The sequence below is a fragment of the Canis lupus genome, chromosome 36, assembly GCF_048164855.1.
Source record: "Canis lupus baileyi chromosome 36, mCanLup2.hap1, whole genome shotgun sequence".
Taxonomy (NCBI): domain Eukaryota; kingdom Metazoa; phylum Chordata; class Mammalia; order Carnivora; family Canidae; genus Canis; species Canis lupus.
In genome coordinates, this window is record NC_132873.1 from 1,524,544 (window position 1) to 1,812,901 (window position 288,358).

The 288,358-nt window shown below is 37.7% G+C and overlaps 4 long non-coding RNA genes and 1 pseudogene across 7 annotated transcripts; 2 read left to right on the forward strand and 3 right to left on the reverse strand.

The window, feature by feature from the left end:
- The first annotated feature begins 26,866 nt into the window (after nt 1-26,866).
- On the forward strand, nt 26,867-50,222 carry LOC140625500 (uncharacterized). The gene is made up of 3 exons (XR_012024837.1): nt 26,867-26,964; nt 30,227-30,309; nt 50,000-50,222. It is a non-coding gene; the product is annotated as an uncharacterized lncRNA (long non-coding RNA).
- LOC140625497 (uncharacterized) lies at nt 29,972-140,822 on the reverse strand. Of its 4 annotated transcripts, none has more exons than XR_012024835.1 (7): nt 140,683-140,822; nt 73,086-73,151; nt 36,565-36,646; nt 34,205-34,336; nt 31,637-31,725; nt 31,067-31,233; nt 29,972-30,421 (listed from the first exon to the last, which is right to left on the reverse strand). It is a non-coding gene; the product is annotated as an uncharacterized lncRNA (long non-coding RNA). The 4 variants fall into 4 exon arrangements; XR_012024833.1 differs by having other exon boundaries at nt 34,205-34,390; XR_012024834.1 differs by lacking the exons at nt 73,086-73,151; nt 140,683-140,822 and adding an exon at nt 37,519-37,575.
- On the reverse strand, nt 52,657-64,643 carry LOC140625499 (uncharacterized). The gene is made up of 3 exons (XR_012024836.1): nt 64,520-64,643; nt 56,094-56,286; nt 52,657-53,528 (listed from the first exon to the last, which is right to left on the reverse strand). It is a non-coding gene; the product is annotated as an uncharacterized lncRNA (long non-coding RNA).
- On the forward strand, nt 54,220-54,615 carry LOC140625718 (large ribosomal subunit protein eL43-like; annotated as a pseudogene).
- On the reverse strand, nt 90,177-118,961 carry LOC140625397 (uncharacterized). Its single transcript, XR_012024728.1, has 3 exons — nt 118,282-118,961; nt 117,170-117,295; nt 90,177-96,384 (listed from the first exon to the last, which is right to left on the reverse strand). It is a non-coding gene; the product is annotated as an uncharacterized lncRNA (long non-coding RNA).
- Nucleotides 140,823-288,358: the final 147,536 nt, after the last annotated feature.

The window sequence follows — 288,358 nt, forward strand, 5'->3', positions numbered from 1 at the left end:
ATAGTGAAATAGCTTTCTCAAAGTCATGAAAATTATTAGTTCCAAATGTATGGCTTGAAATAAGGTCTTTAGATTCCAGGTTTAATCTTCATTCTGTTATACAAGGGTGTACTTTTCAGATTAAAAAGTCATTAAAATGTGTCATTAAAAATGTGTTTGATAATGTTAAACATATGCTTGCCATATAACCTGGAAATTCCATCCCTAGTATTTACCCCAGAAAAATTAAACTATATATTTGCATAAAAACCTTTGCATAAATATGCATAGAGACTTTATTCACAATTGCCAAAAACTGGAATTAATCCAAATGGCATTCAGGTACTTAAAGAAAAACAAACTGTGGTACATACTCATTATGGAATGCTATTCAGCAATAAAAAGAGCCATTGATACACACTACCACATGGAGAAATCTCAAATGAATTATGCTAAGTGAAAGAAGACAGATTAAAAAAGTTACATGCTCTGTAATCCCATTTATTGGATATTCTGGAAAATCCCAAACTAGTGACATATAACAGATCAGTGATTGCCAGAGACTACAAAATGGCAGGCAAAAACTGGGAGGGTGGGTGGAAATGTTCTATAGTTTTATTATGACAATGGTTGTGTGACTGTATATGCTTGTTCAAATCTTAGAAATGTTCACTAAAACGAAAGAATTTTATTATCCAATAAAATATAAAATACGCCTTAATAAACCTGCTGTATGTAAAGTGTGTTAGCATTCTATCCCAGGCTGGTGGGAAAAAGAGTAAGATTTGATCAGAGATAGTCAAGACTTAAACAACTGGTCTGGGGTGATTGGCTAACAGTCTAAAATGCGTTGAGTAAAGTGATATGATCAGATTTCCAAGAATGCGTATGGGGAGGCTGTAGGCCTAGCTCTGAGACTTTCAAGACAGTGATGACACCCAGAGGGAACCTTCTCAATGGGGGAATAGGAATGGCTTTACTGCGTGGTCAAAACAGGACACAGCCAGCCTCCTGAACCACAAGAATAGGGTCTGACCCGAGGGAGGCATCACCATATGTCAAGATCCAGCTCAATTCAAGAAACCAAGGCAGGACTCCACTCACTACCTGCTGGACTCTCTGGACTTCCTTCTGTTCTTGCTATATGTCAAGCTGGTTTCTACCTTGTTGCCTATGCTCTGGCATTCCTCTCTGCTTGGAGACACATGAATAGAACCTCACTGATCAAGTTACTTAAATTAGCCCCCACTACTCTGCTTTCATTACTTAGTTTGATTCTTCATAGCACTTATTAGTATCCGAGATTGTTTACTTCTTTGTTTATGTCTAATGTATGTGTATATGAATGGATGGATGGCTAGGTGAATGGATGGATTTACTATCTTTATATACTGGAGTGCAAGCTTCGTGAAAACTGGGGTCCTAGCCATCTCATTCACCACTCTATCCTCAGCCTGTAGCTGAATGCCTGACGTTGGTTGGTGCTTAATGAATAATTGTTGAAAGCATAAATGGACTGTCTCAGAAACTGGATGGGACTGAGTTCGCTTATTGTAGGTTACTATGCCTGAAGCTTGCAAGGCTGAGTAGGAAGACTGACAAGCTCCAATAATTGTAATTCCAGCTGGTGTGTAATTACAGATTGAGGTGAGCATCCTTAGGCTGGCATCTTCAGTCTGGCTTTCTGTGCTGAAGATCAGGCATAATGACAGAAGGCTGGCATAGCACTTGATCCCAGTGTGCTCCTGTGTATTTAACCAGCACTCATTTCCCCAGTGTTTCACATGTGGAAATTGTTCCTTTCAGGACCAAGGGTGTTTTGCGGAGGTGCTTCTGCCCTTTCAAATGTTTGCTCATTTTCCTGCTGGTGCTCATCTCGGTTGCTAAGACAGTTTCCATGGCAAAGGCCCACCAGCTAAATGAGGATTACATACAGTAAATATTTTAAACAGATGAACTTGACATAGGAGCAGCTGCTTTTCACCAAGCAGAAGGCAGGAGTGTACTGGGATCAGATTGGCAACTTAAGCCACATTTTAAACCTTTGTGTGGCAAAGGTTTAAAGGTGCAGTGACTGGCTTTGAGGTTTTTGCCATTGGCACTTGCGGTGGAAAAATATTTGAAGTCTGTCCATAGTGATGTGCATTTAAGAATATTCCAATTTACTGAAAAGAATATAGGAGCTATTGTATAAAATGGAAGGTTGGCAGACATTTTCCAATAAAAGGATGATGTAAAATCAGCTGGAGTCCTGCTATGGGTTGCATGAAAAGTGAGATTCCTGTTAGATTTTAGATGCAAAGAAAAAAAGGCTGTTATGAGGAAGAAATGTGGAAAGGCTCGGCTTGGCTTGATGGTGGATCATGCCAACCAAAGGTTAGGTTTTTGCCACCAAGCGCAGGGACCTTAAAGAGTTTTCAATCAGCTGCACTGGCAGTTATGGTCATCATACATTCTCCAGAGGCACAGATGCATCTGCCTATTTTTCTCGGTAAAATAGAGATTGCAATCTTCACCTGCCAATTCCACATATTTTTTTCACTGATGCTAGTAGCCATTCATACTTTGGCCAGACAACCTTTTTCTTGTACAGAAAGACAAGCTTGTCTCAATTAACATTTGGGAACTTGCAACTCGATATTCAAGGACTCAACTGTGGCTCATACATCCTAAACCAGCTCTCACATTCTCTCCAATGTTTTGCTTTTTTTTTTTTACAGTAGAAGGCTTGCTTTCTTTGTGTCTTACACTTCCTTTTGGAATCTTCCAGTAATTTCTGGGATGTGCAGTCATCCCTGTTTGCCTTTATTCCAAAGAGTTATACTTCAGTCTCAGTTGTACGAGGACATAAAGAGCAACTACTTACGTTAGAATCCTCCAGCTCATGGCAAAGGTCACATGTTTCCACCTCTTCTTTATTAATTTCCAATCAACAAATATTTTTTGATCGCTGACTGTGTGCAAAAAAACCATGGTAGATGGACATCAGAAGGACATCACTGATGGCTTATGGTTCACTCACACTCCAGAGAGTCTTGAAACATGCTTCCAGCACTAGTTATACTTTTTAATCCTTCCAGCATCTCTGCAACTACAGTGTTCACCGTAGCCTTCTCTAGTATAATGCTACACCACAAAATGCTCAGTGTGCACGAATAAGCATCAACTTGTATTTTGAGTAGGGTATATGGGGAAGTTTAGAATCATGGTTTCTCTCTGTCATGCTTCTGATTTTTTTTTTTTTCCTGATTCTGGGTTTAAATAAATTCTAGGACATCCATACTATGAAATGCAATATAGCTATTTGGAATGAAAATGCAAATGTATATTTAGTTGTGTTTAATATGTACATTTCTTATTGCTGAGGGAAGGAAAGTTACAAAATCTATTTTAGGATCATTCCATTTATAAAAAGAATATGAATATATAAATATATATATGTCCAGTTAGATGCATATATGTATACATTTACATTTACTAAGAAAAGTCTAGAATATTATAGATAAGATGTTCATAGTGGTCATCACTGATAGAGAGCAGCACAGAAGATTCAAACTTTTCTTGACATTTTCCCCAAAGAAATTTCTATAGTGAACTTCTATTTTTGTGTAAAGGAGGCGTAAGCAAGAAATCAGGTTAAAATATGGGGACATCACTGGGATCTGGGGATTCCATGTCACATAGTTGAGTGCTCCCTAACACCTCCTCCCTAGAGGAGATACAGATATTAGCATTTCAAGACTTAGTTCTCTTTAATGAAACAACAATATACCCAGTCTTTTTCCAGTAATTACCTTTCCTCTCTAAAACCAACTTTTAAAATTCGAAGAATACCCACAGTTCTTTCATACTGAATCTTATGCAGGGAAAAAAAAATATAGCGGAGTGTGAAGTGGATGAGGCAAGGGAATCCGGGGTCTTTGAAAGCTGGGAAGGACTCACCGGCTACAACAATGGTGTTCGCACTAGCAAGGTTTGTTTTCCCCCAAGACGACATTCCTGAGTTTGCATACATTTGCTCTTTTCAATGAACCATGTACTCTAAATGTCACCTTGCTCTCATTCAGCGCCGCCTGTGTTCTGACAGTCCAGGGGCCTCCGGGAAGGCCGCAGACCCAGGGCCTGCTGAAAGCTCCCTCATTATCTCTCACTGTAAATGTCTTTCATGAGTAATCTCTCGTGCCCTGGATGCAGAGCTCCTTTGTATGCGTGCTGTGAAATAAAATCTCAGATAATGTGTGAGCTAATTTCTAATACTCTCTCTGCCGTTATCCCTACAATGTGACCTCAGAGCTAACTGTTTATTTAATTAGCAAAGCTCAGTTTAACTGGCACTAATTGGAGAAGAATTGAAAAGTAAAGGATGTTAGCATGTTTAAGCAAAGAAAAAGGTGTGGCGTGGTGTGGCGTGTGTGTGTGTGTGTGTGTGTGTGTGTGTTGATATATCAGGAAAGAACATTTTTGAAAAATTAGTACTGGAAAGTATATATTATTGTCTCCTAAGAGATTGATTTTATTGTTCTTTACTTTAAAGATGAAAAAAAAAGTGCTTCTTTTCTATAATTCTTACCCAAAAGATGCTCCTAAGACCCATACATAATTTTTTTAAAGTACAGACATGCAGGTTATAAGCATCTTTTTTAGGGTAACTACTATTTAAATTGAGTTTGACATACTCCTCTCCTTACATATGCAAAAATCTTGAGCTCATACCAGATCTTTTTCCTATAAATGCTATCCTTTTCTGTAGTCACATCTGATGGACCCTGATCAAAACACATTTTTAAAAAAACATTTATTTATTCATGTTAGACACAGAGAAGCAGAGACACAGATCGAGAAGCAGGCTCCATGCAAGGAGCCCGACGTGGAACTCGATTCCAGGACCCCGGGGTCACAACCTGAGCCAAAGGCAGACGCCCAACCAGTAAGCCACCCGTGTGCTCCTGATTAAAACACCTTGAAGAAAGCTCTGGGTTTCTGGGTTCCTCTGCTCTTCTTGCCATGATCTCTCAATCTGTCTCTGGCTTTCAGCCAGGAGAGGCCACAGTTTAGACTGGGGCTGTTTTACTGGGTCACAGTCATTTGGAGAAGAGTGTAGACCACCACAGCAAAAGGATCGAAACCCAGGGTCAACAAGGCTGTGGCCCCTTTGGCTTCCCCCTCCTTCTTCCATGGATACTCTCTGTCCCTCTCATCAGGATAATGAACAGGAGTTGAATAAACAATGTGACACATCCTTGCAGAAGAAATACTACTCAGCAGTTAAAAGGAATAAAATACTGGTACCTGCTACAACAGGGATGAACTGATTTTATGCTAAGGGGAAAAAGCCAGACACAAAACACTCCATCTCATTTGATTCCATTTATAAGAACTGTCTAGAAATAACAATCTGTGGAGACAAAAAGAGATTAGTGCTCACCCAGGGCTGAGGTGGGAAGGGAGCCACAAATGGGCACAAGGGGTCTTTCGAAGTTTTTGGAAATGTTCTAGGATTGGATTATAAGGATGGTTGCACAAGTCCGTAGGTTTACTAAAATCACTGAATTGTACACTGAAGATGAATGAGTTTTAGGGTATATATTATACCCCTAATAAGGCTGTTTCAAGAAATTATAAATAAATTACAAGTGGTAAAAAAAAAAAGATCTGGAACCAATCCTGTTTGAGAAAAGTTCCACGGGAGGGATGCTTGGGACCATCTGTGCTCTGGCTAGGGGGCAAATCCCAGACTCACTGCTTCTTGCCACAAGGTGTTTACTTTTCATATTGGCTTTAGGAGAAAATTAGTAAATGATGTTCCAGGATGCAGATGCTCAAGATACAGGTAGGTGTTTGTGTTTCTCGTACTTAAGGAAGTCTGTTGTGTGGGAGGGTCAGGGACATGAACATTCTGTGAAGAGCAGCTGGCACTCAGGAGTTCTGAGTTCTGAAAGCCTTCTCCCAGGAGGTGATATCCGAGTGGAGAGTGAACGACTGAGAGGGGGAGAAGATGGAAAAGGCAGAGAGAAGGAGAGGAGAGATAGCTCTGCATGCTGACCCCGCCCCCACTCCTGCCTTTGCATTCACTCCTCTGGCTCATGCCCTGGCCCCTAACTTACCCCCACAGTCTCCTGTCAAGTGTGGGTCATAATTTAAGGTTGATGATGAGGGAAAGTCAAGCCACTGGCACAACATTTGATTCGGGGGTAAGACCGGGCTCAAGCAGTGCTGATCACAGTTCTTACTGAAATTTAATATAATTGGTTCTCTTTTTAGAAGTCATGATCATGCAGTTTTGTGAGTAGCAGCACACACATTTCTCTTTGCATTAAGAAAGCATGACTGTAGAATGATGCTTTCTTGCAGGGAGAAGCAGAACAGTGGTGTGTAATAGTGCAACAGAGAGGGGGTTTAGTTGGTGCCATCATTCAAACTCTGGCCCAGCCATGCCTTAAGCAATAAACACCACTCCTCTCCTTATTTCCTTTGGGTTGAGTTTCTCCATAACCTGGAAGTCTTAATATAAAGTGCTTATAATTGTGAAGAATGCTTGGTACATGAGCTTGTAGGCATGCATGGCTGTAGGCTTCTTAGGGAATGGTGAAGTGCAGGTGGGCAAGAAGCAGCATGGCAATTGATTCAACTGGGGTTATGATTATACGGGGCTCTGACATGCTCCATCCCTCTTATTCCATTTAGCCTCGCTGGAGATTTCCACTGTAAACTACCTTGCAGACTTGAATCATTGAGGAAGTGAAGGACCTCATTGCTACGGGAAGCAGTGGAGAAGGAAGGATATATGGTCCTCTCCCACCTAAGATGTGGCTCTTGGTGGTAACCGTGGTACCCTCCATAGTGGAAACGGCACTCCGTTCTCTTAGGGATGCTTAAATGTCTATGTTCCCTTTCCTTCATGAGCAGGATCTAACAGAAAGTGTCACCAGTTGGTTTGTCTTCCCCACAAGCAAGTTGAAAGAAGTGAATTTTCTTCCTGGTCTTGGAGAAGAAGTTCATGGTGGAACTCAAAGAAATCAACGTAAACAAGAAGGCATTGCTTATTTCTGACAAGATCATATGGAACCTAGGAAGCCCTAGAACAAAGTGGATGCCTTTGATAAAGTAGTTTTTCAGGTCAGCTGTGCGGGTGGGATATTTAATTCCTCTTACAGTCCGAGGGCACAGATATTTGCTTTCTGGGTTTGTGCTGAGTGAGTTCCTGGGAGCGCTATGGATTTAGGGTGGAGATATGGAACTCTCAACCTGGGTTTTGCTGTAGGACATTCACCTTTCTTAGTTAAACTGGTAATGGCAGCTTTACTATTAATTAGTGAAGTACTGACTAAGAAATAGATGATCACATTCTGTCACGGCAGATTTCTACAACTGCAAATACTGTTGGCATTGACCAACATTTGCACTGTGGACTGCCTTCATCAGGATCACCAATATCCTTATTAAACTACAGATTCCTGGGCTTTATCTAAGAGCTACTGGAGATGTTCAATATGATTTATAAGAAATAACACAACTAGCTTTGTGTTAACGGGGTAGCTTTTGGAAAGTACCTAGGATGAGAGTTGATGGCCAGGAAAACCAACTCTGGGTGGAGGATTGAGATTTTCAGTTCCACAGCCCTGACTGAGAAGGGGAGAGGGGCTGGAGGTTGAATCAGTCACCAATGGCCAATGATTTAATGAATCATACCTATGTAATGAAGGCTCCAATAAAACCCAAAAGTACCGGGTTTGGAGAGCTTCCAGGTTAGCAAACGTAGGAGTGCGAGGAGAGTGGCATCCTGGAGAGGATACAGGAGCTCTGCACCCCTTCCCCATACCTTGCCCTATGTATCTCTTCCACTGGACTGTTTCTGAGTTACATCCTTTTATAATAAACTTGTGATGTAGTAAGTAAAATATTTTTTTGAGTTCTGTGACCTGCTTTAGCAAATTAATCAAGCCCAAAGAGAGGATCCTTGGAACCTCCAATTTATAAACCAATCAGTCACAAGCATGGGTGATAATCTGAAACTGGGGAGGGGTGCAATCTTATAAGACTGAGCCCTTAATCCATGGAATCTGATGCTATCTCTGTGTGGATAATGTCAGAATTATGTTGAACTATAGGACACCCAGCTTGTGTTAGAGCATTGCTTGCTGGAGTAGGACTTTCCCCACAAATACATATCATAATTGGTGGCCAGAATCTTTAGGTTGTATCTCAAAAATAGGGATCGTAAACAAACTCTCCAGGCACTTCTTATGCACATTAATATTTGAGAACAACTAGCTGAGAGTCTGATACGGGCTCATGATTCAGGATAGAGAACTCAAGAGATGTTCTCTGAATAAAAATTTCCTCTGTTCACTCACAAAGGGGATTCTTTAGAACTGGTTACACCACACCCCTTTTAGTCTGAAAAGCACAAGTACAGGAAATTGAAAAGTGCTCACCATATGCCTGTAGAAAGACAGGCAATACTTATATTTTTCAAGTAGGATGAAGCGACTTGTTCAGCAAACTCAGTCTTTGCTGGGAGCCAGCTGGTGTGGCTTTTACAAGCGCACCTGGCGTGCTGGCAGTTGGAGAACCACGCAAGTAGCCAGGATGCATCGACTTTAATACTTCAGTGTTAAACTAGATATTTGTGGACATTTCTGAAATGAAATTTGTTACTCTAAGCATAAATGCTTCACTTTATCCTTTCTCCTTTCCATATTAAGGCATGCAAATATATAAAATCCAGGAACCAGAGAAACAAAAAGTACTGAATTATGTAACTCTCACCCTCTAATGATTAAGCAGATTCACAGTATTTTTTGCCCATCGAACAAATGACACCCTCTCCCTCAAGGTAGTATGTAAACAACAGTTATTTTTGGCTTCTTAAACAGACACATACAAGGCAAGGAAACAACTCTCCTCTCCAAGAAGCAACAGCAAAAGTCTGATAATGAAAAAGGCAACCGAATGGCTGTCGGCACTGCCTTTTCCCCTGAGTTTGCCTGATATATATATTTGTGAAAGACTAATGGAGAGGCAGCTGCTGCAGCAAATAGAATTCAAACCCCCATTAATATTGGTGACTCATCAGCTGGATCCTTTCCCCACGTCTGAAAATGTCAGGAAATTAAAAAGGCATCGTGGCATCTCTGAGAGACAAGTCCCAAGTCAGAGCTGTAACCAACTTCTAAATATTCTTGGCCTCATTTGGAAATTGGATGTCACCTGGGACATGGCCTGGTTTGTAGTCCCATCCATGGGGGCAGGACCGACTATCAATCTGAGTAAAGCACTCAGCTCACCCTTCAGCAGAGCTGGCATTTTGAAGATGGAGGTGTTGTTGCTTATAATTAGATGGAATGGTTAGGGAACTACACGTGTCCTGGGCTTGGCTTCCTTAAGAGCAGAAGGAAAGAGGGGAGCAGGCAATGACTAAAGCTACATGAAACCCTTGTTCAATTAAATACATTTGTCTTATGCTCTGTATAAGACATAGGTAGAGATGGATACTTAGAAACATCCAAATAATTCTACTTTGATTTTTAGTCTTTCCCTAAAGATTCAATGAATTGAGTAGTTATTCAAACTAATAAGAATTAGTTTCCCAGTCACTTGAAACAAACCCAATAATCTTATTTTAATTCCACTAGATTTTTTTTTCATCCTCCACTATGGGGAGCAGTGACTTGGTATGTGTATGATGAACAAAAATGTATCTTTGTAAAATGACATTTCAAATCCTTATTGCAAAACTGGAATGATAATATCTAGAATGGTAATGTGGCTTATATGGTTGTCAGGTTCTTTGCTAAAGTGACACTTGGCTCTAATTCACTTAAATAAACTTCTTTTTTTATTAACTTATTTTATTTAAATTCAACTAATTAGCATGTAATGTACATTAGTTTCAGATGTAGAGTTCAGTAATTCATCAGTTGAATATAACACCCAGTGCTTATTTTTTGATTGGCGTCCCAACCGGTAGCATGGACAGCATGAATCATGACATGAATTCAGAAGGTAAAAGATACGGATATGAACATCTTTGCCAGAACTGTGGGAACATTTGGGCCATACTTTGATGAAGCGATAGCTTGTGTGCATGTGGAGATACTGAGGAAATCTCTCCTGGGCAGAGTACAGGAGGAGAGGCTTAGATTTTAGAAACAGTTGGCTGTTTGTTTGGCATCTAGTGAGGAAAAGTAATGTTTTTCCTTTAAAAAAAAATTAAATTCAATTTGCCAACATATAGTATAACACTCATTGCTCATCCCATCAGCGCCCTCCTTAGTGCCCATCGCGCAGTGACTCTGTCCCTCCACCCACCCACCCCCTTCTGCAACCCTGTGTTCATTTTCCAGAGTTAGGAGTCTCTCATGGTTTGTCTTCCTCTCTAATTTTTCACCACTCCGTTTCCCTCCTTTCCCTTATAATCCCTTTCACTATTTCTTATATTCTGCATAAAAGTGAGACCATATGATGATTGTCCTCCAAATGACTTAGGGAAAAGTAATTAAAATGGTGAATAGTGGAAAGTCTTGAAAGCTGAAAGGAACAGTTTGTATATCATTTTTCAGTCAATGAAAGTTACTTATCAGAGGTAAAAGAGTTCTTTTATTTGTTCTTTATTTAACTGATGTTTATCAAGTTCCTACTATGTGCGTTAATGATAGGTACTGTTGATTATGCAGTGAGAAAAACAAAGAACTTGTTATCTCAGATTTGGGGAGAGAGTACAAGAGACAGGTGAACAAACAAATTACAGACAACACAGCAGGATAAAGAAGTGTGCTATTTTAGATAGGACTGTAGTCAGGGGAGGCCTCTTGGAGTTGATGTCATTTGATCAAAGACCTGAAATAGTGGTGAGTGAATCATATGTGTCCTAGGGAAGTTAATTCCAGCCAATGTCATTCCAGTGATTCCAGCAAAGGCTAGGCCCTGAGGCAGGAGCTTGATAAAGAGCAAGGAAACCAGTATGCCTAGAATAGAATGAAAGGGAATATATAGAAGGAAGAATAAATGAGGTCTGTAAGGATCAGGATTTAGATCACCTATAGCCATTTGATGGAGTTTGGCTTTTCTCTAAAAGAATGGGAGCAGTTGAAGGATTCTGAGTACAAAAGCCATTATGTCTGAGCTTTGTTTCTAAAACATGCCTCTAGCTTATCTCTTGAGAATAGATTTTAAAAAAACAAAGAGATAGGATTAGAAAGACAAAGAATAGTCTCCTGACTATTGTCATAATGAGAGAGAGAGAGAGAGAGAGAGAGAGAGAGAAATAATGTGGGTTGAACCTGGGTAGCAGTGGTGAAGGTGGTCAGCAGAGATCAAACACCAGATACACTTTGAAGGTAGAGGCAACAAGGTTTGCTGATGGATTGGATTGAGCGAAGTGACAAGAAAGAGAAGTGTCATTAATTACTCCAAAGCTTGCCTTGAGTAATCATTAAATGGGTGCAGTTGAGATAAAGGAGTTGAGGAAAAGTATGTAGAGATAGATTTGGAGGTGGTCAAGAATTTGCCTTGGGCGTGTCAGGTGTCGGGAACAAGAAAACAGACTCCACCTCCCAAGTGGAGTCATGGATCAGAAGTCCAGGGTAGAAGCGAAGGCTGTGTGTATACCTTCAGGAATGATCCGTGCACAACATGGCATTTCAAATCTAAGTGTGGCAAGCTATGGATTTGAGAGGTGTAGAGGTTTCCAAAAGTGAACTGGCAATATTGCAAAGTGTGAGGGCTGAGGAAATGAGGATTATTTACTCATGATCCTCGGAAGGAGAAATGTTTAGGTAGGAGAGGAACTAAGACTAGGTGTATTCCTTGAAGAAAGCATTGTTTTCACCATCACTTCTTAAAGAAGTGGACCTGAGGTGACATAGCTTGTGAGTGGCACTGCCCATGCTCTTTTTTTTTTTTTTTTTTGAGATTTAAAAAAATTTATTCATGAGAGAGAAAGAGAGAGAGAGAAGCAGAGACACAGGCAGAGGCAGAAGCAGGCCCCATGCAGGGAGCCCAACGTGGGACTCGATCCAGGGTCTCCAGGATCAGGCCCTGGGCTAAAGGCGGCACTAAACCGCTGAGCCACCCAGGCTGCCCCCATGCTCTTAACCATATACTCTTCTGCCTATAATGGAGTTAAGGGTTATCTGCAGAATGGAGACACATAAAAACATTTTTGTTTTGTAACCAGATTTTTAAGCTCCATAGTTAAACACTATGTTTTACTCATGAGTCTGCTCCACTACTGCTGAAAAGGAAGAAGCTCAGTAATCCTGATGCTGTATGAAGGAGGCAAGAACTCCCCCTCAGATTCCAGAGTTAAGATTTTAATAGGAAAGCACAGTGCAGTATTATTATAGTGTTAGAAAGAAAACCCCAGGTCCCAAATGCCCAGACCAAGTCACCAAACCAGAGCTTACTACCTAACCTAATGGCAGTTTCAACCTCCCCCAGAAATGTAGTCTTACCTGCCAATCAAGAATTTTCTGATAAATACCAGTGAAGTCACTGGTCACAATGGCCCTCTGCATCCCCCAAAGGAAGATGAGGTAATCTACCCAGTAAGGCCCTCTGCCCTTCCACCTAAGAGAAGGTGACCGTGCCTGGCACATCCTTTCTTTTCTTTGCTTATCACTTTCTTGCCCCACTCACCTTCCCGTAAAAACCTTCTGTTTTAGACAACTCCTCAGAGGAACCCTCTAGATGGGTCACTGCCCAATTCATGAATCATTTAAAAGGCCAAGTAGATCTTCAAATTTACTTGGTTGAATTTTGTTTCTTTAGCAATAGATATATAACTAAATAGTCTTCTATCAACTATTGGTTAAATTAAAGTGCTATAGCAGGAGACAAAAATTCATTTATTCTAGTTGGGACAATAGAGATATTGAGCTGCTGATTGTATTGGGGAGTGAATAAATGCAGTCTCCTGTTTTTATCATATAGAAAACTAGTCTCCAAGTCGTGTTTTTCCAGCTACATGGGCTAAGCTGTGTCCTATTCTGGTTCTGCATTCTGGTCAAGATTCCCCAAGTGCTGTGTCTACTAAGCCCTGTATTACTTTAAAACATAAACGCTGAAGATATCAGATCTGCAGATAAACAATTTAAATTCCGCACATCAGGCTGAAAAATTCCTGAAACTTGATGATGATCTTCTTAAATTTTCTTCAGGCTTTCGTTTTCCAGGAGCAGGAAAAATACCAACTCCTTCCTCCTTGACATTCTCACAGCACTTTGTCTTTCATGGGACACTGATTACCTGAAAGCATTATTTGCACTTAACACACCTTAAGTACTTGCCTTATGACGGTGTGGTTGAGTCTACAATCTCCTCGTGTCTTCCAAACCCAGGATATTGGTGTGCGCAGGCTGCTGTAACAGAGTACTCCACACTGGGCAGGTTCATAACAGAAATTCACTTTTTCACAATTCGGGAGATCAGAAGTCTGAGATCAGGGTGTTGGCAGGGTTGGTTTCTTTTGAAGCCTTTCTCCTTGGTTTGTAGATGACCATCTTCTCCCTGTGTCTTCACATGGTTTTTCCCTCTGTCGGTCTGTGTCTTAACTTCCTCTTTCTATAGACACGACTCATATTAGTGACCCCACCCTAATGATCTCATTTTAACTTAATTGGCAATTTAAATACCCCCATCTCCACATATAGTCACATTCTGAGATACTGGGGGTTAGAACTACAACATATAAATTTTGGAGAGACACAGTTCAAACCAGAAAATACAGGAATCACGAGTCTCTGGTTTCCTGCTTGATCCTTCTTCTGAATACAACAGTGGGGACTACTCCACCTCCATCTCCAAGAAGTGGCATCTGTGTTCTGGCTGACCGGGAAGGTGGGACTCATGATATTAGAAATAACAGAAATAAGAACATCTTTACAATTAAGACTTTACAATTACCTGCCAAGATGTGCTTCACTCTGACTACAAGTATTTATGGAGCTTTGTGGCACTAACCTTTAAAGCAGATGGTGTTTGTTTTTTTATTGTTGTTTTAATGTTAAATCTATGTCTTTATTTTTTATTTTTATTTTTTAATTTTAATTCCGTTATAGATGACATGCAGTATTAGATTTCAGGGTACAATGCAGTGATTCAGCCATTCTATACATTGCTCAGTGCTCATCATGATACGTGTCCTCTTAATTCCCTTCAGCTATTTCATCCATTCTCCTACCCACTTCCTCTCTGGTAACCTCAGTTTGCTTGCTATTGTTAAGTGTTTGGTTTTTGGTTTCTCTTTTTCTCTTTGGTCATTTTTGTTGTTGTTGTTCCTTAAATTCTACATATGAGTGAAATCATATGGTATTTGTCTTTCTCTGACTTATTTCACTTAGCATTATACTCCTTAGATCCATCCTTGTTGTTGCAAACGGCAAAATTTATTCTTTTTTATGGCTCAGTATTATTCTACTCCCTCTCTCTTTATATATATATAAATAACTTCTTTATCCATTCATCTAATGAGAGACGCTTGGACTGATTCCATAATTTGACTATTGTAAATAATGCTGCAATAAACAGAGAGGTGCAAGCCTCCCTCTGACTTTATGTTTTCACATTTTGGGGTAAATACTCAGTAGTGGAATTCCTGGATCATCTGGTAATTCTATTTTTAATTTTTGAGGAAACTCCGTACTGCTTTCCACAGTGACAGCACCCGTTTGCGTTCCCACCAAGAGTGCACGACACTTTCCCCCACATCCTCACCAATACCTGTTGTTTCTTGTGTTTTTGATTTTAGCCATTCTGACAGGTGTGAGGGTGATATCTCATTGTCTCATTGTGGTTTGACTTGTATTTCCCTGATGACGGGTGATGCGGAGCATCTGTTCAGGTGCCTGTTGGCCATCTGGATGTCTTCTTTGGAGAAATGTCTGTTCATGTCTTCTGCCCATTTAATAAGGTCTTTACACCTCTTGGATACTAACCCTTTATCAGATATGCCATTTGGAAATATGTTCTCCCATTCAGTAGGTTTTCTCTTAGTTGTGTTGATTATTTCCTTTGCCATGCAGAAGCTTTGTATTTTGATGTAGTCCCAGTGGCTTATTTTTGCTTCTGTTTCCCTTGCCTCAGGGGAGATATCCAGAAAAATGTTTATGGCCAATGTCAGAAATCACTGCCTGGGCTCTCTTTTAAGATTTTTATGGCTTCAGGGCTCTCATTTAGGTCCTTATTCCATTTTGAGTTTGTTTTTGTGTACGGGGTAACAAAGTGGTTCAGTTCCATTCTTTGGCATGTTGCTGTCCTGTTTTCCCAACACCATTTGTTGAAGAGACCTTCTTTTTCCCATTGGATATTCTTTCCTGCTTTGTCAAAGGTTAATTGACCATTTAATTGTGGGTTTATTTCTGGATTTTCTCTTCTGTTCCATTGATCTCTGTGTCCATTTTGTGTCAGTACCCTACTGTTTTGATGACCACAGCTTTGTAGCATATCTTGAAATCTGAGATTGTGATGCCTCCAGTTTTGTTCTTCCTTTTCAGGATTGCTTTGGCTATTCGGGATTGTTTGTGGTTCTGTACAAATTTTAGAATTGTTTGTTCTAGTTCTGTGAAAAATGCTGTTGGTATTTTGATAGGGATTGCGCTGAATATGGAAATTGCATTGGGTAGTATGGACATTTTAAGATTTCTTCTTCCAGTCCATGAGCATAGAGTATCTTTCCATTCATTTGTATTGTTTTCTACTTCTTTCCTCAGCGCTTCATAGTTTTCAGAGTACGCTGAAGTTTCACTTCCTTGGTTAAGTTCATTTCTAGTTATTTTGTTATTTTTGGTGCAACTGTAAATGGGACTGTTTTCTTAATTTCTCTTTCTGCTACCTCATTATTAGTGTATGGAGATGCGACACATTTTTGCATATTGATTTTGTATCCTGTGACCTTACTGAATTCAGGTATCAGTTTTAATAGGTTTTGGTAGAGTCTTTAGGGTTTTCTGCAGATAGTATCATGTCATCTGAAAATGTAACAGTTTTACTTCTTCCATACCAATCTGGCTGCCTTTTATTTCTTGTTCTTGTTTGATTGCTGTGGCTAGGACTTCCAGTACTATGTTGGATAAAAGTGGTGAGAGTGGACATCCTTGTTTTTTTCCTGGTCTTAGAGAAAAAGCAGATGGTGTGTTTTTGATGAGAGAAATCATGATCTGTCTTAGGACACCATTTTACCCTGAATGGGGTTCTGCTACTTTGAAAGCACAGCATTTTCTTTGCTTTTTTGGAAGTGCATAACCATATCATTCACCGGATGCTAAAAGGTAAATGAATAAGAATGTATGGTTCTTTTCATATCTGGTGAAAGCCAGATCATTCGGCATGGTTTTACTTTCTGAAAACCATGATAAAGAAGGTAGCATATATTGCCTTAAAAACTGTTTCCCTGGGGCATCCTGTGTGGCTCAGTGGTTTAGCGCTGAGTCCAGGGTGTGATCCTGGAGACCTGGGATCGAGTCCCACATCAGGCTCCCTGCATGGAGCTTGCTTCTCCCTCTGCCTGTGTCTCTGCCTCTCTCTCTCTCTCTTTCTGTCTCTCATGAATAAATAAATAAAATCTTAAAAAAAAAAACAACTGTTTCCCTGAAAAATCAATTTTAATCCTCCCACCTGAAATTCTCCAAACCATTTTGGAGATTCTTAGATAATTTTAAGCCAGAGGAAACTGCTAAGAAAAGGACTTCCATATTTTGAATGAAGATGTTATTTGAATGGAATTCGGGGACACCAAATGAATGTAGTGTATTTGTGTTTCAATTTAGGCTCTATTCTTCGATCCAGGAGATTAGAGCTTACATCACAGGTAGGCTCAGAGCTTAGCAAATTAGCTCAAAAACTTTTGAGTCCTAATTCCTGAAATCAGAAATTACCATAATCATTTCTGCCGTTCCTACCTCTTGGACGGTGTGAATCACAAAATAACAGAATTTGTTATTATTTATGAGTTGGCTGGTCAGCAGATCTCATATAAGCTTGCTCACATATCTGTGGTCAGCTGCTGTTACAAGTGTAGGAGAGCCTCAGAAGGAGAATTCGGCTCTGTTCTTTTTTTTTTTTTTTTTAAGATTTTACTTATTTATTCATAAGAGACACAGAGAGAGGCAGAGACATAGGCAGAGGGAGAAGCAGACTCCATGCAGAGAGCCCTATGTGGGACTCGATCCCAGGATCCTGGGGTCATGACCTAAACCGAAAGTAGACACTCAGCCGCTGAGCCACCCAGGTATCCCTAATTCAGCTCTGTTCTACGTGTTATTTCATTCTCTTTTCTCAGACAATTGTAGAGAAGCAAGAGGGAGAGGAGAGAATGTAAGGTCTTTGGAAGCCTTGGCTCAAAACTGACACCTCCTCACTTCTTCCACATTCATTTGATCAAATAAAGTTAAAAGCCAGCCCAGATTCTCCAGCTCTGTTACATTGATGATCTGAACCATAATCATCACTCTAACTCTATCCCTTTCCAGCTATGATCACTTCTGCATCTGTTTGTATCCTTTGTCACTTCCACCTGCCAAAATTCAAACCCAAATGTGACTCCTTGGGACGCTTGGTGGCTCAGCGGCTAAGCGTCTGCCTTCAGGTCAGCAAGTGATCCTGGAGTCCCAGGATCAAGTCCCACATCGGGCTCCTTGCTGGGAGCCTGCTTCTCCTTCTGCCTGTGTCTCTGCGCCTCTCTGTGTGTCTCTCATGGAAAAATAAATAAAATATTAAAAAACAAACAAACAGCAACAACAACCAAAATGGCTCCTCCCCTCTACTACATTACTTTCTTTTCCTCACCCTTCCCCTGTCTCCACAGTCACCTGCTCTTTCCTGTACCCCTTCCATTCATTCTTCAGTAGAGGAATAGGAGTGAGCTCTTGATGGAGGAACTTCAGAGTCATCTAGCAATGAGCATGGAAACAGGGAGGACTGTGAATTGGAGCCATTTTTTTTTTCCAAACAATCTACTACAGAGAATAATTGAACAGTAAAGTCTATTTTGCCTAATGATTTATGACCAATATTTTTCTTACGATCTCTATGTATTTAGAAAAGACACTTCCCATGATTTGATTCTAATTTTTTGCTCTTTCTACATTTGGAAATCAAGCAGAAAAGACTTTTACTCTATAAAGCTAGTATTTGGTGCTTTCTGGCACTTCTAATTGAAATGATGCTGCATTTTAAAAAATTGTGAAGTGTGAGATGACATGGGAAAATTTTCAAGTTCCATTGGGACTTATATTGGACTTACTTCACAGTTGCAATATAAACACAGTGAAAAGCGTACAATTTATTCTTTTCTTTCTTGGAAAGACCATTATCATTTCCATTTCATTGTTTTCAAAGTAATTGAAAATGGTCAGTTTCATATTCCTTTATAGTAAACATACTGAGTGGAAAATTTCAAACTTAGCCATTTCTCCTGTTTGATAAAATGATTTGTACTGTAAGTCATTGATAGTAAATGAACTGTTGGACTATTAAGTCAGAGGATCACAGAATATATGTATCTGTCACATAAGATTTAAATCCCAACTTTTTCTTTAAAAAAGAGTCTCTAGTTATTTATAATGAAAAAAGTATATATTAAGTCCTTTAAATAACTATAAAAATATAAAGAGGAAACAAAAATGAAAATAGAAAAAATCTGAACCAATGAAATTACTGTTAAGTTAGCATTAAATTAGGTTTTATGTTTCATAATTAGAAAGAAATAATTGAAAGTTCAATTTATTTTCTAGAGCGGTGATCTTATCTAAAGGTTAATAACACAATAGTATCACAAGTAATTTGCTGTTAATAACTGTTAAAGTTGTTGAATTATTTCTTTTTAAAAATATAGATAAAAAGGATTTACTTTTACCTACTTCCTTTTCTGAGTGGAAGAGGAAGGTATGTGTGTACAACCAGGTTGTTGTTTGTAGAAGTTTGGCTATATGTAAAATATAAAAGTCACCTAATGAAATATCAAAATGGTAGAAAGACTGAAAGCCTGCAACTCCAAATGGTGGGGATTCTTTTCCCATGACTAATTAATGCATATTAGATCTTTGCATTAACTTGAGATTTGGGGAGAGCAGGAACTTTCAGAATGTCACAGTTGTGCAGGGATTACCTATAAAGGGATGACATAATGGCCAGTAACAGCAGATAGATGGCTACTAATGATAGCAACACCATCTGGAACAAAATATTTTTAAAAAGAAACTTTATTTTCTAGAGTAGTTTTAGGCTCACAGCAAAATTAAGAAGAAGGTGTAGAGGTTTCTCATATCTCCTGTGCCTCTTCCCCCACATGTATAGCCTAGTTCATTTTCAGGGTACCCGGGCTGAGCAGCACATGGTTAAACTGATAAAACGACATTGACACAAATTACCCATTGTTTACATTAGGGTTCACATTCTGTGTTGTATATACTATGGGTTTGGACAAATTTATAATGGCATGAACTACCATTATAGTGTCATACAGAGTAGTTCCACTGTACTAAAAATCCTCTGTGAGCCATCTATTCATCTCTCTCTACCTCCCAACCTCTGGCAACCCCTGATATTTTTTTTTTCTGTTTCCGTAGTTTTGGCTTTTTCAGATTGTGATATAATTGGGATTATACAGGGTGTGGCCTTTTCAGATTGGCTTCTTTCACTTAGTAATATGCACATAAGTTTCCTCCATTTTTTTAATGATTTGATAGCTCATTTCTTTTTAGCACTGAATAATATTCCATTATCTAGATGTACCACAGTTTATTTATCCGCCACCTACTGAACACTATCATAGTTGCTTCCAAGTTTTCCAATTATGAATAAGAATTCTATAAATATCTATGTGCATATTTTCGTATGGACATAAGTTTTCTTTACCCAACTCCTTTGGGTAAAGAACAAAGAGCACAATTTTTGGATTGTATGGTAAGAGTATGTTTAGTTTTGTGATAAACCACCCAACTATTGTCCCAAGTGACTACACCATTTTGCATTCTCGCCAGCAGTGAATGAGAGTTCTTGTTGCTCCAAATCCTTGCCGGCATTTGGGTTATTTGGGATTTTGGCCATTCCAGTAGGTGTGTATTGATATCTCACATTTTCCTGAGGAAATATGATATGGAGCATCTGTTTATAGGCTTGTTTGCTATCCGTGTGTCTTCTTTGGTGACGTGTCTTTTAAAGTCATTGGCCCATTTTTGAATTGCATTGTTTGTTTTCTTATCATTGAGTTTTAAGAGTTCTTTGTAGATTTTGGATGAGCTCTTATCAAATGTGTCTTTTGCAAATATTTTCTCCTAGCCAATGGCTTGATTTTTCATTCTCGTGACAGTGTCTTTTACAGAGCAGAAATTTTTAATTTTAATGAAGTCCAGTTTCTTAATTCTTACTTCCATGGCTTATGCCTTTGGCATTGTATCCCCAAAAGCTATTGCTAAACCCAAGGTCATCTAGATGTTCTTCCATCTTACCTTCTTGGAGTTCTATACTTTTTGCATTTTACATTTAGGTCTTTTGCCCATTTTGAGTTAATTTTTATGAAGGATGTAAGATTTGTGCCTAAATTTATTTTATTTTATTGCATATAACTGCCCAGTGTTCTAGCACCATTTATGGAAAAAGCTCTTTGTTTCATGGTATTATCTTCACTCTCTGGTCAAAGATCAATTGTCTATCATTATTGGGCTTATTTCTGGGCTCTCTATTCTATCTTATTAATATCTCTTTTTGATGGATTGACTATTTTTTTGCTAATACCACAATGTCTTGGTTACCATAGCTTTAGAGTAAATCTTGAAGCCATGTAGTGTCAGTCCTCAGACTTTGTTCTCCTCCAGTACTGTGTTGATTATTCTGGGTCTCTGCCTCGCCATATAAACTTTAGAATCAGTTTTATATCTACAAAATAGCTTTCTGAGATTTTGATTAGGACTGCATTGAGTTTATAGATCAAGTTGGGAAACACTAATATTGTGACAATATAGATTTTTCCTACCCATGAACATGGAATATCTATTTATTTACTTCTTTGATTTTTGTCATTATGATTTTACAGTTTTCCTCATATAGATCTCATACATATTTTGTTAGATATGTATCCAAGTACTTCATTTTGGGGGTAATAATGTAAATGGTATTGTGTTTTTAATTTTAAATTCCATTTATTCATATAGGAAAGTGGCTTTTGTATATTAACATTATATTCTCCAACTTTGCTGTACTTGCTTATTAATTCCAGGAAGTTTTTTAAAAATATTTTATTTATTTATTTATTTATTTATTTGAGAGAGAGAGAGAGAGCATGCGAGTGAGAGAGCACAAGTGTGAGTGAAGGAGAGAATCTCAAGCAGACTTGAGATTCAGAGAGTCAGACAGAGGCTGACTCAGGGCTCCACCTGAGAACCCTGAGGTCATTACCTCAGCTGAAACCAAGAGTCAGACACTTAACTGACCAAACCACCTAGGAGCCCGCAGGATGTTTTATTGATGATTCAGGTTTTCTACATAGATGATCATGTCATCTGTGAACAGAGTCCATTTTATTTCTTCCTTCCCAATCTATTACTTGTTATTTCCTTTTCTTGTCTTATTACATTAGCTAGGACTTTCATTACAATGTTGAAAAGCAGTGATTTCTAATGTTAGTGGGAAAGGCTGAGTTTCTCATCAGTAAGTATGATGTTCACCATAGTTTTAAAGATATTCATATGAGAAATTCCTCTCATGAATAGTATTCAAATTTGTTAAATATTTTCTCTGCATCTATTGATATAATCATGTGATTTTTCTTCTCATCACATTGCAACAGGTTAGTTAATATGATGAATTACATTAATTTACTTTTGAATTTTCAACCTGAAATAAATCTTACTTGGTCATGGTTTGTAATTCTTTTACCACATTGCTGGATTTGATTTGCTAAACTTTTGTTGAGGATTTTTGCATCTATGTTAATGAGAAATATTGGCCTGTACATTTTAAATAGTATTTTTATCTGGTTTTGGTATTAGGGTCAGCTAGTAGGGTCAGAAAGTTAGAGGTTTTTCTTTCCTCAAGTCAGTTAGGTTCTGATAAAACCCCAGTTGTTTAGGCTCTGGTTTAATAGTTTCTCCTGAAGGCAGACCTTGTTAGACGAACAGAGTGCTCTAGTATATGTCAAAATTATTCCTTTTCCCCTCTCCTTGCTGGAAGCATAAATGGATTTTTCTCCAGTCTTCACTGTGAGAACATGGTGGAACTCCAGAAAGCAAATTTCACAAAAAGAAGATCCTCCCAATGGCTGGACCCCCCTGGAGTTTTTATCTATTGGACTTATCCACACTGAGCCCCCACAATTCATCATTCACAGTTTAGGTTTTTCTACCCCAGCGCTGATTCCTTTTTTTTTTTTTTTTTCCAGCGCTGGTTCCTGTGGAGGTTTCAGCTAATTGGTTTCTGCTCCAGTAAGTTGGGATCCTTTGTATTTGACTGTGAGTCACTGCAGTTTTGGAGGCAATGTTTTGCCCTGTGAACCAATTCTCTTACAGGTCTAAGAAGAGTTGTTGATTCTTCAGTTTGTTCGGCTTTTTACTTGATGTCAAAGAGAGTGGCTACTTCCAAGCTTTTAATATGTCAGATTAGAAACCAGCATATATAAGACACCTTTCAAAAGAATTTCCTGCTCATTATTTGATCTGAACCTCACAAATCCATAAGCATTTTAGGGAGGTATTTTTTTTGCTAATGAAGAATAAGGACCCAAAGAGATAGAATATCTTGCAGAAGTTAATGCTGTCTTAGGAACCCAAAATTTGGGTTTTTCAGAGCAGTCCAGAAATTTCCTGAGCCATAATAGTCAGACTGGTTTTCTTTCCTAGGACAACATTAACTTCTGCCAGTAGAGATGTCCTGAGGATATGCTAGAACTGGACTGAGAGAGATGAGATCTTTCCCCAGAATCCTCACGTCTTGCCAAAGTAACTGACTCTAAGAGCTGACTAATAATTAAAAGGGACACTTGTGTCACGATGTATCTAGACCTCATTACTGAGATGTCATTAGCCGAAAGAAACTGGAGTACAAAGAATTATGGTTTCTCTATCTTGTTTTTCTAATAATTCACTGGTCAGAAAATTATTGAATTCAATGTATTTTTAAAGTTTAAAATGCAAAACTTCATTTAAAGAGATAGAAAGCAGATGATCATGTACAAGAGAATGAGCTCAGAGTTTCACACACATATATTCCTTTCTGTACAGATTAGAAATTTGATTATGTCTGTGATTTATTTTTAAAATGACACATCCTTAACAGCACAGTGTTAACACCAAGCTTTTGGAGTCAATAAAGCTACTTTCTGTCCTGGAAACAATGCCACCTTCTACTTACTGAGGAAATTAAATGACAAACTAAAATGCAATGTTCTTAACTGACATCAAGATTTTCCTAACTGAAAATAATAAATAAATAAATAAATAAATAAATAAATAAATAAATAAAATGATTTTCCTAACTGGGGAAAAGCAATGAAATTAGTAAGTGTCTGTACAGGTAATCAGTGATGCCACAATGCATTAATTCTAAGATTATATCAATGATCAGATCTGTTTTTGGATAGAGGTATAGTGTACTGGTTTAAAGGATAGCCTCTGGGGCCAGCCACATTTGATTTTAAATTCTTAAGTACTTTGTGAGATCAGAAAACTATTTAACCTTTTCTTTTTCAAATATTTATATTAATGTGTATCTTAAAGGAATGTTGTGGGGATTGAGATTTTATAGAGATTATAGAAGTAAATGTGTCACCACAATACTAGGCATGTAGTAAACTCTTAACAACTTATAGTTAGAAAAATGTAATCAAATGCTGTGAAGAATATAGATATCTTATTGGCCTATTCTGGTTATCACTTGCATAAATTTGAATACGTTAATTGAAGTACAAGATATTCAGGGCTATCATCAAAAAAACAAGACATAAATGTTGGCAAGGATTAGAGAAAAATAAACCCTTATGAACTGCTGCTAGGATTGTAAATTGGTACAACCACTATGGAAAACAGTATGGAGGGTCACTTTAAAAATTAAAAATAGAAGAACCATATGATCCAGCAATTCCACTTCTCCGTGTGAAACTGAAGGAAATTAATACACTATGTTGAGGAGTAATCTGCACTTCCATGTTCATTGCAGCATTATTTACAATAGCTATGACATGGAAACAACGTAAGAATCTATCAACAGATGAATGAATACAGTTGCGATACACACACACACACACACACACACAGAAATATTATTTAGCCATAAAAAAGAAGGAAATCCTGCCATTTGTGACAATAGGAAAAGATCTTCAGGGCATTATGTTAAGTGAAATAAGTCAGACAGAGAAAGACAAATACTGTATGATCTCATATATGGGATCTAAAAAAAATTCCTCACCTAAAGCTAATATTACACTGTATGTTAACTAACTGAAATTTAAATAAAAACTTAGAAAAAAAGTTCCCCCAAAACAAAAATCTTAAAAAAAAACAAGAGAATGAGAGAGTTCAAACTCAGAACAAGAGATCAGATTTGTGGCTGGTTATGAAACGTGGGTTAGGGAAAATTGGAGAAAGGTGGTCAAAAGATAGAAAGTTTCAGTTATAAGATAAATAATAGGTATGTGATGTACAACATGATAACTATAGTTAGCATTGCTATATGGGGGACGTGTGGGTGGCTCAGTGGTTTAGCACCTGCCTTCAGCGCAGGGCATGATCCTGGAGTCCCATGATTGAGTCCCACATCAGGCTCCCTAGGTGGAGCCTGCTTCTCCCTCTGCCCATGTCTCTGCCTCTCTCTCTCTCTGTGTCTCTCATGAATAAATAAATAAAATCTTTTTTTAAAAAAACATTGCTATATGGTATATCTGAAAGTTGTAAAGATAATAGATCCTATGAGTTTTCAATACAAGGAAAAAACATTTTCATTTTTTTTGTATCTGTATGAGATGATGCATGTTAACTAAGCTTTCTGTGATAATCATTTCATAGTATATGTAAGTGGAATCATTATATATTATACCTTAAACTTATATAAAGCTATATGTCAAATATGTCTCAATAAACTGGAAAAAACAAAATAAAATAAAAATAAGAGTAGCTCCAAACAAACAAAAAGGAAATACAAGATATTCAGAAATATTTTGGTATTTAAATTTAGAAATTATATGACACTCTTAACATCAGTATATGTTTCACTTTTTGGTACCTTCCATGGTGCCTTCTTGATAGGAAATATAAATTAAAAGTTCAGGCATGGCAATTACTTTTCTCTCAATCTCTTTCTCTCTCTCTCAATCTCTACCTGATGACGAATGGCATCCAATCCACTAGGTCTGCTTGAACAAAATGCACTATGTCCATGATTTCAGTAGGTTAAAATCTAAATCTAAGAGGTGATTAAGCAGCTGGGCTTAGAATTTCAAGCATGAACAGGAATTTCTAAAACTTGGCAATTATGCATGCCTCAGTATTATGAGTTTTTTGTTTTGTTTTGTTTTGTTTTGTTTTTGAGCCTGTTTCTTTTATAGGAATGAAAGGCTGGTATTTCAGTCTACTAGTCCATACCAAGATTTTGTCCTTCAGTCCTTCCACTGTGGGAGATTGTTCTCCCCTCTGTCCTATGGTGTTTTAAGTGATGACCAGGCAGTTAAGGACAATGCAGGCATCTGATGTCTGCCCGATTTCATGCTCTGTAAGCGGTAAGTGTTCAGAAATGAGAGAGCTAGTAAAATTTTTTGGGAAAAGCAAGCTTAGATATGGATGTCAGGAGTCGAGGTTTATGTACCGACTTTGCCACTCATGATTTCTAGCTTTGTAATTTCCCATCTTTGAATAATAACAACTGGAGTTTTCTTCCTAAAGAACATTTCTTATCACACATTAGCAGCCATGCACGTGTTTACTAGCCATGCATCAGTAAAATTAGGACTCCTGATAGGAAAGCTGGAGTTGAAGAACCCCTGTATCTTGGGTGGGGTAAGATGTCTTCAGATCTCTCTCCATCTTATGACAGACAAAAAAGTCAGGGGGTAGAAATCTCATATCCCAAGACTTCAGGGTTAAGCAGATTTCACTGAGAGATAGGGCCAGTTATGATCCTCTGAGCTGTCCAAGAAAGTCAGGTGGATGGACCAATGGGTGCACCTTCTCCACAGGGCTTCCTCCTTGCACAGCTCTGTCATTCCAAGAGTGTGCTAGCATTTTAAGTCTGGTTGTTGCTTGCTGTTGGATACCATCTAATCGCACTCTTGGATAGTGTTGGCTGTCAAACTAACTTTCTGAAAAATCCCAGAGCAGGTGACAGCTGCACACTAAAGGATTTTTAGGATAGACAAGGTAAGCAATTTGTACTTCATTAACTGTCTATACAGACAAGAGGTAACCATGTAGTACACTGAATCAGCTATTGGCTGGTGGCCTGCAATTGATTGTCATTTTATTTTTTAAAATTCTCCACTCATAACATATGTAAACTCTTGGAAAGTATTAACTAAATCTCACATAGATGAACTGTGTATGTTTCAACTATGTAGATTCACCACAATCTATTCCCCAATGTCTTCATACTTCCTAAAACAACGCAATTCTTCCCATAAGTGTTGAGATGGATTATCAGATCCAATGCTCATGAATCTACTTTGCCAAGATATTACCCTCTTAATCATTTTTTAACACATAAAGAAATCCCCGTGTTGAACATTAGTAGTAAAAAATACCAGTCTTATAAGCCAAATGCAATATATCATAACTTTTCTGTATGCATTTGCTAGGATTCAAGGGATTCAATTTTAGCTGTTATATTTCAAGATACTGGCTATAGCTAATAGAATTATGCATTAGGTTCTAGAATTGTTCCTTTATGTGAATAGAATCAGTGAACCATTCTAAAATTCAAAAGTTACACAGATTTTTAGAAACTAGCCGCATTGAAAAAAAAAAAAAAAGAAACTAGCCGCATTGACAATATACTCTTGGGATTGAGGTGGGCTGAGATTTAGAGCAAATTTGTAATTACCTATAAGTTATCAAACATTGTGGTTATTTAATACTTTTATAAATTTTCACTTATTTTGTTTTTAATTATGTTGCTTACCATTAATTAGCTGGTATTTGCTAGTGTCTGTTTAAGTCTCACATTTCCAATGAACCCTACAGATAGGATACTTCAGAATAATGAGTCATCATGTGTTATACAGCACTGATGAAATTTTTAGGATAGTCTTTCTGGATTGAACTGAATGAATGAATAGACATCTTCAGCCAAAATGAAGGTGGGATTCCTTCATTCTTAGGTACTCATCCTTTAGCAGATAAGCTGTCACATCTTTCATGAGACACTCTTGTTTCACGGTTTATATTCTTTCTGTCACTTTATCTGCCTGTGCTAGACCAAAAGAAAGATCAATTCAGCCAGATATTTGCAGATGGATTTGAAGGACCACTTCCCATTTCTGATGATAAGACCTCCTGTGTAATCTGGAAAGAATATCTTTTCATCTCCATCATCTGGACATCTTTATTCTAAGACAATGAACTAAGTATATCTGACCATTATGGGCCAAGGGAAATCAGACACCAGTGTACAATCTAGGTAGGCTCAGAATATTCTGAGAAGGGAAAGAACCAAATTTTTAACCCAGAGAGAAATCTTAATCATAATCTAAATCATAATCTTAATCATCTTAATCTTAGAGAGAAATCTTAATCATAATCTACTTAACTTCCTTACACTGAGTCCCAGAGAATCTGATGATTTGCCTAAGGCTTAAGGTGAATTAGTGTGCCAGTCATGATTGGAATCTACATTCTCATTTCCTTAGCTATGAAATACGGATAACAATAACCTATCTCACTGATGGGTGATGATAAGTGTGTATTATCTGCAGAGCTTTCACCTGTGAGATAGATTTTTTAAAAATATTCCAACATAACTTTTGGGTTCTCCTGGTAAGAGATTATACTTAAGTGCATAACATGTACATTCCTATCTATGATTATCTGAGCCTCAAACCTCTCATTTGTAAAAGATGGCTAATTTAAATAATCTTATGTGATTCAAGAGTATGAAGTAGCATAGTATACGTGAAAACCACTGTAGACTATGCAGTAAACCACTGTAGACTATGCAGTAAATTTTCGGATTCTAGTTGGTATTATTATCTCTGCAAGTTCTTGTTTTAGTGTAACCTCAGATGTCTTCAAGAGAGCATCACCTATATGAGTTTAAATTTGGTATACAATCAAGGAATTTAGTTAGCAGAAATAATTAACCTAAAAATATACCTTTTTTGAATAGGGAAACACAGGTTGCTGGGGAGAGAGTACAGTTGGAACAAAACAATATCAGGGTTAAGCCATTTTGTAGCTAATGCCTTCCCTGGGCAATCCTATTGATGTATTTGGACATATCCTCTTTTCATTGGCCACCATGACATAAAATCTGATTGCCATAGATCCCCTGGAAATTACTCTCAGAAACAGAGCCAGATACCTGAGTAAAGTAAGGTAGGCAAAACTAAAGTTAAAATATAAAGTGATTGTTCAAAAATTCATTTTAAAATGATTTCATATATAAATAGAGTTGGATAATTGATTGCTAATGTACATATCTCGAGATTCAAAATATTTTTATATTTGTAAGATAACAAAACTCAGATAATGCCTACTTAAGCTAGTGATTGGAAAATGTGCTTTGAGAAAGCTGAACATGGTTTGGTTTGCTTGTTTCTTGCAAAGAGGCAGAAGGGAAGGAGCCTGACAGTAGTAAAGCTTTGGGTACTTATCCAGGTCTAAGGCAATAGCCTTTTAAGTATTTACTTCAATATGGAATTAATTGGCTCTGATGGATATTTTTAATCCTTGTTTCCAAAGACAATATGAACGGTTCTAGTCACGCTTACTGTATAAGGATTCTGATTGTTAGTTATAGCCACAGAGGCACCATACATAAATGCTTTCTGAAATGAAGACAGATATAAACAAACCAAAAGAACAAGGAGTATATAATTTTCTTGATCATTGCACTCACTCTACATATAGTTTCCATTACTTCCTTCAAAATTATATTCACTGAAATTACAAATGCCTTCTGTTATGAATACATTTATTGAATTCCTATTAGTTCACGATAGCAAGCTAAATGAAAAAGTAGCATTGTGGAGGCTATTGATAATTAATCAAATTTGGCCCCAATAGTAACTCCTTACAAAGTTAAATAGTAATTTAACCAATGGAAATAATGAGCCATCTTCCTCTTATTAGTAGTTGTCAAGGAAAGAAAAGAGAGCTGACAAAAACAGTGATTATATTGGCCTTAGTTGGTTGGTGCTCTAATCCTCTACCTAAATGGAATCTATTAACCAACCTGTACTTTCTTCAAAAATCACAGCATGAAATAAAGACAAGAGATGAGTCACAGTCCTGTGTGGTGCTGAGCAAACTGGCTTAAGTCATGATTCATGAGACTTCAGCTTTGGAAATTGCAAAGCCTTTTCTTCTTATTCAAAAGTTAAAGGGAAAAAAATGAATTCTTAATTGTGATTCTAAGGAACAATAAAAAAGTGATTTTATGTTATGTTGATCCTTTATATTCTGAATTATATTAAATAAATGATTAAACTTTATATCCTATTTACTTTGAACTGAAAGGAGATAATTTTCTAATAGTTCTAGCCCTGAGCTAGAAATTAAAAGTTCAGAAAGACTTACTTATTCAATTTTTAAAATAACTGCCTTTCTTGAAAAGCCTAGGGATACAAGAGCTAAGGCATCATTAAGTATAAAAAATATTTAGGCCAAGAGATGACAGTAGTAATACAAAGGAGAAACCAGGACAGTTGAAAAACAGCACTCAGATAATGATGCCTCATTAGTACATTGAAGCAGTCAGATTTTTAAATAATGGTCTAAAACAGAAACTAGGTCACTTGGTTCACACTGGGGCAAGGGTTGTAAAGACAAAGCTCTTCCACAGACATTTTCAGGGCAAAAACCTTGGCTTTATTTCTTTGTATTGTAAACAAACAAACAAAAATGGGTGGCACAGTGCCTCAATAAGAGAAATTTTGATTTCTGAGGCTGCCAGGATTAAAATTAAAGTAGGCTTTAAATAAAATCAACAACTGCATTGCTTGTATGGAGAGAGTATTTGACTTTCTTTGACTGACTGCCCAACATCAAAATCTGATAGTATCCCGATTTCTCCTTGGAGAGTTACTTCTCCCTTACTCTGTGTCTTTTGGTAGGAGAATGATTCCTTCTTCATGCCTTCAACTATGGAGCTGGGAGGACTGTGGCAGTCTTCTCCTCCTCCTTGTGTTTCAATGAGGTAGGTATGACTTAATCTTGACTGACAGGGTGTTTTCTTCCAGGACTTCAAATCTTGATAGTGTGAACCAAGGGCAGGAAAAATGGTTGGATAGAATTATTTATGGTGGCAACTATGGAGAAATCGTCAGATAGATTTTTCTGTGAGATATTATATGTTTCCAGTTTCTAGCCCTTTTGTGCTCCATTTACAATCTGGTCCTTTGATTTTTATCAATTTTGTGGGACTCTGAATTTCCCAATCACCTTCCTTTGCTTAAGAGTCCATTTCTGTTTTTTGCACTGTGAAACCACAACTGTTCCACATGGTGGAAGTTAAATATAGCCAAATTGTAAGGTTAAGCCAATGTTTCCTTGCAGAGTAGGGGTTATTGCATTTTGGAAATTCATGGATATATTTTAAGAATGAAAGCACTTTGAAAGGGGAAGCATAGTATTAGTATTCTTTTGCCTTTGATGCCTGATAATGCTTCCTATCAGGGGATGAATTGCTCCTGAAAAATTTAAGATGTCCTGACATACTATAGCCTAGTCTGTACAGGATTGAGAATAGAAACCTACTTTTGTACTCCAAAAAGTTAGAGGAGAGCATTGTGGTCTTGATTTTATTGTGAGATAGCTCTTACCCATCCTTTCCACATCTCTCTGTTTAAACATCTACATAAAAGTAGCCAAAGATGGGCAGAATGAATCAATAGTATACATCTAAAATTGGCAAAAATCTAGGAATCATGCAGGTCAGCCAATTTTGACATTACCTTCCTTCTGTAACACCTGATCAGTTGCACTGTTGGTTGAACACCATTGGTTATTGAATGCTCACTATCTCACAAGGACAGCTATACTTATTAGAATCTTTCTTTTTACTTTCAGTCCAAATATATTTTCCTTTACATTGTATGTATTTGTTGATTATAAAATTGATCTATAAAGAGACAAAAAATAGTTTATTTCAAATATTTGCTCATGATCCCTTAAATCTTTTTTCTTTCTATATGTGTACCACTAATTAAAGATTAAAAATGGTCAATATATGCTATAAAAAACTCCTAAGAAAGCCACTAAAACATGATTAAAATAAATAAGCAAGTTCAACAAGGTGGTAAGATATAAGATCAATATGCAAAAAAATCTGTTGTATTTCTATTTAGTACCAGTGAACATTCTAAAAATTAAAAAAAGAAAACATTACTATTTATAATCTTTCTTTTTTTTACCATTTATAATATCTTAAAAAAATTTTAAATACTGAAGATAAGTGTAGAAAAGAAGGGAAAATTTTGTACACTGAAAATTACAAGAGATAGTTGAAATAAATGAAAGAATACCTAAATATGACTATGTAGTCTTTTGACATCTCAGTTTCATGGATCAGAAGGCTTAATGCTGTTGAGATGACACTATACCCCAAACTGACCTACAGATTCAACACAATCACAATCAAATTGTTAGCTGGCTTTTTACAGAAATTGACAAGCTGATCCCAAAATTTATTTAGAAATGCAAGGGAATATAGTCAAAACAATAATGAAAAAGAAGAACAAAATTGGAAGACTCATACTTTCTGATTTAAAAATGTACACTATTGGGATCCCTGGGTGGCGCAGTGGTTTGGCGCCTGCCTTTGGCCCAGGGCGCGATCCTGGAGACCCGGGATCAGATCCCACGTCGGGCTCCCGGTGCATGGAGCCTGCATCTCCCTCTGCCTCTCTCTCTCTCTCTCTCTGTGACTATCATAAATAAAAAATAAATAAATAAATAAATAAATAAATAAATAAATAAATAAAAATGTACACTATATGCTGCAGTAATCAAGATAGTGTGGTATTGGCATAAGGATAGACCTATAAATCAATAGAATAAAATTGGGAGCCCATAAATAACCCTTTCCATTTATGGTCAATTGATTTTCAACAAGAGTGCCAAGACAATTGAATGGGGGAAAAGAATACTCTTTTTAACAAACAGTGTTGTTATAAATGGTTATCCACAGGCAAAAGAATGAAGTTACATTCCCACCTTATACTGCACACACAAAAAAATTCACTCAAAATGGACCATAGACCTACACATAAAATTTTAAAGTATAAAAGTTTTAGAAGAAAATATATAATCAAATCTTTGTCATCTTATATTAGGCAATGGTTTCTTAAATGTGAGACCAAAAGTATGTGTAAAACAAGCAAAAATAGGTTTACTGGACATCATCAAAATTATAACCTTTTGTGCTACAAGTGATATCATCAAGAGAAGGAAAAGACACCTATTCAATGGAAGAAAATATTTACAAATCATATAGCTAATAATAAACTTATAACCAGAGTACTTAAAGAACTCTTACAATTTAGTCCTAAAAGCACAAATAATCTGATTTCAAAAATGGGAAAAGGATATGAATGCCCATTTCTCCAAAGAAGTTATATAAATGGCCAAAAAGCACATGAAACATGTTTATAAGCCATTAGGGAAATGTAAATCAAAACCAGAGTGAGATACCACTTCACACCCACTAAAATGGCTATTGCCAAAAATATGGATAACAACAAACATTAGAGAGAATGAAGAGTAATTAGAACCCTCATATATTGCTTATGGGAGTGTATATTGGTGCACCTGCTTTGAAGAACAGTTTAGCAAATCCTTCAAATCTTAACCATGAAATTAAAATATGATTTATAATTCTGTTCCTAGATGGATATCCAAGAAATACAAACATATGTCTACACAAAAACTTGTCCATGAATGATGATAGTGGCATTATTTGTAATAGCTAAAAAGTAAAACAACTCAATGTCCAAAAACTGACAAATAGATAAATAAAATGTAATATAGCCATATGATGACGTATTGCATGGCCATAAGAAGGAATGGAGATATTTGTACATCAACATTCAAAGTAGTGATATTCATTATAGACAAAAGGGTGGAAACAACACAAATGTTCAAGAGAAGAATGGATAAAAAAATATGGTATATATATATATATCCAATGGAATATTTTCAGTCTTAAAAAGGAATAAAATCCTGACACATACTGCAACACGGATGGATCTTGAAAACATTATGCTAAGTGAAATAAGCCAGACACAAATGACCACATAGTGTATGATTCCATTTATGTGAATTGTTCAGAATAGCTAACTCTATGGAGACAGAAGTAGATTAATGTTTTTCTGGAGAAATTGAGAGGGAAATGGGGAGTGGCTAATGATGGGTATGGATTTTCTTTTTTTTTTTTTTAATTTTTATTTATTTATTTATGATAGTCACAGAGAGAGAGAGAGGCAGAGACACAGGCAGAGGGAGAAGCAGGCTCCATGCACCGGGAGCCCGATGTGGGATTCGATCCTGGGTCTCCAGGATCGCGCCTTGGGCCAAAGGCAGGCGCTAAACCGCTGCGCCACCCAGGGATCCCCTGGATTTTCTTTTTGTAGCGATGCAAATATTCCCAGGTTTGACACTGGAGATGTACAACTCTGAATATATCAAAAATCATTGAGTTTATACTTTGAACGTGTGAATTTTATAGAATGTGAATTATATCTCCATAAAGCTATTTAAAAATTTATTAAAAACAAACAATGTGGCAAGACCAAGAACAGATCTTTGGGTAGGCTAAATATAGAAAAGGAGTATCTCCATTACCCTGCATGATTCCTTTGCAGCATATACCATATTTTATAACTATTGTGCTTCTTTTCATGTAATTGCCTGTCTTTTTAACTAGCCTCCGAATTTCTTGAGAGTAACGGTTACTCCTATCCTGTTTAGCATTATATTCTTAGCACAAAATACAGTGCCTGGCACTCACAGATATCTAATAAAGATTTGTTATTGCTGGTAAGCCAACTGAAACTTACTTCTAAGCTGAGAGTAATCCATTGAATAAGTCATACCGTAACGTTTTCCAAATGGTTAAGAATCCAATTTACCAATCCAAATTTTTCTGTGTTGCTCATGAAAATATCTTGAGAGGCCACATCAACAGCCATGCAGAAATCTAATTATTTCCTATCTTCAGTATTGCACTGCAACATTAATAAAGTGGAATGAGCTGAGTTGGCATCACATTCTCAATGAGCCTGAAACAACATAAGAGTTTCACATAATGGGAAGGAATTTATTAAGAGTTCAATAGACTAAGAGTGCGTCAGAAAAAAAATGTTCACATAATTCCTATGTCAATAATTCCCATAGCATCCTATGCCAATAATTCCCATAGCACTGGCATCTTAATAATGATAGTATTATCATTTTTAAAAAGATTATTTATTTATTTATTTATTGGAGAGAGCATGTGTGAGCAGGGGCAGGGCAGAGGGAGAGAGAGAATTTAAAGCTACTGAGTGTAGAGCCTGATGTGGAGCTTCATCTGAGGACCCTGAGACATGACCTGAGCTGAAACCAAGAGTCAGACACTTAACTAACTGAGCCACCCAGGTGCTGCAATGATAATATTCTCTTAAATGTATATAGTATTCTTCTGTTTACAAGGACCTTTCACATGTATGTTCATTTGGTCAATAGTCAAGTGAATATAAGTCCAACTAGAAATCTAGACAACAGCCTTTGGCTCTCCTGCTAATAAAGATTCTAAAGATTCTTATCATTGTGTATAAAAAAAGGGACAATGCTATCTAATGTCAGTAAAAGAACCTGTAATAACTGCCTATTTTTAAAACTTCTCAGGGATACTATAGACTCTGGAGGGAAATTCCATGCTTTGTTCATCCAGAAACATCCTCTTTGTTGTCTTATACTTAAATGGCTTCTGTGTATGGAATCCTTTGTGTATAGATCATTTAAGCTTGATAATCCTCTCTCAAAGTATTTTTTAGGACCCATGTCCTACTCACCATCCTCTGCTGCAAGGATATCTCCAGGTGGTTCCCCCGTTACGTCCTGTATCCCATGTTTGTTTGACTCACCATTATGGTGGCTCCAGCCTCATGGAAGCAGAACTTCTGATCTTGTGTGGCCCTTCTCTGAAGCCATTTAGCCATCCATGGAATGGTGTCAAATGATTTATCTTTAGCCAAGTCAGTCATTTAAATTTTCTCCTTATACTAAATATTAATATTGAGAGAGAATTGGAGCATATTTTTGTCTCTTAATGAGAAGAAATTTTTGTTTTCTGCTTTAGAGACTTCTTGATAACTCCATTTTCAGGCATGTCATTGCTTTTACAATTGGTACAAATATTGCAATATTGCTACTTGGAATAAATAAGTTCATGAAATAAAGAAGTTCGTTAATTGACCTCAACTCTTAAGGGTGACAGACAAAATGTTGCTTATTCTCAGCATCACTTGATTGACTTGGTAAATGTTTCTTATGCCTTAACAGGTATAGATGTATTTGTAAGATTCCACAGAAACCTCCACATTGTCTTAAACCAATAGGGTTTAGTAAATTATTCACTTCTATATAAATAAACGTTCAAGATCTATAGTTGAAACAGACTTCATACTGGTTCCCTCATAATTATTTCAGAAACAAATACTGAATTAAACAAGTGCTTTGAATTTCTTGGGAAGTAAAGGTAGGGGTCAGAATCAAATCTCTTCTCCAGTGTGATGTTTAGATGGTCATGACATGACTCGTGTTTGGGTCAAAAGAGATAAGAAGAGTTAGAAAGATTTCTTCTCGATCTTTATACTGCTTAAAAGCACTATAAAAGCCTTTATACTGCCTAAGCACTATAAAAAATACAGCTTTAATTTAACCTAGATCTTCTCCACACAACAGTCAAGTTTCCCCTCATTCCTCTTGCTGAATGACTATGGTATGAACAGGAATTAAAGAAAGTTCTTGCTGAACAGAATTATTGGTTGGATAACATTTGTTGCTAAAAAATTCAACAAAGCAATGTTCTTTGCATCATTTTTACAGATTTAAAAATTGCTTCATTTACAGAGTGTTTCTTTCTTTACATGGTATCTGAATATACTAGCCTTCTAATATTCTATTTCTGTGTCATGGTATTAATATCTCTTTATTTCTAGAGAGAATGTTACCAAGGATAAAATTATTTTAAATTGTTCTGTGACCTCCAAGTATTAAAAGGGATCTGGCGATTTTAGTGTTTGCTTTTGGTATATTGCTATTTTTTCCCACTGAATTGGTTATTATATAGTACTTGGGACATTTTTCACTATTTTCTTTCATAATAAATAAAATAATAGCATAATCTGTAGGAATGAACCCTAGATTTGCATCAGAAAGGCAGACCTTGAATTGTACCTCTGGCACTTACTAATTATGTGGAATTGAAAGATCCACTTCAATTCTCTGTGTTCTGGTTTCTTTATCCAGAGAATGGAAATAGTCCACAGGCCCTGTATAAAAGAGAGGGATGTTATTGGAACTCAAATGCAGTAATGAAAATTGAAAGTCTGGAAACTAGAAAATACAAACAAATGTTATAAGACTTCATTATTGTGAACAGGTTACCTTTCAAAGATTCATTTTTCAGTTAGTTATTTGGAACTCAGAAGATATTATTTGCTATGCAGGGAGATTTTCAAATTTCCTCAGGTGGGGAGCATCTAGAAGGCATGGTAATTTTGCAAAACATCATGACATACTGACATTTATCTCCATCATAGGATTTAGTGACATTCAACTAGTGAGAAATATAGTTAAGTATATGTATGTAATTTCAAATCACAAGCAAGAGCACATGTATCCATGAAAATAATTTTTCCATTTAAATATCATGTGTCCTTTGTCCAATCATCACTGATGTCTTGTCATTTGCTACAATTAATTATAGATAAGAATGGTTGGCAAAGATTTAAGACAAATTTTAAAATTTTTTAAATTTAAAATGAAGAAGTATTAATGGAAAAATTTTAAATAGAGAATATATTCCAAGAATATGGATTCTACTCTGCCTCCCCTCCCTCTCCACCCCCCGCCCCATCTCTTCACACCACTATACCTGAGAGAGAACTAAATCGTGAACCATCAGTATGTGGGAGAACAGAATGAAAATTATCATAAAGGGTGATTCTGAACGCAGGTCAGCTAGTCTATTTAATCCATAACACAGTTGTTCTAACAGTAGTAACAGTACAGGTCATTTATAAACCTAGTGTTTTTAGATTTGAAAATGCTGTTTTTTGAAATGATGAAGAAGGTAAATTCTAATCATCTTTATGGGGGCTTTTAGGATTAAAGAAAAGCAGCTTATAAAGTTTTTCCTTACATAATAATGACAAACACTGAGACTGAAGGCCCCAGGAAAGCTTCTATTGTTGCTCCTGTTAAAAAAGAAGTATTTTTATTATTTCAGTGAAGACTTGGTGAATGTGAAAACTACAGTTTCTCTTCCCTTTTTGCCTACTACCTCATCTAACTGTTAAAAAATGTGTAGTATTGCCTGAAACCTGTTGACCATTTGGGTAAATAATTCACTGAAATAGAAGAATCAGACTCAAAAACATGGCCAAGAGTTAGAACAATTTAATAATCTAGCTTCTATGCTCTATTGACACCTACCAATTAATTACTAAATCATGAAAGTAAGAAGTCAAAACGGTTTCCCTGGAACTGTTTCAGTTTCCACGGCTTAGGCATGAGTTTTTCATCAAGCTCCACTTTTTCCTTATGATGCACACATCCATCGTGGCACAGACCATTTAATGTAAAGTTTATAAAACTTGGTGTCAGTAGACTGAATTCTGATCCCAGGACTGCCCACCAGATAAGTAAGTCCACTTCTGTGAACATTGATTTCCTTGTTTTTAGAATAAAAGGATGAGATTTAGGGACTCTATCATACTGAGCCAGACCTATGTTCCATCTTAGATAAGTACTGGGGCCCTGAGCATGAGACAGTTTAGCTCTCCTTCTATCTATTGTTCTTAAAGGCTAGGCACATTGAAACATCCCGTCTTCCCTAAATAATCTGCAATCCATGTGTCATTCATGAATTTCTCTAATCATAGAGGATACTAGGCATCTGTGTCTCTAGTGTGAAATCATCTATTACACTGGTAATGTTGAATGTGCCAAAAAAAAAAAAAAAAAACCTGCTCTCATCAGATGGTGCTGAAAAGAGGGAGAACAAAGGTGGTAACGTAATCATGGGCAAATGTAGTCATGGGAACCCGTGCAGGTGAAGTATAGGGGGTGTTGTGTATTGTCCTCTCCCCCATAAACTTATTTAGGAGCTGTCAGGAGAGAGACTGGCTCCTGTAATTTTCTGCAGATGGAAACAGAAGGAAATGAAGAAAGATAGATTTTACAATGTGAATGATATGGTGAGAAGCTAAGTGTTAAAGCAAAGTGTTAAAGTGGTGAATTATTGCTTGGAATTCCTTATGCACTCTCTGTATTAGAATTATATATCCGTGCCCTTTGCCATGCAATGACCCGCTACTATGGTTGGAATCTATTTTCCCACCCAGTGATGTTGGGTTGGATTTTGTGGCTGACTTTAGCTAACAGGGTGTGAGTGGAAGTGACAGTGCCAGCTCCAGGTTGAGTCTGTGATTTGTCACAAGAATATACCCCTCATTGTCACTGGTCCAAGGAGAATGGAGAGTGGTGTGTAGATGTGAACCCCACCTCTAGTTTTTGATCAAACCCAAATGGCTTAAAAGGCCAATGCAAAGCTGTATCAACCATCTCACGGATTACTGAGCAAGGAAAATAAATTCTTAAGGTCTGTAAGCACTGTATTTTAGGGTGGCTCACTATTTAGCCTTATTGTGGCCAGAGCTGACCAAAGCACTTAGAAAATGTTTAATTGTGTTAGAAGATGAAATTTGTAATCAATAAATTAATAAGTCTACTCACCCTCCCTTTCTTTCTCCCTGTCTCCCTGAGCTCTTTCCTTTTCTGTTCATTCCTCCTTTCTCTCTCCTTTCTTTTCTTCTGCAAATATTTATTAAAAGTCAACTAAAGGTTCAAAATTGTGCTTGAATGAGGAAGAAGGCTGATACAACCTCTGCCCTTGTGAAACCTGACAGATATGATATGCGTTATGAAGGAAAGCGATGTGATAGGTAGGTATGGAACTCAGAAGCCTGCATGAAGATTCTGAAACAGGGGGAACTGCTCAGCAGTTTAGCACCTGCCTTCAGTCCAGGGCGTGATCCTGGAGACCCAGGATCAAGTCCCACGTCAGGCTCCCTGCATGGAGCCTGCTTCTCCCTCTGCCTGGGTCTCTGCCTCTCTCTGTGTCTCTCATGAATAAATAAATAAAATCTTAAAAAAAAAAAATCGGGGCGCCTGGGTGGCTCAGGTGTTTAGGCATCTGCCTTCAGCTTAGGTCATGATCCCAGGATCCAGCTAGGACTTGACATGCTGCACCCTGCTCAGTGGGGGGAGGTGGGGGTCTGCTCCTTCCTCTCCTCTGCCCCTCCCCCAGTGTGTGCTCTCTCCTCTCTCACTCTCTCACTCTCTCACTCTCTCTCTTTTAAATGAATAAATAAAAAAATTTTTTTAAGATTTTATTTAACTATTCATGAGAGACACAGAGAGAGAGAGGAAGAGAAGCAGGCTCCCTGAGGTGAGGCCAATATGGGACTCAATTCCAAGACCCGGGATCACACACTGAGCCAAAGGCAGACACTCAACCACCAAGCCACCCAGGTGTCCCGTGAATAAACAAAATCTTAAAAAAAAAAAAAAAAAAGAACTTTATCATAATTCGCAACAATAAAAGTAGTGCATGGCAAAAGGCAGAGATTTAGAAGGAATGTGTAGTGACACATAGAAGTAGGCAGCTTTGTGGGTGGAGGTAGGCATTTTGGACTGTTTCCATAGAAGATTTGGAATCCACTGGAGAATTTGAAGCCCAATGTGCTTCAGTTTAGGAGTTTTAGAAAGATCCTCTGGCCTCAGAGCACAGAACCGATTTGAAGAAGGAGAGAATGGGCTCAGAGGGTTGTAGGCTTTTAGTGAAGTGAGTGAAGTGTCCTTGGCTTAATACAACTTAAATAGTTATAATTACATAAACAGTGAGATTGATTGATTTAATCCAAAAGGGTAGTATAACTCTCGGGAGGATCGAAGATGGTAGGAGGATTTGTAGAAGAATTAAAATCTCATTAAAAGTTTAATTTCAATACAATTAACATACATTGTTATATTAGTTTCAGGTGTAAAACATAATGATTCAATAATTCTTTACCTAATCATCATCATAAGTGTACTCTTTAATTCCCATCACCTATTTCACCTGTAACCCCACCCATTTCTCCTCTAGTAACCATCAGTTTTCTTGCTATTGTTAAGAGTTTGGCTATGGTTTCCTTTTTTCTTTGCTCATTTGTTTTGTTTATTAAATTCCACATATGAGTGAAATCACACGGCATCTGTCTTTCTCTGACTGACTTATTTCACTGAGCATAATAGCCTCATATTATGAGAGGTTAGACGAGATAGATGAGATTCATCTATGTTGTTGCAAATGGCAAAATTTCACCCTTCTTTATGGCTAAGTAATATATATCACTTCTTTATCCATTCATCTAATGAGAGACGCTTGGACTGATTCCATAATTTGACTATTGTAAATAATGCCGCAATAAACAGAGAGGTGCAAGCCTCCCTCTGAATTTATGTTTTCACATTTTGGGGTAAATACCCAGTAGTGGAATTCCTGGATCATCTGGTAATTCTATTTTTAATTTTTGAGGAAACTCCGTACTGCTTTCCACAGTGACAGTACCCGTTTGCGTTCCCACCAAGAGTGCACGACACTTTACCCCACATCCTCACCAATACTTGTTGTTTCTTGTGTTTTTGATTTTAGCCATTCTGACAGGTGTGAGGGTGATATCTCATTGTCTCATTGTGGTTTGACTTGTATTTCCCTGATGACGGGTGATGCAAAGCATCTGTTCAGGTGCCTGTTGGCCATCTGGATGTCTTCTTTGGAGAAATGTCTGTTCATGTCTTCTGCCCATTTAATAAGGTCTTTACACCTCTTGGATACTAACCTTTTATCAGATATGCCATTTGGAAATATGTTCTCCCATTCAGCAGGTTTTCTTTTAGTTGTGTTGATTATTTCCTTTGCCATGCAGAAGCTTTGTATTTTGATGTAGTCCCAGTGGCTTATTTTTGCTTCTGTTTCCCTTGCCTCAGGGGAGATATCCAGAAAAATGTTTATGGCCAATGTCAGAAATCACTGCCTGGGCTCTCTTTTAAGATTTTTATGGCTTCAGGGCTCTCATTTAGGTCCTTATTCCATTTTGAGTTTGTTTTTGTGTACGGGGTAACAAAGTGGTTCAGTTCCATTCTTTGGCATGTTGCTGTCCTGTTTTCCCAACACCATTTGTTGAAGAGACCTTCTTTTTCCCATTGGATATTTCCTGCTTTGTCAAAGGTTAATTGACCATTTAATTGTGGGTTTATTTCTGGATTTTCTCTTCTGTTCCATTGATCTCTGTGTCCATTTTGTGTCAGTACCCTACTGTTTTGATGACCACAGCTTTGTAGCATATCTTGAAATCTGAGATTGTGATGCCTCCAGTTTTGTTCTTCCTTTTCAGGATTGCTTTGGCTATTCGGGATTGTTTGTGGTTCTGTACAAATTTTAGAATTGTTTGTTCTAGTTCTGTGAAAAATGCTGTTGGTATTTTGATGGGATTGCGCTGAATATGGAAATTGCATTGGGTAGTATGGACATTTTAAGATTTCTTCTTCCAGTCCATGAGCATAGAGTATCTTTCCATTCATTTGTATTGTTTTCTACTTCTTTCCTCAGCGCTTCATAGTTTTCAGAGTACGCTGAAGTTTCACTTCCTTGGTTAAGTTCATTTCTAGTTATTTTGTTATTTTTGGTGCAACTGTAAATGGGACTGTTTTCTTAATTTCTCTTTCTGCTACCTCATTATTAGTGTATGGAGATGTGACACATTTTTGCATATTGAGTTTGTATCCTGTGACCTTACTGAATTCAGGTATCAGTTTTAATAGGTTTTGGTAGAGTCTTTAGGGTTTTCTGCAGATAGTATCATGTCATCTGAAAATGTAACAGTTTTACTTCTTCCATACCAATCTGGCTGCCTTTTATTTCTTGTTCTTGTTTGATTGCTGTGGCTAGGACTTCCAGTACTACGTTGGATAAAAGTGGTGAGAGTGGACATCCTTGTTTTATTCCTGGTCTTAAAGAAAAGCTTTCATTTTTTCACCAGTGAGTATGATGTTAGCTATAGGTTTTACTTTTTTTAAAAGATTGAAAAAAATTTATTTGAGATAGGGGAGAGAGAGTGAGTACATACAGAGGAGGAGCAGAGGGAGAGGAAAAGTAAGTTGTGCACTGAGCAGAGAACCTGATGTGGGGCTTAATCCCAGGACCCTGGGATCATGACTTGAGCCAAGGGCAGACACTTAATGACTAAGCCACCTAGGTGACCCAGGTTTTTGATATAAGGCCTTTATTATCTTGGAAACTGTTCCCTTTATACCTATTTTGTTGAGTGTTTTTTTTTTTTTCTTAAGATTTTATTTATTTATTTATTCATGAGAGACACAGAGAGAGAATGGCAGAGACACAGGCAGAGGGAGAAGCAGCTCCATGCAGGGAGCCGGATGTGGGACTCGATCCCGGGACTCCAGGATCACGCCCTGAGCCAAAGGCAGGCGCTAAATCACTGAGCCACCCTGGGATCCCCTTGTTGAGTGTTTTTATCATGAATAAAGGTTGTACTTTTTCAAATGCTCTTCCTGCATCTATTGAAATGATCATATGGTGTTTATGGTTTTTATCCTTCTTGGTTTTTTGTTTGTTTATTTGCTTGTTTATGAAGGATACTTTTTTTTTAGTCATAAACCTGGCAATATTTGACTTCTGAAATTATGTGCATGTATTACTTTTGTTTTAAAACATACATTAAAAAAGACAAAAGCAATTATCTGATAGGCACAACATCCTTTTAATGAAATATTCTGGTTAAGCACAAATTTGTAACTGAAATACTCTGACAACAGTGTGTTTTAACTATTAATTACTTCGGTAAAGGAATCAGTTTCTATTGCAGAAGGTAACCAGGGTCACCAATGTAATAGGAATCTCCCTTAAAAGCTAGAAACCAGTTGCTGTTAGCCAAATATTGGAGCTCACACATCTCCTTTGGCCAGATCCAATTTCCTCTTCCTTTACCCACATACTTGGGAGTGTAGTCCAACTGTTCCCTCACTGCCACAATCACGTCTCTACATGGGTCCCACCACTGCCCCACTGTTGCTATGACACATGGAAAGCTTCCCCAGCTTCCTGTCTCCCTGCTGTCTCTGAATTTAAAAAGCAAACTCTTTTTGGGAAAAGCTATTGGTGTTTTGGGCTCTTTATATCTTCCTTCTACAGGGAGTCAGGGAAATGACTGAGGTATAAGCTTCTCACAAGGGTACTTCTCACCCAACTTGTCTTGCTGTTCATTAAACAGTAACAGAACTAGGCTTGTTCTTCTACCATTTCCTAGGTTCAATTCTGGGAAAGTCCTAATCTGTGTGCCCTGCAAACCCTTGAGCAAACCTACATCATTCTCTGTTTCATTGTGAAACAAATGAACTCTTATCATTCAACACACCCTCTTATTCATGTGGTTCCAAGTGCACTAGTCTTCTGACTGTCACTAGAACTCATCAAATACTCTCACATCTTAGGGTCCTTTCTACCTGGATTGCTCCTCTCATGAGTAGCCATATGATGCAATGCCTCACTTACTTCAGATCTTTCCTGAAGAAAGACCACCATCACCTTGTCAACGAAGTCTTTTTTGACCAGTCTATTAAAAACTACAGCCTTCTCTGAACGCTTCCTCTACTGCACCCTGCCTAACATGTCTCCATACCACTTACTGACATTTAAAATACTTTACATATTTGTTTATTGCCTGTGTTTCCCTTCCAGAAGGAAAAATCATAATAACAGGAAATTCTGCCTGTTTTGTATCCCAGGTATCTAGAGCAGCTTCTAGCATGTGTCCTTAGTAAATATTTTTGAATAATAAAGTATTAGTTAATAATACATATTAGGGGCACCTGGGTGGCTCAGTGGTTGAACATCTGCCTTTGGCCCAGGGCGTGATCCTGGAGTCCCGGGATCGAGTCCCGCGTCAGGCTCCCTGCATGGAGCCTGCTTCTCCCTCTGCCTGTGTCTCTGCCTCTCTCTCTGTTGTCTCTCATGAATAAATAAATATAATTTTTAAAAACATATCTTAAACCCTGTCCAGTGAATAGTACAGCTTTTTAAGTACTTTCCAGTAACCAAATACTTTAGGTAAATTCAAAATATTAGTATTTTTAATCCTAGGTCCAAATATTGGATACCGTAAGAGGAAAAATGCTTATACTTATTTTCTAATATAGTAGTGGGTGCTCAATAAATATTTATTGGATGACACTATAAAAGGCAAATAACATATTTCAATATAAAAATATAATCTTAAGTTGTCCCCAAAAGATTCATATACTTCATTATAACCAATGATTTTTAGAAGAGGAACAGGAAGATGTGTGAGGATTGATAGGAAGGAGTAACTTAGTCAGTTTTGTGTTTTACAAAGAACCATTCTTTGTGGAAGTGGGAAAGATGGATAGGGAAGGCTGTCTACACTAACCAAACCAATTAGGTGATTGTCATGGTCCAGGTGGGAGATGATGGGGATCTGAACTGAGACATTGATAGTGAGGTAGAGAAGAGGGTGTAGAGACCTAAATATTCATCATGTCAAATCCTTGTTTGACATTCCTGGTGGGATTGTAAAATGATACAGCAACTTTGGAAAACTTTGACAGTTCCTTAAAATTGTTAAGCATAGAGTTAGTATATGATCCAGAAATTCCACTCCGAGGCATCTACCCAACAGAATTGAAAGCACATGTTCATACAAAAACTGGTACATGAATGTTATTCATAGTAGCTCCAAAGCAGAAAAAACTCAAATGTCCATCAACAGATGAACAAATAAACAGACTGTGGAATATTCAAACAATGGAATATTATTTGGCATAAAAAGGAATGAAGTACTGATACATACTACAATGTGGATGAACTTTGAATACATTACGTTAACTAGAAGAAGCCAACCACCAAAGACCACTCATTGTGTGATTCCATTTATATTGAATATACAGAACAGGCAAATCCAAAGAGAGAGAAAATGGATTAAAGGCACTCGGGAGAGGATGCAGGGAGAGTAACTGCTAATGGGTATGGAGTTTCCTTTTGGGGTAATAAAAATGTTCTGGAATTAGAGTGTGGAAATGGTTGTGCAATTCTATGAATATATTTTTTAAATTACTGACTTGTACACTTTAAAGGGATAGTTTTTATGCTATGTAAATTATATCTCAATAAAGCTGTTATTTAAAAAATATTCAGCAAGTAAAATGGATAGTCTTTGGTGACATATCGAATGTGGAGGATGAAGGTAAAGGTTAGAGCAGAAGGACTTGGAGCCTCTCAGTTTGTATAAGCGATGAGAAGCAATGAGGATATTTTTCCCAAAGTAACTTAAGAATAAAAAAGAGGGCTGGTGGGGGGAGATGCCAAGAAACAGATATGGAGCTGGACAAAGAATGCCCAGCAAAAATAAATCTATGAATGGAATGAGCAGTGAATTCTTTGTTTTATTAAAATAATTTAAAAAATCATCTTAGAAGACATGATGGAAAGTGTACACTGCTCTTTAAAAATATAATCAAATGAAGTCAAATTTGATTAACACGGCAAGTATAAATCGACTGTCCAAGAAATATAAAGACAGAAGTGTCAAACAAAAATGTCATTTGGAAGGAATAGGTTTGAAATGACACAACTTCGGTATGAAGAATTATTTTGTTCCATGAAACTCAGTTTATATTGTACCACATTCCACTGAATAAATAGTATGGCCAAAATTGAAAAAGAAGTTAAAATAGAATCTGATCTTTAAGGATTCTATGGGTTAGAGGACTAGAAGAAATATTCTCAGACACAAACATGCAGATCTTATATATTTGGTGCCAATGCTATCCACTTTAAAAGCTGACCAGAGCATGAATTTTTCAAGTAAACCTAACTTCAAGCTGCATAGTTGCCATTATTGGCTGTTCCTGAGTCAGCTCACTGCTGTTTGCATCTGTGCAGGGATGGGGCAAATGGATTGGAGCTTGGCCTGTCCCCAGTCCCAGACTCTGAGGCTGAGCTGTACTTTCCAGGACTCTTCCATGTTCACATAGTGTCTTTTAGCTACTAGTACCACTCCTCGATTCCTTGTAGTATACGGACAGTTCAGGTTAGATGACGCTGGAGCTGATATTCCTATTTTTATGGAAAATACTGTGCCCCTTGCAATCAAATGCGTTCCTCCATGCACTACAATCCAATCCAAAAGCATTATGGAAGAACCACATGACCTCAAACCATCACTCTGCACTGAAGATCTATCTTAAAGGAGAACACAGGCAGAAGCCCCTTTAACCTCAGCCGTAGCAACTTCTTACTAGACATGTCACTACAGGCAAGGGAAACAAGCAAAAATTGGAGGACCTCATCAAGATAAAAACCTACATAGCAAAGGAAATAACCAACAAAATTAAAAGGCAGCCTACTGAGTGAGAGAAGATGTTTACAAATGACTTATCTGATAAAAGGTTAGTATCCAAAATCTACAAAGAACTTATCAAATTCAATACCCAAAAAATAAGTAACCCAGTTAAGAAATGGGCAGAAGACATGAGAAGACATTTTTCCAAAAAAGACATCCAGATGGCTAACAGATACATGAAAAGATGCTCAATATCACTCGTCGGCAGAGAAATACAAACCCAAACCACAATGAGATACATCTTACATCTGTCAAGATGGCTATAATTAACAAAAGAAACAACAGGTGTCAGCGAAGATGTGGAGAAAGGGGAACCCGCCTGCACTGCTGGTGGGAATCCTTCTGGAGAACAGTAGGGAGGTTCCTCAGAATGTTAAGAATAGAACTATGTTCCAACATAGTTCATATGTTGCACTACTAGGTATTTCCCCAAAGAATAAAATACAGATTCAAGGGGGAACATGCATCCCAATGTTTACAGCAGCATTATCAACAGTAGCCAAACTATGGAGAGAACTCAGATGTCCATCCACTGATGAATGGATAAAGAAGATGTGGTATGTGCACACACACACACACACACAAACACACACACACAGAGGAATACTACTCAGCCATCGAAAAGAATGAAATCTTGCTGTTTGCAACGACATGGAACTAGAGTGTTTCATGTTAAGTGAAATAAGTTAGTTGGAGAAAGACAAATACCATGTGATCTCACTCGTGTAGAATTTAAAAAAGAAAACAGATGAACGTAGGGAAAGGAGAAAAGAAAAAAAAAGGGAGAGGGAAACAAGCCATAAAAGACTCTTAACGATAGAGCATAAACTGAGGGGTGATGGAGGGATGTGGATGGGGGATGGGGGATGGGAATTAAGGAGGGCACTTGTTATGATGAGCACGGGGTACTGCATGTAAGTGATCAATCACTGAATTCTATTCCAGAAACCAATATAGCCCTGTATGCTAACTACCTAAAATTTAAATAAAAAAACAATATTAACAGTTATCATTGCTTACATATCTACCACATGCCAAATAGTATATAAACTGAAGCTCAGTCACTCAACTTGTGCAAGCCACATGGCTGGTGAGAAGTAGAATCAGAATTGAACGCAGGGGTACCCATGCCAAAATCATACTCATAAGTGCATCATGATATTGCTCCACTGGAAATCCCCTTCAGTAATAACAAACATCTTGGTTTCCCCAGTACATTTTTGCTGGACCAACATCCCAAAACAGGGCTGTCGTTCTACTCAAAAACCTGTGTTCTACACTTCCCAGAAATACAGCATTTGTCCCACCACCCATTAATACTGTTGCCTTTAAGCACCGTAGCATCTGAACCAGTTAAGCAGAATCCCATCCTCAGATAGATTGCATTCACCTTTTGAGAAATAGTCTCTTTTCTTTCCAAATTGTCCTTTGGCAACCCAGCCTTGCATTTCTAACACCCTTGATGTCTGGTAAACTGTTGGTAGAGCCAAGTTGACATTTCATTTAGGGCTGATTTTATTCAGAAGCGTTTGAACTCGACTTTGAGACTTTGGAGACATGAAACACAAAAAAGATAACTTGAAGCAATACCTGATTAACGCTGAATAATTCAGAATTAATCAAAGTGTATTTTAAGCAGGATGCCTAAGCTAACACATTCTGAATATGAGCCATATGATTACTCAGAGAAAATGAGAAGAGGAGTTTTTAAGTTCAAACAGATTTAGAATCAGCATTTTAATTGCAGCAGCACTTCACAGTCTTCTCGTTTCCTTTGTCTGCCACAGATGTATTTCCTCCCAAATCCTTATATTTTAATTTTTTTCTGTGGTAGTACTTATTTTAAGCTGTACTATCATGCAGTTGCTTCTCATTTCTCTACACCAACAGAGAGGTATGAAGCAGCACCGCCCTACTGAGTTAAGGGTGGGACCAGAGGCACAGCGAGTAGCCACTTCTAAGAACAGGAGGTTGTGCAGAGCAAATGCAGCTCCAGAAATGAGAGTTGGAGACTGGGAAAGCAACAAGTGATATAACCTCATAAAAGCTGGGGCTCAGTGTCTGAAAGATATTACATACAAAGAAGTGACATCCAGCAAGCAATAGTCATAAAATAATTATTTATTTATCAATTTTAATAAAATAATGACCAAGGGAACTAATTCATAATCCATAATCATACTACATAATTTTCCTTTTCTCACATTACTCCTCATTCTGGAATCTTCTTACTGCCTCCTCCTATTCATTCTCAATTCCTTCCCAATCCCCAAAGTGCTTGTCAAGTCATCCTTGTTCTTTATTTTTGTCCCTTGTCCTAGCAGTTCTCCAATCTTCTCCTTCTCCCCCCTCTTTTATTTTCCCTGGTTGGCACCGCATGTCTACTGCAGGGAAGAGCTATACTTTTGTGGGGTATGGGGGAGAAGTCCTTACATCATGGGAGGTGCCCGGGTTTGAGATGCCTGGTATCATAATCAGTCAACTTTTCCCTTCATTGGGCAAGGCTTTGTCCTTGCAGAATCAACAACTCAAGGGCTTCCAATAAAACTTTGAGTGTCCACTGTCCTGTAAACAAATGAGAAGTTCAAGGCCCCTTCACTCACGTGATTGCTTGAATCTGTTGCCCATTCATCTAGTCTGAAGCCAAGTGGGACCTCAAGTGGAAGAGAGATGTAGCTGACCATGTTTAGGGACACCAAAGCCTTCCTGCATTTTCAAGTGACCCAAGTTTGCCAAATCACATCTGCAAAAACTCAGTTATGAGGTGAGGTGAATTGAGATTTAAACCAGAAGTTCCAGTTATGAGCCCATAATCCTCTGATCTTTCAAAATATTAAGAAATCCACTTAAAATATTTTATATATGTTAAAATAACATCATAAAATCTGGATGAGCAGGACTGGGAACTTACTATGCAGTTATGATCATGCCTCAAGGCAAGTACAGAAAAACCAGTTGTTAAGGAATAGATTAAGTACCCATCTGCTGTGCAATCTTGGGCAGGCAACTTCTCTGAGTTTCAGTTTTTTAACTTTAAGGGATTAGATAGTCTGTTCTCTGCAAATCTTTTCAGCTATTACATTTTATGATTTTAATATACCTGGGTTGTTTTCACCTCTTGTTTTCATCTCATTTCAGGCAAACTTCTAAAGATTTTCTACTTGCTCCTCTGTACATTTTGATCATAAGAGACAAAGAGAATCTAATCTACATGTATTATGGCAGAGAGAAGACCCAGAGGCTACAGTAAGATTAATATTATTATCTCTAGTTACTTTAACAAATGTTGTTGATTTCCCCTACTCTTTTCCTGGACTACCTCAAGCTTTTTATACTTTCAATACAATTTCATTTTAAAGAACCTGACATTTTCTAAACCTTTGAAGGTCATATTTTCTGTCTGTGTGTGTGACTTGAAGAATTATTTGTGTTTTCATTAGGAGTTCATGCTATTTCGCTGGAAGCATTAATAACCACCTTAACTTTGTATGTGTATGAAGCCTCTTTCCAAGGGTCTTGACCCTGTAGTCTGCAGACTGATAGATGGACTGGCTAGGAGGCGAAATTCTAAGAATAAATCTTAGTTAGATTTACAATACAATTATGTAAAACTCAAAAGAGAGAGTTCCAAAGGTACCCACCACAGAGGTCTCCTTACCCTATCTAATTATACCATATTAATGGATTAATACACTGAGTACTGAAGCTGCTCTCCTGTCACCTCTTTCCTCCTTCCTTTTTTAAAAAAATATTTCATTTATTCATGAAAGACACACACACAGAGAGGCAGAGATGCAGGCAGAGGGAGAAGCAGGCTCCATGCAGGGAGCCAGACGCGGGACTCGATCTCGGGTCTCCAAGATCAGGCCCTGGGCTGAAGGCGGCGCTAAACCACTGAGCCACCTGGGCTGCCCCTTGAGGATGTTTTAAAAGCAGCAAGTTATAACAGACATCCTGCCCAAGTGCCACCCAAGGATAGTCCCCCATAGTTTATTTTCACTTAAAACTTCTTACTTTGCAAACTTATACTTTGCATTTTTTGACAACCTGAACTCTCTGAATGAGTTTGTTAAAACAAGCTAAATGGGTAAAGTAAGTTCCTGTAAGACAGGCAAGTTGCGTTTAAAATGGAACTCACCCAAATTAATCTTAATTGTTAGAACTTGGAACTGATACCTAGATAATTTTTTCTTCCCTGAAACATGTGCAGGGTAGATGGTGACAAGTGGGAAATGGAAGATATTGGCTTCTCTGCCATCTTGTTTTTCACTTCCTTAACATATGGTCTCTAGTAGGGAAGATAGACTATATTTATTCTTAACCTCCTACTATCTCTTTCACACCTTTTGAAACTAAAGGATCCTCTTGAATTAGTGCATTATTTTAAATTAAATGTCTTAATTTTTTATTGAAAAAGTAATGCATGCTTACCCAAGAAAAATAACATTTATTCCTTCTTCTTTTTTCTTTTTCTTTTTAAAGATTTCATTCATTTATTCATGGGAGACATACAGAGAGAGAGAGGTGGAAACACAGGCAGAGGGGGAAGCAGGCTCCATGCAGCGAGCCCGACGTGGGCCTTGATCCCGGGTCTCTAGGATCAGACCCTGGGCTGAAGGCGGCGCTAAACCGCTGAGCCCCCCGGGCTGCCTTTATTCCTTTTTCACATGTTCATCAAGTACTTATTTTAGGACAGATACTATTCTAAACTCATTTATTTGATTCCATTTATTTCTACAGCTACATTGAATTACTATTATCTTATTATCTGTAATTATCATAAAAGTATTATTATTTCCATGTTTGCAGATGAGGATATGGAGTTACAGAGAAGCTAGGTGACTTATCAAAGGTTACAGAGGCCCCAGAACACAAGTGTCAACTCCAGAGTTCTGTTGTGTACCCTGAAGGGATATCTAGCATCCTACCAAGCAAATGTCACACTGTCAGCAGTGCATATTCGCTCATTTTTCATATGGCTTGAGTTTTTCTAATTCCAAACCATCATAGATGAAGTTTGATCCTAACTCCAATCCACCACGTTATAGACAATGGATGAGGACCTTGTGATTCAGCAGGATCATAAGATCTGCTTGAAGATTGTAGGGACTTGTGTGGACAAGAATGCTGTCTGGCTCCCTGGTGAGATTACTTGAGGCTTGTGAGATAAGCACTGGAGCCCCCTACTTTATTTGGCTTTTTTCTAGGAGGTGTGACTGTCATACTTCCAGTGTGTCCAAAGGCCCAGTCTGGGTGCTGTAGGGGAGGCAAGGAAGGTTCCTCATCCCTGGAAGACATATGGCTCTTCTTGTGGTATTGCAGTTTCTCCTAGAGTTTTAACTCTATGTTCTAATCATAAAAAGTCTTTGATTCTCAAAACAAACACATACCCACCCACCGTTTTAGACAAACACAATAAAATTATTGCAGTATTTGGTACATGACCTTATTTTTTACACATCCCCTTTAATAATACAGTTTTGGTGACCTAGATAGTTTCTGGAGCTATTCTCTATCTACCTTAAAGCTTGACTATACCTTTAATTGATTGTGGAATAATAACTCTTTGCTGTGTAAATGTTGGAGGACTGATGGAATGATTTTTCCCAGAGTGCTTCTGAAGAACAGAAAAAATACTGTGTTCTATTTCAACACATCTTCTTTGTACTATTTTTATCGCTGAGATTGAGCAGCAGGCAGATAATGAACTCACTCTTAAAATGATGAAATTCAATCATATATTTTAGATAACGAATTGGTCAGTCTGTAATGTTCAATGGATAACTTAAATGCAGTTTTCTGCAGAAGGAAACCTCTGCTTTTATGAAAGGAGAAAAAATTACTAGTAAAATAGACCTTTTATGCAAGAGCTAAGAAGGCAAAGATATTCATCATTGTTGTGGCATCGTAATATTTCTTGTGAGAAAAAGTAAATTCAGCTAATTGATTGCACTGACAGCACATGCAACATCTACATTTAAATTATTAAACATCACTAATGTTCTAGAATCTTCCCTCACCATCACAAAAGTCAGGACCAGGCTGCTTTGCAAGGTCTCAGTGATGATTCATCTTAGACCTAATGACAGAGACACAGAAGCAAAAATTTGGTCTCACCGTACTGCTCTAGGTCCTGCTGCTGGAGTGATCCGTCTGGGTTAAAAGTGATACCCGCCATAACAATTCACAGACACTAAAGGCAAATGCCATCCACATTTCCTAGTTGGCAAGAATTTGTGGGAATTTGAAACATTTCAGGTTTAAAACAAGACTCGATGTAATGTCAATATTTAGAATGGGCCACATTACATGGCTGTTGTATAATGCCATACCAGAACAGCCCAACTTGTAGGACTGGCCCTGGATGGCACTGGTCAAGTTCTGTTTTGACACATTTAAATTCATTTTATTGACCCTTTGGTTAGGATGAGTCAATGCAATTGATTTCACTTTTCATTTGACCCCTTGGCTTCCAGGGCCAGAGGTTCTCACACATGGGATCTCCAAATACTTCCCTTGACTTTGATAAGCATCAGGTACTTCAGTGACAGCAGTGGTTAACAGCAAGGGCTCTGGAGTTAGAGGTCCTCAGTTGAATCTCAGCTTTGCCGCTCACTAGCTGTAAGGGCGTGGGGATGAAAAGTAAGCTCAGTGTCTGTTTCCTCACCTGTAAAATGAGAATAATAATAAAACCTACCTCAGAAACCTACATACCTTATTCAGTGCATGTGAAATTCTTGGAATAGTACTGAGCACGTAGAAATTGACCATTTTTTAAACTATCATAATGATTATTATGCACAGAATGACAGTGGTAATGCCTGCATTGCAATGTCTTTTTGAGCATTAAATGAGATAAAATATGTGAATGTTTAACACTGATGCTGAACATGAGCTATGTATCCAATGGGAGTGATTAATAATAGTTGCCATTGGCTGGGAGTTTACAGCACAGCTGGCCTGTGGAAGTACTTTACACATATTCTACCAACAACTCTTTGAGATACTTATGAGTAATATTCCTATTTTATTGAGGAAATAATTGAGGCATAGTGAAGTTAAGTAATTTGATTAAGGTCAGGGAAAAACTGGACATATTCATTAATTTTTTTTTTTTTTTTTTTTTTTATTCATTTATGATAGTCACAGAGAGAGAGCGAGAGAGAGAGGCAGAGAGAGAAGCAGGCTCCATGCACCGGGAGCCTGATGTGGGATTCGATCCCGGATCTCCAGGATCGCGCCCTGGGCCAAAGGCAGGCGCCAAACCGCTGCGCCACCCAGGGATCCCCCTGGACATATTCATTAAGATAATGTGAGCTACTTCTTCCTCTCTGGGCTCAGACCTGGTTGGCGGCAAGATGGCCAAATGCACCAAGAAGGTCAGAATCGTGGGTAAATATGGGACCCGTTATGAGGCCTCCCTCAGGAAGATGGTGAAGAAGATTGAGATTAGCTAGCATGCCAAGTACACCTGCTCCTTCTGTGGCAAGACCAAGATGAAAAGGCAAGCAGTGGGCATCTGGCACTGTGGCTCCTTGCATGAAGACTGTGGCTGGTGGCGCCTGGACCTACAACACCACTTCTGCTGTCACAGCAAAGTCAGCCATCAGAAGATTGAAGGAATTGAAAGACCAGTAGAAGCTCTGTCATTTGAAACATTGCTAGGCTATAATAAATGGGTTAATATATATATATATATATATATATATATATATATATATATATGAATGATAATGTGAGCTACTATGAAGAATAAACTCATAGCTCTTAGTGACTGAAAATAGAGTATTTCCCACATAAAATCCAAATGAATGATTGGTGGGAAGTCCTTCTCCACATAGTGCTCCCAAGATCCAGGTCCTTCTATGTTGTGGTTCTAGAATCTTTCACAAGTGGCCTCCAAGGTCACTATGATTTCCATCTTGGGAAGGCAGAAGGGGAAAGAATGTGAAGAATTCCACAGGTTTTATGGGCAAGACCAGTGTGCATAGTATTTATGTTAATATTCATTATCAAACCTGAGTTATGGCCATACCAGAATGCAAGGGGGGCCAGGATGTAGAATCAAGTTGTGTGTCCTATTTTTAGCCCAGTTTCCATGGAACTGAATCTTTTGACCAACACTACTATCATTTAATTTGAATTAAAAATGCAGTTGATCTGGGCACCTGGATGACTCAGTCTGTTAAGCTTGATTTCTGCTCAGGTCATGATCTCAGGGTCCCGAGGTTGAGACCTGAAGTGGGCTCCAAGCCCAGCGTGCTTAAGATTCTCTCTCTCCCTCTGCTCTTCCTCTCTCCCTCTCTAAAAATAATAACATTACAGTTAATCCCTGGACAATGTGAGGGGTAGGGGCTCCGACTCTCTACACAGTCAAAAATCCACCTATAACTTTTGACTACGAACAGCCTACTGCTAACCGGAAACCTTACCGATAACATAAACAGTTGTTTAACACATATTTTGCGTGTGTATGTATCATATACTATACACAATACTTAAAATAACATAAGCTAGAGGAAAGAAAATGTTAATGAGAAAATCACAAGAAAGAGACAATTCATTTAGAATACTGTAATGGATTTGTCTAAAAAAAAAATCCACACATAAGTAGACCCATGCAATTCAAATTCATGTGGCTCAAGAGTCAGCTATACTTTCCTGTAGCTGGCATCTTTAATGATCTGTTTCATAAATACTTTATTTATTTGGCTCCTAAAACTACTTAGTATTAGATCAATGTCTTCCATTCACCAAAATTCGCTTTTTGGATCTGCCATCTACCGGGCATTACTATATTTCTCGATTTATATCTACCAAATATTAAGTCAACTAAGTAGACTGCATCCAAAATTTCATTTAAAAAAAAAAAACATTTAACTGAAAAATAGCAAACAGCCAATAGCGACTGAATTTTTTTATTACATATTTTAGAAGCTTGTAAATCCAGCCTATGACATTTAGATTTGCCCAGAATTAGATTGTCCTTCAACTGAAATCACTTCTTTAAAATTGTTTTGGCCCCAGGCTGCCTTAGCTTGTTTGAACATGCAAAAATGTCTCAAATATCATGGGCAAACCATGTCAGAAATCAAATTAAGAACATAATACCCAGCTGCATCTGGTGCCAAATCTTCCCAAATGAGTTTTACTTAACAAGGCTCTGCAAGATTATCTGGAGCCTTGTGGGTGAACTTTCAGTCATCTGATTCCTCTAGCTCTTCTATATTACCTTGTAGGAAGAATCAGGACTATCAGGTTGATATTTTGTTCTTGGTAGAAGGTCCTTTGGTTACCATTCCACATTAAAAGAAGGGCTTGAGAATATTGAAAATTTCAAGTGGGTGACATTTTGGAAAAGATCACTCCATATGTCGCAATACAGTGTCACGTTCTCCCCAGGAAGAACAGGCTCAAAACTCCATCTAAATAATGAATAAAAGTGAAAACTAAGAAGAACAGTTCTTCAAGGTTAATCATACTGTGTTTGATGGATGATTTTTTAGAAAAAGAAATACTGCTCAGGCAGCATTTAGTCCCATCGAGGAAAGAGAAGGTATCACATGAGGTCACAGAGACTCATCTGTGTAGACCAGCTGTTCACCCTCAGAGTTTGGGCCCAGCTGCTACAGTATATTCACCTTCCTCTAGATGGGAGGAGAAGAAGCCATATCAGCTATGCTGGGGCTGTTTCCTCCCTGTAGTAGGAGATGAGACCAACAGACACCTGTCCATACATAGATCATTGCCTTTAGGAACACTGAGAGAGAAAAGAATCACTGTGAGAATCAAAGGTAATTTTCAGATGTGCTATTTTTTTTATCTTCAATTGTTGTTACTTGTTAGAAATAGTCAAAAGTGAGATTGGTTGAGATCTGGAAAGAGAGCTATATCACACTGCCATCTATCCTAGAGCTTTTGACATGCTGTCCTGGATTGGGCTCTCTGCCCGCCCTCATCAGTGTCATTGCACACTCTTTAACAAGGACACGGTTACTGTCTCAGGAAAATAGGAAAGAGTCACCATTATATAGTGGCGACTCTTATTCACATTGCTAATTCAGAATTTTTCATTGTTTACCATTTGAATAATAAAAAATTTGTAATAGCTAACGTTAGCAGGCAATATACTGTGTATTCTCAGCCACAGCTCATCCTTAGCAAAAACAGGGAGAGTGAAAGGATGAGTGTTAATCACCTCTTATTCATCTTCCCAATTCTCGGCCTGGTGTGTCAGACAGACAACAGGTCTATTTCCAGTGCTGGCTACCGTAGCTTGTGACCTAAATGCCGTAAAAGCTTAGTGAAGGGTGATACTGATTGAGGCACAAATACTTGTGGAAAATATCAGACAGGAGGGCTTGAGGCTGAGGTGTTCGAGGGTTAGAGTTGAGCAGGAGGATACCTCAAATTCACTTTTCAAAATCATCTCCAATTCATTTGTTCTTCATGGCCAAGGCCGTAATCTTAAATGGGTATTCAATAGCTGAATCTCAGGTAAAAGCTTTATAATGATATCTGAAACTAATATTTAGTGATTAAGGACATAAGACCATATCACAATCTCATTTTTATATTCCATCAAGTGTCGTTCTTGTCATTATGAAAAAGAAGCAATTCCTGTCACTAAGCAAATAATGTCTGGTAAAGACAACTGAGCCAAGCTCTGATTTCTTTTACCCCCTGTTTTTATAGAATCAAGGAAATTCAAATAAGAGTTCTAAATGGCCTGATACTTTAATATCTTTTTATTAAGATTTAATGATCATTTTTTGATTGTACAACAAAGATAGAGATCATTGGTTTCCCTATTAGAAATGATCATTTGTAATAGATTCTATGGTCATCGGCCCTGATCCTTTCTTCAGGGCTATGTAGTCATGTCTCAGTTATTGGGAATATGGCTCCTCATAGCTGAAAGTTTTGCCCCTTGCTAGAAATTTTTCCCAGGTGTCCATTGCCTTCTCAAAGTAACATTCCCTTCTGGGGGTAGCCCCAGTCAATGTCTGGTTGATGCAGTTATACAAAATTCTGGCTCCATTGCCTAAATTTAGAATAACTCTGAGGGTCTTTCCAGTTTCAGGACACCTCCTGAGGTCTTTAGAAGCACCCATGCCACCACAGTCAGCTAATCTTGCTTCCGTCACTTCCATGCAGATATACCTGAGAGCACTCCCCAATAAACTTTGTGCAGGCAAAATCTGTCTCTAGAAATTCGATCTAAGAAAACATTCTTTAACATTTTGATATATTTTCCCAGGGTATGTTTTACAGAATTGGGATCACACTAAATATACAGTTTTGTATTGTTTCTTTTTAATTTAATGATATATTTTGAGCATTTTTATTTTATTGATTCTTTCTTAAGTATGTTACTTAGTAATTTCATCACATTTCAATAAATGATATGCCATAATTTATTTAACCACTCTATTCAAAATTGTCTCCAATTTTTCCATATTATAAATAATACTATGATGACATCAAATAGTTTTATACATAAAGTCTTTGACCATTTCAGATTATTTTATGAAAATACATTCTTAGCAGAAGAATTACTGAGTCCAAGAATATGAACTCTGTTAAGAATTTTCAAATACGTTGCTAAATTGCTTTCCTGAAGTATTTTTGACATTGTATTTTTTCGTGGATTTACATTTCCACTATCACTTAGGATTGTATTGGTCTCACCATGTTCTTGCCAGAGTTGAATACTTATTATTATACTTAATTCAATTTCTGGCAGAGTTCTTTAGCACCAACTTGCTATTCTTGGATTGAAGTCTAAAACTGACCTTTTCATCCAACTGTATATGGATGGTCTCCTCTCAGATTCCTATACACTTGGTCCTCGCTACTTCAGTACCCTGTTGGGGGCCCTGTCATAAAGTCTGCATATTGATGTCATGCTGAGCATTTCCCTTTAACCTTAGATGAGTTATTTGTGGTGACTTTGATTATTAATTTCCTGTTCTTATTAATCTATCTTCCCTAACATGTAGTATGGATCCCCATACGTGACACATGTGCAATAAAAATGCTTTTTAAAATAATTTATTGTCAGTGGCCATTCATCAGTTTGTCAATTCTATAATTTGCCCACTTTGTGTTTCAAAGAACCAGTGTAAGATGCCAAAGTAGCCAATTTGCTAACTATAGGTCTTCCTGCCTTACGGATGCAACAGAGGCGACTATAAACTATTGTGATGGGCAAGTCCTTTGTTGCTAATGTATCTTGTTTTCTATTTTTTGCCTTGAGACCAGTTGATTGCTGGTGCTTGAAGAGTTCAAAACAGAAGCCCCGAATAATATGATTTTCTCATTTATTTACTTATCTTAGTATATTAATTTCTATAAATTTATGATCCTAAAGCCATGCTCTTGGACTTATATATTAGTAATAATGAATGCATTTTTAATTTAGTTGGGTAAATATCTAGTGATACTTGTTTGGCAACTAAGTAAAATCTATTTTGAGTGACTCAAGTATGCTGGTTTATACCTGAATAAGATTAATGAGCTAACTAAATTATGGTGGCTGTGTTCTCCAGACCACATGGAATTGTATTTTAAGTAGCTCAGACTAGATTCTCCTCATATGTGTTTCTCATTCATGGGGAAAATCCAAAAATCTGCTCTGTTTACAAGAACATCAATTGTAATTTCCCAACCTGATTCAGATCTCCAGTTTCTAGACACTTATTGAGCTTTTTGTAGAAAATTCATATTGGCTAAAATCAATGAAGCAATTCTAAAACCCCTTCACAATACCTTTTGGTACAAAATAATTAACTCGGGGGCCCTAATGTTTCAGTGAGTAAGCAGACCAATTTTCTCATGCAACAGTCAAATCTCTGAAAGTGCTGGGTAGTAGAAATTCATTTTTGAAAGCCAATGTTGGATCTAGGGTATTTTTTTTTTTATTTATTTATGATAGTCACACAGAGAGAGAGAGAGAGGCAGAGACACAGGGAGAGGGAGAAGCAGGCTCCATGCACCGGGAGCCCGATGTGGGATTCGATTCCGGGTTCCCAGGATCGCGCCCTGGGCCAAAGGCAGGCGCCAAACTGCTGCGCCACCCAGGGATCCCCTAGGGTATTTTTATTTACAAATTTAGCAGTGGTTTATATGACAGTAAAATGAATTTATAGAGCAAGAATTTCCACTCCCTTCAATCCGTGAGGAATAGAAACTCCTGTGGGTCATTTTGTGATAAATTTAAGATAGGTAGAAGTTTAAGAGCAAAGAGAAAGTGAGGAAACTCAAGGAGAGGAATTATAATCATTTTCTCAAAGTGACTCCTGTGAGTCTGCAAGCACCAAGATTAAATGCCTTTACTGTAAACCCCTCAAGGCTCTCTTTCTTGATTTCCATGCAAATAGAAACAGAAGCAAGAGAGAAATGAGTTGCCTTCAATAATCAAAACAAATCAAAGTGCTGGTGAAAGTGAGGGTAGAAAATATAGACAGCATCTCCATCCCAGAAGTGTATATGGTTAGAATCATAAAATCAAGAAACAATTACACTTTATTAATGTAGGCCCATCTAGAAAATCTTTCAAGGGCAGATGACTGCAATTTAATAAGATAAGGCTTCATACTTCAAACTCTTGCAAGGAGAGGTGTGAGGCAAATCCAAGATTGTATTACAAATGTTTATATATTTCCCCATATTGGTAAAATTTTAGAAAGATGCTTAAAACAAGAATGTGATATGATTATAGAATGTAAGTTCACTGTTAGAATCAGGTAAAAACTGTGTAGACACCAGTATAAACCAATATAGTATTCTGTGGGGGATACACCTAAATATGAAATAGTAGTTAAAAGATTGAGTTATTTCTTAAAGCTTTGGCAATTAAGAAATAACTGCTTGTTCACTTGAAGAATTTATGATATTACTCAATGCATGATAAATATTATGATTCATTTAAACAGTACCCTAAAACATGACCAAATTTATTCATGGCATACTGTGTCAGAACACACAAATAAAATTTTGTTTGGTGGAAATGAGTGGTTAATCATGGTGAACTCACTAGAACCTGCTAACCTTGGTTCCAATTGACTATCACCCATCTGAACCTAACGCATTCTGAATTTGCAAACTTTTACAAGTCATTCTTTAATATCATTACTGTCTTTTTAAAGTCCATATAAACCTATTGGCTTTTAAGTGTTTCTTATAGGGTAAAATAAAAAAGAAATAGGGATATTTTAGGAAAAAAATATTCCTTTTCTCTTAACTTATCAAATTACTGTAAGTTGTCAAGTTGACAATATTTATCCCACTATTCCCCAAGGAAGAGTTGAAAGCAGTTATATTGACAAAGAAAAATCTAAGCATACCAAACTATCTTTAGAGAGAAAGAATTTGGAAGATTATAAAAATAATTTAGATTCTTAGATGTTATCTGAGATGCAGCATTCTCCTAGGATTGACCTTTCAAGAAACCCAGTAAGTGTGTTTCTCCAAAGAATCAGGTTATATGTTCCAGGAAATCAGAATGAAGATTAGAGGGGAGATTTAAATGTGGGGAATTTGGGATGCCTGGGTGGCTCAGAGGTTGAGCACCTGCCCCTGGCTCAGGGCGTGATCCGTGGTCTTGGGATCAAGTCCCACATCGGGCTCCCTGTCTGGAACCTGCTTCTCCCTCTGCCTATGTCTCTGCCTTTCTCTCTCTGTGTCTTTCATGAATAAATAAATAAAATCTTTTTTAAAAATTAAAAAAAATAAATGGAATTTGTTTGGAGCCCTCAACTGTCAATTGAAAACACTCTACTGTATCTCTAGATAGACCTAGAAAGTTGGGTCTTGGTAAACTTGCTTTGTCAACCCCATCTTACTTAGTTCTCCACTCAGAATAGAACATGTCAGCCATCAGGAATTAAATTATTTGGGAAGATTAATTATAAGGCATTAATAACTTGGAATTTAACAGAATAGGAGTGGTGGTAGGCAAAATAATGACCTCCAAAAGATGTTCATATCCTAATCCCTGGAGCCTGTGAATGTATTAGATCATATAGCAAAGGGAAAATAAGGTTGCAGATGAAATTATGATTGCTACTCAGCTGACCCAAAATAGTGAGATTATCCTGGATGATCCAGTTGGGCCCAAAGAAGGCACAAAGTTTCTTAAAGGCAGAAGGATGCAGAAGAGTCAGGGTGAGAAAAGGATGACATAAGCAAGGTAAGAGTGATGCCATGTGAGAGGTACTCAACCTCCATTGCTGGAGGTGAAGATAGAAGGAAGGAGCCATGAGCCAAGGAATGAAAGCAGCCTTGAGAAGCTAGAGCAGATAAGAAACAGATTCTCCAATAGAGTCAACAAAAGAACACATCCTTTCCAATGCATTGTTTTTAGACCAACGAGACTGCCAGTCTTCTGACATATAAAACTGTGAGACATTAAATCTGTATTGTGAAGTCACTAAGTTTGTGGTGCTTTGTTACAGAAGGAATAGGAAATTAATATGAAGAGTTTTTGGTATTGAATGCAGGATGCCGCTGTAACAAACACCTAAACATGTGGAAGAAGCTTTGGCATTGGGCAGGGGGAAGAGATCAAAAGAAAAGAAGGATAGAAAAATGCCAAGGATGCTGTAGACTGTAAACTGAAACACGAACGCTCATGGTTCTGCTAGTGAATGTGTAGAAGAAAATAAGAAATATATTCCCAGCAATGAAAGGAAAGAGAACCCTTGTTCTATGGTGGCAGGACACCTACAGTCCTGTCCTGCAGTCCTGTGGAAAGCAGAACTTATAAATGATGAAATTCAGGAGACTTCCAATCATTGCATTGAAGGTATGGCCTCTGTCTCCTCATTGTTTGCAGTAAAATTTGAAAGGAAAGACAAAAATGAAGGAAGAACTGTTAAAAAAATAAGTAAAAATTGATGTGTGGAAAATTCTGAGCCAATTCTTCCTGCAAAAAGTCAGCGTCCAGCCACACAAAAGGCTATTTGAAGAAATTGAAATTAGATCCCCTCAGCCATCTCAGCAGAAGCTAAAGACAGGAAGGATCACCCAGGAAAGATCTGTTGAGAAATCTCTTGTCTGATAGCATGAATCCCTGTGACATACATGGAAAATCCACAAGTTTCCTCCCAAGTTTTTATCAGCAGAAACATTACCACCTTGAATTGAGAGGCAGAGAGAATTCAGTTGTGTCTGCAGGAACAGGCCAGACAAACATTGGAGTTGACGTTTGTTTTAAGTAGAATTCACCTGGAAATGTCATAGCTTAGTTCTTTCTGCAGGAGAAGGAGCTAGTAGATAATAGGAGTTCAATTGCCTTCAAGAAACAATAACAAAAACAAAAAAAAACAAGACATTGGTAGGGAAAGGGAAGTGAGTTTATAAAAGTTTGTCTGATTATAGATTAGTGCTATTTCAGATAATAATGATCATGTGAGAATTCTGTGAAATATCTATGAAAGTTTTTGCTTTAACCAATATTAATAATTTCTTATGTTAGAACAGACTATCCAGGATGGGACTCTTCTATAATAGGTCCAATATGCAAGAATCTAAGATGAAAGAATATTTGTATACATATCAAAGATGTGTATACAAAGACTTTATATTGCTAGATTTTTCAAGTGATGGACAATCATTGTTTAAAGGCCATTTAAGTAGAAGGCAATTCTTTGAAATAGTTCCACTTGTTTAAACTTCTCTCCTTCCAGTAATTGGATTCCTAACTAAAAACTAACCAGACTAACATTTGTGGTGGATCTATTATATCCCAGGTCCCATGCTTTACACAACTTGAATAAATTATCTCATACATTTTCACAAGACATAGAAAGATATGTACGTTATCATCCCTATTTTTCAGATGAGGAAATTGAAGCACGAGGGAGTAAGGTAACTTGCCCATGTGGTGAATGGCAAAGCAGAGATTTCAATTCAGTTCTTTGAAATTCCAGAAACACAGTCTTTAGCTACACAATTATCCTTCTTTGTAAGCATTTGAACATTAACTGCTCATATTCACAGTTTCCGATAGACCTGGAGCATAGCATGTTTCCTCTAAAGCACAAGTTTCTCAATATGGTAGATATATATAGTATCTTCTCTCTAATATTCCTGCCTGAGTTTAGGAAAACAAACAGAATTAAATAGAGACTGCTCTAAATTAAGGTCCATTATCTATGTGCCTCCAGAAGGGAATAGTAGGAACAGTAAGTATTGATGTCCATATATATTTTGACCTAACCTAAATACTAGGCCAAGGACTTTCTGTACTTTATCTTGTTTAACCTTCATTCACAAGGGAACCTATTTTATAAGAGGGAGAAATTGCTGCATGAAAGCTTATCAATCAGCCTGGTCATACAGCTGGTTAAAACTGTGAGTCAAGGTTCCAGATCCATACTGAGACCACTAGATTTCCTGCCTTAGGTATAGCTACATGTATATATTTTTGCAAAGGAAAAAAAAAAAAACATGGTGAGTTAAATAATCTGCTCCTTTTGGTAATATTTAGATGCTGGGTAGGATTCAAGAAAGGAAAAATGTAATTTCTCAGCACATGGAGGGCATGAATGTTTTGTGCCTGAAATATCGTTTGGTAGCTCAAGGCAAAATCCAGATGGTTCCTGACTGGGCTATCACCTCATAATGTTTCAATGTTAAATAAGTTTTCCTCGCCTCATTTGCCTGAACCACCTCAAATCCTGGGACAATTTCCTCTCATCTATTTTCAACAGGTTGGTGTTGCGTCTCCCCAATCTGCTATATTGAAGTACAGCTGGTGTCTCAGATCTATGTGGGCCCCTGAGTCATAAAGAGTGGGTACTTAGCAACCAGATCAGATAAGCACAGGATGTTCCATCTTTAATTGTATGATTTATAGTTCAATATGGCCTTCCATATCACTTATTAACATTTTAGACTATAAACTGATCTCAAAATAGTTTAGATTAGGAAAGACAGGGAAATCATTTCTAATCATAGGTCTGAAATTTACCCTAACATTTTAATGGTTTTTGTTGTTGTTGTTGTTGTTTGTTTTTTTATCCTTCCTGGTACTAGAAGTGACTTTGGCTGCATAATAACACATTTCAAAGGTTGACTGAATATTTATTTCCCTGTTCTTATTTTTCTCTTCATGTTGAGGGAAACAAAAAATGAGTTGTTGCTAGGAAAATACTAATAGTCACCAACTGGTTTCCTGACATTTGAGTGAGCTTAGAAGCCCATCAATAGTACATTATGAATCAAAGCTGGTTCAGATAATTTCATAGCCACATCAATCATTGACTATTCTTGACAAACTACAAAGCAGAAAAGACTTATAATATATTCTATAGTGTATGTCCCACTTTCCCACCTTGAGAAACAGACTTTCTATTAGCTTAAATGCTACTAATGTGCACTCATTAGAAGAGAAACCTTGAGAAAATGTCAATATACATCAAAACTGACTCGTTGAAAAGAAGGTTATGTTTTATAACCAATAGGTAGACTGGGCAATTTCCTATGTAGTATAATGTGAATGACACCATCAAAGATTCTTGTCCTAAATTCTTTTCCATAATTTTGACCACAAAGTGTATAATTTCCACACTTCTTATTGAATTAAGATATAGAAGGTATTTGTTAAAATGTGGCTATCTGATAGGAGTAATACCTGAAGTCATATTATGACAAATACCCACGGAGAGCAAGTTTTAAAGAGAAGGAGATTCAAGACTGGTAAGAGAATCAGGAGAGATATCTTATGGGGAAGTGGGAAGGGAGGAGGAACCAGAGGTTGGCCTGAGATCAGTGGGCAAGCGTGGGAAAGGTCAGGGGTGGTGTCAGAGTAGGAAATGGAGAGAGAAGGGACAATGGAGGAAGAGACAGGTAGAGGGTAGAAGTTTTAGAAGAAACATTGGACAAACAAGTAAATTCAAAATTTACCAAGAATTGAGCTTGATTATGTACAAATAGAGTTGTCAAGTTGACAATATTTATCAAGAAGTTTATACTTATTTATGCCTCTGGTTTAGTAATTCTGTTTTGAAGATTTGAATCTGATAAAATAATCCCAAATACGGAAAATTCATATCATTATTTATAGTACAAAAAACGTGGCAGCCACCAAAATGTCCAACCATAGATTAATTGTTGAGTAAGCCATGTCTATCTACTCAATTAGATCTTGCAAATACTTTGAAAGTTATGTTTAAAAGAATATATTTAAAAATGTTTATGATCTAAAGTTGAGTTAAATAAGAAAAATACAAAATTGAATGCATAATTATTGAAATGCATTAATATATTGATTGGGGCATATCAGACTGTTCTAAGTGAATGTATTTTTGTGAAGGGGATTATAGGTGATTAATCTCCCATCCCCATTCCATCAATTATTTCTTTTAGAAATCTATATCTTCCAAATACACTTTAATGAGTATTATTTTGCAATGGAAATTATTTAAGTATCAATATCAGTATGATCATCCCAAGGCAAGACTCTAAAGCTATCGAGGCATATATTCCTTTCTTCTGAAAGTCTTAGCTTTAATCAATGACAGCAGCCCAGAAAAAAGATAGATCCCTTGCATCAAAGATATAGGATTAATGCTAATTCCCTAGCAGAATCTCTAAAGAAGATTAAAAATTTACCACCAATGTATGGAAAAAGAACATATTAAGATTGTTGTATCAGATCAACTAGTTGTGTTCTGTCTGTTGGATGAAAAATGTAAATGTAGATTGCAATATCTTCAGAATGGTTATTCAAAGTTTGCCTAAAAGTTAGCCAGAAAGATTAGGCTCTTTTCTAAGGGTAATGTGGGGACACTTGAATCATCTGTTATCTTGAATGGTCCAATACTGGCTGATCTTGATAGTAAGCAGATGAGCAGTTATTGCCTCCATAATTGGATTTTGTTAGGATAGGAGACAGAAATAGAGATGGATCTATTTTCTTTCCTTAGAGATTTGACATTTTAAAAGATATCCCTGCCAGTGGAGAATTTGGTGAAGGCTGCTCTTTTATAGTGGAAATCTTAAAGAAAAACATGTTGCATGATGATTCATGGGAAGGGTGCCAGCCTATTTAAATGAGGACAAGGTATTATTTTAATGCTGAAAGGAGCCTGGGAGTGTATCTGATATTTCAGAGGAGATGTGTCTACATTTGTAAATTAATTATTCTTTTGAATACTCAATGATGGGTTGGGCTGTCATGAAAACAGAGGCAGTATATAGAGGGTGGTAGACTTTGGAATTAAGCAGAGCTGGGTTTCGGTCCCTTACCCAATGCCTTGAAAAATGTATTCCATATCATTGAGCCTCACTTTATTTATCTATAAAAAGCACATAATAGAAATATTAACTAGCCACTATGCCAAACACCTTATGTTCATTAACTCATTTAATTCTTACACTGACTCCATGAAGAAAGTACCATTAGGAATACATAAGACTATGTATAGGACACAGCTGGCAGATTTTATAGAACATATGGAGGGGGACAATAAATTTCATCCTTTTCCCTTAACAATAAGATTCATGATCCTGGCCCACAATCTACTGACATAAATATGGAGTGGTTTGTTAGAGCGGATAGCTTTTGTTGTTTCTATCCGATTGGATAAATTTGAATAATTTTGATTGTACTAAAAGCAGATCATGAGACAAAGACTTGGGTACAAGAAGTTTATTTGGGGAGTGGAGAATTAATAAAGGGAAAGTGGAATTAATAAGTGATTCATTGTTTCGGGCATTTGGGATTCAATCCTACTAGGGCCCTTTTACGAAAATGTTTAAAAATAACTTGAAATCTATTTTCAGGGGGAAAAGTAGTTAGAGAATTTATGTCACTGCTTGGCAGTCACCCCTGGGCCAATACCCACACCCCCTTCTGGTCTTCTGCATGCTTACTTTGAGCAAGGTCCCACACCCAGAAGGGGGTCAGGCCAGTGACCTAAGGGGGGAACAACGGGAATATTCACATCTTCTGCTATAGTTACATAAGGACCTAACGTAAGAGCAAAACATCAGTTTACTCTGGAAGGAAAGGGTTATCAGATTTCAGTAATTTCTACATTTCTTTCATTTGAGTAGCTCAGATTTCTAAAAGTGTATGCCTTGCACAGACTCAGCAGAAATCACACCACGTCTTTGGATTTACATGAGACTTAGACACGCAGAGGGACCATTTAACAAATTATTCTAGCTGTTCAGAACAAACAATTAAACAAATAGAACCTGCTGCTGCTTGCACCCAGCTGTGAGCTCCAGCCAAAGACTTGGCTCTGACGTATTAGGCAAGAGAGTCATCAAGAAGAGAACATCAGCAAAGAAATGGTAGAAATGAAAGAGAAAGAAACCTACAGCTTAAGACCCCAAAGGTAAACAGAATTCAGGGACCTAGAAGAACCCCAAAAAACAGGCTCTCTTGTACCAGCATAACCATCAAGAGACAAATTCACTTTCCAAGAAATGCAATGGCCTTAAGGCAGTACATATTTGGAACTAGGCAGGTGCCCATGCTGAAAACAATGGTTCCCGAAATCTAATGTTATGTATGTCTCAGGGCTGATATGGAAAATAATTTACCAGTACTTTTCCCACAGGAGATTCAAAAATAGTATCTGTGACATTAGTCTTCTAGCCAACAGGACATAAAGCATAAATGCAGTGTGGGGATTAAGAAGTAGTTAATAGGACAATTAAGATGATGAGGAGGAGAAATGTAGGTCCTGGGGAATAAACTTACAGTGCAATTCATTCACTGACTCTACAGAAAATAAGAGTATCAGCCCTGCTTTTAATTAAGCCCATGTTCTAGAAGGGAAAGAGTGCTAGTAGAAGATTTGAATCCTTTCTGGTAAATGGCACAATACGTTGAAAAAAGAGGGTTCTTTGGTATGCTAGAGGAACAATTAATTAGTATCACAGATGGTCTGAGAAAGCACCCTCTTGTTGCTAATGCCTTATCAGAGATGAGAAGGAGATTCAGTGTCAATATTTAATCTGGGGATATGGGATGGGTGGAAGCTTGGAAACAGAAAGGGTTATCAAATACATGGTGCTATAGAAAATATTCCAGTCCTACAGGGAAGGCAAGAACAAGGCAAAATAGAGCCCTCTTGGAAGCAGAACAGCACAGTGGCAAATAAAGCTAAATAAGCTGATATGTGCTATCATTTCCTATAGACATAAAATTAGTCTCTTGTTTAATAGAATTTCTTTTTTTTTTTTTAAGACTGTATTTATTTATTTGAGAGACAGACCATGAGCAGAGGGGAGAGTCAGAGGGAGAGGGAGAGGGAGCAGCAGGGAGCTCGGGGTCATGACCTGAGCTGAAGGCAGACAGACTGAGCCACCCAGACACCCTTAAAATTTCTTTATTCATGCATATAATAGTATGATGCAAAAATTTTTTTGAACATTTTTCAGGGAATAGAGTTGTTGGCTTTACTCATTTTTATTATTTTTTATATTTAATGAATTCATGCAGGCTTCAAGTTTTGGGAATACTCTATGGGAACCTCTCTGTGACCTAGGGATGCAGACTCAAGATGGAAAGGGGCATTTGTGAGGAACATCCTTCTCTATTTCATTGAGCCTGGCATGTAAGTGTGTGCATTCAGCATCTGGGGAGACTTCTTATCAATCTCTCTTTCATTGAAAAACTTCTCTCGTCTCCAAAGGACACTCAATTTCCAGGACGACAAACTTATGTTTGTCTAGCCCAATCAGGGAGATATAAGGAAAGCTGCACATACGAGGAGGGATACATTGGTGCACATTTTAATCAAATGCATCATCTAATGGGGATTAGGGTGTATTCCAGCCAGCTGGTTGGAATATCAGGACTCCGTTTCTTTGACAAGGACCAGATTGTATAAAAGAACCAGGAAACAGCCTGGTGCATTCTGTTGCTATCAGCCCATTATATGGAGTGAACACATTTATATCTAAAGTTCTCTGGGTTTCTGGGTGGAGGTGTGAAAGTTTCAGCCCCCACTTTTTCCTTGACATTGGAAAGCAGAGAGGCCCAAGGAATTGGTTGTTCATTAGGAAGAGCTGAGATTGGACTTGAATAGGGAAAGGGCTGACAATATTAACTTAAGAATAGCATAAAACTAATTTGATAAGCTCCATCATATAGTAATTTCTCCTCAGGTCAACTCAGACCTGTATTTTGGCTGTACATTATTATTAGATATTGTGGTCTGGAATGCCCTAACTGTGGATTTGGAGGAAAAAAATGCTTGTAAAAATGTAATTGTTTAAAGTTTGTTTAAACATGAAAAATCAATATTGAGTAAAGCCAACTCCTTCCTTCTCTGGAAAACATTCCAAAAAGTTGAAATGCATTATTAGTGGCTCGAATAAAGGAATTTTATTATTAAAATGATAGAAGATGTATAAAGAGGCACTAAGTTAGCTTGGCAGAAAACACGAACCCAGCTGAACTCATTTGGAGACCCCAAGTAGATGGAGAAGGAGGCCAAAATTCTTAAAATGTGCTTCTCAAATTTCAGGGTGTATATGAACTGCCTGGATGTCTTGGCAAATGCAGGTGATGATTCTGTAGGTCACAGGTAGGGCTCAAGATCCTGTATTTCTAATGTAGTGGATTTCTAACACTTCCAACTAGCTGATGCTGTTGGTAGAGTCGCCACACTTTGAGTAACAAGGATCTAAGGTGAGAGCTGGTTTCTGCCTCTCCACCAGGAGTTTCACTTGCTGTGTCATTCTGAGAATGTGACTTTGTGCAGATTTGTCTGTTAAAGATAAAGAATTTTGACATCATTGCGCTAATAGGAATTTCTGCAAAAAAAAAAAAAAAATCAATGGCAGAAAGTGCAAGGGACTTGGCATCTCTAAGTTCTGGGATTGATTCCAAGCTCTACACTATTGTGTGACCCTGAATGAGTCATTTAACCTTGCTGAGACTCATTTTCCTCAGTTGTAAGATCTATTCCTACAACCTCTGCCTTCCTATATCTGGGGATAGATTAAAAGATCAAATGAGAGTAGCTAATATTGTCTCCTTAGTATTTGTCAGTAACTGTGATAAAAGCTTTAAATATATTAATTTACTAATTCACACAACCCAAAGTATATACTCTTATTGGAGACTTCCTGAGGATGTGTGGGGCCCCTGTAAAAATCCACAGTTTGATTTTTAAAATATATTACAAAGGTCATAAAGAATGTATTTGAAGATTCAGAAAAAGGAGTAAAGAATAGGAACTTGGGGGAAAAAGAGAGAAAAGGAACTTAGGTACTGTTGATTGCCTAATCAGAGCACATGGAGGTTCTTTGCGCTGTCTAGGAACCCTCTCTTCCCTCTCAGCTACAAGAACCCTCACTTTAGGTCCTTTATTGTTAGATGCACCACTCTGCACTTTAATATCTCTCATCACAGGAAAAGATAGCAATGGTATCTGCATTAATTTTTCATGCTGCATAAAAAATTATGTCAAAATTTACCACTTAAAACAACACCCATTTATGAGGTCACAGTTCTTGAGATCAGAGGTTTAGAAAAGGCATGGCTGAGTTCTGTGCTCAGGTCCCACATGCTGAAATCAGAGTGGTAGTTGCGCTGTATTCCTTTCTGGAGGATCTAGGGACAATCTGCTTCTAAGCTCCTATTACGAGGGTCACACAAAAAAGAGTAATCCTTATAGCCGCTGGACTGAAGTTCTCACCTCCATGCTGTTGGTTGTCAGTCAGGGGCTGCCTTTGGCAACTAGGGGCCACCCATTCCTCCCCAAGTGGCCCCTTTCATAAGTCCTCTCACATTTTGATTGATTGATTGATTGATTGATTGAGTGCTAAGAAAAACCAAGTCACTTTTAAGAATTCACCTATTTAGGTCTGGCTCACAGAGGATAATCTCCCTTCTTAAAAATCAACTCCACCACATAGAACCTCTTTAACATAGAAACAAATTAATCATATTTACAGTCCTAGTAATTATGCAGAGTATGTACATCAAGGGGCAAAAATTGGGGCAGGGGCAGTTAAAATTTTGTCTTTATCCTCATGGTTCTTTTTTTCTTTGAAGATATTATTTATGTATTCATGAGAGATACACAGAGAGAGGCAGAGACACAGGCAGAGGGAAAAGCAGTCTCCCTGCGGGGAACTGGATCCCGGGACCCCGGGGTCACGAACTGAGCCAAAGGCAGACACTCAACCACTGAGCCACCCAGGCACCCCTATCATCATGGTTCTTTGGGACTATTTGTATTAAAACAATATAGATCATCTTGCCTTTGTACTTCCAAAATGCCATTTACTTTTAATGTTGGTTGTATCATTATTTATTATATTGCATCATCCATGTGCTACCCAAGAAGAGTTATTTCCAATGGCACTTTAAAAAATTCTTTGCTTGATAACCACAAATACAAGTCTTGCTCATAATATGTCTGAAAAATATGTGAATGACAATTTATCTTCTGATATGTTCAATTTATCATTCCAAATTATGTAGAATAAATGTAGAAGATGAATCTTTTAATATGTCTCCTATTGAACCCTTTATCTTGCAATCAATATACTCCTAGAATGTGAACTCTTAGTGCTGACTCCATCTCTGCTATGTATATACTACAGAGAAAATACTATAGACTGTAACTTAAGACTGACAAGGAGAACATGACACTACCACATTGGTTGAAGGCAAGAAAAACATTAATTAGTAGGATCCATTGACATTACAGAGGACTTGTATTAAAAGTCTCCAAATGAGATAGTTATGGCCACCCCCAAAACTCAGTTTGGTATATGATGTGAAGACTGTATAGAGAATAAAATGATTGCCCTTGTCAGTGGGGATACTAAGAGTTAAAAAATGCCTGCCGCCACCAATGCTACCCTTGGTTGCTATAGACCAAAGATGGTATGATTGAAACACAAATAGGCAAGGGCTGATGAGTGAGTCCCCATACAGAGATTAAAACTAAAGCTTGAGGGGCACCTGGATGGCTCAGTTGGTTGAATGTCCAACTCTTGATTTTGGCTCAGGTCATGATATTTGGGATGTGGGATTGAGCCCCACCTCAGGCTCTGTACTCAGCCAGGAGTCTACTTGAGATTCCTTCTGTCCCCCACTTCATGCACATGATTGCTCAACCTCTCTCTCTCTCTCTCTTTCTCAAATAAATAAGTAAATCTTTTAAAAATCCAAACCAAACCAAATCACAACAAAAAAACAAAGCTTGACAGTGAACCATCCATAGTCTAGTGTCCTTACCTTATTTTTTGTTGGATATGAATAAGAATCACCCCAAATGACCAAGCCAGCCTCATTCTGGTTGTCCTAACAAAAGAAAATACAGCTTTAGTCAGTGAGAATAATCTACATGCCAGGCCTGCCTTCTGGAACTGGAGGCCTAGATGCCCCCACTGGTGAACTCCTAGAGTTTCTCAAGGTATCTGGTCAACCTCATATGCATGGCAGTTCCCTAGTGGGGACAAATGGAGCCTGCTGGGTATATGGATCCTGGTCTAGATTTGGGATTCTCTGCCTGATAGCACTGTCAGCCCTGACCAGTTCTAAGCAATGGAAGTTTACTCTGAAAATTTTAAATAACTCACTGGAAAGTGTTCCTTTCTGTTCCCACACTACATAGTGCAAAGCCCCCAGTATCTATATCTAACTGTTGTCTATATCTAACAGTAGTACTGCTTATTATCATTCTTGTTTTACAGAGGAGAAAATCAATACCTGGAGAAATTAAGTAATTTTCCCAAAGTTAAATTGCTATTAAGTATCAAAGAATCTGATGTCACAGCATGTACTCATAGCCAATTTGCTATGTGACCTCTTAAATACTATATGCATGTGCAGTCATTTTGTGTGAAAGATATATTTCTCTATTCATAAAGTGTTCTGAAAAACGCATTCCAGCTATAAATATAAAATGCTGTGAATGCTAATTATTAAATAATAAAAAATTACAATCATCATAGATCATTTAAGCAATTAAAATATAAGAACTGCAGGAATTATATAAGGAGAAATAGGAAATGGGAAGAGAGTCTTTGCATCAAAAACATGAGGCAAGGCAGGATACTCTGTCTTACTTATGACTGAGTTCCTAATCAAGAGGATTTCAAATAAGACTGAAGTCTGCTTAGTAGATGGTTAATGAAGTGCTTGTTATAAAGCAACTAGGCATTGGTAGTATTCTTCCTGTTCAGAGAGAGAGAGGGAGAGATAGAGAGAATAGGTTAAGAATCCCATCCAGAGAAAACATTGAAGCTGGAGAAGACAGCCTGAACTCATTATCAGACCAACTGTACTCATTGATCAAAGGGCAGTTTCCAGAAAGCTGGTGCATGTATGAAGTTTGAGTAGTAGCAACAGAGTTCTCCTAACATTAGATGCCTCATTTTTATACTTAAAAGAGCTATTGGAGGAGGAGTTACAGTTCTAATAATGGTGGAAAGCTTAAATCAAACTAAATGTCACATGGATAAAAATTATCAGCAAAAAAATATAAAAGAAAATTTTGTAAATGTGCTGGAGAGTAAAAATTATAGGCAAAATTGAAGAGAATATAAGCATTAAAATAAGGTAAATGCATGGGTAAGTGTTATATTTATAACACTTTCCTATGAAGGCTCTGTCCAGTATACATAATATGGGGTAACTAGAATCCATGAAAAAGTATAGTCTTATTGACTTAAGTATCAGGGAACAAAGTCTAAACTATTGAAAGACTATAAATTGGTGAGTCCACAGATATTCATACAAGCTTTCTTCAAATATTTGTCTGCCCCAATAACTATCAATGTGGAGAATTCAAGGAGTACAGCAAAAAGCAAAAATTAGATGACTTAAAAAGCTAAGTAGAAATTTCAGCTCTTGTCCACCACCCAGATTATCTAGATTATGGTCTGAATGCTCACAGAGAGAAAATCTTAGGAGTAAATATTAGTTCCCAGAACTGAGTTTAAGAGGAAAATTAAAACAGACCTGCACTGGCGAAGTGTAAAATCAAGTCCACAAGTCTAAGGCAGTCCTGGTAAATATAATCAAAACTATACTTAGGCAAATCAAAAGCAAATAGCTGAAAACAAGAGATAAAAATAAATCTTGAAAATATTCATAGAATGAAAAGCACATCACAAACTGGAGAACAATGATAAGAATATGGCTGATATCTCATCATAACAGTAATAGCCAGAAGAACAACAGGTGTAATAAGAAAATGGCATCAACCCAGAGTTGAATATCCAGCAAAGATATCCTTCAGAAATGAATGTCAATAAAGACATTTTAAGATAAACAGAAGCTGAAAGAATTACCAACACATGGATTTATACCACAAGATGATGAAAAAATGATGAAATGATGAAAAAGAAAGTTCTTTAGGCTGAATGTAACACTAAATGGAATCTCAGATTTGCAGAAAGAAATGAGAAGCACAATAAATCAGTTATATGTGGGAAAATCAAAGAATATTTTTTTCTTTTTAAAATTTTCAAGAAGAATTGAAAGTTTATTGCAAGAATTATAACATCATATTTGAGATTTTTTTAAAATGTTGTTATAAAATATATGACAATTATGGCTTAAATTGTAGGAGAGTAAGTGGAATTAATTATACTGCTACATGGCTTTTATATTTTATGGGAGGTACCACAATACTAATTCTAAGTAGAGTGTGATAAATTGTGGACACATGTTTTAATCCCTGGGGCAAATGCTAAATAAACAGAAGTTATTGTGAAAGCCCCAATAAGAAAAATTTAAATGAAAAACTAAAAAATACACAATTAATTAAGGAGAAGGTAGTAAAAGAGTAATAGAAGTAAAAAATCAGGTAATACTAATAGAAAACAAAAAGCGACATGTTAGATTTTAATCCAACGTTATCAATACTCTCATTTATAGATGTAGTCTAATTGTTCCACTTAAAATGCAGAGTGTCAGACTAAATAAAAAAAAACAAGATCCAATATATACTAGCTCCAGAAAATACACTTTAAACATAACACAGGTTAAAACTGAACAGATGAAAATTAATATTTCATGCAAAGAATAGTCATAGAAAAGCTGGAATGGCTATCAAAGTGGACTGGAAAGTAAGAAATTTTGTTAGAAACAGAGAAACATTTCCATCATAAATGGCTCATTTATAAGAACACACAACACAACAATCCTAAATGTGTGTATTCCATGGAGTTTCAAAGAGAAAATGACCAAACTAGGGGGAGAAATAAATCCATGATTGCTGGAGATTTTCAATATTCCCCTTTCTTGTAAATGACGAAGTAGGAAAAAATAAGAGTAAGAATAAAGAACTTTTGTTTTTGACTTTAATGGAGTAAGCGGGACAGAACAGAACTTGCCATCCACCTTAACAACCAGAAAACTGTACACAAAATATCAAACAACCATTTTTAGAAATGGAACAATAGGTAGCACAGGACGGGGATCCCTGAGAGAAGGACAGTCAATGTGGCCAGACTTAGAATCACCTGGCTTTGTGCCTGGAGAGCTTCATGAATTGGCCTGTGAGGTGGGTTAATTGGAACGTTATAATGGTCTCACAGAAGAAATGGGTAGTTCAGGAGTTTAAAGAGGGTAGGAATTTGTGGGACAGAGTCCCAAAGAGAATAAAGCCAGAGAGATATGGCTCTAGAAATCTGTATAGGGCTTCCCTCAAATCTGCTGCTAAATACTAAGCCACTTGGGTAAAGGATGAAATATCCTGAGGACAAGCAAAGAACAAGTGGGGAGCTCTGAGCTGAACAATTCCTAGAACTCTCTCTCACTTAGGAGGCATTGAGCTGTGACTAGCAAGAGCAAGGTGTCCCACTGATCACTTGGGGCACTTGGCGGAGACACTACCAAAGCATCATGCATCAGTACCAGAACCACACTTGCCCTCAAATAAAGGCTTATCAAGAACCCACCTTAACAAAGCTAAAATCAAGGCTTGAAATAATCAAGCTAATAGACAAAAATGTAATTGCTGGAAAGTATAAAGTTCAATAGTCTTTAAAATTTAGTAACCATAGGGGCACCTGGGTGGCTCAGCAATTGAGCATCTGCCTTTGGCTCAGGTCATGATCCTTGGGTCCTGGGATCAAGTCCCACATCGGGTTCCCTGCAGGGAGCCTGCTTCTCCCTCTGCCTGTGTCTCTGCCTCTCTCTGAGTGTCTCTCATGAATAAATAAATAAAATCTTCCAAATATATATATATATATATATATATATATATATATATATAGTAACCATAATCCAGACATTCAACAATGTAAAATCACAAAGTCTAGAACTTTGTAAAAAAAGAAAAAAATCTAAAAATAGCAAAAAGCAAGTCATTATGACCTATAGCCAGGAGAAAAATCTGTCAAAAGCTACAAACCCAGAAATCAGGTATTTAATAGGATTATGACAAAGATTTTTAAATGGCTGTTTAAATATGTTTCGAGTCACAGAGAAACATGATGATAATAAGAAGAGAAATGGAGGGTGAGAAAAATAAATAAAAATTCTAAAGACGAAGAATATATTATCTGAACTATAAAATTCACCATATTAAAAGCTCTGACTAAACTCAACAGACTAAACTCTGATAACATTCCTCAGCAAATTAGCAAAAGCTACCTTCCCCAACCTGTCATATGACACTATGAAAAACTTAAGAGCTAACATCAGACTTAATGGTGAAGGACCAAATACTTTCCCCATTAAGGCTGAAACAGGGCAAGGATGTTAATTGTCACCACTTTTATTCAACATTACATTGGACATCATAGCATATGAAGTAAATAAATTTGTGACTTACTCTTGCATTACAGCTCCAACTAGTTCATAGTAAATACCCAAAAGCCATATTATGTTCTGTTTAGACACAGAAGATTGTGAATTCCAATCCTCTCGTATAGATGAGGACTCTAGAATGGGCTTTACAGCCCCAAGGAAACATAGATCATACATGCTAGGAAGATAATATTTTAAACCATATTTCAATGTTTTTTCTTTTTGTATTGGTGTCAGTGGGACATTCTCCTGCTCCATCCCCATTCTTTCAGAGGCATTCATTTGTCTTGGGAGGATTAGGATCATTAAAGCAGAGATACAAAGAGAAAGAGGAGGCATTCAGCTCTTGCATACAAAGTAGAATTTTTGAGTCTGCAACAATCAAATTGTCTTATAACCCAGGCTTCATAGAAAGAGGAAGTATTTTTAAATTCCTTTGGATTTCATTAACATATTAGGAGCTAGGCTTGACAGATTGGATCACGAGGTTTCTTCCATAGGGTTGAGAAAAGATTGATTCTGCCATTAAGACTGCACTGTGAGACCTGATGTTCCGGTAAGATGAATGGTGATCGGTGATATACTTAAGTACAGTCCATGACAGAAGAGGAGATGAGATGAAAACCTTCCTTTATGTGGTGGTGAAGTATGGAAGGAAAGGAAAACAGTGAGAGATGAATTTGCTATTGCTACATAACAAGCCACCTCAAAATTTACTGTCTTTAAACAACAATTATTTATTTAGTTCATGATTCCGTAGGTCATCAAATTTGATTGAGTCCAGCTAGGTAGTTCTAATCTTGGGTGGGCTTACTCTTAGGTCTGTGATTGGCTACTAAGTTGATTGGCTGGTCTAAGATGGCCTGAGATGGGCCAGCTTGTCTTTATTTTCCAATGTCCCCCCTCCTCCAGCTAGCTATCCTGGGATTGATCATATGGTGGTGGCAGTGTACCAAGAAAAAGGACAGAGGGGGATCCCTGGGTGGCTTAGTGGTTCAGCGCCTGCCTTTGGCCCAGGGTGTGATCCTGGAGTCCCTGGATCAAGTCTCACATCGGGCTCCCGGCATGGAGCCTGCTTCTCCCTCTATGTCTCTGCCTGTGTCTCTGCCTCCTCTCTCTCTCTCTATGTCTATCATGAATGAATAAATAAATAAAATCTTAAAAAAAAAAAAAGAAAGAAAAAGGACAGAGACACATAAGGTCTTTTGCAGCCTACAGTTAGAAATGGCATGGCATCATTCTGCTGCATTTCGTTGGTCAAAGCAAATCACAAAGCCAGCCTAGTTTCATGGGGTAGAGAAAGAGACACACCTCTTCATGGGAAAGACTTTAAGTCATATTATCAAATAGCATGAATGGAAATAAGAGTGCCTCATTTTTATACAGTTTCCCACGAGGTTCATGTTCCCCTGTACCACCCTGTGCCTCTTCCTCTTGTTGAACCGTGTGCATGAACAAATGAAAGGAAAATAAAAATCATAGAACCTAGTGCTGATTCATGTTTACATCTCTAAAAGGAGACCTCAGTGCCAACTTAGGGACCATACAGGGCAATAAGCAGGCTCCATGCGGGAAGCCCGATGCGGGACTCGATCCCAGGACCCCAGGATCACGTGCTGGGCCCAAGGCAGATGCTCAACCGCTGAGCCACCCAGGTGCCCCCCTTACAGGGCAATAAGATTAGCAGCATTAGCTGCTGAATCATATGGAGGTTCTGGGTCTAACCACTGAAATGGTCTCTCAGTTCCTTGGTGACAGTAGTGGAAGGTATCTAAGAGTGTCAGCCTGCCCTTTGAGGGCTACAAAAGACAGCTGATGGTGCTAGACCATTCCAGACAGTTCATTGTACTGGAGTCAAAGTGAGTTTGTGCCAAAGACTGCAGGATGATTACCAAGACCAGGAATCAAGTGAGCATCACAAGCAGATCTCACCAGCAAGGTTCCAAGTGACCAGAGTACCTGAGAGACTCAGCAGAGAGACCAGAGTACCTGACCATATTGAGGGAGGGTAAACCATGAGCCCTTAGGCTGCAGAATTTGGCAGCCAATTCCAGAAGGATGAGCAGTGTGACCAGTAGACTTGGGAAGTCTCCATTGTTACTGAGGGGCAGTGGTCCATGTCCCATCAAAATTCACATGTTGACATCCTAACCCCTGAGGTAAAGGTATTAGAAGGTAGGGCCTTTGGGAGGTGCTGAGGTCATGAGGATGGAGCCCTTATGAATGAGACTAGTACCTTTATAAAAGTGGCCTAAGAAGCTTCCCTTGCCACTCCTGTCAGCTGAGATTATAGAGGGCTCTATCACAGAAGGACGCAGTTGACTCCTCTTCATACATCTGTAGGGGAGTGGGAAGGAAGATCTACCTTACCTAAAAGTGACTATTTAAACCAGAAAAGATGGAGATTTTGTTAAGTTTAAATTACTTTCTTGCCCCATTCGGAGGAAGCTACAGAGGAAGACTAAATCAGAAAAAAAATTTTAATTATGTTTTCTTTACATAACTAGTTTATCTAACAACCCAAACTGAGTGAGGTACAACTGTGACAAGATTTGATTTGTCTTCACTCACTGACATCAAACACATATAAGTGACTCAACCTTTTAGGTAGAACCCATAGATTTTTGTCACTTGCAATTAATAACAAATCTAATTAAAATGACTTCAAGACCTGGAGGTGGCAAAGATTTCCTAAATGGGACACAAAAACATATCAACCATGAAAATATTAAAAATTGGAGTCTATTAAGATTAAGAACATCAAGTTCGTGAAAAGACATTATTTTAGAAGGTGAAAAAGTAACTGACGGGGGGGAAGATATTTACTATATATAGTGGGATTGATATGGATTCATATCTGAATATATAAAGAACTCATCTAAATAGATAAGAGCAAGAAAACTGTATTAAAAATGCACAAATATTAAACAGACCCTTCACAAAAGAGGATATGTAATTGGCCAATAAACATACACAAAGTTGCTTAACTTCCTTATTTATCAGGAAAACGCAATTTTTAAAAGAAGTTTTACTGACCCAGTAGAATAGCTAGCATAAAATAGAGACTACCAAGTAGAAAATGAAGATGTGGGGCAGCAGGAATGATCACATACTGCTCTTTAGAAGACTGATGACTTATCCCCAAGCCAAAAATATGACCCAAATATCCTAGTCCTGAGTACAAATCCACCACAAAAGTAAACATATTTTCACCCAAACATATGTACTAGAATATATTATTGAAGCACTATTTAAGATATCTCCGAACTGGAAATTATTCATGTGCCCATAAACAATAGAAGAGATAAACTGTGGCATATTCACACAGCAGAATGCTTCCTAGTAATGACAGTTAATGACCTACCAATATTTGGGAAAATGTGAATGATTCTCACACACATGATACTGAATGAAAAAAAGCCAGACCCTAAATAAGCTGTGGGATTCTATTTGTAGAAGGCACAAAACCAGTAAAGCCCATCTATGTTGTTTGAAGTCAGATATTGGTTACTTTTGGGGGAGCAAGGTTACTTTTGGGGGAGCAAGGCGAGACTGGAAGGGAGCAAGAAAATGTCTTGGAGCTGAGAATATTCTGCTTCTGATCTGGAAATTGGTAACACCGGTACGTTCCGTTTGTGAAAACTCAACAATCTACACACGGAAGTGAACTTTTCAGTATGTTTATTACATGTCAGTAAAAACTTTCAAAACATCTGGTCTAGACTAGTTGAAAACTGCAATCTCACACTTCCGCATCCTTTCTCCATCCCAGCTTCTATCAACCTGAGCTTAGAAGTCCTGAGTAGAAATGGAGACGGTCTAGTTTCTCCAGGTTCTGACGCCTTCCTGTAACTTCTGGAATTAAGGTGAGGGAAGACGAGATGAAAGAGGAACTCTTCTCCCCCTTAGCCGACCGTGTGACTTCCCTATTGTTGACCGCCATAGCTTTTTTGGCCAATATGATATTTCCTGATGCCCTTGGCGCAGCAGGCGAAATACTGGCTCTTATGGACACGTGTATCAGGGTGGAAGTGCAGAGCCTGTGGGGTTTCCCAGAGCTCAAATTCCCTGGCACAGGAGATTGAGCTGTGATGGGCCCCTTCCTCTTCTCTGAGGGTTTCTTGACTTGCAGACAGATTTTTAAAACCTGGTTGCCTTTTCTGTTTAATGCACAGGAAGTAAGCATCCTGTCCATTCCAAATTGTAGAGTGCAGGCTCTTCGCTTTCTTCAGCTTGCCACTCATCTCCAATTATCTGCTCCCCTAGTGGCTCACATTGGATCAGAGCAGTCTCAGCTTATGTCCCATTTGGAACTGTTTCATAGGCACTCCAGATTTTGATGAAAATGAATAACTTCCGGTTTGGAGATATCTAAAATACTGGTTCAGTAATATATTCTAGTTCATATGTCTGGGTGAAAATATGCTCACTTTTGAGGGTTTTCTTGAACCCTCTAGGGTAGACAGAATGGTTCCTCTCAACCCCCAAATTCATCTATGCTCTAATTCGCAGCCCCTGAGAATACTACAAGGGGGATTAAAATTGCAGGTGGATTTATGGTTGTTAATTAGATGACCTTTCAGGGAAGGAGATTGTTCTCAATTTATCAAGGTGGGTCCAATGTAATCACAAGGATCCTTAAATGGGGAAGAGGGAGGCAGGCAGTCACTGTTAAGACTAAGGTCACGTTAGAAAAACTCGATTGGCCATTGCTGGCTGTGAAGCGAGGGGCCCACACACTGGAGAGTGCAGGCAGCCTCCGGAAGCTAGGAAAGGCAAGAAAGCAGATTTTCCCATGCAGCCTCCAGAAAGGAATGCAGGGCTGCCAACAACCTGATTTCAGCCCCGTGAGATCCACAGCAGACTTCTGACTTCCAGACCTGTGAGATAATACATTTGTGTTGTTTTAAGCCACTAGGTTTGTGGTTTTTTGTTACAGCAGCAACAGGAAAATAATGCACTCGCTCTCTTAGCTCGGAGGGAGGGCGAGGCTCATCCCCTCCACTGTTACAGACCTCTGCCTAAGCAGACTCAAGGCCTAGGATTCCATAATGCTTTTTTCTTCCTCCATCCCACCCCTAAACGTCCTCTCCTTTTATCTCTTGAAGGGAATAGAGAGAAAGAAGGTATAGGACAGTGGTTGGGGGGCCGCAGAGTCTGTTTGGCTACATTTTGGTTTGGGGAGGATGTCTGGTGCTCATTATTTACAGGTCTTTTTAGGATGCCTTACTTCCAGCTTCTCGAGCCTCCTGTTATCCCTCCGTTTCTAATTACAAAGCAACAGGGTAAGTCTGCATACAACATGCTGTCAGATTTGCATCACTGAGTGGTGGGATGCACATGACAATTTCTGACTATATACCATGTGTATAATCTACACTGTGAAGGCACAGATTCAAATAGCTCTGCCCTGACATTAAAAATTTATTTTTATATTTTAGCGAGTGTATATAGTTTAAAAAGTCTAATACTATTATGAAGCTGATCATTTGACGACAGAGCTATACCTTGCCCATTTCCCAGAAAGACTCATTCAATATCCAGGCTGGTTGGTGTGTCCCTGATAGCTGGGAGGGGGCTGGGTGTCTGGCTCTCAGGAATTCAGGTTTTTATTCATTACTCTGTTTTCAAGCCAGTGAACTGTTGCTCCCTCAGCTTGTGCTTCCAGGAGAGTTACCCAACTCAGTGTTGGGGGTGTGAATTGGGGGGTGTGGATGCTCAATCCACCAGCACCACACGTCCTGTTTTCAGCCCCACTCTATATCCTGGACTTCATTTGGAAGATTCTAGCTCCTTCAATCACTGTGCCTTTGAGGATTCTAGCATGAATCAGCCTGCCTATTGTTGTCATTCCCTCCTCCCCCAACAGACAGTTTGATTTTAGCATTTCTGCTCTGCTAAGTCAGTTATGACTCATCTATCTATTTTCCAACCTTCAAAATTCTGTTGACAATCTGGCCTGTTGTCATCCTTCTCCTGCTCTCTTGTCTAGTATGAAAGCTCAAACCTGTCTATCTTACATCCTTTTATTGTTATTGAAGGAGGTTCTGGGGTGGAGCAGAGATAAGCATATGGGATCTACTTTATGCATCTGTTAATTTCCTTCCATTGTTTCTTTAAATCCTTAAGTTGTTTGTGTGAATATTACCTTTAGGAAACAGTACAAAATACCAATTCTGCTTCCTTGGATAAAAAACAAACCATTTCTCCCATTTGAACTCCTCCAAAAATGCCCATAATCTAATGTAATTCGATAGATCTGTAAAGCTTGTGTGCTTCCAGTAGCAATTTAGATAAAGTGGTAAGTGTGGCCTCCATTGGGGTCAGTTTATAGCACCTGGTTGCCATGGTCACAGGTTCTATAAAATGGAGCAAATAATGAAATACTATATCCTTCTCCTCAGCACAAGACATTTATAGTATTCAAATATTTACAGATATAATAGACTTACCAAGTTTTCAAAAATATCAAAATGGGTCTGTTTTCTAAAGGGCAAATTTTTGCTATTGGCAGCGAAGACATAAATAAATGAAATTCTTGCCTTTGAGAAGCTGACACTAAAAGAAAACTAAAATATACTCTTCCAGGACTTAATTTTAGTTTACTTTCAGAGATCATTTACTTTTCCACAAAGAAAGATGGACATGGTTTTATTAGTTATGGATTAAATCATTCGGTGAATAAAGTCCTAAGAGACTTTCTCTGCTTGTTTATACTTCCTATTAATGATTATGAGCATCAAAGGTAGATTTATTTATGTCATTAGAGATGGTGACTTCAATGTGGGATTTGCAAGACTTAAAATTTATTTTTATCATCATAACAACACTTATCAGAGATCTCCCTTTTAACAGACTTCTGCTTTTTTTTTTTTTTTTTTTTTTTGTCCTAAGTAATCTCTACACCTAATGTGGGGTTCAAACTCACAACCCAGAGATCAAAAGTCACATGCTCTCTACTGGCCGAGCCAGCCAGGGACCCCATCCATTTAACAGAATTTTAAGTATACAATACATATTCGTAACTGTGGGAACAATGTTGTAGGGCAGACCTCTAGACTTTATTCATTTTGTATTACCGAAACCTTATACCTATTGATTAGCTAATCCCTGTTTCTTTTGAATGATTTACGAGTCACCAACCAGCCAATCATTTTTCTGCAAAGATGCTTCCTCTAGACTTTGACTCACAGAGCCTAAAAAATTCTGATGTGATGCTTCATTAGGAAAATAAAGTAAAAATTTAAATCAGAGCATGTACAGAGAGATTAACTTTAGGGTTCTAGAAAGTACACGAGGAAAATGTAATTCTCCCATTAGTTTTTGCTTGTTCCAATGGGGGGAGGTCATGAGGAAGCAGCAAATTGGAGAACGACTGTTTTTGATTAAAGTTTCTGTGTTGCTTTCAAAGACAAATACAATAGCATAAATCTTAAAAAAAAAAAAATTCCGACTTTTATCCCAGGCAAAATTACATAATATATTTTTATATCAAAATCTGAAGGAAAAGCCAGGTTCCTTAGGAGCCTGTTGGTCTCTAGATAAAGGGGATAGATGGGCTCCCTCTGGTGGTGAATTTGACAATAATAATAATTGAACAAATGTTACTGTTGAACCCAAAGACCAGATGGGATTTAAAGGATCTTTTTAATTGTCGGCCAGACGTCCTCTCCAAACTACCATTTCCAGGGTCTTTCCCATGTTCTCAACCAAGGAAATATAGCAACATAGAATATTTATCCACTTATTTTACGTGAGTTATCTGGCACTTGAAATAAAAAGCTGACTTAGAAATCCAGTGCTACTGTTTCATCCTGTAGAGCCCCTCTGGATTTTGTAGAATTATTCACCCTCTCCCTTGCTGTGTGTTACATATGGAAACCTTTGGGGTTCATGAGTGCCCAGGCTGTGGTGCTGAGGAACTGGTCTTTTCTCCACCATCACCATAGTTAGTTGGTACATATACCCGTACCTGGCATCTTTGTGGTTGTTGGAGATAGGATTTACTGCCATCAGCTTCTCTTCTATTATTTGTAGCCAATAGGGTCTTGTCCTGTTCCCTTGCCTTGTATAAAGGCACAAAATTGTATGCCTTGCATCCATTACTGTTATTGAAGCGGTTTCTTTTTTTTTTTTTAAGCTTTTATTTATTTATTCACGGGAGACACAGAGAGAGGCAGAGAAGCAGTTCCCTGTGGAAAGCCCGATGCAGGACTTGATCCCAGGACCCGGGGTCACGACCTGAGCCAAAGGCAGATGCTCAACCCCTGAGCCACTCAGGCGTCCCTAGAAGTGAGTTCTGTGATGGAGCAGAGATAGACATATGTGATCCGTGATCCGTCTGCCTTCTGTATCTTCCTTCCCCATTTATATTGAAAATGTATCTTTATACAATATTACAAAGAGGCTAGGTTTGATATGTACCTTATGTTTGGCTTTGAAAAGCATAAATCAAAACATCTAATACAGGTGATCTTACAAAGTAATTGTCTATGGTAAGTGCTCCTTCCCCACCCTATACCTGCTTTTCCCTTTTAGTCCTAAATTTGGAGCCTTGAGTGCATGTTCAGTCATTCAATTTCCATATACATAAAATAAACTAGCATGGGGGCTCTAAATTCATAATTACTCAAGAGTCAATCATTTTATAGCCAAGATCCTTGGTTAAGTTATTTACCCCAAAGATGTAGTTATTAAAATGACACATTTTTTGAAGGATATCATTGAAAGGGGGAAAAAAAAACTAAAAATTTAAAATACCACATTTCCCTGAGAACAAAATATCATTGAGAAGTATATATTACCTTGCAGGGTGATTGAATGTACGTGGTAAGCACTTGACAAATGGTCTTGGTTCTTTTAAAATTCAAACAACAAACCATTCTGGACCACTTTGATGTTTCTCTTTCTCAAGATAATATTCCTTACGTTACAATTTGATCCTGTCTGTATAAGTCAAACAAAAAAAGAATCTGTCTCTGATATTGTTGTAATGTGACGACTTCAAGAAGATGCTATAAAACTGAAACAGATGCATGTGAGATCGTATTTTGTCAGAACTACAGGAAGAAAAGAATGTTACTATTTTTTAAGATGTCATTTATTTTTTTGAGAGAGAGACAGAGAAAGAGAGCATGAGCAGGGAGAGAGGGAGAGGGAGAGACAGACTCCTGCTGAGCAGGGAACCCCCTGTGGGGCTTGATCCTAAGACCCTGGGATCATGACCTGAGCCGAAGGCAGATGCTTAATGGACTGAACCACCCCGGTGCCCCTAAAATTATTTTTTTAAGATTTTATTTATTCATGAGAGACATGGACAGAGAGGCAGAGACACAAGCAGAGGGAGAAGCAGGCTCCCCGTGGGGAGCCCAATGCGGGACTCAATCCCAGGACCCTGGGATCATGACCTGAGCCAAAGGGCAGACACTCAACCATCGACTCACCCAGGCGCCCCATGATCACATATCTATTATCTAATTGCTTATTTGGTTCTTGTCAGTTCTCACTAGATTGAAAAAAACCTTGAGGTTACAATCTTTATATTTTTTACCATTGGTGATATCACTCTGTCTGGCATGCAGTAAGCACTCAAACTATTGAATGAATGAAAACATGAAGACAGAGAGCTGACAATAGGATTCAGACAAGGGGTCATTTAATTAGGTTGGGGGGGGGGAAGAAAAACCCAGACATAGTAACTATTCTGTTATCCTGGGAGAAGTAGATGATTAAATATTTATTGAGTACCTGTACCTTCTAAGCCTCACAAAACTGATTGTACCAATATAATCACACCTCAGGTTTATAGTATCTGCCAGTAAAGAAGATAATAAAATACAAAAATCTTGGCATCTAATGATAAACTGGCAGTGATTATCTGTTTTATGAAAGCTCCTTTTTTTTTTTTTTATAAGACTATTCACAGTAGGACTCTTCTAAATAGCAAACTCTCCGGGAGAACTTAAAATATGATTCAATTTACACACAAGCTCTTAGGAATATATCTATAAAGTCAACCGTGGTTGTTGCAATGCCTTGGTTCTATAGAGGTTCTTAACGGGAGTAAGGAAATCCAGTCATAGAATTTTATGAGCCATTTTGGGTCTTTGATGTATTTCACCTCATTTCCAAACTCCCTCTAGTGTCAGAAAAGAATAAAGTCCGCTGACATTGGTAGTGAATGCTACAAGCATTGATTGGGAAGAAGCAAATGAAGCATTTTGAATGATTTTGAAAAGGACAGGAGAAATCTTTTCATTGTAAACTATGTGTTAAAAATATTTTGAAGTGTTTTTTTTCTTTTTTTAACTTTATTGAGGTATAATTGACAAAATTGTAAGGTATTTAAAGCATACATTTGATATTTCTGTACATGGAGAAAGCATTTCCCCCATCAAGTTAACACATTCATCACCTTACAATTACCTTTTTTAAGAAAATGAGAACATTGAAGTTCTACTGTAAGTTTTATTTCCAATATGAAAAGTTATTGGAAAGAAAATATATACAATGGCTCATTAGCTCACTAATTGTATACAAATTATGAACATTGTGAGACATTCACAGATAACAGGAAGGCACAAAATAAAGACAGAAAACCTCCTTTCTTGCTGCCTTACTCTTGCTCCTCTAAAGGAGTTCCTACTAAAGTCTCCAGGTCAGCTTCAGAAAAAGCAGACAAACAAAATCTTATGCATTTTCCAGTATATATTTACATGGAATTTTGCCTCTTAAGAATTTATATAAAAAGAATCAAACAATACAAAGTGTTTTGCATTTTGCTCTTTCCAGTTGCTCTTAGGAATATTTCTAAAACACCGCCTAATTTTTTGACAGGGACTTAATATTCCTAATTCTTTATTCTAATTTTTGGCAATTACATAGTATTCTTCCATTTGGTTACACTCTAATTTATTTTTAAATTTTCTAAAAAATTTTTATTCCAGTGTAGTTAACATACAGTGTTATGTTCATTTCAGGTGTGCAATATTCCACACTTCCATTTATTAGTCTGTGCTCATCAAGTGTATTCTTAATTCCCATCACCTATTTCAACCATCCCCCAACCCACCTCCCCTCTGGTACCCATCTGTTTGTTCTCTGTAGTTAAGAGTCTGGTTTTTGGTTTCTCTCTCTCTCTTTTTTTTCCTTCGCTCACTTGTTTTGTTTCTTAAATCCCACATATGAGTGAAATCATATGTATTTATCTTTCTCTGACTGGCTTATTTCACTTAGTACTATATCCTCTGGATCCATTTGTATTGTTGTAAATGGCAAGATTTTGTTCTTCTTTATGACTGAATAATAATCCAGTGTGTGTGTGTGTGTGTGTGTGTGTGTGTGTGCGTGCACACGCATATCACATCTTATTTATCCATTCATCTATCGATGGACACTGAGGTTGTTTCCTTAGTTTGGCTATTGTTCGTAATGCTGCAATAAACATAGGGAATGCATGTAACCCTTTGAATTCGTGTTTTTGTATTCTTTGGGTAAATATCCAGCAGTGGCTTACTGGGCCATGGGATAGCTCTTTCTTTAACTTTTCGAGGAACCTCCAATACAGCCTTCCACAGTGGCTGCACCCAGTTTGCATTCCCACCAATAGTGCACAAAGGTTCCTTTTTCTCCACATTCTTGCTAACACTTGTCTCTTGTGTTTTGATTTTAGCCATTCTGACAGGTGTGAGGCGATATCTCATTGTGGTTGTGATTTGCATTTTCCTGATGATAAGGGATGTTGAGCATCTCTCCATGTGACTGTTGGCCCTCTATATATGTCTTCTCTAGAAGTTACATTCTATTTTCAAGGTCCCATATTGATGGTCTTTCTACTACTGGATATAATGGTGCATTGGATATTGTTGTGCATATATTTCCTGAAAACATTTTTGGGGTATATGCAAGGATGAATAGAACTTTTCTGGGTCTAAGAGTATAAGAATTCATAGTTATTAAAAATATTACCAAATTCCACCCCCCCAAAGTAGCTCAACTAATTCATTCTTCTAGGTATTAGCTTTTTATTACCAATTTTGGTATGTTAAAAATGAAACTAATGGTAATGGAGAAATAAGGAAATCCTTAATTTGAAATCAAAAGTAAGGATTTTTTTGTTTATAACAGATTTCACCTGAAGTTTTAATAAGAGAAGTCTGACTTTAAACCATTTATTTAGAATTTACTTACAACATCCTATGTGATACTGAGGTGGTCTCTTGGTGTGATAAGGTATATGATTGTCTTTATTATTTAAAGGTACAGACATTTTTGATGTGAAAAGATATTTTTAACTGTTTAGCAAATAAAAACATTTGTTATTAATTTAACTGGTGATACGTTTAAATAGTAATAAGAAACAATTTCCAAATATTTCTCATTTGCATTTTGCCTTAGATATCAACATATTTCTATTCAAACTAAAAATGTTTTGTTCACTGGGAATTTTTAACCACATAATGTCAAATGTACCACAGAAAATCTTGTTTTAGTAGAACAACCTAATTTACTTAGTTGTCATCAAATGACATTTTATAGAGCATGCCAATTTAAGTCCAAACCATATTACTATTGTATTTATTTTATTTTTGTTAAAATAGGATACTGATGTAAACTACGTAATCGCTACATGAACAAAATCAACTATCAAGAGTCACAAGTAAAATGAGGTCAAGTTTTGTTTCAAATAGCTACAGACAGTTTTTGTTCAGAAATATCAATATTACCCACCTAAGATAATTATCCACCACACACATTAGAAGTCAGTCTCTGAAAGCAGAATAATGGCTATTGTTAGAATTTTATATGTACAATACACACATGCTTATGCTCACACATACCAGTTAACCAAAATTATCAGGCAATAAGCATTAACCTTATTTACCAGTTTTCTGAAAAACTCACTTCTATTGGCTGCATCTCTAAAATTGAAATATTAGAAAATATGTCTTATAAGATATTCATATATGGATCTATATAGACCCAAATTGGCTTTCCAATTTTATTTGTCTGCTCAGGCTGCCCTAAAAAACACCGTAGGCTGGGTGGCTTGAACAACAGATATTTATTTTCTCACAGTCTGGAGGCTGGAAGCCCCGGTCGAGGTGTCCTCAAGTTTGGTTTATCTTGCAGCGTCTCTCCTTGGCTTGCAGATGGCTGACTCTTGCTTTTCCCCAAAAGACATGTGTCCTCAGTGAGATTACTTCCCTGGTGTCTCTCTGTAGGTCTTGGTCTCCTCTTCTTATGAAAACACCAGTCAGATTGCATTAGGACCCAACCCTCTGGCCTCATTTAACCTTAATTTCTTCTTTAAAGTACCTATCTCAGGGGTAACTGGATGACTCAGCAGTTGAGAGTCTGCCTTTGGCTCAGGGCATGACCCCAGGGTCCAGAGATCGAGTCCCATCAGGCTCCTTGCATGGAGCCTACTTCTCCCTCTGCCTGTGTCTCTGCCTCTCTCTCTGTGTCTCTCATGAATAAATAAAATAAAAAATTTTTAAGATAAATAAAGTACCTATCTCCAAGTATGGTCACATTCTAAGGAACTATGGGTCAAAGCTTCGACCAGATAATATGTGGACACAATTTAGTCCATAATATGAATCGATAGATCACACTAAGCCATAGTGTTACCAATTATCTGAAGAAAGGAATTTGCCTACACTTATTAGGCTTAGCTAATGTCAGCAACTAAGAATGAGCTAGTGTGTGCACAGGATAGGACAGGATAGGATAGGAATCATCCATTCTTGTTTTTTAGCATGTTATATTATCACAGAGTATTTAGAGTATCAGTATCATAGAGTAATAGAGTATACAGTGGAGTATATTTTCAGAAGTGGCAGAAAGCCCAGGCTCTGGAGTCAGAATTTAAGAGTGTCTCAGTTTCACTACTTATTAACTGTGAGCTTAGGCAAAAAAAAAAAAAAAAAAAAAAACAAGCAAAACTCTTTCTGCCTCAAGTTCCTTACCTTACAATGAAATAAAAATAGGGCCCCCTCATAGGGATCGTGCAGTATTAAATGAGTTCATCCATGTACAGTGCTTAAAACAGTGCCTGGTATTTGGTACAGGCTTCAAGTCTGCTAATTTTGTCATTGTTGTTGTCAAGAATAAGTTAACCGTAGTGTGGATACCGGAGAATTTCTAGGGATCAGGGAGTGAATTAAGTGGCAAATGGTAAGCAGGGAAGCTAAAAACCAAGGCATATATAAGACAGTGTTTCCTTTGTCAGGTACATGGTGATATTTTGAGGTTAAAATAGTGAAGTCTCTAAACCAGAGCAGTCTGACATGCAGTAGGACGTTTTGACTAGGTCATTCTGACACGGCGTTTTGACAACAATGACATTTTGATGTGATCATTTGATCTTAATTACATAAAGCAGCTGCTTCAAAATGTAGAAGCCCTGTGTTGTTACCAAATAAAGTGTGCAGACCACACGCCTCACTCCCCCTACCACCGAGCAGGGTTACCCCCGACAGCCCCCCTCCCTTCCCAGGATGTGCGTTTCAGTGCTGTGGGCATCCTTATTCTTCATAATTTAACTGATAATAAGTACTTTTGCCATTGCAATATAACCAGAAAGATAAGTTCAAGATTCTTGGCATGTTTTTCATGTTTTCTCACACTCTACTTGGGAGCGGGAGCATACGCCTGGTTTCCCCTGGTTCCCTGAGCCCTCTATGACACGGCATTCCAAGGAAGCTGCAGTGGGGTGGGCTGTAGCTCAGTTCGAATGCAACAAAGCTCTGTACCAAAGATTAATTCTGGACCAAGCCATAAATCCAAACCAAGGACAATAGCACAACCTTTTATAGCAAATTGACAATTACAATTTGACACAAGCAAAATCATTAAATCAGCATTCTATCTCCAAAGAAAACCTAATAAGATACAACTTAAGAAATGGTGCTCATTAGAAATTGGACAAAAAATTGATGGAGAATTGATTTAATGGGTGATCTGTGGGAAGCCTGTCATATCATGGCTGTGCATTTTTACAGAAAACCATAGAGAATGCAGGGTGAATAGCATCCACTTGGGATGGCATATTTTGGAGGTGTGCACTGCAGTAGTCCTAGAGCAAAATTTCTACACAACCACTTTAACCCTCGATACCTGAGCCTGTCTGCAGACCCTCTCCTTCCAATGCAGGTCCTCACTCCCTTCTGAGTAATAGCTTTGAGATGGACAAAGCTGGGCCTCTGTCTAACTAGGAAAGCTAGTCAAAGGTATTGGTAACCCTTCGTGTGCTGAGAGTTTGCTTTTATATATTCAACCAAACAGGAATCTTTTTTAATGAAGAGAGAAACGTTAGGTCAATCTTACTTTAAAAAAAAAAATCCCTTGATTCCAGGACCAATTTTATGGCAAAGTTCAGCCATAATGTTTTTAAAAACTGAAACAGACCTCAGGATATTTGTTTCGGCTTCTGGAGAGCAAGCAAAGTCTCCTCTTTCCCCCCAAAAAGGGAAAGGGGAGCAAAGCAAGCAAGACACAGAACAGGTTGTCCCCTTATGTTGAAATGGTGCAGCCTTGCTCAAGACCCACAGTGAGGACAGGAAAAATCATGCAGCTCACAGTCTGCCAGCTACAGGGGGCTTGTGTTTGCCTAAAAAAAGAGAGCTTTGGGGCACCTGGGTGGCTCAGTGGCTGAGTGTCTGCCTTCTGCCCAGGGTGTGACCCCAGGGTCCTGGGATGGAGTCCCACATTGGGCTCCCTGCAGGGAGCCTGCTTCTCCCTCTGCCTCTGTCTCTGCCTCTCTCTGTGCCTCTCATGAATACATAAATAAATAAATAAATCTTTAAAAAAAAAAAGAAAAGGAAAGAGAGCTTCATCCTGTAACTACAAAATCAGGTCACATTCCTGTTTGATTCTTTTTTTTTTTTTTTCCTGTTTGATTCTTAAATTAGTGACTCTAAGCCCTTCCTGACCTCGCTTAACTGGACAGAAAGCTTTCCCTCTCAAATGTGTGTCGCAGCTGCTTCTGTGAGTTGGCCAAAGGTCTGGTCCAGGACCCAGGGACTATTGACTCCTCTTTCTCTGCTCCTACCTGCGGTCCTGCCACCTACTCCACAACCACTCCTGTGCCCTATGACCATTGTCCTGGCCTTACCTGGCAGGGACCATTGGCTCTGAGGGGAACTGCACTGATTGCTCTGCTGCTACTTCCAAATCACAGGACTGGCCCTTGTCCCTCTTCACATCACAGCTAAAGGCAGGTGTAACTTCTAACTAGACCTCTTGGAGGCTGGGAAAGAAAGGAAGATGGTAGGGTAGACAGAGAAAGAAAGGGATGGGCAGAGAGAGAGAGATGTATGCCAGCAATCCCCAGACCTCTCCTCAAAAACGCACACAAACCACATGAAAAAGTTTATCCATACAGGCCAAAATATCCTTAACAACAAAGAATCCAGTATTACATGGGCCCCATTATCTAAGCGTGTTACAGTACATTTAGAAATCATAAATAAAAAGAAATTGAAAAAAATCTCAGTGCATTTATCTTTAAAAATCTTCACACTGCTAAATAATCCATAAGAAATGACTGAAAATTATAAAGTGAATGGCATCAAAATCAGTACATATCAAAAGATAGGAGAGGGAGCCAAAATAGGTCTTACAATTAGCGTAAGAAATCCTGGACCAACAGAATGGATCATGTAGCAAACAAAACAAAGTTTCTGCCACATGGTAGAGAGACGCCACATCGCTAATTTTTATGGATAAGTTTTAACACACCTTCTGGAATTAATAATTCCTACTTTATCTAAATAGCTTCTGAGATCTGCAAAGGTCATATTTAATCTCCTTCTGTCATTTCTTCCTCGAGCCTTTTGAACTCTTGTTTTAAAGGACACATAATTTATTTATCTCATTTCATGCAGAGCTATTTATTGAAAAGTTCGGATCATTTCAAATAACGTTAATGTGCATCTTTGTTTTTACTCAATTTTTTTAAAATTTAAATTCAATTAGCCAACATATAGTGTATCATTAGTTTCAGAGGCAGAGGTCAGTGATTCATCAGGTACATAGAACACCCGGCGCTCATCACATCGCTACCCTCCGTAATGCCCATCACCCGGTTACCTCATCACGTCCCACCACCCCCCTCTAGCGACCCTCAGTCTGTTTCCTAGAGTTAAGAGTCTCTCATGGTTTGTCTCTGTTTATTGTTTTTCTCCTTTTTTTTCTTGAAATGTTTTTCCTTAAGTCTGAAGCATTTTTTGGTTTCATTTTGTTTTGTTCTAGATTGTTGCTTCTCACATTTGGACGAGGGTGCTTTTCCTGGATCAACTATTTCCAGGAAAGTAGATTTGGGTGGAACCAGAGCATCCGAGTAGCTTGGACTTTGGTCCACTGGTCTTTCATCTCCAGACATTTTCCTATCAACATTCTCCACCAGGGAGTTTGATTCTGCTCAGGGCACGTGGTCTTCCCAGCTTGGATTCAAGGCGGTGTGGCCAGCCTTGACCAGAGGCATGGCAACTACCCTTTCTCCACTCTCGGGCTACACTGTCAGCTTTCTTCTTGCAACAATGCCAAGTCTTCATCTTTCTTCTTGCAACCTCATCTCTCCTTCCCTCAGACACTTTCCTCAGGCAAATTCTCACAGCTTCCCTATTGCCTCTGAGGTCAGAGGCAAATCTGCAGTGGCAGGTAGTGGGCCTTCTCATCCAAACCATGTAGCTGTCTGGCTTCTTTTGTTTGGGGTTAGGAGTTCTTCCTATTTTTAATAACGAGATTTCTTTGTCTTCTGTTCTCCTGGTTGCTTTTGATTGGCTTCGGCAGGGAGAAGCAAGAAGACATCTTTCTACCACTATCTAAAACTGGGAGACCCCATCATTACTTTAGTCACCTGGGATTGGAAACCATACAGATTTTCTAGCCCACAGATCGACAACCAAGTGATATGTCTTATGGAATTGGTGACATTAATTTTACTTTTTATTTAATTTAAGAAACTAATTTAACAAATAAATAGAATAGAATATGAATTAGTGCTGGGTGTATATTACTACCAATTTTTTTTTTACTACCAATATTTTTAAAAGGTGATCTTCAAGCCAGATCAAAATGTTCTCATAGCTGGGTCAAACAGCCTCATCACGATGTCCTTGACATTAAAGCAGCCACATCAAAACATAGAAGCATCAAAATGTCATGTGCCTGCTGATAAAACGCTCCATATTACCATGGAGGAAATAAACTTTACTCTTTAGTGGGCATGAGCATTTGATGCCAAAGAAATAGACTTGTAATCTCAGGCAGGTGTTGAAAAGGTTACACATATAAACTTGTCCAAACTCCTACTGGATTTGCACAAAGGCTTGAAAAGAACACCAACCAGGACTCTCCTTATGCTTCACCAGGCCACTGGTGGGGACTGTTAGGTTTATCAGAAATAGTTACAGAAGATATTTAGAATCATACCTCACTTTCCTGCTACACATCTGCCTAATTGCATGTTGGAGTCACTTTGCAGAGTTAAAGGCATGATTAAGGTTGACTTGTAAGTGATGATCAGCTGCAAACTTGGAAATCAGGATTCCCATTAAGACAGTGGGCTAGCTTTACATATAAGTGATGTGGGTAGTTTACTTTCAACGAGGAAAGTGCCCTGAATCATAAGATCTCCCTTACTGGATTCTCTCCTTTGCCTAGAATTCCAATGCTGGTCATTCCTTAAATTACAGGCATCTAAAGAAGTTTTTGTTTGTTTGTTTGTTTGTTTTGCTTTGTTTTCAGTTGAATAAAGGCAGGACACCTAGTAAAAAAGAGGAAAGCATGCCATTGGAGTGAGACAGATACTTAACCTCTTGACCTTCAATTTTTCCTTTGCAATAATGCATGGCAATGATGGCAGTAATAATAGCTAACTTGTAGATTTGCCAAGGGGAATAAGTTAAATGACACAATAAAAACATCTAGGAAAATGTAGGTGGTCAGAAAATGGTAGTTTTATAGCTCAAAATATCTGGGACAGCATACTAAATTATCAATTATCTAAAAAAAAAAAAAAGGTACCATTCTAGTTTACCAGCTCCTTAGAGAAGCATGTCAGAGAAGCTGGGATAAAACATAAGTTTAGAAGAAGGACGAGGGAAAAACTAGTATGGGACACTTCTAACTATCGGAACTTCTGATTGTCCACTTACACCCAAGGCTATTAGAAGACTTGATACCCAGGGCAAGAGGGAAAACAGCAATTATTAAGCATTGACCCAGGAATGAATCAGAACGCTTTGGGGGAATGTATGTGAAGCAAAAACACTCTGAGTCTAAAGGGAAGGGAATAAGCAGAGGGATTTAACAGGACCAGTTAGGAGAATTCAAGACTTTTACCATGGACAGCACAGAATCCAATGGACTAGGTTTGGATGACTCTGCAAGGGATAAGCTCTTGACTGTAAGTTGCACCTCTAGGGTTTGGTGTCCCGGTCTAGAAACCATGGCACTTCCAGATCTTTCTCCCTCTTCCAAGTTCTAACAGGAGAACAGTTAGGATATATAGGGAAACTTATCTAAAATAGTACCAGCTCATATGAACAGCTTGTGAGTCAATAGGATGTACTCAGGAGTATTTACTTCATTTCACATAAACTACTGCTCCAAAGGCACCGAACAGAATGAACTAGTAACCTGGAAGCCACATTCTACCTTCCCTTTGAATATACAAATCAGCACATACCCTGACATTGCTTGAAAATAAATGCATATTTAGAACACATACCAATATATACCTAATATACTTTTACATAATAATCCTGTCCGTGAAATACAGGTTTTAGAAATGTAGTACTCTATATTCGTAATTATTTGACAATGCACACTTCCCCTTGTGATTCAGGATTCTTGCCACATCCTCATCTTGAAAAATAACTTCAGCGAAATCGCTTTTATTCTATGGTGCTCCATTTCTTTAAAGTGAGGTCATTAACACCATAATTTTCCATCAAACTTGTGTACCCTGCAAAGCTGAACTTCACAGATAGTTGTGCATGTTCATTCTGGTTAGCCATGAAAATATATAAACACGATTACATACGTATATAGTTAAGAGCATAAGCCTTCATGTTGCTATAGTAATACCAAGGGCACTTCTGTACTAAGGCCCGCAAACACAATTATGTTAGCAAAACACTTCAACACGGTTACATTTTACTTTGAATGCATCAAGTTGACGTCTGAAGGTCCTGTGAGCGAAAGCACTAAATAAAGTTCTCATTTTTATTAAAAGAGCAAAATCTCTTCCAACTGTTCCCCAGAAAAGATGGGAAATGATTCAAAATATCAAATCTTCATCATATGTGTCAAAGATAAAATAGACTGTATACTTCTTTTTACTCTTGTTTAGAAGAATGAAAAAAGGGGAGAGGGAACCACATGAGTAAAATTATAAAGTTTGAAAGAAAGCTTTAGGGAAATCAACTTTCATCATAATTATTTTCTCTGAAACAAGTTTCTTGTGCCAGATAGATGTTCTTTCCTTTAGAAAGCTTACATAAAAAAAAAAAAAAGAAAGCTTACATATATATTGTGAGGAACTTGAGGTTCTAAGCCTATTTAACGTACCTAGGACAATGATTATTACTTCTTAGGGTTTTTTTTTCCCTCCCTTAGGTATTTAGCAAATATGATTCCCTTTACTTAGACCATTTGACCTTCTTATTTATACCTTATATTTTTCAGAACAAAATTCTTTAATTCCAATAGAAAAGAAAGTTAAGGAATTCAATGTTCTGATATATACTTGGTTGCCTCCTGATTAACATTTGTCCATGAAGATCTTTCTAAAAGATCTATGTTAAAAATCTTAGTAAAACAATAGTGTGAATTTAGTTGAGTTTTAAAACAGAATTGAATTTTGATAACTGAGTATTTCCCAGGGCACAGGCCATCATTCCAATCCTTATAGCAGTACCTGCTAAAAAGAAATATGAGAGATAGGAATAAATGTGCACAACTGTTAGAAAATAACCTAAAAGTGATAGGACTTAAAAAAATAATATCTTGTGGTTTTCTTTATTATTCTAAAATTTATGATGAATTAAAAATATTTTTTTTAAATTGAAGGCTCTGGTCAATTGGTTTTTAGTTAATTGATGTTTTACAATATGTTAATGGTAAAATATCTCTTTCATTGGTAGGCATGGCAACAAGAGTGGAGAATGCTAATTAAATCTAAAATAAAATTGTTGGGCAGCCTGGGTGGCTCAGCAGTTTAGCGCTGCCTTCAGTCCAGGGCGTGATCCTGGGGCCCTGGGATCGAGTCCCACATCGGGCTCCATGCATGGAGCCTGCTTCTCCCTCTGCCTGTGTCTCTGCCTTTCTCTCTCTCTGTATCTCTCATGAATAAATAAATAAAAATTTTTAAATAAGTAAAATAAAATTGTTTTTCAGTCATCAGAAATATTTATTAAGTATTGACCATGGTTTCTTTTTTTTTTTTTTTTCCTGGAAAATAAACCAACTCTGGCATCAAAACAATAGTATGTTCAATTTATGTATTATGTTATTGATTGACTTTTTTTACTATGATGGAACTTACACGTAAATAGAAAATGAGAACTAGGGTTGATCAAATAGACCAAATAATATTTATAAATATCTCTTAAGATTTGAAGTCAATGGCAACATCTCCAATTTAAGCACACATACAAGGAGCTAAAGTATAGGTGGTTCAATTAACTAATTTTTTAAGAGAATCACTTAAGAAAAAAGATTAGAAACATTTGCTTTTTTTCCTATCAGAAGACTTTGTATAAATTGGAAACATTTTTATCTATGAATAAAGGAATATGTTGCTAAAGAATGCAGAAACACTATAGTGTGTTATAGTAAACAAGCTTTTAAGCCTCTTCATATAAGATATTAAGGAAAAGAAAAACTTACAAAATATAAATGGAAGTTTTATTAGAATTGGGAGTATCTTATTAAAAACCATTTTGTGCCTCTAGTTAGAGGAGGCAGTGAAGGCTTCATCAATCAAGGTCTGTGTAATCTACCAGACTCAGTATGGTCGGGGTGGACCTAAAAGTGGATACAGCAGCATCTCACCATATGTCACTTCTTTAATAACATCAACTACCTAAACATACACATGAACTAGAAAATGCATCTTGAAAATTCTGAGGGCAAGAAATTAAAATAAATCACAAAATCTTCTCAATAAAATTCCCTTATTTTGCTATAAGGAAAGGCCCTCAGAGCCTATTTATTTATTTTCGATTTGAATAAAATTCTAACAGTCTTCAAATTTTATGCACAATAAGAACTCAGTGGTTAGATTTAATTACTTAATTTAGAGTGGGATCAATAAAAAAATGGTGGTGGTGATGGTGATGGTAATGATTCTTTTCCTTTTTTAATTTGTTCAAAGTTGGTAAACTGAGTTTACAGAGCTGTCAATTTGCCCAAGCTCAATCAATCAAATACATATTAAGCATCTATCTACTTCATGCAAGATATCCTTCTGAGTGCTTGGGTTACATCAAAGTAGAGAAAAATCTTGATTTTCGTGAAGCTTGCAAACGAGAGAAAACAAGATAAATAAGGATATAATGACTAAATAAAATATTTGATATGTTAGAAAGTAGTAAGTTATATAGAAAAAGGAAAAGTAAAGTAAAATGGAGAAGAGGTTGTGTGGGTCAAGGTGGGTTGTGATTTTAAGTGGAATATTTAGGATGGGCCACAGAGGTAAAAGCAACATTTGGGTAGACTTGGAATTCATGAAGAAGTTGGTCACATGAAGTTACGGAGGAAGAGTTACAGGCTGAGGGAACAGCTGGGCAAATGCCACAAGACTGGAATGAGTTTTGAATATCCTGAAAAGCAAGGGTACCTTGGCTGACATAGATTGTAGACAAGGTGAAGGAATGACAGGCATCAGGTCAGGTGAAGCTTTGTTGGCCATTGTTAGGACTCTGGCTTTTACTCAGTGAAATCAGGGGCTTTGGAGGATTCAGAGCCAAGAAGTAGTTTTATCCTCCTACTGCTTCACACACCGTGTATAATCTGCCAGAAATTCCTGTTCACTCTGACTTCAAAACAGCCAAGCATTGACTCAATGACCTTCATGGCCCATACCACTCTTATCTCTCAACTGGACTGCTATGAGGGCCTCCTAACTAGGCTCCCTCATTTTACTCTTGCTTCCCAGTCTATTCTCAACCAACAGCCTTGAATAATCTAAAATTGTAAGTCGAATCATCCCCTTCTTTGGCCAGTCAACAGGACAAGCAGCATTGTCTTCCACCGAAATGGGTTTATGGGAAAAGGTGAGTTCAATTTTGAGCATGTTGAATTGAAATGTGTCCAGGACACATGAGTGGAAATAAAAGCCAGAAATCGTATATGTGAATCTAGAATGGGGCATTGAGGTCATGGCTAGACATTGAAATTTGGGGGTCAGAAATTTGGGTAGCATATTGATGTTTTGTCAAAACAACAAGAATACATTGAGTAGAAGAAAATATTTACAAATCATGTATGTGACAAAGCACTTGTATTTATAACCTATTTTAAAACTTTTCTAAATAGAAAAATAAAACAAAAAATTAATTAGATAATGGGCAAAAGATACACTTCACAAAGATACACAGATGGCAAAATAAGTACATGAAAATGTATTCAACATCATTAGCTACTAGGGAAATGCAGATTAAAACTCCAATGAGGTATCAATACACTCTTGATAGAATGGCCAAAATAAAAAATTTTGAATAAAAAGTAAAGTATCAACTACTGTCAAGAAATTGTATCACTCATATGTGGCTGGTGAGAGTATAAACTGGCACAGCTACCCTGGAAAATAGTTTGGCAATTTCTTAAAAAAAAAACTGAACATGCGCTTAGTATATAACCCTGGCAATCACATTCCTGGGTGTTTATTTTAAAGAAATAAAGAGTTAGATTTACACACAAAAATGTACATGAATGTTTATAATAGCATTGTTTATAATAATTCAAAACTGGAAATTATGCAAATAGTCTTCAACAGGTGAATATATAAACAAATTATGGTACATCCATGCCATGAAATGCTACTCAGTGATTAAAAAACTGAAATAGTGGTTTTGGATGGATCTCAAGGATATTATACTGAGTGCAAAAAGCACATCTTAAAAGGTTATATATTGTATGATTCCATTTATACAGCATTCTCAAAGTCACATAATTATAGTGAGGGAAAAGAAAGCAGTGGTTGCCAAGCATTAAGTTTCAGAAAACACTGTGACTATTAAGGGTTACTATAAAGGACAGGTGTGTGTGTGGTGATGGAAAAGGTCTCTATCCTGACCATGTTGAAGGTGATTTTAATCTATGCACAATACAATTTCGTGGAACTATATACCAACATTTTTAAGAAAGGATGCATGCAAAAAGTGGTGAATTGAGGTCCATCCCTTAGTTAATAATATGGTACTAACATCAATTTCCTTGTTTTAATAATGTACTGTGGCCCTGTAAGTCATTATCATTAGAAAAAGCTGGATGAAAGGTACATGGGAACTCTTGTACTTTTGTGAATCTTAAAACATTTTAAAATAGAAGTTACCTTTTTAAAAGTTCATAAAGATCAGGGGCATATTGGAACTCATGCACTTTCTGGTCGATTTTTCTGTGAACCTACAGCTACATTAAAAATTAAAATAAAATAAAGGTAAAAATAAAGCTCTAGCAACAGTTTAAAAAATGGTTCAATGAAAGAAAGACTTCCTCCCTACAATGGTGAATGTTGATGGCAACATGTTTCTCATTATATTGCTCCAAAAAAGCCTCATATTATACATGAATATATGTCACAGAAATAAAAAAATTGTCTTTTAATACATCATCCATGACACATGAGCATAAACTTCTTCCCAACGTGGCAAGTGTCTCATGTCAGATTACATTTTCCAGAATATCTGCAGATGGACTCAGACTATCAACCTCTGCAGGGGGTAAGATTCAGTAATGCAGTGTGTGGATTCTAAAACTCAAGATTTGGAAAATATTTCTTTCCAATCCACTCAAATGAAGTCCAAGAAGTAGTGTAGCTATTTACATAGAGATCTTGTTGTTTGTGTGGCTGTGAAATCCAAATTTATATCATAGTTAACCAAGGATTCTTCATGATTTATAATGACTCCCAAGAAATGGCCATAATCACAAAATTGAAGGCATATCTTGAATGAGTAAAGGTATCTTTTACAATATTCCTCAGGGGAACTTTTGCCAAAGTTGTTTAGATCTCCATGCATCTTTCTGAATTACATGGATCACAGAGCTCCTGGTGTGAGAAACTGTTTTGTGAGAGTACTCAGCTTGGCATCTTTTCAGAAAGTTTCCACCAGTTAACATGAGAGGTAATAAAAAAAAGCCGCTTGTCAAAGATGTGACTGTCTCAAGACATATTCACACCATTACAGGAGGTTGCCTATCCATTTGCCAAAGGGCCTGTCAAAGCACTTCAGATCTAAGAGAAGGAAGTAAAATTCCACCTGGATCCAACCAATAAATCAATTTATTTGAAAGCTAGTACCATAACTTTGCCTGTAGGAGAAAATATGGAAGAGAAATTTAAGCACATTTATCATGTAAGGTGCCCTTGGGTTCTTACACAGACCTAAGTTGCTATACAAATCATGCTGGTGCTGCAGCTTAATTTTAAAGAGAAACTTTGTGGGAACTACTAAAATCAGCACTCGTATTACGTGTCCACAGTCAATACTGTGCTGGGGGAAAAGGCCTTAAAGCTTGGCCCTGTCCAAGCTCGACTGCACCTGGGGTTTGAGGTTACTGCTCTACACACCTGTGCAAAAGCCAACCATCAGAGCAATGAAAGGAAAGCATTCTTGGTTCTCAAATCTCTAGCATGTTACCTAAACCCTGAGTTCATGGACCCAGGTGTGGTAGCAGTTTTCAGAGTTCAGAAAGGCCTTCAAAAATAGTTCACACAATTTTTAAATATCAGGTTTCTGTAAGAAAAAAAAAAAAAACATGAATGTGAAATCAAAGCTTCTGGTGCCAACTTTTTCAGCTCTTTCATATATGCTAGAGCAAAATTCTTAAAAAAAAAAAAAAGCAGACCTTTTAAGGGATACTTAGTGTATCCTCTGTTTTTGTTCCCCCCAAAATAGTATTTAGTCACATCCTCATCTGCAGGAAAATGATGCTTCATAACTGGAGCCACCAACAGGGAGAGATTTCCTCCCAATATCTAAGTAATGGACTCTCTTTCTTTCTTTCTTTCTTTCTTCTTTCTTTCTTTCTTTCTTTCTTTCTTTCTTTCTTTCTTTCTTTCTTTCTTTCTTTCTTTCTTTCTTTCTTTCTTTCTTTCTTTCTTTCTTTCTTCTTTCTTTCTTTCTTTCTTTCTTTCTTTCTTTCTTTCTTTCTTTTTCTTTCTTCTTTCTTTCTTTCTTTTTGTATATTTTTTTATTGGAGTTCAATTTGCCAACATACAGCATAACACCCAGTGCTCATCCCGTCAAGTGCCCCCCCTCAGTGCCCATCACCCATTCACCCCCATCCCCCACCCTCCTCCCCTTCCATCACCCCTAGTTCGTTTGCCAGAGTCAGGATTCTTTATGTTCTGTCTCCCTTTCTGATATTTCCCACACATTTCTTCTCCCTTCCCTTATATTCCCTTTCACTATTATCTATATTCCCCAAATGAATGAGAACATATAATGTTTGTCCTTCTCCGACTGACTTACTTCACTCAGCATAAAACCCTCCAGTTCCATCCACGTTGAAGCAAATGGTGGGTATTCGTCATTTCTAATGGCTGAGTAATATTCCATTGTATACATAAACCACATCTTCTTTATCCATTCATCTTTTTGATGGACCCCGAGTCTCCTTCTACTGTTTGGCTATTGTGAACATTGCTGCTATAAACATTGGGGTACAGGTGTCCTGCCGTTTCACTGAATGGACTCCTTTCTTAGACTGCAAAGGAGTTGTTGATTTCCAAATATTTACCATTATGTTACAATAGACACGAGCTACTCCTTCTGGTTTTTAATACCTCCTCACCTTAGCATATTAGCCACAAAACCAGTTAAACTGAAGCATTTTCTACTTGAACTGTGTAAACGCATCCCCTTTCATTGCCAAAGAAACCTCAATGTCAACATAGGAGCAATCATAATAATGCACTATGAACTCTCTATCCACATTTTCATCATCTGTGTCTACCATTTTAGGATATCTTTCTTTATAAAAAGCATTCACCCTTAATTATATCATCACCAATGCAACTTGGGAGTAGTGCTCATTCATAACTAAGCCTTCGTGTGTAGTCTGGAAAAGCTATTGATTCTGTAGACATTAGATTTGGTTGAGTTATCTTCATTGAAAATAATGACCTGCCTTCTTAGTTGATAAAGTTGAATGAGTATTTGCTAGGTTCATGGGTTGAATTGGATATATAGGTGTCTGGTGTCTGGTGTCTGATAAGGGCATAGCTTAACAGAGCAAGTGAGGAATATAAATTCTGTAAGCAGAAAAGTTGACGTTTATGAGGTAATCATTTCATTGAGATTTCTTGTTTTTCACATTGCCATCATACCAGATGCAGCATACTTGGAAGTCTTCATGATACAAATAGATTTTCAGTATAGATATGATCTCAAGATGTTCAAGAGCTTCCTGGTATCCGAAATCAATGTAGATATTGAAAGGGCTTCATACCGAGCCATGCCTCATAGTCCAACAAGTACTTCCTTTGCTCCAAAAAAGGACCGAGCTTTGTTAAGATTGGCACTGCAAGAATTCATCATTTTCTTCTTAGTATTAGACAGGAAAGTCATCTATTGTGATAGAAATTATATTAGCAGTTCTTGGAGCATTGGATAGGGGTGAAAATGTAGAAATTAATTATAAAGTCATGAGGGGACTTTATGGGTTGAATAAATGGTCTATATGTTGATCAGGTTGGGGGCTATATGTATATATGTATCTCAGATCTCATCATACCTTGTACTTAAAATATGTATGATTTATTATATGTAAACTGTACATATTATGTACAATATGTACACTTATTATATGTAAAATGTCAAACTACAATGTAGTTTAACAAATGAAAAATAAAAATTAATACAGAGCACAGAAACTGACACTTAATATTAATAAATATTTATTAATTTAATGAATATCTTAGGTCTTTGTGTGGGTCTTGAGAGACAAAAAGATGGAAAGACAATTCTTCCTTGTTCTGTTTCTCCAATTTTAAAAGGTTTGAGCACAAAACGTTGTCATGGATTCTATGAAATGCTATTCTCACAACGTAGAGAGTTATATGGACCCAGAGAAAGAAAGGAGCCAAGAAAGTTACCAGAACAACCTAACCCAAATTTCACCGAGAGATGTTACCAAATGCATTAGCAACAATGATTGATTCACTTCTGGATCCCTGGCATAGGTCAGAGAGTCCGGCATGTAGTAAGGCTCATAGATTATAGTGAATGAATGAATGTCTGCATGAGCAATTATCCATACACCTAATATTAACTCTTGATTTAGTAAAACAAAGTCACACTAGGCAGGCCAAATTCTTGCTGAGGCATGTGTCCAAGACTTTAAACAATTTAGCTATATTCCTGACTATTCTTGTCTATGGCAACATATAAGCAAGGGCAACAGGGCCTACCTGTTTCTTTGGTAAATTGTCATGGCCTATGTAATATGGCCCCCATGGAATATTAATATATCACCTCTCTCCTTGTGCCCAATTTGCTTTGAATAATAACTATAAGTTAGAACAGACCTCAGAGACTAATTCTATTCCTTCATTTTCAGATTAAAATCGGCCTCAAGAAGTAACTTACTTGGGATTACAAAATATATTGATAGAAAATTCAATTCTGTGAAAACTTCTAGTTTGGTATTTTTGTTGACCTAAGACACTCTCCAATTAAGAATTTTAAAATTATCTTACCAGGGAAGGAGAGGAAAAAAAAGAGAGCAAACCCTTCCTTGGCTTGCCAAGACCCTATCACAAAGATAGAATCAAAGGCCCCAGGAAGAGAAACGCAGTGGCCACACCAAAGTCTAGTTTTCACATGTTTTTCTTGCTTCCAGCTGCTTTCCTTTCAGACTAGTCCAAATCCCCTTCGGTCCTGTGTGACCGTGCTAATTAATTGTTAACTTGAGCCTTCCATTAACAATCTGCAGGACTGGAAGCCAAAAGAGGAGTGATAAAATATTTAAAAGCCCTTAAGCCTGGGGCACAAGCTGATCAGGGAAGGAGGCAGAAAGACTATTTCCCCTGGTGCCCAGTGGCTAAATTAAGGAAACTGAGTTTGCTGCACTCCTTTTGAAATACTTTCAGAGTTGCATCCAATTTTAAAGGCTGAACATCAAAGAATCATGGCCCATTGGTTGGCGCCATTCTGGATCATCCTGCTCCTTATCATATACACTCACAATGCCTTGAGAATAACATGGATTATTTCCAAATGAGGCCCAGATTCATTAGCTTAAGTGAAAATCTTGGGTGAGATATATTTAATGTCATCTTTCGCACATAGCAAAAGTACAACTGAAGCCAGAAAAGACCTACTAGTTAGGCTCAAATGTGTCCAGTCTCACCAGTGGTATTTATTACTAAATGACATCGATTGAGTTTGATTAATTAACTAGGAATGCCATATGTCCTTTTGCTGGCTGGCAAGCTATAGATCAGAGGAAACTTGGGCAGAGGAAGAGAAACAGAAAATGATTCAGCAAAGACAGTTTGATGCCCTTTGTTCTCATCAACTAACATGTTTTGAAAATTGTGTTGGGTGCTAAGAGAGATATTTCAATAATATTAAAATGTTGACTGGGGTGAATCATTGTTCTCTGCATGTCATTAAAAGCCAGTGGGTGGAAATATACAATGTGCCTCTTGCCAGACTTAAGAGAACTTAGTATGTCTCACTTGTTCTGAAAACAAAACGGGGAAAAATTATTAGATTCTGAAGCAAGTATGTGCCACGTTCTCAAAAAGAATTTCTGGGAGCACTTTAATTTCACTCTAGACAATACCTCTTTAATCATGTTCTGAGGGAATTTATAAATTCCCAGTAGATGAAAGCTAGTTTATTTTTCAAATGGAGATGTAGTCACTTTGATTTGGGGTACTGGGATAGAAGGGTGCAATTTTCTTATGAAACAAATTACTCCAGGTAACTCTAAGCCATGAGAACTTCTAAGACACATCTCTGAGGGATCTTTAAAGCATTGTAGATGTCAGTTTCAAGGCAATAGGTGGTTGGCTCCTTAATGAATCCACCATGTGATTCATGCTTTGTCATAGAATGTATGGCAGAAAGTGTCTTAAGTGCTTTACAAATAGTAAGTCATTTAATTTTCCTAATAGTCCTACAAGTTAAGAACTGCTATGATTTCAATTTCACAGACTATAGTGAGCCTTGTTGTGGATAATGGACTTACTCAGGTTACATAGCTAATAAGGATTGAATTGGGATTCAGATCAGCATGACCAGCTCGAGTACATTTTTTTTTTTAAAGATTTGAGAGACAGAGAAAGAGAGAGAGAGAGAATAAGCACAAATGGGGGAGGCAAAAGGAGAAGCAGACTACTCCCTGAGCAGGGAGCCTGATGCATGGCTCCATCCCAGGACTCTGGGATCATGGTCCAAGCCAAAGGTGAACACTTAATTGACTGAGCCATCCAGGCATCCCTCGAGTCCATGTTCTTAAATATAACAACTTCTCCAGGCCACCTTGGCAGATTAGGAAATTAGGCTGGAAGGAAAGATGCTCTTTGCATTGACAAGTTTTGAATCCTAAATACCAATGATGCTAAGTTATTTTCAGAATTACTCATACAGACCTCGATTATTAAATGTTCGAGCTCACGTTTATCCATCAGTAAAACATGATAATACCTATGCTATACTATTTTTGAAAAGATTAAATAATTTAGTGTGTATGTAAAGGGCCTAGAACTTAGTTTACCAAATCTTTATGTTTATTGTAACCCTACTAGATATAAAGCCAAGTCAGAGCCACTGGGAACTTGGTTCCAATGGTCATTAGACCAGCATCAGCAGCATTACCAGAGAGAGGTACTTGTTAGATATGCACAATCTCAGATACACCCCCATGCCTACAAAACCAAAATTTTAACACCATCCCCGGTGGTTTGTGTTCACATTAACTTTTGAGCACTAATACGTAGTGCACACACAATTCACCGCTTGCCAGATTGTCTCCCCTTTTCTATACGTGTACAATGACCTTTCAAACAGGATTCTCTCGGAAGGTCCTAATTTCAAAAACTTCTTTCTTTTGTTAGACTATGGGTGTTGTCAGACCATGTGTTCTGGTCTCGTGTTTGGAAAAAATGATCTGGGTATATGTTTTGTGTCTCAACATTTTCCAAATTTTCTATGCTACAAAAATGCCTTTAATCTTAACTAACAATTCCATCATCTGCTCCATCTGTCTTGGTTCTCCCTGTCCACATTCCTGAGGGGTTGCTCGGGAGCAGGCTGTAGGATGCACCACCAGATCTCACAGCGAAGTTGCACAATATAATGTTCTTTAGAGTATTCATTTCTGCCTCCCCGGGCCCTTCCAAGGGGCAGGCAAGCATCCAATCAAATATACACAGTTTTGAAAGTGAAAATTTAGCCCAAAGTTGAAATACCTGTTCCTATCATTTAAAAATACAGTTGGCTAAGAAGATTAAGAGGCAAAAACAGGAGCTACAGAAATCAGTATGTAATATGGGATGGAATCTAGAGATTATTAGTGAGGCTGCCATAAGGCACAGTTTCTTAGGAAAAGGAAACAAATGCTGTTTTCTGGTAGGCAATGGTATAAATCAGAACAAAATGAAAAATCACAAGATATTTCTTGGAGGTGAAATTGCCCCATGAATGAAATTGTACTTGGGGGATTTTAGTAAAAAAGAATATCTGAAAGTTACTCTTGTCAATATATCACAATGAATGACAGGTCCACAGACGAATGCCCCAAATCGTATAGTCTATCCATGCTTCATTCTCCTACTTGTACCTTTAAAAACCACTAAACATGGTAGTTTGATGTGCAAAGCGCACAGGCCTGGGAGTCAGGGACCTTAATTCATTCACAGTGCTGCCTTCGCCTGGCATTCAACTTCTTTAGATCTTGGGGTTGTCATCTCTTAAATGGGACAGTTTTTGACACATTGATCTACAAGCTTCCTCCAATTTTGAGGTCCTCAGATTTAAAGATTTCACAGTCACCCCTCCTCGAGAAGTGCCCCTGGCCTTGGAGCCAGGAGTTCTTCTTGTTAATAAACTACACCTATTGTCCACATCTACTCATTTTCTGCTCTGAGTACTTGCCAACAGAATCTCACCAGCACTGTCCTTTGACTGCAGTGTAAAAAGACTAGCTCCTGTAGCAGGAAAGAAGTGAGAAAACCAGTCAAGTCATTGTGGAGAAGAGAGAATTGGCATTAGGAGAAGAAAATGAGGAGAGAGGAAGAAAAGTAGAAAAAGTAGTCAGGGTATTCCCAAGAAGTTTGCCACTAATCAGGGAAGCAGGGTTACCTTCAGAAAGAAAGGAATGGAGGGAGGAAAGAGGGAGGAAAGAAGACAGGAAGGGAAAGAGGAAGGAGGAAAGGAGGGAAGAAAGGAAAGAAGTCACCAAATTGGCAAAGAGGAGGGGAGTAAAGTCAGTCAGTCAGGAGCATGGCCAGGGAGGTGCCAACTAAAGGGAGTAGCCATTTACTTTTTCTATCTTCTTTCCACTTCCACAGCAGACATATACCTCAAAACCCAAAGATAAAGATTTGTTAGAAGACAGTGACCCAAACAATGATGTTGCTTAATGCAGACCAAATTGGCTTCTTCTTTCTGATGTTCTGTTCAGTGAAATAGCCCAATTTTGCTTTTGAAGACAATGCTAACTTCCTTTCTCCCTCCTGAGAGAATTTGCTGTTTTCATTTGGTGTCTTGAATAGTCCTTGGCTGCTACAAAAGGCAGAGTTCACATTTATTCAAGAAAGGTGCTTATTTCATGTGGCTTGACACAAGAGCAGTGTTTTAGCTGGAAGCCTAGAGCCTCAATCGATTTCAAGGAAACCTGGTGCTATTGACAGAGTACTTCTTGCTGTGCTTTCGAGAAGCAAGAAATTTAGCCAAAAACAAGATGTGCTGGTATCTATCAAAGGGGCAGACAGCAAAGGAACTGAAAGATGATGGAAGAACCAAGATCTGAGATCCAGCCCATGCTTTGACGTAAAGTTATTGTTTGATCTTGAGAAAGTCAAACTCACTGTGCATTCGTTTTCACACAAAGAGATGGAAAAATATCAGTACTTTCTTTCCTCAAGGATGTTGCAAGTTTCCATTAATCTCCTTAGAAACACACATTGTTTTAGTACCTATGACTTTCTCCTTCCTGACATTTCCCATCAAATAAGAAGAAATACTTTCCTCACTTTTCAGAGGCTTGAAAATTGCTTTACCTTGATATGTCATTTCCAATTCAATTTGAAGAAAATCAAATACATTTCAATACAGTAAGGAGAAATTGGAGGAAAAAAGACCTTGAAACTCTACTTGGTCTTCAGCACTAATCAGAATTGATACAAAGGTTATGCTATACAATCTCAAAGGAAGAAAATTGGCTCTTTTATATTTCATTGCCACTAGAAATATTCAACTAACATAAAAATAACAATTTTTTACCTATATTGGTACTTCTAAAATATTTTAAGTCAGTCGATTATTTTAAAATCCTTGTTTACATGATAACTTTACTGAGTAAATCCTGCCCCACCTAACTTTTTTTCAGACTAAAAGCAGCACAAGAATATCAGGCAGTAGTTTGGAAAATTACAATAAATTTTGAAAGTAGAGTCTGAATTCCAAAGGTTTTCTCACCAAATCTTATAATTAGGGCTGGCCGCCCCCCACCCCCTCCCCTATAATTAGGGTAGGAAGAGATTTTAGAGAATATTTTACTCAAATTAAATCCATAAAGCCAAGTTAATTGCCTTCAGTTACATGAACAATTAGTGGAAAGTTCAGAATCTTTTAAAAAGATTTTATTTATTTATTCATGAAAGACAGAGAGAGAGAGGCAGAGACACAGGCAGAGGGAGAAGCAGGCTCCTCGCAGGGAGCCTGATGTGGGACTCGATCCCTGGACCCCAGGATCACGCCCTGAGGGGGAGGTAGATGCTCAACCACTGAGCCACCCAGGCGTCCCTGAAAGTTCAGAATTTGAACCCCCTTTTCATTAGACTCTCTTGTCTTTCTCATTACAAGATGTTCATTATTGCTAGTGAGCAAAATTGGTATTTCCAAGATGGTTTGGACAATACAATGACTGTAGTCAACTATCAGCATCAACCAGGAGTCAGTTGTAGGTTCCTTTGCATTGGTCATGGATAAAACTGAAGAAAAATGGTTTAACAGTAGAAAGAAGATTTTAGTAGTGGAGATATTGTTGCCTCTTTTCCTCATTACTCACTGCTCCTTCCTTCCCCACACTAACAATGTAGCACCTTAACGAAGGGGTTTCTGAATGCTATTCCCCTAGAGAAGGCAATGCTCTCTCCAGCTGCCTACTTCCAACTTCTCCCATATCATCTAGGACTTCCAACAACCCACACTTTTGTTGGAGTCTCACCTTTCCAGATCATCTATCTCTGGTTCAATTTAGTATAACTGTAGGCAGACTCTAGTCTACAAGTCCATTTCTGGTGGCTAGGAATCACACATCTAGTCCACTTTCAGTAGATGTACAACTCACTCATTCCCAATGTAACCTTCTCTTTGCTCAGCCATCACCAACCAGCCTCCTGCCTTCTCCCATCTGAAGCAGAAGCACCGTGACTCAGTGTGAAGCTTATTGACCAGTACTCTGGATGCTTTCTCTCTCATTTGACTTGAGGTAAAAAGGATGCACACCCTCATCTCCCTGGGGTGGGGTTGCCCTGCATACTGAAAGCCCTCTCTGTAAGTTCTCATTGCAGACCAGTACCACCTCTCTTCCCTAATGCCTCTGAACTTCAACTTTCTAGTTTATCGAACTTTCAGGAATGTTGTAAGAATTATGTGAAATTAATAGTGTGATAATGCTTTGAAAACCATAACCTGCTGGACATGTTTGATTACTACTACAACATTAATTATTTTCCATTGTAGACTCATCTAAAAATTCAGGTAATTTTGAATCAAATACCCAATTTTTTGCCTCTAAATTTCTATCACTTTACTGACTTTCTTCCTTCATTCTTGTTTTTTTCCCCTTAGAATCCAATCCCATTTTAAATGCACTAGTGAAGTATAGAGATATAGATGTACATAAATAGCCTATCATTTGCAAATCCCTGCATAAATTTATGATTTCAGGGTTTTCTAACCAAGCCAACAAAATTAGCATACTTATTTGGCACAGGCAAGCTCAGCCTGGGACTAATCATTTTTTCTTCTTTATATAACATTGATGTGCTTTCAGAATAGAAAAAAAATGTTATTATGATTTCAATTGTTACAGATGGTGTTTTCTTCACTCTTTCAAAATAATTTTGGTTTTGGAATTAAAAAAAAAAACAATATAGCATTACCCAATGTGGCATGAGAAAAAAGAAATCTAGTACTTTCTTGTATGAGATAATAGGAGGTTCAGGCAAATTGAGGAGGAAAACCAATAGTTATATAATGCATTGGTATTTTGCTTTTAAGGAAAACATGTGTTGAGACATGACTCATCTATTATATATGACCATTACTACCACTAGAGGGGACATGATGATTAACATTATTTGAACTTCTTTACATGGCCTGGGGACCATGTTTGCTCATATCATGCAAGAATGGTGTAGCTTTGAGTACTAGAAAATTTGAAACAGTGGCTTTATGAGGTAGGGGACTATTGATTTCACATAATAAGAAGTATTGAGAAGGTGACTCTAGTTTGGCTCTAGCTGCTAAAGAATATATAGGAACAAGGCTCCTTCTAGTTTCCTTCTGTGCCATTGTGTGGTTTTATACTGATAACTCCAAAATGGCTGCTCTACCTACAGGCATCATATCTTCTTCCCAAATGGGAAGAAAGAGATACAACCAAAACTTTGTTATTTTAGTTGAGAAGGGAACCCTCTTCCTGGGAGACTTCCATGTTCAAAGACAAAAGAAGGTTAGAAAAAAAGATTCATAGGAGAGGACCTATGATCCTTCTTTGGAATTGATCTTTCTTTCCAGCAAGCAGGATACACTTCAAGGGCTCTGGAAGATATTTCAGCACTCTGGGCATCAAAGAACCCAAGCTGGGAGGGATGGCCGAGAGTGTGTGTTTGCAGGGAACAGCAGAGGAACAGAGCATCTGATGGGCTGGCCGCTCCCCACCCCCTCCCTGCCCCTGTGACCACAGGCCAGTCCTTTTCCCCCTCTGGGCCCCAGTCTTTTTATCTTTAAAATAAAGAGATTGGATTAGATTTAAAAAAAGAGAGAGAAAGAAAGAAAGAAAGAAAAAGAAAGAAAGAAAGAAAGAAAGAAAGAAAGAAAGAAAGAAAGAAAGAAAAAGAAGAAAGGAAAGAAGAAAGAAAGAAAGAAAAAAAGAAAGAAAGAAAGAAAGGAAGGAAGGAAGGAAGGAAGAAAGGAAAAGAAAGAAAGAAAGAAAGAAAAGAAAAGAAAAGAAAAGAAAAGAAAAAAAAGAAAAGAAAAGAAAAGAAAAAAAAAGAAAAGAAAAGAAAAAAAGATTCAGAATAACATTGGATTAGCCATGCAGCAGTTTCTGCCACAGTTCTTTTGCTACTTAATTTAACCTTTAGTATTGTCCCAGTACATATTTGGAAACTGAGGCTTACAGATTTTAGGTTAAGTTGCTTGAAATAAACCACCCCAAGTCTCATATGTTTCTAATCACTCTTATTGCACTTTCTTACAACTTAAAAAAAAATTTCTAGATCAAGTAAGTTATAAAACAGAAACAAATTATTTTACACCCTAGTGTGTGGAAACCACTTATGGGTGTAATCACAAGAGTATATGATTTTTTTACCCCATAGCCTAAGGGTGCACACACATAAAGTACAATACATAATGATCTTGAAAAGCTATCAGTGAGGTTAACAAGGTAACTTTGATGGCTTCTGTTTTATCATTTTTATTCCATAGTAAAGTCTTAGGGAAAAGACACATTGCTAATAACCCAGCATAATAAGACCTTAAAAATAGCAATTGTGTTTAGAACCAAAGAGCAACTCCTTGAAGAGTGTAAGTTGCTAAAATAATAATAATAATAATAGGAAGGAGAGAAGAAGAAGAAGAAAGAAGAAGAAGAAGAAGAAGAAGAAGAAGAAGAAGAAGAAGAAGAAGAAGAAGAAGAAGAAGGAGGAGGGCAGGAGATTTAAAAGATAAAGCAGACTTATACATGGGAGAACAAGTACATGTTTACTCAAATATGTACAAATACATATTTATGTATTTTGTGCCCTTTCAGGATCTGCTTTTTTTCTCAGGCTTATGGAAATAGAGCTTGCATTTAACTTCTTTATGTAAAACCTGAAAAGTGCAAATCACATTGTCAAGCTAATGTCTGACTTGGATATATATTTTGAAAATGAAAATTATCTCTATATCTTCTACCTGACTGTATTTGTGGTTTAAATCAGAAGGAATATTTTGCCCATTTATCCCAGCTGCTGCATGCTGCCATCCCTGCCAAGGGAAAAAAAACGTATATGTTATCAGGAATAATCCAATTTGCTTTGCTCCAATTTTTTTCTTTAAGTGAAAGCATTACCAAGTAGGGAACAGGATGGAAAGGGAGGAATTTGCCAGTTGCTATCCAAAATCAGTTTGATTCCACAGGGCTAGAATATTTCCTTCTATAAATGTGTGGCTATCTTGAGCATAATCTATATAAGAGGCTGGCCAAAACTTTACCCCGTGAATGCAAAGTTTTCGTAGGTGAAATTAGAAACTTTTAATAAAGGGCTGAAAATACCAATAGGTAAAATTTTTTCACAACAAATATAATTTCAGAAAGTCATTCTGCCAATAACCCTTTTTTCAGGTCTTATTCCAAAGTGAAGACATTTCTTGCTATATTCTAGTTCCTTCAGCTTCTAGTTCATCCCCTTTTCATAATAATTAATTAAGTCTGAGGTTATGTGACTTATTCAAAGTTATTTGATTCATTAAGCAGAAGTACTAAAAATTGAATAAGGTCTAGATGACTCCAAACCACTTTGTATAAGTCAGCCTAACAAAGTTCACAAATTTCCATGGGAAAGACTGAGAAGTAGATGTTATAAGGGTGAGAGTGAACAAGGCTATGGTATTGGAAAAATGAGAGCTGGCTTAAGGATGATGGTCAAAGATATCCAGGGTCAGGACTCTGGACAGTTCTGGACTGCTCCGGAAATTCCCTTCTGACTCCAATCTCTCTCCAAGCTTAATCTGTTGTGTCATCTTTTATGGCAACACCTCTCACTGTTGCTTAAATTCTTCAAATAGTATTTGCATATAAGTGATTGTATTTCAATATAAAATATAATTGCAACATGGGATGGCAACATGGTATATTGGATATGGAGTCACATTTGAATTTGGGCCTGAATCTCTAATTTATAGTGAGATATAAGACAAATCACATAACCTAGTTTTGTCTCCTCTCCCCTCATGAATAAAAAATATGTATGAATTAATAAAAGATAGTGTCTAACTTTATGCCCAGCACATATAGCCACTTAGAACAGTATTACTTTCTCCTGCTCTCTTCCATGTCTTTTTCAAGGAAAATTCTATGCCATAGTCAGGGCTCATTTGGTTATAAGTGATGGAAAAAACAAAAAGCTCAACCTAGATGAAGCCAAACAAAAAACTTCATTGGTTCATGTAAGCTGAAAAATCAGAAGGGAATATCTTCCTTCAGGCATAGTTCAGTCCAGGGATTCATGGCTCTAATGTTCTTCATCTCTCAAATAGGGTCATTCCACATGAGGAATCTTTTATGATTGTTCTAGTAGAAAGGCAGGATTATAATTAGGATTTTTTCACTATCTGCATTTCCAAGCCTTGGAGAAGTTGCTGATTAATAGTCTTTCCTTTTCTCATCAGCCATGAATAGTGAATTATTTCTACCAAGAAATCAGTTTCTTACAGAAGTGCTGATCCCTGTGTAAGTCACATAAAATGGGTGCCACAAAGAGAAAAAAAGAGAAGGGAAACTGAGTTGCTAGAGGAAAGGGAAAGAGATGGTGGGCAGATAAGAACAAGTAACCACTTCAAATTCTCCCTATATATCTCTGACCCTTAGTTTCAGGGAAAAGGTAAATCAATTATCTATTGAATAATTTGGATTAAAAAAAATTACCTGTGATATAGTCAATAAATATTTGAAGGAGCAAATTATTTAATTAAAAAGCCCTTCAGAGCCCAAAAGCACACCATAATTTCAATGAAGTCCGTTCTAGGAGAAGGAGGATGTGAACTGGATAGGAAGGCCATGGCCAGTGCTCTTACCCCTGAAGTCCCATCTCTCCTTTGTTGCAAGGACCATGTCCTGTGAAGAGTCAGGCCCTGATGAATGCTTACCGGTCAGACCACAACAAGTAGTCAACAACACGCTTCTCTGATGCAAGCTCTTCTCATGATGGGCTGCATACTGTGATGTCACTTTGGCCATGGTCCATAGCAGAAGAAATTGCAGGCTAAGAAAGTCTGAGATGAGCAATAATACATAAGATGCTGAGCTAGTATCTGGCATGTAGTTAAGAGCTCAGTAAACTGTAGCTCCTTCTTCTACAAAGCTATGGAATTATCATAATTTACTCTTGGGCAGCAGTTGGTCTGTATGACATCATAGCCAGGGCAGGTTGTGAAGTATGCCTTTGCTATCACCATCTGTGAGTGCAAAGTATCTTTCTGGCAGAGATGGTCTTGGGAACAATGTTTTTACCACTAATTCTGGTTTGGGGGATTCACTGCCTCCACACACTCATCCGATAAGTCATTAGAGCAAGAATACATTTTTAATCTTTTGTTCTTTTGATCATGTTTTGCAAACTTTAAAAAAAAAATGTAAGCCAGTCACAGAAGAACTGGTATTGTATGATTTCACATGAGTTACCTAAAATAGTCAAACTCACGGAAGGGAAGAATGGAATGATTGTTACCAGGGGCTAGAGGAAGGGAAAATGGAGAAGAATTGTTCGACTGATATACACTTTCAGCTATGCAAGATGGGTAAGTTTAGAGGTTGGTTCTAGTGCATAAGGTCTATGGTCAACAACACTATAATGTACACTTCAATTGTGGGACAGTAGAGATCTCATGTTAATTGTTCTTATGCTCCCTGATCCCCAGCACAAACACACACACACACACACACACACACACACACACACCAACAACAACAACAACAACAACAAAGGGATTCAAGGAAACAAGCAGAGGTGTGGATATGTCTACTACCTTCATTGTGGTTATGGTTTCATGGGTGTACGCATATGTCCAAACTCATTAAATTGTATACATTAAATGTTTACAGCTTTGTATATCAATTATACTTCAATAAGGCAATTAAACAATGAGTTCAAATGCCTTTTAAAAAAAGAGTTAAGTACCTAAGGTTATATCTAGATCCCCATACTAGACAGCTATTCTTATATTATTATTTTGGATTATATTTTTAGGTTGCAACTCACCTAGTTCCGTACTGGACTTGCCCTTTGATGATTTTCCAAAATATCTACCTGTTTTCAGGTACTCTTCTTGTGAACCCTTTTCCAATGATCTCTCCATCTGATAGCTCAGATTCCCAATTCATTCTTGAGGCTATTGTTCTCCAAATGTCAGAAATAAAAAAATTATGTCCATTTCCCACCATCAAGCAACTTGTCAACAGTATATCTCTATCTATGAGAAACAAGTTAATAATAACACAAACATAGTACAGCATTATATATAGGAAATTGGAGGCAATCCAAATATTCTTCGATGTCTGTTTAGTCTATCCAGGCTTGAAGTTGTCAGGAAGATATGTCACTCAGTCTCAGACCCTCCTGCAGCTGTGAGGAGGGTGCTCACCAGACAGTCTCCAGCTGTCAGCAGCATTAGGCTCTGCACGGACATAAGAGCTTTTTGCACAAAGATATATTTTCCCAGACCCACCTGCATTTGACCCAGGGCAGAACACTCTGATGGTGAATACTCACTCCAGAGCCCCCATCTACTTGCCGAGACTTTATCAGGTCTGCATCTGTTCAGCTTTACCCTCTGCCCAATTCTTCCATTTTTCTTCTCTTCTCTTCTCTTTTCTCTTCTCTTCTCTTCTCTTCTCTTCTCTTCTCTTCTCTTCTCTTCTCTTCTCTTCTCTTCTCTTCTCTTCTCTTCTTTCTCCTCTCCTCTCCTCTCCTCTCCTCTCCTCTCCTCTCCTCTCTTCTCTTCTCTTCTCTTCTTTCTCTTCTCTTCTCTTCTCTTCTCTTCTCTTCTCTTCTCTTCTCTTCTCTTCTCTTCTTTCTCCTCTTCTCTTCTCTTCTCTTCTCTTCTCTTCTCTTCTCTTCTCTTCTTCTCTTCTCTTCTCTTCTCTGGCTTTGATGCCTATTTTTTTCACTCCTCACTCCCACTCAGTGTCTGTTTCTGTGGAAAGCAACTGTAGCAAACCCCAGTCCTCTAAGCCACCTAAGCAAATCACCATACATGAATAATCCCTGTAATTTCCAGTAACAGATAAGTTTAATGAGATTCTATTATTTTAAAAAGGCAGTTTAATAATTCCTATAGTATCTGCTATGTGAACATCTTATCCAGATTTGGTAGTATGGCATCTGTTTGGTAAGTCAATTCTAGTTTTTCAGTGTAGAAATCTTAAGGGGGTAAACCATAAGGGATGGTACAACTCGCATTTGTACTTGCATACTGTGTGATGCAAAACAAACAAATATTCAAAACATGGCTGTATCTTTTGAGTGATGATTAGAAACACAGATTCATCATCTTCATTATCAGTGTATATTTCAGTCAAATGTCTTAAGAGCCATAATTGCAAAGGAAAGCTCAAATGCCTTTACCCATATTTCTGTAATGATCTTTGTCCAAATATCACCCCAGAGCAACATATTATTTCTGCTAGGAATCTAATGTATTGTTTCCAATTTTCCATAATGAGTACGGAAGTGATCATGTTAAGGCTGAACAGTTTGCCCATCACTGCAATGTAAGCAAACCCATCACAATAAACATAACTATAGTAAAAAAGAAAAAATCCAATGAGGAAAAATGATTTGGAAGCCATGGGTTGTTTATTTCATTAAAAAGAGCTTATCTTTAAAGCAAAGGATCCATGAGATCACAGGCTTTGGCCACTTAGGAATTCCTTTTCAGAAAGCTTTTGAATTGGTTTCATTGTATTATTTAGCTTCTGTAATTCTCTATGCCAACTCTGGCAGCCTGATGGTGCTTCTAAACACTTATTTCACTGTGATGATCACTGTCAATAATAATAAGGAAATAATGGTAATCATTTATGTGGGGCTGTGCAATTTATATTTTCACAAATATCACATCATTTGATTTTTTTTTTTTTTTTGGCCTTGGAAGTCATCAAGCTCCTTGCTTGTCTCAACACCACACTTACCCAAAAAAGTGATAAAAGTATCCTTCACGTTCATGCAGTTTTTCTAGATCATGCTGCCCTGCTTCCTTCCCAGAACTACCACAGGACTCAATAAAGCACAATTTATTCTTGCAGTCATTAACCTCCTGGCATTACAACCCAAAGGGTATACCGAGTGTCCTCATCTAGATAAGCCTAAACAGGGCAGACCTCTTTTGTTGGAGAAAGGAGAGTAGCTTCTAACTCTTTTCTGTTTACTATTGTTGAGTTTATTATAGGAGCTTGAACCACATTTCACCACCTTCCTTAACCCAACTACCCACTTTTTATTCAGGATGCCCTGCCAAGGGCTTTCTATATAAAGATTCCTGGATGCAATGCCCCAGAGTTGCCCTGTTATGTTGTCAATCCATCTCCCCATACACTGTTGACATTTAGTGTGGTAAATATTAACTGTCCACACCATTGGCAGACCGAAGAGCAAACTATACTGTGAAAAACATATTGCTTTTGCCATTCTCTTCCTGGATGATGAATGTTGTAAAGAAGTAAATAAGTTTATTATTTGTCACTTGGTGCATTATGAAGAGATATAAATCAATAATTTAGTAGACAAATATTAAATTTTAAAAATATGTAAACGTTTCATCTCTCTTGTGGATTTATTACACTTGGTGAGTGGTTTTTTGGGAGGTGGATTTCAACTGACTTAAAAATGAAAAATTTTCAGGAAAAAACAAGGTTGTACCTAAAGATAGAAATGGAGAAACGTCCCACAAATGCATATAATATGCAATTTAGGTAGGAATGATGAAACCTCCTAAGTGCATATCCTGATTAGCTGTCCTTAGCGTCTAGGATAGAAGTCCCTCCAGGTGTCTAGACTCTCTGAAACATTCTCCCCATTGACGTTATTTGTTTTCTTCCCCTACCCAACTTGCTTCTCTTATTCTCGTCCTTAACTACGCCCTCTGGAACACCATTTCACCATCAGCAAACCCAAACGATACAACCTTAAGTTCTTCGTGACACATTCTTCTCAATTACTGCATTTAAATGAAACACAGCATGCCTGCAAGACTCTACTCCCCATCCTGTCTTCTTTCTTGGAATGCAGCCTTCTCACTGCCCATGGTAGTAGAAAAGGGAGGCTGACTTTCCCCTCCCCAGGGTATTGCATGGATGAGGTTTCTGTGATTTGTCCTGCATAACTGACCACGCAGACCTGCAGCACACAGGCAGGTTAAGGAATGATGTTTCTGAGACTCATGCTGCATAAGTGACCTCGGGAGCCTGGTTCGTTGACATTAGCTGGCTTCCGGGTCAGAATTGGCCCTTCTGGTCTGGATGCCATGAGCTGCAAATTCTGCCTTATATTCCCTCCAGTTCCAGGCTGGGTTGACCCCCCGGAATGGAATCTGGGAGGGGAGGCAAGCACACGTAGCCCAGGCTTCTTGAAGGTGTAAAGACATGATAACATAGAAATGCACTCCAAACTGCATGTAGGTGAACAGATGTTTAACTTCAAACCCCGCCATTTTCCCTATAAATACAGACCTTATAGGGTTGGTCAATTGGAAGTCTCACCTGGTGGGAGGATGCCCCGCTCTGTCTTCTCCATCAGGACCCCAGCCTGGCTGTATCCACAGGGCTTCCCCAGCTAATGAGGTGTGATGTCAGAAGTACCTGATTTGATGTAACTCTGTCTTATGCTCCTTTACTGCTTACTATTGCCCTCATCTATGCATAGATTTCCCTTTTCTTCTGTTTCTATTAGATTTTTGTAATATCAATAAAGTGTTTCTTCCCCTTCAAAATCAAGAGTATAGCTGTCATGAATCTTTTCTTTCGAATACCCAAGAAGGTTTTCAATTCTTCCTCCACCTTCATGTGAAACCTCGCATTCTGAAGGCACCTGGGTGGCTCAATTGGTTAAGCATCTGCCTTCAGCTCAGGTCATGATCCTGGAGTCCTAGGATCAGGATCCACATCAGGCTTCCAGCTCTGTGGGGAGTCTTTGTCCCTCCCCTCTGCTCATGCTCTTTCTCTCTCAAATATATAAAATAAAATCCTAAAGAAATACAACCTTATATTCTTTTGATGCTCATGCCACCAATTATCCCTTAATTGGGGTGTGTGCCTTGCCAACAGTTTTCTTCCAAATGCCAATTCTTGCCATTTCCCTGGATTCTTTGATCAATCTGTGGCAATGACTTTGGGGGGGGGCAGCCAAGTGTCATTTGAAATTAAACAATTTTCTTAAAAAACAGTATACACTATTTTCAGACAGCAAGGCCTTCAAAGCTTTTACTTCTCCCAATTCTCTCATTGAAATGATCAGTATAAATTGTATAACTACTGCTTTTCAGTTGGATTTGGAATCTGCACAGTATCAAAGTGAGCACGCAAGTACACACACACACATGCATAGACACATCCAGCTGTTAGGAGCTACCCAGTTAACTCAGACTGTAAATATTTATTTACAAATTCAGATCTTTCCCATGGACTCTCTCCATAATCATATGGTAGAGTACAAGGGCTTTCATGATATTCAGTGATTTTTGGCAGCAGCTATTCCCAGTCTTTAGAGGATGCCAGATCCCTGGCATTATAAGGAGAGTTCTGGCCTTATATACAAGAAATCCAAGTCTTCATGATACCAGAGTTTAATACAGCCAGAAGCTTTATATATAATATACACACAGAATCTCTATCTTGCCTTCAGACTGAACAACTGTTTTCCCCCCTTGTGGTGTGTTGAAAAACTGCCATAACTACATGGACAGCTATAGAGACTCACACTCAAAATCAAAACAGACAAACCAATTAAATACATTTCACAAACAACTTTCAAAATGAGTCTAATCTACCAAAATACACAATGAATTGACTTAGATACCCACATAGTGACAATGACATTTTTTTCTGATTAAGAGAGCTATCTTTTTTGTTGTTGTCATTATTGTAGTTGAAAACAATGAAATCTTGCCATTTGCAGTGACATGGCTGGAACTAGAGGGTATTATGCTAAGCAAAGTAAGTCAGAAGACAAATTCCAAATGATCTCACTCATATGTAGAATTTAAGAAACAAAACAGATGAACATGAAGGAAGGGAAGGAAAAATAAAATAAGATGAAAATGGAGAGGGATGCAAACTATAAGAGATGTTAAACTCTAGCAAACAAACTGAGGATCGCTGGAGGGAGAGTAGGATAACTGGGTGATGGCCATTAAGGAAGGCACTTTATATAATGAGAGCACTGGGTGTTATATGCAACTGATGAATCACTAAATTCTACCTCTGAAATGAGTAATACACCATATGTAAATTGAATTTTTAAAAAAGAAAGAAATACTTGATTTTAGGCCTGTAAGTGCTCCTGGAAAAGACAATAGGCTTTATACATTTTTTCAACCGAATCCTTGCCAAATGCACTAGCCAAGGAACCATGACTTCTAGCTAAAGTGATGGGGTCTCCTGGTCCTGGCTTAGTTATTTATGAAACTAATGACAGGACCCTCCCTAAGCCTCATGCATAGAAAAAAAGAGTACAGATCTCATTCTCTTTCCTCACACAACTCTTATAAGGATCAAAGGAGATCCAATTGCAGGAAGTGTTTGGGAAACTCTAAAGTGCCTAAAGATAGTTGGTAACCATCCTTTGGATTCTTATGCAGACTTCCTGGGTGACTTATGCAAAGGGTCCTTTTGTAATAAAAAAAAAATTCAAAACTCAAACACCCCACTTTGCAGAGCTATAAATCTGAATTTCTACACCAGATTTCCTTAAAGCAACATGTCTCTGTTTTCAATTTGTGTCAATGACTTTTAACACAGTGGCTTCTCAGTTTCTTAACCTCTTCATGTCTAACAACCTTCTTCTCAATTCTATTCAGGCCAGTTACTCTCAGTCATAACCTACATCCTGCAATCACCAGGAAGTTTCCTCTCTCTGAAATTGGAAAAAAGTAAAAATCAAGTACTCCCCTCTCTGACAATAGTCACATCTCCATTCAGCTTTCTCATTCACTACTCCAAAGATCTTGGTTCTTATGAGAACCCCTAATACATAAACATTTATGATTCCTTTATATACTTTAACCTCTTTCTGTTTTCACTTTCTTCCCTCTGTGGTTTAGAAGGCAAGATCCTTTTGTCAATCACAGTGTTGGATGTATTTATTGCACACCTCCAGATTCATCATCTATGCTTCTTTGTCTTTCTCTATTCCTTAAGCAGCAACAAATAAAAGATGATGGGGGATAAAGAAGCTAATGATAAAGACAAAATTATTTATTTATTTATTTATTTATTTATTTATTTATTTATTTATTTATTCATGGGGGACACAGACACACACATACACACAGAGGCAGAAATGCAGGCAGAAGGAAAGCACGCTCCCAATGGAGGACTTGATCTCAGAATCCTGGGATCATGACCCAACCAAAGGCAGATGCTCAACTACTGAGCCACCCAGGTGCCTCAAGACAAAGTTATTTAATGATGGAACTAAGATTTTTTAAACCGTGGATTGAAAATGACTAACAAGGATACAAGTATTATATGCCTTGACTATATAGAAATTATAACAACTAAAAAAAAAAAACTGGAGAAGAGGAAAAGACATTGAAGACAAAAATTAAATTTTCTGATGCCTCATCTGTTATAGTTGTGTAAACAAGGAAACCATTTAAAGCCAACAAATCAAATAATTAAACTATAAGAATATTTAATAGTGTAAAATCAAGTAGTAAGAAGGATAAGATAGTACTATTTGTGGAGGCTGAGAAAATTAAGGCCATTCCACTTTAAGTTCAGCTTTAGCACAAGTCCAGCCATCCCAGGCCCCAGGGAATAAGAGCTGAACTTTACCTTACTTCAGTTACAGGAAGAAAACAGTTTACAGCTTAACCGTCCTAGAAAGCCCCATATTAGAATAAGAACAGAGCCCAAGCCAAGGGCAGGAACCCCCTATTAGAGTAAGAACAGAGCTCAATGCCCTTGAAGGCCCCATATCAATATGTAAACAGAACTTGAGGAATTGCTCCACCCCTTCTGGAGGTCCCCTAGACCAGGCCATAAAACTAAGCTAAATCCCACCTCGGGATCCAAGTCGCTGCTCTGCTGGGTCGGTTATACTTGGTTGGACCCAAGCTCCAGCTTGTAAATAAACCCTCGTGTGTTTGCATCGGTGTTGGCTCTTGGTGGTTTCTCGGATTCGCGATCTTGGGCACACCACTAGTGACTAGAACCAGATGGCACTCATACATGAATAGACAGCTCACCTATGAACCAGAATAGCAAGTCCAGAACCAGACTGCAATACATATAAGAATTCAGTACATGGTAAATCGGGACCTTCAGATCACTAGCAAAATGTTTAGGTTTCACTCTGATGATATACATTTATTTTACTGTATTTCTAGAAGAATGTTTTGAACTACATGATTAAAAATCACAGAAAATAATCAAATACTTGAAACATTTTCAAGGTGAGAAAAATGTTGCAAAGGAAAATAAGACTTGCTATAACATAAAATGAGGGAAATTTTATTTTTATGATTTTATTTATTCATTCATGAGAGATACACTGAGAGGGGCAGAGACACAGGCAGAGACAGAAGCAGGCTCCATGCAGGGAGCCCAACGTGGGACTCGATCCCTGGTCTCCAGGATCAGGCCCTGGGCTGAAGGCAGCACTAAACCGCTGAGCCACCCGAGCTGCCCAAAATGAGGGAAACTTGTTCAATTTGGGATCAGCAAAATCTTCCCTAAATAAATGATTTCTAAGCTGATCTACAAGTTTCTATAGAGGGAAAGAGCATTGTGCATCCAGGAACTGAGGTATAGCTCCAGAAAAAGCAGGGAGAACAAGAGTGGTCTGTGATGAAGCTGCAGAGGTAGACATGGGTCAGACAAGGCAGGACCTCCGAGGACCTTTCCACATGAAAGGCTTTGTCTTAAGAACAGTATGAAGCTATGAATGGATATGATGGGAACTGTGATCAGATTGAAAAGATCACTCTAACTACAACTTGGAGACAGATTGGAGGGCACAAGAACAGACATAAAGTATTGTAGCTGTACAGGCAAGTGGTGATTATAGTTTGGGTTGGGTTGATGGCCACAGAGATAGAAAGAAATGAATAAATCTGATAGTTTCCATGACTTGCCAAAGCTACTGAGGCTATATATTTGTTGCTTTATTTTCATGTAAGTGGGGAATGGGGAAGAAATCTTATCGGATAAAACATTAACATCTTGAACCAAGGAAAACTCATGGTATGTTCTTTAGAATATTATTGAATCATACCAGACATAGAAAAACACCCTATCCCAAAATTGTATTACTTTTAATCATGTGCCATATCTTGGTGTCTTATTAATGCTATCCATGATATTCCAGCAAAATTATTTAAGCTAATGGAGCCCCTGCTGTCTTCAACACATAATTTTCAAGATGGCCCTGGGCGAGGACAGCCTGCAAAATGAAAGAAGAGAGCTGAAAGGTAGGCTGGAAAGTTTTATGAGCCAGGCTTAGAAGGGCACATATCACTTTCATCACAAATCCACTGTCCAGAACCAAGTCACAATGTCCCATCTGATGGAAAAAGTGGCTAGGAACCCTTTCTCATTATAGAAGACCACAAATCTGGTGGAGCATTATCTAAACTCTGCTTCCCCCAAATCATTTTTGTACTATTGGAAAATAGATGTATAATTACCATATTGAAAGGCATTAAATATCCATTTCTAATTCAATCTGAATTCAGGAAACTTTCAATTAAAAACTGGTAGTTTGCATATCCACATAAATGAATGCATGCAATTATTGGAGTCCCTGCCAAAACCTTATGTAATGCTAATGTGTTACATTTCCAGGCATGTCATCTGATATTTCTTATCTTACCTATAATTTTTCTTTGGCCAGTATGCAGAAGCAGCAAAAATCTCACAGTAAGTATATTCAAGATTCTTAGCTGGCAATAATAGTCTACCCTCTGGCCTCAGTGGTTCCCAACTCTCCCACATGCAAAAGACCCTCATTTCCCTCCAAAGATCATCAGAATCTCATCCTATTATAGTCTCTGGCTCATGACTGATGTTTAGGATCTTGTTATCTGCATCAGCACAGGTGTCGATGAGACTCTTCACTGTGCTTCTGTAAGTACAGCTCTTCTACTGAAGCTGTCCATCTCAGCCCTGAGAACTTAAGAAACAGGTTCTCTGCTCTCCATACCCTCAACGTGCGATGCTGAAACATGCTGGAACTGCAGTAGACATTCATTCCTATTCAAAAGAGAGGGGGAAGACTAGAAGCATGTTGCAGTCACTGACCCATAGTAATTCTAAAATCTAGCTAGGTGCATGTTACTCTGTCTTCAGCTAGTGCTCAGTTCTTCTCGTTCAGGGTGATTCTTGGTATCTCTTAGCTTTGCCCTCTGGTCTCTTGGCTCTGTTTTTCTGAGTCATCTTCTCGTTTTTATAAGAAAGGTCTGGGTTTTCAACTGAGTAGTTTGCTCAGCCTTCTCAATAACCATAAAAGCTTTGGGGCATTAAAGGCTCTTTTCATTTTGAACCCTCTTGCTTTTTTTGTCAGAGCAAGAAGGAAGTACCTAATTTTTTTTAATTTGATATTTTCAAAAAGTGTATTAAAGTAGTTATCACAGGGAAAAGACTATTAGATTTCCAAGCCCTTATTTCAAAGTTTAGTGTTATTTATCATTTGTATTTCATACAAGTAAAAAGTGTAATTTCTTCCTTCTATAAATTATGAATTATTTAGATACACAAAAATATAAAGATATTATTGCTTATTTGCCACTCATTTTAACAAATGTTTATATAAATATAGATAGGACCATCCTCTATTTGTCTTCCTAACTTAATTTCTTGCTTTCCTCATGCACAGTATATCTTAGTAGTTAAAGCTGAAATGATTACATTCCAGATTTCCTTCTTCCAAGCTGTGTAGTCTTGCACAAACTATTTAATCTTTTTGTGTCTGTTTCCTTAATTATTACATGAGAATAATAACATTTACTAAGTAAATTCATTTATGGAATGAATATGTGTGTGTGTGTGTGTGTGTGTGTGTATAATTTAATATATATATACACACGGCACTGGCACTCAAAAGGTATCATATAGGTGTTAGCTGTTGTTAGTTTTCAATGATTAGGATAGCTAAATGTTCTTGATCTGGCTCTATTAATGAGCTAGGAATTCCTCTCCCAAATAGTCAACAGGAAGCAGGAATGGAGCAAGTTCACTTGTCCTTTACCACTCATTTTTCCCAGTCCTACACTTCATAGTCTACTGAAAGGTGTTACTTACCCCCATTGAATGGTTAGAATAATTTCTGAAGCCATTCTTAGTGTAAAAGAGGAAAGTTGAAGCTCTCACTAACTTGTACTCACCCAGAAGACCCAAAGGGAATATAACCCTGACTCAGGGTCATTAGTCTCTATCCACCCCCCTTAGGATGATCTGTCCTTTCCCCAAGGAGAGAATTTAGTCCCTAAATCCTAGCAAATACTGATAGTGCTCCATTCGGATTCTCTTAGATCCTTTTGAAAGGTTTTGTGTACATATTCTCCAGTTTCCATGGGCTTTTCTTTTAAAGACATGTACCTGGGATTCCATTCAGAGGAAGGGTCCCATGGGAACTACAAAGGCTTTTTACCAGAACTGGTAGAAAGCTTGCCTAAGAGTTGATTCTTCTAGATGGCATGGCTATTACTGAGTGGACCAGATTGATTGCCTTGTAGTTGGACAAACTGCAATCTATGTTCAAGGTATCAGGCTGAAGCTGAGACTGTTGAGATGGCACCCCTTACTTGGCTTCTTCTCTTCTCTTTCCTGTTTCTCTCCACTTTCTTACCCATGAATCCTGGGAACACTTTCTTAATTAATCACTTACACAAACAAATCCCTTTCTTGGGTGTCTTCTTTTGGAAAATCTGACCTCAAATACTCCATAAGGGATCTTGGGCAAGCAACTTAATCATTATGTTGAATCCAGTTTCCTCACTTGGAAAATAAGGATGACAAAAGGGTAATTAGAAGGAATGATATGAAATATAATGTATAAAGAACACAGTGCACTGCCTCACCCATGGTTAGGACTAACAAAATGTTAACCACTAATTTTGTGGCAAAGCACTTAAAGGTTATTGAGCTTAAATGTGAATCCCAGGTTTCTTTTGCTCAAAATTATTAGTATTCGAAATTTTCTGACCTTTTCTATGATAACAAATAGCTTCTAGCAGTATGTTACCTTGTAGGTATTTCTGAAAAATATAAACACACTTAATCGGTCTTTTCAAGATAAAGATGACATTTTAACAGAAGAGAAAAACATGTAACAGAAAAATCATTTTGAAAAAACAACATTTGAAATATTTTTGTCATAATGCTAAAAGTAATGTGAAATATCACTTATAAAAATTTTCCCATCTGAATACTTAGAAACTTGGAACAGAATTTTCTGTTTTACAATTTTCCAAAGAGTTTTAGTGGATTCGTCACTCAATTTTAAAAATATAAAAATGTAATTCCTTCTGATAAGTGCTCAAGAACAATTGATTGACATCGTGGATGAAAGAAATTTACTTTGGAATTTAAAACAGACAAACAAAAACAAAAACCTTTGTCTAATTTCATGTGAAGATTAAAGGGAACATTGTTATGTAGCAAGCACAATCAATAATGTGGTTTTCACCCCTTTTGTATCTAAATTTCTCCATGCGATATAATTTTTAGCTGTACATTCATTAAAATCATTATTAGATAAATTTCCAGATTTAAGTTGCTATCAAAATCATTATTCCAAGATTTTAAAAAAGATATATTTAATCCTATTGCTTTCACTTAAATATACTTAATATTATTTTAGTGAGAAAAAAATTCTTCTATAACATAAAATATAATTTAATGTATCATAAATATTGTATTTAATCTTCATCCAGTTCTTACTAAATCTAGCGGTTGTATAAGGTTTATAATTTTAATATGGTTATATAAATGTCACTCACAAATTATTTATACAGGTAGTTGAATTATTTATACAGGTAGATAAAGACAAAAACATGTACATAAAGGTTTTTTTAATCCCTCAAATTTCATGTGATCAGAAGTTTGGTGAACTAGACTGTTTCTAATGTTCTAAAACAATGATCTAAACACACCAGTGAAAAAGCAGGAATTGTCAGAGGGATCATAAAACAAAATTCAACTACACTTTTCTAAAAGAAATCCACTTTAAACACAGAAACTTAAAATAGTCTAAAAATAAAGCAATGGAGAGAGATATGTCATGGTGACACTAATCAAAAGAAGTCTGGATTAACTATGCTACTTTTAGGCAAAGCAGACATTAGAACAAGAAAAAACATTAGGAGTAAGATGGTATTACATAATGATAAAGGAGTCAGTTCTCCAAGATTATATAATAATTCTAAATTTATATACACCTAAAACAAAGAATCAAAACATTTGAAGCAAAATTGATTGTACTGAAAGAAAAAAAAAGACAAATCCACTATTTTAGCAGAGACTATAGTATGTTGGATGTTGGAGACTTCAACATCCCTTTGTCAGTAATTGACAGATCAAACAGGCAGAAAATCAGTAAGGGTATAAATGGCTTAAACGTCACTAATTACCAACTTCATCTAATTGACATTTAAAACTACTCCCATCCTATTGTAGCAGAATACACAATCTTCTCAAACTTCCATGGAACATTTACCAAGAGACAGCATTCTGGGCCAAAATGTATGCCTGAGCAAATTTGAAACACTACAAAACATATGAAGTTTATTCTCTGACCAAAATGAAATTAAACAAGAAATCAACAAAAAAAGAGCTGGAAAATCCCCAAGTATTTGGGAACGAAACAAAACATTTCTAAATATCCCATGGAACAAAGATGTCCAGGAAAAATTTAAAATATTTTGAATTAAATGAAAATAAAAATACACAGATTATCGAAATTGGTGGGGTGTAGTGCAAGTACTTCTTAGAGGGAAATTTATACCATGCAATTAATATATTAGAAAAGAAAAGGGACCCCTGGGTGGCTCAGTGGTTAAGCACCTGCCTTTGGCTCAGGGCATGATCCCAGAATCCGCGGTCAAGTCCCGCATCAGACACCCTGTGAGGAGCCTGCTTCTCCCTCTGCCTATGTCTCTGCCTCTCTCTCTCTCTCTGTGTCCCTATGAATAAATAAATAAATATTTTTTAAAAAGAAAAGAACAATATCTAAGATTAATAATAATCTTCTACCTTAGGAAAGCAGAGAAAGAACACCTTAAGCATAACTTATACAAAGAAAAGATATAACAAAACTAGATAAAAAAATTAATGAAATCATTAAGAGATAAACAATAGAGAAAATTAATGAAATCATTACCTGGTTCTTTGAAAAGATCAACAAAATTGGTAAACATTTAAGTAGAGTAACCAAAAACAAAACAAAACAAAACAAAAAAAAAAACAAGGCATAAATCATCAATAAAAAAATAAAAGAGGGGTTGTCATACTGATCCTATAAACATTAAAAGTGTAATAAGGGAATAATGTGAACAAATTTGTACTCACAAATTTGATAATTTAACTTAAATGTTCCAATTCCTTGATAAACACAAACTGCCAAAATGCATACAAGGAGAAATAGATAACCTGAATAAGCTTTGTACATATTCTAGAAATTGAACCAATAATTAATAATCTTCCAAAAAAAAAAAAAAGACCAAGTGACTTCATTGGTGAATTCTACTGAACATTTATTGAAGGAAATAATACAAATTCTCTACAATTTCTTCCAGAAAATAGAAACAGAAGAAATAACTTAAAATTAATTTTATGAGCCAACATTACCCTAATACAAATTCAAATAAAGATATTATAAGACAGGAATATAGACTAGTATCTCTCATGAACAGATACACAAGATTCCTCATCAAATTATTAACTAATCAAATTCAACAGTATATAAAAATAATTATATTCCATGACCAATTGAATTTTATTCTAATTTGAAAATCAATGTAGTCATCAGAAAAATAGACCAAAGAAAAAAAAATCATATAATCCTATCAACTGATGCCTAAAAAGCTTTTAACAGAATTCAACATCCTTTCTTGGTAAAAGCTCTCAGAACATGAGGAATAGAGGAGAACTTAATAAGAAATACCTACCAAAAAGCCTAGAGCCAACATCATGCTTAATGGTGAGAAGCTGGATGCTTTTTCCCAAAAATCAGGAACAAAGGAAGAATATCCTCTCTTAACATTCCTATTCATTATTGTGCTGGAAGTCCTAACTAGTGCAATAAGACAAGAAAATAGAGATAAATACAAGATATACATATTGGAAAGAAAGAAATAAAACTACCCTTATTCACAAATGACATGATTGTTTATGTAGAGCACCACAAACAAGCAACAACAGCAAATCCTGGAAATAATAAGTGAATCAAAGGATACAAGATAGGATCACAGGATACAATTTTGGTAAACAAAAGTCATTGTTCTCTTATATTTCAGCAATGAGCAATTGGAATGGAAAGCAAACAAAAATTTGCAATAGCACTAAAAGAGCAAAGCAAAAAGAAGGAAGGAAGGAAGGAAGGAAGGAAGGAAGGAAGGAAGGAAGGAAGGAAAGAAGGAAGGAAGGAAGAAAGGAAGGAAGGAAGAAGAAGAAGAAGGAGGAGGAGGAGGATGGGGAGGAGGAGGAGGAGGAGGAAGAGGAAGGAGGAGGAAGGGAAGTAGGCAGGGAGGGAGGGAGGAAAGAATTCTTAGATATAAATCTAATAAAACATATACAGGACCTGAATGCAAAGAAAGCAAGCAAACAAAACGAAACAAAACAAAAAACAAACAAAAAACCAAACCCAAACAAAAAACAAAACCTACAAAACAATAATGAAAGAAATAAAACAAAACCTAAATAATTGCATAGATATTTCATATTCACATAAGTTGGGACATGAATATTTAGTCAATAGAAGACTAAATATTGTTAAGATGTCAATTTTTCCCAACTCAATCTGTAGATTCAAAACAATCCTAAAGTTTCAGCCAAAAATCTCATAGATATCATAAAAATGATTCAAAAGTTCATATGGAAAGGCAAAGCACCAAAAATATCCAACACAATACTTAAGAATGAAGTTGAAGGACTCACAATAGCTGATTTCAAGATTTAATATTAAGATTATATGATAGATACAGTGTGATGTTGGCAAAAGAATTGGTGCATAGATCAATGCAGCATAATTGAGAAGCTAAAAATAGCTCTATACCAATATAGTCAACCAATTTGAGACAACGTGCAAAGACTTTAGACAATAGAAACAAAATACTATTTTTAATAAATGATACTGGAACTGAACATCCATATCCAAAAATATGAACCTAGACACAGATCTTATATCTTACAAAAAAATTGATGCAAAATGCATTATAGACCTAAGTGTCAAATGGAGGAGAAAAGTTAAATTTCCCATGCAGAATTATAAATAATGAGGGATAGGTAACCCTCAAGGAGATGAAGCATAACTCTCCACTCTTTAAGTGTGGGCTGTAATTACTGACTTCTGTATAAAGATGACAGTTTGGAAATGAGGGGAAAGAATAACTCTATAATAGAGAAACCCGACGAACACTACCTCAGCCAGGTGAGCATCAACAATAAGACATATTGATGGTATGCATCCTTGATATCCTGTGATGAGAATGGCACTTTAACTTGGTGGTCTTCCTCTCAAATACAAATAATCTTCACCTAATCCTGAGGAAAATATCAGACACATTTTGATTGAAGTACATTCCACCAAATGTGTAACCGGTATTCCTCAGAACTGTCATGTTCATCAAACACAAGCAAATCTGAGAAACTGTCATAGCCGGGGAGAGCTTAAGGAGACACAGTGACTAAAAATAATGCGGTATCCTGGATGGAATCCTGAAACAGAAAAAGGACACTAGGTAAAAGCTAAGAAAATCTGAGTAAAATGTAGATTTTAGTTACTAAGGTAACAATATTGTTTCATTAGTTGTGATAAACGTACCACATTAGTGCTAGATTTTAATAATAGAGGAAAGTGGGTACAGGTCATGTGGGAACTCTTTGTGCTATCTTTGCATTGTTGCTGCAAAACTATTTACAGGGACGTCTGGGTGGTTTAGTGGTTGGGCGCCTGCCTTCCACCCAGGTTGTGATCTTGCGATCCAGGATCAAGTCCCACATTGGGCTCCCTGCATGAAGCCTGATTCTCCCTCTCTCTGTGTGCCTCATGAATAAATAAATAAAATCTTAAAGAAATAAATACAATTTATTTATTTATAAATAAATAAAAACAATAGGTAAAAACAATAGGTAGAAAAATACTTTTGAAATTAAGCAACATACTTTTTTTTTTTTAAGAATTTATTTATTTATTCATGAGAGACAGAGAGAGAGAGAGAGGCAGAGACACAGGCAGAGGGAGAAGCAAGCTCCATGCAGGGAGCCTGATGTGGGACTTGATCCCGGGTCTCCAGGAGCACAGCCTGGGTCAGAGGCAGGCGCTAAACCGCTGAGCCACTCAGGGATCCCCAAAGCAACATACTTCTAAAAAACTCAAGGATAAAGTAAGAAATCACACTGGAAACCAAACACATTTTGAACTGATTAATAATGAATATAACTACATAACTCCCATTGTAAGACGTAAATAAAGCTTTGCCTTATGTGCATGTAGTATTAAAAAAACAAGAAAAGCTGAAAACAAATGCATGATCTAAATATCCATCAAAAATTCTATGTATAAAGCTTGAAAGACAGACTCCACCAAAAATTGTTAAAACTGATACATGAATCTGATCAGAAAAGTTGTAGGATGTAAAATCAAGGTATAGAAATCTGTTGCATTTCTATACACCAATAATGAAGCAGAAAAAAGAGAAATCAAGGAATCAATCTCATTTATAATTGCACCAAAACCCATAAGATACCTAGAAATAAACCTAACCAAAGAGGTAAAAGATCTGTATACCAAAAACTATAGAACATGTACAAAAGAAATTGAAGATGACACAAAGAAATGGAAAAACTTTCCATGCTCATGGATTGGAAGAACGAATGTTGTTAAAATGTCTACTACCCAAAGCAATCTATACATTCAATACAACCCACATCAAAATAACACCAGCATTTTTCACAGAAGTAGAACAAACAAATCTAAAATTATTTTTAGGGGCCAGAAAAGACTCTGAATAGCCAAAGTAGTGTTTTTTGGTTTTTGGTTTTTGGTTTTTGTTAAAAAAAAAAAAAAAGCAAAATGAGAGTCATCACAATTCTGGGCTTCAAGCTGTATTACAAAGTTATAATCATCAAGACACTATGGTACTGGAAAAAAACAGACACATAGATCAATGAAACAGAATGGAAAACACCATTACTTAATGGTAAACTAATCTTCAACAAAGCAGGAAAGAATATTTAATGGACACAAATGGTGTTTGGCAAATGGTATTGGGAAAACTGGACAGCAACATGCAAAAGAACGAAACTGGACCACTTTCTTACACTGTACACAAAAATAAATTCAAAATGGATAAAAGACCTAAGTGTAAAATAGGAAACCATCAAAATTCTAGAGAACACAGGCAGCAACCTCTTTAACCTCGGCCACAGCAACTTCTTACTGGACTTGTTTCCAGAGGCAAGAGAAACAAAAGCCAAGATCAACTATTGCGACTTCATCCAGATAAAAATCTTCAGCAAATGAAGGAAACAACAAAACTAAAGGGCATTCTACAGAATGGGAGAAGATATTTACTAAATGACATATCTGATAAAGGGTTAGTATCCAAAATCTAAACAAGAACTCTTCAAAATCAACATCCAAAAAATAATCCAGTTTCAGCATCACTCATCATCAGGGAAATTACAAATCAGAACCACAGTGAAATACACTTGGGTGTTATTATTATTATTTTTAATACTAATGAAATCTCTAAACTCAACAAATCTAATCAAGGAGAAAAAGAGAAGAGACAAATAACAAAAATCAGATAAGGCCATCACAGAAACCCTAGATTTTAGAAATGTAGAAAGAAACTATTCTAAACAACTCTAAGCCAATAACATTAAAAATGTAGATGAATAGACAAATACCACCTCACACTTGTCAGAATGGCTAAAATTAAAAACTCCGCAAACCACGGATCTTGGCGAGGATGCAGAGAAAGTCGATACTTACACTGTGGATAGGAATGCAAGCTGGTGCATCCACTCTGGAAAACAGTATGGAGGTTCCTCAAAAACTTAAAAATAGTACTACCCCATGACCCAGCAATTGCACTACTAAGTATTTATCCAGAGGATACAAAAATGCTGATTCAAAGAGGTACATGCATGTGAGTATTTATGACAGCATTATTAACAACAGCCAAAATATGAAAAGAGCCAGTGTCTTTATATATATATTCAGCCATCAAAAATAATGAAATCTTGCCATTTGCAATGATGTGGACAGAACTAGAGGGTTATAATAAGTGAAATATTAATAGAGAAAGACAAAAACCATATGATTTCATTCATATGTGGAATTTAAGAAACAAAAGAGATGAACATAGGGAAAGGGAAGGAAAATTAAAATAAATAAAAAAATAAATAAAAACAGAGTAGCAGGCAACCCTTAAGAGACTCTTAACTCCAGGGAACAAACTGAGGATTGCTAGAGGGGAAGTGGGTGGGGGGAGGGGTGACTAAGTGATGGGCGTTGAGGGCAGGTGATGTAATGAGCGCTGGGTATTGTATATTGTATGTGGGCGATGAATCACTAGATTCTGCTCCTAAAACCAGTGCTGCATTGTATGTTAACTAACTTGAATTTAAATAAGAAAACAAAATACATAAAAATCCATCAAAAAGTGAAAATAACAATAGAAAAATAAATATTGAGTAAAAGGGAGAAAAAGAATAAGTAACAATGGGAGAATTTATGAAATAGAAAATTAACATATATTAGAGCCCAGAGAGATTCAATAGACACCCAAGAAAGGGATTTGTTTGTGTAAGTGATTAATTAAGAAAGTGTTCCCAGGATTCATGGGTAAGAAAGTGGAGAGAAACAGGAAAGAGAAGAGAAGAAGCCAAGTAAGGGGTGCCATCTCAACAGTCTCAGCTTCAGCCTGATACCTTGAACATAGATTGCAGTTTGTCCAACTACAAGGCAATCAATCTGGTCCACTCAGTAATAGCCATGCCATCTAGAAGAATCAACTCTTAGGCAAGCTTTCTACCAGTTCTGGTAAAAAGCCTTTGTAGTTCCCATGGGACCCTTCCTCTGAATGGAATCCCAGGTACATGTCTTTAAAAGAAAAGCCCATGGAAACTGGAGAATATGTACACAAAACCTTTCAAAAGGATTTAAGAGAATCCGAATGGAGCACTATCAGTATTTGCTAGGATTTAGGGACTAAATTCTCTCCTTGGTTAAGTTTATTTCTAAGTATTTTATTCTTTTTAATGCTATTATAAATGGAATTGTTTTCTCAATTTCCTTTTCAGATTACTCATGGTTAATGTTGTAGATTTTTAAATTTAGGCTTTCTTTATCAGGTTAAAAAATTTCCTTCTCAGTGTATGTGTCTTTTTAAAGTCATATGGCAGTGTTGAATTTTCTTTGTGCTTTTTCTGCATTTATGATTTTTATTAGTTTCCCCCTTATCAAATATATTGGTACATTTTTAAAAACACAACACAAACTGTGAATATCTGACATTAAGCCAACTTGGTGATGATTTTATATATTACTAAATTTTATTTGATAATGTTTTGTTTAGAATTTTTGCATCTACATTCATGGAAGATTTTTTATTTTATTTTTTTCCTGGTAGTTTTTTAGCTTTTGGCATCAAGGTTACCCTGACCTTATAAAATCAGTTGAGAAACTTTTTTTCTTTTTTTTATTCCTTCGATGTGTTTGGGTTATTCTTTCCCTAAATGTTTTGTAGAAATTATCAGTGAAACCATCTGGGCCTAGGGCTTCATTGTGGGAAAGTTCTTTTTTTTTTTTTCCCTAAGATTTATTTATTTATTCAGAGAGAGAGAGAGAGAGAGAGAGGCAGAGACACAGGCAGAGGGAGAAGCAGGCTCCATACAGGAAGCCTGACATGGGACTCGATCCCGGGTCTCCAGGATCACGCCCCGGGGTGCAGGCGGCACTAAACCGCTGTGCAACCGAGGCTGCCCAGTGGGAAAGTTCTAATTACAGATTCAATTTCCTTAATAGCAATAGGACAAATCAGATTTTATTTCTCTGTTTCCATTTTATAAACTTGTGCCTTTTTAGGTGTTTGTCTATTTCATCCCATGAATGTAGATGCAAAAATTCTAAACAAAACATTATCAAATAAAATTTAGTAATATATAAAATCATCACCAAGTTGGCTTAATGTCAGATATTCACAGTTTGTGTTGTGTTTTTAAAAATGTACCAATATATTTGATAAGGGGGAAACTAATAAAAATCATAAATGCAGAAAAAGCACAAAGAAAATTCAACACTGCCATATGACTTTAAAAAGACACATACACTGAGAAGGAAATTTTTTAACCTGATAAAGAAAGCCTAAATTTAAAAATCTACAACATTAACCATGAGTAATCTGAAAAGGAAATTGAGAAAACAATTCCATTTATAATAGCATTAAAAAGAATAAAATACTTAGAAATAAACTTAACCAAGGAGGCGAAACATTAATAATTAATTAATATTGTTAAAATATCCATATTACCCAAAGTAATCTACAGATTCAATATAATCCTATCATAATTTCAATGGCAGTTTTTACAGAAATAGAAAAAAAAAAGATAAAATACAGAACCACAAGTGCTCCCAAATAACCAAGACAATATTGAGCAAGGAAAACACAGTTGGAGGCATCAACCAAACTTCCTGACTTCAGTATGTTTTTTACAAAGTTCCAGTACTCAGAACAATGTAATACTGGTAAAAACAAAAACAAAAACAAAAACAAAAAACAGACATATAGACCAATAGAATAGAATGGAGCGCTCAGAAATAATCTCATGCATATAAAGTCAACTAACCTTTGACAAGGATGCAAAGAATACACAATAGGGAAGGAATAGCATCTTCCACAAATGATGTTGGGATAACTGGATATGCAAAAGATGCATGCAAAAGAGTGAAATTGGACCCCTACCTTATATTATACACAAAAATAAACTCAAAATGAAGACTTAAGCATAAGACCTGAAACATTAACACTCCTAGAAGAAAACAGAAAAAACTTCTGGATGTTGGCCTTGGCAAGATTTCTTGGACCTGACAATGAAAACACAGGAAACAAAAGCAAAAATAGGGATCAAACTAAAATGCTCCTAACCAACAAAAGCAATAAACAACAAAATGAAAGGCCACCTATATAGCATGAGAGATAGTATTTGCAAACAATATATCTGATAAAGGATTAATCTCCAAAATATATAAGGAACTCCTCCAATACGATAGCTGAAAAACAAGCTGATTAAAAAATGGGCAGAGGCCTACTGGGGATTTCCCCAAAGATACAGATGCAGTGAAACGCCGGGACACCTGCACCCCGATGTTTCTAGCAGCAATGTCCACAATAGCCAAACTGTGGAAGGAGCCTCGGTGTCCATCGGCAGATGATGGATAGAGAAGCTGTGGTCTATGTATACAATGGAATATTCCTCAGCCATTAGAAACGACAAATACCCACCATTTGCTTCGACGTGGATGGTACTGGAGGGTATGATGCTGAGTGAAATGCGTCAGTCGGAGAAGGACAAACATTATATGGTTTCATTCATTTGGGGAATATAAAAAATAGCGAAAGGGAATAAAGGGGAAAGGAGAAAAAATGAGTGGGAAATATCAGAAGGGAGACAGAACATGAGAGACTCCTAACTCTGGGAAATGAACTAGGGGTGGTGGAGGGGGAGGTGGGCAGGGGGTGGGGATGACTGGGTGACGGGCACTGAGGGGGGCACTTGACGGGATGAGCAATGGGTGTTATTCTATATGTTGGCATATTGAACACCAATAAAAAACAAATTTATTTAAAAAAAAAAGGGAAAAAAATGGGCAGAGGATCTGAATTGACATTTCTCCAAGGAGACATACAAATGGCCGGTAGTTAAATGATCTAACAGGTATATGAAAAGGCGCTCAGCATCATTAATCCTCAAGGAAATCCAAATCAAAACCGCATTGTGGTATCACCTCATAGGATGCCTTTTATCAAAAACCAAAAGATAACAAATATTGGTCAGTATATGAAAAAAAGGGACCCCTGTACACAGTTGGTGGTAATGTAAATTGATGCTGCCTCTATGGGAAATAGCATTGGAGGTTTCTCAAAAAAAAAAAAAAAACAAACAAACAAAAAAACAAAAAAACGAAAAATAGGACCACTATACAATCTAGCAATCCTACCTCTGGGTGAATCTCCAAAGGAAGTGAAATCAGAATCTTGAAGCAAGAACGGCCCTTCCACGTTCATTGCAGCATCATGCACCACAGCCAAGAGAGAGAAACAAGGAGCAGGGGACGATCCAAGTGTCCACCAACCGATGGACAGATAAGGAAACTGTAGTTTACACACACAATGGAATATTGTTTGAGAAGTGAGGGGGGAGTCTTGTGGAATTTGCATAACCAGCAAGCACATCGCTGAACTTGAAATACACTCTTGCCTATCTGCTCCGAATATTGTTGACCTCTTTAATTGTATCTGAAACTTGAAGAGTGTGTTCAAAGCTGGGCACACGTTGAACAGTAAGAGTTTAAGGCAGTAGTTCTCAACGTTGGCTGCATATGGAAATCATTTGGGGCGCCATTGTTAGATACTCTGAATTACTTGGTGTGAGGTGAGCCATAGCACAAGTATATTCTAGAAGGTGATTCCAGTATGCACTCAGAGCTGAGAATCACTCAGGTAAAGGTGCCGTCATCTTTGCCCCAACTCCTCCAGGTAGACTTGTGCTACAGGAGCATGAGTTATTAATACGCTCTTATGCCACTTGCTTGCTTGCAACTTCTGTGCTTCTAGTATTAATGTTTTTATATTTTGTGCTACCAAGGATTTCTCTATTAACATAAAAGGAATAAAACCATAAAACAAATAGCATTCAGGTATCTGCATTTTTTAGTACCTATGTCTTTTTAATTTCCCCATGTTTCTCGAATGGAAACTTTGCATTTTATTATTTTATTCATTTCATGGTAATTTTAATGTTTAATTAAGCATTAAATGTAAAGTTTATTACATCTTATTTTAAAATGTAAAGTTTATTACATTTTATTTTAAATTATTTTATAACCTCCTCATCTCTTACGGTCTAGGCTTTTATTTTCTATCATAACTCAAAACTTTAACCTTTCATTATTTGACTCGGGCCCCCTAACATTTAATATTCCAGCTTTCTGTCTCCCTTTTCATTTAAATTTGATTCTATTTTCATTTTTCTGCTGCTTCCTCTAATTACCTTTCATCATCGTTATACATAACCATCATGTCAATATATTCTTTAAAATTTTGTTGACATGGGCAGCCCCAGTGGCTCAGCGGTTTGGCGCCACCTTCCACCCAGGGTGTGATCCTGGAGACCCCGGATTGAGTCCCATGCCAGGCTCCCTGCATGGAGCCTGCCTCTCCCTCTGCCTGTGTCTCTCATGAATAAATAAATAAAATCTTTAAAAAAATAAAAAATAATTAAAAGAAATAAATTTTTGTTGACATGGTGTCAGTTTTGAAGAATCTTCTCAGAGGAGTATTGATTGGCCAGCGAAGGTCATGGAGAAGTGGGACACCTGCTCAGTAATGGGCCTTTTCTTTGGAACACAACACATAGGCCTAAGCTTTACTGCTCTAACATTGTCTTCTCTATTCTCTATCATTTTAAGGGTCAATCCTTATTTTTTCTTACTTTTTAAACTTGGATAAAGTCTTAGTTTTCTGAATCTTTTATCAGATAGTTTTTTTTATCTTTCAAATCTATCTTAATATTTTACCATTTTATTTTTGATTATTTTCTAAGTTGCACCTTCTGTTTTAATTTTTAGTTCACTCTGTCTTTCTCCTGGTTCATAATGAGGATAATCAGAAAAAAACAGCCATGGTACAAGCCCACCCTTCACCCAAGCAAGGATAGCAAACTATCTCTTCATCTCCCCTTTATAGATTTCCCATCTGGTCCAATGTTGGCTCTATAAAGTACCTTATTCCCCATTTCTCAGGATATGTATGACAATTCATTTACTCAGGATATTTGTGATTTTACCTGTTTGATAAGAACAGAAAATACTGGAATAGTGGTCTCCTTGACATGTTATAATTACCAGCCTTTTTATGTGGTTTTAGAACCTATGATTTCAACATTTAAAACTATTGAACTTAGGACAAAGCCTGCTACCTAACAGGAGGAGGAAGAGGCGGCCTTGTGGTTCCATGTCAGCAGGAAGCCTGAGGCAAGTCGCTGTCCTGGCTTTCACGGAGATTCCTTGCTGGCACATTTCCCACAAGAGAAGAGCAGTGTTTGGTTCCTGGTCTCTGCTCTGTATTCACCTGCCTTTGCTACACATCTTATTTAGTTATTGTCCTTTCTCTATGGAATTACAGGAAAAGTTTTCTGGTGTGTGTCTGTCTTCTCGTTTCCTGCCTCTAATACTGATGAGCTGGGGATGCTGGTCAGAGCCGAGGTCATTGCCAGCAGGGTGTGGCTTTAGATGGATCCGGCTGTACTTTTGCTTCCAGATCCAGTTGTACTTCCCATCACCCCATTTTCTCCTTAGTGGAGATTCCATGCCTTATTAGGCTGCTGGAGTCTAGAGAGAAGGGAATGACCATCCTACCCTTTGGCCCTGGATCTTTTCCTCTCTGGGAAAACATCAGAGGACTGAGGGAAAGTGGCTGAGTTGGGCTTCTCCCATGTGTTGTCCTTCTTTCCAGGAGGGAAAAGGATGGTATGTGGGAAACATTAAAGTCTTTAAAGGTAGACTTGGTCATTCTTCAGGATTCATGAAACCATTATTGTTAATGGTACATCACGTTAGTTCAAGTTATGCTACAGTCAAGAACACACAGCCCAGCAGCCAAAAATGATCTTGAAATACCTGAAATCTTTTATATTCCACATAAACCACAAGGAAACACAAAGCACATGATTGACATCAACATAGCAACCCTCTTGCTTTCTCCCCCTTTTTATACCTATCGCATCCTACAGCTGCTTGGACCATCTCTCTCATGGTTTCCCCAAACCTCCTTGCTACCTTTCTTTACTCATTTTTGCCCCTCCCCCACTTCTCATGCCCAGGCTTTATTATGTGGAAAGGAAGATCCTCCTTTTAAAAAAAGATGGTGGCACTGGACTAGCAATTATGATTCTTTTTTGGCAAGCTGAAGAAGACTCAAGGGAGGGCGGCTCCGTCGTAGCAGCTGTCTTTGTAACCGCAGAGAGTTTGCTTATTCCATATCGGTAAGCACATACACATCTTTTTCTCCCTTCAGTAACATTTTCTACCAACTACACACTCAGGATAAGACAAGGACTCATCCAAGACTCTCCCTGACAATGTGGCTGATTGGATCCTAACAGTAGGATGGTTCTTCCCATGTGAGGCATCTTCACTGATAAGGCATTTCAAATGGAATATTTCTATGGATTATCCCAACCATTGAGGTAATTCAATATATATTATCGTTGTTCCCATTTAAGATAAGATCATTGAAGCCTACAAAGGTTGAATAATTTGCCCAAGGTTATACACAAGGCATAGGTGGTGGAGGAGAAATTAAAACCTTATCAGTCTGACTCACAGCTGAATTCTTTTCAACAACCTACACTGAACAGGGTGGCAATTCTGGTCTCTGAGATCCCAGGAGCTTGCCTCCAGGCTCCTGAGCTGCAAACCCCTCCTTCCAAGTCTGATTTCTTTTCTAAATTGGATGTTATTTTCTCTATACTCTATATGCACACCCTTTCTTCTTAGATATCCAGTAACATTTCAATGACCTTTATTCTCCATGTTAGACTTAATTTCAATTCTTTTAAGATGATCAATGAGGTAAAATTTCAGGGCACCAAAAGACCTGGAAAGCTAGGGTCATTTTCTTTTATTTTCTATTAAAAACAGCATTACATGGCATTCAGTTATTGCCATACAGACTTTAACACTTGCCTTGCTTAGGAGAAAGCTTTTTTCTTTTTTCTAAAAGATTTTATTTATTTATGAGAGAGGCAGAGACACAGGCAGAGGGAGAAGCAGGCTCCCTGTGGGGAGCTTGATGTGGAACTTGATCCACAAGTTCAGGACCTCGGGATCATCACCTGAACCAAAGGCAGACACTCAACTGCTGAGCAACCCAGGTGCCCAGAAAGCTTTTTTCTTATTTGAGAAGAGAAGGGACACCATGTAACTCTCTACTTTTAGAGGAGAAGTCCAAAGAATTTGCTTTCAGCTGGATATTTTCTTTCAAGGTGGGACCTAGTGTGGTTTCTTTAATAGCTCCCCTCCCCAATTCCCACAAAAATGATTGGCAGTGAAGTGGTCCAATCACAATGCCATTGTTTTTCTTTTTTTTAAATAAGAATTCTTTAGGTAGATCCCTCTCTGGTTACCTAGTAACAACATTATAAAAGCAAGCTAGCATAATTTTGGGTAAAGATTACACACAGGAATTTTAAAGTACTGTCATTACATTCATTGAAATTAAAACTCACAGTTCGTCTGAATGTGAATAAATTGAGAACAATACCTAACTATAACAATCTGTTATTTCCATCTCTTTTATCCTTTTACAACGGAACTTGTAAAAATCACTAAATGTCTGGCAAGTGACAAAGAGACTTAATGCCTGTGACTAAAAATTTGATCAGAGTCTCACTGGAAAAAAATCATGGAAAAATTATCTTTAGAACTCTGAATCCTAGTATCTTGGCAACAACACAATGGATCTCTGACTTTCTGGGGACCATTCTTCTAGAGCAGAGTTACTCAAAGTGTGACCCAAGGAATATCCACCTCAGAATCATCTAAGGATCTTGTTTCAAACATGGATTCTTGGATCCTCCCCACATATTTTGAATCAGAATCTCTTGAGAGTGGACCTTGGGAACCCACATGTTTAGCAAGCTCCTTGGGCGATTCTTTTGCACATTAAAATCTGAGAAACCTGTTTTTTGAGGGGGAATAGTGATATTCACTTAATGGAAAATGCCTCATTGCATGGACTACGAAGAAAAATGTGGTTGTGAATGGAAGCACATCTGGAGGAAAAACTTGGAAGACATTGTGTTTCTTTCTCTAAGCATCAGGCTAATGTCATAGTCCACGGTCAGGGCAGATATTTTGGCTTGATAGAAAGTGATTACTTTCTGCAGACCTTAATCTTTGCTGTTAGTATTGATGGTGAAGAGTTGAGAGGAATGAAATGATAAAATGTGTCTTTTAACTTGACTGGTAGATTTTTCTCTCTAAGGAAATTTTAAACTTGGTATAGTAAGTAAAAAAAAAAAAAAATCCTCTCTTACATCTTATTCATGAGCTTTTTAGAGATTTTATTTATTTATTTATGAGAGACACACAGAGAGAAGCAGAGACACAGGCAGAGGGAGAAGCAGGCTCCCTTCAGGGAGCCCAATTTAGGACTCAATCCCAGGACCCTGGGGTCACACCCTGAGCCCAAGGCAGACACTCAATAGCTGAGCCACACAGGTGGCTCCTTATTCATGAATTTTGTAAAATGTTTATGCATTCCATGTTTGGGCAAATGTGGGGTCACCTAGTTGATAAGAACTATAAAACATATGACATAAATTCTAGGCTAGGCTGGGCAGCCCCGGTGGCCCAGCGGTTTAGCGCTGCCTTCAGCCCGGGGTGTGATCCCGGGGTCCCGAATCGAGCCCCGCGTCGGGCTCCCTGCAGGGAGCCTGCTTCTCCCTCTGCCTATGTCTCTGCCTCTCTCTCTCTTTGTGTCTCTCATAAATAAATAAAATCTTTAAAAACAGAAATTCTAGGCTAAGCAAAGAAACATTTGCTAAACAAAATTCCAGAAAATTTCCAGAGAAATTTCTCAATTTAAACCCTGCTGTAAAGTCACGATCAGATTCTCAAACTCAAGTAAGAAAAATTATTGTAGAAGAATCTGTCTGGGACACCTGGGTGGCTCAATGGTTGAGTGTCTGCCTTCTGATAGTAAATCAGAACTAGTAATGAGACAAATTCTGGAATGTGTGTACCTATTCATGATCTTAGAAAGTAGAATTTATGATTACTTAAGGTGAAATCTGTCAAAAATCTTATAATAGTGAAGAAGTTTCCAAACTTTTTCAGTCCACCATGTCCTCAGTGTCTCAGTAATTCTTTCGTGGTGTTCCTAGGTCAAAAGTAATATTTAACACTTCTGATTTATGAAATAGTCAGGCTCAGACACTTGGTGGCAATTGTTCAACAGTCTCTTACAAGTATTGTTGTATTTCCATTGAAACTGCACAACATCTTGCAGTGCACCTGTGTGTTTGATGGGACACTCCAGAGCCCATCAGCATAGATATGGGAACTGCACTAATCATGTTTACAGCATTTATTGATCTCTTCTTGGCTCTGAAGAGTAGATAAGTATGATCAACTCTGCATGTGCTGATTATAGACAATTGGCTGATGATAGTTTATAGAAATTTCTCCTTATACTCTGAGAATCAAGGCTCATCACAACATTGAACAGTATCTGGTCCTCCTTCTATCTTATTGACTTGAAATATTTTTAATTATTATACTCTCTCATTTCCCCTATCTCAGGAAACTCAACATATTCAAAAGTATCTTGCTCTTTCTCCTATATTTATTCCTAATCATGGTGAACCAACCACCTTCAAAGCTGGAAACCACATGGTCATTTATGCTTTCCCATCTCTGGCATATTCTATACTAGTGGCCTGGTCCTTTAATTCACCTTTCTTTAAAATGCTTTACCCATTCCCTCCTTTTCACCTTTAGCTGTTCTTCCTTAGTTTATCCCCATATGGATTGATGTCCAGTTTTGATGCCTTCCTGCAGACAATTTTATCTTTCCAATATGCCTTTTTTGACAGAATGAATCTTTCTAAAAGCACAAGTCTGGTCCACAAGTAGCCAAACTATGGAAAGAGCCCAGATGTCCATCGACAGATGAATAGATAAAGATGATGTGGTATTATATACAGTGGAATACTACTCAGTCATCAAAAAATCTTGCAACAACGTGGATGGAACTAGAGGGTATTATGCTAAATGAAATAACTCAATCAGAGAAAGACAATCATCATATGATCTCACTCGTATGTGGAATTTGTGGAACAAACAGGATCATTGGGGAAGAGAGGAAAAAATAAAATATGAAACCTGAGAGGGAGACAAACTGTAAGAGACTCTTAATCATGGGAAACAAACTAAGGGTTGCTGGAGGGAGGGAAGAGATGGGGTAGCTGGGCGATGCACATTAAGGAGGGCACGTGTTGTGGTGAGCACTGCATATTATATAAGACTGATAAATCACTGACCTCACCTCTGAAGCAAATAATACATTATATTGTTTATAATTATATAAACAATATTAATTAATTGGGTTTAATGAATCTAAAAATAAAATAAAAGCACAAATCTGATTATTTCACTCATTCTCTTGCTTCAAGTTCTTCAAGGACTCCTTGCTATCTCTCTACTATTTGAGCCTAATTTCTTCAGCATTAACCATGCCATCTCTTCAGCTTCATTTCTAAGAACTCTGTGCACTGTCCTTCCTTCCATCACCTATACATGTGCTATGACCCCACTTAAACCCTGCCACTAATTACACTGAACCAATAATAACTACTGTCAGAGACCAGGTCACACACTCCTCTCATTTTTGTTCATTTTATTCCTCAGCAAGATGCTTCTTCCTCTATGTTTTCCCCTTTTTCTTTCTTTAAAATAGTCAGACATAGCATAAATATATCCACAAGTCATTCCATCTCTTTGGGAAACAAGATAGGTTATAAATATTAAACATAAATGCTCTAATGTAACACTACTATTATGACAAAAGAAAAAACGGACCACTGATAGCAGCTATGAATATGAATCAAAAAAATAATGTTTCCAATTTATAAATTAACCAATAGGTAATCCTTGTCCTGTAAATTAAGAGGTAGAAGAAAAGCCTCATATTGACACTGTACCCCAGGACCACAGGAGCCTCACTCAGGGTCTGCAATCTGATCAATTACACAACTGTGTGTCTCTCCAGCCATCCAAGAAGGTAAAATGGTCATTCTCCATTCAATAAGCATTCATCAAGTGCTCATGCTTTGGCAGGCTCTCTGTTAAGTGCTGGTGACACCTATCTAAAATGGCGCTTCTGCCTCAGTGAAGCCACTTGCTATGGGAAAGAAGACAAATACTGGTCAAAGCAACCTCAGTTAGGTTGTTAGAAAGGACAATCAGTGCAGAGTATAAAGTCCTTGAGAAATGCTAAAGTTAGTTCAAGAAAGTTCAAAAGCATTTTATTACCCACGAAAAAGCTGTTAAACCTTTCCATTAGAGACCTGGACTTATTTGTACATTTTGTAATGAACAGTCAGAAAGAATATCCATTTGTAGTTCTATTTTTGTAAGCAAAACTCAAATGCAAGTTAACAAGGGTTGTCGCCTCCATGACTCACTTATCTATGCCCTTGGGAGAACTTTCTCTCAAACCCCAAAGGTCACCCATGTCCCAGGACCCAGAGCACCTAGGAGGAAATAGCATGAAGGATAGCCTTGCAACTGAAACTGCAACATCACGCCAGAGGTCATAGATCCTTAACATTTGCTCCAGCTTCCGATGTTTATTCTTCACACCATAAACATCAGACTAAACTCTGATTATGGTAACAGTAATTCAGAGCATTGTCTCAATAGGATTAGATTTAGAAAGTTAGTGTTATTTGATGAGTAGAAGAAAGGATTTAATGTAATTTCTTTTTTATCCTTCCATAATACTTGATGATTCATAATTTGTGATCCATTCCCATGAACTGAGCCCTCTCCTCTTGAGGTCCCTGCTGTCAGACATGAGTGTGCATTTTTTATTTTCTTCCATTTGAGGTGAGACTTTGGAGGCAATGAGATTCACAGGTTCCTAGCCTGAGGTCGATTAAAGGTAGAAGAGAAGTGTAGAGGGTCACAGTGAGAAGAGTTAAGGGCAGATTATCGTCAAGGGTTGGTTGGAGGAAACCAAAAGCTAGCATCACCTAACACATAAAAAGGACTTGTTTCTGAGGGTCCTGTCTCCATATGTCTTAAAATTCTGACTTATCCACAATAAGACTTCTTTCAGCCTTTGAATCAGTGAGAGCTTACATTCTCATAAATAACTGAAGTGGAAGGAAAGGTATTGATTCTAGCTTCATATCATGAAGTAAAAAAGCATCAGTAAGAGTATCAAGTATAAGATCTCTAAAATATTCATTGTTAACAGACCTAGGGGAAGAAGCTCAGATAACCATAGCAACACTGAAACATTCAGGCTGTAAATTCTGTGAAATAGATAAACCAGCAGGAGCTGATTACAGTGGGGGGGGGGGGGCGGGGGGAAGCACATTATTCTAAGTCATACTCTTAGCATGGGATTTTAGTGTCAATTCTTTAAATGTAGTGATTAATTTAAAAAGCAACCAGGTAGAGTATATACTCTATGAATTTTTTCCATAAAGTAGTGACTGCACAATTTGTGTGGCTTAAGGAAGAGACATGGACATTCGATACTTAAGATAAATTTGTTTTCTCAGCTAAATAAAGAAGCTGCAGTTAAGAATTAAGAAGTCAGTTTAATAAATTCCTCATGTCTATGTCCTTCCAGATTGGGGACTATGGAGGAAACAAACCTTATGGAAAACAATTAAAAGAAAGAGAAACACTAAGTTACTTTCATGTGACCACTAGACACGTTATGTCTTCTAGGCTGAAGAATGTCTTGTTCACTTCTCTTGCTTTTTGAAATCTTTCACTATTTTTCATTGTCTCAAGTCCTACCTCATATAGGAATCTTTATTCAATTCACCAATCCACCTGAGGCCTCTTCTCTCTAAACACTCGTAGTATACACAGGTTATTCCACACAAGACAGCATCAACTGCACCGTATTTTGGGTTGGAGAAACTTGCAAAGAAATGGAATGAGAGCATTCCATTTCTGGGAGTAAAAGGTTTAGAGAATGTCTCAAATCTCTTTCAATATCATCCTCTGAATTTCTCTCCCTTTTTGTTCCCAAAGAAGTGTCTTTTAGGGTGACTAAAACACTTCCAAACACCCTATATTCTTGGTGAAAGTCTGCATCCTGTTTGAAATTAGAACTTGTTGTAGTCTTAAGCATGATAAGCATAAAACCAGTGATGGAATTTCTGATTTTTCTCTTTGCTTAATCAGAACTATGCATCTAAGGTGTTTGTCATATATTGATGCCAGCTGTTGGAGAGGGACAGAAGTCTGCTAAGAGGCATCATTGGCACCAACCTGTCAGTGGCATCTTGATTCAGATGGGAGGATTCTCTAGTTTCATTGGCTAAAATAACAGATATCCACCTACCAGGGGGCCTGGAAATTCTCAGATTGTATCATGAAACCCAACAGCAGTGCTTCCTTCTCCCCTTCTGGCAATAGCCTCTATTGCTTTTTATGGGATTTGGGTCATTACCTAATAGTCAGAGGGAGGTTTATTTATTTATTTGAGAGAAAGAGGGAAGGTGAAGGAATGTACACAGGCGGGAGGAGCTGAAGGAGAGAGAGAGAGAAACCCAAGCAGACTCAGCACTGAGTGCAAGCCGTCTGCTCAGCTCTGTCTTACAACCCGGAGATCATGACCCCAGCTGAAACCAAGATTCAGATGCTCAACTAACTGAGCCACCCAGGCACCCCTGGCAGAAGGAGTTATCACATATAGAATTTTATACATAATATAATTATACGTAATTATAATTCTACATTTTATACAATACTTTATATTCCAAGCAGAATATAAAGCAAGTTATGATAAAGAGAAAGACTTATCCTATGAAGAACTCTAAGGCTGATATATCCATAGGGATTTTGTATTCTTTGTTACCTTCATCTTGTGACTAGAAGATTATCACCACTGGGTAACAGTACAGAGGTGAGAATGATGGATGTCCTGTGATTAATGGCATTTTCCAGCATCTTACAAATGTTCCTATTGTGTTTGTTGTGTATGCTACACCTTCCTATTGTGGTCATAAGCTTTAAGAATAGGATAAACTCTCTGTTATTTTAATAAGTCGTATCCTTAGCAGAAGCAGGAAATAAAGTAGACATCCAAGAGACAGCTAAAGGTAACAAAGGATAGGATGATAAATTCTTAACATCACCAGAAGAATTTTAATCTGAACTCCAAGTCCTTATTTAAGTTTTTCGTATACTATACTTAAAACTTTGGAAATGTTTAAATTTGATATGGACCTATATTAGGGAATAGTCCTAGAAAAATCTACTCCATTGTCTCCCAAAAGGGCTCTGGCTTTAATCATTAAGAACAGAAGAATCCCTACATAAAGATAAACTATCAAAATATAACAATGACCCGGAAGGATAAAGATTGATAGAAGTTCTTTTCAAGATCTGTATAATTAAGAAGATTAAATGCATAGCAGGGTAATTTTTTCTCCAGATCTTAAAGGACAACACTTGATAATATATTTCCATTAAGTTTGAAAAAAAATGTGATTTTAGGGAAAAATACAGGGAAATATTACTTTGTAGAGTGAATGGAAAAGAGGGTTTGATATTTGTTAAATGTTTTTATAAATTTCTTATCTAATTACACAATATCCCTAAAAGTTGAGAAGTTATTTTTCCCATTTAGAAATAAGATAACAGAAATGCATAGAGATTAAAAGACCCGTCCAAGCTGGTAGTGAAGAACAATTTTGTACCTTGATTTACTGATCCTAAGTCTAATTTATTTTGTGGCATACACTGCTATCAGAACCTCATTATCCCAAAAGAGGTTTCACCCTAACAACATAATTATGTGCAAAGAAGTTTTGGATGATTTTCTGAAAGACAATTCCAAAACAGATTTGTAAGGCAATTTAAGAATGTAGTGTTAATATACATCCTTATGATTTCACAGAGGAAGCCGCAAATTCTCATAAAGCAGACTTTGTTGCTACTCAGAAAGACCTTGTAGCACGACACCATTGGTCCATCACAAGATTATATTTCTAATATTCTTAGAAAGGATCATAAGAATGACCTTAACTTTTTCTAGATGGAGTCAGAAATCACTTCAGTATCACCTTAGACAAATTCCAGGCATAAATCTGATTATCAGGAGAAAGGGCAGAGATGCGGCCAAATGAGGAAGAAACAACTTGAAGGGAAAAGCATAAAATTGGAGGAAGCTTTTCTGCTAGATGTGCATTTGTGTTTGCTCTTTAAGGTGGCATGGGTGTGAGGGAGCCCTTCTTAATATCTATAATGGGCTTCTAGGTTCCGTATTTTTGCTACCATTTCTGGCTGTATGTCCTAGAGCCTCCTGAGGCCATGCAATTTGGAATCATCTTATTTCTGCACTTACCATTTATCTTTGGTGTTTCCTTTTCAAAACTTTCAGTATTTGTCTTCTGAAGCCTTCATTCTTGCTATATTTGGAAAATCCTGACAGATGGTATTATAAAACCTAATGTAATGCAGTCAGTACTTGTTTCTCTATTAATACTCACAAGATTGCATTGGGGGTTCCCTTCTTTTCAGAGCTACTCCCCACCCCTAGCTCCTGTTCAGGGAACACTCCAGTTAGGAATAACCTCAGGTTTATTCATCTTGGCAGAGGCCAAGGACTCCTGAATCAGCCGCAGGATGGAGCCCACCTCCCACAGGGTTCTGAGAAAATAATATCTCCTTGTCATGAGCCCCTTGGAGTCAGAAAATGTCATAGCTCATTTAGCGCTATTTTCTGTTGTGTTTTTTTTTATTATAGAAATAATGCATATTCATGAGAACATTTTGGAAATACTAAAAATGAAAATAGGAATAAAATTAAAACCATGCATAATCTTACCACCTAGAGATAATTACTGAGAGGATGGATGTTAATCTGTCTTTTTATCATATATAATATTTTTTTAAGGAATTGGAATTCACCTCACATGCCTTTCAATGTTCTTCTACAACACGAATTTCAGTGATAGATAATATTACACTATATAGAAAGCATACATTGTTCATGTAACCAAGCTGCCTAGTCGAAGACATTTGGTTGGTGTGGCAGGGTGCCATTTTAACTCTATGACCCTTCCCAGAAAGGGTTTGCCAGAAACAAGAACAAAAGCACTATGTTTGAGATGACTCAGTTCAACAGCCTCAGCCTAGTTATACAGACCACGTGGAAGAGAGATATTGAATGAATACTTGCTGAGTCTACTTTTTATTTTCATTCCTACCTCCTCAACACTCCTCTCAGCCTGAGAAAAAGCAAAGTACTCTTTTAGACCTGAGAAGGAAAGTGCTAGATGCTAGCAAGGGTTGAAGAAGAGGCTCTGCCCCGGGGCCCCACCTTGCAGCATTTCTTAGGCCTCAAGCAAGGGAAGCAGTGAAATCCAGGAGAGTTTGGGGATCTGAGAATTTAGGAGTCTGTGTTCCTCTCTGAGGCTATGAGTCAGGAATGGCAGCCCTGTGAATGGAATTCCTAGAGTCACCCTGACTGTAGAAAGGCCTGATACAGGTGTCCTCAGCCGCAGAAAGATAAAAGGGACACAGCTAAATCTTTCCTGTGTCCTGAGAAGGGGGTGAATGACCATTATTTCATTATTTTCATGTTCTTTTCTATTGTTTTGTTTCCCACTGTTAATTAAGGGACATGATGATCCAAAACCTGACATGAGGCAAAAGGATGAGAAGATATCTTTTTAATATCATCCTCAAACACTGGATAACACACTTGCTTTAGGACTATTTCATTCTCTGGGAAGTTATACCCATGTCTGACTTACTAATTGCTATTGATCAGGGCTCAGACTCTGTGAAGTGACACGCTAACTTGTAGATGCCTTTTTATCTCTTAGTCTGAAACATTAATTAATGTATTTTCTCTTTTGATACTAAAAATCCTAAAAGTTGCCTTTTCCTAGATTGCTACTTCAATCACACCCTGTAGGTTTTGCTGTCATGGCCTTTTACTTACAGTGTTAACAATAGTTCTAAGCAAGGGTCTGAGTTGGTTGGGTTCCTGCGATTGCCCTACAGCAGACCCTAGAGCAGTATTCACTTATTTACCTGGAAGGCTTTGAGGTAATGTTGATTTTCCTGCTGTCTCCTAGCTTCTTCCAGTTTCAATCTTTCATTCTCTTCTAGCTTGCCCACTAAAATACTGTTTCTTCTCTGCAGAATGCCAGAATTTAGCTTATTTACAGAGGACATTGACATTGGAATGAATTAATTAGCCATTATCAGGCTCATGTTACCAGCTCTTATCACACCTTCTATCCTCAAGTGATCTGGAGTCTTTCATCAAAATTCCACGGTACCAGGACACCTTGGGCACATATTTAAAAATAATGATTAAAAGACAGACCGAAGAGAAGACATTTCATTACTTTTGATGCAAGAGTAATCAATTCTTTGACAAATGACCTGGTCGCCAGTGCCTCTGACATGTAAATAATTCACAAAGCAATCCACAACAAAATCCTAATCTATAATAGTATCTCCGATGACAACTTGAGAAAGATATTTCTCTGTACATCTCTGGGCTGTAGAGTCAGACAGATCTGAGTGCAAATCCTGGCCTCGCTACTTACTATTTGCCTTTCAGATGTTCAAATGAAAAGCACATATCTCAGTATCTGGTCCTCACAAATGCTAAATAAATGCTAACTATGGTCATCTTTATCCTAACACTAACATGTACATGGCTGCATATATCACACACACCATGGAGAAAGCTGTCCTGTGATATAGATGTCCTGTGACTCAAAACCCATTTTATAAAAATGAAAGGAAATCTGCTAATGTGCTCTTTCCATTAATAAATGAAAACCTGGACCTCAACTCTCTCCCCTCCCAAATTAAAGTAGTGGAAGATAAGGTATCTTTCATCTAAAGAAGAACATTAGGAAAATGGATATCCAATTTGATGGGGCAATTTCTCTCTAATCTTCTTCTAAATAGTAGAGGTTATTAGGACTGCAAAATTACCATTCACTGGGCAGAGAGCTAAACTGTCACTAAGAGCTTGAATATCAAAAATGAGTTGTAGGAAAAGCATCCCCATGGCTCCTTGCATTTGAGCCATTTTGTCTCTGCCTAGGTTGGCATGATGCTGTGGTAGGACCTAATGGACTTTACAACCTCTCTAGATGTCCTTAGAGACTGTGATATCTCTATTCACACAAGTGGTTCCTGCAGTAAATAAAAATATTTGAGTCAAGAAAGATATCCTACTTCAGTTTTTTTTGTTTGTTTGTTTTATAGATGAGAGAAATAAGAAATTAAGAAAATTGCCCAAGGTCACCCAGATAACTCCAAAATATCTCCACTATTACCCCCCCCCCCCCATAAGTAACCAGAAATTCACCTTTAGAGTCTCTCCTTTCTTTAGTCCTCACTAAAATGCAGGCATGCTCAGGATATAGCACACCTACAATTTGTACCATTGAAGGTGAGTGTTCAATGAAACCCTCCAGAAAGGAAATAGGCTCCATGGAATGAGCTACAGACCTCTTGTGGCAAAGAGAATTGCAAAACTGGGGAGGATACTCCTTAGGTCTGAAGCAGTCAGCGTGTGGGCAGAGGCACAACCAAGGAAGACAAGCCAGAGATAGTGCATCTTTGCAAGTTCCCTGGGACTGACTCCGATGACTAGTGTTGATTTTTGTAAGGACTTCCTAACATTTTTCTACATAGTTTAAAAGACTGGATGCTTTTACTTTTTTTCTTGACAATGGCTAAAGAAAATGCAGAGAGATATGTTTGTTTTCTTCTAAAACAACATAAAACATAATATGGGTGCTGGTTAAGGGTGGTAGCACTGGAATCGGGGTGCCTGGGCTCAAATTCCACATATCAGATATTGTGGTAGCTTTAAATACATTTAAACATTGTTTGATGTGTGTCCCATTAAGAAGCAAGGTTTATGTCCCATCCTTGTTAATCTCTACTGCCTTCAGTGACTCCTTTGTAAAACATAGACTGGAGTGGTAGTCACTGGGTGTGACTTATGAAGAAAAAAGTTGTGCAGCCTCCATCTGATTCTCTTGGGACACTTACTTTGTGAGGAATCCACCACCAAAAAAAAAAAAAAAAAAAGCCTCTTCCTAATTCCTGTTAGTATGTTACGTGGCAAAGGGAAATTGAGGTTCCTACTCAGCAGATAATGAGTATCAGCCTGGGTTAGTCAGTTGGTCCCAATATAATTATCAAAGTTCTGGGATCCCTGGGTGGCGCAGCGGTTTAGCGCCTGCCTTTGGCCCAGGCCGCGATCCTGGAGACCCGGGATCGAGTCCCACGTCAGGCTCCCGGTGCATGGAGCCTGCTTCTCCCTCTGCCTGTGTCTCTGCCTCTCTCTCTCTCTCTCTCTCTCTCTCTCTCTCTCTGTGACTATCATAAATAAATAAAAATTAAAAAAAAAAAAAGTTCTTAGGGGGAAGGAGGCAAAAGAGGATGGGCCGAGAAAGAGAGATGATGGTGGGAGCAGAGTCAGAGAAATGCTACTGTGCTGAATGTGAAGATGAGGAAAGGGGGCTGTGACCAAGGAATGTGAGCAGCCTCTGGAGGCTAAAAAATTAAAAAATTAAAAAATATAAAGACAAGGAAATGGATTTCCCTCCAGAGCATCCAGAAGGAATGCAGCCCCACTGACCCCTTGACTTTAGCCCAGTGATATGCATGGCAGGTGTTACCCTCAGCACCGTAATAAATGTGCACAGCTGTAAGCCAGTAGCTTCCACATAACTAGTTAGAGTAGCACAGAAAATGAGGTGCATCCTACCTGTAGCCTCTTATCCAGAGGGAAACACTTGATGCATCTGAGCAGCATTCATCTGTCCCTTCCCTCTGAGAGGTTTCTTCTGACTTTAAACCTTCCGAGGTTCTCTGACAACTTCTCAGATGTCATGGGTCCGTTTCCCTGACCATCCCAATCAGTGTCCTCGGGACAGAAGTCTGCTCTGCTGACATGGCACTTAGGGCATATGCCCTAGCATGAGCCACCAAGGTGCATCACTTCGGAGACCAGGCAGGGTTCCCTCTTTGCCTGGACCTTTTGTTGTTTCTTTCTATAAGGGCTGGGGATGTTTTAGCTTTTGAGGAGCCACATCCCATTACTGAGAGAACAGAGCTTTCAGCTAAGAGCACCCCTCATACACACGCCCCTTAATGTTCACAGGTGGTGCCAATTCTCCAGTAATTTTGTTCATCATCTAGTATGTAAAAATATGGGATTCAGATTCCATAATTATATATATAATTATAAAATATATATATATATAATTTGGATTCCATAATTCAGATCTTCTCTCTCTCCCAACATTTTGTTTAATACAAATCTGAATTTTGTCCCATTAGTACCCTCCTCCAGGTAATGAAGCCCCAGAAGAGGGGACAGGGTTCTGCAGCACAAACTGTAGACTCCCCTCTGGCTTCAGTCATCCATTCTGTGAAATGGATTGAGGACCTGCGGTAGGATGACCAACCATCTCAGCTTGCCTGAGGTGGAAGGATTATCTGGGATTAGGGACTTTCAGTGCTAAAATTGGGACAGTCCTGGGGCAACTGGGGATCCTTGGCCACGCTAAATGTCAGCAAGACTCATTTTGTGTTGGCCACTAGAAAACTCTAAAATAAAACACAGTGTTTGCTTTCAAGGATCTCACAACCTAGAATCTAGTTTTTCTCAAATTCTCAAGATTTCCCTATATACTCTACTTTTCCGTGATAGGCAAGATCGATTTCATTCTAGTCTCTGTAGTTTATGTTAAGAAAAAGAAAAAGAAAAAGAAGAAAGAAAAAAAATGATATGGCCAACGTTTTCTTTTCAAAGTATACCCCTTTATGGCTTATGCATTATACTCAGCTCCTGGTTACGGAAACCAGAAACTTTAAAATAGTGAAAAGTAGTCTTTTTCTCATGTAACTAGCTATCTAGAAGAAGCAACTCAGGGCTATTGTAATAGTTCCATGATGGACTCAGGGATCCAGGCTCTTTTCCTCTTACAATCCAGTCGTCTTTGCCTGTGTTTATCTCCTCGTGGGTACAAAGGAACTGATCCATGTTCTTGTTTCAGGTGGGAGAAAGGAAAAGAACAAGGGACAAAAGGTGCACACCAGTCAAGTTAGCACTCTTTTAAAGGGTTTGGAGATACAGTTCTTTAACTGGGCACATTGCCACCATCATCACCATCGGTGCCAATAATTAATTACATAATTAAGAAAGAGTCGGGCAGGGGGGCCTGGGTGGCTCAGAGGTTGAGCATCTGCCTTTGGCTCAGGACGTGATCCTGGGGTCCTGGGATGCAGGACCTGCTTCTCCCTCTGCCTGTGTCTCTTTCTCTGAGTCTCTCATGAATAAATAAATAAAATCTCTTAAAAAAAAAAAAAAAAGAAAGAAAGAGTGGGGAACTCCATATCAGTTAATCAGCTAGCTGTCTAAACCTGACTCTCTCTTAAGGAGATCCGGCCTACTCTGTAGTTACTTCTGTTGCTCCCCATGAAATTTCTTGTTTGTCAACCACCTGTTTGAAATCTAGTTCTACAATGTTAATGACACATTGCTAATCTACTGTTGTAATGATATTCTTGTCATAAAGGCCTACAGGCAACTTTAGCTAAATTAATGGAATTTACATGAATTTATGAATGATCAGAATAGCAGTTTTAAGAAATGGGTTTGCTGTCACTTATATTACAGTCTGAAAACTGAAATAACCAAATTATTTTTCACTACTCATTTATTTTATTTTATTATTTACATTTAAGTTATGTTCAAGGAAAACAGAAGCCACTAAAGTCTAATTACGTTTGTAAATATTTTAGGTTACATATTTAAACGGAAAATAAAAGCATTTTGAGTCTCTTTTGAATACTATTTATCATTTCTATTCAACAGAGATGCTATTCTAGACACAACGTTTCTTTGAGGTGAAATTAGCACCATTACCTTCAGTGTACTTGCAAAAAATAGGGACACTTCGTGACCTTTCTGTGAAAGCTGAGTAATTATTTGGTTATAAAGTGCCAAGAAGATTAGCTAAAAGCTGTGGTCCGTGGCTTGTGCCACTTCAACACTTAAATACAGGTTATTAAGTAGAGCTGCTGTAACTAAAAGTGTACTTGGTCTTTGGAACTCATTGCTAAAATACAGTCACCATGTTATAGTCGGGGTAAAAGCAGAATAAAGGAAGAGCGCCCGACCTCTTATTTCCAAAGTAACAAACCTCTTACAATCTACATCTAAGACTGGCGCTACTGGTACTAATAATTATAACCATCTTTCACTTTGATGTGCCAGACACTGTGCGAGGAGTGATAATCCATGATCTCTAACCCACATGGCAAATGTATGGCAGAGACATTCTGAGCCCCATTTTACCATTGAGGAAACTAAGATGAGAAACGTCCTGTAACTCAACCAAACTTACGTGCACAAGTTTCTAAAGCATAACCTGCCTTTCCAAAAACACTTCTCTGCCCTTTATTCACTGATCCTATGAGAGCCCTCAGCCAACAGGTTGTCTGAATACTTGTTTCTCTGTTACAGCCTTTGAGAAAAACTGAATGGGAAAGTGAGAAGCTCCAGCGGAGGGTCTTAACTTGTCTACCACTTACCAGCTCTGCGAGCCCGAATTCATCTTTTCACTTCTCTGAGCCTTAGTGGCCTCGTTTGTATAATGGGTTTTATAATATCTACAAATATCAGGAGTAGTATCTATCAGATAGAGTCATTGATAGAATTAAAGAAAGTAACTTCTGTGAAAGACCAGGAAAACAGTAGGTTTTCAGTAAGTATTATGTGAATCAGGGGGAAAAGAAAGGTAAAGAGATGGAACCAACAGTTTATAATTAAAAGGTAAAGAGATGGAACCAACAGTTTATAATTAAATAATATATCAGGAAAGCCAACATAGTGGAGGTTGATTTATTTGATTAACTCCTTAACTGTCAGGGATCCCTCGGTGGCTCAGCGGTTTAGTGTCTGCTTTCGGCCCAGGGTGTGATCCTGGAGTCCTAGGATCAAGTCCTGTATCGGGCTCCCTGCATAGAGCCTGCTTCTCCCTCTGCCTGTGTCCCTGCCTCTCTTTCTCTCTCTCTCTCTCTCTCTCTCTCTCTCTCTCTCTCTGTGTCTCTCATGAGTGAATAAATAAAATATTAAAAAGAAAACCTCCTTAACAGTCATCAATAATGTCTAGAGGAATGGGATTTGGGAAAAATGAGTTTTATTGGGGCAGCATGGTATAATAGAAAGATCATAACCTTTGGAATTAATGCGTAGGAGAGCCAGGGTTTGAACCTCAGTATGAAGTTCATAGGTTGCAACATATAAGTGCTGAGGAGCAGGGAGTTTGGAGAGAAAATTGTCCTGAAAAACAGTATAAAGAAACACCAGCTTTAAATTTTTTTTTTTTTTTTTAGAGGAGACAGAGTTCACAGAGTAAAGGATCTGCCAAAGTTTGGGGTCTCCAGAAGCAGGCACGGAGATAGGGTTTGGGATACAAGCTATTTATTAGGGATCAACACCAGAGGAAGAAGGGAGAAGAAGCAGGATTGAGAAGAGGGTGAAGTCTAACTGGTTCAGAGTATTGGCAAACTCAACAGGTATGGCTTGTCAGGTTTTCCTCCATCAAGCAGAAGTGGCCAGGCCTTTACATATCCCACCCAATAGAAACATCCCAGGAAGAATGTGCCTCAGGTGAGATGGTCCTTTATAGACCTGCAAAGAATTAATGACTGAAGTTTGCCTGCTATTATAACAAATCTTTCCTTGAGTGGAACCTGAGTGGTATATCTTAGTTTCAACCTCAAGATCACATGAGGTTTTGAACTCATGAGATCAGAAGACTAACAGTGCTCAGCAGGGATCATAAGATCAGGTATGGTGTCCAGATGCTTCTCCAACATTCTGCTATCTCTGAATTTGACTGTGTCACTTGGAGATCTATGCCTTGATGGAACAGGGGTTTGGCCTCTGTGACTTGGACTGTTGTATGGCTCTACTCCTTCAACATGTATTTACTGATGACCAACTATGCCAGCCACTTCAGGGCATGTAGTGCTATACCTGTGAAGAACATTGATAAAGCCCCTTCCCTGATGGAGTGGACATTCTAGTGGTTTTAAAGTTCTCTTCATTATAAGAAAAAGGAATGAAGTAAAGATTTAATTAGTAAAATTCTTTAGTTAAATCACCATAACACTCCTTGGAACTGCTTCAAAGCATAGGAATTTTATACTGAAGGTATAAAGGAAAATCACATTCTGAAAGCTATTTGACAAATTATTTACTGGGTCATATCAAAGCTTCCACACACCATACAGGCAGTAATATATTCTTTTCATGCTTTGTCTATGAAAGCTAATAAAATTATTGACAATCTTTCCTTATGGCAAAGGCCAGGAAGAAAATTAAGGTCCAGAGTAGGGGAAATAAAATACAGTTTCGGAAATTTGGACTGAAAACACATCATTGCTCTTGTCTGTGATTCATCCAGAAAGTTATTAAAACCACAATCATAACACAAGATACGGCAACAAATAAAGAATATTTCGCTTCATCTCATATGTGCTTCGATATTACATTTTTCATTTCTGCTGTTGTGATGTGGGGGTGAAACTGTAATTTTAACTTGCAGCATATCCCTTTTAAATTCAACCAACAACCCTATTTGTGTTAGCTCACTGGGTAACAGTATTAGGTAAAGCTAAGGATATATTTTGAGCGAAAAGCATCTTGATTTATGAGGATTTAGTCACCAACTTAAATGAATGTTAAATTAACAAATGGGTTTTTGACAGCATGATTGCAATGTGTGATTCCACAGTAATAGTCTATTCCTTTTTTTCAGAGAAAAGATAAAAGCAAGTTAGGAACAAGATTTAGGAAAATCATTATAGCATATTTCAACGTTATTGAGTTTTTGTTTTCCTAATTGGAACAGAGGAGGCAGCATGAACACTCGCAGGAATCACTGCTGGTCCCTTGGTACACATCCCAGTGAAACACATCTCATCTTCCAGGCCATAAAGAATGTGCCTCTGGGTCAGAAATTTGTCCTTCTTTGACAGAAGTACAGCTAGGTCTGAGGCTGAATGGGTCTCCAGTCCTGTCCATAAGTGAAATGCATTAAGATCTCGCATGTTGAGGAATCCACTTCTAAAAATGGCAGACAGACCAACTTTCTTGCTAAGAACTAGCAAAATTGAACAACAGAAATCTACCTAAAGGTATTAAATAGCTTCTGGGGCACCTGGGTGGCTCAGTTAAGTGGTTAAGTGGCTGACTCTTGATTTGGGCTCAGATTATGAGATCGAGTCCCGCATCAGGCTCTGCGTGGAGCAGGGAGCCTGCTTAGGATTCTCTTTACCTCTCCCTTTGTCCCTCTCCCCATATCCCTCTCTCTAAAAAACAAACAAACATACAGACATTAAGGATATTAGGTATTAAACAGCTTCTAAAGCAGTGAAGAATTATAGAGCCAAGGGTCTAGAGAAAAGAAAATTCAGAGAAGTAAGCTAGGCAGGAGGGACCTTGCACCTAGAGGTTCTGCTGATTCCCTAGGAGACTGTGATGATGATGATAAAAGCACTGGACAGAATCACAGGCTGGTGGACCAAGAGTGAGTTTCAGGTTCCACTGGGGAGTGGAGGCCTGAAAGAAACACCCAAGATTGTGTCTGAGACCACAAACACTATTGCCCAGGAGGAAGAGAGAACCATAAATAGAAGTCCACAGTCTGCCGAGTAAAGGCCAGCTGGGAATGATTTCCATCTCTGATTGGATTAGGTGATGGGAGATTGCCAACAGCTCTCAGCTCCTTCCAGGAACAAATGTATACCACAAAAGACATAGTTGCAAAACTCCATTTACATAAAGTCCGAAACAGAAAAAAAAAAAAAAAAAAAAAAAAAAAAAACTCATCTACTGTGTCGGAAGCCAGCATAGTGATTATCTTTGAGGAGGAACAAGGGTAGTGATTAAGAGAGGGGAAAGGGGCACTTCTGAGGAGCTGATTATTTTCTTTCTTGACCTGCATGGTGGTTACATGAGACTAAGAGTATTGCAATAATTCTTAAGCTTCCAGATCTCACTGACAGAAGAATGAGTCTACCCAGCTGAGTCAACAAAGCTTCCTGCAAACCACTTCTACTTAGAGTAGCTTTGTGCACAGATTCCATCTGCCTTACCCATGAGGTTAGAGCCTCTCAGACTTTCTGACACAAATAGTCTCTCCTCCTTTCTCCATTGTTTAGAGAATACAAACCAACTCCCATAAGCCCCGAAGCTGATCCTGAGCCCCTCTCCCAGCTAGGGTCCTTCTCCTTGTTTTAGATGTAGCAACTAAAAATGGAAGATGCCCAATGAAATGTAAATTTCAGGTCAACAATAAATAATGTTATTGTATAATGTGTCCCAAATATTGCAAGGGGGATATACCCTTACTAAAAAAAAGTGTCTTAAACTTAATTGGGAATTTTGTATTTTCCCTGACAACCCCACTCCTGATGCATTTCCTTTGCTCTTTGGATGGAGAGATGAGGCCTCAGAGGGAGGAACAATAAAGCAGCTACAAAGGAACCATACACCACCACCGTCTGATTTTCCTTTCTAGTCTGTTGAATTAAACATTAAACAAACATGCAAGAAGATTTGAATATGGTTTTGAGATTCAAAGCTAGTACTATGGGCTACCATCCACATCATGACCCCACATAGCAGAAACCTCTCAGTCCAGAGAGAAGAGAGTGATGCTTCTGCTTTTCCCATTTTTCTGAAGATGGAGAAGATCCCCTTGTAGTCTGATCTGTGCTGTCCGACATGGTAACCACGAGTCACCGGTGGCTACTTACATTGAAATTGTTAGAAATTCATTTCCCCAGTCTCACCAGCCACATTTCAAGCAACTCAATAGCCACACGTGGCTAATGCTATCCTATTGGACAGGGCTAACTGGAAAGCACTTCTATTAATGTGGAACAACGTATTAGACAGCAATGCTCTAGATTATCTAATTAAGACTTGCCTATGAAGAGAAGAGAAGTGAAAAATGAGGTATCAGGCACTGCATTTTTGAGGCTGACCAGGGAGGAAGCCTTGCCATCAAGCAGCATCAAGCTGCATGTGGAACTTTTTCTTCGGGCTTCTTTCTTTGTGGTTACAAAGCATTGTCTTGATTTAACACCTTAGAAACATTTTTAACTGAGCTTTCCTTGAAAGCTCACACATTTATTACCAAATTATAGACCTTGATCTGAGGCTTCAGACAAGGTGGGAAAAACCTTTGGGCTGGGAGTCAGGAGATGCGAGTCCTAGTGGCTTTTCTGCCATTTTCTATCCTGAGAACTCGATTAAGACACTTCTCTCTCTGGATCTCCTATTTCCTTCTCCAAAGGCACATTTTGTTCTCATTAAAATAAGACTCAAAACTGAAACGAAAAAACTAATACTATCCATCTCCAGAGTGAAATTCAATCTAAGTGAGTTTTTCATTGTGTGATTACCTCTGAAAACAACAAGTCTCTCCCAATGTGAATTTCCCAAAAGTAAAGCAATATTCACTCCTCAGGACAGTAATGGCCTCAGAATTCAGAAACTCAGGATGACACTTCCAGATTTGGATTTCAGTTTATTATTCCAGTCTGGCATGAGTTTCCTGGAAAAGAGCCTGGAATTGAAAATGAGAAGACATTGATTTAAATCCTGACTGTGAAATATTGAATAAATTGTTTAACCACTTTAGACTTTAGTCTACTCTCTAGTAAAGCAAGGATAATAACAGCAGCATTATACATTTATTAAGATGCTTAAATTAGGTAACGTATTGAAAATGCTAATGGGAATAATAAAGGAGAAGAAAATATTAAACAGAATCTGTTATTGATAATGACTTTTCCTCTATTTTTCGAGCAATAAAGATAAAGTAGTATTAACTCCATTAATTTTAAATCAGCTTAAGCGCCACCCAATATTATATGTAATTTATATCTAATTAGGAAAACACTTGTATTTTAAAAGATTGCACTTAATATTGACCAAAGAGGTACACACAGTATCTGTTTATCTACTAATGTACATTATAATGAGAAGTTGTCACCTTTTGAAACATCCTCAGATTAATATTATAATTATCTACTGCAAACAAACCACCCCAAAACTTAGTGGCTTAAAGCAACAACTTATTATTATTTTTCACAGTTCTATATGTTGACTGTCTCAACTGGGAGGTTCCTACTTTGGGTCTTTCATGGTGATGCAGTCAGCTGGGGTTACATTCATCTGAAGGTTTAACTGAGTTGTTAAAGAAAACCAGAACCTGATAAACAAAACAAAACAGAAACAAAAACAATTTTAATTAAGGAACTACTGCAATAGGAGAAAAGAGACCTCAGTGGAGAGAGGCTCAAACAACAAGAGCAAGGGTTTGTAGTCAAATAGCAGGTTGGCAGCAAGGATTGAAGTGGTGATGAATAGAGAATTAGTAAGAGTAGGCATCAAGATCGAGGGGAATTCTTTCTAAACTGACCAAACAGTATTTTTTTTTCTGAAACCAGACAAGACTGATCAAATGTTAAGAATAAGAGATGAAAAATTTGAATAGATATCACAAGCAATCAGAGGTCAAAAAGGAAAAAGGTTTTCTCCAAACTGATTTAGCAAGATTCTTGCTATAGCTGGGCTGTGCAGGTCTGACACGGATAGGGCCATGGTGGAAACCTAGTTAGAAGAGAGCTCTGAAGACCCTGGCTAAAGTCGGTTGAGAGTCTTAGTCAATGTCCAGGATGAGTCACTTGAGTGTCTGCCCATTAGTACTGGCTATAGGCTGACAGTCCAACAGGGGAAGTCACATCACCAAATATGATGTCTCTGGATGACTTGAGCTTCTCACAGCATGGCATCTGTGTTTGGAGAGAGTGTCCCCAAATCAAGCCTTCCAAGAGATGTGCATGGAATCTGTGAGACTCATTTCCAATAGGTGTTTTTGTCAACAAGTCACTAAGACCAGCTTGGATTCAAGGCAAAGGGCTTCATCCTGTCCCCTCTCGATACGAGGAGCAGAGGGAAAGAACTGATGGCAGTCGTCTTTGGAGACTACCACAATATCCATACTCCAGGCTGTACAATGTTCAGTGAATTCTACAACATAAATGTCTGAAGCCTCACAAAAGAGAAGGGAGAGCTCAGGCGGTTTGCCTATATCCACACAACTTGAACTTGATAGAAAGTGTTCTAAAAATCATGTTTCTTGTAGTAAGTGGTTGTGGATGTTCCAGTGAGATCTAAATAAAGGCAAAAATATTAATAGAGCCGCTCACTGCATCAGAGACATCTCTCCCACATCTCTGGTGAAGTTACAAATATATCTGCTTAGTCCAGAGGACGACTTAGATACCTGACCAAGACACCACATTCCTTGTCCCTATATAGAAAATATGTCTTGGGGCAGCTGGGTGGTGGCTCAGCAGATGAGAGTCTGCCTTTGGCTCAGGTCATGATCCCAAAGTCCTGCAATTGAGTCTCACATCAGGCTCCCCACAGGGAGCCTGCTTCTCCCTCTGCCTATGTGTCTGCCTCTCTCTCTCTGTGTCTCTCATGAATAAATAAATAAAATCTTTAAAAAAAAAAAAAAGAAGAAAATGTGTCTTAAATAATAGGGGTTATCATAATTTTTAATTTTATGTATCTCTTAACATTGCCATTATAAAATGTACTTTGCCCACTTATATTTGAACTTCAAATCAACAACAAAGCATCTTTTAGGTTAAGTATGTCCCAGTTATCTCATGGGACATGCTTACACTAAAAACAACTGTTTATCTAAAATTCAAATTTCACTGTGCATCTTGTAATTCGATTTGCTAAATCTGCAACCCTATTCCTGAATAATATTGTGATTTTATTTCAGACTTTTTTTTTTCAAGCATATCAAGTTGAGACTAACTTTTGCATTTAGTTCCAAAATTACAGTATTTTACTAAATCCCCAATATAACTTAATCCTTCCTTCTGCATGCAGGTAATCCATACCTAATTACAAATAGGCAAGGCCAAATTGATCATGGGCTCTCTGTAGGAATGAGGACAGGTAGACAGATCACAAGGATATACAGAATGCTTTCATAAAGATATTGAGAAAAAAAAATAAAGATATTGAGATAAATATGTTATTTAATATTCCTCAGGACTTTAGCATCATGGCACCTTTGCAGATTTGGCACAGAGTTATTTTTCCCTCTGCACCCATACATTCTACTTTGTTAAAATCAATGCTATTTTCTTCCCTTTGGGGTAGAGATGAAAACAGCTGGTCACCACAAAAAAAAATGCTTCATCTATTTAAAGGCAAACATTATCTCTGAGCTTTCTCTTCTTCAGGCTAAATTATGTCTGCTTGTTTTTCTTCTTTGGCTATAGTTCCAACCTTTTTATCATTTCTGCTTCTCTTGCTGGCACCCTATAAATTGTCCACACTTCTAAAACTGTACAGATTGAAATGACATGTAACCATAAATATTGCTTTGATTATATATTTCTGATTGTAAATGTATAATTTCAAAACATAAACTATATTTTAAATGCATAGACCAAATATAGCTAAATGCCAATAGATAAAATGGAATTTAAAACAATTAAAATATAATACAAAGCAAGTCAGAAAAAGAGAAATGGGGGGTGAAAAACGGAAGTGATGGTTGAAAATAAATAATCCGCTTAAAAAATAATAAAATAAGAAGGCCTAAATCCAATCATGTGAATAATTATGTAAATGTTAGTGGACTAAATGCTCCAATTAAAAGGTAGAGATACTCAAAATGAATAATGAAGCCAGATGCAACTATATGCTGTCTACAAGAGATACTCTTTAAGTACAAAGACACAAATAGCTGGAAATACTCTCTAGAGGGACTGTCTGCTATAAAGCATACAAACAGGATGCATAAGCAGACTGAGGGGCTATACTAATATCAGATAAAAGTATTCAAAGACAAATATATGAGATATAAAGAGGAATATTTCATAATGATAAAAGGGTTAATTTTATATAGCCTTACTATATATGAATCAAAAATTGACAAATTAAAGAGATAAACAATTTTATGCCTATAGTAGGAGACTTTAACAGCCATTGCTCAGCAATTTATAGAATTACTAGGCCAAAAACCTGTAAAAATATAGACAGCCTAAAGAACACTACCAACTATCCTGGCCTCATTGATATCTATAGGGCACTATACTCAACTAAAGCAGAATATACCTTCTTTGTACTTTCACCAGTCTAGACCATATGCTGGGCCATAAGAAGAGTATCAACATATGTAAAAATACTGAAATCATGTACATTATTTTCTAACCATGCAAGTAAATTAAAATGCATAGACATCGTCTTTCAGATATTTCAGTTCTTATTCACACGTATTTTCCCACTTCTTTTAACACAGTTACATTTTCCCGTGGGTACACCTATCCTGCTGGTTTCGACATTCCTCCAGCCAATTAATGAACCCAGGCTCGTTAATACTTGCAATTATCCTCTTATGAGACACTCTCTTCCTTTTGGATGTTCCTTCTAAATTAAAGAACATCCAATGCTTGAAGGTACATAGCTGTGCTGTGCTGGAATAACATACGCCCAATTACTACCTCATGCCAACTAAACCTGTCACATATGCTTCATTCTAGATACAAAGTCCTCTGTAACACTACTGAGCCAACTATTCCATTTTAATCTCTTGCATTACCTCTACCTCCTTATCTCACATCACAAATGAAAGTTGGCTATTTATAATTTTCTGAGGATTACCTTCAATGCCCTCTCCATTCTTTGCTTACATCTATGCTATTTCCAAAATACTCAAATATCCACTCTCTTTCCCAGGATCATAATAAATGCCCTCCCCCTTACCTATTTCAGAAAAAAATTTTTAAGAGATTACTAGTGCTCCCCAATATTTGGTTCTCCTTTCTTTTTTGAACAAGAAGGAACACTACACTTTTCAGTCTCTTGCCTTAGTTCTCACCAATAAAATATAAGTGGAAGTGGCACACATCACTTTTGAATTGAGATTTTTAAGACTCCATGCTCTATCCGGTGTGTCCCCTAGTGATCCTGGAGGTCATGTATCCTAAATGGCATGTATCCTAAATGCTACAAGAAGGTGCAGCCTTCATCACACTGAATCCTTGCATGACTGTACAGCAGAACCTTTCTTTAATCCGCACTGGGTATATAAGAAGGAGAAATACACTTTTGTTCTGGTAATTTTTTCGTGTTAAATTTTTACTATAACATAGTCTAAACTGTCCTTAATAATACAACTTTATAAATCCTCCTTTTCCAAGAATTTTTCTCTCCTTTAAACTCAGAAATTCATTTATGGTTTTCTTATAACATGCCTTATCCCTGTATGCTAACTAGCATTATTTGTTATCTAATCCTTTCTATGAACAATCCCCTATTAGTCAGGGGGCTGCCTCTTAATCACTTTTTATTGAATGTCTACTATTTGAGAGGCACTAAACTCAATATTGGTAATTCAGTGTCCATTATATGAATAATAGTAGGATAGTAGGTACTTAATGAATGCTACTCAAATTGAAAATAATATGATATTTGGGAAATGAGAAGGAAGATCTGTAATTGATACAGACAAAGTTGTTACAATCTCAGAAACATTTTTAAAAATTGCTTATTTCTGTTCCAGGCTGTGATATAGCGAACAAAACAAAATGAATTACAGAAATATCACTGTTTTAGACATAACAATCTTTGACATTATCAATTTTGCATACTGCCAAACTCAGGAACTCTACAATGTCAAAATCTTTCTTTTACTCTCTAGAATTTAACTAATAATTCTCACTGTGATTGTACCTCAGGTGTCATGTACATAATTAGATAGCAAAGATAGAATGAGACAATGAACAAGAGATAATAAAAGCAACCATATCACTCTCTAGTCTGATTAAGATCCTGATGTGAGTAAAATGTGTATGTGATGTTCTCTTAAGTGGCATGAGTGAGATTGATGGCATTCATTTCTGCCTTATTCTCAGGGGGAGGTGTTTTGAGTGAGACTAGCTATATTGGTGAGATTCAGGGCAGAAGATAATTGAATTGGTGATATGCCAGTTCAATCACCCACTGCCATGGTTGTAAACATTCATCTGTTTTGAATTGCCCAAAATTTATTTCGTTGGTAATAAGAGATCAATCAACCAACAAATATTTATGGAGCTTTTGCTATGTCAGATCTCTATAAGAACATTGATTCCATACAATCAAAAGGAATTGGTGAATCACTAGTCCTTGAAGAAAAGGGCATAAAGTATTGAAATGACCTGATAAACAATTTTCCAAGTAAAGAGAAAATTCTTCTCAGAGAGTAGAGAACATGGTGTCTACAGAAGTTAATTGGGTTACATTTTCTGTTAAGGGTAAAACTCTTCATACTGAAGTGTCAATTTGACCTGTTATCTCCAGAATGAATCACAATGTTAAGATAAGGCAAAGACCATAAAGAATTAATTATACAGTATGTCCACAAAGATCTTTAAAAAAAAAAAAAAAGAGGAAGGGTGTTTAGTTCAGATTCTTGAGAATTAGCAAGTTTGGACTATAGAGCACTAGGCAACCCAATTACCTATTCTGGGTGTATTGGTCAGGTTCTCTGTTGGGAGGTGCAGAAGTCAACTCTTAAGGCTTGTAAGGAAAAAAAAGATATTGAGTAGAAGGATACTGACTAGCTCCCAGAGTCCGAGAAAAGCTGGAGGCATCAGGATTCAAGAAGAGGACCTGAAGGCAGCTGCGATTGTCACAGGAGCAGAAACTCAGGAAAAGTCTCAAACTCTGATATGGAAGGGCTTGGGCATAACCAGATTCCATCCCCCTGTCACTCTGAATAGAGTCTCTTCAGCCTCACTTGGGTGTAGGCTTGAGCAGGGAGCTCTCATCCTTCTGGATCTTCTGGTTACCAAAGATGGACAAAAGGGGAAACACTGAGTTCCTGCAAATCATACTGAGCCTGAGTTTTCTCATCCCCTTTAGAGCAACAAATCTGGACTAAAATAACCCTCAGATCCCTTTGGGCTCTCATGTTCCTTGACTTTTTTTCCCCATTTAGAAGGTAATCAATGGCAATTGAAGGAAATATCCAGATTTGAAAGGACTAAAGATGCCACACACTACATAGAGTGATTTGTTACTAATTAGTTGTATGATCATGGATAAGTTAAGAATTTCATTGTTATAACCAAAGTATAAATATTTTAAGTAAATTGATATGAAGCACATTACTCATCTCAGATTCTGCATCAAATCTACATCGCCTTAACCGTAAGTACTTGACTTCCTACAGGGTAGTCTAGAGTAAACGTTTTACACCCTAAGTCATTTTTTTTTGTCTTGACCCCCAATTTTAAGCACCGTTATTTACACTATGGGTTAAAATTTTGTAAAATCAGACCCTTTTTTTCCTAGTAATATTATGAATTAATTGCTTCTGTAGGAAAGAGCTATGATTTACACAAGCAGAGGCTTTAAACCCAAAAGGTTTTTTTATGAGAATGCAGCTCTACATAGAACATGCAGCCTTAAGTATATGACAGCTAAAAATAGCATTTAGATGCACAAGGGTAGATGTTTGATGTTTGGTGGTGAAACAGGATATATTTTGAACTGTATAACGCCATCTGTTCTACATCAAACAACCATAAAACATAGCATTTTGATGTTCTTATACTGTGTTCACTCACCTTTCCTCTTCAAATAGTCTCAATTATAATGTTCCTTCCAGAAGCAGAGATTATTTCTCCTTCCAATTCTGCCCAGGCCTATTTTAGGCACTGTCTCAGTGTGAAATTGTCAGGCTGCTTGTATGCCCAAGGATCATTTACTGGGTTTGGAATTAGTTTCTAGAATAGTGCATTATATTTTTTGTTTAAAGAATAAATGATGTTCATTTTTATGGTCATAAAACACATACTCATAAGAAATTTGGAAAGTACAATAAAGGAAAAAAAGATCATTACCAGTATTAAATACTATTTATAGTATTTTTATATTTCCTTTAGTAGTGTGTGGGGAGTATATGTAATATTTTAAAGTTTAATCATATAGAAAATAGTATTTGTGATTTTAATGGCTGCATGGTACTCCTTCCTGGGAATTATTTAGTAGCTTTCAAACTGTTTTCACATATATTCTTTTTCTCAATCAAAGAAATGCCTTAATAGTCTTTTTTATAAGACTATCCTCGGCAGTACGAGATTATAAAACAAGCATTATTCCTAAAACATGAGCCAAATACATATTGAAATTAATAAAACAGCATATTAAAATCTTCCCATACTCCTCAGTGAATTTTGCAATCTCTGATGAGTGACTAAATGTCTATTCTGCTGATAAAACTTATGCCAAAGTTCTGGCCAACTTTTATTATAAAAAGCAAAAGCAAAGAAAAGGCCATGAGTATTTCTTGTAATTTCTTTAGACAGCTGCCCTTGGATGATAAGCTGACACTTTTAAATGGATTTTATACAGTGATCTGATTAGTAATAAAAATGCTGGATATTTGGACCATTTCATGTCAGGCTTAAGCTACTTACACATGCTTGGATAAGAGAGAAAAGGGAAAAAGAAAAATAATTTCTGGTCCCGAGAATTAGGAGAAATGCACACAAGCACACACACTCTTGCAGTAAGAATTAACTCAGCAAAACTTTTAAGGAGTGAAAACCAACATGTAGTTACTTCTATTGAGTGGTGTGTGCTAAAGCTGTAAGTGATGGTATTAGTGACACAGACAAACTATTAAACTTTTCCTATAGACAGCTTTACTACTTCACCTCTTCCTGATACTTCTGGTTATTGGTTGCCTTATTTGGCTAAAAAAGATAAAAGAAACATTCGGGTAGAGTTTTGAGTTGAGGGTTGGAAAACATGACTTTAGTGAGGTTTTGCTTTTCATTGGGTGTTGCAATTCTCTTCTCTCTTTGCTTCCCACCTAAGCCAGATCTTCACTGAAGATCTACAGCACTCCTCAAAACTTTGGATTCTGGTTGCTTTTCCTACAGATGCATCGATGTACTGAAAACTGACTGTGAGACAAAAGCAAGTGTCCCTTGCTATGTATATATTTTTGAAATTTGGATGGTTGAGAATTTCCAGTAAATGTGTAATTCTGTCCCCTGGGAGTGGTGCAGTAAAGTATAAATAGAAATCAAAAGTAAAAAGCACTGAACAAGAAGTTAGAAATTGGAAAAGCCACCATCTTTGGGATATCACTTAAGCTCTCTTTACTTCGGGTTTGTTACCCATAAAATGGGGAAAATAATCTTTGAACTTTGCTTTACCTACCTTTTCTGTAAGTGTTCAATAGGAAGATATTTTTAATTGCTTCACAGATTACTGTTTCATAAGTATAAAGGTTTATTTAGTTGACCCTTGAAGCTGACCCTTCATGCACTTGAAATCCTGCGTATAACTTTTGACTCCCCCAAAACGTAACTACCAATACTGAGGGCCACGAGAGATCACTTTTGCTGTGATACACTCTTTACTGGGGCATCATCTAGTGTTTTTTTAGAGATGATTCAGGTCACCTAGCGTTTTAAGCCAATACTTGCAATACTTGAGCTCATGGCACTAAGAAAAGGAGGTGGCTATGAGATTGTTATGGTGGTACAGCATGTACAGCACTTAACTTCATGCGGCTAGGATCTAATACGGCATCTTGACATTCCTTTTGACTGAATGGTGAGGCGTCTAGTCTATAAGTGTGTCCATATGTTTTGATAAATTTAAAATTTTTATAACAGATTTGTGTATATTTGATAACAGTCAATGATAAAGTAACTACATATATTTTATGCATTCATGAATACCAAACTTTTTCTTAATGTTTTTATTATTTTTTAGGCAGTTTTCAAGTTTATTCAAATTGTCACAAATCCCTGACAAACCTTCCAATATAGCTACTGAAAAGAAATCCACGTAGAAGTGGACCCGAATACTTCCAACTTGTGTTGTTCAAAGGTCAACTCTTTATACAGGAGATTTTTTTTTTTTAAGATTTAATTCATTTATTCATGAGAGACACACAGAGAGAGAGAGAGAGAGGCACAAACACTGGCAGAGGTAGAAACAGGTTCCATTCCATGCAGGGAGCTTGACGTGGGACTCGATCCCAGGTCTCCGGGACCACAGCCTGGGCTGAAGGCAGCGCTAAACCACTGAGCCACCTGGGCTGCCTTACAGGAGACTTTCTGTTGTTAACATTCCCCAGTTGGAATCCCATTACTTTATTTTTTTTTTTTAAGATTTTAATTTATCAATTCACGAGAGACACAGAGAGAGAGGCAGAGACATAGGCAGAGGGAGAAGCAGGCTCCCTGTGGGAAGCCCAATGCAGGACTCCATCCCAGGACCCTGGGATCATGATGTGAGCAGAAGGCAGACACTCAACCACTGAGTCACCCAGGCATCCTCCCATTAATCTTTTGATAGTCTATTCTAAGGTCTTCTTTAAAGTCTGCCGTCTTGTCATTTGAACTAGATATTTAGTTCTAGTTTCTACATTTCTTGGCTAAATATCTTCTGTTTGCAACCCCTTTTCCCCTCATTCACACTCTATCCTCTCCACCTGTTCCATGCCTGAGGAGGTTGAGTCATATGGATTATATCAGTGTGCTTTTTTACCTTCTCTTCAATTTCTCTGATTTTCCAGGGCACTAGCAGAAAACCAGAGGGTGGAAGGAGAGTGAGGTGCATTCCCTGCTTTGCTCCAGCCTGGTCATTGTGCCTGGTTGTGTCCTTTCATCAAAGGCCAACTCCCATTGGTGAAGGGTCCTCTCCACACAACTGCCCTTCCCAGGTTCTAGTCACTGCTTCCTCTACTTGTCCCTTTAGGCCTAGCAGTGTTTGCTGCTCCGCACTCTTGCGAACCCTGAAGCACTTCACTGTTTTCTTCAAGCTTGCCCGGGCCCTTGTATACAGTCCCTTTATTAACCCTCATCAAATTACAGGCATACTTCATTTTATTGTACTTTGCTTTATTGTCCTTCTCAGATATTGCATTTCATAGATATTGTGTGGGTTTTTTTTTTTTTTTTTATAAATTGAAGATTTGTGGCAACTCTGTATTGAACGATTCCACCAGTGCCATTTTTCCAACAGTAACCACTCACTTTGTGTCGTATTTTAGAAATGATAATATTTCAGATTCTTTCATTATTATTAAATTTGTTATGGTGATTGATCTATGATTAATGATTATGATTTGCTGAAAGCTGAGATAATGGCTAACATTTTGAGCAATAAAGTATTTTTAAATTAAGGTATGTACATTGTTTTTTTAGATATAATGCAATTGCACATTTAATAGACTACAGTAGAGTATAAATATAACTTTGTTTTCTTTTCTAAGATTTTATTTATTTATTCATGAGAGACACACAGAGAGAGGCAGAGACACAGGCAGAGGGAGAAGTAGGATCCCTGTAGAGAGCCTGCTGCGGGACTTGACCTAGGACCCCGGGATCATGACCTGAGCCAAAGACAGACGCTCAACCACTGAGTCACCCAGGTGCCCCCTAAACTTAACTTTGATATGCACTGGGAAACCAAGCTATTCATTTGCCTCATCTTATTGCAATATCCACTCTATGATAACCAAAACCGCAACATCTTCAAGGTTTGCCTATACTCCATTTAAATGTGCCATCTGTGTTCCTTCCCAAACCCTGACTGGTTCAGATCTCATCACCAAACACATTTATTTCTCCCCCTGTTACCTCCCCCTAATCTTCTACTTTCTCCAACCAGAATTTATATTGTTTTCCAGCTAGTGTTCTGGTTTTGGTTCCCCAAAATAGACAGCTTTGTATTCATCTCATAATGAGGGAGCCAATGCTTTTTTTCCTTATTACACACTAGTATATGAGGTAAAAGCTATAAAGAAAGAACCCCAAATATGAAACATCACAAAAATGCAAATATTCTAAAGTGTCCCCCCCATATCCCTTCTGTTGCTTCCTCATACCCACTATCATGAGTGCCCCCCCCCCTTACATACACACACCAGTCACAGACACACCTGATTCAAAGTAGGTGATGGGCCTGAACAGTGGCCTCACTAAATCAGAACCTTGGATTTTAAGGAGTAGATAATAAGGCTGCTGCCTACCCAATCTTTCCAAGTGCTCAGGGAACAAGAAGAAAAACTCTTTCAACTAACATCGAAATGCATGGTTTGTTATATAGGAGAAAAGAACACAAGACAGGAGGAAAGTGGTGGGTTCCACTTGTTTATGGCTCTACATGGAACATCCCTATTAGAATGGTTCTGTTTTTAGGGATCTGGATTTTCTGCAAAAGTAGAAAGTTAACACTATAAAAATACCACATTTCTTAAGAATTGGGAAGATACAACTACATAACTTTGAAATAGTATAGGAAAAATAATGAGAACAAAAGAGAAGAATAGAATAGTCATTATCCCTCAGTACCAAAGAGCCTTTAGAAAAAAAGTGGCAGAAACTGTTTTATGATCAGTACTGTAATGGGCAGGACCTTCCCCAGAGTATGTTATGGTGAAGGTAGAAAGAAATATTTTTTTCAAAACCCACTGATGTATTTCCTTTAGGCTTAGATAGACTCAGTCTCATGGCTGATTTAATGATGAGTCTACAACTATTTAACATTTTCATTACATTTTCAAACAGTACAAAAGTTCATCTTTCTTAAAAGGCCAAGGGTACAGAGAATGTCTACAACACAATTATGAAAAGGACAAAATGGGGATATTTTTAAAGCCATAGAGAAAAAATGAGTTAACAAGGACTTCAAATTGTTCTATTAAAACTCCAGGACATCATTTTTCCCAGTTAATAGAATAATAGAAGACAGATCATATTCAATCTTTCTTCTTCTACCTGGTAGATGGGGATAATAACTGAAATGATGTTCCAACTACAAAAATAGAAATAAGCACAACAAACAAACAGACTTTGCATAATATGGCAAGGTGATCAAGAATGAGAGAGAGCATCTCTTTCCATACTCATAACTTGAAACCAGTTACTAAACTCACCATGAATGTCCTCAAAATATTTCTCTCCTGTTCACATGTATCCTATGCTGCCTCACTTTACATGGATATTCTGTATGGTGCATTATACCCTCATTAGAGTTGATCCTGAAACCACTACTTAATGTTGACTTCAACCAAACACCCTCGCCTTTCAAAACACATCCCCAAATGCAGAGGCTCTGTGCAAGAAATTCCTATCTGCAAGCACCAATGCCTTGGGCTAAAGACTACATCTCCAGGAGCTTCTGATTCAAATGCCTCATGAAGCCCAAGGCAGCATTTCCCCCCAACAAAGTCATGGGCATAGGATTGAGAAAAGCAAAGCTTCACTTGTTAATGAAGAAATTGGAGCCCCAAGGCTCTCTTTCCCTCCAGGTCCCCATCTCCATGACCTTGCCTCTTCAGAGCTCCTATGCTCACAGCTTGAAAATCGCTTTTCTAAATTATTAAACTATTGGCTTCTTGTCCAAGGAACTGTCAAGGCCCCGAGGCTATAGCATAACGGATAAATGCATTAGCAATTAGAGATAGAAAATAGGGAGAAATAGCCACTTGAAAACTAGAGTTTTTGCTTTCCTAACATATGCTAACTATCATGCTACTCACATTACATGCATCATTGCATTTATTCTTAATCGTAACCTCATCCAACAGGGATTTTTATCTCCATTTTCCAGGTAAAGGAAACAAACTCAAGGGAGTTGGGTAAATAGCCTAATAGTGCACAGCTGGTAATAAGCAACTAGAAATTGAACTCAAGCCTAGATCCCAAAGCCTCTGTTCTTTCCCTGGAAACCTTGGGTTTCCCAAAGACTTTGCTATTATGTCTAGAGACTCAATACATACATACATACATACATACATACATACATACATACTAGTTTTACAGTAGAGAATATTCTTATCTGATTCGTTAAATAGTTAACTGAAAATGAAAATGTGGTTTTAATTTGTATTACACTTTTTAAAAAGATTCATTACAGTTTGACTCATATTTCATTCTTTCAAACACTTTAATTTATGATTCGAAGTGTCAATTGTAGTTTAAGAAACAGAACCAGATCAAGGGCTAAAGACCTGGATTCTAGTCTGTCATATACAGGTTGTGTGACATTGGATAAGTAACTAGCTTTCCCAAACATTAGTTTGGTATATGAAAAATGAGGAGTTAGATTATGTTAGAAGAATTTCCTAAAACTGAGTGACCCTGATTCATGGCTGTACATGCAATGAGCCACAGCAGGCCTCCGGAACCCCAGAAATGACTTTCAGTAAATCCAATGTTTGTTTAGGATAGATCAAAAAGGCCAATACAATGGTGTATGGATAAAAATAAATTTACTATACCAGTCTTTTACATGTATCTAGTAGAATATAAATTCCAGATTAATTTGGTATACATCATCTATTTTTAAATACATGAAGAAATTTTACTTTAAAAAGCAAAAATATCATATAGTTCCTTCTTGCACAAGGTATTAATCTTACAGTTGCTGGACTGTGAAGCAGTCTTATAGGCTCCAGGCTCCAGGCCCCAGGGGAAGATCTGGGACTGAACTAGATCCACTCCAGGATTCAGGGAGATAAATATTACCAGCCACTATAAAAGTATCAATAGTTTGGGACGCCTGGGTGGTTCAGCAGTTGAGCATCTGCCTTTGGCTCAGGGTTTGATCCCAGGGTCCTGGGATCGAGTCCCACATCAGGCTCCCTGCATGGAGCCTGCTTCTCCCTCTGCCTGTGTCTCTGCCTCTCTCTCTCTCTCTCTGTCTCTCATGAATAAATAAATGTAATCTTTAAAAAAAGTATCAATATTTTAACAAAAAAATGTCTTCATGTTATGCTTTCCTTGAGAGACAAGCTGTTTATTGCAATATACTCAGAAAGGTGGGGGAAATTCAAAAGTTTCATTTATTTCACCTTTACTAGTCCGATATGTTTGATAAAAACATTTTTGTCTTACTCTGTGTTTTAAATATTTTCATCAAAACTTTGGAGCTGCTGATTCAGCTCATTTAATTAGTAGGTAACATCCATCACCTAATCTAATTCAAAAAGCCAGTCTTTATTATCAGCAAAATCAGTCTAGTTTTCTGGCAGGAAAAGTCTAACCTCTTTTCAATTTAAATAACTGCAATGAGATGCCTTCCCATGACGACCATCTCATTTTTAACACTAATTTTACCACTAATGGGTAAAACATGGCACCCATCCATAATGAAATAAGGCCCAGTGCCCTTTAGTACTTTTCATCAGCAATCTTGTCTTTGCTTTGCTCTCAAAGGAGCCTCACCTCAGAGAGACTCATTCTACAGCAATAGCCAGCAGATGGGAGAGGAAAGGTTATTTGAGCAAAATAGTCAGCATTCCTCCCTTCTCCTTCTTAAGTGTATGTAAATTCTGGATATCTCAACATGAATAAAGATACCAATGATCTAACTCCATGATTTTCTCTTAAAAGAATCATGTATAAGACAATAAAAACACAAAGCCGGACATCAATATTTCAAGTGGTCCATTTGTTTTTGGTCTAGAGGTTTGAACGTCCAAAAGTACAATGTAATTATAGAAAACATGCCAGATGGGTGGGAGGTATGCCTTTCTTTTGCAAAGTGGTAGGAAGGGAACTGTGAAAAGGGAAGTTGAGAAAGGAGAAAGCACTAGTTGTTTAGATTGCCACAAGCTTGTTCTCAGGCAGGTGTAGTTCAGGATACAAGTTAAGGGTCTGTAAATTAATTCCTTTAAAATTAGGCCGCTCAGGTAACTAGCAAAGTTTGTGCACCTCTCAGTTTGGAGGATACTAGATTAGACTCTTCATTTTTGGGCTCATGTTTTAGATAAGATCTTGGTCATTTTGTCTGATGGAATCATAACTAAAAACTTAGAGGAAAAAATTCCATCAAATGCTATGTTAGCCAAATAAGCTAACCTGCACATATGGACTTGCACCAGTTGGGCTGATGCTGTTAATTGCTTTCAGTGTTGGGGACAAGCTCTCCTTGGGTCATTCCCACTCTGCCCTTTGACTTCTCCCAGGACAGATTTGTCAAGTGCTAATAAAGGAAAGGATAGCCCATAGAGTGCAACAGGACAAAGTTCTGTGGTAATTTTATTTTGATATTTTTTTAAAGATTTTATTTATTTATTCATGAAAGACACAGAAAGAGAGGCAGAGACATAGGTCAAGGGAGAAGCAGCTCCTCTAAGGAAGCCTGATGTGGGACTCGATCCCGGGACCCTAGGATCATGCCCTAAGCCAAAGGCAGGTGCTCAACCACTTAGCCACTCAGGTGCCCCAGCTCTATGATAATTTTAGTGGGATCATAATCTCCTGATATTTTGGATCAGATACAGAAACATGTAGAAGATGCTGTGGGATCTATAAATTGTGCACCTCACTCAGTGGGAGATGTCAGAGAAGGAGACTGCTGAGTTCTGAAGGATCAGGAAAGAAGTTGGCCAGATGACAGAGGTGGGGGCAGCTGAAGATAGTGTGTATGAGGGGGAAGTAGGTATCCATAATATATGCCAGATAAGGCCATGGTAGGTCTATTCTATGTTATTGCTGGCTTCATAAATTCAGTAAATCCTGATGAGGCCACCAAAGTCCTGAGTCAAGAATCTGAGTCTTGCTTTCTCAAAATCATTTCATTTCATGAAATCTAAAAAGCTCTTGATTTCAGACACATTAAAACGTGAAGAAAAAAAAGAAAGAAACCAAGTATGATTTAGCAGCTCATACCTGGAGATGTTGACTAAGTTCTGGATGCCTGAATTAGAACAACCCACCTCCCACGAGACCGAGACTGAATCAGGTGGGAAATATGAGCACTTTTAGGACAGGAATTCTTATGTCCATATCCCAGGAGCATCCTTTTTCCTGATTTTCCGAATAACTAGATGCCTGGAAATTCTACCAAAAGAGTGCGAGGTGCTTGAAAAGCAGAAAGGGGATCTGGCTGATATTGACCACGATTGGGATCTTCAACAAGGGATAGTATGGAGTCTGATGGATCAGTTTTACTTCATTTTTAGAAACCTCATCCTATGTCTGAAATGTCTACATCTAATTGATTCATGATTTTAGATATATTTTAGACATGTATATATCCTTGGAAAATATATATTTGGGGGGGGGCAAATATATCCTTAACTTTGGTAAACTGTGGTGTTACGTTTTTAAAAGCTTGTAAGATGACGATGTAAAATGGTGCAGTCACTATGGAAAGCAGTTTGTAAGTTAAACAAAGAATTAGCATATGACCCAGAAATTCCATTCCTGGGTATGTTCCCAAAAGAATTGAAAACAGGTGTTCAAACAAAAATGTATACACAAGTATACACAGCAGCACTAGTCACAATAGCCAAAAGGTATAAACAGTCCAATGTCTATCATCCAACAAATAAAGTGTGGTACATCCATACAATGAAATATTGTTTAGCAAAAGAGAGGAAGGAAATGCTGATACATGCTACAAAATAGATGAGCCTTGAAAACATTTTGCTAAGAGAGAGAAGCTAGACACAAAAGGTCACATACCGCAAGACTCCATTTATTTGAAATATCCAGAACAGGTAAATCCAGAGAGACAGCATATTGGTGGTTGCCAGGGGCTAGGAGAAGGGGAGAAAGGGAAATGACCCTTGATGGGTATGGATTTCCTTTAGAGTGAGGAAATATTCTGGAACTTGAGAGAGGTGATAATTGCTCAACATTGTGAAATTACTGAATGTCACTGAATTTTACACTTTAAAAATGGTTTAAATGGTACACTTTATATTTCATGGATTTTACCACAATTTTTAAAAATCACACATACAAAAAGCCTTGTGAAGCCATCTCAACCCTTCTTTCTCTTACCCAGGAACAAATGATCAAACTCTTTATTTTACAGCATTTTTAAAATAGCATTTGTCTTTAACAGCAGCATTACTTCTTCTTTAACAAGGGAGAAAACAGGGATCCCTGGGTGGCGCAGCGGTTTGGCGCCTGCCTTTGGCCCAGGGCACGATCCTGGAGACCCGGGATCGCATCCCACGTCGGGCTCCCGGTGCATGGAGCCTGCTTCTCCCTCTGCCTGTGTCTCTGCCTCTCTCTCTCTCTCTCTCTGTGACTATCATAAATAAATAAAAAAATTAAAAAAAAAACAAGGGAGAAAACAAAAAGACCAAATTACCCAAATTTAAACCCTATAGGGAATAAAGAATATGACAAGAAGATGAATGAACAAATGCCTCTTACCAGAGATAGATAGAATCACTCCTTCCCCCTCAAGAGGACAGTGATTTGTAGCAGAATTTTCCTTTTAAAAACAAGATCTATCCCTGCTTCTAGCTTCTCTCCTCTATATAGCTCCAATTGTGTGGGTTCCTGTTGGGGGTTCTTCTTTATGTTTCATTTAGATAATTATTTTTATTTATGAAATCCTTCAAGTTCTTTTATATATGTTTTTAATTTGCTGGACTTTCAGGCAGAGCAGAATCTGTCAAGGGAAACAGAAAACAGACCAACATTTCTCTGTGTTGGCCGTGTAGAGCATCTGGGCTCTATCCTGAACTACTCGACAGTATTTGAAGATAATTTGTGGAGCAGGTGGTAGGTGTGTGTATATTATGCCAATGTCAGTCCAGGGCTCCAATAAGAGATGAAGAGGGAGAGGGCACTGACTTGTGTACTAGCAATTTTTAAAGTGCAAAAGTCTGTAGAAGACTGAAAGCTAACTTAAGTTACTTCAGCAAGTAAGTTAGGACCAGAAGTAATTCAGATTGCTGAAGGTAAAGTAACGTTGGGTTCCAAATTATTAGAGAAAGATGATTTAAAAGAACTCATGAAATAAAATGCAAACTCAATCTTCAAAAAAATAAATAAATAAAGCAAAACAAAGAATTTCTTGGCCTTGTCACAAGCTCTTGCTCCTTACTTAATTTCCACTTATACAGAAAACTGAAACATTCTGAGTGAAAAGTACATTTCTCTTTTCCTAAAAGGATCAACTGTTTTCTTTGTTTCTAGGAAAATGCTAGTTCAAATGTTGTCTCCTTCCATTTCACCTGAATTTCCTGAATGAGTTACTTTAATTTTACTATTCCTTGGTCAAATCTGAATCATGAATCAATCAGATGTAGACTAGCTCACTGAGTTATTATGAACATAAAATTATATAACAAAAAAAATAAAATTATATAACAATAGTAATTGCTGACATTTACTGAATGCTTATTATGTGGCAGGCTTAGTCCTATGCACCTCACATCTTTTATTATTTATATCAACCTAACTTGGTTAATAACCCTGTTTAAGGATGAGTAATTCCATCCAAGGCTCCACGACTAGCAAGTGGTTAGACCAGAACTTGAAGCAGTCTGGCTTCAGAATTCATGCTCCTGACAACTCCACTGTGTTGCATGGTGCCTGGCAGACAGGAGGGACCTGGGGCCATGGGTCCCCTTCCTCCTACTTGTAGAACTGTGGCAGCCGCTCTGCAGATGTCAATCCTTGCCACCGTTCCATGGAGTGGTGAAGACTGTGTCTTGAAGAAGAGGAAATGCCACCTCACTTCTAGCTCATAGATCGAGCCAGGAATTGTGTTTGTCCTGAACGTATTCTGAAGAAGGACGTCTTTCCTAAACTATCCTTCAGGTGGATGGGGTCTGGTTAGCCAGGATAAGAGAGCTGGCTGGAATAGCAACAGCAAGACAAAGGCTGCTGCTATTGCCTGAGGCTGCTCACGTCACTCTAGGACAGAGCTGCATGCAGGACATACTTTAGGACAGAGCAGACCAGCAGGCCACCCAGAGAAACAACAGAAGGTGAAAAGATAGTGCTTTGCCCAGCCATATTGGAGCCTAAGGCAAATGGGGGAAAAATCACTAATCCTGAACCTCTTATTTAAAATTTTCATATTTTTGATTTTCAGAAATACTGCATTACAATCTCAGTTATCTTGATCATTGAGGTCTTTGGTGCAATGAGAGTACCTCCCCTACCTCACCCTGGTCCCAGCGCCGACTGATCTGGTTGCTAGATGACCTGAGTTTACTGCCAGCCCTCTAACTGCTGTATATACGTCAGCAAACTATTTGCCTAGTGTTCTCATCTGTGGACTGACATAAAAACCTTTCTACACTACAGAGGGCTTTAGTGATAAAGGAGCGAATGTGACAGAAGTGCTTTGAGTTCGAAAAATGTGACTGTGAGGAAGGCAGTATTTCTCCATTTCAGCTGCATCCCCAGACTTGACTTTGAGTCTCTGCTCCTGTTGAGAATAGTGCCTTTGTTTTTTATGCACCAATCTTCTCCTTTGGATGATCAATATACATATTAGAAAAAATGTGTCATACCTCTCTCCATCCTCAGGAAGTGCTTTAGAATTAGTCTTTACTAATAAGTCAATCGGAGAAGGACAATCATCATATGGTTTCACTCACATGTGAAATATAAGTAACAGTGAAAGGGACTATAAGGGAAAGAAGGGAAACTGAGTGGGGAAAAATTAGAGAAGAAGACAAAATTAGAGAGACTCCTAATTCTGGGAAACAAACAAAAGGCTGTGGAAGGGGCTGGTGAGGGGATGGGGTGACTGGGTGTTGAGCACTAAGGAAGGCCCTTGATGGGATAAGCATTGGATGTTATACTATATGTTGGCAAATTGAATTTAAATAAAAAAATAAATAATTAGTCTTCACTAATATTACACAGTTAATCATAACAGAAAGGAGGGAGAAATGAACTAATTCATGGCAAGGGAAACAAAGACATCAGACAAGCAGGCAGCTTTGCCCAACTAGATGGAGTTTGCAGGGTCCTCCTGGCTATATATATATATATATATATATATATATACTCTCCTGAAGTATACATATCTGAAGAAAACGGGGAGTGAAGTAGCAGCCTGCTGCTGAAAACCAACTGCATCTAATTTCAAGGTCCTCAATGGAGAATGCTTTGCTTTAAGCAGAGGAGGAAAGAATGAAGCTATGGAGCACCTAGGATATTCAAGGTGTGTAAGTCTGAACTGCACTAGCAGCTTAGCTAGTGTTAGTGTTACCCTGTTAACACTGTTACTACACCGTTATCCAAACTTCTTGAACTCAGACTTCCTACTGCCATTATTAAGTTTCTATCAAGTGAACAAAGGATAATATCTCTGCTTCATGTTCTTCATTCAATCATTTATCCACTATATGATGAGAGCCTGCTTGTGCTGGTAATCTACTGCTACATAATAATCCAAACCTTGGTGGCTCAAAGCAATAGACATTGATAGTCTCAGAGTTTCTGTGGGTTCGGGATGGGGGCTCAGCTTGCCTGGGTCTTCTGTTTTAGGATCTCTCACAAGCTGTAAGCAAGGGGTCTCGAGGTCAGTCATCTCAAGGCTTGACTGAGGAAAGATACACTTTCAAGCTCATGTGGTAGTTGGCATTCCCAAGTCCTTTACAGGCTGTTGCCCAGAGGCCATCTCCGGTTCCTTGCTTCATGGGCTTCTCTAACTTGGCAGCCTGATTTATTGATAATAAAAGCCAAGAAGGAAAGAGAGAGAGTCTGCTAGCAAGACAGAGGTCAAAATCTTTTGTGACCTAATCATAGATGTGGCATTCCATTCCTGTGGCCAAATACTATTGTTAGAAGCAAGGCACCAGGTCCCTCCCACATTTAATGGTAGGGGATTTCACCAGATAGTGACTACCAAGATGGGTGCACCATCGGGAGTCATGTCACAGGTTGCCAACCACACGTCTCTAAGGCAGACTCTGTGCTTCGTGATAAAGATATGCTGACAAATCAAATGAGGCTCCTCCCTCCTGAAGTTCACTGCAGGAGTGGAAGATTTTAACTTATGAAACTCCAAGGGACATCTGTAAGATGAGAACAAGGGGCAGAGTAGGAAAGTAGAGAGGTTCAGCTATGCTTCCTCATAGGTCCTGGTCAGGTGGACGGATGAGAGATGAGTCTGAAAATTCCTAGAACTCACAAGGGCAGTTCCCTGTGTTGATGGAGTAGGTGGCTGCTAATAGGAAGTAATCGGAAAACAACAACAAAAAACCCTCTGCTGATAAAACTGCTGCTTCAAGTCTCTTTGCGAGAGGAGTATGCCTTTCTTTTCTTAATCACACGTGTTCTAACACAAATGTCTCCAGAATAGGTCACGCCTTGTAGCCAAACTAATGTGCAAGCACCTGGTTGTCAGATTCTCCAAATTTGGTAGGGGAGACCCCTGCCATGGTGGGGGAAAAGGAAGAATGAGGGGAACCTGGATGGGGTGCTATTTAGTCATTACTGCAAAATAGAAATAACAATAGTACTTTACTGTGGCTGATAGAATAATGCCCCCCACTCCTCAAAGATTTGCACACCTAATCCCCAGAATTGGTGAATATATTACCTTACATATTCATACAAAAGGGTCTTTTCAAATGTGATTAAGGTTAAGGATTTTGAGATGGGAAGATCATCCTGGATTATCTGGGTGGGTACAATTAAGCATAGAGTCCTTAAAAGTGGAAGAGTGGGACAGGGAGATGCAAGGGCAGAAGCAGCTGTAGAATTTCAAAGCATGAAAATGGAGGAAAAAGGCAAACACCAAGGAGCATGGCTGGCCTTTAGGAGCTGGGAATAGCCCTCAGCCCATAGCCAGCAAGGACATGGAGACCTCATTCCTACAACTCAAAAAACAATCAATTCTGCCAAAACCCAAATGAGCAAGGAAGTGGATTCTCGCCTTCGAACTTCCAGAAAGGAACACAGCCCTGTAGACTGTGATTTTTCACTCCGTGAGATTCAACTCAGACTTCTGACCTACAGAACTTTAAGATAACAAATCTGTGTTGTTTTAAGCTAAATTTGTGGTAATTGATCATGGCAGCGATAGAAAACTAACATCCTTACTAATAGGATTGTGGTAAGAATTTAGTTCCCTAATATATGTTCGGAATACTGGAAATCCATCTGGCACACAGTAAGCACGTCCTGTGCACATGTTTGCCATTATTGTGACCCTGCAACCTAGGAAAACATGGCCCAGCTTTAGAAAAAAATGCCTTAAAGAATGTCTCCATATATTTCTTATATTTCCAAATAAATCCCTTTTAATAATCACGTGTCATATAATAAGCTGCCAGAGCCCTAGAGGAAAGGTGACCAACGCACAATATTTTTAATGCTATCCAGTAAACTGGATAAAGTGCCCACTGACCTTTTAAGATCTAACATTCTGGGGGAATCCCTGGGTGGCTCAGAGGTTTAGCGCCTGCCTTCTGCCCAGGGCGTGATCCTGGAGACCCAGGACTCCTGCAGGGAGCCTGCTTCTCCCTCTGCCTGTGTCTCTGCCTCTCTCTCTGTGTTTCTCATGAATAAATAAATAAAATCTTAAAAAAATAAAATAAGATCTAACATTCTATTTTTTTTTCAGTCTGGTAATTTCCTCTGGATTTACTATAATTCATTTAGCATTGAAATAAGATTGGATCCACAGGTCAAATCCTAAAATAAGTTTATTTCATGATATGTGTTCATCTTAGTATAGTCAGGTTATCTTCCCCCCCGCCCCACCCTTTTCTTTTTATTCACCACTATCTGCCCAGCACTTGCATTGCCAAAATCCAACCAGCCCCTACCACAAAAGAGTTGCTCAGTGCTTGCAATCACTATAAGGAATCATCATAAGGAACATTAAGCTATTTTTTATCCAACTTATTTTTTGAATCAGATCCCATACTTTTAAATTTTATTTATTTACTCATTCATTCATTTGTTATTATTGGAATATAGTTGACATGCAATATTATATTAGTTTCAAGTGCAGCTCCCTTACTTATCCTGAGGCTCAAGAAACTTACAGGTAGTAAGGGAGACCAAGATCTTTATACCATTTCTATCATCAAGAGGCTTACTAACCAGTGAGGAGATTAAAATGCATCCCCGAACATAACTGGCAACAGAGGGCAATGCATTATAAGATGGGAGGGGTCTCAAAGTGTGGGATACGTGGCATGCAGGGTGGCATGCAGGGTAATTTTAGGCTGTGCAAGAACAGAGTACTAAATAACATTGAATCAGAAAGCTAGTCTGCTTTCCATCTTTCTGACTACTCTCAGAAGAAAGCCTTAGTTTCATGCTAGGATGCCCTTACCATCCTTCTCATACTTGGCTTGTCTCCCTCTACACCCTCAAGAGAAGGAGCTTCAGGCTGAGATACCCAAGCTGGCCCAGTGTATCTAGAATTTAATTACATTGTTTGGCTCCTGTTGTATTTATTTCCATGGATACCTTCTGTTTGTGGCCAATGAAATGTTTTTCTATTTTTAGTAGTGATATAATGTTGTCTTTTAAAATTACTTCATTTAAATTTTTAAAAACTGAGTCCAATTTAAGTTTTTTTTTTTTTTTTAAGAAAGTAATACTGCCCCAGGTGGTTCATTGATATGGCAACAATTACAAAAGAGTTACAACAATAACTGAAGTTTAGGAAATAGTATAATAAAATGGAGTGTGTAGTAGAGGCATAAGTATAATATTTGAGAGGTAGGAATCACTATTGTGAACTGAGTTGGTCAGGTTCTGATGCGCCATCACGGAGGAAGTAGAATTTGGCACGGGGCAGTAAATGGGGCTGTGGTTAGGAATATGGCCTGTAGGACCTGGGATGCGAAACTTGAACCAAAGCAGAAATGGCTTCAAAAGATAGCGAGCAGAGCACTTCCCCTGAAGTAAAGGTATGTGTAGGGAAGTAGCAATGTGCGAACCTTAACGAGGTTATAGAAAACCTTGGGTCAAGTCTACAAAGTAAGAGTTTCCTTTTTCTGTCCAGGGGCTGGCCCAAGCTAGCTCCCAGGTGCCCCATGATAACACAATAGAAAGAGGCCCTGTGGGATCTTGTGTCACTTTGCTGCTGTGGCTGTTGCAATTGCTGAGGGCTGTCCTACATACCCCAAACCGTCTGACACACAGCCCATCAACAAAGGCTATGGGATATGTATATCCCTCTGATGTGTTAACACCAATACTTTCATTTCATTTATATACCATTTTGACCTTTTGCAATGTGAAGCTAACAAGCATCTCTGTCTCTCTCTCTCATTTTTGAGAGTCTGCAACGCTAAGAGATGCCATCCACTGAGTTCAATCTGAGTGCTCACAGTTTATCAAAGATTTGTGAGTTTAAAAAAAAAAAGTCATCTTCTACGTCCAAAATCAAATGGCCACTCTAAAGTTAACCTCTGCCTGAGCGTAACACTAATGGAAGAATTGAGGTTCATGGGGAAAGACTTGGAGGCCCTGGTCATCTTAGGAGACTAAGTTTTAGAAGTTTTAGATTTCCTACATTTAAAGAATCTAATCCTTAATGCAAGTGTTAGACTTCAGATCTGATAAACCTTAGCTGGCTTAGTGGGTCCTGGAAAAGTAGAATTTTGTTAACGGGGTTTATTAGAAGGGGCAGAGGAAACTTTTGAAACCAATAAAGTATTTATTGTATCTGACATCCGCTATTATTGTGCCTGACATCATCACTGATCATTAATGACTAACGTCTTTAGATTCAGGCATCAAAACCCCAAAGTCTGTATCCTTAGTGAAGTATCACAAGGAGCCATTGACATCGTTGCATGAATCAAAACCCGTTAGATTCATAATGGTTATAAGACACACAAGTTTTGATAGAAAAGATGCTTAAGAGAGAATCAGTATGTTAGGAAAACAGATTTTAGTGGGCTTACATTGGAGACATGGTGAAGAAGAAGCAGGAGTGACTTGTGAAATATTTATAATAGTATGTTATGAGCACTGAAAGGACTGTAGCCCAGTCAGAATGGGCACAGGCCCTCACCAACTGGTGGACTACAGTGGTACATTCTGACTGAGCATCTGTATTAAGAGAGGCCATCAGAAAAGAAGGCATCCCAGGGACAAATTCCGAGAGCTCCTGTAATGTTCACTCACTTAACATAGAGAACACTTATTAGGTTCCTATTGTGTGCAATGTGCTATACCAAGTGTGGGTGTGGGATTTTGGAAAGGACTGCCCTTTGTATCTAGCCATTGCGCAATGCCATAACAAATAAGGTTTAAGGTGTTTTTGTTTACGTCCATATTCTATGGCATACTTTAGTGATAAAGAAAGAAGCAGTAATGTAATGTCACTGTAGGAAATTGGCCACGGTGCATGGATCTACTACATTCTGTCTCAGCAGTAAGAACACTTGTGGTCTGTAACAGCAATAATGCATTCCCTCGGGGGTTCTATTTTGCTTGAGCTACTTCATCTTACCTCATTAGGTCAGGAGCCTCATGGAGACCTACTAAGCAAAAAGACCTGTCTGACCCACGTGATGTGAGAAACAAGGGACAGCCTGACCCTCCTCAGACAGATTGCTTTGTCTTAAGCTCTGCTATTTCCATCTATTTACTGCCACTTGTAAAATTAACAATCAGTTGCCCTTTTAGGCTATCATTTGAAGCTATTGGCCTCAAGAAAGCTGATGTAGAAATGTGACAAATAACACAGGAACTAAAAATGACCAAACATAGGGCAGCCGGGGTGGCTCAGCGGTTTAGCGCCTCCTTCGGGCCAGGGCCTGATCCTGGAGACTCAGGATCAAGTCCCACGTCGGGCTCCCTGCATGGAGCCTGCTTCTCCCTCTGCCTGTGTCTCTGCCTCTCTCTCTGTGTCTCTCATACATAAATAAATAAAATCTTAAAAAAAAAAAAAAGACCAAACGTGGAGGAATGGCACACTAAAATTATCATTAAAAAGTTACATTTCTCCTAATGGATGATTAAAAGCATGTTGTTTTCTTGGGACACTGGAGACATGGAGAGGGAGGGTTTTTTTTTTTTTATTCCTCAGCCGATCAATCAGCTGAGGAATAAAAAAAATTCAATTGAGCTCCTAGGCTGCAGAAGATGGAGGAGGAATCTTTTAGGCCACAAGGTTATATAGTAGACATCCACTATTTTTGCATGCATAGCATCTGTTTCTCATTCTTTTGGCAAATGCACCTAATTTCCCCTGGGGTCTATTCCTCTCCTACTCTCAAGTCCAAGTTTCTCCATCTCCTGACTTTTAAGATGAGTATATGACTCAGGCCATGTTCATTAAAATGTTTTACCCACTCGGGCACAATAATTTCTATAGAGATGGGCAGATGAGTCAAACAAAATCAATAAAACCAATAAGAGTCAATAGTCTTTAGTCTTTTCTAAACAATGTGATGGGGAAGTCTTCATTCCACTGGGGTTACAGAATGGATAGATTGTAAGTCCAGCATCTGGCAAATATCCTGCCCCCACAAAGAAAGCCCAAAGTTTGAGTAAAAATGAAAAAGCCCTAATAAAAACATTTGAATCCCTGGACTGAATCCTTAGAGCAGTCACTTGAACTGAATACTCCTTTATTTAAACTAATTTGAAAGGACTTTTGGACAATTCAGGTAATTCCTCCCAGGGCCATTTTTATCTGTTTACTCTAGGTAACAAGTTGAAATTCTTTGTTTCCTTGTAAAGAAATGATAGATTTTAAATTTTGAGGGATGGAGCACTCCCAATGACCCTGAAAATTTTCCTTAGGCAACAACCAACTGTTCTGGTCCTGAGTAGGATTCAGTGCCATAAGGTGGTGGACAAGCAGACTGAAATACCAGTCATGAGAGTGGCCCATCATCCTAAAGAAGGAAAGTCTAACTATTCTCATAGAAACATCAAGCCTAATTCAGCAAGGCCATCTGTGATTTTTTCCAGTCTCTAGAGCAGCAGAGAACAGTTGACTATTCTGCAGATTACTCCTTACTATGTTGCCTTTACAATTTAATTTTATATCCTGCCTTTCTCATTGCCAAACTCTGTCCTGAAGAGCAAGAAATACCACCATCACTGCCCATCAAAGGTTCTGGTATTTGGGGGAAACTTTAATAGCATGAGAGAAAATTAAGGTTGCTAGAGAAAGAAAGTAGTATCCTACAGCTGCTAATTAAGGGTCTGATTGAAAGGAAAAGATTTCCATATAAACACAGTCTGATTTCTTATTAGGAAGATGAGGGTGACCATAATATATTGAAATTTTGATAATCTACAGGTCATCAATTGCAAATCTAAGTTTTCCTGTGGTTTCAATTCACTGATACTAGAAAAATAAAAAGACAAATAAATACTCTCTATTGTTTTCTGTCAGCTTATCTTGCATAGAATTAAATGAGATTATTGGGATCACTAAGGAAGCAGTAAATCAGTAAAGTGTGAACTCTGGAGATACATCAACTGATCTCAGCCAATTACCAATTGTCTGGATTTAGACCTCGATATTGCTTATTACTACTACTACTGTCGTCATTGTTATCAGTCCAAACCCTTCATGCAGGAAACTAATATCCCAAGGTGGCTTAAGGGTCTTAGTCTAGTGTTACCCAGATGAGTTGTATATCCAGGTTTGGAACTCTTAGATTCAGAAATCTGCATTATCCATCTCTGAAATGTCATGTGATAGTTCCATTTGTATCATATTTTTAAACTATGGTCAAGGAAGCTTCAGATATTCAGATACCGTAAAAAGAAGAGGTTATTAAGAACTTGTGGGAAATAAAAATACGAGTGATGATTTAAATCTGTTAAATTGTAAAGAGTCACCAACGAATAAGAATGTCTGAAGCTGCAATTAATATAATAAAAATCCTATGCCATGCACACAAGGAGATAACCAATTATGAATTCCCCAAGACTGACTGATAAGAACAGCTTCTTTGCTAAAATTATGGAGACAAATTTCCTTGGAACAAAGAAAGTACAGGGAGTGTAGCAAAACAGAAGGCAGGCAACAACCTTAATTAAGCAAAGTTTTTACATGATGTTCTATATATGGTTTTATTACTCTGTTTGGATTGTTAGCTTCTTAGGAGCTCTCCACCAAGGCCTATCTTCCCATAAGAAGCTTATTGTCACACCTTTTCTCTTCTTTTTTCCTCTCTCCCATTCCTCACACCAAACCAACAAATGAGCCGTCCTATTTTCTCTGGACCCTGTTGGGTGATACCTCTTCAAGCTGATCCACTGCTTTGGGCTAACTGTGTGACAAGGAGCTAATGGCTCAGCATGCCATGCTCTTGGGATATATCTACATTGTACATAAGTCTGGCTTCCAGAAGCTCAAGGTTTTAACTCAAAGGAAGGAGGTTAATGAGAGAAACTCAAATAGGTATGATGGAGAGAGTGAAGACACAGTATCTGGAGCTCTTTAACAGCAAAGATCCCTTACCTGGATAAAGTGGACAGGTGCTTACTACAGTATCTCATAGAGCTTGCTCCAAAGATGGGTGAGACGATTTCATCTTTGGATTAACCCCAGAATATGTATATTTGTTTTCATATCCACAAACCAAATTCAGTTTGTGCCTAGGCCTCTATTTTTTTAAAAAATATTCTGGCCTGGAGCTTAATGCTCTTTGCAAAAATTACACTAAGCTCGGCTGATTGGGTATGAGGATGAATAACATTTTTACTTGTTTTTAAAACAGAAGAATACTTTCTTAAAATCTCTGATATTTGTTTGAAAGTGTTCAGAAACAACATTTAATTCTCTCAACCAAAACTGGCATTGGGATTCAAATATATAAATGCATACAAGAAACTGGTCAGCTGGGGACCAGATGTGTGTGTAGATTCCTAGCCCATCATATTTACAAGGGGCAGATGAAAGTTTATACAAAAGAGAGATAGTTTAACTTGCTTACTTTTATCATACTTGCAAGTATAGAAAGTTTTTGGAAAATGCATCCAAGGTTAAAATTAAACAATGACATTTAATATAGACTTTCAAGCTAATACATGCTGGTGTTTTTTAAGTGATTTCTTTAATAAGCAAATTAGTAAAATAAAACCTTTACAAAGTTTAACAAGATACTATTTTCCCTTTTCACACCACTGGGATCTTTAATACACAAAAACAGTCTGCCCTGTCAGGATGGGGACCAATGTCAAGTTACCAATGAATTTGGAAAATATTTTCCATGCTCACAGGAAGAAAATATACAGCAAGACTAATTGATAAAGCAAGCTTAGATGTTAGCTCACCATGGAACATTGGTTGTGCATTCACTGCCAAGAGAATGCCTTTAGGATGTTGGATCAGAGAAACTGTTTAATTCCCCAATTTAACCAGTAGGCATAATAGCTCTGAGACAATCCTTGTTCTATAAAACAAGATGGAAAAAAATATCCATGTACATTAGCATTTTTTTTTTTTTTTGCCAAAAGTCTCCGATGTGACCAGACAATTATACTCAAAAACCTAAGTTTATTTAAAAGAAATGCTAGTGTCCTAAAGAAGACTCTCCTCTTTCTTGGGGATAATGGAAATCTTTTGTTTCTGATAAAATATGTTTCCTGCATGCCTATTGGGATCTCATAAATACATATGATAAATTCCTATCATTGCTTAAAGAAAATGGTAGTTTATCGCAGAAATCTAGAACTTCATATGGGTTTTATGTAGAAACTTTTGACCAAAAAAGTTTTGCAATAGGCTTTCAATGATGAAGATATCAAATTTAGTTCCTTAATCCCAATAGTTCTAAAACAGAATAATAGGAAAGTAAAGTTATAATTTAAACTTTCTTATTCAACTTTGTGCTTAAGTGTAGAGAACAAGAATTCAATCAAATGAGGAAATGCTCTAGGTGATCTTCTTTTCATCCTGGGTAATCCTTGGGATTTTAAATCAGTAAAGATTGGGTGAATCCTGGGACAGAGTAAGTAGTATACATCTTTTCCAATGTAATCAGAACGCTGACAACTTCTAGTTCAGTGTTAGCCCACAGGCCCCATTCATGTGCAAAAATTCAGCCATCAGCTGGAACAAAACTGTATTCTCCTGGGTTTGATTCAGGTTAGAGCCTCAGGTGTTGGTTGGCTCAGGATTTAACCATCCACATAAGTAAGGCAGAGCTTCAGCTCTTCTGAATTCTCAGTGTCAGCTCATACTGTGAGTACTGCATATGGTAGACACCTTCTGGCTCTTATTTGTTTGGAATCTTCAGCACTTAAAGCATACACAGATATGTAGAAACTCAACCTAGGAAACAGATTCATCCTTAGTGGTAAAATTGCCTAATTGTCTTCCATACACACCTCTGAACACCTGTGAAAATGTACCATAAGCTCATGTTTCAGTCAGAACTTATTTTTTCTAGTTTGTTTCTCTCTCTCTTAAGATCCATTCTCTCTCTTCTTTAAAATTAATTAATTTATTTCAGAAGAGAGACAGAGAGAGGGAGTTGGGGAAGAGGCAGAAGGAGAGGGAGAGAATCCCAAGGAGACTCCTCCCCAAGCATGGAACCCAATAGGGGGCTCGATTCCATGGCTCTGAGATCATGACTGGAACCAAAATCAAAAGTTGGATGCTCAACAAACTGAGCTACCCTTAAGATCCAGTCTCTTAAGATCATTCCTCCTTCCTCTCTGGGTCTCAAGCAGATGACCCCTATAGGCCACCTCCCTATTTCTTCATTGCACTGACTTCCAACTGGGTCTGACTCCAGTGGGAGGGAGATGTTAAAGTAGGAGAAAGTAGGGTGAGGTACCCTAGCTAATACCCACTGAATCCCTTTCCACATGCCCTGTTATCAAGGCAGTTCCAGACAGACTTTCATACTCAGATGTGTCCAGATGACCTCAAGCACCTATCCCTGCACCTACCCTTGGGAACACACACACACACACACACATATATATATATATATATATATATATATATATATATATATATTAGTATTTTGACTAATGCACCTTTCATTGGGCAGGAGAAAAAAAACTACACAGTGTTTCATTTCACTAAGAGCACTCTTCAAAGATGTTCCACCACCAATTTACTTCTGAAATGAATCTTTCACCTTTGTTTTTATAAAATCTGGGGCTAGATGATGGGCTTTGGTTACAGAACTAGTTTTAGGTGACTCCCTTGACAAAAATGCTGCATTCACGACCTAGTGTTCCATTTTAGAATATAGAGATTAGCTTGTTACCATTTTTTCTCAGCTTCGGATCCTCAGCTAAAACTCTAAAACTAAAAAGCCTCATTTTAGTATTCTGTTACAGATGTGACTTTTCCTTTGGGCTAGATGTGCCATTCTTACAGAAAAAGGATTTTGAGTTGGAAATTCACCCTAAAATTTTTCTTTCACACCTTTCTGATTATACTACGGGGTTCTTTTTATGATCCAGTATAATAAATGGTGTGAATACTATAAAACAGAACACACATATTTTAATGTGGTTCAAAACCAGTTTCCAAGTTCCGAAGGTAAAACGAAGAGTAAATTTTTGCCCTTTAGGTGAGTCTCTACACAGAATATGTAAGTATCAGATAACAGAATTAAAAAAAAAACAAAAAACAATTTCTAAAGCCACTAGTATCACCCTAGAGCTCCAGGAAATGCAGAATTCCCACCTTTACCACTCCAGGAAGTGAGCACAAAGAATAATGGGAAGAGGTGTAACCTAGTAGGTATCATCCAGAAGCCTGTGACTATAGCAAAAGCAATCCCAGTATCAAAAACTGCAACAGAAGTTCTATGAGGCCAGACTGCTGCCTGATTAAGAACCCAATTTCTCCTTGCTTTTTGGGGTAACTGAACTTAGCCTTGGTTCTTATCAAGGGTAATTATACTTGCATGGGCCAAGAAATCCAAGCCCCTCATTTTTTTTATTTTATTTTATTTTATTTTATTTTATTTTATTTTATTTTATTTTATTTTATTTTTTAAGATTTTATTTATTTATTCATGAGAGACCCAGAGAGAGAGAGGCAGAGACACAGGCAGAGGGAGAAGCAGGCTCCATGCAGGGAGCTCAATGTGGGACTTGATCCTGGGAACCTGGGATCAGGCCCTGAGCTAAAGGCAGACACTCAACCAGTGAGCTACCCAGGTGTCCCAAAGCCCCTCATTTTATACCACCATGACCAAGTATACCCTTAAAATTAAATCATGGCACTTTCCTTTACATTCCAGTTACTGCACTATAACAAAGTTGTATCATATCTCTGATAACATGGAATCTGTAGTCTTTATGGAAGTTAGGAATCAACCTAGTGACTAAAGAAGAAAGTCTCATATCAAAGTAGCTTTTATTTTTAGTTAATTAATTAATTAATTTATTTATTTTGGAAAACTAGTCTTAGAAAAGGAGATTTTTCAGAGAAACTGGCCAAACCATCATTTAGGTACTTCAAATTGCTGTTGAACATTTTTAGTGACTAGGTTGTCTTATCTAAAAGGAGCTAATCCTACTTTCTCAGAGTCAATAGGTTTAATGTGTTCAGTGTCTTTTTTTTTTCCAGTGCTAGTAATGGTACTTAATATGAGCATATCTCATCATATACACCCATTCACAATCTCTAAAATGGCCCTACTTTACTCAATTGAAAAAACATTGCTTGAGCACCAAAAGTGGAAGATACTCTTATAGGTAATGGGGATACAAAATTGACTAAGACATGGTTCCTGCTCTCAATGAACTGATGATTGCTTTGAAGAAATGAATACTTACTCCCTGTATTATAATGTGATGTGCAGGTATATCCATGGGATATACTAGGTTTAAGATCCCATGAAAATTCTGTGTGTGTTGTGGCCTTATCTGTCACTTGAAAAAAGTCAGAATTTCTCTAGACTGAGGCGATGGGAAGGGCATCCAGGGAGAAGTAACATATGTACTCAGTGGTAAAATTCCTTAGAAATCCAACACTGAAAGTTTTGGTGTTTAAAATAGGGTTTCATTGGTTCTGTCCCAGGCATACATTTCAGTCATGAGAATTCTCATTTTCACATAATTTAAGGACTTTACCATGTTTGATTTTTGTTGTCCTCTGCCAACAAAATGAATAAGTTATTTATTCTCCCTGATTTTCTTCTAAGAAGTCTTACTTTATTTTAGCCAGATTTTTCCTTCTCTGTTTCATAAATTTAACAATTTAGATACTTTCCATACTTCCATGCTTTCACATGGTTTGCTCATTCTTCCTGAAATACTCTTCCTTCCACCCATTGCACACCTCCTATTTTTTGCACATTTTGTTTCTATTTATTCTTGTAGATTCCTATCAAGATTCCTGTTCTAAGAAGTCTTCCTTGACCCTCTCTTTCATATGAATTCGGTGCCTTTACTGGGTACTGCTGCACCCCCTCATACATATACTCTTCACAGGGTTTACCACTCTGTACTATTACCAATGGTTTGTCTCACTCCTTTACACTTGTTCTGCTAAGGTAGAATGATCTCCATCTCTGGTTCCATAGTGATTAACAAAGGGCCCAACAAACAGGAGGCAGTCATGTTTGTTGATGAATGAATGAATGGGTGAATCCTGTGAAAAAACTAAAATCAGAATCTAGTATTTCTCACAAGTCCAATGCTTTTCTTATTTCTTTTATAATAAACTGTCAAAAATGAATGTGTTCTTAAGCATCAGTGTACTCAAAATATATCTTGATTATTGAAATTAAGAACTGTCTAAACCTGGAGCAATGTTGCATTCTTTAGTTCCTAGGAATAAATGCTCATGCTCTTCAAATGTTCTCTCTGTAGGATGAACATAGAAACATAATCCAAAAATATCTCAATAGATTTGAGGAAAGCCTGAATCCAAGAGGATGAAAACTGATGGAGATAAATTTAAGCTTTTGTACAAGCCCTTGATAGGAGAAGGACATAATTCAGCAAGAGCATAGCTGAAAAAGACTTAAAAGTTAATTTAAAGATAACTGTGGGTTTTTCACAAATCTGGAGTATAATTTGGCCCCTGAAAATCTAATATAGTCTTCAACTATAATCAATAAAAGTATTGTTTCTAAAGTAAGAAAGATAAAAATCTATTCCACTGATTCCTGACACTCTGGAGTCATGATCTTCAGACTGGAATAGAATTACCCCAACAATATGCAGAGACTTGCAAGGGAACAAACTCAGGGATATTTTAAGAGGAATGCATTTTCATATCATCACCACCCATATTTATTCTTTTCTAACCTGATCCCCCTGAGAAGATGACTATGGTCAAAATTCTTCTCTGCTGCCCCCAGCCCCCATCATCATTTTTCATGATATAAAAGGAAGACATAGCTCTCACTCACCCACAGTCTTGGTGTGTTGCTTGAAGTTTTAAAACACTACAGAGAAAAAAGGACAATTATACAAATCCTTCAATCAAGGGTAATTCCTTAACTACTCTCCCCATCTAACTTATTTAGAAAGTATTAACAAAAAGAGTTTACCTTTTTTGTTTGTTAGTCGTTTATCAAAATTTATAATGAGGAGATCCCTGGGTGGCTCAGCAGTTTGGCGCCTGCCTTTGGCCCAGGGCGCGATCCTGGAGTCCCTGGATGGAGTCCCGCTCGGGCTCCCGGCATGGAGCCTGCTTCTCCCTCCTCCTGTGTCTCTGCCTCTCTCTCTCTCTCTCTATGTCTATCATAAATAAATAAAATAAATCTTTAAAAATAATTTATAATGAGTTCATTCTTTGGTAAATTATATACTGATATTATATTGTGCTCATAAATTTTTTTAACACATAAATCCTATCATCACAGGAAATAAAAACAATTAAATTGGCTTTATTATTACAGAGACTAATTAGCTTCATTAATATATGGCATTAAATAAAGAAGTATATTACATTTGGATAAAGTCTGTGGGAAAAATGAAACAGAATTATGACTTCAAGAAGAAATAAGAGTGAATCTAAAACATCAACAAAATATAAATGTATGTGCTTTTTCAAAATGGATAATGGAGAATATTAAATCATCTTGATGTTTATATTCCTTTAGATACATTAAAAAGAATGATGCAACACTTTTATTTTTAAAATCAATGTCTCCAATGTACTGGAAATTACATCCACTGCAACTATTTATACTCACAATGAAAAGTTTTAGATGTCTACCTACAAAGGTTCAAAGGAGTACATAGTTTTTCAAAGTTCTTTTAAGGAGCACATGAGGAAAACTAAACATTCCCCAGTGAATCACATTTAATACTGAGCATAACACTTCAAAAGGGGTAGAGAGAAAACAAGATATCCGAGGAAGAATCATAGGATGACAAAAAAAAAAAAAAAAAACTTGAAATCATCTCCTATAAGAATTCTTAAAAGTAAGCAAGCAAACTAACAATGAGTTCTTATCTAGGGGAAGAAAAGAATCTATAGGCCTATTTCAGTGATCTTAGCTCCTTGGAAAGCTGTGTTTACAGCCCACAGGAAGGTCAAGGACTAAGGGTGAAAGATCCCAGCATTTCAGCTCCTATTTGAATTTTCTTCAGGGTAGAGGACCTTTCCTTTATCCCTCTACACACAGTACCCTGATGTAATTTGGCAAATAATAGACACACAACAAATATTTGTTAAATGAATGAATATATTTAGTTTGAGGAACAATTTCTCAGCATTAAATCTGCTTAAAGATTAAATGGACTATTGCAGGAGTTCCCTTCCAGGATGGATTCAGTTTCAAGTTTAAAAGGGATTAACACAATAGAGTGTTTGTTGGCAGATATATATCTTTTGAGTCACCTTCAACTTTCCTGTTCTGTGATCCATGATATAATTTCTTTTATATCAGGAAGAATTCTATGTTGGGACCCTAAATTATTACCAGAAAAAAATTCCACTTTTTACATGCATATATTTAAGAGACAAAGATTAATTTCTCTGCCCAACATTAACAGGAATAGTTTTTGTGTAAATAAGAATCGCTTTAATACTGTTAGGGAATGTTGAGTTTGAGGTGGACATCACTAATTTAATTGGGACAACTTCGATAACCAGAATCAATTAGAACCTTAACAAGAATCAGGTGGCTGTGTTAATTCCTTTCTAATCGTGTCTGTGACTCACTAATTTAAGAATTATGGCCAACAGACTGAATTTTCCATCAGGGCTATCTTAACTGGATCTAATTAAGGAAGGCACCTGGATGCCTCTTGAAATAAGCAGCAGAAATTAAATTTAAAGAGGACTGTAAATGCCATTTATTTCCAGAAGATTTAGAAATTATTCTTTCATTTTTATATGGGAAAATTCTCCTAAACTTCTTTAGTAAGAACTCGTTACATTTTCTTCAGTAAAGAACAAAAATAAATATCTAGGTGATATAATTCAAGATGATAAAAAAAAAACCACATAACAATCATGGCCCTTTGAAATATTGGTTGCCTCTATCCACCTTTGTCCATCCACTCTGATTTCTTTTCATCTATTTTTAACCCTGGCTTACTGATCCCTGGACTTCTGTAACCCAGTGTGGAGAACTTACACGTAGAGATTCTTACTTATCTGATACCACGGACAGCTCCTTTTCCTTTCCCGGATAAAGAATCAACAATAAAATCCATGTTGTTTTTCCCTCTTCTAAAAAGTAAAGTTAGGTTTTCAACCAAACCAACTCTCAATCTTCAAGAGTCCTATATTTTTAGTGAGCACTTCTAGGAGACCCTAGAACTCTACACAAAGCTTTAGTAGCTGACCAGTTGACTCAGGCAATCACCTCTCCAGGTGTCTCTCTGAAGGATCCATTTTGAAAGCCAATACCTCTCCAATACCAAGATAATACTTAGCATAATCTCTCACTCAATATCATATTACTATTAATATTTATTTTCTTTTTTTTTTTATTGGTGTTCAATTTACTAACATACAGAATAACACCCAGTGCCCGTCACCCATTCACTCCCACCCCCCGCCCTCCTCCCCTTCTACCACCCCTAGTTCGTTTCCCAGAGTTAGCAGTCTTTACGTTCTGTCTCCCTTTCTGATATTTCCCACACATTTCTTCTCCCTTCCCTTATTTTCCCTTTCACTATTATTTATATTCCCCAAATGAATGAGAACATATAATGTTTGTCCTTCTCCGACTGACTTACTTCACTCAGCATAATACCCTCCAGTTCCATCCACGTTGAAGCAAATGGTGGGTATTTGTCATTTCTAATAGCTGAGTAATATTCCATTGTATACATAAACCACATCTTCTTTATCCATTCATCTTTTGATGGACACCGAGGCTCCTTCCACAGTTTGGCTATCGTGGCCATTGCTGCTAGAAACATCGGGGTGCAGGTGTCCCGGCGTTTCATTGCATTTGTATCTTTGGGGTAAATCCCCAACAGTGCAATTGCTGGGTCGTAGGGCAGGTATATTTTTAACTGTTTGAGGAACCTCCACACAGTTCTCCAGAGTGGCTGCACCAGTTCACATTCCCACCAACAGTGTAAGAGGGTTCCCTTTTCTCCGCATCCTCTCCAACATTTGTTGTTTCCTGCCTTGTTAATTTTCCCCATTCTCACTGGTGTGAGGTGGTATCTCATTGTAGTTTTGATTTGTATTTCCCTGATGGCAAGTGATGCAGAGCATTTTCTCATATGCATGTTGGCCATGTCTATGTCTTCCTCTGTGAGATTTCTGTTCATGTCTTTTGCCCATTTCATGATTGGATTGTTTGTTTCTTTGGTGTTGAGTTTAAGAAGTTCTTTATAGATCTTGGAAACTAGCCCTTTATCTGATATGTCATTTGCAAATATCTTCTCCCATTCTGTAGGTTGTCTTTGAGTTTTGTTGACTGTATCCTTTGCTGTGCAAAAGCTTCTTATCTTGATGAAGTCCCAATAGTTCATTTTTGCTTTTGTTTCTTTTGCCTTCGTGGATGTATCTTGCAAGAAGTTACTATGGCCGAGTTCAAAAAGGGTGTTGCCTGTGTTCTTCTCTAGGATTTTGATGGAATCTTGTCTCACATTTAGATCTTTCATCCATTTTGAGTTTATCTTTGTGTATGGTGAAAGAGAGTGGTCTAGTTTCATTCTTCTGCATGTGGATGTCCAATTTTCCCAGCACCATTTATTGAAGAGACTGTCTTTCTTCCAATGGATAGTCTTTCCTCCTTTATCGAATATTAGTTGCCCATAAAGTTCAGGGTCCACTTCTGGATTCTCTATTCTGTTCCACTGATCTATGTGTCTGTTTTTGTGCCAGTACCACACTGTCTTGATGACCACAGCTTTGTAGTACAACCTGAAATCTGGCATTGTGATGCCCCCAGATATGGTTTTCTTTTTTAAAATTCCCCTGGCTATTCGGGGTCTTTTCTGATTCCACACAAATCTTAAAATAATTTGTTCTAACTCTCTGAAGAAAGTCCATGGTATTTTGATAGGGATTGCATTAAACGTGTATATTGCCCTGGGTAACATTGACATTTTCACAATATTAATTCTGCCAATCCATGAGCATGGAATATTTTTCCATCTCTTCGTGTCTTCCTCAATTTCTTTCAGAAGTGTTCTATAGTTTTGAGGGTATAGATCCTTTACTTCTTTGGTGAGGTTTATTCCTAGGTATCTTATGCTTTTGGGTGCAATTGTAAATGGGATTGACTCCTTAATTTCTCTTTCTTCAGTCTCATTGTTAGTGTATAGAAATGCCACTGACTTCTGGGCATTGATTTTGTATCCTGCCACGCTACCGAATTGCTGTATGAGTTCTAGCAATCTTGGGGTGGAGACTTTTGGGTTTTCTATGTAGAGTATCATGTCATCGGCGAAGAGGGAGAGTTTGACTTCTTCTTTGCCAATTTGAATGCCTTTAATGTCTTTTTGTTGTCTGATTGCTGAGGCTAGGACTTCCAGTACTATGTTGAATAGCAGTGGTGAGAGTGGACATCCCTGTCTTGTTCCTGATCTTAGGGGAAAGGCTCCCAGTGCTTCCCCATTGAGAATGATATTTGCTGTGGGCTTTTCATAGATGGCTTTTAAGATGTCGAGGAATGTTCCCTCTATGCCTACACTCTGAAGAGTTTTGATCAGGAATGGATGCTGTATTTTGTCAAATGCTTTCTCTGCATCCAATGAGAGGATCATTAATATTTATTTTCATTCAGTGAACAGATGTTATTAGAAATTGTTCCTACTCTGCCTTTGTAAAAAGCAAAGTAATGTGAATCTAGAAGTCTGGGCCCATGCCCCAGTTTAATGTTGAAATATTGTGTTTCTCTCACTTTTTTGGATTCTAGTCTTATATAATTTTCATAATAAGAGGATAATAGGCATTAAGTACTATGCTCACAGGAATATTTCATCCCTGATACCTATGATAGTATGAATACTATAATATAGTTACAGACAAGAAATGACATTTTATTCTCTTGACCTCACCTCAACATCCCTTCTTCCTTTTCACTCTTTTCAGAAAATTCTGCAATTTAAAGTTTGTATTTAAACTAATCAATTGTTCCTTCCCTGTATCAGAGCAAAACTACAGATTTTTTTTTGTTTTATCCCTTTGACCCAGTGATAATTACTCTGCCCAAATCATCTGTTCTGAGTATATGATTTTTCACCTGTCAGTAGCTTCTCTTGACAGATTGTATTCCTTTTTTACACTTTTCTGCCAGATTAACACAGAATAGAACAGGAAAAAAAAAAAAAAAAACCCTGAGTCTACATGGCCCCACATCCCAATCTCTGAGAGCATAAGAGCTATTACTGTCCTTTTGAAGACTGTCTCTTTCGTGTTCGCTAGTTATTTCATGAACTTACCTGGACCAAAGTCAAGTTATTGGAAATGAGTGGTTGCTTTTCTAGCTCAATACTGGCTTTGTTCTCCTGTCTTTCTCTTTCTGTTTTAACTCCCATAATCATTTTTTGAAAGGGAGCATGTTGAAGATGAAAGGACATAGATAGTGGAGCCAGAACAATAAGATTTGAATCCCGTTTCCACTATTTACCTGATAAATGAGCTTCCTGAGCCTATTTCTTCATTTGTATAATGGTGATAATAATAGCTAACAAAATAATAAGTGAAGATATGTTCAGAAACCAGAAGGTCAACAATAAATGGCAGTTGTCTTTGTACCAGGTGTGATTCTGAGTGTTCTCTGGTCAAGTAGAGTGTTACTGAACAATGTAACATATAGTAAAAATAATAATTTATATTATAGAGGCTATATGCTTATCATGTCTCCACTCCCTACATTAAGCAGTATCTTATGAGTAAAACATGAAACTACAGTACATGACAATATAATAAAATGAGAGAGTAATTCTGGAAAAAAAATCCAATGCTTTATTACAGAGTTTTTACTAATTATGCCCTAAAAATATTATTTAAAAAATAATTTTGAAACTCAGAGTAAGCATTGTAAGTGACTTATCCATATTTTTAAAACCTATTAATCTTCAGGCTTTTTTTCTCCTTTGTTAGCTTCTTTGAACATAAATTATCAGAGAAGATATTTTGGACATATTACTACTCAACTATTCTAATTGCTAATATTATCCTTTGAGAAATAAAATTGGATGTGTTTAATCAAACTACAATGCTATTAGTTAATTAAGTTTCTCCTTCCTTTGCAGACTAGTCAGTATTAACAGTATTTGAGGACTGTTTCCACTAAGTAACACATTTATTAATAAGTTGTACGTTTTTAAAAATTTTAAGACTTCTGAACATGAGATATTTACTGTATACTCACTCTCAAGAACATATACAAAATGTTTCCATAAAACAGAGCTCTTGAATATTTGCTTTTATTTAGTAAACCAATTTTCACCACTTAACATAACTTGTCTACAGCTTGAAGTACTCCCACATCTCACACACACTTTACAAATAATTGGAATATTGGTATATAAACATCATATGCAATGCTGTATGAGGGCAAAAGCAGTTACACATTTGCCATAAGTAAGAGAATGTGTATATGTATGTGTGTGCCTGTGTGTATGTGTGTGTGTCCGTATACACACACACATATATATAATTTGAAGTGGAATAATGCAAAAGGCAAATACATAGACAAACAGGTGGAAATGTCTCAAATGGAGGCAGACACAATGTTGAATTTGGATGTCCATATAAATCTATTCCAGCTATCTAAGTCAAAATTATACATCCTTGGGATCCCTGGGTGGCGCAGCGGTTTAGCGCCTGCCTTTGGCCCAGGGTGCGATCCTGGAGACCCGGGATCGAGTCCCACGTCGGGCTCCCGGTGCATGGAGCCTGCTTCTCCCTCTGCCTGTGTCTCTGCCTCTCTCTCTCTCTCTCTCTCTCTCTCTGTGACTATCATAAATAAATAAAAATTTTAAAAAATCTTTAAAAAAATTGTACATCCTTATAATGATGCTTAATGTTAATTTACAGGAACTTAGAAAAGAATGAATTCATTTACAATATTATTTGTCTCCTGCAGCCAACACATGCACAATTCTTCAGTCTTATCATTCAGTCTCCACATTATTATATTGTGGTAAGCTACAAAGGCACTACAATCTCCTTTTAAATAAATTTACAAAGCAAAAAGACAATTCACCAGCATTCTGGAGGATCACAACTTTAACAATAGCACAGGGAAATTTGCCCACCATAATGCGTGTCCTGAGTTTCCTCCAAGATAGATATTTCAGAATGTATAATTCAACATTTTTCAAACAAAAGGAAAATGTCAGGAAATATACTGTTTCTCTATTTTACTTTACTTATGGGCAGTCGGGGAAGCATTTAATAATATTTGCCTGGGAGTGCTTAGAAAAATTTTATTAAAAAAAAAGAAGAATCAATGGGAAATAAATCAGATCAAGAACAAGTGCAAAAGATATGTATTGAAGAAATTGATGCTAAGAACTCTATTGGCTTCCTCTGAATGGAATCTGACCTTTCATTCACTGAATGAATAGATGCAATGATATGCCTGAAGAAATGATACAAAATATCTGCTACTGCCTAATAGCAGCTCCCCATAAGTCTAACGGATCCCTTCCTATTTGGAAGAGTCCCACTGAATAAACCAACACACTCCTTTTTTGGAAATAACCACCACCACTTATAAAACAGGAGGAAAATCTCTATATCCTTGAAGTTGCTCTCAAGCCTCACTTTGGCTCAGCTGCTAGGCTCTCTTTCTGAGTCACTTTTTCATGCTCATGTGTTTGCCTGTGAACTTCTTACCTACATCATTTTATGGGCAAGTACTCTGCTTATTGAACTTGTTACTTTAATTTTCCTAACTACAAAAATGATGCATATTAATAATGGAGAATTTTTAAAATAGAACAAAGAATCAAGGAAACTTCATGCATCTTCCTACCAAGTAAATAAACTACAATTAAAAATTGGTGCATTTTAAATCATATTTTTCTACCATCTTAGCAGGCAGCCATGATATGATGCAAAAAGCTTAATCTGGACTTCAAACTTGTCTCACTTCCCAATGCAATAGGATGCTTTTATAATGTAGATAAACAAATGAGTCTGACCTACATGTTTAAGCAGGAATATGTCAAAAACCTTGTGTTGAGGGGAGAAAGCAAGTCAAAAAATGTATTCAGTATAATAGCATTCATGTAAAAATTTAAAGGATATTACTCAATATCTCAGCATATTATCTTTGGGTATGTAATAGGTTAAAAAAAGATAAGCACTTAAGAAAGATAGCTTCAAGGTAATAATGAGCTTTGGGGAGGAGAAGATGAAAACAGAGTGTTGGTGCTTAAACTCTATTGGAAATATTTCACTTCTGAAAAGTGATATTTAGAAGTGATAGAAATGCTCATTATCTTGATGGCAGTGATGGTTTCATCGGTGTCTACATACACTAAAACTTAACAAATAGTACATTTTAAACTTATATAGATATAGATATATGTGACATATGCCAACTAAACTCAATAAGGCTGTTAAAAAAAGGAACAGTCAAAAACAATATAAAGAAAACACGACAAAAGATAATGTAATTGATCTGAATTGTGGCACATGGGTGTCTGTGATATCTTCCTAAACACTCTTTTATAAGACTTAAATATTTTGTAAGTAAATAGAAAAATACTATTTTTGTCCAGAATGCAGAAATAAATATTAAATCATAAAAGCCTCCTCTTCATTTCTGGAATCTGAAAAAACTACCGCTTTACAAAATGTCACACTTGTGTGTGGTGGTGATGGCAGACAAAGTGCTGTTTCTAAAATACAAACTGAGGGACACTGTCAGGGGATCTGGGAGAAATGCAGTGCGTTCATTTCTGCCAGTGTTATCAGAAGTCCTCTTGGGGGACCAGTTTCATGCTACAAAGAAGAATCTTTGTCCTTTTTTGTTAAGGGAAGGAGTTACCTTATATGTTTCTGTGTACTTTAAATATTTAACTGGGAAGTTTCCCTTGACGTTCAACAAAACACGTCAGACACCACCTTGTTCATCTAAACTCAGCAGCTTATTGCCGTCATCTGGCTGACTCACCGCTCCTGCCTCAGTATCTATCCCTCTGTATCTTCTCCCCTTTGGATCTTCTATGTGCACCCCCACTGGATGTGGTGAGTCACTAACCATGAGGACTCTCATATAATTAAATAAATTAATACCTGTTAAGCACTTAGGACCTAGTAAACACACGATAAATGCCATTAATCATGCACCTTATTGTCTGAGAAAACATTCAGCAGTTGCTTGCTGTCTTCAAGGTCAAATCCAACCTCTGGATTCCTCCATCCTCTGCTTTAATGATTTTTTTACTTTTCTTGGCAAAAACTTCTCTAGTCAAGCCTATTCTACCTTCATCCTAAAAGCTGTGTGTTTTTGTACATATTCTCATTTAACCTTTCTCAAACCTCACCCATGATCATTCTCAGACTGCCACAGGACTTAGAAACTCTTTATTCTCTATTCTAAAATCTACTTGCTTCTAGTATTTGAACTGCTCATGTTAACATTCAGAACACACCTAGAAGAAAAAAACAGAATTAGGTGTTATATCATATTTTCCCCAGTAGACTACACATTATGTAAGAGAAAGTCCTCTCTTTTGAATTTTATGGTTTCATATTTGACACCAAGCTCCAGAGGTAGTAGGGATTTGGTAAATGATGACTGGAAACCTCGGGGAGGAACAATTGTGTGAAGAGTGAGTTTACTTCATTTCATTCCAAACTAGTGTTAGGTTACCCTTAGAATCACTACTTAGCTCATCATTTCCAATCCTCTTTACTTTTTCATTCAAAGTCAAAGTTCTAAATTTTCTTCCAAAGCTGCCTAGTTATCTGGGATGAAATCAGTCCCTGTTACTGGCCTGGGTGAAGCCAAGTTTGCTTATGCCATCCCAAGACAATAATAAATCAGTAATTATATATATGTATATAAAATCTCAAGTAGCAGTAAGTATCATGAAGAATGATACATCCAAGGTGAGGGGACAAGGAGAGATAAGCAGTGCATTTGTAGGAAGGGTGATCAGGAAAATCTCTATTGAAAATACGACATTTGAGTAGAAACCATAAAAGTGAGAGGATGTATCCTTTATGTATCTTGGGGGATTGGAATCATTTGGGAACAATGAAAAAGCAGCCACAAATGTCTTAAGGCAAGAGCCTGGAAGGAAGCCAGTGTGGCAGGAGCAGAGTCTGTGAGGGAGCGAGGGATGGGGCTGGACAAGTACTGGGGAGCAGATCACATGAGCCTTGCAGGATAGAGCAAGTACTTGGAATTTTATTCTGTGTGAAATGAGGAACCACAGCAGGTCTTGAACAGAGGTATGACATGGCCTGACTTACATTTTAAAAGTATCACATTGGCCACTGTGTGGAAAGTATGAGCAAAGGGGGAATGAGGAACCCATTGGGAATGAGGAACCCATGTCCCACTGCAGTAGAGCACGTGGGACATGGCATTGGCTGGCTCTAGGGATTTGCTATTACAGTTATTAAGACACATTTCAATTTGGAATCTATTTGGAAGGTAGATCCAGTGGGTTGGATTCATGGATTGGATGTGGAGTACATGAAAAAAGAGAGAAAGCAAAGATGTCTCCAAAGTTTTCAGCCTGAGAAAGGGAGCACATGATGGTGCATTTTGCTGAGATGAGTACCATCTTTAATTTCACTTCTATTGAAAAACACCTCCCTGAGACATATTACACTTTTACTGCATTAATAAGCATGAGTATAGAGAAAATTTCAATCTCTGCTCTTTATTTGAAGGTCTTACAAGAAGCTTGGAAACATGATTTTTTTTAAAGCATCATCAATGTATACAGAATGTGGTGCTCGTTGAGAGTTACTCTGAATCAGGCCTGACAATCTAGCAGTCATGGCCTTAAAGAGAATTCTGAAAAATAATATGCTAATGCAAGCTTGTTTGTGGTCCTTATTTTTTCCCTTGAAATGGAGAACAGAGAAAAAATTAATGCATGGTTCTGTTGAGTTATACTTGGTGTTTTTTTAAATGATACTTAGCTTATCACTGACTAATTCATCAATGTATAATAAATCTTTATATATGACCGGGATAAAACAAAGGAGACTAATCTAATAATTGTCACTAGGGCAACAGTCTTCTGAAAATTAACATTCCTGCTTTAGAACAAGTAATTTCAGCCACCTCATTTTTTGCTTTGTAGGATTTGCATCCCTTCGTCAAGAGCTAAATATGACAACATGAAATTAAAATAGCAGAAGACAAAAATTATTAGTAGGAGAAAAGACCAAGAAAATAGCCACTAACAGCACCTGACTACCTTGGTCTGGTTTTATAAGACTATAGCATATTATCTGCCTTGCTTGAAGAAGAAAAATTGAGGGAGGAAAATTGGCTAGAACTCTTGTCAGGCTCTTGTTGAGGTAATGACACATTATCCTTTTCTTCCAATATTCCTTAGCTGCTGAGAAATACCCTAGTGAACCCTGGCTAGGGATCAGCATTGTAATTTTCACAGTGGGAATGACATTGCTTGCTTTCTTGGATATCTGCAGTGGTCTCTTCCCCATGGAGATGCTGGCTACTTTATGGGTCTGCTTATAAGCCCTGTTCTCACTCATTGTAGAAAGTTCTCCCATTATAATTTTTACCACCTGCCTCTGATATTCAGGCTAAGACTGACTAGGAAGCATGACACAATATTGAAACAACTCAGCCAAATCTGCCCTCACATGCCTTACTTCTATCCTTAAAGCAAAGTCTGTTCTCCCTTCTTAGCCCTCAGGAAAAGAATTACCCAGGCATAGGAATAACTATGAACTTCAGCAACTTTAACAGAAATATATTTTCTGTAAGGCCAGACACATATATTTTCATCAGTAACATTGATCCAAGGGCAATGGAGAGCCAGCCAATTCACTTAAGAAATCTTGGAGGATTTTTTTTTAAGTTTTTTTTTTTTAATTTAATCATGAGAGACAGGCAGATGCAAAAGCAGACTCCTCACAGAGGAGGGAGCCCAATGTAGGACTTGATCCCAGGACCCTGGGATCATGACCTGAGCTGAAGGCAGACGCTCGACCCACTGAGCCACCTAGATGCCCTCAAGGAGGATTTAAAATCAGATTTCTAAACATATTTAGCTTAGCCTGGGACCTACCAATGCTCAGAATTGATACAATTTTATTTTACTAAAACAGCTCTATGATCCATACTTGACAATATCGTCAAATCATCGATACCATATGCAGAGGGCTGTGCTAGGCATTATGTGGGTAGAAACATACAGTTAGAGAATCACTAATTTTTTATTCCTGCTGCCACGCTTTGCTACAAATAGTGGCTTAAAACAACTTAAGTTTATTATCTGATAATCCCAGAAATCAGGAGACCGACACAGGCCTCACTGGGATAACTTCAAAGTATCTGCAGCAAGACTGTGCTCCCTCTGGATGTTCTAGAAGAGAACCCATTCTCTTGACTTTTATAAATTGCAGAGGCTGTATACATTCCATAGCTCTTAGCCACTCTCTTCCATCTTAAAAGCCAGCAATATTGCACCTGTCTGACCTGTTTTCCCTCGTTACATCTACCTCCAACCTCAACTGGAAAAGATTTTCTACTTTTAAGGATTCATGTGATTAGGTAGGACTCACCTGACCACCTAATCCAAGACAATATCTCCATTTCAAGGTCTTTAACCTTAATCATATCTACAAACTCCCTTTTCCATATTAGGTAATATATTCTCAGGTTCACATAATCCTTCTTTGGAAGGCCACTATTCTGCTCTCCAGAGAGAGACATGATAGAGTGAGACCGAAGGCCAATCTTCACATGAAATAGTGTTAAGTCCTCAAGTTCCTTTGAAATTATCAACATTTAATGGAAATAAAAAAAAAGAAAATGCATAACATTTTTTTCTTACCCCAGTTTGCTTAGCATTTCTAAATCTGACATCCATAGTTTATCACTTAGTATTTGATCTGAGAGGATAAAAAGAATACAAAGACCTTCTTTTATGCAAACCTTTCTATTCAAGGAGGAAGGATAGAGAGGGGGAGAAGCAGACTCTCTGCTGAGCAGGGAGCCCAGTGTGGGACTTGATCCCAGGCCCTTGAGATCATGATCTAAACCAAAGGCAGATGCTTAAGTGATGAGCCACCCAGGCCAAGTTTGTGGTACTTTGCCATGGAAGCCTTAGCAAATTAACATAGCATCTGACTGAGAGAAACTACTTAGGAGACACATGCTTAGCCAGTCCCCATTAGACAGTGCTAGAATCAACAAAATTGCCTCCCCCAGAAAAGAGGCCCTAGGCAAAGTAACCTATCTTTTGTGTGAATCTGTATCTACACACACACATATATATGTGTTAATATATGCATTTATATATTCATATAATATTCATACATATATAGTTGTTTCATAAGATCTTACATGGAAAATATCAAATGGGGGAAGGATAACAAGCCAAGGACCCAGCTAAGCCATGCTCAGATTCCTGACCCATAGAAACTGTGAGATAAAATTTAAAAAAAATAACTAACTTTGTGGTAGTGTGTTACACAGCAATAGATAATTAACCCAGGCATCAAGCCTTTTGAGCAGGATGACTATGTATGTTTCTCACCTTTTATCTGCAGCACGTAGCCTAGTGTTATTTGGGACACAGTAAATATTGATGGATGGAAGCCAGGGAAGGCATATTCTATGACAGGATTAGGAAAAGTTACAATTTAGCCAAGGATACACAACTGAAATGTTTGAAACAATTTGGAAATAACTCTATGCTGATTTGTGGCTTTGGGTGTTTGAAGACAGAGCCTGAGCTACTCCTGGAAGGTGTGGGGAAAATGCAAGTGGGTGAAAGGGAAATGTCTGAAGCTGGCAGGTGGGGAGAGATGAACAGGGCATGTGCAGGAAAATAATCAACTTGGCCCAAGACAAAGATGAGACTGGGTTGAGAGTGACAAACAGCCACCTTGAAGAACCTAGAGGTGGTGGCTATGAGGGTCTGGTGGTGCTGAGCATGTCTGTTATTTGAGGGAAGGGAGATTCAGGTGGTCACGACTATGGGGCCCGGGGTGATCTGCCTTCTGCTCTGGTGCATGGAACAGTGAGGGAGTTTGCTACAGAAACCAGGTGCCCGTCACTGGGGGACACAGCACTGACAGACACCCTCCTGTTGCCATCTGTCCTCCATGCAGCAGCCAGCCATTATTTAAGAACATGAGCCAGAGAACATCACACTCTTCAGAGCGTATTGCTCTCCTCTCTCAGAACCTTGCACCGACTTCACATCTCATTAAATGAAAGTCAAGAGCATAAATCATCAGTGAGACTCTGTCATATATGCGCCTCCCCACCTGCCACGCTACTTCTCACATTGTTCCTGACATATGAGTCTCTTTTCTGTTCCGCAAACATGTGAGATACCCATCCACCCCTGTCACAGGGCCTCCACAGGGTCTGGAATATTCTTGCCCCAGAAAATTGCTTGGCTAACTTCCCCACCTTATAAAATATTAGCTGTATATATCTTTCCAGAGATGCTTATTGAGACCACGGATTATCTGAATATTCCACTAGAAAGCAAGCCCAGCGAAAGCAAAGTGTTCTCTGCCTTGTTTCTATTTCCTGCTTTATTCTCAGATCTATCCAAACTGCCAATACAAGAGCCTGTCCCAGAGTGAGTGCTCAGTAAACATCTGTGGAATTGAATTGAATTGAATCACTAGGGATAAATTCAGGAAAGGCCCTGGCATACTCTGTATCTAAGGGGGTGGAGCCACAGAGAAGGCCCTCAGACACTTGAGTGCAGAGCCGAGTTGTTCCATTTGACCTCCCCAAGGCCCTATTCCTGATGGTGGTGGGAGGGGGGTCACAGGAGGCAGTAACACTGAGCTGTGTCAGAGAGAAAGCTTGGAAATTCCCAGGTTGTCTCCAGGGCAGGCCAATCCCAGGGTGCAAATGATGGTTCTTTTGTACCAAGGCTGACCCCACCCTTTTCACAGAGTACTTGCCAGGCAAAAGGGAGATCTCAGCTGGGGGACAGATGGCCTTTCCAGGAAGCAATTTTCAGCAGCAGCGCAGACTAGTGAGGCTTGAGTCCACCCAGAAGAGGCCTCCTGCATGGTGTGGTATCAGGCCAATTCTGTTCTTTCGCCTTCTGTCTCCTTACCCTTCTTAAAGTCCCCTTATCATAAGCTTAAAATGTAAATGGAAGAATGAGCATCACTGAGGCTCTACAGGGACACCGTGAGGTCTGAGGAGGGGAGGAAAATACTCTTATTACTCCTTTTTTTTTTTTTTTTAACGTGAGCTCAGTAAGACTTATCTATTCATAGAAAATTGTTAATTTTTTACATTTCGCTTTTTTCTCTCATACATAGCCTCCCCTTCTCCCAAGACTGCAACTAAGATGTCAACCAAGGTCTCATCAGAATACTCGACTAGGGAAGGATCCACTTCCAAGCTTATTAAAATGGTTGTTAGTAGGATTGAGCTCTTCATAGATTTTTGGACTGGGGGCCTCATTTCCTTGCTGGTTGCCAGTTGGAGGCCATTCTCAGGCATGTACAGCCTATCCATAGTATAACTCACAACATGGCAGCTAGTTTCATCAAAGTCTTCAAGGGAGAGGGTTTACTAACAAGACAGAAATTACAGTTATATGTAAAACATAATTATGGAAGGAACATCCAATTACCTTTGCAATATCCTGCTGATTAGGAGCAAATCAGAGGCCCAGCCCGCCCTCAAGGGGCAGAGATGATACAAGAGCAAGAGTCCCAGGAGACAGGGGTCACGGATCCATCTCAGAGTCCATCTGACACACAGTCAAGACTTTAGAGATGATATTCCTCAACATGACACTCAAATAAGGTGAGACTGAAAATGTGACAAAGCCCATGAAGGAGACATCCATGGTGCTGTGGCATTTTCTTGTGGGGGACGTGAAGTAGACAAATTAGAAGAGAAGTTTTTTCTGAGAAAGAAACAACTGGACTAGGAACTGAAGGGGCAGTAGGGGTTAAGTAGTTATTTTTAAAATCATTTCTTCTATTTTCTCCCTTCTCTGACTCTGAGCCACTCATTTAAATCACAAAGCTATTTAGGGAACAAAAGATACAGAGAACATTGTATTTTACATGAGATTAGCTCACTCTAGAAATGTGCAGAGCACAAATGTCACCTTCTTACAGTAATCAATAATTTCTTCAAAAGGAAAGGGAAGTGAACAGCTACCATTTCCAACATTCTCATTTATGAAAACATCACTCTGATTATAACAAGACAGGAAAAAAATTGAAGTAGATTGATATTGATTCAAAAAACTGGAAATTAAAAAAAGGTTTCATCAACTTTTTTTCAGAGTAAAGAAAACTAAATAGTAAAATAAGGTACCAACCGACGCTGAATAATCTTGGCCATTGAACCCAAGTATTTTCTTTCTCTTCCTTTTATCTCCTTACATATTAGCCTCAAGGACATGAGTGAGCAATACCTCATTTAGTTCATCCATACTGAAATCAGAAACTCAGGATATGTGAATTGATATACAGATAAAAATAAAAAATATTCTTTAGTATATGAAACCTATAAAACGCCATTTAACTGTTTTGTTTTAAGTCACAAGGACATATTTAGGAAACCATTTATTAGTCTTTTATAACATTTGTTCTTCTCTTAAATTACTTATGTCTTTTATAAGACAGTTCCCCAGTTTGCTGGTGCTTATTTTATGTCCTTCTATAAGATCAGCTATCTTCTCTCTTTATGTGGCTTCTCCAAACCTTCTTTCCACTTTCCACTGACCTCTCTCTAATTTTTGATTCATTATAACCTAAGAAGATTGGACATTCCCTAAGGAGAAACTAAGCTCAGTTTGTGGAGTCGGTAGCTTGACATCATACAATTTCTAAGTCAATACTATGGATCTGAAGAGGATTTTATTTCTCTCTAGAAGAAAAGTTTATGGGCCATGTTATAACCCTGGTTACTTCTCAGAATAGCCTTCATTTATTTTTGTATTTAAAATTATATTCCAGATAACTGAAACTGACAGAGATTAACCACCAGAGGAACAGATCATGACATTGTGTGTAAAACCAAGGTGACAGACATTCCTGTTCTCTGAAGCAAACTCATAGGTTTTATAATGGTCATTTTTTCCCCTTCTCAAATATATATATACATTTGCTAGTAAGTTGGTGTCAACTGGATCTGGTGCAATATAATAACTTGAAATTTGGTTTTCATTATAAATGATATCAAAGATTAACAAATTGGCCTTCATTAAAATTTAAAAGTTTTCTGCATCAAAAGATACTATCAAGAAAGTGAAAAAGCAACCCTAAAATGAGAGAAAGTATTTGCAAATCAGTATCTGAAAGGGATTAATATATAGAATATGTAAGGAATTCCTACAGCTGAACAACCAAAAACCAAATAATCCTATTAAACATTGGGCAGCACTTGAATACACATTTTTCCAAGGGAGGTATACACATAGCCAATAAGCACAGAGAAAACACTCAATATCATTTGTCATTACCATTAGGGAAATACAAATCAAAACCATTTCATATCCATTAGTAAGACATTTATTAAAAAAAAAACAGAAAATAACAAGTGTTGATAAGGATATGGAAATATTGAAAGCATTATGCTTTGCTTTTGAGAATGTTAAGTGGGTGGTTTAGCTACTATGAAAAACAGTGTGGTGATTCCTCAAAAAATTAAACATAGAATTACCCTATGATCCAACCATTTCAGTTCTGGTTATATACCCAAAAGAACTAAAATCAGGGACTTGAACAGATGCATATACATCAATGTTCATAGATGCATTATTCACAACACCCAAAAGTGGAAACAGCCCAAATATCAATCAATAAATGATAAACAAAATCTATCTACAATAGAATAGTATTCAACTTTAAAAAGAAATTAAATTCTTATATATGCTACCACATGGATAAGCCCTGAGGACTTTCTAATAAGTAAAATAAAACAGATAGAAAAGGACAAATATTGTATGATCCCACTTATCTGTCAAATTCATTAAGAGAGAAAGTAGAATAGTGGTTATTAGGGGCCAGAGAAGAGGGAATAGAGAGTTATTGTTTAATGAATACAGAGTTTCAGCTTGGAATAATGAAAGACACTTTACCATATGTGGAATTTAAGAACAAAACAAGCAAACAAAGAAAAAGAAAAAAAGAAGAGAGACAAACCAAGAACCATTCTCTTAACTATAGGAAACAAACTGATGGTTGCCAGAGGGGAGGTAGGTGGGAAGATGGGTGAAATAGGTGATGAGGATTAAGAGTATATTTACCCTGATGAGCACTGGGTAATGCACAGAATTGTTAAATACCTATATTATATTAAACACCTGAAACTAATATAACACTGTATGTTAACTATACTGGAATTAAAATTTAAAAACAATTTTGTTTTTATTTTTTTTAAAACAATTTAAAAAAAAGAAAGACCTATAGACAGTGACTCTTAGCAAAGTATATATAACTTCAAACTATATTTATATTTAAGGAATTAACTTTTTAATCTGAAGGAGTTATTTAGAAGTCAGCTTTTGTAAACATTAGACTTAAAGCTAAATTTTGGGAGCTTTTCCTCTGAGTTCAAAACAAGAGTAAAGATATTTGCTATCACTGCTGGTATGCAACACTGTATTGGATGATTTTTCCTGTAATGAAGTTTAAAGCATTGGCAATTTTGTTTATTTTTTGTTTTTGGAAAAACTGGTCTTTATATGTTACTATTTATTCTGGTCTCTAGTTTATTTACTTCCAACTTCTCTTTGTTATTCCCTTCCTCTACTAAATTTCAGCTAAGTTTCTTCTTTTTAGTTCCTGTGGTGTAATGTTAAGTTGTTTATTTGAACTTCTTTTCTTAATACATGCATTTATAGTATAAATTCACTCTAACATCTGCTTTTGCTGTATCCCACAGGTTTTGGAATATTATGTTTTCTTTTTATTTTGTTTTGAGGTATATTTTGATTTGCCTTTTGATTTTTTTTATTTAGCCCATTGTGCAGTAGTGTGTAGATTAATATTCATATATTAAATATTTAATATTTACATTGTAGATTTTCCAGCTTTGTTTTATTGTTGATCTTTAGTTTTATACCATTGTTGGTGGAAAATATACTTGGTATGATTTCAGTCTTCCTGAATTTGTAATATATGTTATCTCTCTTTTTATGCGATTTAAACAGGGGATCCTTCTGTATGTATATGAAGAAAATGTGTATTCTGTTTTTCCCAGATGGAATGTTTTATATGTATCTTTTAGAATCTTGTATTCTGAAGTAGGCTTCAAGTGAGAAATGTTCTTATTGAAAAAAAAAAAAAAAAACTTTAACTGAGGGTACTCATTTAAAATAAAGCATATCAGAGGGGCAATGGGTGGAAGGATGGGTAAAGTAGATGAAGGGGATTAAGAATACATTTATCATGATGAGCACTAAGCAATGTATAGAATTGTTGAATCGCTATACTCTACACCTGAAACTGATATAACACTGTATGTTAACCATACTGGAATTAAAATTTTAAATTTAATAAAAAATAATAAAATTTTTTTAAAAAAGAAAATATATTCACTTGCTTTATCATACTTAAAGCAACATTGTATTGATGTTCTAGCTAATATGATAGTGTGATAAAGCAAGAAAACTATATATATATATATAAAACTATATATATACACACATATATATTATTAAAATGTATATATAATAAAATATAACTATAGGTAATGAGGAAAGTAAGAAATAAAACTATCACTATTAACAGAAGATATGATTGCGATTATAAAAAATCCAAAAAAAATGTATAGTAGATGGTTAGTAATAAGGAATTCAGTAGGATCATTGAATATGGGCTCAATACTTTTTAAAATGCATGTTTATACCTCTGAAAAAAATAAAGACAAACAGGGGATCCCTGGGTGGCTCAGTGGTTTAGTGCCACCTTCGGCCCAGGGTGTGATCCTGGAGTCCCAGGATCAAGTCCCACATCGGGTTCCCTGCATGGAGCCTACTTCTCCCTCTGCCTGTGTCTCTGCCTCTCTCTCTCTCTCTCTCTCTCTCTCTCTGTGTGTGTGTCTCATGAATAAATAAAATAAAATCTAAAAATAAATAAATAAATAAATAAATAAATAAATAAACCCCTAATATTATTCAGAATAGATTCAACTACTATCAGCTAGCTGGGAATAAATCTAATAAAAGATATGTGAATCCTTTACCCTAAAAACTACAAAACATTGGTGAGGGAAATTAAAGATTTAAATCAATGGAAGAATACAACATGTTCCTGTATCGTAAAGATATCAATAACTATCAAATTGATCTATAAATTCAATGCAATGTTAGTCAAAACCCCAGCAGTTGATTTTGGAAAGCCGACACAATATTACAATTTATATTGGCCAAAAATAGCCAGACAGCGGTGGTAGATTCTTTTCTTTAATCTTTAAAGAACAGGTAGATTCCTGTTCTTTAATCTCTGTAGTAGTATATACCCACATTCTTCTGCTAACCTCACATAAACAGAATTTACTTCCTAGACTCTGGACTTTGGGGTTTGGCTATGTGAATTGCACAGGATGATGAGATATTATGGGATGTCACGTAAGCAGAAGCATGAAATGAATTCGTATGGATGAGTTTTATCTCTAGTATTTTGCCATTACCATGAGAACAAACTCTAGGTAACTATTCTCTCTTCAGCCTGGGTTCCAGAATGAGATCAATGGAGGAGGCCATCCACCCACCTACCTATTTGCAGCCTGAAGGAAAGCCATCAAATCCAATCCACAAATCCAGGAGCACAGAATTAAATGCTTACTGTTGAATGCCACAAAATGTTAGAATGGTTTGTTATCCAGTACTTTTATAGAAATAGTTCCCTAAAACAAACTAGAACAATATAAGAAAGAACAATGTAAGAGAACCATGTATCAAGACCTGATATGATTTATAGTAACAATGACACAAAGACAGACAAATAAATAAATGAAACAAGTAATTTAGAGAAAGACTCACATATAAATAATGAATTAATTTATGACAAATATGGGACTTAAGTGCAGAGAGAAAGGAATAATCTCTTCCATAAGTTGGGTATGGAAAATAATAGATCTTGACCTCTACTTCAAACCATACACAAAATAATTTTCAAGTGGATTTAATGTCCGAATGTGAAAGAAAAAGCAAATATTTAGATGAAAACAAAACAAAACAAAAAAACAAATCTTCACTTACCAAAATTTATAAAAGATTTATTTTGGTAAGTGAAGATTTCTAAAACTAGACTCATAAATCTCTAACTATAGATGAAATAAGTGTAAGTCAAATTGCATTAAAAGCAAAGACCTCGGGATATCTTGATGGCTCAGTTGGTTAAGCACTTGTTGAAAGGAGTCTGCTTCTACCTCTCCTTCTGCCCCTCCCCCCACTCATGTTTTCTCTAGCTAACTTGCTCTCTCTCTCAAAAATAAATTTTAAAATCTTTTTTAAAAATTTTTTTAAAAAGCAAAAACCTCTGCTTATCAAAAGATATGACTAAGAAAATATAAAGGCAATCCACAGAGTAGGAGAGTATATCTGCAACACATGTATCTGAGAAAGAATTTTATCCAGAGTATATAAAGAACTAAAAATTAATTTCAAAAAAGACCTCCAACAAACAACAAACAAAAGATTTGAACAACTACTTCAAGAAGAAGAAATGACACTCACCTTCTAAGTCATCCAGGGAAGGAAATGTTAAATCAGAATGCAACCCATTCAAAAGAATAGTTAACATTAAAAAGGCAAAGAACCAGAGGTGTGCTTGAGCAGGACCTTCACATCTGTTCTCAACTTTGCATTTAGTAATGTCATGTTGGTACCTTGAAATTTGCTGTGGTAGGAGAATTTATATCACAAAATTGTCAAGCACTATAAATCATGGCTCTTTTTCTCTCCAAGGAGCTGATTTATTGCACACCACTGTATGCAAGGATATAGAATGATTGAAACTTCCATATAATGCCTATGTAAATGTAAATTAATAACTATTTTGGAAAACTAGCAATATTTTCCAAACATGAACATTTTCAATTTCTACTACTATGTCTATATCCAACAATAATGCACATGCAGTTCACAGAAAGACATGAGCAAGACTATTTGTAGTAGCACTATGCATAACATCAAACTGGGAAGAATTGAAACATGTCCCCAAAACTGGTTTTCTTTAAAATGATGGTATATGCATACAACAGAATACTAAGCAGAAATATAAAAGAATAAACTACAACTACATTCATTAATATAAATGGATCTACCAAATACAATTTTGGGTGAAGGAACCCAAACACAGAAGTGTAAATACTCTGATTCCATTTATATAAAGTTCAAAAACAGGCAAAAACTAATGTATGGTATTAGAAGTCAGGAAAGTGGTTAGCTTTGACATTGAGGAACAGACTAGAAGGGGTCTGATGGGAGAACCTGGAGTGCTAATAATATGTTATTCTTGAATCTGGGTGCTGATTCACTTAGTAAAAATTTACTGCATGTTATATAATTCAGCTAGACATTTGAGTTTAAAAAGTAAGAAGGCAGGGACCAAGGGATAGATAAGCTGTGATTCAGTTCATTTACAGTTCACAGGCAAACAGAGTGAATGTATGGTGAAAGAAATCAGAATGGTGTTGACTTTATGGAGAGTATTGACTGGGAGGTGGAAGATGTGGGCTTCTGGGTGCTAGAAATGATCTACATCTTGACCTTAGTGGTTACATGGGCATGTACATTTCTGAAAAGCCATTGTACTTTAAAGTTAAGATTGTGCACTTGACTGTTCTAAGTTGTAATTCAATGAAAGAAGTTGAATTACTGTGAGGAATAAGTCTGATCAATCTCATGTATCTTATTGAAAAGCCTTGCTTCCTGTTTGGCATATTCCTCATGTTCAAGAGTTAAACATTTGCCTCATTTCTCTGCTCACTGACTGGGACTCAAAGATGATGAGAATTCAATGAAAAAAGATGAATGGATTCCATTTATAGGTAAAAACAGTGAGTGAGAGAGTTTATTGACTGTTCAGTCAATAAAGGGACTAAATAAATATAGGAACTATACTAAAATCTATGGAGTAATACTGACATGATAAATTACTCTCAAAGAGCCTATAGGCTAGTTGGAGAAAAAATACACTGAAATATATAAAACATTTACAGAGCAACATAAAAGCAAATTAATAAAGTGTCATGAAACTAGCTTTCTCTGAGGTATTGCCACCTCTAAAATACAATTTTCAGGCATAAGACAACTTAATATCTCTCTTACCCCTTCCATTTTCATTTCTGCTCCTAATTCTACATGCTTTTAGGAACATATAAAGGTACCTGTAGTAAACACATGAAAAATCAAGTGTGTTTCTATTTTAAGAGTGATTTTGCAGTCTCATGACTTAACTTCCTTTTTGAGTAAAAAAAAAAAAAAAAAAATTTAAAAGGCTAAGTTAAAGCTATCATAAAACCTGTAAAGCAAAGCTCTAAATCATTAAGCTGGGAAGAAGCTGGGTTTTATTGCTCATAAAAAGCTAACAAAAAGAGAGAAGGAGCCAAGTCACTATTCCTAAAATGAAAAGGCACTTAGGAGAAGCAGAGAAGTGGGATAATAGGAGCCAGAGGGAAGCAGGAAAGTGGCATGGATAAATCACTATGTCTACCTCAGTCACATGTCCTGGTTGTCTGACATAAGTTAACTCCTGTTGTCCCGAAGTTCTACTGTGTTTAGCATTTGTCCCTGATGGTTTTGGTTGTAGTGCAATAAACTAGGATGAGTTCTGAGCATTGAACCTGAACAAGAGTTCAAAGCAGAACTCGCTTTTGAACTTGAAACTTCTGCCAGGGTCTCTTCCTGCTGTGTGTGAGAGATAAGCATGTAGTAAGAAGATACTCACTTGAACATGTTGTCAAACCTGAAAGACAACCGGGGAGAACCCATCTCTCCCTCCCTAGTCCCACCCAGACACAATATAATGAACATCTCCTGATCAAGGATGCTTGATGCTATAATGAGGTTTGCTCAAACAACATAGACTGGAGATGGATGGTGGTGTGAGAAGGTTTGGGTGCTGCTTCCTCTGCCCGCCACTGAGCATGCCAGTCGGTTATGTTGAGGTCTGCTCTGTAGCCTGTGATATGCAGGAAACTAGTTTGTAGGGTCAATGGGCAATGTGGGAAATTATAACTTAAGTGAGGACAAAAGGAATGGAGGAAATAGAACCTGAGCTGCTCTGCTATAGAGTGTATACAATTGTCTGATTGTTCTAGGATAGTTTTGTTAGTTTGCCTTAGTACATCAATCAACAATCATTCGTATTATTTTATTTTCTTTTAGTATTTTGCATTAAACTCGCAGTTAACAAGCTCAGTAAAATAGTGCATATTTAATCAATTGAACCAAACTTCCATATCTTAAGAAAGTTTATGATGAACATATGACTTGTGCAAGATGTTTCTCAATATTGACCACCCACATTGGAGACCACAGGAATAACACAGATCACATAACAGCTATAAGCCTCAAACCTACCATATGTCAGCATCTACTTTAAAAGTTATTTATATTTATTTCAAAAGACTTCCCCAAAATGATGATTTAATAAATGCATTTGTAGATACCTGTATATATCACTCTGTGAAGCATGACTTTTTTTTTTAAATCAAATGATAGTGCTTTCTAAGTTAATTTCATGTCTTTTCAATACCAGATTTTCTTTGCATATGAAAAATAGCCAAGTGGTTATTGCTAGTGTCTTGGCTCTATTGACAAAAGAACGTTGAAAACAACAATATGGAGTCAGTTTTATATCAATGTCATTGGATGCCTCAGATGGAAAATCAATTAAGTTGATTTCAGTAATGCTCAAATTTTGGGGGCATTCTAATTCATGGAATCCAGGTGAAAGTTTTGGAAATTGACTCAATCAAAGATAAAGCAGTCAGTACTATTGTGAATTTAGTTTAAAAATTCAACATTGAAATTGATGGATGATGATGGATGATGAAGGCAAAGTTTTATATGTGACATTCTTTTTTACAGTGTGTGTGATTTATTTTTTTTATACTGATAAGATGTATATGATTTTTGTGAAGCATAATACCATGGCAAAAATGCTATTCTTATTAAATTAAGAAATTTATAGAGCAGAGATAAGCTTGTCATTTCTTGTGTTGTGCACACAAATCTTAACTATAACCAAACAAATGACAGTATTCTCCCAATAAGAATAAAAAGCTATAGATGTCAAAATACACAAATATTTTTCTAAAAACATGGTTAAAGCAACTAATCTCCAAGTGATGGAAATACGCTGAATTTTTTTTAAAGACTTTATTTACTTACTCATGAGAAAGAGAGACAGAGAGAGCAAGGCAGAGACACAGACAGAGGGAGAAGCAGGCTTCCTGCTGGGAGCCCAACATGGGACTGGATCCTGGGTCTCCAGGATCACTCCCTGGGCTGAAGGCGGCGCTAAACCACTGAGCCACCCAGGCTGCCCTATTAAATATACTTCTCTTTTTAAATCAGTCATAATTTGGATTTTAAAAATATTTGAACATTGGAAGAATATCTTTGTAAATCAACCTAAGTACAGTTGGCTTTTGAACAACACAGGGGTTAGGAGCACCGATTCCCACATATGGTCAGAAATCCATGCATAATTTTGACTTCCCCCAAAACTTAACTACTAATAGCATATGGCTGACTGGGAACAGTTGATTAACACATATTTTGTATGTGTCATGTAATGTATTCTTGCAATAAAGTAAGCTACAGAAAAGAAAATGTTACTAAGAAAATCGTAGGGAAGGAAAAATACATTTATAATACTGTACTTATTGAAGAAAATCCTCTTATGAGTGGACCCATGCAGTTTATAGCTATCCTGTTCAAGAATTAAGTATAGGGATCCCTGGGTGGTGCAGCGGTTTAGCGCCTGCCTTTGGCCCAGGGCGCGATCCTGGAGACCCGGGATCGAATCCCACGTCGGGCTCCCGGTGCACGGAGCCTGCTTCTCCCTCTGCCTGTGTCTCTGCCTCTCTCTCTCTCTGTGTGACTATCATAAATAAAAAAAAAAAAATTAAGTATATATTACAATAATATCAAGCACTTTCTAAATGAGTTATCAAAATTTGGTTGCTTTTTGCTGAAAATCATATATCTTTAATCAAACTATTCAATGGATGATATATCAAAAAAGTTCAGCTTCCAGAGAATTGCAATTTTTGAAAACAAAGCTATAAACAAGAAGTCATTGAATTTTATCCTGATAAAATTTGGGAAGAACTGAACAAATTTAACAATGAGAACTCAGAGTATTCAAAATCAAAGACTTAAGATTAAACCACTATTTTTTGAAATATCTAAACCAATGAGAAGAATCTTTTGATAGAGCTACTTTTAGCTTAATACATTTATTTGCTGAACCACAATGGAATGAAATTCAGAAGGCCTCTGTTTTATAAGATCTAAAATAGATAAAACTCTTTTTAAAAAGTATACAGAGAGAACTTATTTAATAAATTTTTTTCTTGAAAAAATACTTATTGAAGAAAGGTTATCTAACTAGAGTCAAAATGACAAATGTTTGGGTGGAAATATTTATACATCTTAATATGAACAATTACAACTGAAAATAAACTCCATTTGACAGAATTTTCTCTGTGCTTACCGGGTGCCCCAGCAAGTATGGACAGAGTATTTTCTCAATTGAAAATCAAGTTGATTATGGTATCAGCAAATAGTATTTATTAAACAAGACAATGGTATCAATGAACCACTTTTAATAACCATAAGATGACACTTCAGAAATAGAAACAAAACATAGCGAAAAAAGTGTGTTCATTAGGAAATACAAGTAACACAAACATTAGAAATAGACAAAGCTAAGTAACTGAATAAGATACATGAATATGTACCATGAAAAATTATTCTGCTCGTGATATTTCCTAGGATTTAGGATCTAGGAGTTTGGGGGGGTGGGGATGAGAAGGTAGTTGACCATAGATTCCATTAGAAGAATAATAACAAATATACATTGAATATTTACTCTGTGCTCTATGCTTCACAAGCATTATTTTATTTTACCCTTGCCACAACACCTTGAGATAGTAACCATTTGATTTATGAGGAAAACTGAGACTCAAGCATATAAGTAACAGGAGATGCCATAGCTATGAGTAGCAAAGCTCGGATTCCAATGCCAGGTTTGAGGTCCTCAGACCATAATTACTACTGAATGGGGCCATACAACCAAGTGGATCAAAGTAGACATGGCCTCTGAGTAGAAGAATCTTTTTTCCTCTACTTTAGGGAGTTATTTTTTTTTGTTATATGTGATTTCTTTTCCTTAAAAAGGGATTTACACAGAAAAAATCTTGCAGTTATAAATGTAAAACTCTTTAGTCAACTGAATTTCCACCATATTGCTTCCAAAGCGCTCTTCCCCACTCTCGCTGCATCACTCTGCTCCCATATGGTGGCAGCATACATATACAGCAGGAAAAAGATGTTTAAAAACTACATTTGGTGATAAACTTGTGAAATATCCATCCTTTTTGTTATTAATTGGGACCAACAATTCACCTAATAGTTCTTGATCTCTAGATAGAGGCCCTTTCACTGCAGTAAGAGGACCCATGCATTGCTAGAAAGAAGTAGTAATGAAAAGGATAACTGCACACCATTCTATGTGTCTTCACAGTGAAATTAGGCAGGACTTGTTCTGGAGGACTGCTTTGAGAACAGTCGTAGCAAGCCCGGCTTACACAGCCACCAACAGGGATTTAGAAAGTATTGAAAGTATATTCAATGACATGAAAAATGCTCATGACACAATATTTAAAAAGGAAGCAAAATTATAGATAATGAATGATAACAATTAAAGATGCATGTGTTTTATGGATAGACAAATACTTAAAGCTTGTAGACGAATAAGAATGACTTCTATTTTTTCAAAAGTTTCTACATTTTCTAAGTTCTCTAGAGTGACAAGGTATTGTTCCCACTATCAGCTTGGAGAAAAACTTTAAAATGTTCAAATTAACGGTTATTTCCTAAATTATGAAATAATAGAGTCAGCTACAAAAGCAGAGATAATTAAACATATGTGTATGAGAGACAGAAACTGAAAACAAGAAAGAGATGGCATTTTCAACTAGGAGCACTAAAGGATATTAAAAACAATAGAAGACAGTCTATGTACACAAAACCCTTAAACCTGGGGAGATTTAAAAAGGTATCTACAAGATGATTGAAATTAATCTCACAGACAATAACTGCTAGAAAAGAACTCTGAAAGAGGAGAAATATTTGAAGGCTGATGGGACCAGTGAAGGTAGATTGATCTAGGTTTTAAAGGACCAGTGAGATAAAGTCAGAGGAGAGAGAAAGGATGCCAGAATGAAAGCACAAGGGTAAGAAAGCATGTGGCAGGTTCAGTGACAACAGGAAAGCAGATTAACTCAAGCAATGCTTTTGGGTAAAGAAATGGCATGAGGACAGTATTGGACAAGAAGCCTGGGACTGGACAAGCTGGGCAAGATGTTGAAATTTGATCATAGGGTATTGGGTAACATATAGGACTAGGGAGATGTCAAAGATTTTCAGCCTTGTTTAGTAAAAAAGAGAATGAAACTAGACCACTCTCTTTCACCATACACAAAGATAAACTCAAAATGGATGAAAGATCTTAATGTGAGACAAGAGTCCATCAAAATCCTAGAGGAGAACACAGGCAACACCCTTTTTGAACTCGGCCACAGTAATTTCTTGCAAGATACATCCACGAAGGCAAAAGAAACAAAAGCAAAAATGAACTATTGGGACTTCATCAAGATAAGAAGCTTTTGCACAGCAAAGAATACAGTCAACAAAACTAAAAGACAACCTACAGAATGGGAGAAGATATTTGCAAATGACATATCAGATAAAGGGCTAGTTTCCAAGATCTATAAAGAACTTCTTAAACTCAACACCAAAGAAACAAACAATCCAATCATGAAATGGGCAAAAGACATGAAGAGAAATCTCACAGAGGAAGACATAGACATGGCCAACACGCACATGAGAAAATGCTCCGCATCACTGGCCATCAGGGAAATACAAATCAAAACCACAATGAGATCCCACCTCACACCAGTGAGAATGGGGCAAATTAACAAGGCAGGAAACAACAAATGTTGGAGAGGATGTGAAGAAAAGGGAACCCTCCTGCACTGTTGGTGGGAATGTGAACTGGTGCAGCCACTCTGGAAAACTGTGTGGAGGTTCCTCAAAGAGTTAAAAATAGACCTGCCTTATGACCCAGCAATTGCACTGCTGGGGATTTACCCCAAAGATACAAATGCAGTGAAACGCCGGGACACCTGCACCCCGATGTTTATAGCAGCAATGTCCACAATAGCCACACTGTGGAAGGAGCCTCGGTGTCCATCGAAAGATGAATGGATAAAGAAGATGTGGTCTATGTATACAATGGAATATTCCTCAGCTATTAGAAATGACAAATACCCACCATTTGCTTCAACGTGGATGGAACTGGAGGGTATTATGCTGAGTGAAGTAAGTCAGTTGGAGAAGGACAAACATTATATGTTCTCATTCATGTGGGGAATATAAATAATAGTGAAAGGGAAAATAAGGGAAGGGAGAAGAAATGTGTGGGAAATATCAGAAAGGGAGACATAACGTAAAGACTGCTAACTCTGGGAAACGAACTAGGGGTGGTAGAAGGGGAGGAGGGCGGGGGGTGGGAGTGATTGGGTGACGGGCACTGGGGGTTATTCTGTATGTTGGTAAATTGAACACCAATAAAAAAGAATATGAAAAAAAATAAAAAAATAAAAAAAGAGAGAGAATGAGATAATCAGAGACCTGTTCTATAAACAATAATTTGGGGCACCTCCATGGCTCAGTGGTTGAGCATCTGCCTTTGGCTCAGGGTGGATCCTGGGGTCCTGGGGCCGAGTCCCACAATGGGCTCCCCACAGGTAACCTGCTTCTCCCTCTGCCTATGTCTCTGCCTCTCTCATGAATAGATAAATAAAATATTTAAAATAATAATAATAATAATAATAATAATAATAATAATTTGATGTATTTGCCAAATGAGGACAATCTAGATGCAAGGAGCTCATTGAATCTCATGGTGACACGTGTTCTAACAGAGGAGATAGGCATGAAAATGAATTCATGAACGAGTAGCAATGTGAGGAAGAAAATACCACAGAATGCTCTATTACAGTGTGGAAAAAATTTCAAGAAAAAAATTTAATAAGCCCATGGTTTAGATCTTGCAAGGCTGAGAGAGGGAAGAAAAGAAAGATGAGAAAGGAAACTGATGGAGGAGGAGAAGAGAAAGTTTATTTTTATATACATTTAATGACAAAACACTCAAGAGAAGATGCCCACCAGATACAGGGGGCTGTGGGAACAGATGTGGAGGTGGGGATTGGAGGTGTCATTTGCAAAGGCAATAGTTAACATTTCCAAGGTGGTGCAGTGAGCTCAGGAGACTGGGGCTTCATGCTCTGTCTGAGGAAGAGATGCTATGGAGAAGGGGGGAGGGCCAGGCTCTGAGTAGGGGAAAACCATAAAACAACCAAGAGGAAATAATGGTGAAATTGAATCACGAATGGAGAATTCTAAAGAGATAGAAAGATCTTCTTATCTTTTCCTTTGAGTCTTCTGATTGTTTTTGGACATAGCATATATGGGTTGATTCAAATAGTCATCTGCAAACCTGCTGTATTGAAATTTTTAGTTCACTTAAATAAAATTCATTCAATTACTAAAAATCAAAACAGGCTCTAAAAAAGCATATAGACAACATGTCCGATTTTTTGTAGTGTGTTGGAAGTGAGCCTCAACAGATGAGTTTCACGGTACAGTCTGAGCTGCCCTTTCATTCAATAAATAATTACTGACTACTTGCTGTGTGCCAGGCACCGGGGAAAAAACAACTGAACTACTGAACAAAACACAACCCTTGTTCTAGGAGGTCTGGACTCAAAGCTGAAGGTGGAGGCAGCAGCGAATAAACAATAAGCAAGTAACATGCCAAGTCACGATCACTGCTATGAAGAAGAATGAGCTGAGGGAAGGGGACAGAGAGTGACAGGGGTTATTTTTATAAAGGAGTCAGAAAAAGGCTCAAGTGACATTTGAGCAGACATGAAGAGAGTGAAGAGATGGGCAAAACCATATAAAGGCCCTGGGATGACCAGCAAAGAGCTCTGTGAGCTAGGGCAGCGTGGATGTTAGCACATGCACGTGTGTGTGTGTGTGTGTGTGTGTGTGTGTGTGTGTGTGTGTGAGAAAGAGAGAGAGAGAGAGAGTCAGGGCAGAGGTTTGAGAAGAGAGTGGTAGAGAATAGGCTGAGGCATTGGAGGTGGTGGATGATGGAAAAGTTGGCAGGATCTTTGTCTTTAACCCTCAGTGAGATAGGCAGCCATCCATCCCTTGAGGGATTTTGAGCAGAGGAGCAAGTGGCTTGACTCAGCTTTAAAAGGAGCATCTTGGGACTCCTGGGTGGCTCAGCAGTTGGGCATGTGCCTTCAGTTCAGGGTGTGATCCTGGAGTCTTGGGTTCGAGTCCCATATTGGGATCCCTGCAGGGAGCCTGCTTCTCCCTCTGCCTTTGTCTCTGCCTCTCTCTGTGTCTCTCATGAATAAATAAATAAAATCGTTTAAAAATAAAAATTAAAAATAAATAAAAGGAGCAACTGGCTGCTGCATAAAGAATCTATTGTGTATAAGGAGGGGCAAGTGTGGAACCAGCTTGGGTGATACCCAGGCAAAGGATGATAGTGTCCGGAGACGGGATTACGATGGTGGTGGTGGTGGTGAGGAGGAGCAGCTGGATTCTGACTGTCGCTGGAAGGGAAAACCAGCAAGATTAGCTAATGAACTGGGTTTTAGTCTTCAGATAAAGAAACCAGTCATGGATGGCTTCAGTGTTTTGGGCCTGGAGTTGTCATTCACTTGAATTTGGAAGATGCAGGCACCACAGATTTTGGAAGGAGTGGTGTATTCATTTTTCTGTGATTACCATAGCAAATTATCATGAACCATGTGGGTTAAAAATAGCATAAATTTGGAGGCCAGAAAGCTGAAGTCAAGAGTTGGTAGGTCCACATCCTTCCCAAAGGCGAATCTTTGCTCCTTCCACGTTCTGACGCCTCCTAAGTCCCTTGACTTGAGGCTGCAAAATTCTGATACCTACTGTCATCGTCACATGCCCTTTCCCTTCCTTCTCTTCTGTCTTTTAGAAGGACACTTGTCATTAGGTTCAGGACCCACCTAACTCAGGATGATCTTAAGTTTTTACTTTACTTACATTTTAAAGGCTTTTTATTCCAAATGGGATCATTTTCTGAAGTTCTGGGTACATGCATTTTTAGGAAGGAACACTATTAATCTACTACAGGTAGAACATAAAGATTTCTATTTGGACATGCAACACTTAAGATACCTCTTAGCTATCCTAATAACCTAGAGAAGCCAAATAGGTTGTTGAGTTCATGCTTCCAGTTCAACAAAAGGGTCTAGAGCGGGGAAAATGTTTAAGAGTCACCAGTGTATAAGGGTGATGTTTTTATTACAATATATCATTACCAAAATATCTGAAATTCATCAGCCTGAGACACATCAGAAATTCATTTTTCTATCTTCCCAATATAAAAATATTTTCTTAGAAAAGGCCTGAAAAATTGAAGCAAAGCAAATTTATGGCAAGTAAGATACACGATATTTGAAAGCACCTGTACTTAAGGATAATACTTTATGAAACTAGAATCTTTATCTTTGCTTGGAACCATTAAATAAGGAAAAGGACATTGTGAAATTAGCAATGTACATATTCTTGTGCCTAGAATTGCAAAATAGATTCTCTGATATTGTGTTGCCATAAAGTCGTGTTCTAGATTCATATTGCTCCATTTCATCTCCTATCACTGATCTTGTAAGAGAAACAAATTAAAGCTGAGAGAGAATCTCAAATCTCAGTCCTTCAGGGACAAAAAAAGAACCGTCTCTACTAGAAATATCTAGGAAGCTGAAAAGCAAAACTTTCTCTCTTTAATAGGAAAACAGTCACAGAGTAAAAAAGGAAAGGCCTATTTGTATAAGAGGCAAAGTAAACACAAGTATTATCAGCCTGAAGTTCAACCTGCTGAATTTTGCAAAAGGTGGAAGTTTTATCATGGGAGGCAGAAAAATCTTAAAAAATAGATCCTATGATAGTCCATTAGGTCTAGAATAACTCCACTTGACCTCACATAGAAACAACCAGCAAACTCTCAGCTGGTCCTGTCAACACATTCTTATTAATCATGTAATCAGGTTTTCATAATGTTACCATGGAAATCATCCATAATTTTAATTTCAAAGTATCCGAAGAACGTAAAGTCAGACAACAGGAAAGCATGAGCTGAGTATAATTTGACTTTCTTAGTAATATGGTAAGTCCCTTGTTATCTCTTAGTGTTATTACTGCAAACATCAGTCATCACTGTGTTAATGAAATATAGGAACAAATAATGATTAGAGTTCAGGGATGTCAGTCTAATAGAGCCTTCTGCATATTGTGTGAGATGCATATCATGACCTCAGAATAAATCCTCTCACTGAGTTGTTTTTTGGATTTTGTTTGTTTGTTTGTTTGTCTTTCCCTAGAGAAAAGGATCCTGGAAAGAGTAGCTGACTGTCTGCCATGCTTCTTTAGCCTAATTCCAGCACCAGATCACCCACTTCTTCTGCTGGGGTCACAAGTACATGGGGTCCAAGGATACCAACAATACAGCCATTCTAGAGCTCTCTCCTCTGTGGGCTTGTGGAAAACTTAGGAATAGAAGAGCCCCCAAGGATCTGAATGCCATGATGTCCGAACTTGGTCCAGGAAGATCCTGGATTCTGCAGGGGACATGAACATTGACAGAATAAGGAAGCCAAGTCTTCCTATCAGTTGAATTTTCTCTATTCCCAATACAGAAAAAAAAAGGGCTGCCTTTTAGTGCCTCTGCCACTCTAGAGGCACCTAATACATCATACATTGGGTCTTTCTACTTGGAACTGAGCCAGGATTACCAAGTAAGAGTCATACACCCAAGGGACCTTGATACCCATGAAGAAGGTGAATAAATGAAACACCTGAATTTGTTCCTAATGTAATAGAGCTGTTGGAGGAGATAGAAAATGACTCAAATAACAACATAATAAGAATACTTAAGGCAAATCAAGATAAGAACAAATAAAGAGATTTTCTGGAATAGAAAATCAGGCAAAAATTTTGATTTTAAAATTTGAAATTTTTAAAAAACATCAGTAGAAAATTGAAGGAGATGGTTGCTATTAAGACTTGAACTTTTGTCTCAAAGATCAAATGGGGCAAAACTACAGAGATATTAAGAAATCAGTGGTTGATAGGGGGCAGGGGCTGTAGAGGGGAACTGAGTAAGCAGAACACAGAGGATTTTTAGGGCAATCCAAATACTCTGTATGACATGATAATGATGGATATAAGTCCTTATACATTTGTCCAAATCCGTAGAATGTACAACACTAAGAGTGAACCACAGGTGAACTATGAACTTTAGGTTATTATGATGTGTAAATGTAGATTCATCCTTGTTTTTAAAAAAAGGTAATATTCTGGTGAGTGATGAGTGATATTGATAATAGAAGAGGTTGCACATGGGAGAAGGGCCCCAAAAGAATATGTAGGAAATCTATGTACCTTCCTCCCAATTTTGTTATAAACTCAAATGTGCTCTAAAAAATTGTCTTTTAAAAAACATCACATGAAAGAGACAGAGAGCCAGAAATCATTAAGAGAGATTTAAGAGGACTGAAGGAGATATCCAAGAGACCTATTATATGAGCAACACTAATCTCCAAAAGAGAAAAAGGAATAGCTATAGAAAACACAGCAATTAATAATACATTCTCTCACCTGAAGAAAAACACTATTTCTTTCATTTCCTCAAACATGAAATAATCCTGGTCTTCAGCACAACCTACAGGTTTTCAAACAGGAACCCTCAGACGGTAACTGGCCCCACAGGTGCTTGACATGATTATATTAATTACTTGCATGGGACACTCTGGGGCCTTCTCCTACAGAGGTAATTCATGTACAATGCATAGGCCATGTGTACAGTTCCTAAAACTTCTAGGAAAAGAAGAATTCTAAGTACATAATTGCTTCTCCGTAGCTTCACCTGGAATTCTTTATCTGAATACTGTCCCAGCTGGCTAGAAAGTTAACGGCTGCCTGGCTTACCAACAGAAAATAATAATAATAATTTCTTTAAAGCCTCAAAAATCGGGGCACCTGGGTGTCTCAGTTGGTTGAGTGTCTGAGTCGTGGTTTTGGTTTAGGTCATGATCTCAAGATCATGTGATCAAGCCCTGCTTCAGGCTCTGCAGGAGTCTGCTTGAGATGCTCCCTCTCCTTCTGCTCCTCCCCCCATTCACTCTCTCTCGCTCTTTAAAATAAATAAAAAAATAAAAATCTTTTTAAAAATTAAAATAAAGCTTCAAAAATCAAGACAGTGCTTTTAGTTCTGGGTCGAGCACCAAGAAGGCTAGGGCCAGCATGTGTCCACCAAGAAACTGCTGAGGTCAAGGCATCGATTTTACGGATTTCATCACTAAGTTTGGGGAATATCCACCGACAGCTGGTCTGAAGATGAGAAAGAAGCCTGAGCCCCATGGTGACAGCAGCCTCACAGTCCCTCCGTGGTCCACAAAGGGCAAAACCAGGGAGCACTGACTTTTCGTGGAGATTCTGCTGCATTACGTTAGCCAAACTTGAAAGAAAATGTGCGATGTTCAACACTCAAAGTTTATGTTGTTCTTTGCATTCACTCCTCCAATGTGTGGGTACTGCCCAGCTGCAAGTGATTATATTAAATTTATAAAAGCAGTGTATTTTAGCCTTTTTATATTGTTTACAGCATATCTCTTATCTGATATAGAAGTTTTTAGAAATGAAATTGGGTCTGGCTGTTGAAATACACAGAGAAAATAGATTGTATCTTTTTCTGTAATACAGTTTAAAGCATATTAAGCTTGACTGAGATACATTAAAGTAGAATCTTACTGTATGGATGCTGCATAAAGAATGAAACAAGTAGATTTCTTTCTTTCTTTTTTTTTTTTTTTTTTTTTTTGAGTGAACACTGCTCTGGTTTTTGAGTGAGTGTTTTTTCTTCACTGTTCTGTAGTATCATGGAAAGAGACTTTTTCAAGATAAACAGGGTTTCATAAAACTTTCCATCCAAGGGGGCGGGGGGAGACTTCAAAATACCTTTGGAAAATAATGTTACAGGAGATTAAACCACATGTTTCCAGTAAAGAAATCTTTACTAACCCTTTGAACAAGGAGAAAATATGGATTTATTTTTTAGGTCAAAAACTGCCCTATGAATCAGAGCTTAGATTTAGGACTACTTGCAGGTTCCCAGGCCAGATGAATTTTCAGCACAATTAGCATTTCCTCATCTAGATTTGAAAGGCAACAATTCCAGCTTCACACTATCTTTTTTCTTGTCACCTAGGGAAACGTAACCCTCAAAATAAAGAGAACATTTCAAAGCCCCATTCTCTGTCAGACCAGGTGTGCTGGTGACCAGTGCAGATTTCTGCAGCCCTAGCGAGGCACCCAACTGAGCACTGAAGCCACGGGGTTCATGATGTGGATCATGCCACTGTGGTTAGACTACAAGCGAGGAAGCCCACGTAAACTCCTCAGTATATTTTTGGAGGGGATACTTAATTTATCATCAAAAATCTCACTTCTGTTTAAACTCTTTTAAAAAGTTACATTGCAATGTGTTCATTGCAGAGACTTGAAAATACTTAAAAGCACAAGGAGGAAAATGTATGTAGCTTCTAATCCAATTCTCCAGAGACAATCACTTTTACCACGTTCATAATACCCACCCCTTCATATTTCTATACAGAGAGCTATGGCTTTTATTAATAAAGCTGAGCTCACATTGTATATATTGTCCTTATTCTGTAACCTTATTCTTCTCATTTGCCAATAAATCTTAAACATTCTTTTATGTCATTAATTCAACAACACAGCACTTCAAGTTCTTATGGGAACCTCAAAGAGCCTAACTTTTGGCTATATTTTTTAAGCAACTCCCTCTTTTAGTATTTTAAACAATGCTAAAATAGGCACCCTTGCAGATACATTTCATGGTATATTCAAGATGACTCATTGTAATTGACCAAACCACTTCCCCTTTCAGCCCCTGTACTTGGTCCTCACATCACACACTCTGTTCATTTGACGTTCATGCCACCATATGTTACTGTGCAGTTACCAGTCAGGATTCTCTCTTTTTTTTTTTTTTTTAATTTTATTTATTCATGAGAGACACAGAGAGGCAGAGACACAGGCAGAGGGAGAAGCAGGCTCCCTGCAGGGAGCCCGATGCGGGACTCCATCCCAGGACCCCGGGGTCACGCCCTGAACTGAAGGCAGACGCTCAACTCCTGAACCACCCAGGTGTCCTATCGGTCAGGATTCTTATTTGCAAGCAGAGAAAGTAAATCTTGACTAACTTATGCCATAAAGTGAATTTGTAGATAGCTTACAAATCCCCAGGAAGACAACAGAATGCACTGGAGCTATAATTCTGACCGCATGGACCCACCACTGCCCCTTACCGCAACACACAGAACGGACAGCTTCCATCCCCTGCTTCAGTGACACTGGAAATTGGACACTGGTGCCACTGGAGACTAGAAATAGTTGCTGGCATCATTATTTCCAGAATGGATGCAACAACCCCAACCTTCTTCATTTATCACCTTGTATCACAGTCTCAGCAGGTGTGTCTGATTATCACAGGCTGTGGGTGCAGATCCCAGCTTCCAGGAAAGCTGGGCAGCAGGTACCTGGAGGTAGACCCCACCTTCTGAGCTCAGAGAGCTCGCACAGTAACGAGGGGCCCACATGCTGGGTACTCTGTACTCTTCTCTGTTACTGTCTTCTACTGAGTGCCCAGTCACTGCTCCTCATCAATTGACTGACTTAAGATTTCACAGAGTCTTCTTTTCCACTTCTTTTCCTGTCACTACTTTTGGTGTTATCAGTATCCACACATCTAGCTCCTTGACCTGTAGGTTTCTTGGTCTTCTAACTTCCAAAGACCTTTTCCTCCACCCAGCCCAGCCGCCACCTCTGTAGTCGTGTCCTTGACCTTGTCATTATTGCTATCTGCACCACCTCAGAAATCCTGATCTCCAGCACTCACATTCCCCTCTGTGACCACCATTGTCCTCACCTACTGTAGTACAACCTTTCCACCAGTTCTTTACCCTCTCCACCAAGTCCTCTGAATCATTCATTCCATCATTTTGCCATGTGTCAGTGTTTCATTGCTGCACTTCGTATTACCCCAAAACTTAGGAGCTTAAAACAAACATTCGCTATTTTATATTTGCCGTGGGTGAGGAATCTGCGTGGGCACGGCTTAGTAGAGTTCTTCAACTCAGGATCTCTGACAAAGGCTTCAATTAAGAAGTTGGCCATGGCTGTGGCTTCCTCTAAAGGCTTGACTGGAGAAGGATCTGCTTCTAGGTAGTTGGCAGGATTCACTTCCTTGCGGGTTGCTGGACTGAGGACTTCAGTTTGTCACGGGCAGCTGATCAGAGGCCAGTCTAAGTTCCTAGTGAGGCGGACCTCTTGATAGCATAGCTTACAACATGGAAGCTTACCTTTTTTAGAGCAGGAAAATGAGAAGATAAGAGAATGCCACTGAGATAGCAGTCAGTCTTTGGTATCCTAATTTCAAAAATGAAATCCAATTATCTTAATCACATTCTTTCACCAGAAGCAAGTCATTAGGTGTAGTCCACACACCAGACAAGGGAATCACACAAGGGTGTAAACATTAGGAAGTGGAGAGTCATTTCAGAAGCTACTTACCATATACAATCATCAGCCATTCCTTTTGTGGCCTCATGCTACTAAGATCGCACTGGTCCATCATTTTCATTTCCTGCTCCTTTCTCTCACTACTGGAATGCAAACAAAGCCCAAATCTTGCTTAAACCCAGCTGTACATCAGTTTGTGATACACCCAAGTAGCTGATCGTTGGTAAGAAAAATACACAACTGTGGTGTCTGGTGTCCCTCATAATCTATGATCCTAAACCTCAAAATATCAATCAACATGGTCCAGAAATCTCATTATATTTCTTTAGTTCACTTGCTTCCCCACTCTCTCGAACTATTTCATATCTTCTCCTCTTTTCTGTATATCCCTAAGTAACATTTATATAATAATGACTTCCAACTTTTTATCTGTAGACCTGATTTATTTCTATAATTCTTGGGTCATATATTCAACTGTCTCTTCAATGTCTATGCATGTACCCCTAAAAGACATTGCAAATATAATGGGGTTAAAACAAAATCTTAATCCCCTCCCAGCTGCCTTGTATCTGCTCTTCCTCTATAATTGAGGAAGATCATCCAGCTGCCCAAGTTAAATGTTGGGTTGTTTTGTAAAATTCCTTTGGTTTAATCAAATCAAATATACCAGTGTGTCTTGTCCACGAGGCTACAAAACATATCCTGTAATCCTTCTTTCTTTGCCACCATGCTAGTCTATGTCAGTCACCTCTCCATTGGACCCCTGTAATAGCTTCCTAACTGATGCCTCTACTTCTCTCTTGCTCCCGCCTACAATGCATTCTTCATGCAGTATCGAAAACAGTCTTTTAAAAATGAAAGTCAGATAATGTCATTCCCAAGCTTAAAAATTACAAATAGTTTTCCAATGTATTTGTAATAAACTTCAGTCTTCAGACACTGGCTTATAAAGTCCTATAGGATCTTGGCCAAAAACTACCTCCCCACCCTCATCTCATGACTCTGTTCCTTGTTTACCACACACTGACCATCCTTGTTCTTGTAAATATGGGCCTTTCTACTAGCTGTTTCCTCCTCCTGAAATGCTACTTTCATATTTGGACAGGGTTGGTGCCCTCCTTTCACTCAGATTTCTGTCTTAAGGTGAAGTGTTTTGAATATTACCTCATCCAAAAGGATATATTCCATCTAAAGTAGGCTCCTAGCCGTCCCTTCTGATCACACTATTTATATTACTACACAGCATAAATCATTATCTGATTTTTTCTTTCTTTCTTTCTTTCTTTCTTTCTTTCTTTCTTTCTTTCTTTCTTTCTTTCTTCTTTCTTTCTTTTTCTTTCTTTCTTTCTTTCTTTCTTTCTTTTTCTTTCTTTTCTTTCTTCTTTCTCTTTCTTTTTTACTGGTTTATTGCTTGCCTCCTTCTCTCTCAGATTATGAAGTACCCATGAAAGTAAGCTTCTACTCATCCCGCACTGTGACCCCAGTGCCCAGAGTGGTATCTGGCACAGAGGAAAGATTCAATAGGTATCTACTAGATAAAAGATCATTTTCTCAAGAAGTAGAATTACAAGGTCAAAGAATACACCAACACCTCTTAATATAAACCTTCATTTCAGAGAATCTGTCACTTTCAGCAAATGAGCACTTGTTCTGAACTTCCAACTGGAGTGTTGGGCAGTGCAAGGAAGGGAGATGATGATTTCCATCCCTGACACACACAGTACTACCACAACATGCTGTTACCTGATGCACAAAGTCTTTCACTTTTAATCCCTAAGCCTGATTTTTATCTAGAAGACTAATGAGGCCTGAAGCACTTGTTTTAAAATGTCTAGGGAAGATTTTTCCATCTTGTTCTTCAGCGTCCTTTTCCATGGCCTTTTTGTTCCTGAATTAAACTAACATTTTCCTCCTTTGTAGACACAGAAAATGAAACAAGCATAAGAAGCTAGAATTCTTGCATTTAAAAAGAAAATCATCAAAAGCAAAAGAAAGAAGAATTCTATAAAAAAAAAAATTCTTTCATTCATTCAACTAACATTTTTGAGAACCTCCTTTGGTCTGGAACTTGTCAGTGAAGAAAACACGGCCCACTGTTTCTCATATCATTTACATGATTATAAACACAGGATTCGGAGATTCATGCCTTTTCAACCTGAATTGTGTAGTTCCTTCTAACAGAAAAGGACTTCCTCTTTCCATAGTCCATAACATTCCTGTCCTACTGAGTCAACAAGACCTAAAGCTATCATTGACTCTCTACATTATTCATTAGACTTGCACTGTGGATTAAGAAATGAGATCTAAACATTTAATGACTTTAAAAGGCTTTTGTTTTATTTCCTGAGGACAGAGACATTTCTCATACCGTATTCTGCACAGCACAGCCTAGCGTCATGTGGAGTTGCTTAACCCATTCGCGCTAAATTGTTAGATGCGTATTTTTAAAACACATTAGTATCTTTAACGTATGTCTTAGAATTGATGATGTCTTACAAACATAAAGTGTGGCTTCTTTTCTTTCTTTCTTAGTGGTACGTAAAAGGAATAGTGCATCTTCCAACCACTGGAGTCTTAGTTTCGATGAAATGCTATAATAATGCTGAGTGATTTGCATTTCAAATGTTCTGGCAACCCAGAAGTTGATGGACTAAGTAGCCCTTGGGCTAAGGGACAGGAAACTGCACCAGAAATCTCTCTTGGCAGGTTTAGTTGTATTTTTTGCCCTGAATGGGGACATAAAGTGTTCCAACAGGCTTCTTCACCTTTCCTTCTTTCTTCTGGGAAACAACACACATCTGTGTGAGTCCAAGCCCTGGATCCATACAACACCATAACCTTGGCATGTTTCTTGACTTTCCTGTACCTTTATTTCATTTCATATGAAATGTGGAAACTATTTCAAAAATTTGTGCTTAAAATTAAATGAATGAAACCATGTAAAGTGCTTCCAACAGGGCCTGGCGGAGGAAACCATCAATTCTTTTTCCTCTCTTTCTCTTTTTGGAAGCATATCAACTTCTGCCCTTACCTTTTCCACTTCCAAGATTCTTGGAACGCTAAGATATACTGAGAGGAACCACCTCTTCTGCAACACGTAGGGAGCAGCCTGGACTCCAAAATCAGAGACACCGTATCCAAAGCAAAGTTCTAAGGTGGGGTTTCTCTCCCTCACCAATATTGACATTTGGTAACTTTTCGTTATGGATGCAATTGTCTTGGCCTTGCAGCAGCGTGTTTGGCAATATCCCTGGCCTGTACCTGCGAGATGCCAGTAACACCACCTCCCCAAAGTTGTGAGAATCAAATGTGTCCATAATTGCCAGATGTCTCCTGGAAGCAAAACTGTTCCCCTTTTCCACTGACAACCATTTTTCTAGCGTTTGCCAGCTAGTCACTTGGGCCTTTTCTCTCTCTTTTGAATAGGAATGATAACATTACATCCAACAGCTCTGAGGATGCACCGCTGTGCAGGGAAATCTAATTCTGAACTCTGGGGCCACTATAAACCTAATGCAGATTCAGCTTCCCATTTTCTAACTACCAGTGTTAATGTGTACGTTGAGGGATAGTTAGTGCTCCCCTGAAGCTGAAATGAAGCACAGCTAAAAAGAATGATCACACTGCAGACAGCTGGGAACAAGTTGTCGTTAATCTATAAGCCCTAAATAGTCTGCCCCCAAGGTTATACATTGGCAGTGTTGAAAAATAATTATAGAATGATAATCTTTGTCATATTTGCATATTATGTACCAAGAGGTGTGAACAGGGCAAACGTGAGCAAAATGGTAGCCATCAGCTTTCTATCTCCTTTTTCAGTGCCCTTCTCCCCACTGGGATGTCTCGTCCCCGTCTCTGGAGCCTCATGTCCTTATCTAACCCTGGCTCAGAAGCCTCTTCTCTCCATACTTTTCCACTTCCTTGCAGTATCTGTTAGGTCAATGACCTACCTCATAGGATGTTTTTCTTTCTTTCTTTCTTCTTTCTTTCTTTCTTTCTTTCTTTCTTTCTTTCTTTCTTTCTTTCTTTCTTTCTTTCTTCTTTCTTCTTTCTTCTTTCTTTCTTTCGATTTTTAAAAATGTATTTATTCACGAGAGGCATAGAGAGAAGCAGAGACACAGGCAGAGAGAGAAGCAGACCCCCTGAGGGGAGCCCGATGCGAACTCGATCCCAGGACCCTGGGGTCACGCTCTGAGCCCAAGGCAGGTGCTCAACCACTGAGCCACCCAGGCGTCCCCTACCTCAAAGGATCTGATAAGAGCTCAGTGAGTTACACTGTACCCCTTTTCAGGCAGTGTATTCCTTTTAAAATCACACCATTATTTGGCCAATAGAAGAGAGCTTTCCATATATAATTTGCTCCAGAGTAGAGGGAAATCACTCTGAAAATCAAAAGACCTGGATTTATCAATACTTCTCTATGGTTCTTGTGTGTGAAATGTTGAAAAAGTAAAAAAAAAAAAAAAAAAATCCTCCATGAAGGCTATCCTTCTCATTAGTTAGAAGGGAGACCTGCACTTCCTTCTGACAGTATTAAGCCATTGCCAGACCTATGATTAACTCTTCTCTCTGAATTTATACACAAGCGATACAGGGATTCATGTTGAAAGGATGGTGTTTTTTTTAATGCAGCTCTGTTGTGTGCTTAAAGCTGTGAAAAAAACTTCAGTAAGCCTCCGTCTTTTAGACCCAGTAACTGGAAGGATGGGCATTCCCAGTCTCTCTGAGCGCTAATGACAACACAACAACTTCTAACTTCATAACAATATTCACTGGACACACTCACTAAGCACTCAGCCTTGTCACGGACTTAGAGCTAAGTGATCTAAATGCATTATGCTTTCAAGTCTCATTGGACTATGAAAACCAGTGGCTGACATCCTTTACAAAAAAAGTATTGTATTTATGTTTGTTCCTAAATTCCAGAGTTTGCTTTTTCCCTGACATTACTTTTGTGACATCATTCATCTTTTGTGCTGTGTAAAAACAAAAAATAGGTAATTTGTTGAACACTGATTAACTTAAGGAACGTTTCGACTTTATCCTCATATAACCTTTCCCTGCTGATGTATTGTAACCTGGGGCCCTTATAAATATCGCAACTACTGCTTTATTCACTGAAATTTGTTTGGGGAAAAGAAGAGGAAGTTAACTGGTTACATTTTTGTTGGCATTAGGAAACAAAAGATCACGTGTTGAGACCCAGATTTGTCAACTTTCCTTAAGCACTTTTGCTCTAAGAGATTGACAATGTATTAATTTTATAAGATGATAAAGAAGTAACACACTCCAGACCAGCATTAACAAGAAATGAGGGTGGGAGAGGACAGCTAGGGGCCTACCACATGGTCGGATACCAGGAGAGTGTCTTCGTATCAAGGAAATATGGAGTGTAAGGTACATTGGAAATTAATTTAACCTACACCTTCAGGACAGCTTACAGGAGCAGGGCCTGGGGATGGAAGGGATGGTGTTTACAGGGAAAAAAAATAAATTAAATTAAATTAAATTAAATTAAATTAAATTAAATTAAATTAAATTAAAATAGCAATATAGTATCACACTTTACCTGGTGAACAGCATCTTTGTCTGAAAATTTCTCTAAGTTCTATGTCTCCTTTGGCTTAGATATAAGTTTGGCCTTTCAGCACATTTTATTAACGTGACCTAAAACATCTAAATGCTGTCTTCAGATCCCATGAGATGTAGAGAAGAGGAAAGGAAAGAAAGGAAAAAAATAAAATAGACTAACATGACCCAGGGAATATTTACAACTGGTAGTAAAACCAACTGCTTCTCAATCTGTGGCTTCCTTTCTTGAACCTTCTGTCCTAACTTCTAAAAATGCCATTATTCCTGGGTGAATTAGTAGGGAAGTTTTCTTAGCCTTTTGGAGTCTGAGATTTTTATAAAGCCTCCCTCACCTCCAATGCTCAGAGAGGAGCTTGGGCTGCATTTCTAACCTGGGGTCCATGAGGAACTCCTAGAAGATTTGTCACATAAGGACACACTCACAATTATTTTTTCCTATCTGAAGATTGTATTCAGAGGCAGGAGAGTTTAATGTCCCTTTTTGCAATTATGATGTTATTCCCTAATAAGCAAGTAAACTGTGATACATGATGCTGCTGTGCAGCGTGAGGAAATGTGAACCTGCCATCATTTCCGCATAATAGCATTGATCAGAGTAGAAATTTTTAAAAAATGAAATTCTCATTATTTTATTTTGGCATTTCTGTTTACCTTGAACGTCTTGCACCTGAAATGTCAAAGAAAACGGATACTACAAAACTCGTGCATACTAAGGTTTTGTTTCTATTCCGAAATAGCACGAGCATTTCTTCTGTATGGAAAGGGTCTTACCTTCCCACAAGCATAAAGCCGGCAAAGCCAAAGGAAAACCATATGTCCTCCAACCTGGCAATGCACCTGGCTGTGTGACTCTCTCTCAGGAAGACTCACTAGCAAAGGCTCGAACTTCAAATACTTGGATATGCCTCAAGCATAGGTGCCTTGTGGACTCGGGATGAAAAACAGGGCTGGTGATGAAGGCTCAACTGTTCTTTGCCCAAGTAGCTACTCCGGGAGAGGAGTTTGGGGATGATAAACCTACCGATGGAGGAAGAGCCTGTGCAGGCTGAAGTCAGAGGATGGGAGACCACTGTGCAGACATCCAGGAAAAGCGAAGGACTCCTGAAGGGCTTTCAGTTGAGATCTCACTGAATGTGAAATAAGGATTCACAACCCTTTCCCAGCTGACACGGATTCAAGAATGAGGACTTTGCAGACAGAAAAAGACAACTATTGTATGATCTCACTCATAGGTGGAATCTAAAAAGAAAAAAATTCATAGATGCAGAGAATAGAATGGAGCTTGATGACAGGAGGTGTGTTGGCAGGTGGGCATAATGAATGCAAGGGGCCAAGAGGAACAACCTTCTAGCTATAAAAAAAAAGTAAGCCATGGGGATATGATGGACAGTATGGTGACTATAGTCAATAATCTGGTACTACATGTTTGGAAGCTGCCAAGAGAGTATTCTTAAAAATTCTCATCACAAGAAAGAAAAAAAAATTTGTGACTCTGTATGGTGACAAATGGTATCTAGACTTTATGGTGATTATTTCACAGTGTGTACAAATATTGAATCATTATGTTACATCTGAAACTAATGCACTGTCATACTCCAATTATACCTCCATTAAAAAAAAAAAAAAAAAAGAATGATCACTTTGCAGAGATAACTTCCAGACAAAGGAAATCCATTCATTTATTCAAATATTTCCCTGGCATTTCCCACATGCCAGGTACCATTCTAGGTACCTAGGGTACAGCACTGAAAAATCAGATGGCATTCCTGCCTACGGCACTTAACACCCCAGAGGGGGGAAGTGGTTTGATGAAGAATCTTGAAAATTTTTGTCATCCTTCCTTCTCCCTTGCTTCTGACAAAGCAAGCTTATGGGTTTCAATTCCATTCTTGATTTTCATATAAATGGAATCATCTACAACTTGCTTAGCTTCTTCCATTCATCAAGAATGGAAGAGAGTCACCCAGCTGGGTGTTATGATACAGTGTTCTTTTTTATTGCCATGTGGTTTCCTAGTGTGTGAATATTTCCTAGTGTGTGCTATTCTGGACATTTGGACTGCTTCTGGCTTTTGCTTTCTCAAGTAAAGCATCCTTTTGCTTCTTGTTAGCATTTAATAATGCTGACATTTCATTATATTCATTATAGTTACTTTTTATTCAAGGCAAGTAATGCTGGTTTTCTAGTTTTGAACTAGTGAGAAAACTTTTCCTTTTAAATTTAATTAATTTTTTTAAAAAGGCTAAATCTATAGACAACTATGAAATATTTAAATAGATACCTGCACTTCAAGGAATATATTTGTTCGCTTTCACGAAGTAAGTGGCCAAATGACCGAAGTTTGGGAAACTGTTCTAAAAGACAGTAATAGGTGGCTCAAAATGGAAAGGTTTGGAGAAGAAGCACTACGTTAGGTTAGCCAACAGAAGTATCACAAGGGACCTTTGGATTTCCCCAGAGTGGGAATGTCTTGAAGGGAAGAAGGTCATCTTATTCACATTGATATGCACTAGAAAAGTGCTTGGTCCCCAAACTTGTTCTGGAAGCACGGAGTCTCTTAGGACCTGAGGAAGAGATTTGTCTCCAGAGAGATGATGGAATAGATCCCAGGCAGGAGGAACGCTGTGCAAAAGGGAACGCATCAGGGAAGATGAAGGAATGTTCGCAGCATACTAAAGAGAATAAACTGACTCCAGCAGATCCTTATAGGGTAGCAGCAAGGGATAAGAGAAGAAGGGAGGGGTGGGCCTGGGGAGGCGGGAAGCCGAGTCGCAGAGCCCACCTCCATAGGCTTTAGTCAGACAGTTCATTTTGTAGACTATACACTTGAATGTTTTCCTCACTATGGGAACTTGAAAAACATGAAGTAGCTTATCAGTGGAAAGCAGCTCAAAGGAAGCCTCTGAAATTTCCCTAGTGAATAGGGGCCTCAGCGCCTATCACCTTCGCTTTATTGGAAGAGTCTTCTGCAATGTCCCAGACACTGACTGCAGTTTGCACTCTGTTCTTCACCAGCGGGAATATTTGCAAAATGAAGCACAAACTTCCACCGACTGACTCACGGGTTCCAGGAACTCTGCTTCCAGACATGGAATTTGGTCTTTGCTTTCTCTTTTTTACGGCCCATGCACATCTCCTATTTCATCTGAAAGGCAAAGTTCTCCCAGAAGGGTCCCCTCCCGTAATGCAGCTGGCATTAGTTTAGATGGGACGAACCAAGTTCAAAGTTGGTCAGACGTATAGACGGCTTTGGACTGTGAAATATCTTTTCATCAAAAGCATATTTTGCAAAAGCAGAGAAGCGGCAAAACTCCACATCTCTTGCTAGCAGTGTGCTTCATGGTGTAAACAGAAATGTTATTTCCCAGCAATAGTTATTCTTAGGGGCCTTACAAGCCGTAATCAGCTTTGTCATCTCTGTAAGTGTAAACTTGAACGTGTAATAACTATCGTAATGAACTCTCAGACCTGCTGAGAACACATCTCCTGAATGCACCGGGGCCTGGGAGCAGGACAGCCTAACCCTGATTCGGGGCAGGCTCAGAGCAGGCAGGGCCCCCGGGCGGGGGGTGAGCCCGACCCCCAGCAGCCACACACAATGGCTGTAAGGCAGTCTCCAGGGTTTAGAGTTAGGACCTGGATTTTTCCCACCCTGAGATATGTGGCCCCGGAGCAAGACATTTCACTCACCCACATTTCACTGCGCAGAGAAGGAAATGAAGGCACAGGAGATACTCCGAGGAGTGCCACTTTCCTATTTCAGCTTCCAGAACTTCTGGCATAGTGTGGAAGTGGACATCTCCTTTCACTGAAGCAAACATAAATCCTATAGAGGTTTGTTTTTGAGTAATGATAATTACCATCACCAGGAGCACCTGGGTGGCTCAGTGGTTAAGCCGCCAACTCTTGATTGTGGCTCAGGTCATGATCTCAGGGTCCTGGGATGGAGCCCTGCTTCAGGCTCCCTGTTCGATGAGGAGCCTGCTTCTGCCTCTCCCTCTGCTCCTCTCCTGCTCGTACTCTCTCTCTCTCTCTCTCTCTCTCTCAAGTAAATAAATCTTTTTTTTTAATCTTCAAAAAATTAATAATATCACCATTTCATATTTCACACAGACTGATGATGCTCCTGACACACCATTAGAGAGAGACGTGCATTTGGAGCTGACTTTTCAAACAGTGCATGAAAGGTACACTAGTCCAGCCTCACTCTTTACCACCATTTGTTTGTGCTTCTCACAAATGCAAAGAGGTGAAAAAAAATGACCCTGTGATAAAAATGCATTTTGGGAAATCTTGCATATTATTTTTCAATTCCTGGAGAGTTTCTCTGGGCACCCATTGAGTAAAAGCTCTGAAAAACACTGAAACAAAGAATCCCTTTAATCCCATTTCCTCTCAATCTCTTTTACCAGGAGAATTCCCTCTTTTTTGCTCCTTTCTGTGCCCCACCCCAACCTGAAAACATTATTACTGTACTGTCACATTTTGAAAGATGTGGCTGCTTCACATTTTATTGAAAGACTGAAACAGAAGACATCAAAGTGGGTTGAAAAAGCTGCTGTGTATGAAAGAATTTGAGTATTCTTTCTCTGGGTGAGTATTAGGCTCCTAATATATTTCTAAGGATTAGACAAGACCAGACTTAAATAAGGTGGAAAGATGAAATATTGGGGACAATTCGACACTGACTCACAGAGCCAAAAAGTATCTGGATTCTTCCCTTGAATTGTGGGATAACCAAATGGGGAAATTCCAAGAGGGGAAATGCAAACAACTGATAAATACATGAAAATATGTTCTACCTCACTGGTTCCCTGAGTAGCACACGCTAAAACAAGACTGAGACATCATTCCTTCTTCTATCAGATTGGCAAATATTTAAAAGAATGCCAAAAATCGTGTTTAGAAGGGGATAAATTGGTATCACCTTTATGACCGGCAGTTTGGGCATACTGAAATGCCTCCAAAAACACTTGTTTCACGTACGTTGGAAGTTCTACTTTTTGGAATGTGTCCTAAGGGAATCAATCAGACTAGTGCACCAAGATGTGTCTACAAGTTGTTTATTGTAGAGTAATTTATAATAGTGAAAACAGAGTGAAAACTGGAAAGCCATTAAATGTTCATTTTAAAAAAATAGTTCACTTAAAGGCAACTAATGACATGGACCATTTGGTTCCATAAAAATTATTATAGAGACATATTTCCTGGTGCAAAGTGTTTAGGATATATTATTTAATAACAAGATGCAGATTCAAAGCATTGTGAATGGGGGCATCTGGGTGGTTCATTTGGTAAAGTGCCTGACTTCGGCTCAGGTCATGATCTTGCAGTCTTGAGATAGAGCCCCGAGTTGGGTTCTCCACTCTGCAGGGAGTCTGCTTGTCTCTCTGCCCCTTCCCTACTCATTCCCTCTATCTCTCTCTCTCTCTCTCTCAAATAAATAAATAAAATTCTTTAAAAATTGTGAATGCTTTGATAAGACTTTTGTAAATGTGTATGGTGATACATGCTCTGCTATTAACAGGTTGTTTCTAGGTGCTAAAATCATAGCTCTTTTTTCCAATTATCTAACTTACAATTTTTCTAAAGTAAAACATATTAGTTGTATAGTAAAAGAAAGATGAATTTTTAAAAAGAGGTCAAAATCCTATTTGGAGATAAGAGCAGCACTGAGAAATTCATTAGGAATTTTTCAACCCAAAAATGTGAATGTTCTGTGGCCTCCTCAATTGTACTATGTAGAATATAAGCAGCAAAAATTAGAAGTCCTCATTTTTTATTACAAGCTTCTTGAGATTTATTTTGAAAATTAATCTCATTACAAAATAAAATTAAGAAGCGCTTTTTGAAACTATCTAGAGCTTTAAAAATTCTTGGCCCAGCTCTCTCCATTTACAGATTAGAAAAAGGCTCTAAATAAAGCTAATTAATGGCAGCACTACAGTCAAAATTGCTCAGGCTTCCTCAACTATCTCTCTACAGACCAAAGTAGTTCATTTATATATAACAAAACATATCCAACATTAAAAAAAAATTTGCATGTGAACTGTTCAGAACAATAGGTAAACAGACATATAATAGAAAAGTCATGAAGTATCAATAACAGCATCAGATTTTGCTCACATCTACATCATATTAGGGGTTGTATTTGTTTGTTTTTTAAAATAATGTCTATTTTCAAGAATAAAAGGTAAGTTACAAAAGCAATATGTGCTCATTGTATAGAATTTAGAAAATACAAACATCATAAAAACCATCAGAATTATCCAAAATCCCAGTTGAGCTTTTTTAAATAAAAAAGTTATTATTATTTTTTAATTTATTTATTTGAGAGAGAGAGAGAGAGAGCACAAGTGAGGAGGAAGGGAAGAGGCAGAGGGAAAGACCCCCAAGCAGATTCCCCCTCTGAGAGTACAGCCTGACCCGTGGCTCCATCCCATGACTCCGAGATCATAACCTGAGCCAAAGCAGTCAAAATGTTCAATGAACTGAGCCACCCCGGCCTTGCCTCTGAGCTCTTTTTTTTTGTATGTATTATAGTATACATATTTATTTTAGAAAAATAGGATTATATTCCATCTTTTTTTTTTTGTTTTGTTTTTTTTTGTTTTTTTTTGTAGCTTGACTATTTTACTTTTAGGAAATTCACTTTCTTGGTTTTGATTTATAAGACTGAAGGTCTAATGAGAGGGACTCTAGGTCATGTTGCAAGTGTTTTTCCTGGTTGTTCAGCTTTCCATTTTGTTTATGGGTTTTGTTTTACTTTTTTTATGCAGTAAAAAATCTCATTATTTTCATGTAAAATTTCTGCCTGTTTTCTCAAGGCCATCTACTTTCAGAAAAAGTATCAAGTATCAAGCTTTTTTTATTTTCTGATATTATCACTAATGTCAATCGAAATCACTCAAATGATTTGAAGGCCAAACATTCTTCATTCCAGACAACTTCATTCCGTTTCAAGCTAAAACTATTTTTCAATGGCCCCGATCTTGACAGAGGAATGATCCATAGTTTTGCAAATATAAACTGAAAACTTGCTAGGTTAGCGATCATGGTGGGCGTTTGGGGGGTGAGGGAAAAACTGAGCAGGAGTTAAAAAATACAGTCAAAGGCTAGAAAATGGGGAAAACATAACTGATGTACAAATGTGTGCTGCATTAGGTGTAATACCAAGCATCAAGAATAATTCTAAAACATTTAGTTAAAAACCCTAATATTTCCAGTAATCTAATGTTGTTCAATATAAAAATTATTTAGATGTGCAATTTCTTTCCATTTTATTTTACCTACTGGAATTTTTTAAGCAGTGAGGATTATGTCCACTAACTTAGGAATATTTATCAGCAATCAACATGTAAACTGAATGTGAATCTTCAGCTCATAGCTGGACTGAGCCATATATGTGCCCCAGAAAGTAATTGAAGCATTTAAAATGTATGTTCATCATTTAGGGAAGAAAGTTGGATGATATGTCTCATAAGGGCAGACAAGGAGACCTACAGGAGGCAGCCCTGAGTTTTCCACCTCCTCTAATGTTCAAATAGTTCCAATCTGGCCCCACACTTGCACTAACCACTGCAGTTAACTAACTACACCCAACCTCCTGGGATGGCAATTTCTTCCATTTTTCCTTTGGAGAGTCTCATTGTCCATACCAAGTATGTCAACTTTCTGAGAAGAGTTTGGCTAACCACCATTTTCTCCAGGAGTTTTTGGACTCCTTATCAATCAGAGCTATTTGACCCACCATGCAACTTCATTCTATTTCAAGCTAAAACAATTTCTCAATTTGTTGGTTTCATGGAAGCTGAAACATTCATTAGGAACTATTAGCACTGCATGGCCTCTTCTCCAATAGGGGGGCTAAACATGTGTTAGCTATCCTTTTGTTCCTAGCACTTTAAATATCTTTTGAGATGTATTAGATCCTTAAAAATCAGTTAGCTAGATACATTTAAAAAGAGGAAGGAAAAAAAAAAACATTTTTGTGGATGCTAATTTGCTGTAGGTTGGTGGGCACTCTCTTTCTCAGGCCTGATTGCTCTTACCCTACCCTCTTTGTATACCCATGCCCCCTCCAGAGGAGAAGTAGAGGAGTGGTGTGCAGGGCTCTTTTCTTCCTTTGGCTCTTGTTACTATGCAGAACTACTTTCTGACTCAGCTTTCTCTGAAAACAGAAATTAATTCTTCTTGATCAAAGTTGCACAACCCTTTCCTAAACTCACTTTCTCTCTCAGCAACATTCAGACTATGTTATTTTAGCTGTGTTTTATGTGGTTACAAAAAAATGCCCTCCCAATGTGTATGTAGAAAAGAACTTCAATAACAAAAGAAGAATTTTTTTTTTGTTTTTGTTTTGTTTTGTCTTGTTTTTTTTTTTACTCTGCATATGATTTTAATCCTTTCAGACTGAGGCCTTTAAGAAGAAAATGAGTTTGGTGAATCAGAATCAGTGAATGTACCATCCTGGGTCAGTCAAGGTTGAGTCATAATGACCCTATCCCCAGGATATCTTCATCCTTATTCACACCTTCCACATTATTCAGTCTCCAAAATAATATTTGCTATTGCTGTAACAACTAAATCAGCAGGAAGCAAAGAATATTTTATAAATAGTGGTCTTCACATTTCTGTCACTGAATGATGCCTACTCTTGTGACCTGTGTCTATCTCATATAGACTCCAAAACCTCAAGAAGATAATCTATAAGACATAAACATTTCATCAAAATGAAAACACAAAAGAAAAATAAGACAAAAGTATTCCAGGACAGGATATCCTGGTTACTGGAACTTCCTTGTTGCTTTTTTGTCTTGTTTTGTTTTTTGTTTTTATGTAGGTTCCAACCCAGCGTGGAGTGCAACATGGAGCTTGAACTCAAGACTCGGAGATCAAGACCTGAGCTGAGATAAAGAGTTAGAAGCTTAACTGACAGAGCCATCCAGGTGCCTCTCTTGCTGTTTTTGTTTTTGTTTTTAAAGAAGACTTTCATAACACTTCTATTGGTAAGATCAACTTAATCATACCATTGTGACTGACGTTTTATTTCTCAAGGCCGAATTCAAACTTGCCTTTCTATCCATTTCTGAAGCTCATGGGATTTTCTAGAAATCTAGCCCCCAAAAAAATCAGTCCAGGAAAGAGAAAACATTCAGCCAAAGGACATAATGCCAAGGATCAGCTTTTAGGTTAGTTTTGCCCAAAAGGAAAGTAAATAAAACTTGGATTTAAACAATCTTTACTCAGAAAGAAAAAAGTGAATTTTAAACCTTCCAAAATTAGTTTTAATATGTAACAGAAAGCTTATTAGTTTACAAGTCAGCAGACCTGTGCCCTTTCTCTCTTACTTAGCTGACTGACCTTCAACAACAAATTCAGTCTTTCTGGGTCTCGGTTTCCAGAGAAGTAAAAAAAAGTTAATATCAACTCCTTGTATCAGTTATCTATCACTCTAACAAACAATCCCAATATCATTTCTCACAAATCTTGAGGATGACTGGCTGCCCTCATATAGGCTTGCTTTTGTGGCCTTATTCATCTGTTGATCTGTGGGTACCCAGAGAGTCTGTGAAGACTCATCCACATATTTGAGGCCTTGGTGTAAAGATGGGAAGACTGGGATTACCGTCTTCACATGGCCCTTTATCATTCAGTAGATTAGCCCAACTTGTTCATGTGGCATGTAAGTCCCAAGAACGTGAAGGCAGATGCTTCAAGGCATCTTGAGGCTTAGACTCTGGAGCTCCTACAACATGTCAGTCACATGCTATTGGTCATAGCAAATTACAAGGCCAGCAAGATTCAAGGCAGAGAAACACTATCTACCTCTCACTGGGACACATGACAGCATCATATTGCAAAGAGTGTGAACATAGGGAATTGTTATTCATTGGAGATATTATTATAATGACCTTCCTCCTGCCTCATATTCTAGAAGTCCTATTTTCAGATTGCGTACAGTTTAGCAGAGTTTTTTACAATTCTGTCAATTGAAAACTGTAGTAAATTTTTATAGTAATAGCACACAGTGAATCACACCTCCCTATGTCCGTGTCTTTGTGCATTCCCTGACCACCCTGAAGAAGATGTTTGATAAAGACCTCTGCACCAAGGCTTGGTCTCTTGAGACTGCCATACCATAAAGATACCTGGGATGCAGGACCACATGCAAGAGGAGTTCAGCTGAGCCCATGTCACAGAAGGTCCATCAGCTAAAAGCAGCTCCATGTGTGAGCCTCAGTAATACCACCCACAGACTCATAAAAATAATAAAATTCAATTGTTTTAAGTCACTGAGTTTTGGGATATCTCATAACATAACAACAGATAACTAAATACAAACCCAAAATATTCTAACTAAAGGGTAGCCTCTAACCACTGGTAAATACTAGCCTCACTACAAAATCACTAACTCATCTCATGAATTTAAACATACAGAATCGTGTAATTTCAGAACTTGGGAAATTTAGAAAAAAATATAATCTAATAGTCTAAAAAGGGTCTTTTAGCTTCAGGACTCTTAAAACTTCTTACTCGAAAATGTATAATAAAGAAGTATCTTAATAGGATAAATTCATTTCATTGGTTCAGGTTTATGGAATACACTTACAAATCCACTTAATGCAAAATTGCCTTTTCTTTAACACAAAAATAACACAAAAATATAAACTCATGCTCATAGATGGCAGTAAAAGAATTCTTACAGTTTAAACTTACAATTAATTGGTATATATATATATATATATATATATACACACATATATATAATATGGTATAAAGCAAATCCTTATTCAAGACAGACGAGTAGTTGTAAATATTTAAAGTCATTTCACTATTTGCCTTCAAGTTCAGAATAGCAAGTGGTTAGGAGAAGTGTTATAACTTATTCCTATTCAGAAAAATACAAACTCATCAGTACAAGTGAATACTTGATCAATGGCCTTCATACATTTATATTTAAAATACATTACATTTGGCTATGTAAAGATGGCAATCTTGGAAGAATTTAAAGCCTAAAGAATTCAAATCAAATGTCTGTGGAGCCCTTGAAGAACCTCCTGGGTATTCTGCTATTCTTTGGAATTTATTTTAGAAACTAACATTTGGAAACTGGTTTTGCTCTGTTGTTGATGGTGCTCAAAGCTGATGGAAGCTGATTGGACATCTTGAAAGAAGGATTGCTTCATGATTCAGGTGTCAATGCATCCTCAGAATCATTGTTTGGGCTTTTTAAAGAGTCTCTGCTTTCTTTCTTTCTTTCTTTCTTTCTTTCTTTCTTTCTTTCTTTCTTTCTTCTTTCTTTCTTTCTTGTCAAGAATAAACAACAAACTCAGGAAAGGAACCGCCTAGCAAAAGAAATTTCAGTGTTAAAATTGAATGGTATTTTTAATCTCAGTTGTGTGAACCTGCAACCACTCGAGGCCTCAGCAGGGTGTCTGGAATTCTCCAGTTCAGCCAGTGAGAACGTGCTCTCTTGAAAGCTTTGGTTTACCTTCACCACGGTTTTTGCCTGGGCTGACGGTATAGCAGTGGGAAACCATGAGCTCTATGTCCAATTTTAACAAACTCTTTGCTTCCAAAAGGGAAGTCTGATGACAGTGAAGTCTTCAGCCATTTGATGAGTTGTTGAAAGGAATAAAATAGTTCTGCTGAGTGCATGCAAAAATCAGTGTGGTCATTGCTGTGCTGCTACAATACAAAGTCTAGCAGCACAACAGGAAGAACTGGATTGATTTCTATTCCAAGGCATTATTAATAGTGAGACACATCACAAAAAATGTGACAAACTGTACATTCAGAATTTAGGAGTCCCAGAAATTTTTAATTACTCCTGCCTAAGCAGAAAGGAGGGTAGAAGAAAAGGCCGAATGGAAGATGTCAGGGGCCATTTATCCCTGGGCTCAGCACTGGGGATATAGTTGTACAACATAGACATGGTCCCCACCCTCCTGGGGAGGAGTTGTATACACAAAAGGACAAAGCAAAAGAACAAACACACCTAGAAAATGTTCAAAACTCTGAGACCAGCCCTGGATGACATTTGGACCTGACTATTGGGGACACATTCCTATTCCTATTTAATTTCTTGATCATATTTACAGTGTATGGAAAGTTGAATGGAAATAGTGAGGTGAAGTCATGATGTCCTTGAGCTACAGCTCTCTGACCTTCCACAGGGGGACCCTCTGACCTCCCCCCACCCCGCAAAAAAAAAAAAACAAAAAAAAACTGGTAGCATCACCTTGATGAATTCGGCTTGGGCTTATTAGGCTAATCACCCTGAATAATTAGCACACTGACAAGGAAATCTGCCCCTAAAGACATATCACAGGGCTGATGTATAAAATCTGATGCCAATTTATTGATTTACACTAAGAAATATAACTACTGGATAAACCAACATAAAAAAAAGTATTATCTTGCAGTAGGCAGATACATAGGTAACCAATTATAAACAAAAAGTTGATTTTAGGCAGCATTCTTCCCTAAGGTAGCATGTGCCCAACATTTTTACCAAGCCAATCTTGCCTAAGAGACTATGTGGAAGCTCTTGCTTTGGGCTGTCTGTATGCTCCAGCTATCAGCCCACCTCCAATCTGTGACAAAAAACCACTGTCCTTGCTACAATGGTGGACACAACCAGGCTTAGCTAACCAGGGCTCTCCTATCCCTTGGGCCAAAGTGATTGGTTCTGCATAGGCACATGACCCAAATCTAGCCAATTAGGATTCACCTTCAGGATCTTCTCACTAAGGCTAAGTGCAAAGACCTCTGACTTCTTAGGAATAACTCATCATTGCCCTCTGTACTTGCTCTTCACCTTTAGAGTAACTCTTAGGACCCTTAACATTAAGGAACATGGCTCTTCAGAGACACTTTGCAATATTCTATATACCTCTGTAATATTTGTTTTCTGTTCTCTTTTTATAAAGGACTCTTTCAGAAACAACAATAATCTTGTTCCTGTTGAGTGATTTTTGCACAAACATTTGAGTAAAAAAATTCTAAAAGCATTCTATTAGTGACTGCCTGCTATACTCCAGGTACAAGCTTAGATCCCTGCAATTCAGTGCTAAGTAAGCACACATGCCAAAAAGTCCCTGCCATGGAGACCAGAAGATCTAGTGGAAGGATGAACATTAATTTTCTAAAGCTTACAAAAATAAATATATAATTATAAATCATCATGAGTACTATTTTTAAAAAGCTTCAAGGTGCAATAAAAGTGTGTAAGCAAACTGCTAGGGTTTTATAGTTACTTACTCTCCTTTGCTTTGGTTTCCTTACTTGTAAAATCAGAACCCTAGAGTATACCTTAGTGTAGCTGTGGAGATTAAATATAAAATGCTTTGATGAAAGCCCTGGCTAGGGGTCAATTTTAGTCATTTCTAATATAATCATCACCAACCAACCACAACATTATTTTTGTTACAGGGAACTAGGCCTGATTTGGGGGTGGAGAAGACTTCCCTGTGGAAGAAATTTGAGTTCTGAAAGAGTGACAAGAGTTTACTCAGCAAAAGGGTGAAGAAATAGCAGGGTAGGCAGAGGGAAAGCCCAGTGGTGATAAAGCATATGGAATGTAGAGACATGGGAGTGGACCAGTGAGGTTGGGGCATAGTACGTGATGGGGAGAGGCCTGCCTATGGGTCATACAGGATAGTGAGGTGGACAGCAAGTGATATAATCAAATTTGCAATTTTTAAGACCACTGTTATGGACTAAATGTTTATGTCCCTCCAAATTTTACATGATGTTGTTCAACCTCCAATGTAATGGTATTAGGAGGTGATGCTTTTGGCTGGTAATTAGGTTAAGATGATGCCATGAGGGTGGAGCCCTGTGGTGAGATGAATGCTCTTATAAAGAAGAGGAAGAGATACCAGTGCTCTTTCTCTTTCTCTCTCTGCCATGTTGAGGATACAGTGAGAAGGCAGCTTGGTTCTCAACTTCCCAGCCTCCAGCACTGTAATAAATGTCTGTTGTTTAAGCCACCCAGCCCATGGTATTAGGTTATAGCAGCCTGAGCTGGGCCAGCACCGGTATGGAAACTTTGACAAGATGTAATGGTCACCTGCAAAGGCCAGTGGCAGTGGGTATGAGAGAGGGATTCAAGAGCTGTGTGGGATCAAATCCCTAAGACTTAAGGAGAGTTAGCTATAGGAGCCAAAGGAAAGAGATGTCAAGTCCGGCTGTTGTGTTTCAGACTTGTTGGTGAAACTGGGTAGAGTGAAACCATTGGTGGAGAGGAAACTAGAAGAAGATTGAGTGGGGGAGGCACAAGGAGCCGGAGAAGCATCTGGTAGAAGGACGAAAGATGCAAGGTAGTGAAGAATTGAAGGTCAAGGAGACACAGAAGTAACGAACTCTCTCCAGATCCCCCAAATCCTGTTCCTGATAGAGCACTGCAGATGAACTCAAGTCTAGTTGTGACTTCCTTGACACCAGCATTGGGTCCTCAGACTAACCTCCTGTGAAGAATGCTTCCGGTCTCTGCCTCCTTGTGGCTTCACTTACATAACAAGGCATTCCTTCAACACAACTGGTGTCCCAGATTCCCTGGAGCAGCAGGAGACTGTGTGAAATATCCTGCCCTAGGACAATGCTATCAGAATAAGAGGCTGTTGACCTAAAAGGATCTTTCACTGGCCAAACCCACGGCTGACCTATCCAAGCTTTTGCAGCAGTCCTCATGCACCCAGTGCCTCTGAAAGTAGAGTCAGACCTCTAATTCTCAGGAGGGATTCTGAGGCCAACCTGCATTACTAAGATGACTGACTATAAAACCTTACTTGAAGAAATGCAATGTTATTATATTCAGGTATGAATCATTTATTATTTTTTTACAAGAATAAGTTAACAAAGTGTTTCAAAGTGGAGTCCCTGAAAGAAGGCTTCAAGGAGTGGAAAAATAATTATCTGAGTTTAGCACACCAAGGCTTTAATGGAGTGGAAATTATGTACAAAATCAGCCTCAAACTGGCAGCCTTTGATAGTTTTGCCTCCAAATCTTTTTTAAACAATTTGAATGGATTGACAACATTTAACAATCCATAAATTCCAGGTAAATATCAGAGCTTTGAGTATTTCTTTAAAATAGAAAGTTCTGGCAAAGCTGGGCACACATGAAAACAATGAGCTGAAGCTCTTTACTTTGGGTGTCAGCTTCCCGAATCTTTCCAGCACTCACCAACCACTCTTTGAGGTGTGAGGAGACTGAGACCAACTCACTCTGCTGCTTTTTTATCATGCTTGCACTGTTGTTTTTCTTTAACTTGAGCATTTCCTCTACCTATATCTCTACCAAAAGAGGGAAAAGTAAAACTAAATCAAAATGGCCATACAATTTTAGAGAAATTGAATCACATTTCTTTATAGAAGCTGAAATTATTTCATTGTGTAAGGGTGTCTATCTAGAAATCTAACTAGTTCTCGCCAACTATTTTCCTCACCTACTCAATCCCTATTGCCATTTGAGTTGCCACCTCAGTTTGAGTCCCCAAAAGCAGAGCCTGAGACCAGGACTCAAGTAAAGGCAGTTACTCTGAGAGGTGGCCCCTAGAAGCTGGAGCAAAGGCATGAGGAAGACTGAGAGACAAGGTAGGAGGAAAGTCACTGGAATGGTGCCGTAGGGATGTAACTGCTATGGGATAATGGGTCTTTGACAGGCAAACAGAATATGCATCTAGAAGTAGGAGGCTGAGAACTTGGGAGATAAGAGGATGGTTCCTGGACCCCAGTGACTAAAAGTTTACCAAGGGTCACCAAACTCCCCACACTTATAGGCTGCTCTCACTCCCAGCCTGACAGTCATCAGAGAAGCCCTGGAGTGCAAAGTAGAGAGACACTCAATGCATACCTGAGCTAGGACATAAGACCACAAGGTGCATCTGAGGTAGCATGGAACCATCTGAGGGCTGAAGCCAAAGGTCTGCCTAGGGAGATGATGCAATGCATCTAAGACATCCAGGGCAGTTGCAAGCCCTAAAATTAGTATGAACATGACTCTTGGGACTCCTGTGATAAGAACTTCAAAAGCTGAGACTCCCAAAGCTGAGAGACAACATGATATAGTGGTTCCAAAAGGATGGACGTCAGGCCCAGGTTCTCTGGGTTTGAATCCTGACCCTAACACTTCCTGGTTGGGTTACTTTGGGTCAATTCAATTACTTAATCACTATGATCCTCAGCCTCCTCATCTGTAAATCAGTGATAATTGTAGTACGTACCTCAAAGGGTGTGTGTACCTGGAATGGAACATTAGCATTAATAATTTTAAGAATAATAATAAACATCAGGTATTAATATTAATGTGTCTATTTTCTCTTGCAAATCTTTTCTCCACCAAGAATGTAAAGCTAATATCCCCTGCTAACTTACAACCAACTCTCCATAGGATTGCCTGAACTAACATTTGTTTTCTGTGCCTAGGAGTACCTGATAATCTCTTCCACAAATTCCAGAAAATAAAACAAAGTACAAAATTTTTATCTGAGTTCTTTGCATAATTTCTCAAATAATGTTCTCAATTCCAATTCCTAAAATAAGGGCTAAATAATATTTTGATTTAATAGCCACTGTGGAAAACAGTATAGAGATTCCTTAAAAAATTGAAAGTTGTACTGCCTTATGATCCAGTAATTCCATTGCTGGATATTTACCTAGAGAATATAAAAACACTAATTCCAAAAAGTAAATGTACTCCTGTGTTTATCGCAGCCTTATTTACAATTGCCAAATTATGGAAGCAGCCCAAATGTCCATCCATAGATGAATGAATAAAGAAGATGTGGGATACATATACAATGGAATATTATTTCACCATAAAAAAAAAAAGAATGAAATCTGGCCATTTTCAACAACATGGATGAATCTAGAGGATATAATGCTAAGAAAAATAGGTTGGTCAAGGAAAGACAAATACCATATGATTTCACCATATGTGAAATTTAAGAAACAAAGGAAACAAAGGGAAAAAAGAGACAAACAGAAAATCAGACTCTTAAGCATAGAGAGCAAACTAGTGGTTACTAGAGGGGTGGGAGGTGTGGGATGGGGGAAATACGTGAAGGGGATTAAGAGGACATTTATCATGATGAGCACTGAGTAATGCATACAGTTGTTGAATCCCTATATCGTGCACCTGAAACTAATATAACATTGTGTGTCAATTATACTAGAATTTTAATTAATTAATCAGTTAATTTAAAAATGTTTTGACTTGATTATAAATGACCGAGTATATAAAAAAAAAAAAATCTGATACTGTGTTTCTCCATCTTTTGAAACAAACTAAAAGCATTTTTTAAAATCTGAAGATTCATACCAGGCTCCCTAATCTGTCTTTCTAGGCCTGCATTCTGGGAAACCTTCACCTCCAGCAGCGCTGCAGCATGGTGGGCGTGAAGACACCACCTAGGGATCTTGCTGGTAATCAAGATCAGCAGGTTAAGAGTGGAGCCTGAGGGTCAGCATTCCCAACAAATTCCCAGTTAGATACAGCTTATCTTTGGATCAAACTGGGGACCTCTAGATAGAAGTCAGAGAAAAAGGAAAGCCTGGGACTGTCAGGGCAGGGGCCTGGGCGTCTGGGGAGCCAGGCTGGAATTTGGCAGGCAGGGTGGCTGTAGGCCAAACAGCATGTCTGCGAAGGGTGCAGCATCATGGGAATCTGCCTGCCCTGTGTTGAGGAGGTTATCCAGTTTTGTCAGCAGGACTGCTAAAAAAACGTGAAATCTGACTTCATGCAGTCCCAGCAAAACCCAGAAAGAGGGCTGGATAATCTCCTGAAGTCCTCTCCCTACTCACAATAAACGTTTTTGTCGGACTCCATAATGCAGAGGCCAACACCTGCCTATGGTACTGCTGGGCAGCTGCAAGCTGGCCTCACCGGCCTCACGTGTTTGCACAATCTCTTCATCATCATCCGTTTGGTTTGAAATAGCAAAAACTCCAAAGAAACAGGCAAAGGGAAGTCAACGTCAGCCATTTCTGGCATGGAAATAAAAACTTGGATTCAGGACTCTTTTCCTTTCAAGCTTGAGTTTCTAACCAAGCACGGATTACCTCCCACCCCACTACTGGACCACCCCACCCATCCCGCCGTGTGCTGCATTAGGATGGCGCAAGAAAATAGCCAGGGATTCACTTTGTTCTGCACATGCCCAGATAAGGAAAATGCCCTGTGAGAGTTTGGCTAAATTTTTTCTCCTTATAATAGAATTGGCTCTGTAGGAGAGGAAGCGTGTTTTCTAACTTCATGAAGAAACAAATCATACAAGTTTGCAAGGAGGAAAAAACTTTGTCTGGTTTCCTTTAATGATAAACATGTATTTAGTATAAGTGATAGTATAAGTTATTTTGAATGAGTTCTACCACAGTTGGCTGGTTCAGAAGTGATTGGCAATGAGGACATAAGTGTAAATAGAGAAAATGAGATTTATTTGTCTGTAATTTGTCACGTATGATTAGGAAAAAAAATAGAAGCAAAGATTATGGGAAAGAAAAAAATCTGAAATTATTATTAAATCTAAAAACTACAAATGCTGGCAAGAAATCAAATTTTGCACCTCTCCCTTTTTACCTTCAAAGCAGAATTTAAGATAAAAAGTTTGGGGAACAGGGATTCCCGGGTGGCTCAGTTGGTCAAGCATCCAACTCTTGTTTTCAGTTCAGGGCATGTTCTCAGGGTCCTGGGATCAAACCCCACCTCAGGCTGGGCTGTGTAGTCAGCAGGGACTCTGCTTGAGATTCTCTCTCGCCTTCTCCCTCTGCCCCTCCCCTCCCACACTACACTTACACACTCTCTCTCTCTCTTTCTCAAATAAATAAATGTGTTTTTTTTTAAAGTTTGGGAAACTAAAGCAGTTACATTTTGGCAATCTGCAGGGTGCCTTCAAAATAAATCTTCTCTTGGGAGATTGAAAATTCCTTGAATTTTAAAAAAAGTAAACTATAACATATGCTCAGAAAAATGCACAAATCATAACCCTACAGATCAGTACATTATTACACAGTGAACATACCAATGAGGCCATCACCTAGATGAAGAAATAGAATGAATACTAACTCTTTCTCCTCCCCAAATGTAACCACTCATCTACCTTTTAACTCCTTAGATTTCTCTTGCCTAGTTTTTGAAGTTCTAAGGAAATCATGTAAACTGTGCCCTTATGCCTACGGCTTCTTTTGCAAATGCCCTTATGCTGTGTTTGGCAGATTTATTCTTGTTGTGGTGTGTTCCTATATATTGCTTTTCACTGCCAAATAGTATTCCATTGCATAAATATACCACAGCTTATTTATTCATTTTAATATTGATGGACCTTTGGGTTTTTCCCAATTTGGGGCTATTATGAAAGAATTCTACCATAAATATCCTTAGATAAATTTCTCGCCGCACCTGTGCATGCAGATCTGTGGAGAGTAGATTTGCTATATGATAACATTTCTATTTGTTCAACTGGAAGAAATAATGCAGTGTTTCAAGGTGGGGATAGTGCCCCCATCCTTCCATGCTTGGAATTGTCAGTCTGTTTAATTTGAACTATTTTGGTGATTTCATAGGGGTATCTCATCACAGTTATCTTTTGTTTTATAATTTTTGTTTTTATTTTGGGGGGTTTCTGTTTTTGTTTTTGTTTTTGTTTTTTTTCTAGAGAGAGGCAGAGACACAGGCAGAGGGAGAGGCGGGCTTCCTGCAAGGAGCCCGATGTGGGACTCGATTCCGGGACCCTGGGACCATGACCAGAGCCAAAGGCAGACACTCAATCACGGAGCCACCCAGATGTTCCCATGATCGTCTTTTGTATTTCCCTGATTGTTAATGATATTGGCCACCTTTTCAAATGTTTATTGTCCATTTTGATATCCTCCTTTGTAAAGTAATTCTTCGCTTCTCTTTTCTCCCACACTCCTTTTTTTGTTTAACCTTAGATTGTTTCTCTTTTTTATGAACTTGTAGGAATTCTTCATACATTCTATATAAAAGCACATCGTCAGTTTTGTGTGTAGCAACCACCTTCTCCCACAGTGGTTTACCTTCTCACTCTCTCTCTCAGGGGTGTTTTTAAAAGAACAACAACAACAACAAAATTAGTTTTAAAGTAATAAAATTTATTACAATTTTCTTTTACATTAGTGGTATTATATCCTGTTTAAGGAAACTTTTCTTGTCTCTAAATGATGAAAATAGTCTCCTATATTGTCCTTTACAAGCTTTATTGTTTTCTTTTTCATAATTAGATTTAAACGCATCTGGAATTGGTTTTGTGTATGGTGTAGAATTCAAATTTCCTTTTTTACTTAAGGATGTCCACTTAACTCAGCAAAATTTATTGAAAATAGCATCTTTTTCCCAACATTCTGCAGCACCACATTTGTCATAAGTTAATGTGGGTTAGTCTTAATTGCTGTAGCTTATATTAAGTCTTAATTCCAATAGAATAAGTTTTTCAATTTTTTCTTCTTTAAGTCGATCTTGTATGCTTAGCTCTTTCCATTTCCATGTAGATTCAAGGATCAGCTTGTCAATTTACAAACACACACATGTTACAAACATACACACACAATCTACTGGGGTTTTGACTCTAGACTGAATATTAGATTTTAGAAAATTGACATTTTGATTGACGTTTTTGTTCTATTACATATGGTATTTAAAATTTTTATTTTCTGGGGAATCTGGCTGGTTCAGTCAGTAGAGCATGGGACTCTTGATCTCAGGGTTGTAAATTCAAGTCCTGTGTTGGGTATAGAGATTACTTAAAAAAATAAAATCTTAAAATTTTTATTTTCTCTTTGTAACCAGTATACATAATATAATATATATTATTTATATTGATCTTCTATCCAACAAAATTTCTAAAATCACTTATTAACTCTAATAATTTATCTGTAGATCTTTTTGATTTTTAGTTATACAATCATGTAGTGTACAAATTATGATGGGCTTATTTTGCCTTTCCACTCCTTATGACTTTCCTTTCATTTTTCTTGCCATATTGCTTTAGCTTGGACCTTCAGAACAATGTTAAATAAAGGTGTTGAAAGTGACCACCTATTCCTCATTACCATGTCAAAAGGAAAGTTATCCATATCTTACTATTAAGTACAACGGGCACTCTAGTTTTTTGGTAGATATTGTTCATCCAAATAGGGAATATCCCTTCTATTGCTAGTTTGTTAAGGCTATTTTCATTCACAGTGAATGGATGTTGAGTTATTTTCAAGTACTTTTCTATACTAATTGAACTAACATTGATATTTTATTCTGCTAATGCAGTGAATACCTCAAATAATATTCAAATGGTAAACTAACCTGTATTCCTGGAATAAACAATACTTGGTTGTGATGCATTATCTTTTATATCATGGGATTTGAATGGCTAAATTATAGGATATTTTCAATCTATATTCATAAATGATACTGGCTTATAATTTTCCTTTCTTATGTCTTTGTTAGGTACTAGTATCAAAGCTTTACTGGCCTCATAAAACAGGTTAGAAGTTATTTCTATTTTTTTTCTGTTCTAAGACATTGCATAAGATTGATGTTATTTGTTTGTGTGCCTGGGGTTTTCTTTGTAGGGAAGTTTCTAAGTATAGATATAATCTATTAAGATTTTTAATTTCTTCTGTGTCACCTTTGGTAAGTGGTGTTTTACAGGAATTTACCAATTTCATCTAAAATTTCAAATATAAAAAAAATTTCAAATATATTGGTATAAAGTTGATTATAATATCCTCTTAAATCTTTTGAATGTCTATGCCTCCCTTTTAATTCCTAAAGTTGGTTTTCTGTGCTTTCTCTCATTTTTACCTGTCAGTCTCATCAAATATTGATTATTTTTAGTTTTAAAAAAATTGATTCTGAGCTTTGGTGGTCCTCTCTCTTTTAAGATTGTTTTCAAATTCATTAATTTCTGATATGATCATTAGCATCATCTTCCTTTTCTCTATTATGGGTTTTATTTACTGATGTTTTCTTAGTGGCTTCTTGAAATAGAAGTCTTTTTGTTGCTCTTTAGCAGAAATACATCTTTTCTCCAACTTCTTTTGAGATTTTCTCTTTAAGTCTGAATTTCAGCATTTTTTACTAAATAGTGTTATGTGTAGTTTTTTACTAATGTTTGGGGGGGGTTGTTTCTTGCATATGTCTTGATATTTTTCATCAGTTTTATAAAAGTCTCAACTATTAAATCCATTGTGCTCTATTCTCTGTCTCTCATCTCCTTTTTACAATTTTAGCTATGCATATATTAAATGTTTTCACTATATTCCATATGTCTCTTCTATATTTTCCAATTTTTTATCTCTCTACTGCAGTCCACATATTTTATTTTTATTTATCTTTCAGTTTGCTAATTCACTTTTCAGCTCTGATTAATCTGCTGCTAGATCCATTCATTGAATTATTTCTCTTTGGTATTCTTCAGTTCTGAAACATCCATTTTGTTCTTTTTTAGTTTCATGTTCTCTGCTAAGATTTTCCATCTTTCTTTTTATTTCCTTGACATATTAAACAAAGCTCTTTTAATATTTGTGTATGGATCCATTATCTGGATGTGCTGTGTGCCATGTCCTTCTATTAGTTTTTGTGATCTGACATCATATTTTAATTTCCATTCATATAGCTGGTTACTTTTTTATAGCTGGTGATTTTTATTTGGGTTATAGATGGCTATATATGAAAAATTGTAGAAATAATTTGAGGCTCTGAATGCTATCAACCACCAGAGTTTAGTACTAGCAATTCCAGGTTACCTTCAATTAATCAGAGATTAATTAGCATGATGTAAAGCATACACCACACCCTATGAGAACTGGTTTATGTTCAGCTCATTCTGATTCTCAGCATATACCTCTTTAAAATCCCAGCAAAAGCTTTGGTAATTTTTTAGGTTTTTGTTTTGTTTTGTTTTGTTTTTTACTTTGGCAGTCCTTGGCTTCTAATTTTTGCCTTCATTATTTTGAATATCTCAAAATTATTCTGTTTTCCAATTTTTCAATAATCTTCACTGGAATTATCAGACACCTGTAAGGGAAAAATAGTACCTTTTCTCACCTCTCTGAGATTTCTTCCTCTCTCATATCTCGGCTTTCACTTCCTTGGAAAGTCTCCTGTACTTTCAACTTTTTTTTTCCAACTTTTTTTTTTTTTAAGATTTATTTATTTGAGAGAGAGGGCAGGGGGTAGGGGCAGAAGGAAAGGGAGAGAGAAACTTAAGCAGGCCTCCATCTAACAACCCTGAGATCACGACCTGAGCCAAAACCAAGAGTCAGAGGCTTAATTGACTATGCCACCCAGGCAGCCCTCAACCAGATACATTAAAGAAATATTTTGTTCTACTTGTCTGCTTATTGTTAATCAAAAAGTTTGTTCTAAACTACTAATTAGGACCTTATGGAAGCCAGAGCATGTTTGTAAATGTAAATATAATATTTTATATAAATACACACATTCAAAAAAAAATACACACATTCAGTCTATAAGCACTACAAAAATATGTCCTCAAAGATCTCTTTTATCTATTGTACCTTAATTTTTTTTAAAAAAATTTTTATTGGAGTTCAATTTGCCAAAATATAGCATAACACCCAGTGCTCATCCCACCAAATGCCCCCCTCAGTGCCCGTCACCCAGTCACCCCAACCACCTGCCCACCTCCCCTTCCACTACCCCCTTGTTCATTTCCCAGAGTTAGGTATCTCTCATGTTTTGTCACCCTGACATTTTCACTCATTTTCTCTCCTTTCCTTTTATTCCCTTTCACTAATTTTTATATTCCCCAAATGAATGAGACCATATAATGTTTGTCCTTTTCCAATTGACTTATTTTACTCAGCATAATACCTCCCAGGTCCATCCATGTCGAAGCAAATGGTGGGTATTTGTCGTTTCTAGTGGTTGAGGAATATTATACCTTAAATTCCTCTCATAATATTAATAAGGCACAGGACCTTGGGGTGAAGGATTGGAGGATATAGATTTATATGATGACGTTATAGCTCTAAAGATTCATATTTGAGCCATTACATAGGTAATAAGCCAAAACATAATTAAAAATAAAACAACACATATACATATTATTTGTTTATTTACATGTTCCTCATCTATGTTTTCCTACAAAGATGTCAATGAAATAGGCCAATACCCCGTCTGTCTTGTTTAACACTATTCCCAATACCCTTTAGGCATGTGATATATATCTGCTGATTAATGAATTCAGAAAAATAGAAAACGCATATGTCTTCTATAATTTTCCACAGTCAAGAATCAGGATAGACCTTTGAAGACATATATTGACAATGCTCTGTGAGTCACACCAAGGCCTCACATGGTCAGTAATGGGAAATACAGTTGTTGCTTCCTAGTTGCAAATTATCTGTGATAAAGGACACAAACCAATACCACCTTTCTGTTCTCACTGCCACTCCATTATTTCTAACTCTCTTCATTTTATAGCTGGATTATTCTGTTATTCTCCAATTAGTCTCCATTCTTGGGCCTTGCTTCTCTCCAAATCTATCCACCAGACTCCGCCAACTCTATTTTCCATTACGCAGACAGAATCAGATCCCTGATGTTGGACTTGACCATGAAAGTGAGGGGTCTATTCTCCAAATCCTTAGTATGGCACTCAAGACCCTCCTAATCTGGGTAGAAATACAGCTGATAGAAAGTATTCAATATATATTTGCCGTGTGACTAGCTTGAAGTTACCTTCAACATACCTAATCTTTCCTACTTTACCTGACAAGTATCATCATTACAAGACATCTCACTCTTCCCCAAACATTTCATTACCTTTCATACCTCTGTTTTTGTTGCTCAAGCCCAGAAAGTCCTGACCCAGCATTTCCACCTGCTTAGTCTTCAAGGCTACATTATGTGGTTTGAAAATTCATCTCTAGATCCCCAGTTGAAATTAACCATTGCTTTATTTTTTTTTAAGATGTATTCATGAGAGACACACAGGCCGAGAGAGAAGCAGGCTCCTCACAGGGGGCCCAATGTAGGACTCGATCCCAGGACCCCAGGATCATGCCCTGAGCTGAAGGCAGATGCTCAACCGCTGAACCATCCAGACATCCCTAACCATTGCTTTATTTGAACTCTCTGGGCTTTTTAATTATCCTATATTACCCTCACTATCTTATGTTAACTATCACATTTTATATTGCACTTACTTGTTTAATATTTGCCCCATTTTATTTCCAAGCTTTCAGTTTTAACTTTAGAATTACTAGAATGTTTAGAATTTATGGATCTACTTCCTCCCTATATTATTAACTCTCTGTATATACTCATATATACTTAATAAATAGTTTTTTGAATAAATCAAAGGAAGGTCCCACACAGCTGTTTTCAAACTTATTCAGGTAGCGGAGCCCCTGAACACTATATTATTCTTTGCTGAACATCAAAAAATATTGTTAATAAAATTAAATATTACAAAATGTATCACATGGCAATAAATTAGAATATTATCAGCTTGAGATTATTGATTAAAAGAAACAGAAACAGGGACACCTGGGGGGCTCAGTGTTTGAGCGTCTGCCTTCGGCTCAGGTCATGATCCTGGGTCCTGGGATCAAGTCCCACATCAGGCTCTCTGTAGAAAGCCTGCTTCTCCCTCTGCCTGTGTCTCTGCCTCTCTCTACATCCCTCATGAATACATAAATAAAATATTTAAAAAAAACAAAAAGAAGAAGAAGAAGAAGAAGAGGAAGAAGAAGAAGAAGAAGAAGAAGAAGAAGAAGAAGAAGAAGAAGAAGAAGAAGAAGAAGAAGAAACATCTGGAAGGAAAAAATTTTAGAGAAAATGTTAATGGAGAAAAATGTTTTCTGGTAATCTGATCTTTCTTCTATCAGGAAGTGTCTCCCATTATCACTGTCAGGAGCCGGATGGTCCTATGTAGGTCCTATTTTCCAAGATCCATCTATATGATTTTTGTGGCTGCTGACCTTCTAAAGTGAGAGATAATGTTACTAAGATGAGAACTTTAGCATCCATAGCTTTCTACAGGGTAAATAAATCTTAGGGAATGATCACCCTTGCAAAAGAGTTGTTTTTCTACTCGCCTTTAGGCTTCAAGTCCTTTAATGTCATTGCACATGACAGTGGACAACCTATCAAACCACATCAAATCAATATGGGCAACTGAAGGTCTTTGAAAACTCAAGTATGTAACTTCCATCCTAAATCAATCTTAACTGCAGATAAAAGTCAAGCAGAAAATGATCCTGACACAGACCAAAGAAACACAAATACTAAAAATCTGTCTTAAACACCAGCTCACCACCACATTTACCACTGTAAAGGTGGCTTTAGGAAACTACCAGTTCAGTCAGGCATCAAGGGAAGGAGGGCTTAATAGTGTCAGGTCAAAAAACCTATTGCCCAAGGATCCCCTCCTCACTTCTAGGACCTTTCCTTCAGGATATACTCTTAGGGCTTAGGTCCAGACTCACACCCCTGATGATCCCAGAGCCTGACATACATTGGACATTCAGTGGGGAGCAAGACCATAGGAATGAATAAACTTAGAGTTGGAATTGATTTCAGGAAATTTCCGGTCAGCTCTCACCAGATGTATCTAATTTAGCTTCTGTTAGAACTGTCCCCACAAGGAGGGTATCAGCACATCCCTGGAGCCTATGGCCTATGACATTGTTGAAGGACCCTAAGTGGCAGAATTTTCTTTACTTTTATATTAATATTTGCCCACATTAATTTGTATGCATTGGTCTCTGCATTTATGCAGATTAGCCCATCAGTCTGTTTTTCTGATGACTGTCTGATGGCTTCACTCATCCATCGCAGCCTGGGTCAGTGCCTAATTTATTAGCAACCACTTACTAAATGTTGCTGAATGAATGTCAAAGATCTTTCCTGCCTTGTCTAATCACTCCACATCCCCACCAAAACCTTTTTCTGTCATCCATCTGGGCATGAAGCAAGTCAGGGTCTTTAATTTTCAAAACATAGACTCACGAGGGCAGGAATCTTTGTCTATTTTGTTCACTATGTATCCCAAATGCCTAGAACACTGCCAGACATATTGTGTTGTACGTGCTCAGTAAATATTTAACATGAGTAAATAATAAAACGTTATTTGTCCCAGGCCTATTCTTTGTTTGCTAATAGCACAATATACCAAAACTCTCGATAATTTGCAGAGAGTTTCATCTCAAATTAAAGGTTATTCAATTCCTTCCCAAAACTTCATTGAGATCATTTATATTTAAAAACTAAAGGACATATTGACCATTCATTCCTCCTCTGGAGTTACTCAGTCCTATCCCAGTATAAGTGGAGCAGCAAAAAGCTACTAGATGATAATACTTTACATGACCCCATATAAATATCTCTTCAGAACAAAAATTAACATAATACCATCTGCCACTAAGTAGATTTGGAATATGAAACAGCCATAGCAAAATGTGTTTAAATCTTGTGTAAAATTGTCATTGAAGAGATTTTTCAATTAAGCTGTAAATTGTAAACAAACCCACAAAATAAATTTCTCTTACCATAACATGGTAAAAAACCAAAACAAAACAAACAAAACACAAAACTTGACTCTCCTAGAAAATAGTATGCTTTATTTATTTGAAAATAAAAGTTATATAAATCATTGTGTTTTGTTTTGTTTGCTTGCTTGCTTGGCTCCCTGCTGTACTCTTGTTTTAAGGATCCCACTGCATATGTGTCCATATCATTAGTCTTGGTAAATATGTTTCTTGAAGATGGCTTCCTTTTGATTAAACTCCTTCCTTCATTATATGTAAAGACCTGCAATTAATCACAAGAGACCGCTTTTCCTTTCCATTCTGTACCCTTCCTCTCCTGCTTGGTGTTCCACTTCAGTGATTTGGTTTCCTCACTTGCCCTGTTCTATCCACTCTTCTGGGAAAACACCAAAAAACCTGATTCACAATAGTGTTCATACATCACTAACTTTTTTTGAGTCACAATCCAAAGTCCCAACTTCCAAGGTGATTATTGTTTTACATTTTCTGTTTCTCATAAAACCTAGGAGAGACCCTCTCTGCTTTTCACTAGCATCTGGTGGCTTTGCTGCTTCTTTGAAGAAATAGATGACCTCAGAAAGAACAGCTACCTTTGACCACCAAATCTAGCCAGCCACCAGCATCAGCAGCCCCACTTCCTGCCTTCATCCTTATTAAAGGTTTGAACTGACCCTCTGCTGATCTAAAATATCCAGTTACTTTACCTAGGACCCCAGCTCTCTTATTTACTTGAAGACTTTCTGTGGGTCATAATTACCTTTCTCATATGCATCACCAATGTTTTTTCTCTCCCTCTCCCTAGTGGGTATTTCCTTATCCATGCAAACATGCTGAAATGTCTTCCATGTTAAAAAAAGAAAAAAATATATATATATATATCCACCACATTTTTTTCAGTACTGCACCATTTCTCTGATTCCTTTTACAGAACACTCCTTAAGTGGTTGCCTACACTTGATTTATCCTTTTTTTCTTTCTTTTTTTTTTTTTTTTTTTTACCTTTCATTCTCTCCTTAATCCTCTTCAATCAGATTTTGTTCCAACTACTCCTTATCAGTAGATCCAATGAATCCCATTTTTCTGACCTCACAGCAGCATTTGCACACTTGATCATTTCTTTTTTGAAACAAGTTAGTCACTTGGCTTTAGGACCATCACACTTTCTGGATGTGTTCCTTTTCTTTTGGCCGTTTCTTCTCCAGCTCCTCTTTTGGGACTTCTTTCTATTTTCAGCTGTAAATGTTGCAGTGCCCTTAGTCTCAGCTTCCTCACTCCTTTTATCTACTTATTACATACTTTCTCTAAGTGATCTCATCCTGTCCCCTGATTTTAACTATTGCCAACTCAAGTGCTGAGTTTTATATTTAAACTATCTCTTCTCACCAACTATCTCTTTATGGATGTCTAACAGACATCTCAAGCGTAACATGTCCAACCAAATTCTTACTACTCTTCCCCAAACCAACTCAATAACCTCTCATTTCTGTGAATAACAACACCGTTCCCCCATTTTCTGAGGCAAAACACTTTGGAAATATCATTGGCTTCTCCCTTTCATTCATACTCCACAAAAGATTTTTTAGTAAACTTAGTGCTTTATCTACCTTTAAAATACCTTCTGGGTCCAACCATTTTCTCCCCACCTCCACCTCTAAAACCCAAACCTATGGCACCATTATTATTTACCTGGATCTGTGCAGTGGCCACGTGATTGGTCTTCTGCTTCACGTTTGCTGTCCTACAGCTCATGCTTCACATAGTAATTAAAGAGATTCTTTTATTTGTTTGAAATATTTTATTTATTTATGAGAAACACAGAGAGAGAGAGGCAGAGACACACAGGCAGAGGGAGAAGCAGGCTCCATGCAGGGAGCCCCATGCAGGACTCGATCCCAGGTCTCCAGGATCATGCCCTGAGCTGAAGGTGGCGCTAAACCGCTGAGCCACCGGAGATTCTTTTATTTATTTATTTATTTTATTTTATTTTATTTTATTTTATTATTCATGATAAACATAGAGAGAGAAAGGCAGAGACACGGGCAGAGAGAGAAGCAGGCTCCATGGAGCCCAACGTGGGACTCGATCCGGGGACCCCAGGATCACGCCCTGGGCTAAAGGCAGGCACCAAACCGCTGAGCCACCCAGGGATCCCCGCCCCCAGAGATTCTTTTAAAATGTAGATCATAAAATGTCACACTTTTGCACTCAACTTATTAATGGCTACCCCTTGTTCTTAGAATGAAATGTTATTTCTTTTTTACTTTTTTTATTTTATTTTTTAAGATTTTATTTATTTATTCATGAGAGACACAGAGAGAGAGGCAGAGACACAGGCAGAGGGAGAAGCAAGCTCCCCATGGGGTGCCAGATGTGGGACTCAATCCTAGGACCCCAGGATCATGACCTGAGCCCAAGGCAGATGCTCAACTAATGAGCCACCAGGAACCTCAAAATGTTACTATGCTTTGAGCAAGCTTTCACGATCCAGCGCACCTGGATACTACTTTGACTTATTTCCTAAAACTCCTCTCCTTATTCAGTCGTTCCTGGCCACATGACTCTTTTCTGGTTCCTATAATAATACAAGCACACTGCACCATGGAGCTTTTGCCCCGGTTGACTTTTGCCCAAAATAGTCAACCACTATATACTTGATTCCATCTGTCACTTCCTTAACTCTGTGTTCAAACGTCACCTCTTCCAAGAGAGCTTTCCTGACACTCCAAGTGAGCATACCAGCAATTCTCTCCTCTTCCTGCCCTAGTTCTATATGAAGGATTTTATCATAGATTTGTTTGTTCATTAGTGAATTTCCCATCCACTCAAATAAGCAGTAAGCCCCAGGTGTCTAAGGCATGCTGCTTTAACAATGTGCCAAGCTACACAAACCAAATACTGCTGAAATATAAAATTATCCAATAACATGAAGTCCAGTGACTTTTTCTCAGCTTCCATTATCCTTGACTTTTGTCCTTATCTGGCAATTTAACTAACAACTTCTTTTTGAGAAAACACTCATCTGCTCCTTGGGCTGTTCTCACCTCCCTACATGGTGTCCCTTCAGGACTCTTTATGGCAGACACTGAACACGGATAAACACCTCCCAATATCCACTTTCCTCTACTTTATACTTGGTAATAAAGCTTCTAATTTTTAACTGATCATATAAATCTCTTATTATTACCCAACCAAAATACCACATTTACCAGTCACTTCTGTCACTCCCCTCACTCCTCCCAAGTGACTAAGCTTAGACCAATAAGAAATAAGATGAAACTTATTGTGAAACTAGGTCTGAACTATCAACCAACAGCCCTTCACAACATGACAGAGATATAGTTTTCTATTTTATTTAAGCCACCCTTTTTCCCGCCATTGATACCTCTCTCAGCACACCTAAGTCATTAATATTCCCCTTCTGCAGAATGACCTTCACTTTCTTAGGCCATCACTAGACTTCTGATTTCCAGTCCTGCATATCTTGAGTCCATTGGCTAGAACTTAAGTCAATGTGCAATTCATCCTTCTCACCCTCACCCACAGTCTTCCCAGAGACCAGAATTTCTCCAAATAACACCAAAAGCCCCTAAGCAGCAGCATGCTAGCAAGCCAAGTCTGATTGCTTTTATTACTTATATGGTCCACACACAGAAGTGCTTAAGGTGGTAGGATGTGAGATTCCTTGAGGGATTGTAGGTGAATAGTTTGTAATCAGAGATAATGCTCCTGTCTCCAAAAACTGAGCTTATCACATCACTGGAGATAGGGGAGCACAGGAGTGTCAGAAATAGTGAAGTCTATGCTAAGCTGGAGCCATATTAAGACAACAGACTAGATTCCAGTATTTATTCTTCATATGCCAACATTAAAACATGATTTGCTTAGCAGAGCAACTGAGACTTAAAATGGACTATTACAAATAACAGAGCTACTGTGAACTGTTGGCTTAATACACAAATGCCCTCAAAGCTTAGAAAACATGCTTAAAATTAGTGCTGGCTAGAGGCCCAGAGGCTTTATAATCTAGTAGTAATCCTATTTGTAAGGTTGTTTTAGGCATAATGGTACAATAGATGAAGTGGATTCCTTGCTCTAGCTTCATCTTTTCCCCAAGACATTCTACCAACACACCTGCCTTCCATCAAGCACCTGACCCATGAGTCTATGTTCCAATTGCCTCCTCTAAAAATACTACCAGGAAGCACCCTTCCTCAGTCTTCACAGGTGGTCAGGAGTTAACCAAAGGCTGACTTCTACTTGCCTCTCCCCTTCCTGCTCCTTCCTTGACCCCTATTGCTACATTGAAACTGTCTCCCTAAGTCATAAGTAAAATGACCATCTCAGTAGGGTTCATGGGAAAATAAACAAACAAACAAATTCCTCAAATCATCCTTTTGCTTTCAGCTAGCACTTGTATTTTTTGCCATAGTATTTTGGAAACAATGTTCACTGCCCTTCCTTTCTAACTCAAAGAAAGGCCATGAGGGTAGATGGCCACAGAAGGGAGGGATCTAACACCAGTCAGGATAATCACTCAAGCTGGGAGGGTCTCATCAATTCTTTCAGGAAAAGGGAGTCAACATAAGCCTGCTGCTTGATGTTTAAAGAAGAAACACCAACAGTAATTCCAATTAGTGACCACAACCAAAAATGAAGACTAAGGTAGAAATAATGGCATCAAGTCCTTTGGATACAATGCATTCCAAAAGTCACAGCCAGAGCTAGAGTTTTCACTGACTTTGAAACCCTTAGGTGACCTGAGTAAAGGACTTGATAACACTGATCTTATACACTCCAAAGGATCACTGCCTTATACCCATATAAGCAAAGTCGTAAAACAAGAGTTCCTGAATCTTGAGTGCCCTATCAGAATTGTTATCTGCAGAATATATCAACCACCCAAGCACAAAATAATAAATCTTATTAAGATTTTTTTCCAGAGGTCAGAATGAGGGGAACATGAATTTAAGAGCATTTTTTTTGCTACTTAGCATTTCTCAAAACTACTATAAATTATGCAAGCCTCCTATAATTAATAGGCTTTTTAAGAGTTTTATGAGCTCCAACATGGCCTTGTAAGCACCTATCAAAGAAGAATTAACATCTGAGAGATAATAAGTTAATTAAAAATCTTTATAAATGGAATGGTAGTTTAAGGATGTTTCTTTGTGTTTCCATAGATTCTTAAAAAAAAAACAAAAAAACAAAAAAAAGCTAATAAAAAAAAACTCAACAGAAATTTTTATTGTAGGGACTTGATCAATATTAGTAGGGAGTGAATTCTGACAACAATTTTAACGTAGATAAGAAAGATATTTATTTAAAGGAGGGTGTTGAGGGCTCAGTCAGTTAAATGCCCAACTATTGGTTTCAGCTCAGGTCATAATCTCAGGGTCATGAAATTGAGCCCCACATCAGTCTCCACACTGTGTGTGGAACCTGCTTAAAATTCTCTCTCTCCCTCTCCCTCTGCCCACCCTTGGCTTATGCACACTCTCTATCTCTAAAAGAACAAATCAAAACAAAGGAGTCTGTCGAATTGTAGTTCTATCTAGGATGCATGCCCCTCCTGGTGGGGAGATCTATGCTATAGGTTGCCATTGTGTTGTTGTTTCATTGTTATTGTTTGTTGCTCTTAGTGGTATGGCTGTGGTAGTGGTGATAATTTCGGCATATTTCCATAATTTGGCGTGTTGGCTTTGGGAATCATTGTCACTCAGTCTAGAGACATACAAACAATGGGGGAAATATTTTAAGGAGTGAGTATAACTATTCCACTCAAGTGACCTATAAAAATGACCAGTAATTTTTGACCTATCTAAAATATTTACACAGAAGATTTTGGAAGACATGGGAAAAACCCATCTGTCAAGAATAGCCAAAAAGTATGCAAAATGTTCACATAGAAAGCTTAATATTCTGTTAGGGAAATAGGAGGAGACCCTTGTATAAATGGTTTTGCTTGGAAGTCCAGCACTGGGGCTAGAAAGATATGGGTGGAATGCTAGGAATTCTCTCCCTGGTAGTACTGTATGTATATTCCAGTTAATATTGTATATTTGTCCAAAGGATTTATATCTGTATGAAATATCTATATAAAATAAAACAATCTCTCTCCTGGCAACCCAAACATGAAAAGTTTTAGAGAAAACTTTCTAAACTTTTTTTTTTCTAGAGAGAAGGGGCCCTCAGAAAGGTTAAATTCATTGAAGTATAGGATTTTCTTCCTTGAATTGTTTCCTCTCTCAGGACGAGCATGATCCAGCCAGTTCTCTGTTCCACATGATGTTCCGGGCATCATAAAGGGGAAATGGATCAGTGACCTGTGCCTGCAGTTTAAATAATTGCCTGAATTGACAGCTAAGCTAAATCCTTACTCATTGTCCACCAAAGGAGATGAATTTAGAACTGTATAAAGGATCCAGGGAGAGGCTAGCCAAAGCAGGACTTACTTGGCTCGTTTAAAGCCCTGATTATTCAGGGAACTTTTATAAAATCCAGAGATTTGCTCTTCCGTCCTTTGCCCAGAATCTCATTGCACCTGACATTTCAGTAGATTTAAAAGCCTTCAGGGAGACCAAATGCTTATTCTAGCTGATATTTACTTCCAAAAAGTCAGAGCTGTGTTTATGCTCACTTATTGCTGCACACTAAATAATAGCTTTGTGAAAAGCAGTGAAATCATATAGGAAAATATGACACTCAGTCAATGTTGTGTCAGGGACCCAGCAGCCCAGAGCTGCCAAAACATATCTACTTTGCTTTGTGACACATGGTAGGCCGTAGGGAGGCACCAAACCTCTGGTTCATCTAGGGGTTAGAGCTAAGTCCACACAGGTCTGATGGTGGCCATGACCACTAGGGATGGGGTAATGCCATGTAGGTCCTGCCATGTGCAGGGCGCTTGCTGCTTCAGGCTCTGGAATCAAATGATCTAGGCTTTGGATCTAGTGGTAACATGTGGGGCTCTGTGACCTGAATACACGGCTTAATTGCTCTAAGCCCCAGTGCCTTTCATTCAAAGGAATAGCAGTGCTAACCTGTAGTATTATCATGAAAGCTAATTGAGAAAATAGGTACACAATGAAAACGGTCAAAAATGTTTATTATTATGTTTTAAGTAAATAAGGAATATAAAAGTTTTATATAAATTTTATATAAATTTTCCCTGTTGGAAATCAAGAAAACAATCAAGGAAAGCAAGAAGTGAGATGGTGACATGACCTCAACTTTTGAGGTTCAAGCTTTGGAAATAAACCAGTCATTCCCAGCAAGTCATTTAACCCACAGAGATAAGCATTCACCTTAGTGGCCTCATGCATCTGAAATTTTACATTACAAAAATACTTCTATTTATGTTTGCTTTTCCAAAAACAAAAACCCCATCCAAATGAGTGGGTAGTATAGCACTGTGTCTGGGGTTAATCAAGGAAACCATAAAATCACTGCAGTCCATATCCTGCTTCATTGGGAGTCCTTGCTCAGTTGCTCTCATCATTAACACTGGTCTATAGGCACCACTGTGTCTGGGTCAAAAGGACATCCACTGGTAATCAGTAAGCCTGGATCTGAATCATTCGGGTAAGTTATGAACCCAAACCTTAGTTCTCGTGTCCATGGATTGGAGATAATCGTACTTCCCCTATGTCCTAGAGACCACATGTGGCACTTTCCCAAGAGTGAGAATATAACATTGAAAGCCCTTTGGAAACTGCGGTACATACTGATAATGTAAAACCTTATCATCCATGCAGTAAGGATCCAGAAAAAGTAGAGATTGGTTCGGACCAAACCAATCCCTTAGCTATAACATTGTTTGTCTCTTTAACCGCGGATCATTGTAAACTAGCATGCACTGCATTTGACAACACCTGAGTGCATACTTTGGATATCATCAAGGCCTGGATTCATTTCCTAGGGCTGCAGGAATGTGTGGCTTCAAACAATGATTCTATCACAATCAGGAGGCCAAAAATCCTAGATCAAGGTGTTAACAGGGTGGTGCTCTCTCCAAAGGCTCTTAAGGAGAATCCATTTCTTGCCTTTTCCAGCTTCCATTGGATTTAGGGTCTACCCAGAAAATCCAGGATGATCTTGTTTCCAAGTAAACTCTCATTCACGTGTTCCCAGGATTAGGACCTGGAAATATCTTTTTGGGGGCCACCATTCAGCCCACTACAAAGCTTGATCACATACTCAATGTATTAAACTGCAGAGATATCATCTTAGCAAGTGAAAGGGCCACAATGCAGCCAGTCTTTCCCCTGTTCTCCTTCATTAAGGTCTGATGTAACTATGGCTCCCCATCAGACAAAACAAACAGGAAACAGTTTTATTATCTGAAAACAAGTGACAAGATACTAACTGCAAAGCCAACATTGAAAAACACCGGAAAACAAAGGACTTCTATGGGTCAGTGTGCTAGTGTGCCAGGGTTGTCATAAAAAAGTACCACACACACTAGGTGGCTTAAACAACAGAAATTTATTTTCTCACAGTTCTGGAGGCTGGAATTCCAGGATCAAGATGTCAGCAGAGTTGATTTTGTCTAAGGACTCTCTTTGGAGAGTACATGGTCATCTTCTCCCTGTGTCTTCACATTGTCCTCCTTCCAATGTGTCTATGCTCAAATTTCCTCTTTTCATAAGGACGCCAGTCCTATTGGAATAGGGGCCCCCATAATGACCTCATTTTATCTTAACTACCTCTTTAAAGACCCTATCTCCAAATACAGTTACATTCTGAAGTGCTGGGGGTTGGGATTTCAACATATGAATTTTAGAGGGACACATTTCAGCTCATACGAGTCAGCAAACTTCTTTGTAAAGGGCCAGAGAGCAAATATTTTCAGCTTTGGAAGCCATTCAATCTCTGCCACAACTACTCAGCTCCACCACTGTAGAGTGAAAGCAGCCAGAGACAATACAAACAAATGTGTGTGATTGTGTTCCAATGAAACAAGCAAAGCAAAAATTAAGAGTACGAGGTTCAAGAAGCAGAGATAATTGAACGACCTTCGAACCTTTGTATTCCACCCCTCAGATGGGATTTCTGACTCTTGATGACACTGAGTTCCCAGGCACAGATGTTTCATGAAGACAATAAAGCGAATGCTCGGGGTTGCTTTGTTCTTTGTTTTTCCTTTTTTAAAGACTTGTTTAGTGTGGTAAAAAAACACATAACACGAAATTTATCATCTTAACTATATTTAAGTATACGGTAAATTAGTGGTAACTATGTACATATTGTTGTGCTGCAGCTCTCCAGAACTTTTTCATCTTGTAAAACTGAAACTCTGAACCCGTTAACCAACAATCCCCTTTCCCTGCCCCTCAGCTCATGACAGCCACCATTCTTTCTATCTGCATAAGTTTTACTATTTTAGATACTTCCTATAAGTTGAATTATACAGTATTCTTCCTTTGATGACTGACTTATTCCACATAGGATAACGTCCTCAAGGTTCATCCATGTTGTAGCATAGACAGGATTTCCTTTGTTTTTAAAAGCTGAATAATATCCCACCATATGTATGTATGTATATAAGTGACATATTTTTCATCCATTTATCTACTGACAGACACTTGGTTACTTCCACCTCTTGACCGTTGTGAATAATGCTCCAATGAACATGAGTGTGCAAATATTCCTTTGAGATCCTGTCTTCAGTTCTTTTGGATATATATCAAGAAGTGAAATTGCTCCAGTGTTGGTTTTGGATACCCCTGATTTTTATCAGCAAGGAAGAAATGCTTTCATACTGTTATTGTGGAGATGAGGTTATTTCTGTACATTCTTCAGTAATAGTTGTCGTGCTCTGTGATGCTGGAAAACAGAGAGGGCAGAGCAGGAAACAAAGAGAAACATCCTCCTAGAAACTCATTTTTCCTATTAACTTCTTCTAAATGCCCATTAACATTAACAGCTTTTAGGTGTGGAGTAAATTTACCTTTGAAGTAGAAAAATATCAGTTTAGGAAGAACAAGATACTGTGAAGGAATTGGATTTCTAGGACCTTCTTAATTGAACTTGAAACTTTGCATATAGGCCTAATTTAATTTTCCAAGGTCTTTGGGAATCTTTATAATAATTAAATTAAAATTAAAGATACAAATTCAAGGAGAAAATAAGAGCTTACACTTGCTGGGTGAGCAACTGAAACAAATAGAATTCCAATTAACAGTGGTATACAGTATGAAGTATGGGAGATGTCCTCATGTAATAACTGAGGGCCTGGTTATGTTGCCTCTGAATCCTATAGTGTGTGTACAGAGCAACAATCGTCACTATTACTTATTGAGTAGAAACAGGAATGATACCTGCATTATTAAGACTCTATTGCAAGGGAGAGCAACCCAAATCTAACCAGTGTAATTATGGCTGCTATGATGAAAAAGTCCAGTCTCTTTCACGACTTCTTGGAGATTTATCCATTTGAGGAGCAGGATGACCACTAACGCCCTCAACACCCATTCAGTGACTCCATCAGAGGAGGAGCACATGCCCTGAGTCTCTGGCATAAAAGTTGTAGTGGCAGCTCCAATTAGTGCAACTAGGGCCATGTGTCTGTCCCCAGATCTACCACGGGGACAATGGCCAGGGGAGAAACCAAGAATTTTGCTTCAGAGAATGAATGAGGAAATATTAACTGCCGAAAAGAACTTGCAGTGGTTTCAATCAAGAGGGTAAGATGGGCAGTTCTCTGTGGTTTCTTTCAGTGTAGATCTACCCTCCTAAGTGAAGCTGCTCAAGGCCTAAATCCTTGGCTACCATTATTCCATCACTGAAAGGGAGCATTTGCACAGCTTCTAGCTTCCACTTGGTGGGAAAGAAAAAAAGCAAGCTCCTTGTTAGAGGGAGCGAATTTCTTTAAATGGAGACCACTGGATTTTGCACAATATATGTATTTTCTTTTTGTTGACAGCTATAATTTCATAAACTAAAGTGCAGCAATGTGGGGGTGGACTGGAGTGATGCAAAAAGTCCTCTCCAAGGAGGTGGCATCAAAGCTGAGGTCTGCGTGAAGAAAAGAGGGAGTGGGCAGCCCGGGTGGCTCAGTGTTTTAGTGCCACCCTTGGCCCAGGGTGTGATCATGTAGAACTGGGATGGAGTCCTGCATCGGGCTCCCTACATGGAGCCTGCTCTCCATCTGCCTGTGTCTCTGCCTCTCTCTCTCTCTACGTCTCTAATGAATAAACAAAATCTTAAAAAAAAAAAAAAAAAAAAAAAAAGAGGGAGCCACAGCATGATCTGGGGGAAAAAAGCATTACAGGTTCAGAAACAGTCATGTCCAAAGTCTGAGATGACCCTGCCATATGTCAGAGAGGAATTATCGCCTTGAGCACCAAAGGAGACTCGCTATGCCAGGCATGGTCCCAGCTGATCGGACCCCCTTACCTTCTGACATCATCACTTCCTACTCTGTCTGTATCCTGCTCTCAAGCGTTTTAGTCCTCCTAATAGTTCAGGCATCTTTCAGGCTCAAGGCTGTTCTGCTGGTTCTTCTCTCTGCCTAGGATGCTCTTCCATTGGTATTTGCTTGTCCAACTCCCTCATTCCTTCAAGTCTTTGTTCAAATTTCACCTTTATTAGGGCTCCTCCAACTACCTTATTTAGAGCTATATCACAGCTCACCCCCACATCCCCAGTAGCCCTTTTTGCTCTATTTTGTCCTTCCTACATATTTCCTTCTAATACACAGTGTGACTTGCATTGTTTTATTTATTACTTATTGCCTCTTCTGCCAACAACATATAAGCTCCAAAAGAGAATTTTTGTTTTATTTGCTGATGTATCTCGTGTCCAGGACTGTACCTGGCACATTGTAAATAAATTTTAATGGAAGAGTAGAGGGAGAAGGGAAGAAAAATTTGTCTTCCCAATGCTATCGTGTTATGGTGGAACAATCATATACATCTTTGTCTTGAGGCCCCACATCTGCCTCCAGTCCCTGAAGTCTCGATGTATTTTAAAGCCTCATGCCCTGAATATTAGGCTTGAATATAATTGTAATAGAGTGCCCTGAGAAGAGGCCAAATCCCATTGTAACCACTTTCAGGGATGTCCCATTTCTTTTGCTGCCCTAGAATCATAATATGCATAATGCTACTGAAAAAAAGTAGGCCATTGGCCAAGGATTAGAAGTATTTAGGTGGTTGGCATTGTTGAGAGGTTTTCATGTGATGGTACTGAGCATGAAAAGATTTGAAACACTTTATTACTGAAAAAATTTATTTGGGGATAGTTATTCCTAGCATCTGTCAAATTGTCAAAATGTGAAATCTGAACACTGAACCCTGGGTTAGTTAACAAGCATAGCTATATTCATTCCTTCTTATAGCTCCATGTGGCTTATCTCTTTGACTTTTCCTAATGTACAGGATATGTGTTCCCTAGAGAAATAGAACAATTTTTATCCATCCATTACATCAATTGGGAAAAGTAAATCAGAAGGGTATATCTTTCATTATTATAAGATTTAAAACTAAGATCAATTTTTATAACATTTTATCCAAAATTCCCTGAGGAAGTCAAGAAAAAAATTCTACAGATTTTTTTTTTTTTTTTTCAGATTTTTTTTTTAATGTGTATTGGGGTTGGGGCAGGGGTTAGAATAAAGTACACTTATAAAAGTTTAATGCTGGGTACATGTTGATCATGGTGGAAAAGCCGGAAAACAGATTCCCATGATCCTCAAAAAGCAGAATAAAATGCAGGCACATGGGCTTCTTCATTCTCTAAATTGGAAACATCTGTGTTGTCCAAGTTCTCACTTTTTCTCATAATCAAAGGGACAGCTCCTGAAACAGTCAAGTCTTTCAAAAGTGTAGCAGGTTTTTTGAAAACAGTATTGCAGGATGTCCTGAATTTAGAATGTCCTAAGTAATTTTTACTTTTTCAGGATATGGGAATAATTTTACCTTATCGATGGCCCCCATCATTTTGGTTGTAGAAATTGAATCAATACATAAGTACCGGATTTTAAGCACAAGCCCATGTTATTATTTTTTAAGAAAATATCTGCTAGTTGAATTATGACCAATGTTTTCTCATTGCTTTGGGTATTTACTTTATATGTGTAAGTATAGATTTTTATCATATATCATTCTTATGTACTTATATGTGCATAGGTGAAATAAAATGTAAATAAAATAAGTCAATTATTCTCAAAATTTCTTCCCATTCGGAGTTCAACATTTTGAATAAATCTGCCATTTAGAGTGTTGATAGCAGTCTACTCTCAAAGTTTCTCCACTACTATGTCTGGGTTTTCTGCTCATCCTCTGATATCCATCCTGAAATCTTGTTATTGTTACTTTCTTCATCCTACCAACTTGCCACCTGAAAGTTCTCAGACAACAAAAAGGATTTGGTCCTCTGTCAAATTGTCTATAAAGAGTTTGTTGATGCCAATCTCCAGGGACTCCAGTTGTTTTTTCACCCTAAGAACTATACCAAGTTTGCTCAAACGCAAGTAGTGAAAACCATATTCCTTGATTGACAACAATTTTAAGACAACCCCAACTATAAGATGCATTCTGACTTCAAAGATGTTTAAATGTAATAAAATGATATCATAATAACGTTTGATGGTGAGAGGTGGTAACTAGACTTACTGTGGAAATCATTTCATAATGTATAAAATAGTGAATCACCATGATATACACTGGAAACAAATAGGATATTGGATATTAATTATACTTCAATAAAAAAATTTTAATATATTGACACCTAAAAGAAAAAAAGTTTGTTTGAATTAATAAAATACAATAATTGTCCTCTCATTGCATACTATCCTTTTTTTTTTAGAAAGAGAGAGAGAGAATGTATGCATGCAAGTGGGGTGGGAGGAAGAGACATAAAGAGAGGAAGAGAGAGAATCTTAAGCAGGCTCCATGCCCAGCACAGAGCCCAACGTAGGGCTCTATCTTACAAATCTGAAATCCTGACCTGAGCTGAAATGGAGTGGGACAATTAACCGAATGAGCTATCCAGGCGCCCTTCATTCTGTACTATCCTAATCGAAAAAGTAGCAAGATGAGAATAAAAGATCCCAGAATAAATGCCAGCCACCCCATTCCATTGCTTCTCCATAAAATCAACCTTCTAGGAGACATTTACTGAACTTTTATAATTTAAATAACGTAGAATGGACATACTCACCCAAGTGCATACTTCATTGTATACAAATTCAATGCTAATGCTTTAGAATCTACTTTCTCAAAACTGCAGGTCTTGGAAGCACTTGCATTCATTTTCTGAAACATCACTGTTGATGAAAACTGTATGAAAATGAAGAAGCAATAAAAGAACTTATAAACCCTTACCAAACAAAGACAGTTTTAGCCCATTAAGCTTCCATTAACCAAATCACCTCCAGCACAGCAGAAGTGATGAATTTCAATACCAACTCGAATTTCTTAGTAACTTAGTCACCTCAAATCCATTTCAGAAGTAGATGGGAGTAAATTTTATTTTTTTTTATTTTTTTAATTTTTGCAGTAAATTTTAAATAAATTAAAAGGCTTATCACACTTCTTCATAACATTCTTCAAAAGTTTAAGATTATATCTTATGTTACTAAAATTCAGCCTGCTTTTCTGTTAAATGTGATCAGTTTTAGAAGGTAAGTACTAATGTTTTTATCATAGTTCTTGACCTCAGCTGAATTTCAAATGGAATTTTGGCTCAAGAGACATATTATCCAAGTGGAAAATTTTCCTTGATCTCTGAAGTGTTATACCACTTATTGGAGTCCTGGAAACAAATGGAAAATATTTACCAGTCCATAATTTTTAGTAGCCTGCCTTCCTCAAAGGAGTAGGTACATAGTAAATGAAATAAAATACATATTCGTTTCCACTCAGACTGGCACAAAATGTACTGGTATTTAGATGAGCAATAATATTCAATGATTTCCTCCCTTGAACATGCTATAAATTATGAACAGAACAAAGAAGGGAACAAAATACCAGTGTCACTTGGGAGTGGAGTACTCACTCTGACAACACAAATCACTATAGGTACCTTATATTCTCTAGTTAATACGTTCCACATCCTCTCTGTGAGTGAAGAATGGTTTTGTTTATTTTTCTGTCTGTTGCTGTTGTTCATTGGGAGAGCCAATGAGCCATATTACTATGTCATCAACCAAAATAGCTAAAGAATATTGGAAATTACATAGAAAATAAAATTCAGGGATGCCTGGATGGCTCAGAGGTTGAGCATCTGCCTTTGGCCCAGGGCACGATCCTAGGGTCCCGGGATTGAGTCCCACATCGGGCTCCTTGTGTGGAGCCTGCTTCTCCCTCTGCCTGTGTCTCTGCCTCTCTCTTTCTCTCTTTCTCTCTTTCTCTTTCTCTTTCTCTTTCTCTTTCTCTTTCTCTTTCTCTTTCTCTCTCATGAATAAATAAAATCTTAAAAAAAAAAAAGGAAAGAAAATTCAAATGGTAGTAATTACCAGGACTAATAAACCCACAAATACTTCTATAGATTGAATATTTAATATTACAGGCCACAATATTGGATTCTTAAAACATTGTGTGGTATGGAAATGGATGAGATTTATGGATGAGATTTTTAAATCTCTTGAACTGTAGAAGCCCAGAGGAAAGCCAAGTTAAGCCTGGTCATGGACTTCAAAGCTATAAATGACTAAAAGTTCTTGTCCACTTCTCTTATATTACAGACAAGGAAACTGAAGCTCCAGGAGACTGGATGTTGCCCAACATGATACTATGCTTGGAAAACTGAAACCAAAAGTAGATTTCTGGGCTCCCAAACTAGTACTCCTGCCCCTTCACCCTACGTGATATGTGATGACAGAACCTCAGAGATATATGCATTATTGAAGACATCAATTCCCTTGAAGGCATAACTTGATTCACCCAAAAAAGTCTGGAATTGAAATTCTGAGGACATTGGATGCTTAAGCACTGAGCACCAAAATTCATCTGAATAAAATTATTCCTAACAAACAATTAACAATAATTCAGCACTCACTGGCAGCTCTAGAGTTCATTACTGACACTAATTAGCAAACCTACACAATATCCCTTTGAGGTAAGCTAAGCATTATTAGCTTTGCAGAACAGATGAGGGCTCAGCTATACATTTCATGTGTTTGTTGCCAATTACTGGCTACTAAAACTCAGAAACGCGTTCCAAATTCAACCACTTCTAGAAGAATAGTGGTATTCTAAAAGCGCTGATTTCTAAATCTGGTTTTCCAAATCAGTTTATCTTGATGCTGCAATGCTTGTCCACAGTTAACTTTAGATTAGCAATCACATCCAGCTCAAAGCCAGTCAGTCAACAGATACGGATGCTGTGCTATGTAGAGGCTGGCTATCTAGGAAAGAACCCAACAAACCACACCCTGACTGCCTGCAGCTCCCAGAGAGCCCTGCCTTCATCATCCATCAAACTTTTCTTGGCACTGACATATAAAGAAGAGAGATCA